This window comes from Primulina huaijiensis, unplaced genomic scaffold, assembly GCF_012295235.1.
Source record: "Primulina huaijiensis isolate GDHJ02 unplaced genomic scaffold, ASM1229523v2 scaffold25443, whole genome shotgun sequence".
Taxonomy (NCBI): Eukaryota; Viridiplantae; Streptophyta; class Magnoliopsida; order Lamiales; family Gesneriaceae; genus Primulina; species Primulina huaijiensis.
This window is the reverse complement of record NW_027356198.1, coordinates 37,809-314,159: the sequence shown is the minus strand read 5'-3', so window position 1 is coordinate 314,159 and position 276,351 is coordinate 37,809. Positions and strand designations below refer to the sequence as shown.

Sequence of the window (276,351 nt, the reverse complement as noted above, 5' to 3'; positions counted from 1 at the left end):
GGCAGCAAGCACTTGAATCCTCAAAGAATTAGCATCTACTTCGTACGATCCTAGCAGATATGAAGAAAGTCCGTAGAGTTCCTGACAAAAACTACACAAGGCAGCTTCATCTTTCAAAATAAATTGGAAGCTTATTGGCTTAACAATTTAATGTCCCAAATACAAGATACATGGTATGATGGTAAACCCAATCTCATGCTTGATTTTATAAAGTACACTGACACCCCAAAAAAAGCAGACACAAAATCACATAATTAACGTCCCCCAGTCAAAGCAACAAAATTAACACATCCAGAAATAATTAATTGAATAAATGTAAAATCTGCAATATCCCCTTGTAAAGTCTTAAAAATCAGAAACAACCAAATAAGGTAAAAACAAGGAAAGTAAAAATGACCCATTGGAGGATGATGTTCAAAATCAAAGCTAAAAAAAAAAAAGCCTTTTTTTGGCAAANAAAAAAAAAAAAAAAAAAAAAAAAAAAAAAAAAAAAAAAGGGCGGATTCATGTTAACTTAGAGAACCAGGAAAAGGCTAAATGGGGGGATAAGTTAATTATCAACCATCAGAAAGATGTGCTTGTAATCTTCATTTCCTTGTATGTTAAAACTATTCATGCTCAAACCTGATCATGAATTTGATAGTATGGTAAAACAATGATGATATTCACTCAAATAAGCATTTTCATGCACCTGAAATATCATAAAAGAATATCAAATGCTATTTTACATTCTATGATATCAGTAAGAAATATGGTTCAGAAATTCATAAGAATCGAAGAACACACATTGATCAATGTTACTTCAGAACGTCAAAAATTAAACAAAAAAACGCAAGAGAATCAAAATCCTCAACATCAGTGAGTTCAACTCAGACTGTTCACACAAAAAAAAAATGAGGCCATACAAATCACAATAACTGTCTGCTTATGACACAAAACAGAAGTACATTGGCCTTTTGCATTCTGTAGAAAGTTCCACTTCGTAGACAACCTGAAACTACATCACATTCAGGTTCATTTTAAATTTCAAGCAAGAATAATTGTCTCAAACAATATGTTTTTTACAGCAGTCGATAGATCTCTGATAGCAGTGAGCAGATGTACGTTCTCTCTTCGAGGATAAAATATCTGACAGCCATTTTAGATTGATTAGATACATTCTTAAAAATGAAGAATGAGTTAGTAAATTAATTGTCAAAAAGTAAGCAAAAAATAAAGGGAAGAAGCCTGTATGACTGAAAAAGAAAATAAATACAACTTGGGTGAAACAAAAACATCAAGATCACTCTTTTCACCATAGAATGCAAATTACAATTGTTCTAAAGAGTATATTCCTAAAGCAGACCAACAGAAAAAAAGAGTGAAAAGTACCAAGGCTGGGTTCAAGCAGCATGAAACACAATACTCATATGAGTTGCAACACTGTGACACAAGATTGCATTCACTGCATGCTCAGAAGAAGAGAGAAAGAGAACATTATAAAAAGCTTCAATCAATTGACAACAGTGCCCATTTGAGAGAACCATAAACATGTTATTTCAATTTATTTTTTTCCCACAAAAACAGTAAACAAGACATGCATTTCTATTTGGAAACGCTAGTTTCAGAAGCAATAAACAAAATCAACATAGAAATTACCAAATAAAAAAAACAGTCCTCCATTTCTATGTAAGGTGTTTATGTTATTTGTTTGACAAACTAACATGTGGATTTATATTCTTTTTGACAATATAGACCTTTTTAACATACTTCATTTATTACACAAGTCACAACCTTCATTGAACTAAATGAGCAATATACACATTATCATCTTTCTTTTCAACAAACAAAAAAGGTTCTCCATGTGTGAATATAATGAATTGATTTGCTTGATTTAATAATCAATAAACTGGTATCACAAAAAAAAAATCGTTCTTCTTGTAAAAGGCTCACCCACAGGGTTGGCTCGCGTGATGATAAAAGAATGTATGGATCATATTTCAATCAATAGCTGCAATTTGGAGTTCAGTATTTCATACTCGCAATAAATAAAGAATGTTATTCTTGTTTCCTTTTGTGTCCAACAGTGAGAGTAGATGATACAAATCGCTTCTAAATTTTTAGGAAGCCCAACCTTAAGTATAACGGCGATGAGATGGAGCAGAAATAGCCTATTAAAGAACTTAAACAGCTAACTCACTGACAAGAAAATTGATCTCTTTTTTCTGTGCAGCGGGTCAACTGATAGTGCATCTCATACATGGCCTGCAAGAACGAAACGTCATTATAAACAACAGTTGTCACAAGATTATATCAATCTAAATTTTATAAAATTCGCGATAAAAGATTATCATAATCTAGATCGAATCAAACAAAATACAATACCATTATTTTCGGTGAGAAGGAATCTTCCTGGAACAGTAGTTCTACAGTTATGCTTCTTCTGATAGCTCGCATCCATCCTTTCAAGAGTAAAAGCATAAACTATGAATCAAACTCATTAACATAGAACTTGAGTGAAGTTGAAAACCCATGAAACTCTAGTATACCTGATACTGGGGAAAGCAAGTGGAGAATGGGTATGGGGATGATCAAGAGATCGAGATTCAAACGACATCGAAACGTAAACATGACTTTGGAGGCTTGTGGGCACAGATCCAAAATGAAAAACTGTGAAATCTTTTGGGAAGGAATCAAAATTAAGAACTTGTTGATTTATCCAAAATTAATCTTTGAAAAAACCTTCAAATTCTTTGAGAATATGTTTAAAGCTAGGTTCGACCACGTCCATATAAGATAAACATGTCAATATAGGAAACTTTAATTTATTTTTTACTTTTAATAAAACACAATAGTTTTATAACACGAGATAAACTAAAAATACATCGGAAATAAGGAAGAACAGTGACAAATGGCAACAGAGTGGATTTGGGACGGATTTGGCCAAATCCGAAAGTCCAAAGTTGACTGAAAAATCATGCTTGCAAGTTTATGCTTTGCGTTCCAAACCACTTCGTTACGGTTCTGCCATAAACACCATCAAATCATCACACCGATCTCCAGATCATCTCGTGTGGCTAAGGATGCCATAATGCTCCACCATTCTGCAAATAGTACATCACTCTCGATATGGTTTCCAATGGATGGTAAACACCAAAAACTTTGAGCAACTGGGCAGGACACTAGGATATGAAAAACATCATCTGGACATTTGCGACAAAGAGGGCACCACTCTGGAACTTCAACTCGACGACAACGAAGGGCTTGCATCATGGGTGAACAACTAGAGATGGTTCGCCAAAGAAAATTATGAACCTTGGCAGGGATTCTTATTTTCCAAATAATGTTTCACTTAATATTATGAACATTCAGAATTAGACCACGGTTCAACGTTCTATAACCACTTTTAACCGAATAAATACCTTTCTTTTCATCACCCCACGTGCAAAGTTTCTCCTACTAAGTGTGATGGAAAAAATCAGTTGCTGATTCCTCACATTATATGGTGTCGATGTAACAATCACATGTGTTGCTATTATATGTAATATCTCATCAGAATTCACGTGAAAAAGAAAAAAAAATATCAAAAATGTAAAGAATATATGTTAATAACATTATAATTCACTCACTAAGTCTAAGTTGTCATTAATTTGTTTTGAATTTTATCCAAAATGTTTCATTTTATAAAACCCATGATCTTTTCCATATCTTTTTAATGTAGACTTTGGTTGTATTTTCAATATGGTCCACTCATTTCTCTCTACGTAATCACCGCGTATGTTGTTTGAAAGAAATATCTTATTCCTTAATTATTTTTTTTATTTATAATATTGAAATATAGTAATTTACAGTTTTATCTTTTGAGACTATCAAGATTTGATTTAATTTATCCCTAAGATATCAGCGTTGGGGCGGTGCGTGGTTTTTTTAGAAATAAGACGGATAGCAGTTAAACTTAGCACGAAAAACGACGATTTACTTCAGTGAAGAGTTTGAGTGATTGAAGACAACACTCGTGTACAGTGTTGGTTGAAGATTATTTGTGACTTCGTTTTAAGCGATGTTGTTGTTGCATTTGTGGTTTTGGGTTTGATTTATTTTGGATGCAATTTATTTTCTTGAGTTGTTAAGGAAGACAGTTTTCATAAGTGTTACTAACATTTGTTTATGTAAAACTGCTTACAATTTTTTAGTGAAAATTTTGTCATAAGACACCGCGCAAGTATTTATATATATGAATATTTTAATCTCTCGTATTCTACTTATTAAAGTTTATTTTTGTGTCCTTAAAAAAAAAGTTTATTTTTGTGTTAAATTAAAACATTTGGCTGCATTTTGTGAATATATATTGTCAACACATACACACAACAATCAAATCTGATACACGTAATTTAATTATTTTTCGTACTTTTATGTTAAACAACCTACATTGTTTATTACATGTTTGCTTCCCATCGGCCGGCCTCTTGCTTGGCCGTGTCTTCCGCTGTCAACGGCTAGTTGTTTAAAAGACTCGTATTAAAAAGTCGCCCATCGTTGTAGGAAAGTTGCCACCACAAATGCACAATTATATCAACGCGCTTTTAATTAAAAAATTCCCCTACTTCTACTCCTCTGTTTCTGGCTGCAACAAATAGCGCGTAGATCCCAATTTGCTCCTTTCCAACACACCCAGCTCTATTGTCCTAAAGCAGCATATGTAGGGGAAGGGGATCCCTCTTGTCCAAACAAGAACATTGAAATTTCTCTTTTGTCTATTTTTCTACTCAGCATTCTCTTTGCTCCATCCATTTCTATCTCCCCAAGTTCCCAGCTCTCCGATTTTTTCTCAACAAACCCGTAGAACTCACACCATACGATTGGGTTTGTTTTTTCAAGCTAAATATAAAATCTTGAGCGATGCCAGCCATTTTTTTGTGGATTTTCCTCGTGTACAAGCTCTTGAACACCGTTTTCTTGTACTTGATACCCAAGAAATTGAGGGCCTACTTCCCCTTTTCTTGGCACCTGTTATCGCAGCAGCAATATAGCAAGAAAAGCCCCGTGTCACCATTGCCCGACGTTTCACGTCGAATGGACGCGAGTGAGCTCAAGAGGGTGTTCCAGATGTTTGATCGGAACGGGGACGGGAGGATCACCAAGGAGGAGCTGAACGAGTCGTTGGAGAACATTGGAATCTTGATCCCGGATAAGGAGCTGAGCCAGATGATAGAGAAGATCGATGTCAACTTAGATGGATGTGTCGATATTGATGAGTTCGGGAATTTGTACGGAAACATCGTGGATGAGAGGCACGAGGAGGAAGATATGAGAGAGGCATTCGACGTTTTCGACCGGGACCGAGATGGTTTTATCAGCGTGGATGAGCTGAAATATGTGTTGGGGTCCCTTGGATTGAAGCCAGGAGGGGGTGCTGAGGATTGCAAGAAGATGATAATGAAGGTGGATGTGGATGGAGATGGTTTGGTCGATTTTAAAGAGTTTCAGATGATGATGAAAGGGGGAGGGGGATTCCTTTGAATCAGTCAGTACCGATTCATCAATCTTTTGTGGGTCGGATTAAGAAATCCAGTCGATGGAACAATGCGGTGGATTCGATGTATTTCCGGCAAAGATTGGATTTTGTGAGCTTATTAATGAAATTTGAATGTTTTCGGAGGATCTTAATTGTGTTGGCTATTACTTTGTTTCAAAGAAGATTGCTGTTGTAAATACGCGTTGAATGATCAATCTATGAGCAATGTTCCAACTCAGATTCATTTTATCACATAACGATATAATACAATTACTCGTTATTCAGCTTTGTCATTCATTACAGCATTACAAAAACTTATGAAACCATTTATTTCTCAATAATGTTGTCGAACTGACAGCGACAACAGATAAATATACAAGCTAATCTACAGATGCTGAATTCTTGAGCATGTACGATGGCCATGGGGACAACCCTCCATTTCAGAATATAGTACTTGGTACATAGCAATACAGGTCGAGTTAAGAGCCTAATGCTCTCCATTGGATCCAAGAAGCACATGCGTAATTTTTATCCGGATTCCTTTTTTGCTTTCATCATCTCTTTGCCAAATTCAAATTTGCTGTAAATGATTGCAATGCCATGGTTTGGACAATTCAGCAAACGGCCAATTCTTTAAAAACATCTACGGCTCCATCTGATAACAGATTAATAGCTAGGAGTTTGCCTAGAAACCAAAGTCGGCCAATTCAAGATTTCTTAACGGATATAACCTCAGCAAATTCAGCAAGCAAGTTGGAAAGCAGCTGCTCTCGATGTCCTTTAATCTGCTACGGATGGTTTGCCATTTAGTAGTTAAACAATCGCTATGGTTCTCGACGTCTTTCATGAGAGTAAGCAGCTGCTCTCGATATGCAGCACTAACACGTTTCTTCAGCCGGAGTTGTGCACTCAAATCTTGAATATTTTTATCTTTCTCATCCTATAATAATTGCATAGATCAGAGATCAAGTTGAACTACAAAACAATGCACAGAAGGCTCATCCTTAAAGTACAATTAAGATGATATATTAAAGTAAAATAATTGTTGATATTAAATGAAAACGGTAATATAAATATAATAATATGGAAAAGACAAGGTGAAAGCCAAAACCCGGCCCGTGTCGATAAAGCCCAGAGGCTAAGCCTAGGTGGAGCTGGTCTAGAAAGCCGGACTTCGGATCTCGCGAATCAGAAAACGCCACCTCATTTCAGATACTCGTCCTCCGCCGCCGCCGCTGCCGCTGCGGTGCTAATTTCAACAATTGAGCCTAACGCATGTCGAATTTCTCTTCAGGTTAAAGGTTTGTCACCATTTTCTTTTATCCATGTATTTTTATGATTGAATTGAATTCATTTGTGCGTTTTTTTCTACGACTGAATTATTACCCGGAGACGATAAATATTCCGATTATTTTGGTAATTAGATGTTATTTTCATCACTGTAATTTTCTCTGTTTTGGAGTTAAAGGTATAATTTTTTAACAATTCCCGTGAAAATTTGAATCTTCTGAAGGCTTGTATTTAGTCTGTCCCTGTTACTGTTTATTCGGATTCTTTTCCTTTACTAATGAATTATAAGAGAAGAAATAAATTGAACGGGTGGCTTTCTTTTACATTTTCATGGAATAAAATATAGGGGGAGGATTTTTTTTTTCGGGGGTTTGTGAAATGAATGTGCAGCTCGGCTCAACATCAACACTTTCTGCCGCAATCATAGCAGCCACTTACATTGGCTTATTGTCCAATTTGTTGCAGGACTATTCCATCTTTGCACTGTGCTACTCCAGCTGGATAGCGGGAGGGGGAATGTTATCCATATTATATTTGGAGTTTTTAGTATTTCTGAAATTCAAAGCGTGGATTTGTTTGTTCCCGGTGAAAGTTTTGCTGAATTCTTCTCAAGATTGATTTCAAGTGCATGAAGCCGTATGTAGAGACAGTGAAGAAGAGGTGGCTATGAATCCACAATCTGGTGGAGAAGTGGTTGATATGAATGAGGGATCAAATGAAGCTCATGTTCATGAACTAGAAAAAAAGCTGTTAGAACAAGTTGTGTATAGTGAGGAAGAGGCATACATGTTATATTGTGACTACGCCCAAGCTATGGGTTTTAATGTACGCAGAGGAAAGCAGTACTATTTTATGGGAACTCGAAGGGTTAGATCAAAGACATATTGTTGTTCAAAAGAAGGGGTTAAAGATGAAAAAGCAGATGTTAATTGTTCGGGTTATAAAAAGGCGGATACTCGAACAGCATGCAAAGCAACAATATCTTACTTGTGTGATAGTAGTGGTCAATGGAAGGTCTCGAGATTTGAGAAGGAGCATAATCATGAAATGGCCACGCCATATGTTAAGCCCTCGAAGAAATCTGGACAAGCAATTTTAGCTTCAGATGCTTATGGAAGTGGTGGTGCATTAGATTCAACGGTAAGTATCTTGCTTGCTTATACTTATATGCTCACACCTAATAGTAAATTATTGTTGAAAGAAACGTGATGGAGTATTAAAAATTGTTAGAGGTTCTATATTGGCGCTACATTTAAAAATTCTGCTAAGTTTATATAATCCATTACAATCTGATGCTATACATGTAAATAAGGTTCTGCTAAAACTTAAGCGAACGAGATTTAGAGAATTGAATTATAAGCTCGACAATTCTTGTTACATTGGATATTTTTTTTCAACCAATATTAGGAACTATCATTGCAGCTTCGGGCAAAGATCAAAATTATTAATTTTTTGTCTAATTATGTTGAACATTGTTGAATACAGTATATCTTGCTGTTCAGATAGCAGTTGTTGGTGATCGTATATAAGAATACAAAGAAGAAAATTCTTCTAAAAGATGATTCTTTTTTTTTTTTGCCGTCGATCTGTAAAATTTTTACCTGACTGTTTAGATTCCAGTACCAGTGTCCTATCTCGATGCTCAAAAGCTTATTTATTTGTTGATGCTTGGTTAGTTGCCCAAATGTTATCATTTACTTGTGATTGCATCATTTATTTGCCTTTCATATTCTTCTTTTCTAGCGCTGATGAAGTCCAATAATGATTCTATAGTTATACATTTAAAAATCTTATTTCATCAAAACACTGAGGCATTAGGTGATAAAGCAAGTTGGTTCGAAAAATTGCTCTCAGTTAAATGTACGTCTGTGTCTGTGGCACAACATCAATATGTGGTGCTTCGACGACTCTATGGTTTAAAATATATGATTGTGTAATTACTATATATGGTTCTAGTTTTTGGACAAAGCCTTTGAGTCTTTTCAATTACCACTAGTTGGAAGTTGGTTTAATGATCAGAAGGGCTTAGCCTCTCTTATGATTTAAATTATCTGAATTGCATCGTTACTAATAATTTTTTGTATGGGAAGAACAACAACAAGAAGCGCTAGATTGCATAGACAGTACATTATATCGTATGTACATTTTCACTGAATCCATGCTGTGCTATAAAGATTAACTTGTCTCAAATTTCAGATAATTTCTCTTCAATTTCTTCATCTTTTACATTTGTGTAGAGTGAAGCCGAAAAAATCCGGGAGCTGTCCTTGCAGCTGGCTAATGCGAAGAATCGAGCGGAAACATTTGAAAGGCAAGCTGCGACCTACAAGAGGCAACTGGATATGGTTTGTGAGCATATCGAAGAGCATAATCAGTCATCGTCGAAGAAGATTCGAACTGCTTTAAACAATGTGAAGTTGTTGGAATCCAGAGATTAGCAATCCCATTATTTTCTGATTGTTTAGTGCATATTAACAGTAGATGGATGAGCTGTTTTCCTCCTTAATCTATCTCTAGGTCTTGCTAAATGTGTTGTATATAATAGTGTAATAATTATGACAGTGGCGGCTTAACATGTAACGATACTGAAATTTAAGTTCGATCAATTTACAGAGCTCTGATTAATAAAATCTTCTTGAGTTGTGTATCAAAATAATTCTTTAGATGATTATTCGTGTTTTACACCAAACTTTCTAGCTTTTGATCGAGAATACCAAATAATAACCAAAAATACATGTACATACATACATATACGTGCACGTGCGCGATAAATTATTCGAGCTACATGTCAAATTTCTTGAGCAGATCGCACGAAATTATTCGGGCTACCCGTCGAATTTCTTGAGTTCATTATTCGCCGCTCAAAAACTGGTACAATTGTACTTTAATCGATTCTGTTTACATTTTTCTCTCAATTATTTGATTCCCTTTTGCTCCGAATTGCCTTAAAAGGGCTCTCACTTGTCCCGGTGCTAATTTACTATCCAATCTTCAATTTATGTTAAACCCCGAATCCTTTTACTAGTTTCCTGGTGATTTTTTAGGCTTGGATTTAAGGTGTTTACAACATCTTATGAAATGCTTAGAACTTGTAACTTTATTTACTTGAAAGTGTTAGCTGATATTTTTTTAGGCAAATTGGCCTACAGGCCCCGGCCGTCGATTTTTTTTTTTGTGTTCAGTCCCTGGATACTTTTTTAATACCACATTTCCACATGAAGTGTACCACATTTTGTATGACATAGTACCACAATTTTGTGGGTTGGGAGTGAACCCAAAAAAATATTTTGATTGAGGATTTTTCACCAACTTACCCATAATTTTTTTTTTTAAAAAAAGATAATGTCAGCTTGTTTTTTTTTAATAAAAAAAAATGATAATTCAATTTTTAAGCATCTTATAAATTATATAAACTTATAATAAGATTAAACTTATAATAAGATAAATTTAATAAAATAAATTCTAAATAACACTTTTATTTTACAAATTAATTTTGTTATTGCTGGTTCGTATTTTCGCATGATTATTGTCGTGTTGGCCGAAGTTATATGGTCAAATACCGTGGATGAAGGATGGATTGGAGAAATTATCGGGGAAGTCCATTTTTACTTTTTAGATGTAGGTCATAAATAATTGCTTGTTTGACATAATAACAACTAGCGATTAGGTTATGCGCATGAATATATATATTTTTTAATTGCATTAACTATTTCTTACAGTTAATTAATTATTAAAATTGAAAATAATTCAATATCTATTTTCTTTAAGGATATAAAGTATTTTAGGTACGAAGTCATTACCATTATTTAAGAATCACACATGAAGATCTTGGTAAGGATAATTATGTTTTCTTGAATTTTAAATTAATCATCGATTTTTTCTTAATTTTGATTGGATAGTAATTATTATTATCAGTCATAAAATCACAGAAAAATAATATCCCATTTTGAATAATTAATTAATTTAAATCCTTTTTTTTATCAGATAAAAGATCCTTTTCCCATTCTAATTCTACTTGCTACTTAGTCCCCACCACCTTCGTCTCTTTCTATATAAGCTGCATTGGCATCCCATTCTTCTCCGCGGACGCAGATTCAGACTGTTATTTATATCAGCATACCTCCGAATTTTCCCTTTTCTGTGTTCTTTTACGACGGCGGCAATGGCAGGAGCTGTCGACGGCGGTTGCGGCAGTGGTTTGATCGTCAGTTTTGGTGAGATGTTGATAGACTTTGTCCCCACAGTCTCCGGCGTGTCTCTGGCGGAGGCGCCGGGGTTTCTGAAAGCCCCCGGCGGAGCCCCGGCCAACGTGGCGATCGCGGTGTCGAGGCTGGGCGGGAGAGCTGCCTTCGTTGGGAAGCTTGGCGACGACGAGTTCGGTCACATGCTCGCCGGGATCCTGAAGGAGAACGGAGTGACGGCCGAGGGAGTTAGTTTCGATACGGGAGCACGCACGGCGTTGGCCTTCGTGACCCTACGCGCCGACGGGGAGCGTGAGTTCATGTTCTATAGGAATCCCAGTGCTGATATGCTGCTAACCCCCGATGAGTTGAACCTCGACCTTATTAGATCTGTCAGTACTCATTCGAATTGACTTGTTTTATCATATGTGTATTATCGATACTAAAATCCAAAATATTGCTAAGATTTTTTTGTTCTATCGATTAATATAAGGTAAATTTCCTTTTGTAAAATAATTTCTGCAAAGAAAATATATAAATTAGCTGGAAGTGGATCCATATGATTTCTTCCCTATCCAGGTTGAGATTAACAATATTTTGAAATGGGTTTAAGCAAAAGATCAGTTAGATTCTGTTTAATAATACAGATTCTACCCAGTGTGGCGTTCGAATCTAGTCAAGTTGAGCCGCTTCTTACTTTAGAATATTTAACGTACGAATATTTTTGTGTGTATACATGTATGTATTTGTGTGTGTGCTCTGAGGTTTTTTTGACAGCTTACCTAATCCCAGCACCCACGCACCCACCAACCCATTGTTTGATAAATTATGTAGTTTTACCAAGTTTGTTTCTGATTCTTGTAACCTAAAAACGTGCTCAATTTTTTTTTTTTTTACATTTCAATTTATGACGGCTATCATAATATTAATCCATCAAGTAATTCATTATTCTAAAAGTTTGTTGTTCATGTACATAGGCTAAAGTGTTCCATTATGGATCAATAAGCTTGATCGTTGAGCCATGCCGATCGGCTCATCTGAAGGCGATGGAAGTGGCGAAGCAAGCCGGGGCTTTGCTCTCGTACGACCCGAACCTCCGGCTACCCCTTTGGCCATCAGAGGAACAGGCACGAGTTCAAATAATGAGCATATGGAACAAGGCGGATGTGATTAAAGTTAGTGATGTTGAACTGGAATTCCTCACTGGCAGCAATAAGATCGATGATGAATCCGCCTTGTCTTTATGGCACGATGATTTGAAGCTTCTTTTAGTTACCCTTGGAGAAATGGGATGCCGATACTACACCGAGGTAATTAATTTAAAGTTTAATGATATTTTTATTTCTAACTATACAAAAAAGACATGTTAGAAGATATTTCAATGGTGAATTAGTATATAAATTTTAATTGGTAGGTAGTGGGATACTTTTAAGTGGTGGAGATATTAAAACGAGGCGGGCGGTCAACTGATTCGTACCCTGTTTCTGAATAAGCATGCATTATTTTAGATGAAAGAATACGATGGACCCGGAAAAAATATGATTTTGTCATATCATAAATTAAACAAGATAATAATAATATAATACAGTACAAATATCTAACTCATCGAATGAAACAGTGGGCCGGATGAAATATTTCCTGAATGCATGATTCAATATTAAAATACTCTGCAGAGTTTTCGCGGATCAGTGGATGCATACCGTGTGGAAACAGTGGACACAACTGGAGCTGGAGATTCTTTTGTGGGAGCCCTTCTGTGCAAGATTGTTGATGACCACTCCATTATCCAGGTAACAATTAATAATCTTGGATTTTCTTTGTTGGGTTTTTTTACATTAAGAGAGGTGAATACGAATAACCTTTTCGAGGAGATTTGATATCCTTCTGAATCTGTCTTGTGCCTGATGATATTGTTTAATTAATAATGCCAGGATGAAGGGAGATTGAAGGAAGTGCTCAAATACGCTTGTGCATGTGGAGCTATAACCACGACCAAGAAGGGAGCAATCCCAGCTCTTCCTACGCACTCAGATGTCCTCAATCTTACCAAGGGAGCCTAATTGATACAATAACATACTGCAAACACAAATTCAATTTTCAATTCTTTTTTTTTCTTTTTCAATAATCGCAATCAAAATGTGATGGTTATTTTCCTATCTCACGTGTTGAGATTCTCGTTTTTTTTCTAAGTTTTGGTAGATATGCATTATAATGTTTACATATATGTGTGTTTTTATAAGGTTGTTTTAGCAGGTAAAGGAACATAAAATGCTTGAACATTACAACGACAAGAATCCAATCATGAAAATGTTTGAATTAAGCACCATGCTGAAAACTGTAATAATACTAAGATTTTTTTTATGGGAAGGAGAGAGAATCAAATAATTGTAATAGAAACCACACGCAAATACATATATTTTTCTTCCAATGCATCTGATTACCAATCCTTTCTTGTTCTACTTGAAATCCAACATTTCAAGAGGGAAAGGGGCATATCAACAATAAGGGAAAGAAAACTTTACATGAAAAATTTAGATTTACCAAGTTTGGAATAATTAAGCAACAAATATCAGTAACCTTACAACTGCAGTCCCGAATGAATGCTTCCTTCATTTATTACACATATTAACCAGCCATTTTAGTATGCAATTATAGCATTGAAACTCCCAAGTCCCAAGTGTTTCTCATTTGTGATTATCAAGATTCAACCCAGATCAGGAACTGTGAAGAACTCTTCATCATCTTCGGGGATTTCGATTCTAGGCTTCTTGTTAGGCATGTGCCATTTGCCTGATCGATGAGAAGTTGCGTAACTTGGCTGCGACATGCGCAGCTGAGGGACTTCTGCTGCAGCCATTGCCTCTTGATGTATACGTTCACCGAACATATTCATCTCTGTCAACCAGTCGAGCTCATTAAACTCGAGTTGCTCCTTCTGCAGATGTACTGGTACTTTAGCATCTTTTATGAAAATAAGCAGAACCAAGAATTTTGACTAGGAGGGTAACGGAAGATATGCTGTAAAAAACTCTACGACCCATTGAAATGAAAAACTATGTTTGAAGACTAAATCTCGGTGGATTTAGGCAACAAGAGCCAGATATATATGTCATAATTTTTTTCTAGATCTCCATAGTTTGCCACCATGAAACTCCCTACTCCCCCAGGATGAATCCGTTGACACTTATTTATGAATCTTTCTTGGAAGAAAACAACCTATCCATCAAATAAAGACATGTATACATAAGGAGTTGGTATTTTACCTTATCCGATGAATCGTAATCAGAAAATTGTAGCAAATCATCAACAGCCCAAGATGACGGTGATGTTATGCCCGGAACATGATGTGCCGTCATCTTTGTAACATTCTGCTGTGGATTCGACTTTGGGGGCTTAGGCTCAATTGGATTTTTCAAATTTTCTTTGTTACAGTTGGAGCTGCTCAACGCCACACGTATTCCCGTGGCTAAAAACCTCTGGTGGTTCGCAGCAAGGACGTTTGCGTGAATAGGTTCATCGCAGTCCTTACAGAAGAGTGCTCTGTCCTCCACACAGAAAATGAAAGCTGCCTTCTCCTATACATGATCAATGACCACAAAACATAGGAATAAACTTCAAAGTTCAAGCACCAAAGTCAGCGGGAAATAAATATAAGGCATCAAACGTAAAAGATGATGCAAGTTTTGTTCCTCTCGAACAGGCTAACGGGGATTGCTACAGTATGGTGATCCAATCATTTTAGTCCCAATCGATGAGCTTACAATGCAACAAACTACTGCGAAACAAAAATAGGGGAACCACGTACTTGGCAAATGTCACAGGGAGGGAGCTTGTTGGAGAGGGATTGGAGAAGCAGCCTCTGGTGTTTGCTGGCAAGCTTGTTCGCCGCATGAACTTCAACATCACATTTCGCACACAGTGCCGCCTCATCTGCGCAGCATATCACGCTTGCTTCTGCCTTCTCACACACATCGCACTGAATCTTCATATTAGTTTGATGATGAAGGGCTCCATTCTTTTCACTACCAACAATAACAGCAAAAATCAGCTACCAATATATCAGATCCCATAACCCTTATCGCATAACAAATGTCTTTCTGAATGACAAGTGTGGCCAATAACGTAAGTAAACAAGACAAGAAAGAACAGCAGATGGAAGAAGAAAGAAGAATCTGCGAGGACCAGAAAGAGAAGTGTCTGGCGGACGATTCAGATAAGGATTTAGATTTGAGAATCAAATACTTGGCCAGAATTAAGACAGCAAGGAATCTGTGAGGTCAAACACATCACACATGTGCGTGACCCATGAGTTGCGAGGCATTATGATTTATGAAGCCGGCCATATGCATAATTCTGTGATCGATAACTCGCCACCACCAACATGTAATATTTTTATCTTATTTTCTTTTTAAACAAAAAACCCACAGATCATTGAATACTATCAATTCTCTGCCCCTCTGGTTGGCCAAGATAATGCATTTAATGAAATTAGTTGATTAGCGATTGTTTGGTTTTTCGAGCTTTTTTTTTAAATCGATGGTTATATTCTTTTTATTCAATATAATAAAATCATTCAACATAGCAAGCACAATTCATCACAAATAATTCCATAATATAATCATATAACAAGATACAACTACAATACTACCAGTTCTGTTGCCTACATCGAGCTCCATAGACCACTTTTGTAATCCAGACACTAGATATGCTGCGTAAAAAGTTCTTGGAGACAACATATTTCTGTCGATTATGCCTCGGATGTCAAGACACCAAACATCATTCAGCTCTGATATCTCAGAGAATCTGCAAACATATAACATATCTTTCTATCCCAAAAAACTTATTCGATCAAAATTTAAAACAATGGGTTGAATATGAAATTATATGATGATGGACCTTGAATCTGCATGTGGTCGTCTCCATTTCCATTTTATGGGGTTATCACCCCCTGCAATATAAAACGCCTTGCTCGAAGCATATATTGTGCTTCTGATATTTTCAGTAGAGCTTCTAATAGCAAGAATTGATCGCGTAAAGTGCGTCTTCTATATGAATTATGAATTGACTTTTTATAGATGATCTTCAAACGTTCGGATCTGAATAGTCATAAATTGGTCTGTATGAAGATCATAAATAGTGGATTTTCTTGTCTTTTTTAGATGACTAGTAACAAAGCACGTTGGTAACGAATTTGAGTGTATTATGAATATTGGTCGCAAATTTACAAATCAACGTAGACACATAATTCTTGGTTCAAATTCGTGCTTGAGATCGCAATGCGGTAGACTCCGTAAGTTGAGCTCTCCACGCAAAGTTAAGAATCCATTCAGACTTTAACACAGCAAACACGAATGATAATTAAATTGACACAATATATTTCTTTATTCTTATATCTAAATTTTCGGACAAAAAATATCAACTCTCTAAAGAGATTCAATTTTTGGCTTATATGAATAAAATTAATATTTTAAAAAGGAAAAAAAAATTAAATTTAATCAACCCAAACCATAACGTTTTGGATTATGTATCATTTATGATTACAATTTGGAAAAAAAAATTCTATTTTAGCTTTACGTGAGACTTATGTTTTTTGTTATTTATGCTATCAAATTTCAATTTTCGTATTGTATTTTTTGATATTTGACAGTTTTAATCATTTTTCATCAAGAGTGTTGATGTGACACTAAAAATCACGTCGGAAAAATTAAATTTGTTAAAAAACACAAAAATAATGGAATATATATTACCAAAATCGTAAATAGACACATATATCATCTTTAAATTATTGCAGAAACGAAACCATCAGAGATTTAATACTATGAGATTTTATTAAAATCATATTATTTTTCTGATATTGATTTCAAAAATGTTAAATTGCTAATTATTAAATCTTTGTACGGTAATTAATAAATCCCCATCATCTCATGCGAGTGTTCCTAATGACTATAGTAAGAACAATAATGCGATATTTCACTCATAATGCTATTTAAATAATAACTCAACTAAAATAACATTGTTGGTCAACCCTCAAAGTTATACTTACATATAGTTTTGATATGCTACTTATCGTATATACAATTTTGATATGTTTATTTATATATTTGTCAAATGAAAAAAAAAAACAATAGACACCAAAACCATGAAGAATCTACTCCCAAACCACAAAATGCCTCACAATTCTCACATGAATTTAAAGAGTCCAAATCCTATATTACCGTTTCACAAACATTACTCGACATGAATTGCTGCAAAACAGTGGCACAAGACACACGTTTCTTACTCCCAAATGGAGAAAAGAACATTGCAAATAAAAGATGGGATTCTATTTCAGCATCCATATCTAGTACTATTTGTGTTAGTCTTAAGCTTTATCGTTATGGACCCGTTCGGGTTGAGTCCGGTCGGGGGAAAAGACTTTAGGCCGGTAAAGAACGACATCGCACTTTACCATCAAGTCATGGAGACTTGGCCGGGAGATAACCGGAGCCGGCTTGGACTAGGGAGATTGGAGTTTAAGGACGACGTTTTCGGGCCTGAATCGTTGGAATTTGATTCTCGGGGTCGTGGTCCATATGCTGGACTAGCTGATGGGCGTGTGGTTAGGTGGATGGGGGAAGATGTTGGGTGGGAAACATTTGCACTAGTTACACCTACTTGGTAAGCTCATTTTTGGAGACAATATATCAAATGTAAGCACAAAAAGCATGGATATATAGGTAACTATTTTTATGCAACCTTGTCTGCAGGTCTGAGAAACTGTGTGCAAAAGGTGTCGATTCAACAACAGCGAAGCAATGGAAGCTCGAGTCTGATTGTGGGCGTCCCCTCGGCCTGAGGTTCGACATGGAAACCGGAAACCTGTATATTGCAGATGCTTACTATGGCCTACTTGTTGTAGGTCCTGAAGGAGGCCTGGCCACTCCTTTGGCGACGCAAGTCGATGATGGCACACGTATTCTTTTTGCTAACGACCTTGATATTCATAGCAATGGATCCATCTTCTTCACAGATACTAGCAAGAAGTATAATAGGGTGTAAGTTCATGTACATGGAACCATTCGACCCTAAAGTTCACCACCAAGACGGATTTTTGGTACTGCAAGTTTCACGAGTAACAAAATCTTGAATGCAGGAACCATTTCTTCATCTTGTTGGAAGGGGAAGCAAGTGGGAGACTTCTTAGATATGACCCTCCAACAAAAACAACACATGTTGTGTTGGAAGGATTAGCATTTCCTAATGGAGTCCAGATCTCAAAAGACCAATCTTTTCTACTGTACACGGAGACTACAAATTGCAGGCGAGCACAGTTATAACTAAGTTCTTTGTTATTATGATATCTGTGTCCCCGTACACTAGAACATAATGCGATCGGATTTCTAACCATATTACAGGATCATGAAGTACTTCTTAAAGGGTCCGAAAACGGGCACAACACAACTTGTTGCAAATCTACCAGGATTCCCTGATAACGTGAGAATAAACGATAAAGGCGAATATTGGGTGGCGATAGACTGTTGCAGGACTCGTGTACAAGAGACTCTAGTGCACAACCCATGGCTGAGAAGCGTGTACTTCCGGCTACCTATCCCGATGAGATACTTGGCTAGAATGGCGGGAATGAGAATGTACACTGCGATATCAAAGTTGAGTGATGAAGGGGACATTCTGGATGTTCTTGAAGACAAGGAAGGTGTCGTGATGAAGTTGGTGAGCGAAGTGAAAGAGGTAAATGGGAAACTTTGGATAGGAACTGTGGCGCACAACCATATTACAACTCTTCCTTATCCTCTACAAATTTAGCTATGTGTGTGAATTTGATCCAATCTGTTGATAGAGAAAATATGTAATTCTGATATGTTTATTCTCTGTCAATCTCAATCTATAATTTGTTCTTTGTTTTTCATATAATTAGATTATTAATGCCTTTTATTATTTTATTTATAAATTACAATGTGAGGATGATTGGTTCGATGAAAAAAATGTTTGATTATTCGTATTGTCCGGACGCGACCTCAAGCATTGTGAACTACTAATTGTATGCGTTATAATAATAAATTTATATAATATACAATTATAACAGAAAAAGAACAGAAATTTATTAGTTAGGAAAATAAAAAAAAAAAAACTTCATATCCAGAAACTCTAAAACATTATCTTAAAAAATTCATTGTACTATATTTTCATACCAATCCGAAACAAAAATATCTATGATGATTTTGTTCATAAATACATATAATTTTGAAATAATTAGATAAATACTCACAGATTAAACGTTTATATAAATTTAGATTATATTAAAATAAACTATGAGATTTACTATTAAATACTATTATAACTATATTTTTAAAAATTAAATTATAATTTGCGAGTCAACTCGATTTCCTGGTACATTTTATTTGAAGGAATTACAAGAATATTATGAAATTTAATAATTTGAATCAGAACATAATCATTATCATAATCATATAATTTGGGAGTTTTAAAAATTGAAATATAATATAAATGGTATCACATCTTCCACGTTCTGCTTCTCCTAAGTGCCGCTAAATCATGTTGAAGCTCGTCTCCTCCTCTTCCAAATCTAAATCATCTTCCGTAAAATCTTACTCCTTTCCGATTCGTTTTCCACCTCTGCACAATCTTTTAGAACATAGCGATCCACACTCTGTGCGCGTGCAACCGAAGGTTCTTTATTCATGTCGGCATTTTATAAATTCGGCAAAGACCGAATTTTTAGATCATAATAGAAATGGGTTTTTCTCATCCGGCTTCCCCAAAATCCCGTCAAAAATTAAAGAACTTTGTTGGGCCGGTATTAGTTTTTGGAGGCCTCCGAGTTTGGTTGGTACAATAAGGAGTTTCAGTGGTGAATCGGTGTGCAGAGATTCTTTAAATTATGATGTGGTGATTGTTGGCGCAGGACCTGCGGGATTATCTGCAGCTATAAGATTGAAGCAGCTATGCAAAGAAAAGGATGTTGATTTATCTGTCTGCGTTGTGGAGAAGGGAGCGGAAGTTGGTACGTCTTTGCTTCTCCTTTTTAGCTGCCAAATTGAATGTTTCGTTATATGCACATGCAAACGAAGCTTTCAAGTTCGAATTTTAGATAAAGGCAGAGCCAGTATATTTGGTGAGATTTACATTTTTATGAAATTTTTAAGAGTTAAATTTGAATATATTTTTAGTTAAGAGAGCTGGGCATGGTATTATGAACTGTTTATCGAGTGATGAGCTAATGTAGTTTTTACCTATTCTCTTGAAATATTGATTTGGCATGTAAAAAGTACTGAAATAATGTGGAGATAGTGTGTAGGATTAAAATTTGATGATCTTTAACAGCAGGGACTATTTTGTGTCTATATAAAGATTCCAATGATCTTGCTTTTTTCCTTGGAGTCTTTAATCTTTTGTCGGAATGGATTTGAAGAATGGAGACTTCATTTTTCCTCGTGTTCTAAACTGCTTCAGCTTCATTTTTTATCAATATGCCAACTCTTTGTTAAATGTTCTAGTTCCCTGTTCAGCATGTGGATTTCTAAACAACTTAACTGTGACACCCTTTTTGTGGTTTGGTCTTTAGGTGCTCATATACTATCAGGGAACGTTTTTGAGCCTCGAGCATTGAATGAACTACTTCCAAAGTGGAAACAGGAAGAGGTTTGTTTTTGGTTTTGTGTATATGTGTGCCCTCTAAAGATCAAAAGCATGTTCCAAATGCAACTTTCAGTTCCAGCTTTCATAATATATTCAAATCTTCTTTTTGAGAGAATTTGACCGGAGCTTGTATTTGGCAATTTCGATGGATATCTTAATAAATCATGCTGTTGTTTTGGAACTGACAACCTTTGTATTAAACATACCTTGAGAAGAAAAGAATGGGTTGTTGCAAAGTGTTACACAAATAGTTTGGAATGTGTGGCTAGATGCTTGGGAGGACTGAAAGAATTGTTACTGAACAATACAATTGGTTTATGTTGACTTTGCAGATGTTCAAGAATGAAGGCTTAGAAGCTTTTGTGTTGAACGTTCTTAGTTATTTTCTGACACCAATGTTTTGTGATAGAGGATTCTTTCCGTTTCCATTTCCCTTTCCCTTTCCAGTAGTGAGGTGGTAAATACCAATGCAATAAACTCTGGTTTGGATGATTAATATCATCCATTATGATGAAAATGTGTTCTTCCCACCTCTTTCATAAGCAATCAAGCAACATCCCCCACGAACCGCTGAATGCATTGCAAATATTGTGGCTTGGTATTTCCGAATAGTATTCTAGATTAGCTAACTTTAAAAAGCTAACAGTGTATGATCAAAGTTCAAATATTTGAAGTTAGAAATGATGTTATTCATCTATGATTGCTTGTGCCTGATACTCCACTTTTTTGTTCTTATCTTACCTGATACTTTAGTTTAGGTCTTACTGGTTGATGTTAATGCAGGCACCTATTCATGTCCCCGTGTCTTCTGATAAGTTTTGGTTGCTTTCCAAGACTCGTGCTTTTTCCTTACCGTCTCCTTTTAATAACCGAGGAAATTATGTTATAAGGTAAAGCTATAGAGCTTTTCACGTCTTTTGATGACAAAATTATATAAACGAGACTCGTAACCATTGAGGCCACTTATTTGGAAAATATTTTGAAAATGTTATACAGTTTTACTACTTTGTTACCTTGTTTACCATGTTCTGACTTGGTGGAATCCTGTGATCCCTCCCACATGGAGTTTTTTCCCAAGAATAATAATGTTCCTTCTCTTTTTTACTGGTAAAGTTGCTTCCTTTCTTATGTTTAAGTTCCTTGATAATATTTCTTGTGATGGCGACAACTCCAACTTTGAAGCTGAATCATGGAAAGTGCTTCTTTTTGTTTTCGAGGAGTAGGAATCTTGGAATGCTTTAAAGTAAAACTATGTTGTTTAAAGTAAAACTATGTCAACATATTCATATCTTTATACAGACGAGCTTGGTATACATGCAGTTGTCATTTATACCCTCATTTATTAATGCTCAAGATACTTTTCAGTTTGAGTCAGTTAGTACGGTGGTTGGGACAGAAGGCTGAAGAATTAGGAGTTGAGATATACCCAGGCTTTGCTGCTAGTGAGGTAAATTTCTTTTTTTTTTTTTGGGGATCACTTTCTGATGAAATTTTGTTCTTATTTATCATTTACTTTCAGATATTATACGACACAAATGACAAGGTAATTGGCATCGCAACAAATGATATGGGAGTGGCTAAAAATGGCTCTAAGAAAGATAATTTTCAGCCTGGCGTTGAACTGAAGGGCAAGTATTATGACCTAACAATATACTTTTGTGTATCTGTTTGAAATGAAGAACAACATGATATGTTCTCTTTATGTTCCATATCTTCCTTTTGTAGACTGAGTTTGCTATGGTAATATATAGGGCGCATGACACTGCTTGCAGAAGGTTGCCGAGGATCTCTATCTGAGGTTTTCAGAAAATTAACTTAATGTCTTGATGATATTTAAAAATCCCTTGGACGGGTCTGAATAATGTTATAACATGTTCTCATACGATTTGTGCCCAGAAAATAATTAAAAAGTACAATTTGCGAGAGAAAGGGCAAGGGCAACATCAAACTTATGCTTTAGGACTCAAAGAGGTGATTTACAGTATCCCACATCTTTACGCTCACTTTTCTATTTTTATTTTGAACAAAGCATCCTTATTGTGTAAGAATGGGAATAAAAAATGCTTCTTAATCTTTCCTAGTGTTTGGATTTTGGAAAGCTTAACTTGTTCCTCAAATAATGTATTGGCAGGTTTGGGAAATTAGTGCAGACAAGCATGATGCTGGCGCTGTGCTTCACACCATAGGCTGGCCACTGGACCACAAGACTTATGGGGGCTCGTTCTTGTATCATATGAAGGATAGGCAGGTAATTCCAATATTGTGTGTATTGAATAACAAGAAGGCCCCTGTGATTGTGATACCAGAAAAATTGTGCTCTAATTGAACATTTCAGTTTGAAATACTTGCTCTACTTCTAGATATATTGTGCTCTGCCAGTTCAAACAAATATCTTGGGTAGTAAATTTAATTTGCCTAAAAGAAAGTTCATCTCTGATCTCTGATAGAAAGAACTTATCATCTTACTATTTAGGCTTTTGTTGTTTTCATTTTTAAAAGAATCTGGTTGTTGGATGGATATCATGGCTAGCATCAATAATCAACTCCATGCAAAAAAAAATTAATATCTAAATACACACTGCAGTTGAAATTTAAAAAATTTATAACAAGTGTAACCGATTGAACGGTGCTACTTAATTTCCAGCGTTCTCATTTCCAAGTTAGCTACAGAAAGGTTAAGTTTTCATACCTCCTGCTTGTTTAACACGAATTGTGCATCTTTTGTCTCAACTTATGTTTCAATATTGTTTCAGTTTATGCCTTGCATATGGGGCATACCAACCATCTTTTAACATATAAACCTTAATTGAATTTGAAATGTGGTCATATTTTTCCATCTTACAGGTGGCTATCGGTTTGGTGGTTGCCTTGAACTATCATAATCCTTTCTTAAGTCCATATGAAGAGTTCCAGGTAATTTTGGTGAACAATTAATGTTTTCATTTTGCTTGTTATTTCTTCACTGTTTTCTTCTACCCTCTGGATAATTTTTATCGTGGCCCCTGCCCTCTGAATTCTGCTTATTGAATTTATGAAGGAATTTAAATATCTTTTTCTTCTAATATCTGGCAACATAAGTGCCTGTTTCATGCCAGAAATCTCAATCTTGATTTTTATTTTATGTATTTTTTATTTCAGAAATTTAAGCAGCACCCAGCCATCAGACCTCTTCTTGAGGGAGGTACAATCCTTGAGTACGGTGCTCGCACTTTAAACGAAGGCGGCTATCAGGTGTATGAGAGTTGTTTTTTCTTTAAATATTTAGAGTTTCAATATCACTGAGAAAGTAGGAAAAAAGCAGAATTCCAATGTTTTCCTAGTTTTATTCATTTCCGTAATATTCCAGCAAATTTTAGATTCTTTAGATCTTATACAATTAGAATTTTATGTTAGTCAAATTGCAGTCCCTTCCATATCCAGTTTTTCCCGGTGGAGCAATCATCGGATGTTCTGCCGGTTTTCTAAATGTTCCAAAAATTAAAGGGTCTCACACTGCAATGAAATCAGGTACTGGTGACTGAATTTATTATTTAAAATTTTTCCATTTAATTTTTACTTGATATTTGACATTGAATATTAAACCCACGAGAAAAGCATAAAATGTTTGGTTACATTAATATTTATAAATCTGTCTTCAATGCCGATGATAATTGCTGAAAATCTGAATATTTGTAGTGTTGCTCAAGACTTGCTAATTATATAGTTTAATGTTCTTTACATATAAATTAACTTTAATTGGTTTAAGTAAACATAATTCCTTATGTTTTAACCTGTATATGTCTTGGCATTTATTTATGGAGAAAATTTTACCTAGCCTTTAAGAGGAGAAACCCTCATCTGGGGTTGTTCTTGGCCAAATAAAAATTATACTTTCTCCAAATCAAGAATCAAGGGGTTTGTTAAAAAATACCGTGTAGTGAGACTAGATGTACAAGCTCCATATTTGTCAGCGGTCCAAGTGGTCCATATTTAAGGCAATGAATTTTTGACTTAGAATAGGATTGATCTCATGGAACAACCAGATTTAATCAACATAATATTCTTGTGATGCGCACTTTATATGTGAATGGATTTAATTATTGTAAAGATTTTTTTAATATAAATGAACGATAAGTGCAAAGTGTATGTGAAGTTTGGTGGTTTTAAAAATTTTAAGGATCTGTTTGGCAACACAGATTTGATATGTCGAGGAAATATTCTAAGGTATCTGTCTGGATAAAATTTTATCATATATTTCTGTTTATAAATGACAACAAAGAATCCAAGGTAAGCATGTCTATTCACTTTCTGTCTCAGGAATGCTTGCTGCTGAATCTGTTTTCGGCACACTCCATGAAGATTCACCTTTAGAGGCCTTCTGGAGCAGTTTAAGAAATTCATGGGTATGGAAGGAACTTCATGCTGCAAGAAACTATCGTCCAGTTAAGTGTTTTTATTTGATAAAAATTACACTTTCAGAGTAACTAGGTTGGTGTTTCTGTTTCGTAAGAAATGAAATGTATTTCAACGCGCTCAATTTTGTTGCAGCGTAGGCCATGAAGCTCATTCTCACGGGGCTATTAAAATGTTTTATGTACATGTGATCCTAAGTAGAACTTGCTTGTATCAAACTAGATAAAATCAATTTACCTTATGTGTTTGTGCTGCCTAGTTGTATTTTTTGGCAGTTATAGACCTAGTCCACCCCCCCCACCCCCCCTTTTCTCTTCCTTTTGGTTTATTTTATGCTCACAAGTCACAGGTGAGATTTTACCAACTTCCCCTCACCCAGACGAACAAGTTTGTTTCTTTCTGGAAAAGAGAAATTTGTTGCATAATAATATTTCCTACAGTTTTGAAAATCATGATAAAATCAATTAACATCCAACCAGAAATTTGTCTTGTGTGTATTGCAGGCATTTGAATATGGGCTCTTTCCTGGTTTGGCTCTAAGTGCCATAGAACAGTAAGATTATCTCTAATTTGTGCAGAAACATATGTTTTTTTGGGAATATATATAATAACCAACATAATTTGCCTTTGGTGGTAGCTACGTAATGAAAGGAAATTCTCCATGGACTCTGAAACATGGAAAACCTGACCACGAGGCAACTGAGGTAAGAACTTTTTGCAATATAGTCGCACGCTTATTATTGTACTATCTGATGGCGATTTTCTATCTTTGTAAAGTATCGGTTTAGCAGTTTATCGATCAGTTACATTATTATTAGCTGAAATGAAAATATGATTATTCTTTCTTGCTGATTACTGATGAACAAAATTTTCAGGAAGCACGTTTGTGGACACCAATCGATTACCCAAAACCTGATGGTGCTGTATCATTTGACATAACAACCTCTTTGTACCGGTACTTTCTCTACTCTAGTTTATTTAGACATTTATTCATTGGGAAAAGTCATGAAAAGAGTCTGCGTCATTTGATCTTTTTCTGTAGGCCTTTCAATTTTTCATTGCTTCCTGTAGGCCTTTCAATTTTTCATTGCTAAATTCTATATTCCATTTTCAATTAGGAGCAACACAAATCATGATCATGACCAACCTGCTCACCTGCGTCTGCGTGATACAAAAGTTCCCGAACTTGTAAATTTACCAGCCTATGCTGGACCTGAATCCAGATACTGCCCTGCACGCGTTTACGAGTAAGTATGATTTTTATATTATGTATAAATGTTTTTCAACGTCACTGAATCCAGTTCTACCCGGGCTAGAATTTTAAACTATAAAATCTTTTATTATTTTAAATTGATCTACCCGGTCAAATATCAAATTTTTCCAAAATTATACAAAAATTTACATATAAATTTTTTTAAAAAAATTGGGGCCACCCGGGCTAAAGCTCGGGTGACAAGGACTGTGGCTCCGCCCGTGACTGAATCACTTCTATGATCCATATAGGTACATTGCAGATGAGAGTGGTCGGTTGAAGCTGCAGATCAATGCACAGAATTGCTTGCATTGCAAGGTAATAAGCTACACGATTTCTAGCTTTAGTTCAATTTTGAACTTGGCATGGAAAAAATAGTAATTGAAATTTTATGGATGATTCTACCCATTCGGTTGCCTTTGATTAGGCTCACAACACTTGTTTTTCCACACAATTCTTTGTAGTAAACATTAATGAGGCAGAAGTTTTCATACTTATTCAGGCTTGTGATATTAAAGATCCCAAGCAAAATATCGAGTGGACGGTGCCAGAAGGCGGCGGAGGACCAGGCTACACAGTCATGTGATAATAATGGAGTCCGAATCTTGTCGCTATGCTGTAGCTGTAGGGGTATCAAAATGTTCTTTGATTCTGTCAAGGGCCGTTTGGTTGAGTATATTAAATAAGGATAGATCAATAGTCAAATATTTATCGTTAAAATTTTAAGATGTTTTAATAATCATTTTGACCCGGTTTAACATCCAATTTTATGGATAACTATTTGATTAATAATATTGGATCTTAAATTGGATCAAAATGATTATTAAAACATCTTAAAATTTTAAAGATAAATATTTGACTATTAATCTATTCTTATTTAATCCACTCAACCAAACACATCCTAAAAGTATAGAATACAAATGATTTTTTTTTAGAAATTTGGGTTATTTGCTCGCATAATATCTTGCTTGATTTGATTTTTCTTTGGTTTCCTAAAATCCTTGACGCTTACCTTTCATTACCACCAATTGTTTTCCCTGGACAGTCCTAACCCTCGCCCAACCAATTATAATAAGAAAAAAAATTTAAAAGCCAAACCTGAAGTCGTTTTGGATGTATTGAATTTAACTTATATAAAGACATTTGATTTGGGAATATATTTTAAATTTAAATTAAATTTAAAAATCTATCATAGTTACTAACATTCAGAGAATGAATTTAAATCATCGGAATTAAATTAATATAAATAAATTGGATGACTTAAAATAAAGAAGAATTCATGATTCCAAGTAACTTATTTCCAATTATATGAATTTTGATTATGATTTAATTGTTAACAATAAACAATAAATCAAATCTTAAATCTATATCTTAATTATTTACACATTAGATATAAAAAGTAGAATGTATTTTAAATGATAATATTAGTGGATTTCTAACATAAAATATTATATAAAAATGTAATCGATGAATTTGAAATTTATGATCTTAATTTTTTAAACAACAAAAATAGATTTAAAATTAATAGATTTAAAATCTACAAATTCAAATGCAACCTCAAATAATTTTCTATATGGAAAAAATAATGTGTCAACCCCACTCAGTAGGTTTGGCTTTACTTGCACACTTGTGCCACTTCCCCAAAAATCATTCATTCTTATTAAACCTAGCAGAATATGTTTTGAACCAGCTTACATTTTTAAACTTTCGAGTCAACTACCTCACATCTCCAAAGGTTTTCATCATAAAATTTGTTTAAAAGCTTGTTGACATTTTCCTGGTAACTGTTGAAAAAAATCAGACGCAATATTCGAAATGACTATTTTACTCACAATTGATCGCTGAATTGAATAAAAAAAATACTTGTAACCCACCAAAACAACAAACTGGAATACCATTTAGTAACACTAAAGTAACTAACTGAACAAAGGAACCTCATGCTCCAGAGGCAGCAAATTGAACAAATACTGTAACAAATCATTCACCTAAATTTCATACACTACCAAGACAAAAAAAGCACATATCAGGTTGATACAATAACCTAAACATACTGACAACGAGTTTCCGAGCTTTGTGATATCCAATATGCAGATACAGATCTCCGATATCGAACAAACCAATGCACACACATTTACCACTTCTAATCCTTTGACAACGCATTGGGAGCAAGGAACTTATACAGAGAAGATGGTGCAGAATTTCTCAGCTGCTGCTGTTCATGCTGCATCGAGGGTTGCACCTGCTGAGTCAGGTGTGGCTGTTTCTGACCCTGTTGTATCTGGAGCTGCTGCAATTGTTGAGCTGTTAACAACGTGTTTGCCACATGATTGTTGGGGTAATATTGCTGGTTTGCGCCATAGGACGCGGGAATATTCATTTTAGCTCCACCGTTTAAAATTGTTTGACCTGTCAGCATTTTCAGATGCTGGATCTCTTCCTTCAGTGCATCATTCAAAGCTGGTTTAAACAGTAAAGGAACATCAGATTTTAAGCTATTAGTGCTTCGTTTGAACAGAAGTTAATAAAGGGGAGTGAGAAAAGAAAACAAAATGAATGAAAATGAAATTATACTATATTTTCCTTGCATGAATTACAGGTAAAAAAAATCAGAATAGTAAATAATAGACGCATGAGTCAGCAAAATAACATGTGAATTAGTTTCCAGTGTTTTCTTCAATTTCTTTTGAATGAACACATAAAACATGTTTTCCACAACGGAATCAAAGATGATATCGTAACTTAAATGAAGCTGAACTGCTTAAGGAAATCTGTATATGCAAATTTTACACCCACTCCTTTAATTCTATTATTGTTCAGGGCATCAGGATGTGGGGGAAACGTAGAAATATCATGGTGATGCAGATATTTTGTGTTAAATTTAGGAAATATAGCAATAATAAATATTAAGCTATATTAAAAATACATCATGTTAGTTTCATAAAAAAGTACGAAAAAAATCAACCAAGAAAAATATCATTTCATGAAAATGTCAAGTCTTATTCGAGGAATTCAATGGAATTTAAAATGCTGCTCTAATCCTCACATCATTCAAGAGAATCAAAGAATAACTAAATGATCCTAATCTCTATTTCTTTTTTGGAATGGCAGTAAATGGCACTAGTTAATCCATTTAATGATCAATTAAGGGCACTGGTATAACTTCAAGTCAAGCATCAGTTAACATTATTCTAGTTAATTATTTTGGTATTCCCCACAGACTATATACTAGGAACTAAACAGAAAAAAATGAATGAAAGTTCCTGGCAACAAAGCAGTCTCACCATCTTGCAAGTGTACTTGTTGTTCTGATGTTTGCAACCGAAGTTTGAGTTCACCGTTCTCAGCGGTAAGACCATTTGTATCTCTCTGTTGGTTAAAAAGAAAAGGATGAAGTCCACATAAAGCTGTCTCAATATTGGTTAAATGTAGCTCAAAGGCTAAAAGCTATGGAAGTAGTTGAGAGAGAAGAATGCTACAAGAAGAATCTTCATTTTACCAGATTCTGCTTTCATCATTTGCATTTCATTTTATTCAACTAAGTCTACTTTACTTTCCTCTAAGGACTCTGAGATGCATTATACTTGTAAGCCTTTTGGAAGGTATGCATGAGTTTCTTTAGTTGTTTTGTCTACGGATGGATAGAGGGCGAGTGTTCTTTGGAAACCATCCAACAATAATAATTAATATTCATTACAAGTAAAGGTTTAAAAGAACCTGCAACAAGGTCAACTGTGCAGACAAGGAAGTTGCTTCTGTTTGCAAGGTCTGGACTTCCCTTTCAAGCTCGCCTATATACCTCATTTTCCGTTCCTTTGACCTTGCCGCAGACTGCCTATTTGCCCAAATCCTGTTAAGATACGCAACATACATATGAGAAATAAAAAAAACTTAACAGCTCACTCTCTTTCTCTCTCTCTCTCTCTCTACAAAAATCTAAACAGGAAAAAAATGTTCAGACAGTTTTTTTTAGTAAAATCACCAATAGAATAAAAGACGGATTATGTAACATCGCATTCTCATTCTACGAATTACAGTCTGAAAAAGGAAACATGAATGCCAAGCAATAGAGAGTTAATAAGATAATGATAGAGATAAGAAATTGAGAGTCGTGTTTTGCTAAAACCAATCAGGAGCACATATTCAATAAAAAAAAAAGGCAAATAATTTTATAATTCTAATCTGCTTCAGCACTTTATGCTACCCAAAAATTAAAACTCAAACAATGACGAGAAAGAAATAGAGGAAATCATAATAAATTTAAATCCAGTGGAGTACATCTTCTAACAAATTAAGGCCTAAACAGAATGTGATTGTGCATTCATGGAGGAGACAAACTATATAGCAATCCAAAAAATGACATACAGAGAGATGGAGAAAAAACATGCTTTTGTAACAGATAAGAGATACGTGCATAGATTTTACTACCAGAACGCCCAATAACTACAACAGAAATATTACCAGTAATTACCATAATATTTTAAATTTTTTAAATAGATTTTATGTTATCAGGTAAAAAATTACATAGAAACCCATCTGGATCTTCTGAAATCTGAAAGTAGAAAGACATCATCCAATCAAATACCTTCAGCCAAATATTGGATACATGGGATTGATAAAAGCAAAGCACCCAAATGTCAAGACATGATGTGCAAATTTCAACACATGACCCAGGAAAAAAAAAGCTTGATATTAACATTCTAAGCACAAACTCTTTAGCAATACTATAGCTAAATAGATATTATTCAAATAGCTGGCATCAAAGCAAAAATTTCCATCAGTTGAGTTCAGGCGGTTCCAAGAAACTTGCTGGTTCTAAAAGTGACAAAAATAGAATCAAATATTAAACACAGAAAACATAAAGCATGTTGAAGAGTTGTTTGTCAACCACTATGAACGAAATAATCATAAAATCATACTGGAATAAGAGAGAATCCCAGAAACTACGGAAATACATAGTTTGTGATTTTAAGACTGTGTCAAAAATCAAATTCAAGCAAGCCCACTCACATTGAGGAATCTACAAAAATTTTAAGGTAGCACGCCAAATAAAAATTTAAAAGAAGTACTGCACGAAAAGTAAAAAAGAGCTTTCTAACACTCACTAAAAACATAATAAGGAGACAACTCAAGATTTGGATATTGACAAAATGGCAGTAATTCCTCGCTTCTTATTATAAAAGTGACAAAATATAAAATAATGTTCAACCAGTGGGCATAAGTGTGAACTTACTATGCATTTGAAACATCTAGCTGTTATTGTAAACTACAGATAGAGTAGAAAATCATCACAATGCCCCGATTAGTCAAGCCATAGTTATTAATCAATCAATGGGTTGGTAAATACGACAAGAAACCAAAAGAACTAACTTGGTTTTAAAGTCTTAACAATGTATTATTATTGAAAATATTACCTCTTAGCACGCTTTGGGTCGATAAGAGCAAGTTCAGCAAGCTTAGCAGCAGACAGTGCTTTTTTGGATTCAGCTGAAGTTAGATCTTCCAAACCGGACATTAACATCTCAGATTTGATAGTAGCCGATCCATCCATGGACTGGCTATGCTGATGCCTAATTCTTGGCTTATCATTTAAACCAGTAGCCATGATATCGGCTGACATGCTGCCTGATAATGCCAGAGCAAGACGAACATGTGACTCGGTTACTATAGATGCAGAAGCTTCACCAACTTGGTATTCAGAAGTCACCGAAGGTGAATTGAAATTATCCATACCGAGATATATGGAAAGCAGGTCCTCCTCCGTATCATCAGAAAAAGATGGTCCACCAAATCCATCCACGACCCCAAGATCACTATCAAAGCTTATATCATCTGGGAGGGTGAGAATCTCTGAGTGAGCCCGTCGGTGCCCCAATTTCTTAGGTGGGTTGTCAAGCATCCGGCTTATATCATGACTAAAACGGCTAGAATCACTTAGTGCCCCGTGACCAAAATGACCATCTGGTCCAAAAGGAGGTAACTTTGAAGATCCTGGGACCTCTGACTTCACATTATAAAGACTACCAGATGGTGAAAAAGCAGAGTACCTCCCCGAAGGTGGTAGTAAGCATTCACTACTGTGGTGAGACTTTTCCTTATCCATCACCAAAAATATTTCAAAAAGCTCCAAAACACAATGCTTTAACTTCCAAAGGCTCCTTAAAAACGAGGAAATCGTCCAATAAAATCCCAAATGAAGTAAAACCCTATTAAATAGACAGCTTAAAGTTTAAACAAACAAGATCGCCTTTCTCTGGTGAACCTGCCAAATGGGTGTCAGATATGAACCCTAAAAATCCTCTCTCCAGGACTCAAACGACAAAGAGGACAAAGGAACGCATAAAAACCATACAATTCACAACTCAAATGCAGAATACAAATGTACATACATATACATATAAACAACAGAGAAAAAAGTGAGATGAAACAAGAAAGTATGAAATAGATCAGCGGGAAAATGGGATTACAAATCCCAAAAACAACATGCACGCAGATGAAATTCATACAGCTGAAATTTTATTAGTTGCCGAATATCTGCAGAGACAAGATGCAAATGCTTTTCACATTAGAAGGCTTCGAAGTGACGGTGGATCAATTTTCATCGTCATTATTATTAAATCCATGCATACGTGTACTTTAATTCCCAATTGGATAAGGATAATAATAATAATCGAAAATTAATTGTTTTATAATAATAATAAATACTATTTTAAATATAAAAATAATATTTTTTTATTAATAATCTAAATAAAAGATGTTTTTCACGAATTTTTTTGTGATATTTTCATTTAGTGAATACGATTTTTATAAAGTAGGAGATCCTTGAAATAACTATTTTTAGCGTTTTGGTATCACATTTAATTAAGTACAAAAAAATACAACAATCAATTACAAAATCACACCATTTTTTTAATAAAAATATCATAAAAATATATTTTAATAAATTTATTTATAACTTATCCGTAAATAAAATATCTTATCCACTTACTACAAAAATATATATATATATATATATATCTTCTCAAATTTCTAAATTATTTACTTTATTTTAAAATACTTAATTAATTATATCACTCATAATTTAAAAAAATATTAAAAAACTGTTAATTTAAATTTAAATATAATAAAAATGGTAACATTTAAATAATTATTTCAACAGTACAAAAGGGCAATAGTAAATTCTTTTTAGAAAAGCTTTAAAAAATAGAATTTGTTAGAATTAAATTAAATTTTATGGAGGTAATGGGCTTAAACTTCCATATTTTGAGACCTGATTTTATATCAATGGGCTGGAAAATTTATATAATGTAAAGAATGGTACTTTTTTGGGCCTCCAATTAAATTTTATAGCTCTGAATTTGACCCAACAAAAGATCACTCGTACAGTCCAAGTATACACACACACGATCCAAATTTGGAGAACCCTTTCGCAAATTATGCATGTTTTTTTTTAACTATAGGAAAGTAATAAAATATCATGTCTTCTATAAAAATAAATAAATAAATAAATATATATATGTATATATATATTTGTGATAAATTATACAATGCCATATGCATTATGGCAAAAACTTGTGTGAGACGGTCTCACGGGTCGTATTTGTGAGACGGATCTCTTATTTGGGTTATCCATGAAAAAATATTATTTTTTATGCTAAGAGTATTACTTTATATTGTGAATATGGGTAGGGTTGACCCGTCTCACAGATTAAGATCCGTGAGACGGTCTCACATGAGACACACTCATGCACTATATAGATGACCAATCACTTAATAATATCTCGAAAAATAATATTATTATAGATAGACTATGTGATGTAAATAATGTATTGCGCTTTTAACGAAAATTATTTATTAATCTATGAGAAAAAATGAGATGTTTTAAAGATTGCTAAGCGCCTAGACGATATTAGATACGATGAATGTGGCTTCATTTTTATATTTATTTATAAGGAAAAATATATAAATTTGAGATTGAAAGGATGGAACATGGGACAACACTATATATACAATCATATGGTTCCTACGAAAACCCCACAAAAAGTCCAATTGGACCCACTCATTTGCCCTATTGATATATCATTAGAGGAAATTACATTGTACTCCTCAGATTGTCAAATTAATATCATTTCACGCAAATATTATAATTGGTAAAAAAAGAAAAAAGAAAAAAGAAGTGATTTAGTTAGAAATTGACTTAATTCTTTTTTCAGAAAAGAAAAAGATGAGGATAAAATCATAATGAACCAATACGTATGGAGTAAGTCTCTTGTGAGACGGTCTCACGAATCTTTATCTGTTAGACGGGGCAACCCTACCGATATCTACAATAAAAAAAGTAATAATCTTAGCATAAAAAGTAATATTTTTTCAATATAGATGACCCAAATAAGAGATCCGTCTCACAAAATACGACCCGTGAGAACGTTTCACACAAATTTTTGTCATATGTATAAGCTTAGATTTGTGTCTATTGAAGATCCCTCTTGTCGTGTTCAATGGTCGTTGGAAAGTCTAGGGATGTCAATGGGTCTGGGTAGCAATGGACCCACCTCTTATGGGGCGGGTTTGGACATATTAAATGGGTCATGGGACGGGTCTCGGGTCTAATTTTTCAGACCCATCAGGGTATGGGGCGGGTCATGGGTCTTATAATACCCGTCCCATACCCGTCTCATATATGTGGATATAAATACTCTAGGGTTTTATTTTTATTAATTTTCATTTTTTTAGTACCCTATCTCAACAATAACGGTCTTAAATATTCATATGTCAACTGTTACATCTGAAACTGATTTTAGCAATAGTGGAAGAATAGTTGGTCATCATCTTAGCAGGCTTAATCCAACAACTTTTTTATGTAATTCATTATGCTGTGAAAATACTTTGTTTGTTATTATTAAGTGTGGTCGAAGATATGAATTAATTTTCTATTGTGTTGTACTTAGAGGCTTGTTTGTTTCATAATTCTGTCATATGAGAAGAATATTATTGTTTTTATTTTAAAAACTTCGGGTCTCACGGGTTTCACGGGTCTACCCGGCCCCGTTTCGTATTCTAGGTGGGGTGGGTCCGAAGAATATTTAACCGGGGTGGGGCGGGTAATGGGTCCAAGTTTTCTTCATGGGGCGGATATTGGGTTTAGTCATACCCGTTGACATCTCTAGGAAAGTCGAATTAGTTAAGTAAANTATATATAGACACACACACTCATAAATGGAAGGGAAAGGAATTGTCTTATTCAATGTGATTTTCGTGATATCATGGAATCTATATTTCGTAGGATTGACTAATTATAAAATATTAAATTAATATTTATAACATAAAGTCGTTGGAATTGATTTTGTATTTATTTTGGAAAAGGTCGTCCATGAATTATATGGATTATACATATGCTTTTGCCTTGATGTCTAATTTACGAAGAGATTATGTGCGTATATTTAGATAGATATGATTTCTTTAATTTATGGGAGATTATATATATAAAAAATAATGTGCATGCTATGCTACACATAATATTATTTTGTTTGGAAGTTTTATCGATATCCTAAATTTTTTATAAAATATTATATTAAATAATATTCATGTGTTATATTTATAAGGAGACCTTAAAATGGGAGTCACGCATAAAAACCGCCCGACCCCAACAAAACAAAAGCATAGGTGGGTGAACTGGTGTGGAAACGATATCAACATGAACAAGGGAGAATCGGAGCAACGGGGGGTGACCCTCGATGATCTGAAGAACAAGATGGCGAATTTCGCCAAAGAAAGAGATTGGGATCAGTTTCATAGCCCAAGAAATCTGCTTCTGGCCCTGGTTTGAGCCTCATTCTTGACTTTTTCCATGCCATTAAAATTTTCCGAATCTTGGCTTTCATTCTTCTTTTCCAGTTTTTATGATTGGGATGTTGTTTCTTCTCCTCCTTTACGTGGTCGGTGACGGGTACACCAGGTTGGGAAGGGTGGTGGTGGTGGTTTGTATTTGTTCTTGGTTGAATGGTAGCTAGCACAAAATAACATGCTGATGCACTCATCTTTCTTTCTGTTCTTTAATTTGTTAACACCATTACCATGCAAAAAAGAGACTTTAGGTTTCTTGGTCTTCTCATTTTCACGGTCTTCGCTTTCCCATTTAATCCTGCTATTGTTCACTTCTGATTCTTGATAATCATTCTCTAAGTTTTCTGTTTATCCCTTGTGAAAATCCCATTGAAATATTGAATAAATTAAATTGTTTTTCTTTCTTCTATATCAATTCTTTCAACAAGCATATATTTTTTCCTATGTTCTAAAGCGTATATGGTTTAATATCTATATATAGTTCTTTTTTTTTTATGGAGATATAGTTTTTAATATAGTTAGGGTCTTAGTCGAGAATTGAGACGGACCAGGACACAGCTAGCTCAATAATTTTTGGATAGAATTTGCAATTTTTCAAAATTGTACTTCAAATTTGTTCGTGGGTCCTTCTGTAGAGAATAAAAGTGTACGTGATATACTAAAAGGCTCTAATGGACACACTTTAATATTTATTGGAATCTGTTTCTTTCATAAATTCTTATATTGGGAATTCTTAAAGAAGAAGAAGTATAAAGTTGGTTGCTTGGTTTCCCATTAAAAAAAGACAGGCCTTTTTTCTGAAAAATTCCCTGAAAGTTCTTCCTCTCTCTCTTTTTTTTTTGGAAAAGTTTAACCATTTTTGTTTTGACAATAAATGTTTAGCTGTTGATACAACATTAATCAGCTCAATTGTTCAAAGACATCGTGTGTAAAAGGGAAAACCAGAAAATCCCTTTATTTTCAACAGCTTTTTTAGTACCTAAAACTGGCTCAGTATTGATTTTTATGTTTCTCACAATATCATTATAGCACTACTGTCAGAAAACACTGTCTGAAGCAACATCAGAACTGCCACCAACAATGATATGTTTCAACTTAGCCACACTTAATTTTTCCGAAAGTGTGACTCAAAAATTAAAGTCATCGAAAAGTGCAGCGGCTTTGGCACTCCTACCCACAATTATCATCATCTCGTGTCTTTTAGTTAAATGCTATATTCTTGCGTGCCTTGTTTTTTCTAGTGCATAATATAATACATGGACTTGGGAGAAGTGAGAATAATGATGCCTTAAATTGCTGCTCTACTTAGATTAAAATACATTTTTTAACCCAGTGCTGGGGGCTCAAATTTCAAAGAATTTTTGGCGTCAGCAATTTTTTCGGCATTTTACTGGTTAGCTGTTAAGCATGTTCTACCAAGTAAGCAATTAAGTTGGCTATCGGCTTAGGCCTAGTTTTCTCTAATTCTCTGTTTGATCTATAATTTAAAGTGTTTGTAACCGTTTTACGTGCATAAATCAGGTGGGGGAAGTGGGAGAATTGTCTGAGATATTTCAGTGGAAAGGTGAGGTCCCAAGAGGGCTGCCAGATTGGCAAGAAAAAGAGAAGCAACATTTGGGTGAGGAGCTTTCTGATGTTTTGCTCTATCTTGTTAGATTATCAGATATTTGTGGCATTGATCTTGGTAAAGCTGCACTCAGAAAGTTGGAACTAAATGAATTGAAGTACCCAATTCAAATCTCCAAAGGATCTTCCCAAAAACACAACCAAATTCATTGCACTAATGAGAATCAAGATCTTGTTGCATCTAATCATCATCACCATGATGGTGGTGTTTGATGAATGAATCTTTTATTTTCAGTATTATTATCATCTTCCATCATATTATCGCTATTATTGCTTCTTCTTTTTTTTCCTCTTTGTGTTTGTCAGAAGGAGTACAATCTATATTTGTGATATATTGATTTGAGTGACTCTATGAACTGTCATTTTGGGGTCTATTGAACCCTTTTTCGCAGCTTTTATTCCATCTTTAATTGTCCATTTTGTTCCTTTTGAAACTTACATTACACCGTGGATCGTGTTGTGGTACATGTAGAAAGTGGTCATTAATGAGTATTACTCCATGCTCCATGCCTAGTTGCCGATATGGCCAGTCCAACTGAAAGTTCTCCTTCATATGGGAATGGGACCGATTTATTTTTATTTCATATACAATTGCAGATGGGAATTTCCTATATATGTCTAAATCTTATAAGCATCCACTAGTGTAATTTGTACCCAAAACCACATGGATCTTGGGTGGGTCGGTCTTTCCTATCTATGCGTCAATATCTGTTCAAAAAATTTTAAAATTATTGATAATGAATGTTTAGTGCGAATCATGTCAGATTCTTGCCGAAAAACGATTTAGATAGTTAAACATTAAAGATTTTTAACATTGCTTTTGACAAAGAAACATTGGCTGGCTAGCTGTTGTAATGATGCATCAATGTTATCATCTAACAGATAATTATTAATTATATAGGACCCACTAATCGTTCTTTTCAGAATTAGTCTACACTTTGTTTTTTTCCGCAAACTAAGGACAAGACAATTTCTCCTGTCTTGTTGACTATTGTTTTGTGCAGCTTCATACATACATATATATTTATATGTATGTATATGTGTGTGTGTGTGTGTGCATTATTCAAAAATCTTCGGCTAGTTTGTATTTAGCATATGATTCTAAGTTAATGAACGTCGTTCTCTAAGTTTTTTGATGTTGTCCCCACTATAGTAATCTAGATTGGGTTGAAAATGGAACACAAAAAGATAATGAGAATTCACTCATATTTTTAGTGACGATCTCTAAGTTTTTTGATGTTGTCCCCACTATAGTAATCTAGTTTGGGTTGAAAATGGAACCCAAAAAGATAATGAGAATTCACTCATATTTTTAGTGCCCAAGTAAATGGTCACCAGCTTTTGAGCAACGTAACGGTATTCTCGAACACAATTATTATTATTATTATTATTATTATTATTATTATTATTATTTCTCATTTTTCAATGTCATATATATAAATGCATGCTTATACAAGAATATACCTATTTAAAAATTATGATATAGTTTAAACTGATAGGACTTGAGCGTAGACCTAAGATTTGATTATATCTCGGGCAAAGAAAATACAAATAAACAACAAAATTTACCTAAATATGTTAGAAAAAGTACTCGCAATCAGCGAGACTCAAATTTGAGACTAACAAATCTCAGGACCTCAACCTCAATTATTGAGCGGAGACCAAGATCATCAAATAGTTAAAATAGCAAAGAAATTGTTATAACTTGCACCAATGGACCTGATCATGTCAAGCTTTAGCTGGTCCAGACTTTTATACGTCTGCGCACTTGACGTATGCCCAATATAAATATTAACCTGGCTTTGCTGGCCGCAGACAAACTAACAGCTAGCTCGAACATACGATGGACAAAAAATATCAACAGATAATCGTACATATGAAATATTGTCGAAATAAAATGAAACTAGGTATATATAATATATCCAAATTAAGATTTAATGTCGTCATGTCGGCCATTTGATCTCATTTTCTTGTAAGATATTATATAGAAAGACGTGCAGTTTTGACATGCATGCATGCTACGCATCTGCAGAAAAGCCAGACAAGGTAACAAATTCTCCTGATACCCAAAATGCTTATTTCCCACTTAGATGCTGAGTTTTTTGGACTTTAATATAAGATATTTTACATATATTTAATTAATTCTTTCATTATTACAAGTTAATTTGGTGTATATATCCGAGTAAAATACAGATACCAGGAATTATCGGAAGAGTAAAGAGCTTTTGCTTTAATTTTTTTAATTGAACCTTTTTTTTATTAATTGATTATTTGAAGAGAATTATCAATTCTCGATGTATATATTAATTCTAAATTTAAAATACTAAGCCTAATAAATCACTTAATTTGACCAATATCTAGAACTTGTCTCCTAATCTATCACGGACTCTTAGATTCTTGACTAATTAAAATACAAATTATTTCAACACGATCGATGTCCATTATTGTAGTACACGTGGAACTGCTTTCATTAAAATTGAATAATATTAAATGCTGAAGGTTAATGATATACTAATTCGATTGATGACGAAAGTCAAAGTAAGTATATATAATGTGTTGTGATAAAGTATGTCTTGTTTGGTAAGATTTTAATAAATATGATAAATTATATATTTTTTGTTGTCGAGACAAAAATACTTTAAACTAGTATTGATGACAATTTGGTATATAAAATGATATTTGTAGTAGTGTTTTCAAAATCATGTGTTCAGCTGTTAATAAATAAATATTTTATAAAATTTTAAATTATATATTATGTATTTATCTCATAATTTATTTTTTAATAAAAATAAATATGATTTTGCATTTTATCTCATTTTTAATATTGATTTCTAATTTTTTTTCTCTATTTTTTTAATTTTATTTAGTTTCATCATGAAATTATTTATGTGATGTGTGTGCAAATAAAAAAAATATAATTAAGAAGTAGATTGTCAATCCGCCCAAAACATAAAGATGTCTTTTCAACCAAGTAGGGGTTTTTTTTTTTTTGCACGGGCTTCTTGATTAATTGGGTCCATAAAAAATGACACAAACATGAGTTTAACAATATCTCCTTGTACTTATTACCCACTCCAAACATACCCCAAAGTGTTTTAAATCACACAAAAAGGTTTGGATTCTTCTTCAAATCGAGTCAATCTGTTGCTCCTTCAAATTTGATATATTGTCTATCAACCATGTTCATCTATATATTCACACCTAATAGATGTACAGGCATAAATAGGTAAAGTGGGAGGAAATGTAGACAACATTCAAAAGTAAAAAATGAATGGGGAATTGATAGATTTTTTTAATGTGAATCAATAGATATTCAGTCATGGAATTCATAAAAATATTGGGTACTAATAAATAGTAATGATCCAATAATAATGAAGGGATATCATAGAAAGTACCGACACAGTGTCACGAAAGATGAAGATGGAGACAACTGCGTTACCATATATTTTTACGAAGACTTTTTCACTGGTCGACATGTTTTTTTGCTTTAAATTCCAAGTGGTCCATTCCACGTAGCCACCAATCATATAGTACACTTACAAGTGCACAAAAGCTTCCAATAAATCCTAGTACAAATGTCACATGTTCAAAATTTATATATTTATTAAATCCCAATGGGAATCATACACTTGTCATTTTCAACATTATTATTATTATTTTAAGTTCCTTCTATCGTGTTTAAGTATAGTTATAATAATAAGATGAGCGGTTTAGGCTTGGGTTCGAGTTCGGTTCGATCCTAAATAACAATGAAAACACCCTCCGCCCCCATGTAATCAAGAAAAAATAACAATATGCAAGGCGTCAAGCCAATGAAACTTGGTATAGTGACAAGGTTGAAGCCCCAGGATGTTTTGGGTATGACTCGACAAAAAAAGATCCCCACCCCCATTTCTTCGCTGCTTTTTGGATGCCAACATGACATAATTAATCCCTCCAACATGGGAAAAAAACGACTAACTCTACTTACGCAATAAACATAATGTAGGCACTCACAATCATAAAAACATACACTAATATCATATAAGAACTGAAAATAAACAATGACATTATGAATCATGTAAAAATTCATTCAACTATGTACAGATGTGTGAGTTAATTAACGAGGCAAATGCATGTGCAGCCAATTTTCAAGTTGATATTTTACTATAATCGAAATAAAATTAGCATGGATATTAACAAATGCTAGTCCTACCCATCTTCCTTCAGTAGTTCTCCAATGATTGTGTCGAGACCAGGAAGAGATTCAATAGTTAAATGGTAATTTGCACTTAAAAGTATCAGAATCTACCCGAGCATCCTGCAAAGCACAGCAATTACTAGTAATTGAAATGGCTATGAAAAGTAAAAATAAATAAATAAAGTTGAAGAAAAAAAACATCACAATACCTGAGGAATAACCTTGTCTAAAGTTTCGAGAAGTGGATCTTCCTCTAGTTATTTCATTGACAATCTGATCCGTGACTTTTCCATGCATCATTTCCGGAGCCTTAGAAAATAGTTAATTCAATCCTTGAATCGAACAATGTAATCCATTGAAATAAGAACATCAAAAAGAGACAAATATCGATTTTGTGCAACAAGGCCTCAAAAAAGATGCTTAAATGGTTTGGTTACGATATAGTTCTGTAATTCAACAAATATGTAGAAATAGTGTTTGCTGTTATACCAAAATATAATTGTTAGCAACTCAAACGTTTAAGTTGTACAACAATTAAAATGCTATATTTCCCACACGACTGTCATACAAGACAATGGGAGCAATTGCTTTAAAATGTGTAACATTTTAGACGCTATATATGTTCTCCTCATCTGCTTGGATAATCTAAGAGAGGTATCGATCGAGATTCACAGTTATCCAACGGTATCTTGGAACAGTGCCTGTTTCTCTCCAAAAAGAATTGTTACTTAACACTGTTATCTTCAAAATTTCTAGGAAACAAATCAACATTATCTCCATAACATGGTATGAGAGGTAACTATATTTACTTGCTTAGTTATCCCACGTAAGAGACGATAAAAAATAGTCGACCACAAAATGCTTTAAAGCACTCAAATCTCAAATTTTAATCACCGAGTTATTAAAAATCCAAATAAAGATTTTGTCTCGAAAAATCGTGTCTAAACATAATTGATTGAAAAAAATTGTGATTAGATAATCTACAGAGAGATGAAATAAGGATGATTTTATATTCAAAAATGAAATTTGGAGGTGTTTTTATACATTTCCAAAAGTTGTGGAGTGGAGATATTTTCCATGCAAGGGAATTGTGGCTCTAGGGCCCAGCGTCGCGATGCCTTTTATGCAAATCTACGTACAACATGAAGGATTGGTGTTGCAATGCCACTCTTTTGTCACTCAGCCAACAAACTCGGTGTCACAACACATTTTCTATGTTTTTACACCAAAAAGACTCAAAGTCGCAACTCCAAATATGGAGTCGCGATGTATGCACTCCACCCCTACAATACGCTAACTTCCCATATATAATTTTAAAATTTTCAAACAGGTAATTTCGGATATTAATTTTTTATTCACCACTATCAGTTTTGAACAAACAAGCATACTTCAATAATTCACTTTTGAAATAAATTATGTATATTCTCTTTGTTTCGATAGTCGAGAAACACGTTCAAATTAATTATTGATTATGGTCTTAAACCCATTGTTCTAATTCATGTCATCCTAAAAAAAAGAATGATAATTTAGTACACAATGCTTTTCTCCACATAATCCTAGATTGAGATATATTTTGAAAATTAGAAAGAGTGATAGAGATATATTAGAGCAGAGAACATGAGAAGAGAAAAGATGTGATGTGAGAGAGAAAGAGAGTTTGTTTATGAGTTAGAAGTTTTAAAAATCCATCTAAATCTTTGGGTTGAACCAAAAACTATTTTTGACAATTTATAGTTGTACCTTAACCTTTAATGTTTGCATGTTAGTGAATTCCATGAAGTTATTAAAAATCGATTGAAAATTTGAATAGATCTAGACTTCTATAGAGTTTTTAAAATTTTATGCTTAAATACCACTTGACTTTATAAAACTCTATGAAAATCTATTTTGAATATCACTATACTTTTATAGAGTATGTAAAAATATTGATTGAATAGCTCTAAACTTTTAAAATCTACAAAAGTCATTAAAATCTCCAACATTGAATACAATCACAAACACTCAAGTGATGATGATATTATGTTCCTTCTCTTATGACATAACCGGTCTGGACCTAAATGCAACAAACTATNAAAAAAAAAAAAAAAAAAAAAAAAAAAAAAAAAAAAGCAAAAAAAACAAAGTTTATGCAACAACAGCAGCAACCAGAAAATAATATATTCACATCAGTTATATAACTCAGTACCTTCACGGAAATCATCGAACATGTCAAATCTCTTGCAATATCTTGGATGCTCTTGTGAGGTTCTACATAATAAGTAAACAATTTGAATATCTAGTTGCTCACCCATAAGCCAATGAGCATTACTAATTAGTATCATTTGGGCAGGCAGGAAAACTCAGGCATCATTTTAGTACAAAAATGATCATATCATGCATGAAAATGGGAGTCGCTGGGTTTTTTTATTGTCAAATTACATCCAAATATATTCCATTCATCAAATTATGATATGTTGAAAATATTCACAAAAAATTGTAATATGTGCCTCACAAGTGCGAAGTAAAGTGGAAGGTCACTGAATCTATCAATCACGAACAAACCATTTTGGCTTCTAACATCAGAATCAGATTAGTTCTTTTACGGGCTAGGCTCAGCATGTAGCGAGAGCGCATGAACAGAAACCTCTCAATTAATTTGAAGGATAGTTTTAATTACGGTGATCTGCACTTTTAAGGAAAATGGAAAAGCAGAAAAAGTATTCTGCTTAAGCAGAACCAGAAGCAGAATTCATCTTAAGGAAAATCTGAACACACCCATAAGTAGAAATACCGGTAGACCGAACTAAAAATGAAGTGATATGGAACAGACAACAATAGTCAGAAAGACAGTCTTTTACGATAATCTGCCAGACTACACCAGTGACATTCGTTTTGTTTGCACTATCTATAAGAGGATGTGTATATTTATTGTAGCCATTCTATACAATAATACACTTTATTTAAATTCATTAAATGAATCGTACATATCATTTATTGATCACTACTATTTTGGGTACAAAAAAAAAATAACAAGTCTATTCTTAGATTCAAGTACTCGACTACTCGTAACGGAAAAAAGAATCGTTCTCATTCGAACGTTAAAAATGATTTGTTCAAAAATACTAACCTTTTCATTGAATTGCAAAATCACTTACACCTTCTAGCTTATCATACTGAGAATCTACAAAAACTATCACACGCTATAAAATTCTATCAGATTCAGAACATTATTTATGTTATCATTGTTTACACACTTTTTCATTGTATTTACTTACTAAAAAGTGTGAAATATTTGTAATCTGTGGAAAGAGTATTTCCCATAATCAAAATTCATTAGGTGTTGAGTTGTAATACTAAGATTTTCAGTATGCGATGGTAAGTCTTACAAAAGAGGGTTTGTACAAATGTGTACTGATCAAAGTCTTTTAGTGATAGCTTCTAGAAACAGAATAAGTGGGGGACATAAAAGGGTTTTTGTCCTTACTTCTAGAAACAAACCGTGTGTTATTTTACCTTCTATTATTTTTTATTTTAATCAAGTTCTGTTGACTGCTTCCGTACTTTTAAGTAGTCTGCCGTACTTTCAAAGATTGAGACAGGCTTCTGACTCCTAAAAAGGTTTGAAGCACATATTTCAGAAACAGAAGAAAAAAAGTTTGGAGTGTTTATTCAACCCCTTCTAAACACTCTACCGATCCTAACACGTGGTATCGGAGAGGGTTTATCTCGTTCTGAAATATCTACTGCAAAAAGCTATGGTATCTTTCAGCAAGATTCCCATGTTCTCTAAAAAAGATTTCGACAACCGGAAAATCAGGATGAAAGCTCATCTTACAGCACAAGACAATGACATGTGCTATGTCCCCAATGATGGTCCCATTAAGATTATAAAAGCCAATACAACAATGGCTATAACAGAAGTAGCTCCACAAATGCTGGAGAAACACAGAAGCGAATAGATCAGCGAATATAAAAAGAAAGCTAAGTTGGATAACGTAGCCAAGGACATTCTGTACAAAACTCAAAACAAAAAAACAAAAGTTGATCCAAATATGTGAAGTAAATGACCAGACAAAGAAAAATAAACTTTCCGTAGCTATGCAGAAGTTTGAAAATGTTAAAATGGAGGTAGGAGAATCTTTAAATGACTTTGATGAAAGATTCGGTAGCACTATCGACGAGCTAACAACTCTTCGCAAAGAATACGACAACAGAGAAGTTACACTCAACTTACTCGAGCACTGTCCCGAGAATGAGATGTTAAGACTATGGCAATGAGATAACCACAAGATTTGAGCAAATTGGAACTCAATGACCTGTTTGCAAACTTGAAGGGCTATGAGTTTGAACTATAAGTAAGAAGTGGTGAAGAGCCTTCATCAAGTCAGTCAACTAAAGCTCTTGCTACTGCGGTGCTGTTGTTTCAAATGTTTCAACTACTGCTGCTACTAAAATATTATCTGAAAGGATTGTTGAGTAAATCAGCAACCATGCTGTGTCATTTTTTGTCGATAAATTTTCAAGATTCATGAAGAAAAGTCATAGAAAATATCAAAACCCAATCGGTGACTGACATGGTCTATTTCAACTCTGGGAAAACTAATCACTTCATTGCCGATTGTCTAAGTCCAATAAAGATGGTTACAAGAAAAATGACATGAACGCAACGAAAAAATATCTAAAAAATCGCAAAACCATAGATTGCTGAAGAAAGCAAAAGTAATTGGGTATATATATATATAATCTTAATGGCATAATGAAGCACATATATCTACTCGAACCTTCCCAACAGAAAGAGGGAATGCTTTCAATCAATACTCTACAAGGGAAAACAGTAATAGGAAATTTAAGTCAACATAAAACACACCCGGTCATGTATAATGTGAACAGGCAACACAGCCTGATCCAATCCATCATCCGTTCTGGTGGTACTGCCACTTGAAATTGATACTTTCAAGAAAGTTGCACGCTTGCTGGAATAACTTCGGGAAAGGGAGCAGGGGAAACTCAACGACGGTGCCGGATTTGTTATCAGAGCTGTATTATGGCAGGTGTTATCAAAGAAATGGGAGAGCAACGCTAGGCCGCTGGAAACTGAGCTTAGAAAAGTTGCATTTTTCAAGATTCTTTTGAGGTATGTGGCGTGTAGGCCTCAACACCAGAGCACATAGGAATATGGCACTGTGGGGGAACGTTGGCTGTGGTTTATTTCGTGGAGAGGCGCGGTGTGTGTGCGTTTTGCGGATTTGGTGACGTGAGGGATATGGTGCCAGCAGTTTTGCATCATGTGAGTTCATGTCATCCTCACCGCCCACCACCTGCAGTTTTATAATCAGTGGGAGTAATTTTTTTTTTTAATATAAAGAATAATCTATACAATTTATTTATTAATTCTCTATAAACTATACTTTCAAAAAATAATTTATATAAAATATATATTTTTCTCTTGATATTGTTTTATTATAATTATATTATAAATTATGTATTAAATTTATATTTATTTGTTTAAGTACCCAATCGATAATTGCCTTTATCCATACGAATTCATAGATTAATTTCGTAGAAATATGATCAATTTCTTAATTTCATGAATTTAGGAGGATGCTTTATTGCAATTTTCAATTCAAATACTTGTTTTTGACAATTTGATTCTATCAATAACTAATTCAGCTGATAGCAATTATATGATTTATTAAAAAGTTATCAAATATTATAGAAATGGGTACACAACAAAATTACATATTTTTAGAAAATAAATTAACATAGTAAAATTCATATGTTATCCCTTGATTCTACTTATTTGATAACAGATATTTATATAGAAAAAGTAGGTAATCTAACCAATGAATATTTGATATAAGAATAAAGAATTTTTTTTCACTCGTGAAATATCGAAAATATACACTTATTTCATGTGAAAATTAAATAAGAAATTTAAACCTTAACATTTTATAAAAGTTACAAATATCATATATACCAACCGGAAATATGTCAAAAATAGTTTGATGATATCTTATAGACCGATCAAAACGACAAGCGGTCAAAACAGTTAGAAAAAAAAAACTCAATTTACTATAAATCACATTTCAGATCGGCTAGACTAGTTCGGATGTTATCTACGCTAACTGGACGTTGCAAAATCGAACTAAATGACACAATTATAGCAATTGACAGTGTCTTATTAGTATAGATAATGTCCGAACTAGTCTAGCAGGACTGAAATATCTCGTAACAAATTGAGTTTTATTTCTAATTATTTTGTACGTTGTCATTTTGATCACTGGTCTATGAGATATCATCAAAACAATCAAACTCGAGGGTTTGATGCAAAAAAAAAAAAAAAAAAAAAAAAAAAAAAAAAAAAAAAAAAAAAAAAAAAAAAAAAAAAAAAAAAAAAAAAAAAACTCTAGAGTAATAGGTCAAAAGACCATTCACTTTGCTATCATTTATAATAACAAATTTTATATTTAAAATCAATCAACATAGTTTACGGAAATTAAAAAGTAGAACTCACAAGTCACCATAAGTTGTTTCACATGCCCTCTTCTACAGATTCAGCTCAGACTCATTTCTTCCGTCGCAAAAATATAGTCGGCTACAATGCAAAACTGCTACATTCAAAAATCTCGAAAGCTCATTTTTGGGTCTTGAGGTTTCTTCCCACCACGTCCTCTGCTGCTACGATATCCACGTCGCCCTCTTCCCCTACTCCGTCCCCTGTGAGATCTCCCATACCCCGAAAACGACTTCCCATGCTTCATCTCCACCAGTGAATGCAACAACTCATCGCAAAGAATGCATCCAACGTGCAACGTAGTTCCATCCTTTAAAGGGGTCGTCTTCTTATTAAAATCTACCTCTATGATAGTTGAGTCGCACTCAGGACACTGGTCTTCAGTTGTAGAGATCCTATGAGCGCCTTCAGGAAGGGAAACAAGGCACTTGCACATATTGCAATAAAGCCTCCATTTGGGAGCGCTGACTGGATCCAGCACCATTGTGCCATCACATTCTGGGCAACCACAGACGCCTTGGGATATCATGGAATGCTGGCATGTGGGGTGTGGGCATAGGAAACATGGCATGCCAGCTCCCTTCCCCAACGTAACAGCACTACTTGTTTTACTTTCACCGAATATATTTTCGATGCCTTCAAATGGCGGATTGTTGAAACAGTAAGGGCAGAAAGGGAAGGATTTACCGTCTGGACCGGGCATCGAGAAGATCAAAAGCTCGAAATTATCTAGAGGGCAGGTTAGTTCCTTGTATAGCTGGAAGAAAAGAGATACCAGGTATGTAGCAAGTGCAACTAAGCTAATAAAAGGAATGGTAAAAAATGACATCGAAGCCAGACAGTCAACATAGTATGGAATCCAACATTAGCATCTCTTTATGAAATACTCGCGGTCTGATATCTCAAAAACGCAATATGCCAGTTAAAGTACGAAAACAGTTTGCCAGTTCATTTACCAGATCGAAACCATGTATACTAATGTAGTTGAAAGAACCTCAGGACAATTGAATATAACCATCAAGCAAGTCTGACAGACAAAGAAACTAATCGCTATAAAATTGGGATCACATCTATGTTCAAGGTCACAATATTTTATATTTTATGCATATTACAGACTTATAACAAAATAATGCCCAACAGGGGTAGGTTTCTAAGAGGACGTCACTGAACCCAAAAATTAACGCAAAAACCAAGGTTGTGAATAGGTATACTAGAAGAACGAAAAATACCCCATGCAGTTGCTCCAACCTCAGGGGAAAAAATACCGAACACTCAAATTCCATGAGATACTTGTGGTTACCTTGATTGTACCCTTCTGAGGAGCGTAATAAATTTCCTCACATGTGGCACAGTATAGCCGTGATGGCTGGCTTGATATGTGCTTCATGTATCTCAAACATTTGCCACATTTACTAAGAACACGCCCGGAATCTGAGAGAGGAGAAAATTCCGCTTCAAATAGCGCATCCATGTTTTCAATCTATACTGGAGCAAGAACCATCAACTTATAAAGAATACAAGCTATCTGTATGGAAAAAGTCTACAAGCTATCTGTATGGAAAAACGACAATTCAAACTTGTCCCGTCAACAGAAATAATTTCTAGCACAGAATACAAATTAGAAGAAAAGGATAAAATGCAAAAGAGTTAGAATGCCTCGCAATAGAAAGCTAACTCAATATAATCTTCATCACCTGCTTGACAAAGTAAATAAACTTCCTTTTGAATTGCTCTATCACATGCTCTACAACTATAGAATGGTCCGCCTGACCTTTGGCCACAAGGCTGATCTGGTGCTCAATGAAACTTCGGATGTCAGGCAAACAGAGATCTGGATCTATACATTGGTAGCCTCTTATTAAGCTGATACCTAAAACAGTAGGATGCAATCTTCTACCTGCTTGTACCTGTAATTCGAATACATTGGCACGTTAATTCTAACAAGTCGACAACTTACAAAATACAAATTCCACCTTTACTCAAGTTCAGTCGTGAATTTAAATTTATATAAGCAATAACCTGTACATAATTGCGTTCACAAATGTTGTTGATATGGACAGGAATGGATGCATCTGTCCCTATGCCATTTTTTTCCATCAACGATATAAGTTCACTTTCACTAAGGTAATCTGGTGGTTGCGTGCTTCCCTGAAAGTCCAGAAAGTTTATAGATAGTAGGGAAGAAACTTAGTATTGCGCTTTAGTATATCTCATGACGTCACATGGATTGAGCACATTGGTGTTATCACCACAAAAAGCTGAACTGTTGTGATTCACATATATAGTCACCAAAACAATAATTTTGGTGTAATTACTAACCAAAGATTCACGGGCCAATTTTTCTGAAAGCTAGATTAAGCACTCAACAATACCAAGAATAAGTTCTCTGCCTTTCACCAACTTCATTTCGAGAGTCCAGCATAAATAGTTAAGGACATTGAATTATTAAAGAAAAATAAAGACCTGTTATGTTACAGGATCACAAAAAAGTTCACAAAGAAAAATAAGGACTAATAGGAGCATCTACTACTCTTAGCACAAAATAAGAAAGGGAAAAAAGGAGAATAATGTACATCTTAACCAACAAATCAACTAAAACGTTTTGTTCTCCCAATACCTCGTCGATTTCAATTCTCGAAATGCGAATATTCTCCCCTTCAGAAAACTGAGGAATATTTATCTCACTTATTGCCAACCACGGCATAATAGATGTGAATCCTTGAGCTATGACATGCTGTCCAACACAATGGAATGATTCTCCACCAGCTTCAAATTGAACTTTTACCCTGGAGGAAATTAAAATTATGGATAGTATATCTGCACGCATAAATATTGATAACTAACTGTAAATAAAAAAAATTATATTGTTCCATGAAGAGTCCCAATACATATAAAAAATAGTAACAAATGAATGAAAAAACCGGTTATATATAAAGCACAGGCATCTGAGTCCGGTTTTATTAGTTTAGTTCCCTTTTTGATAATCTGTGTTGTTTGATGATGAATAATAAAAGACATAAAAAATGTTAACTAAAGCAGAACATACGATACAATATGGTATGTTCAAACCCAAAAGGTTGCACCATCCTCAGTCATGAAGAAAAAACGTGAATGAAATTTTTTCTCCGACAATGTAACTAGACTCCAAATTAAAGCGCAAAAAATTAACTTCAGGACAAACAACCTCAAAATGCTTCTGACCCTCTAGTCCGTAGAGCTACCATATGATGTAATTCATGCCTCAATATAATATGCAGCTGCCAAGCCACATGCACAATAGTATCAGCATGCTAACATATTTTACGAAAATCGCTTGATAATAACTTTCCTGATTCATAAATATCCACAAACATCAATAAATGCATACGGATATTGCAGAACACGGGGTCTACTTAGCTCACTTCAAAATCATAATAGACTGAAAAATTAGATCCCTCTGTAAAGTAGAAATTTTCCGTACAAGTCAGGAAGACAATGAAATATTTTAAAAATAAAATGGATTTTCTATATAATGACACTTGAGAAAGACAAGGAAAAGAATAAATTTATTTTTTTAAGAATAAAACAAATATGAGAAACAAAAAAAGCATTCATGGAAGACGGTACTCACAAATGTCAAATGTTAAAAAAATAAAGAATTTTACCTTGTGTATTTGCAATCGGGAGAAAGAGATCCGAGAAAATGTTGACAGATGTACTGGTAGAGCTTCCATGCATCATGCCCCAACATATCCTCAGTAGCTGAAGCCATTGGAGTAATTGGGGGATGATCACCTTCATCAGTTCCCGAACGTGGTTTGGGATAACCCTCAGAGAGAAGATGCTGCACGTAACCACCCCATACTGGATTCTGAACTAGTGCCCCAAGAGTGCCCTTGTAATCAAATGAAGATGGATATGCAGTGCTCTCTGTACGGGGATAGCTAAAGCAGCACCAAATAGAGAATAAAAATTAAAATTCATAGCAATTATGATCAAATCAACAAGAGACCCAACGAAGATCACATATACCATCATCACTATGCATGATCTCAAGCTGTAACACCAAGAGAAGGGGGAAATTTTCCATAAAGCTCACATTATTTTTATGAAAATGCAATTATACAGCAATGGAATGGCACAAGTACTCATCGGAATGACAGTGTAAACTGTTGAATTATTTGTGCCACAAAATTCTAAATAAAATTGAAATAAGGTGTTCGAAAATCTGCGGTAATATGCAGTGTGGAATCATAAATAACTACTTTCAGTCAATTTCTGTACTAAAATTCCATAGTACTGTAGATTTCTTTAAGAATGAGAAAGATGAAAGGTTCCAACCTACAGGTAAGGTTATTTAATATGTGGTCTAGCAATCAGCAAGCATGTCATTTTATTAATGGTATGTGATTTTATCTAATACACGAATTTACTAGAATAACACAAAATAGTAAGAGGAAAACTGATGAGAAGGGGAAAACCTGATAAAACCTTGTGTATATAATCGCTCTGCCAATTGCATAGCCAGGTGAGGTCCAAAGCCCAAAGCACTTGAAGCAACCTGGAGTTGGTCAAAATTGCCATAATTAACGTTTTTATTCCCTCCCATTCATAATGTCCTCCCGCACTAAAAAATTTAAGCAGGCAGCAGAAAAAATTAGTTGCTAAGAGAATAATTTAATTTTCCTTTTTTTTTCTTTTCTGGCTGAAAACAGTCTAAACAAAAGTTGAGGGAATTTCACAAAAAATGGGTGAAAGGCACTAATTAATCAGTCTGATAGTAAGGACAAGTCATTCGGATCATAAGAAAGGTCAGGAAACATCCACTCAGCATGGTCTCACCTTCAGAAGGTTCACCGTGTTTAGACCAGTTGGACGACCTTTTGACTCCTGTTTTTCTGATATATCAGTAACTTTCAATATTCCGTCTTCTTTTACAAAGTTCTGGAACATCATAGTAATCTGTGAACAGAAATATAATATCAGGATTCGCTGATGATATGAAATAGAATAGTAGGACTTAAAGATAGAGGACCTCACATCTGAGTCAAATAACCTGTGGCGCTCCCATTCTAATTTGAGTTCGTAGCCTTTGTGTATTATGTGAGGATGCAATGCCCAAAATTTTTCTGGCTTAAAAGTAGTAATTTGTAGGTGTCGTTGCACACAAAATCCAAGAGTCGGAGTTTGGCACGGTCCATAACTGCAGATACAATCTATAAAATTACTTTAAGTTGCAAAATAAATGGCCAAGAAAAATTAGGCTTCATGAGAAATAGCTGCTGCTGAAAAGGTCATTAGTAAGTATATGAGAAGGATAAAATCAGAATGATCAATAGAAATCACCAAACATGGCCCGGAGTTGAACTAATACAAAACATTAAACTGAGCGATTAACAAGTTTCTAACATGATCGATATATTCTATACATATTGTATTAAACTAATTACAGAATGTAGGATTTATTCATAAGAGAACTTAGTCACGACAATTTTCTCAGAATTGATTGCCAATAACACAAGATTTAAAAAAAAACAAACAAACAAACACAAACACACACGTGATTTGAGCAAAAATAACTGAGATTGATAACAATAAAGCGATTCCACTGGAAACTTGAGAGAATTGAATAAAGAATGAAATAGCAACCACGTTGCTGTGGTTTTAAACACAATTGTCATTGATGAATTAGGCTATCAAGCAAAAAAAAAAAAATCAGCAGATATTCTCACACAGCCATAGAGACTAAAAGATTCTGCTGGGAAAAAATGGCTAGACATGGAGAAAGACTGACGAGATAACTCTTGAATCAAGGTTTCCATATTTCCCATTGAAATAGCTTGTCTGAAATCTTGTGAAGGCGACACCAACTTTCAAATCTATCTCTTGGCGGGCGTCCACAGCCAATGCCTCATTCTTGTTAGGTTCGACGAGGCTATCCATGGCTTTATGAATATCCTTCTCAGTGACAGATGAGAACCGAGCACGATAAACTTTTTTGCCATCTTTCAAGTGGAATCCAGTGCACTCAATGACTGAAACCAAATGAATATAAGAGCAAGAAATGGACATTGTTACAGAAAAAGCAGCTTCAAAACATAGTAGTAGACTATAAGCTGTGGCATAGAAACAAAAATACCTTCAAAACATATATTTTCACCTTCACGATCACAATCCAACCACAATACTAGATGTCCACAACCACGAGCTTCTTGGCTTAAATGCCTACAAATGTGAGCCTTTCTCCAGAAGCATGTTAACAAATGTGAATTGTCTACTTCAAAAACAAAAGGAAGAAAAAACTAAATAGTATATTATTATATAATTAAGAGTAGAATTGGACAGTTGTCAGAACAAGAATAATGCGCCACTATGTCTTAGTGGAACTGAGATGTCTTTTAGGGGGGAAATACAAAAAGACCAAATAAAATGATTGAGTGGAAATAATTAGTCATAAAGAACCATCAGGAGTAAATGGCATTGCGATTGTATTCATAATATGTACGAAGAATTGATACATCAAGCTTTACATGTTAGATTTATGACATTCTTCTACCCTATTTTTAATCTCGTTCTTGCACATGCTTCTGTACTTTCTGCTGCGATAATTGAGGCCTTGGGTTATGATGGCATCATAGATAAGACTCCTATCACGACTCAAAATAAATCTCTCTTTCATTATGTCACTTGATATGTGATGAAAGCTCATGCAGGTAACAACTTTCATTTGTCGACGTGTTTGTCTACATGTGTAGAGCTGTACACAAATTAATCATCTATCAAATTTGTGCACATCTATCAAATTGCTGAATGTATTTTATATATGCAGCATATAACAACAGTAGAGCATGTGCTTTAATACAGCTCTTAAAATGGAGGACAATGCTAGTTTTGATTTTAAGAAGTCAGTTAATCAGAGCAAGTGAAGTCATATTACTTGAAAATAATCACTTTAGTTCCCTCAACTCTCTCCCTAAGAAGTCTGTAGATACCTTTCTAACACAAACTTTAAATTCAAAGGTGCTTTGCATACAGTCAACTGGTACGGGACAAAATATTACCAACAAGTGGGAGGGATTTGTAAATGGGACTACTTAAGTAATGTGTCTAAAGAAACAAACGGTGAGTTTAGTTTTCTTAATGCGCTTCACATTTTTTTAATATAGATTATGCATCACATCTTAATGCTACCAAAGACGCGTGTTTCAAGTCTTAGTGAAATACAAGAAAAAGATGTGGACATGTAGCACAATGAAATATTTTACCTTTGGGTTAGATTCTGTCTTAGCAATTGAGGCATCGAAGAGATCCAGAGGATTTGTAGCATTCCAATCTTGATATCGAGCTGGAAAATCTACACTAAATGTCCAACAAAAAAATCTCAATAAACATCAATTTTTTGGAACTCATACAACTCAAGTATTAGAAGAGACAATATCTTAATTTTAGATAAATGTCTTCTACAAGGACAGAAATCCAACTTTCACTGGAGAAACTATCTCGTTAAATTCAAAAACTTCCAAGATAGGAGGAACTAGTACAGCTCTCTCACAATGGAGGGTTCATTCAAAGAGGTGGAGAGTGTTCACATCCTTACAAATAAGATCCACACTATAAATATTCATAAAATTCACCTAGCTAGAGCTCGAATTTTTCCATGTAAATCAAAAGTTTACATTGCTATATTTGCATTATACTATTCATGCAGAATGCTACATGTATGGGACCATCATACAACTTGATACAGGAGAAAGGGTGGAAAGTAAGTTTGTAAAAAGACCATGGACATCAATCTCCAATGTCTATAAAGTGAAACTTACGGACACAATGGACTCCTGAAGAAATTCGACATTAATTAGCATATGAATGACCGAGAAAACACTTACATTTGGAAAAACTTGAGTAAGCATTCCTGTTTCAAACAAAGCAAAGACTTTTACACTACAACTCTCCACTCAATTCTCATGTACGTGTATAATTATTGTCGCTATGAATGTTATCATATAAAGAATGTAATCATTCACAAAGTGAAGATCTAGAGACGTGTTTTGAGTCATTGATCTCTAAATTTTTCTTTGTCATAGATTAGTCAACAAAGGGTCGATTTTGTTGTTTGAGAGGCACACTCCTGAGTAGGACTAGACCCTAGAGTTTGGCATCTCTCAGTGCTTGAGCATTAGTTAGGAGACACCAGCACACATGAACAGGACTAGCCCCAAGAGTTGGATGTCTCTTGATTAATGAGCATTAGTTTGGAGACAAAAACACATGAGTAAGAAAGCATACGATTTCAACTGCTCTTTCAAGCTGAGAAAATATTGCAGTAGTAGTTCTATACTTCTATATAATTTATTCTTGAATTTTATGGGAATCTTAAGGGGTACATACTGAGTGCAATACCATACAACAATCTATGGCAGAAAATTAGATGTGATATTAAAAATAAATTCCCCAAAAGTGAACCTCAGGAAGTCATGCAATTTGGGCTGGATGTATTGTTACCGGTCAATTAAGGTTTCGATATATTCAATCTGTAGACCTAACCGGAGATACAGCTGAAAAGAACATGCTCTTTCTAAATAAAGAATACACAAAAAGCGGATTTCAAATTTCATTTATTTTTAATCATTTACAGCAAGATAATGCGTTAATTCTGATAATTTAGTGTGAATCTGAACGGTTCAAGGAGATCATTTTTGCACGACAAGTGAAACAAATTGAAAGAGAACTTGTTGAAGATCGTTGGGTAATATATCGGCACCCACCCACCCACACTATTCAATGACATCATCGTGTCAGATAGCAAAAAAATCCAGAAAGATACACTCTTTGGGAAAATTTTAACCTGAAAACATGGCCAATCACTGACGTCACTTTATATTGCACGGGAAATCCCAAAAACATCCCATCAAACTCATGCACCTCTGTACTCCCCCTTCGGTTGGACATCTGCAATAAAATGAACCTTTTCAATTCAAGTAAACAGATCTTGATTATATAATCAACCGAATAACTGGAAGTTGGTGAAAAATCCTCAATCAAAATATTTCTTTGGGTTAACTCTCTACCCACAAAATTGTGGTACTATGTCATACAAAATGTGGTACACTTCATGTGAAAATGTGGTATACTTCATGTGGAAATGTGGTACTAAAAAAGTACCAATGGACTGAACACAAAAAAAATCGACGGCTGGAGACTGAAGGCCAATTTCTAGACCGAATAACAATACTAGATAAAATCCAATTCCAGGTAAAGCCAGAATCGTTCAGAGATCAAAATATATATTTCAGTCATCACTCAATTAAGCCAATCAAACCTGCAAAAGGTCACTTTACCAAGCGAAACAAAAAACTTCAGATGCATATACATGTGACAAAACCAGAGAAAGCCATAATCTTTAATATTTTCTTTTTCATATCACCACCTCCAGAGCAAATACAAAACAGGTAGCTATTAAACTGGCTCAATTAATTCCATTAAATTTGTAAAAAATATGACGACATACACGGCCACCGGAAAGTACTGAAGCGATCGAGAGAGCAATGCTCGGCTTCTCTGCCACCTGAATTCATGAAATGTAAAATGTCAGACTTCCAAAACAAGCTGCGAATTGAGTAAAAAGCAAGAGTTTTCTTGCAAATCTGTTACCATTAGAACTTTAGGTGCCATAACTGAAGCTCCAGGATGGATTCTTGTGAACCAGCTGATTGAATCGGAGTCCTCTAGCTAGGGATATTTGGAATGCAACTGTATACTCGAGACGGATGGCCCGTGGACCTTATATCGGATCGGTTATGGCTGATCCGACCCGAATATTAACCAACGAATAATTTTTGACTCATCTAACTTAATTTAATTTAATTAACTGTTCATTTTTCACTTATCACTTCCAAACAAATAAATGGACTTGATCTTATAGATTTGAAATCTCTTAACATCAAATCTATGAATCTCAAATATATTAAAATATATTTTCGTAATTTTAGAGAAGCAAGACTATAAATTTCAAATCTACTTCTTATATGTTTATATAGTGTTTCATATTAATTAAAATGTATTTCAAGTTCACTAAATAATAGAGACATTTGAAATACATTATACTTTTATGTAATTAGTGTAAATGACTAAAATATAGATTTAAGATTTCATTTATTGTTTCGTTATTAACAATCACAGTATAATCGAAATCTATGAATTTCAAATTCTTTATCTCCCCAAATACAACCTAAATAATCTTAATTTATGGACAATTGATAATAATGTAGCAACTTTAACCTGTTTCTGAATTATCCATCAGGTTTATGTGTATCTCCTAGATTATTGTATGTTATACATTAAGTATTTCTCCCTCAATGAGTATATATTTCAACTTTCATAAAAATAAGAGATACTCACATGATCAAATGATATTGGAATAGAAAGATAAATACTCTCGATGTAACATAGACTAACTTCATCATGTTATGTTTTCATACACATGGTTTTGATATCATTTATTCGCGATTGAAATCTGAAAATTTAAAGAGTACGTGATCTGATACAAAATAATTTTTAGTATCAACTCATGTAGTCCAATATGACACATTTGGTTTGGTTGGCAGGATAGAAATGAAATGAAATAAAATAATTAATGAGTAAATTCTGTTCTTATTTGATTATATACCAAACAATGCCTAACATTATTATTGATCATAATCAATTTGTATTAAGAAACAAAAATGTTTGAAAATACCAATTCCAAACATGTCGAATGAATGAATCGATTACTTGCACGAGGCGCCAATATATATATGTATATATTTAATCGTCCACTAATGCATGCAGCGACGTGAAATGTCCTCCATCGGCATTTGGCACGGCTGATGGCATGAAAATACGCGGCGGTTTGTGCGTGTTGGGTGTTGCCACCGTCTTTCATACGTGTCCATGAGCCCTCAGCGGGCCAAACTCCACTCATCCTCTATATATCTCCCCATTTTTTCCCGTTTCATCAATCCCATAACTTGAGTACATCAAAAATGTCAAAATCCCCCACCATTATCTTCCTCCTCCTCCTTCTCGCGCCGCCACTGTCCATCCCCTCCTCCGTCGCTGTCGGAGCAAGAGTGGGTGGCCGGACGGAAGTGACGGACGTGGAAAGAAACGGGGAGATTCAAGATCTCGGCAAATTCTGCGTACAACAGTACAATCTTCAGCTCCAGAAGAAGGGCAGCCAGGCTGGTACGCAGCCACTTGAGTTCTCCAAGGTTGTGGAGGCGCAGACTCAAGTGGTCTCTGGGATCAAATATTTCATGAAAATCTCGGCTTCGGGACAGATTTATGACGCAGAGGTGGTGGTTAGGCCGTGGGTTCGTGCCAAGGAGATGCTAACTTTCGCACCTTCCCCGCGTAGCACCGGCGATTAATTATTAGCGCTGTGCGACTCTTAATTACTTGAGAATGTATCGTAAAAAGTACTAATAATATTTTAATTATTACTATTATTAAGGTGTTATTTGATTTTCGTAATGTTAAATACATCTCGTATTTTAATCATCAAAAGTATATACATTAACGTTGATATTTGAATCTATTTATTTCAAATATATTTTTACAATTTTATAATAACCGGCCTCATATTTTTCTGAGCCGAATTAAGTTCCATAACACTTTAAAATTATAAATTATATAATACTATCATACGAGTAGAACTAATCCTCCTACAATCCTCTTTCTTTATCTACAAAAATCTAATCTTTTTTCTCTATATATAAATCTAATGGTCATGTGGAAATTCCAAGTCATTCTCAATGACTTTGAAGGCTTGAGGATGCTGACCAGAACAGTACAAATTCCACATCCTGAAGTAGGCACGCTCCAAATTCTTCACCTGAAAGATGGTAGGAAAGGTGTAACGATGTATTCATTACTTAAATGTATTCATTACTTAAATGCAGAGGATAATAGCCTTGTTCTAAGATAAGACGACTGACCCATCGTGCAGTGTCAAACAGAGGGCAACTCAATCGGGCAGCCCTGAGTCTGCTGGTAAGATTTTGAAGCTTCAAAGGATTCATGGCCAAAGACACCGCTTTTTCTTCGTACTCTTTCATACTGACAAATACGAAGGTAAACCGTGACAATAGGCACACAAATTCCAACATCCACGTATTAGGAAAATGTAAAGAGAATGCAATTTATAATTGATGCCATAGAAAAAGGGTGTGAATAACAAACAAAACTTGCCACCAGATGATTACAGGTTGAAACACCTACCTATGAACAATCATCTCGTCCCCAACTCCTGTCGCCAAACAGAGCGAACCAGCAACTCTAGTCGCCATTTTCTCAAGCGGAAGAGTGACCATAGGTAGTCCAGCCCAAAGAATATCTGTCCCTGTTGTATGTGCGTTGCAAAGAGGCCTATCCAAAAGGAAATCAAGAAAAATTGATCACTCAATTCAATTCAATAACGCATTGCTTCAAATGGTTTCTGCTATAACCAAAGTGAATGCTTACGTATCAAGAAATAAGTCTGCTAACGAACTGCGTCTAATGTGTTCCTGTTTCATTGCAACATCTGTGAAGATTATTTGGTCTGGTAACACACCTAGTGAAGCAGCACCTGGGCCATGGAATAACAAATTATCAGGATTTGCCTACGAAATATACATTTTCATTTTTCACCAGAAAAATATCTGTAGCATACGTGCACGAAGCCTCATCTCCCCTGCAGCCGGAAATCTAAGAAGCCAAAGTGCACTCTTTGGGACACGCTTAAGGATATTGCACCTGCACGAGTAAACCACATGCTTTATTTCTGATTTGATGTATATAATACTCACAACAATGAAAGCTAAATCACATTACCATGTCGTGAGTATTTCAGGGTCCATTTTGTAAAGTTGATTGAAACAGGCGAATATAAATTTGTCCTCAGGAAGTCCATAGTCCGATCGCTTGGGATGGCAGTTTGGATCCAGTACATCACGGTTTTTCTTAAAGACATAACAGTGTGGGTAAGAATAGCAATAATCAATATTGAAAAGTTGTGTGTGCGCTTTTGTGAGAGAGAGAGAGCAGTGTTTACCTGTTTATAGTCATTCACAAAATAGCAATGAGGAAGACTAACTATTTTTTCAGAGTATATATGAGAGTAACATGTTGGAGAAACGAACTGTCATGAAACAAAAAGAAACAGTTCAAGACAATAAAGTTGCATGCATAGCAAAATCGTAAGGGCAAAAAAATACACATACCTCGTCAGTAACCAAATAATGTATGTAGGTCGCTCCAGTTGTCCCAGGAAACCCCATATAAGACACCTGGATAGGAGCAGGCTGCATAGCAAATATTTCATTTCTTGCACCCTGCAGAGCACAGAGTCAAAGTCATTTATAATGCAAGAACTCAACAATGTAGCATTCAAAGATATGATGACTAACTGGAAAAAGGAAAAGTGACATCATGGTAAATTGATACCTTGGTGTACCCATTTAGATTGATGAGCACTTGTATCTGATGTTCATTGATCATCCTCGCTATCATATCAGATGACATTGAAGACACATCAATGAAATGCTCCGCTTCAGATTGGATACGAAGCCTCCATTCAGTGCCATCATTTGGACTCAATGCATAGCAGAATATCTATAAGGGAACCATAAAAAACATGTTAGAAAAGCAGAAATGCTTAACCAAGTTAGGCACAAATGAAGCTTACCTCAACATTATCTCTATTATGCATGCCAAAAACCGAACCCATAAGATGAGACAATGGATGGTTACCAAAGTCACTGCTTACATATCTGTAAGAGACGAGACATAATTTGAAAAAAAGGTACTTTCAGTCCCAACAGAGGAGATTCGGAAGGAAAATGAGGAAAAACTTGTCAACAAACCCGATCCTTAACCGGCCATTCCTGCCCCCGCTCTTTACAGGCAATGGAGGAGAATGATTAAAAGAAGGAAGTGAATAGCGGGATGCTACTACCAAAGAATGTACTGCATATTTTCGACTGCACATATATAAAAGCTTTTCATTAGAAAATATTTCATCTGCAATCATAAAAAAAATGAATAATGAAATTTCTCACCTGATCTCCAATGCAAGCATGGGGTCAAGGGGATACGCAATTGCATGGAAAGGCTGCACACTTGGGATGACTGACAACTAAATAAGAAGGGAAAGTCAAATAGTAATCATTATTGACAATAATTAACTGTCATATGGATGCAAATGGACAAAAGAGGGAACTAATTAATTTTCAGATGGCAGCAGGAGACGAGCATATAAAGTTTGCAAAGAGGACTTCTGACAAACCTTAATCTGTCTCCTAAGTATCCCTTCAACTTCAATAAACATCTTCTCCCGATCATCCCAGTCACAGACGCACTGAAATAAACACCATTGAACCAGCCAACCATAGTAAAGAAATTAAAACCAATTAATCAATTAAGAACTCAGAACCAAATTAATAAGAAGTCAAACTGATAACTACTAGCTCACACACCCCTAAACAGATGAAGTGACAATGAGATTACAAGAGAGAAATCTCCGTGAAGGAAAGTACTTTTCCAGCTTCTAAGAATCATTCTCATGATATATCACAAGATTTTTAGTACAAAAAATTCTATTCCCAAAACTTCATGTGCTCAGACGCAAAAAGATTTAGTATAAATTCACCACCTTTCCTCATATATGTCTCATCTGCCAAAGTTCCCTCATCAAAAGCTTAATAGCATGTACATCTGTTAGTATATAACACAAGAGCATTTTCTCCTACTAAAATGACATTGTATCTTTAGCTTGAACACCTCTTCAAAAAATGAAAAACTACATCCATGGCCTTTGAAGTGTCCAAATTACTGCTATCTCCTCTTCCAAAATTATAATTGCACCTACCTTACTTGAGGTTTACTAACTTCTACAACTTCCTCTGTACAAACTGAGAATATTTTGAAGGTGACGTAACTGACGTTTCTGCCCCTTTAAACCTAATCCTTTAATTGCAATTCAAAGTTCAATTCAATGACTCGTTAACTCTAGAAACTACAACTTAGGTAATCATACAAATCTCATCACACGTGTGTATTTACCTGTTTAGTGCTATACCTAACACTCACAATATAACCGAAAAATCATGCATCAATAATGCCTGAAGACAATGGTCTCCACTGCCCTCCAATAAATAACCCACCAAGTTTAATCATCATGTCATTTTGGTATCAGGTCGTGGAAGAGTGTTGTTGACCTAACAAAGCATGAGACAAAAGAGTCCAGGAAATTCTCAACTTGCAAAACCCGAACAATGACTACTTATTTAAACTAAGCAGGTAACAAAATGAAAGTCCCCAAAAAAGAGAGTACATCCAAATGAGCAAGAAACAAACACGGACCTGAATATCAGTAAAAAGTCATTACTACAACTAGAAAAGCCACAAGAATTTCAATAAATGGGACACATAAGTATTTGGATATTAAGTGATGTATATAGTTTTTGGTTAACAACCCATTCAAATCTCAACTCAACCGTCAAGATAAATCCAAGCTCTGATTAGCGAATTGTAGGTGTACCTGCAAAGTGTGAAGAAGGTTACATGTTGCCTCAGGGAAATCTGGGCGCAACATCAATGCTTGCTTATAACTTTTAATAGCTGCTTCCACATGACAACTGCAAGCAGCCCACGAGGTAAAAAAATCATATGATCATGTTAATCATCATAAATACGAGTAAAATGTCCCAAAGTGATCATTGGAATTTGAATTTCATCAAGCTTCCTTTTGTGCGATTTGATAGGAAAATACAAAGGAGAAGTACAAAATATGAGAAGAACTATTATGTACTACATTTTCAAAATACCCAAGCCCAATATCACATAGAATAAAAATCTTAAAATTGAAATTTGCTATGTATAAAGTAAAATTAAAGAAAACCTAGATTTGTTTTCTTTACTAAACTCAGAATTCAAACAGAGAACTTATAACCCGACCCATCACCCCCAAAAATATAATGATAGTAAAAAGAGAATAGCTACAATGATTACCTTGTCACATAACTGCAGGATGATAAAACTAGGTGGGTAACACACTTTCGATTCACATATGATTTCTTAGCCTACAAAATGAAGGACTAAATTTTACAAGAGAAGAAATGAAAATGTACCTGTCCTTGTAAGCGGAAGCCAAATTTGCATGAGCCTCAGCCATCATTGGTCGGATAGCAATAGCATCGAGATAGTCTTGAATCGCCTCATTAACTCTTCCAATTTCTTTGAAAGAGTTTCCTCGATTAACCAGTCCATCTGCAGCCAATGGATCTATCCTTAAGACCTCGTTGTAGCAAGATATCGCATCTGCATGATTGCCCTGTAATTGAAGAAAGTAAAACCATGGACAAATTTCTGATCATATCTCATAACAAGTGAGCGACAAGTTAGGACTTGAAAATGTATTCACACCCATCCTTTCATATAGCTGCTTCTAGATCGAAAGAATGAATGGATTTGACTAAGGTAATTAGTTTAGGCAACGGCGAAAATTGTAAAAGATATTTGAACTTTGTCTGCCCATGGTTGTTTCCGGTGCCTAAACTATATGCTCTCTTAAATGGTCTTTATCAAACTAGGCTGAATAGAGTAGGTAGAAACTTCTCATTGCATGGATTGTGACATTGGTAACTCACACAAAACTTTGACGGGCACAACCTTATCATTTCTAGAGATGCAAACAAAGCACCTTAATTCATAAGACTAGTTTAAGCTCTTTAGACCTTTTTTGAAGGAAAAGAACCAGTATTGCACCTGTTGTTTGTATATTATAGCTAAATTATTGAAAGGGGCGGAAAGTCCTGTTGTGACAGACAGTGTTGCCTTGTAGCATTGAGCTGCAGCACTCATCATATTCCTTGAAAAAAAATAGCAGACGGAATTCATGAAAATCAAAATGATAAAACTAGAATTCAAGGGGAAAAGAGTCTGAAACAAGAACCATACACACAAGCGGTGCACATTGATACTTAACATACCACTCCATATAAATATTTCCAAGATTGGTGAGAGCTTGAGGATGACTTGGTTGAAGAGATAGGCATTGCTTCATAGACAAACAGAATTTGAATTAAAAAGCAGCAAACAGAAAAAAACAATGAACCCACAACCAATTCAATCATGGTGAAGGATAATTTACGTGGTAGCAGTGAATTGCATCCTCCACTCTACCAGCATCTTTCAATGCATTGCCCTGCAGTTGAAAAACATTAAAACAGAACATCACCTAAATGCAACAAGTATTAATTTACAAATTAAAATGTTAAATCAGCACTATTAACAAATAAAATAGCAACCAAGTTATTGTACGCCTCCAGGAATCCAGGATCACAAGCAATAGCTCGTTTGTAGTTGATTATTGCCATATCAAGGTTGTTTTCCTCATAGTACACACTTGCCAAGTTGCCTGCAATGGTTGGCATACATTACTGTAAAAAAATTTTACTTTTGACAATAACATGAAGTACTAAACCGTAAGAGAAAAAACAAATGAATTGCAAGTTCAAACTCAAGTCATATTGTCTTAGATAAGTCGAGTACAAACTTAGTCACATTATCTTAAATAAGTCAACAGAGTACAAACTTGGTCACATTATCTTAGATAAGTCAAACAAACAGAATGTCAGATTACAACAAGATGATATCTAAAAATTAATATATGATTGCATTTTCCAACAAAATTTGATTTACTTCTTTATCTCCAAAATATTCTTTACCGCACAAGAAACACTAACCCTCACTAATTTATCAAATGGTGATAAGCAACAAAAAAACTGACCCTATCAAGGCATAAAAAAGAAACTCACCAAAAGTCATTGCGCTGTCTGGTCGTGACTGCAGGGCTCGTTGATAACATACGATAGAGTCTTGAGGCATTCCCAAGGCCTGGAAAATGTAAAGAAGACCGGTCTTTCCCCGAATTCTTCCCCTTGCATTTACAGCTACCCAACCTTACAACCAAATTATGTTAGAATTTACCTTGTAAACATTTCCCAAATTCAAGTAGGCATCTGAGAAGTCAGGCTTCAACTTCACAGCTTCCTGAAAATAGAACAATACACAGTCAGCAGTATGCACAAAATAAAAAAGCATCCGATTTCAAACAAAATATCAAAGCATACATAAATTAGACAACATCCAACTCACAAGACCTATTACATTTTTAAAAGGATAAGAAAACATCAATCAAATACCTTGTAGTAGTGTAGGGCCCTGTTAAGATCACTCGCCTCCATACAAAGACCAGCAAGATTAGACCACGCAATAGCAAAAGTTGGCTGTATGCGGAGTGCTTCCATATAACACTTAGAGGCCTGAGAAGAAAAGACCGATTTCAAACCTTCAATTAGGAAATAGCTAACGAAGTCTATGATCCTAAGGCAGTTTCTGTTGCAATAAATTTGGTGAAGTGAATATTGCAAAATAGTTGAGACATTTCACCGAGATGATTGATGGTGTGGTTTAAATAACCGGTTTGAAAATTCAAAAAGATATTAATGCCGAAAGTCATAAGATGTAAAATGACTAAGAAGCCAATTACACTACCAGCAGACCATCACAAGATGTAATTATTGTTCACAACAGATGCATAAATCCAACACCCCCCCCCCCCCCAACCCAAAAAATAACAAGCAATTGTTGAATAGCTGAAAAATGGTGGCAGGCTAGCGATTGGACACCTGCTTTATTACCTCTTGCACTAGTCCTTGAGCTTTCATCAGATTTCCGAGGTTACTATGAGCATCAACCTAATAAGTTGTATGTTAACACAGATGTGAGACTACCAACACGTTGATAAGGATAGTAACATAATTAAAAGAAAAGAAACTTACCAAAAGAGGATTCAAAGCAAGTGATTGACGACAGCATTGGGCTGCCTCATTCAACCTTCCTTTTCTCATGTAAGCACTGGCTAAGTTAGACCATGCATCAGCAAAATTAGGTCGAAGCTGTATATAAAATTTACATCATAAATAGACAGCACAGTTTTATATTATATTACACTGAAGTGTGCAGTTACTCCAAGATACTAAATGTCAGCAGATCCAACTACAGTGATACAAGCTAGGCTAGCACGCATGATAGTACTAATACTAGTACTAGTATAGTAAATATCAAAGTGACAGACAGACCTCAATCCCAATACTAGTATAGTTATATCAAAGTGACAGACAGACCTCAATCGCAATCAAGTAATAGCGAATAGCAACATCAATGTTGCCTTTCTCCTGCCAGAAAAATATAAATAACACAAGTCAGAAACTTCACCGTCAAACTAGCAAAAGTTCAGTGTCAGGAAAAAAAACCATCACAAAAACATACTTTCCAAGCATTTGCCATATTCCCATAGCACTCGGCAAAATGTGGATCAATTCTAAGAGCTTCTTCGTTCTTCGCAATACATAAATCGAAGTCGTGTAACTAGAAAACAAACAGTACAAATTCTAGCTTGAGATGATGCCTTGCTGAACATACTAGTTCAAGTGTTCAACTTTAATAACCCAATAATAAAAGTATAAAACGTAACATAAAAACATGTAGCAAACCGGTAACCTGATAATAAACAGCACCCAACAGAAGAAGGTTATCAGTGCGTCGCGGATTTCTATCATACACAGCCTTGCTATGTTCTAATGCCTGCTTATAATTTCCTGCTTTGTAATTCTGATGAGCAAGGTTCAAGAGCATGTCCACGCCAACTGAATAATGAGAAATAAGAGAACAAACCCAGTAAGACTCCGTATATATAATTGTACTCCAAACTAACATATGAATTAAATTAGAAAAGTTTATTGCTCCATATGTCCTTGTGATTTGGCTTCTATCATTTTAACTCTCAATTAAATGATCCACATTCTCGTCACAGTTCATATTCAGGAAAATGCTTTCATTGCCTGGACATCTACTGATAGATGCTCATGCTAGGTTCAAATAATTGTGGGAACCTCCCAAAAGATTTAAAAAAGAAGATTCTCAAAACCTGGAATATTCTTATTTGTTTATGGAAGGGCATTTTTGTTTATGGTGCTCTGTAAAAAATATTGTTGCATTTCTTGAACGTATATTTTGAGAGAATCTCAAACATAAAATTAAGGTCGGATCATACAGTTGGAAAACTGCAATGCAGTAAAAATTATTCCAATTGCAGTGGCATCACATGCTAAAGTTTGAACATATCTATTAAACTTTAGTAATACTGCAAATACTTGTCCATCAATAAGATTTGAGATAATAAGCAACTGTAAATCACTAAATCCACATATCTATACAAAATAAGAGTTGGAAGTCCAGGGACAATGATTTCAATGTCGGTGAGTTGGAAAGTTTAATTCCTCAACTGCAATCAACTTTCTATAAGTTAATGAATAATGTAATTTCTTGGGAATATTGACCCATAATCCATATATTAACTTTGTTATTCCATTAAAAGCCATAACTAATACCCAGAAGATCCCAGGCATGCTAAGATATTTTTGTGTTAAAAGGTCCATGATAACATTTAGTACTTCAAGCTTGAGAGTAGCATTCCCCCCACCCCCAAATTTCTTGTTCAGCAGAAGTGTAGAACATCTGAAAGAAGAAAACCTGAAAGTGTGAATCCTCTTCCTCCCGCTAAAAGTAGCCAAAGTATCTTGTCCCACCATGAGCACTTCTTATTTACACCCAATAAACATGGGCGGCAACAAAAGTGTAAAACTTATTTTTGCTCTTTGTAAAACCTATGCCATCAATTTGGGTCAAAAAATGAGAAAGAAGAGCCTCAAACAATAGATTTTGAAAAATGATTCTGGTCCTTCTGAATAGGTAAACTGGTCAGGCTATGCATCAACATAATAGATGTGTAAAAGATTTTTCGAAATATCTATAAATCTACATACATGAATGAAGGACATCTATTTAGAAACCATTTGTGCATTTAGGATTAAATTTTATTTCCATATTTTCTATCGGCATAAATACTCATTCTCTTCCTCTTCAAAGTCCTTTCAGTGCTCTAGAGGCAAATTTTCCCCCCACCCCCTTTATCTGAGAACTGTCAACTGCCTATAAAATTTGTAACTAAAAAGACTTTAATTGTTTCATGTGGTTTTTACATTTCCCCTAGCAATGATAAGTAGCGTCATGATTCGATAGCTGACATGAGTTCTTCCAATTTGGAATTTTCGGTAATTGGATTGAAAATAAGGCATCCCATGACTAAAGCTAAATTATAGAGACAGTGTAATTGTATCACTGAGCAACTTGAGATGGACCACATCATTTCTGAAATTCAAATAGCACTCAGTGACAAGGCTTATCACATAGAATGCTTAGAGTCAATAAATTTTGTTCCCGGTTTTTTAAAAATAGTTGCAGCAATACCGATCATTCAAACCAAATATTTAGTTAGACAACAAAACAGCCACAGCTTTTGCAAGTTTTACATTTCCCTGAATTGAGATAACAAAATTCTGAAAAGGATAAATTTTTTAATTTCTCGATAAGACTCACAATTCCACGAGTAACAATGAAACTAACTCGCCTAACACTCAAAACCCTAATTCTTTTAACAAACAAGACAAAAAATTCTAAGCAAAACGTAATACAAAAATCACAAAACTGAATAAAATGGAACCTTCGCTCGAAAGCTCCGGCTTGACGTTAACCCCGGAGGGGAAAGACAGAGATGGATCGTCTATGTGATGATCGGCCGCGACATTGTAAGGAGCCCTAGACCCCACCTGCGACTGTTGCTGCTGCCGCTGTACCTGTTGCAGACTCAGGTTGTGCTGCCGCGGATTGCTCTGCAACGAGAGCATGACTCGTGATCTAAACAACTACCAGCTCCGCCGCGGAATTAATCTCGTAAAACTGCGGAAAAGTTCGAAATCCCAACGGAGAAAGGGAAATTGGGGAGAAGAAATCCCTGGGAAGGGTCTTTTCTAGAGAATTGTATAAACACAAAAGTTAAAAAGAATAATGAAAGGAAAGTAGAAAAGAATAGAATTAGAAAAGGAGAAGGAAAGGAAAAAAGAATAGAATAAGATCCGCAAAAAAGCAAATTCACCCCTAAAGATACATTGTTTTCACTTTTCGATCCTAAACATTGTCAAATCGATACCATATACCCCATATCCCAGTTTTCTTTTCCAAATGCTTTTTATTATTTTCTTGATTTGGGGAGCAGATTACAATTAGGTCTTAATTTAATATATTGTCTCGAACTTAAGATTTTAATGTTAAATGAGCTACAAATCATAAGCCTAAATGCTTATTTCAATATTTGATTATCCCGAGCCAATTGATTGGAACAAGTTCAATTAGCACGATTTTTAAATTTTTGAGTTGGGAAAAAATTGTTATATAGGAATTTCAAACCTGAAATATCGTCTCAAACTTCAAATATTAATGTTATATGAGCTACAAATCATAGGCATTAGTGTGATTTTTTTGGGGCTTAGAATATGAAAGATTGAAATAAAATAAAGAAGATGAGCTAAAAATAAAATTTTCTCAAATAATCAGAATACAATTGATGTTATACCACAACATTAAAAAAAATATTAATTAATTGCATATACTCGTACTCCACAACAAGTCAAGCTAAGCAAGGGTAGATATGGACGGACGGAGAAAATAAAAAAAAGATTCAGTTAATCAAAGTGTTATTTTCAACGATATCTTCTTTTATCTGAAAACGATGATACGATGTCATTGAATACGTTGGACAATATATTATCTTTTTAGTACTTGGATACCCTCAAGAAGCACCAATCTCTCCCGAAAAAGATCTATCTGCATGAAGCCGCCGACCAAATAAATATATATTGTTATATATAAATTAGCAAAGTATTCTTAAGACACGGCTTGCGGGGGAGGGTGTGGTTTTTTAATAACAACAAATGTACCGAAGGACACGATGTCGAGGGGATCCAATTACGAGAAGCCTACCTGAATATTGGCCAAATTATAATAAACACAAATGATTAACTGATAAAGTTAATCGAGTCTGGTTTGATCTGATATCGTTTGACTATCAAATTCATCGATTTTACAAACAAATCGAGCTTACTCGAATATTTATATTTGAAATATACTGAATTTGAAATGATATTTATCGTGTTCGAATATATTCTTAAATTATATCGTTCAATAATTTGTGAACCATTCACAAGTTAATGCATTTATTAATTTTTGTAAAAAAAATTGTAATCAAAATGTTAATATTGGGACTTAAGTTTAACTCAACCTCAAGAGCTAACTCAAAGTGATGATTATCCAAGTCTATATATACAACATCAAATGAGTTAATCCAGTTGATGTGGAAAACACACCCCCTCAGGCCCAACATTGAACACCTAGAGCGTGACGTTTACAAGACATTATTGGGTGACTCATAAGATAGTCCAACACATAATAATAGGTATGAGCTCTAATATCATGTTAAGATTATGTACTTGAGCCTAACTACATTCAGGATTGCTCTATAGATCACCTGATAATGTCTTGTTAATTTTACGCTTCAGTTTTTCATTCCTGAAGATGAGATGGTGTTAAATGACCTACATCGGCTGGATTAAGTATTTGAAAGTTGTATATATAACTTGGACAATTATTCTCTCTTGAACCAGCTTTGAGGTTGATTTAAGTCCATGTAACATAAACAAATCGACTTATCCGAGTTGTGCTTCTAAAGTTCGGACATAAAATCGAGCTTGAATCTTCATACTAAGATACCCATATGAAGTTTTCCTTTCAATTTCCCATCTTTCCCTTTTCCAAATCAATGAAGTTTCTAAAATTTCTCTACCAATTTAAGTACTATTTCAGAGTTTATAAAGCATGAAACGAATTATGCTCTTAGTATATATGGATGAGTATAATCCAATTTTTTCAAGAATAGCAATAAAAATTACCAGAATGCATAAACAGGAAAGAAAACTTGAAAGTTACAAATTTAGCTAATTATTACTTTGTCATGTTCTACCACATGATGTATAAGGTCCGAATGTGTTAATAAATGCATTGCTTTTTCAATATTACATTTTCTTCGGCTGTTCTTCACATGCATGCACAAGGAAAGTAGCACGCTACATTTAATTATAGGCACGATAGTACTTTACTATTAAAGATTCATTTTCAAATGTACTCGCTGTTGTCATAATGTAAATGATGTAAATTATAAGCACAAGTCAGTTCCCCGCACAAACACATGTGTGTGAACAGCCATTTTTAGATGGAAAAAACCACCTGATCCCTCTACGAAATGTAACGATGATGCGACTATATTTAAAGAGTTCAAATGTATTGGTTTCGAGGCAGTGGTGCATGACTCCGATGGATGCTTTATAGTAAGCAAATCATGTACGGAAAATGGTTTGTTTGAAGCTAGAGAGGCCGAAGCACTTGTCTTTTAAGATGCTATTGTGTGATCTCCATAATGTTATTTTTGAGAGCGATTCTAAGCTGGTGGTGGATGCAATCTCGACGACAACCATGAACTTATATTAGCTCAATTTGTTGTCAAAAACAAACTTCTTCAACATGTTCAAAGACAAGTAAATATGGCAACTCACTCTCTTGTTAAGGCTGTCATTTTTTTATGCTAGTCTTTATTTATGTCTCGTGTCCCATACATTATTTGTTATATCATTTACCAAGATTGTACGAATGTTGCCTAATTGATGAAATATGAATCATTTTTTTTTTAAAAAAAAAATAATATTTTTTTTTTTTTTTTTTAAAAAAAAAAAAAAAAAAGCACACGACAATCGCACTTCTATATATATCATGATGCCTTTCCCTTGTGTGTGCGCCCATCATGGACACCGATCGACCTTGTAATTTATTTGCAAACTTCAAGCAACCAAGCCTACATGACTATATTAAAGGAACTTGAACAATACTATTTTCCCAGTCCAAATTTCGTACTAATTATTTGGTAAAGATATCTTTCTTATCACACGACAAATACTCATTTTTAGGTTCAGCCTGCAAATCCACATCTGCAGCTTGATTAGCATACTAGCAACATCTACAAACCCCATAGTAGACAGCCAAAACGACAGCGTCCACCACCATAACCTCCACCGGTGGTAACCTTCATATCCGAAACAGGATATCCTCCGTAACCACCTCAGGGATATCCACCATGCATATCCTCTTCCTGGGTAGCCTCCGATCCATACCCACCTTCCAGATATTTTGCATCACTAACCCCACATAATTTGTCTTATCGGCTTTATTATTTGCTGAAAAGTAGGCAACATTTTAAAAAACAAATAAAATAGGCAATAGATAACATAATTTAAGTTGAATCTCTGAAAGATTTGGCATCTATAACATTTCAAATATATACATATATATATATATATAGTGACAAATAATAATATATTATGCATCTGATGCTTAAATGTGTCCACTTTGTTTGAAGTCTCAGTCAATTTTGTAGCAGCCACTTCAGAGGGAAATGGGACATATGCAGCCAAGAAAAAGCCTAGAAATAAAAGTGCCTTTCAAGTTTAAACCCAAAAATAGGAATGTAAATGAACCAAATCGTTTGTGAGTTATTCGAAGCTCGATTCGATAAAAGCTCGTTTGAGCTCGTTGAAATAAACGAACTAAGCTCAAGTTTTATAATATTCGGCTCGTTAGCTCGTGAACATGTTTGTTGGTAAGTTCATGAGTCATCTCTCAGATGAAAAAATAATAGTTTTGATATTTAATTTATTTATTTAGTATATTTCTGATAAAATATATAGAAAAATCTATTAAATTTATTTATTATAATAAATTTACAAATTTTAATAAAAATGTTTTATTTTTCTCTAAATATATAGTTTACTTTTTAATGAAGATTTAAATGTATAATTCATATTTATTACGCTCGATAAAAGTTTGAATAAGCTCGTGAGCCATAAATATATTCGTTAAATAAAGCTCGAGCTCGAGCTCGATTATAAACGAGTCAAGCTCAAACGTCATTCAAGAGTTCGACTCGGCTCGATTATATCCAAAGTAGTTTAATTTAGTATGATATTCAATTTTATTTAATTTTGGATGAGAATGTTGGCACAGTCGATTTATTCACACTAAAGATCATATACAATTGGGATGACAATATTTAAGAGTAGGCCCGTAATTTAGTTGGGCGTTAGAAATTTGTCTTTAATTAACAAGTCAAATATGTCAGCACTATCTTGATTAAATACAATCATTTAACGAAAATACGTATATATTTGACTAATTTTTTCATGATAATAGTCGTTCGACAGTTCAACCGTGAAACTCAATCATCAAAAAATGTGATTTAATCAATTTTCAATAAACTAATATATTAAGGTAATAATTAATTAGGAATGTTATCGAGAATGATAAAAAAAAAAAAAATTGTTGTAGAATATTTTTCATGTATGTAGAGGGATACTTCCGATTTCTTAAAGGTCAAATGGCAGCTTAATTTCAACTATCAACAAATTGCGAATATTCAGAGGCCGACGTTTGGATGAGGATTAGACTATCTAGCTAATTAGTCTTCCTTAATATGTATGTCCACTCATGCATTTAATGAAGTAAACTTGCCACTCATATATATATATATATATATATATATATATATACACACACACATTGGTCGACGTCTCAATAAACAAACTGAGAGAGACTTGATCACAAAATAGAGTCAACTCCTAGAGTCATAAATACATAAATATATATTTATATATTAATGAGATTTGGTCAAAATTTGTTCCACGGCCAAGTCTAAGACATAGCATACTTGTTTTGTGTATTAGTTGAAAGTTATGGAGTTAATATATGTAAAATCTGATTAATGTAGAGTGATGTGTGCATTGGCATATCAGTACTTTTAATGAAAAATAATTAAAATTGTCAAAATTTGAAATATTCCAGACGAATATTGAATTTTAACAAAATAGCAAGAAAGGTAAAATTGCAATGTTCTTTTTTCATAATAACATATCTAATTATAATATATTTTGTGTGTATCATTTGATTTAGCATAAGTTAAGGTATGTGTCATCTTTGACTGATATATTTGACTAAATCTATTTAATCACAATTAATGCACTACAATCAACGCTATCCAGAATAATCACTCCATCCAAACAATATCACAATCATTTTCACTTAGCCTAACCGATATTATCGGGAATTTATTACTTTCATTTGCCCGAATTTAAAGTTTTAATTGGCCTAATAATTATCTATCTCCACCAATACAAGTATTTTAAAGACTTTTAGTCGGTTCGTTGTTAACAATTTTTGCTATTTATTTATTGACTTGAATATTGAAATGGTCTCACTATGATATTTGAGCCCATATACATATATATAAATATATATATATATATATATATATATATATATTATTTAAATTTATCAGTTAAAAAAAATTAACTAGTTAACTCTTTTCTTCCCCTTCTATGAGAACATTAATTTCAAATTAATCAAGAGGATGTATATAGCAAGAAATACTGAAATTTAAATTTTCGTGTTGTATACATAAAAGCTAGGAAGCCATGCCAAAATAGAAAAAGAAATACATATTTTACGACTATTATAACTGTAATTACACATAATATGACACACACACACACATATTTCACTATGTATGTATCGATTTGTGTCATCCACTATAGATGACCGCAAATCTTGCACACATTTATTCACCATTCTCACAATAACTTCAACAATATTCTACAGAAATGCTGTTGTTTCATTAATTTCCAGGCTCGGTTTGCAAATCAGCATCAGCTGCTTGACCGGCATAGTAGCAGCACCTGCATCCGCCATATCCATAGCTGCGACCACAGCATCCATAACGGCAGCCGCCACCATAGCCACCACGGTTTCCTCCATACCCTCCTCTGGGGTAGCCTCCATATCCACCTCTTCCAGGATAGCCACCACGGTTTCCTCCATACCCTCCTCCCGGATAGCCTCCATATCCTCCTCCCGGATAGCCTCCGTATCCACCTCCGGGATAACCTCCGTATTGGTCTACCCCGACTTCATTTGTCTCATCCTTTTCTGAGAAAATAGACAATTGCCAACCCCTTACATTTTTTGTTAACAAGATATAGTTTTTTATACATCAAAATAAATATTTAAAATCAAACTAAAAGTTCTTACCATTACCCTCAGTATTGGAAGCCTCAGCCAATTCCCTAGCAGCTACTTCAGAAGAGATGAGAAGATACGTGGCTAAGAAGAAGCCAAGAAAGAGAAGTGCCTTCGAGCCCATATTTATTTGAAAATATTTAATCCAATCCAATTTACTTAGATATTTGGTTTTGATTTTGGATGAGAATGTAGGCACATTCGAGTCTCTATTTATAGGCACAAAATTGGGATGCTATGAACTAAGAGGTCGCAAGCTGCTAGAGTAGGCCCTTGATATTGTTGGCTGTTGCAGAAATGTCTTTAATTAACAATATATTCATATTTTAACCAAATATTTTTTCCGCCCGCCTCGTTGCATGGTGTCCTATGACATTCGATTTTCTTGGTACAATACTCGTTCGTATTGGTTTCATATATTACCGTAAATTTCAGATAATTTTGAATTTGGTACGTACGTTTTGTGCTTAATTCACCTTTATTTATGTCCTATATATTTACAACTTGAGATGTAAATACAACCACCATTCTCAGGGTATTAAATGACAATGTCAATCGAAAATGAATTGCCAGCTGAGATGTACCGGTGCAGCACGCAGGTGTTAACTAGGCCATACCCCCCCCACTGCATATTTGTATTAGTTTAATAGTAATATCTTTTTTTCGCTTAGTGAAATAATTATAAAATCCCATAAATAAACCATGTTCAGAAATATTATATAACGCCATGAAATAATATTATCAGAGCCCGACCTCTCCTTAAGAGTGTGGTTCGGGGATGAATCAACCTGAAACTAGTATAAATGTGACGCCTGTTACGGAAGAGGGCTGGAAGTGATTTCCAATGTCAAGACGTTACACGGACAAGGAACGGCTCATTGCATACTTCTAAGCAAAGTGAAACATATATGAATTTTTCTCATGTGCGGAATGATAGGGATTTCAAGATTGTGTTAATATGAGAGTATTAAAAAAAATTATAGATATTATTCATATCAACAAGACGCACCACTCAACACCTAAAATGGGGTTCAACGCCTAACAAAAACTACCAAAATGAAAATAAAGCGATAAAAAAAAAGTGTTTGGTACTGTTTCTTCCATCAATCATCCGGAACCCAATTTTCTGGGTTCGACGGTTCGATCTATAATTTATCATTCATGGACGTTGATAAGATCCATCCATTAGCAACAATATTAGAAACGTTATAGATTAACCAGATGTCAAATTTCTTTTATGGTCAAAGTAGACCTTTTTTAACTCATACCCGCGCGCTTGGCTAGCATGCATCTTATTTCCGAGAGCATTCAACTTGTACAATCGCACGGACAAATAAACTTGTACAGTCGGCTGAGGCCACTGGGTCAACATGCATTTAAACGTGCAAATTAATTTCAATCTGTCTTCGCAATGCAACTTGGACAATCGCACGGACAAATTGATTATTGTCGTGACATTATTATTAACTTTTAATAACATATTTTATTTATGTCAATAAATGGTCATTATTGTTGAGAAAATTTAAATTTTATTAAACTATATATCATATTATTAACCTAATAATATAGGAAGAATTGGGCGATGTATCTCTTTTTATTTTATTAAATTAAATGTGAGCCTATCACATCACAGTAATTATTTGGTCCGTTGGTATGACCAAATAACATTTATCTATTCCTATTATTAACGTCGAGGCCTGAATAATAACCATTTCTCATGTCATACAAAGTTTTTTTTCCCGAAATACCCCTACCCTATAATTACCATTATTTTTTCAAATAAAATAAAGTATAATAAATTAATGATTAAAAAATATAAATTTAATTAAAACATACTCTAATGATATTACATTTTATATATAAAACTTTATTATAGTCCAATTTAAAACTATATTTTAGATCAAAATTTAATTTACATGCATGCATCGTGTGCTTACGTTTATTGATATATGATATATTTATACTATATATTAAGCCACAAGTCCACAACCCCTTATTGGTACGATCTAATTACATCAAAATATTATTACTATTATACCCCTCAATTATGACTTTATTGATTAAATATTCTTTAATGTTCCTAAACTAACATAATTTTTTCAAATCTTCCAATACTACATTTTCAAATCCAATCATATCTTTATCTATATATTTAAATTTTTAGATAACTATGTCACCTTTAATATAAAAAAAATGGAACACTCAATAATTTGAAAATAAAAAATTATAATATTTTGATAATTATTCAAACTGTACAAAAACGTAACACGTGCAAAAATGTGATAGTAGTTTGTTACTATATCACCTTTGATAGGTTGGTATGGCCTTTATCAAATTGTAATTTGACCTCAAACAAAATTTTTATATGGTCTTTCATTAATTTTTATAATTATAATGTTTTGCTTATTTTAATATAAATCAAATTAATTACCAAAAAAATAAAATCCAAATAAAATTTTCAAAAAATAAAAAAATTGTATAAGCAATCAACTCGTTCTCCAAAATACTAGTGTGTGTGTGTGTGTATTTGAATAAGAGTCGGACGAATAAAAATGAATTAAAAAAAAGAGTGGGTCTCATGTGAGTCCGTCTCACGGATCTTAATCTGTGAGACGGGTCAACCCTACCCATATTTACAATAAAAAGCAATACTCTTAGCATAAAAAGTAATGTTTTTTCATGGATGACCCAAATAAGAGATCCGTCTCACAAATACGACCCGTGAGACCGTCTCACACAAGTTTTTGCCTAAAAAATATAAATTTGAATCAGAATCGGAAGAATAAAAACGATATATAAGATCAGGTAATTGCAAATAAAGTCAAATTCAAAGAGTCTTGAATGTGATGTGATCCAAATTTGTATCCGATTCGCTGCACCATAATAACCAGACAATTATAGGTTGGTATGAGAAGACCAAGACATAGCCAAATTTAATACGTAGATAGAATTGATAAATATGGAGAAAATACATAACAATTTAAAATACGATAATATGTGTAAATTATAAAAATCGATTAGCTAAAAAGAGGGTTTTAACAACAAATATTTGAATCAGTACCCAAAAAAATGAAAATAAAAAGCAATCAAATGTGTAGAGTACTGGCGATCGATCATGGATCCTGGTAGAAATGGAATAGAGGAATGCATATATTTTCCAGGGCAGATAGAAATCTGGTGCAAACATCAACGTCTTTCGATATTGTGCTCCACCTCAATATAGCAACAGTGGAATTCCTCCAATTGATCATCTCCGGATTCTCTCCATCACTTCGGGGAATTCTCGACAGAACATGCGTAGATAACGACCTTGAGATACCACATGGTAATTGTATCGTCCCAAAAATCGAAAAGTCCACGTGAACCACATGCATTTAAATTATCAAATTTCTTTGGTATTTTATTAAATTCTTTTAAAGCATAAAATGCATGTTTATTTTATTAAATTGTGTTTAACTATTTTTATGCATTTTATGCATTATTATTGCATGATAGGATTTAATTCATGAAATTTTAAAAGTTCATGCATTAGGGTTTCTAGATGCATTTCACGCCCAATCGAGGAACGGATACCGGAGAAATTTCAAGGAAATTATTTTAATTGCACGATTTATTTTTATAAATTATTACAGAGTGTTTTTAAGTGTATTTTTCGAAAATGAGATTTTATTGGGTATTTTTACTCGCAGAACTTTATTTTTAACGGTACGCAAATTTTATCCAATCGGAGGACTTTTTGAGAGTTCGGCTAATATTTTCAAAATCTTTCCAACACGATATATTTTTCGAGAGTGTGTATGAATTTAATGGGCCTACTTTTAACCTCATTGGGCTTAAACATCTTTTAAAAATTTAATTAATAAGATTAGTACCCATTAATTTTCTAATTAACTATATTATTTAATTCCAAGCACCTCTCTACCTACCCATAACCAGAGCCGTACCTGTGGTTCATAGGGCCTGAGGCGATATTTTTTAAAAAAATCTTGTTGTGATAAATAACCGTAAAGCACAGTTTGTAAATTAAAAATAAATAAACAATAGATATAAGGAAAATATAATTTACGAGTTATATATTTATCTCTTTGCGATTTTTTTCTTCGTGCGCCACAACATCAACATGGCTCTAACGTAATGCAGTGTCATATGAACAATTATATTAGAAAAAGATTGAAATTGACAAAAATTGTAAGATATGTTGCTAAAATTGAAATTTATAAATATAAACTATCAAAATAACAAAATGATAAATATAATGAACCAATATTGTAAAAATATATGATTTGTTTTAAATAATAAATATAACATTTTATTCAAGAAAATAGAAAATAAAGATATGTAAAATAGGTAAGTATCACAATTTTTTGTGTTTTATTTTTTGAAATGGGTCCAAATACATAAATTCAAGAAAAGAGGCCAAATAATTGACAAGTAAAGTATAAAAGTTTAACACATGAGTTGACACAAGATAAAATAATAAATATATTGGACAAACATTATCATTTTATGCATACAAAATTTTTAACAGATTAATTAATGTGCCGTGTAGCTTTATTGTTTGGGCTTTACATAATTTAATTAAATCTCCAATGAACACAATCATCATATTTAATCATGTTTTCAATGGGTCAATGTCCAATTTTTTTTAAATATCTTCAACAACATAGAACAATGATATTTTTTTTTGGGCCCCTGTGAGGGCCGGGCCCTGAGGCGATGCCTCTCTAGCCTCACATAAGGTACGGCCCTGCCCATAACCCCCCAACAAGCGACACCCTCTTCATTTCCTTATTATTCTCTCGGTTCAAGCTATTTCCAGCGTCTCCCAGTTGCACTCTTTCCTCGGCTTGCACAGCAGAAAAATCTAGAAAGTTCGGCCACCTCTTTGCATGCAAGGGAAAATTCTTTCGGGTCTCCATCGCATTGTTCTCGTTCTTCAATCATTAAGGCACGCGTTGTATCTTCATTTCTGCATCACTCACGTGTATCTTACTGATGTTTATATGTACATGCATGAAATCTCTCGATCTGGAAATGAACATGAAGTGCCATCAATTTTACATGGGTTCCTTTCAATTTTCATTTATGTTGCTCACGGGTTCTGAGTTTTCTTGCAAGGGGCCGCTGTACTCGGTTGTTTAGGGGTAACTCGGGGTGTATAAGTACTGCTTTGGGGTCTAGGGTGGCTGTTGATCGTACCAAGGGAAGATCCGAGAGTAGCGTGCCATGGGGAGGCTAGATCTCGGTAGATCGAGGGCCAAGGGGGGAGCTGTCGGTTCCAAGGTGAGACCATGCTATAGATCTACTCATGATGGGTTCGAACCACTTCTTGAGAGAGCCCTAACACTGTTGGATCGAACCCTTGAGTGAAACAATGGAACCGAATTCAAGGAGAGACGGTGGAGCCACTTTTGGTGTCTAGTGGTTGTGGGCCTTGTGCAGCTTGCATGGGGCTGGAGCCGTGTGTCTAGTGTGTCAATTAGGGTCCCAAGGTGGTCAAGGGGAGGTCGGTTCATGGCTGGTACGTCGGGTGTGGCTAGTGTCGTGAGTTTTTGTGAAAAAGAGTGCACGAGGAGACGATTTAGGAAAGGGCCGAGAGTTGGGTTACTTTCTGGAATTTCAGCCGTAAGTTAGAGGACTGATGACATTGTTTTAGGAGCATTATAGTGTTTTTAAGGTGTGATAAAAAGTTGGGAAAGTTTTGGTTAAATTTCGGGTCAGATTCGGGTTAGAACCGGGACCTCGGTCTAAGTTTTAAAACGAATCAATTAATTTTTGTTTTGGGCTCGAGTTTACATCTAGGAACGCTTTTAAAAATGTTTTGGGACATTTTAAGGAGTTTGGTAAGTTTCGGGTCAATTTTAGAGGTCCAGGTGTGAAACGATAATTTTTGGGTTTCTATGGGCAAAATGGTCATTTTGCACCCGGGATGAGATTTTGGTCAAGTCAGCGCCCTGAGCACAAATTAAGATATTTTAAATGATTATGCATCATTTTTACGGTTTTTACGCAAGTATGATAAATACGGTGCATGCTTGGTTTAAAGGAAAAATTATGTATATGCATGTTTTTATTAAGTGATGAATATGATGACACGTTTTGAAGGAAGTGATTTAGTTGTGACTAACACGATGACACGATGAGCGGTTACACGTAGATGGATCCATCGACTGACATGATGATACGAAAGTCACAGCTAATGAACGGAATTCAAATTAAGATTTTAACACGTATATGTTGATACGATGATACATGCTATTACCTTGTTTTGTCCAAGCAGAAGACGGCATACGATATGATAACATGATGAGACATGTTTTGACACGTGACGATTTTACACGACACGTTCATGTTCATGTTTTTAAGCTCATGAAATGTATGTTTATTGTGCTATTTTTCACTGTTGTGTGCTACGTATATGTAATTGTTATTACTGGTACAAGTGTGTTGAGTCTTTAGACTCACTAGGCATGTGTGATGCAAGTGAGCATTTTGATCAGGGAACCAGAGGTGCCGAAGACTGAGTAGGCAGGCGGCATGTGCGGTGATACGACCCGATGACCATTATTTTTCCGCATATTGATTCATGTGTTTTGAGATGAGTTACGTATTTTTATATGTTGATGATTTTACGATTTTTACACGTTTACGTTTACGTTCATTTTGGATGACGTTAGTTATTTTTAAATTGCACTACTTTTATTGGCAAATAAATAAGATTATTTTAAATGTCATTTTTTAATTGTGAGCTTTTAAAAAAAATAAAAAATATTCCGCACTTTTAAAACGGGAGACGTTTCAGTAATATTAAAAATATAAAAGAGTGTTTATAAAGGAGTGTAATTTGACCTCAAACAAAATTATTCTTATAATTTTATTAATAAAAATTTTTATATTAAGCAAAATATAAAAATATATATCATATATATGTTAAAAATAATCATGTGTATAATTTAATAGTTTATGTCATTCTGATAATTATCGTAACAAAAATATTTTATAATATTAAACATATCTACAAATTTAAGATTTATTATTTTATTTTATCCAAAAAGCTTAACAACTTATTTTTAAAATAAAACCGTACGGTTTATTAAAAAAATATTAGATTATAAGTTGTTTTAAACAAGTTTAATCAAATTTATTTAAATAACTAATATAAACGTTAGCATAAGGAGCTTATGCTTAATAATATGGTATATAAATATAGTATACGAGTACCCATATATTTAGGAGCACAGAAAAATTTTAAGTATAAATCATATGAACGAGTGATCTGATCTTCTTTTTTTTTTTTTTAAAGTAACTATGGATTTGAAAAGATTCCATATATTTGTTCGATAATTTGGGTAATTAGTTTTAGAAAATCTTATGTAATTCATTTAAACAATTTAATTTCAATTATTTTATTTGTATCTACTAGAATTTAGAATTTTTTTATCAAAAAATGAAATTAGGAATTGATTTTTCCCTATTTTCCTTTTTTAGGGTGATAATTCATTGTTTTGACATGCATTACCTAATTAATATTAATAACACCAAAAATTTAAGATAGGCTTGGTATGACAAAATGAGGTAGAAATTGAATGAACATTCTCACCTCGTTTTGTACACTCATGTTTTGGAATGACGACATTTTTTTAGTGTGATAATTCATTGTTTTTTCTTTGGAAGATCGGATACATCGAATTAGCTGTTCCAAATGAGGTAGCTGTTGGATACATCGTTTTCCACGTCAATTTACTTTCTGACAATTGTACATTATAGGTGGTGGTCACGAAATTCTGACATTTTACCATAAATCAGAGACTGTTATGGTACACAAAACTTTACTCGATAAATCAACTGAGTAAACTAATCCTTAATAGAGTAAACTGATAGTTCTCAGATAATGTCTTCCGGCCAGCCTGACTGCTCCAAGTGAATAGGGTCATCGTTTGACTTGAGTAATGGTTGCTCTCATCAGTTGGCTTTGGCGATCAGTTAGCTTCAATAACGTTAGTAGGCAATTGTTCGGTCATATCAGTTTCTTTAGTGAAATTCATCTTGTAAGTTCTTCTGATATTAATCAAATTTGTCAATCATTCAAAAATTAATTGATCCAACACATCAATAATTAACTTTTAACCTAATCATACATAACCTTGAAACATATCAAAATTACTATATATAGTGGGGTATAGTTTGGTACAATTGATAAAAGATGGATTGATAAATAATACTTCTTATTCCACCTTTGGTACCTTTTTAGAAAGCCCATGATAATATCATGGGCCCGTGATAAATAATTTTATACAAGGATAAAATATCTCTTTTATGAGATGTGATGATTTTAATTTAATGATAAAAACACCACAAATGACTTAATTGCTCTCAATATATAAAAATCCTAAACCTTATCGTTATCTCATTTCACCGTCCCATCAAATAAATATTTTTATTTATTTATATATATTATATAATATGATAATTATATAAATGAACTCGAGATAATTATATAAATGATTTTTATAAATCTCAATAAAATTATTAGTATCACTTGATTAATCTTAAAAATTGATATTTACTTAACTCACAAAATCAAGGACTCAATTATCATATTATATAATATATAAAATTAGGTAAAAATAAATAAATCATACAAGCACTGTCGGCGCATGAACAGATAAGAAATATGAACTCAAACAACAACTTTGAAATTATAAAATATATTATGATAAGGTTAATTTGTCATTACAATATAATATATAAATTTAATCACTCTTATTAAAATCATACCAAACATTAAATATAATATTCTACATCTTATTTATCCTTAACTTATCCTTATATTATATATCATATGTTTATCTTATCATGTGTACCAAACTATGCCTCAGTGTTTTTGTAATCCCTACCTTAAATTTAAGCATATATCTCATAATTTGTCTTTCCTTCAACCTAGAGAAACACGACACTCATCAATATGATTTTCGAGATAATTATTTTGCTTTTCACATCTCATACACCGATGGCTTATTCCTTCACCCCAAACCACATAGTCACCATACAACTCATTCATCGTGATTCAATATTTTCACCATTGTACAACCCAAATCTTTCCATTTCAGACAGCTGGAATAATGAAATAAAAATCTCGCGGGCTCGGTGGAGTACTTAATAATGATGAGAAACAGAAGCAGCATGTCTGAATATGAAGTCACAAGTCCCTTTATACCTCGTGGTGACGTAATTTTTTTTGATGAAGATATTCATAGGTAGACCTCGAGTCCACAGTACTTCATAATGGACACGGGGAGTGATTTATTATGGATTCGGAGCACACTGTGCACTAAGTACATGATTAATTTTAATAGCATATATAATCCATCAAGTTCGTCGAGTTTTCGTAACGTACAATGCTATACCTCGGAGTGCACAAATTTTCAACGATATACCAAATGTAACGCTCATGAAGTAAACCCTCCTTGTGAGTTTAGTGTTCAGTATATGGATGAAATGATTATATTTGGTATCCTGGCCCTTGAAAGTTTAACATTTGTGACACCTGATGGAGATTTACAAATACTTCCAAATATAACATTTGGGTATGCAACCCGCATGTCAGAAGATAACAAGGCTGGGTTACATGGGATAGTTGGACTCCAAGAAACTAACATATATATATATATGATTTGATGTACGTCTTCTTTTTGAAAGGAAATTCTCCAATTCCTTTGGCAATATTAGAGAAACCAAGTAACTTTTCTTTTGGTAGCCAAGCAGCAATCCAAGGTTATTCAACTACTAGTACAAATATCACTTGCAAGGTATATTATACAACCTGAAAACTAGGAAGATGAGTTTGAATTCAATGTTTAGAAATGGATATGATTCGTTGAATAAGTGAACAACCTGGTGACTGGCATTCTAAAATCTATATAAATATGAAACATACAAGAATCTTGGTAAAATTGAACAAAATGGACAATTTTCATTGAAAATATTTGGACCATTGCACAGACATAGAATTGTGGTGAATAAGCTTTATTGAGTTTGTGGTTTGAAGGTTTAAAGAATTAGACACGAGAACTTTGGTTATGAAAAGAACGATAAGTTGATATAAATATTGTTATAGAGGTCGCAAAAGTACCTACTATTTTATGATAACTTTGAAGATTTTATAGTAACTTTGAATATGTTAGGTAGTTGAGATTAGGAATACATGTCAAAAGTATGACATGATCACTCAATGAATGTGCAACCAACTCATGAGCATCGTATTGAAGAAAACGGGAAATGGGAGGAAAACAATGATTGTTGGCAAGGAAAAATCACGCAGTCTGCATTTAATTGGAACAATATGAGAATCGATTTGGGTGATTAATTTTGATTTGAAATCAAAGGCCCGAATTTATTACATTTGAAATCCATATTTTTGTATCAAATGTTTTTTTTTTTATCAATTAAAGATGAAAAAGAAAACTAATAAAAATAATTTGGTTATGAACTAATTAACCAAAATTATAGACGAGGGTCGAAAAAGTATATTGATATTAATATTTTTTGACATGTCAAAATTTTAAAAAAAAGTTGAAATATATAAGACAATAAATCAATTTAAAATCTTCATATATTTATATTTTCCTTGAAACACAAAGAAGCAATCAAAATTAAACATCAATAGTTTTTTATATATAGTATTTAGATTGATGTAGTTCAAATTACTCGACTTTTCTGAATTGATAAAATTAAAATAAATTCAAATTCAGTCCATATCAAATTATAAAATTTTTATTATGAAATTATAATTTTAACATATATACAGATGTCGGAGTATAAATTTAAAAGACCGGATTATATTATACATGTTTGAAATCGAAGATATTTATACTATATAAAATATTTGAGTCATAATAGAGATAAAATAATATTTTGTTGTAGTTTTTATAATTATCAAAATACCACTCTTTCATTAATTATCACATTATCGAGTTCTTTTCCTTGGCCATATCTCATTCGGTCGCTGACATTAGTTACAATGCTGGCTTTGGGCAAGAACGTAACTCAAGAAACCGTCGCCCGCACCAACTCCGCCGCCACATAAACATCAGCCGCCTCCACCTCCGCGCCTGCCGGCCACCACCTGCACCAAAGCACAAGGCGTTCTAGGAACGGGGAAGTGGAGAAGATTATTTATCAAAAGAACAAGCCAAGTTACTGATTTTGGCAAGCGTAGCTTACTGCCCATGCACACGTACGCAAAATATTTCTATTATATATTAATTGTCTTATTTAAGTAGTTGATCTTAGTCGCTTTCTGAAATAATCTCTACCTTAATTACATTAGAAAAAAAGTTAATTCTACTCTATAAAATATTAAAATATTTCTTAGAGTACTTTATTTTCTCCCTTCTACCATCTTTTAAATTTTTTCAAAAACATTTTTTTAAAAAAAAAGAATCTATTCACCAATATCATATGGTTTTCTAACATTGTTATATGAAATTTTACATTATTATTTTGTTATTAAAGTGATTTCCAAACAAAATTCACTTATATTGTTTTCAGTGAAAATATCTATTTATTAGAGGGAAAATTTTCATTTATCTAATTCACAGAATGACTGAATCCTATATATAAAATATTAATTACTTTAAGAACCATTGTATAAAAAATCTATTGAGTCTTTTCTGTTTAAGCAATTTTACATAAATAATTTGTTCAGAAGTATTACAAAACTATCGAAAGGATGGTTTATTTGGAGTCTTTTTCTATATCATTCTCTATATCATATAATTTTAGACATAAAAAAATAACCAAAAGCTATGAAAGATATGGAAAATGATGTTTCAATAAATTTATTATTTACCACTTTTGACTATCATATTTTATAATACCTTTTCAATTCAGAAATAATTAAAATATTAATTTATTTTTAATATACATAAATTATTTATGTACGCAAATTTTTTCATGCGTGGATCACTAGTTATTATAATAATGGGTAGGTATCTTGTGATATAGTCTCACAAATTAATCTATATATATTGGACGAGTCAATCTGATCTATATTTGTAACAAAAAATGATACTTCTGACATAAAAACAAAAAAATCATGAGTCGAATCGGGTCGAAAATCCGTCTAACAAAATTGATTTGTGATACAATCTAGTAAAGAGTTTTTCCCAATAATAATATGCAAACTTCATTGGAATTTGGAATAGATTTCATAAATTCACCCGTATATAGCTTTTCTTGCATTACAATATTTATCTAGATTTTCAAAGATTATAATAAAGTTCTTTTCATGTTAACTAATCAATATTATATTCTAAAAATACCATAATTTTTTAATCTTATGCATATGTTTTAAAATTGCATTTGTAATTTAATTTTTAAATAAATATATTGCCAAATTTCACTTTCATTGCATCATTTCCTCCCTCCACGTACATGATTAATCAAACATCTTATACTATGTATTAAGTTTGGACTTAATAGAAACAAAGTAATGTAATGATAAAAAATTCAATACCCAAAACACCCGTTAATTCCCATGAAAAACTAACATTATATAAAAATATTTTACAAAAACTTAATAAAAATAATAATAAATAAATTTTAATTTTATAACAAAAGTACATATAAAAAATCAACCTTACATGTACAAATATGTGATGCAATACCTGGCTTTACATTTTCAATCAAAATCAAGATACATTGTACTTGCGTGCAAAGAATTGGTCTCACCCTCGTGACCTTTTGCCCACATATTGAAACAGTGAATCTAATTCTTGAAAATATTGGTCACCCTTCAATTTTTTTACAAATCTTTTGATTTTTTATAATCTATTAACTCATTTTCCGAAATAATAAATAATAGCATGGATTTTGAAGTTTATTTTTTAGTTGAATTCGTTTCAACTTTCGCGTTCGGTGATTTTTCTAGGTTCAAGTTTACAACACCATTCTGTCATATTTATGAATTATGAGCCAACCAATTACAGAGGGGATCCCACCTGGCAAAACAGGAACATTTGTATAACTTATATTTCGAAATAAAATATCAAAACTTGTATGCATTGAATGTCTAACCAAGTTCAAGAAAACCAAGACCGAAAACGAACCTCAAAATTATACAAAAGTTCCTCATCCTCGATCACATTTATTCAAAATACACACAAATTCAAGAAAATCACAAGAAAAGTTTGCTAACAATACTCACACCTTTTAGTCCACCACCTATGCATCGCACAATCTTTAATTGAACCCAAGATACTTGAAACGACACTTGTAAACATATCGACACAATAAAATATAACCCAACAAGGTTATCACAGATCCCTGTTCACCGAAGAGCAGCAAGCAAATGGCACCCAATATGGTTTGCCTTTCTTTTTTTCTTTCTTGATCACGGTTGGGTACCTAGCCGGAGAGTTCCAATCCTCTTTATGCGGTATCTCAATTTTAGGTTCTTCAGGTTCAACAACGGAACTCACAGTCGTCCCATCAGCACCATTATCTATCCGCGAAGTCTCATCTTTCTGTTGTTTCGGGTTTGGGGACTTGGCTTCATTCAAAAGATTTTTCAGCTGGCTGTGATGTTCCTTACCCGCATTCCAATTTGTTACTTTTGCAATTATCTCCTCGTTTTTCTTTCTCCCTTGTGAGTCGTTCACCACATTAGTTAAAGAAGGGAACCAACCAGCCTGTAATGATTCAGATTTTTGTTGTTGATTGAATTGGACTGGCTCGATTTCTGAAGCAGTAGACGCAGCCACCGAATCAGGTGTTTTCCCAGGTTGAACCAAAGTCATGAAAGAAGGTGGCTCAAAATCATCTGACTTGCTTTGATGGACTTTAATGTTCCTCAGCTCTGAATTCTGCATATTAGTTTCTGATCTTGGGGATGATTGGGAGTTTGTTTCGACAGCTACCATGTTGGTTAGAAAGAGAGCATTCAGTTAATCACGAAAAGTAGGTGATAAGAAGAGAACATAAAAGATAGACAGACATACTTGAATCAAAAAAATTACCTGAAATTGAACCCCATTTTCCTTCCAAACTATCAGCTGCAGAGACGTTATCTTTCTCATTTATCAGCTTGTCATTTGTATAGCCTTCATTTTGCGAGGATTTGGAATCAACAACAGTGGCCTTTTCACCATCAGAGACTTTTTTATCAGCATTCGAAGAATCTTCGTGTGAAATTTTGTGAGGTTTTTCAACAATGCTAACCGATACCGGCATACTGAAATCTTCAGTTGCATGGCTCTTGTTAGAATCAGTTTCAAGCAGACATTTTTCCTTCACAGACGGTGGTTCTTTCACATTTAGTGGGGAGCTGTCAGAACTTTCAGGTAATATTACAGCACCGCTATCATGTTTTTGTTCCGTATCCTCGTGAACATTGACGGACTCTGGTGTTTTTTGGACATCATTGGTGAGGCTATCTATAGTGGCGTAGTTTTCAGCTGAATCTGAGAATGGATTGTTGGAAGGTTTTGAAATCAGCTGTTCTTTAGTTTTTTCTGAAAACGCAACATCACTGTCATGATTAGATTCGTCCACCACGTCAGCAACAGCAGCGGACTTTACTCTAACAACATCAGGGACGTCAAGATTTAGCCGAATATCCAATCCAGTGATGTTACCCGTTTCAAATCCTTGACGAGATCTCATAAAATCAGCATCTTTGAATTCTAGCAAACCAGATTCAGTTTTAGATAAACTTTCTAATTGTCTTGGATCAACATCCACTTCACCTGAAGGTAAAGGATCGGTTGAATTAACAGGTGGTTTTGATGAATCAAGAATTATTTGCTCCTCCATAGCAACTCCTTTGCCACTTCCATCCCCAGCCAACGGAAGCTCACAATTCGCCTTTTCATCATGGTGATTCGCATTTTCTTCAAGAACCCTTGTAGTTGAATCATCTTCTGACGCAGAAGAATTATGGAAGACCGGGATTGAAACGGTCGTGACTGAACATTTTTCCTTTGAAGACTCGACATCATCGCCACTTGTTTCCCTCGGTACAAATTTATCACACGTCCCTGCAAGAGACACTTCGACGTCTTCCATTTCATTTTTATCTTCAACAGCAGTAAAATTAGTGGTATCTGAGACATGAGTGCTTCCATCAAGCTTATCATGTGGCGCTTCCTTTCTCTCAACAGCCATTAATGTAGGATCTGAAGCTTTTTCTTCTTTGGAGTTAAAGCTCACAGAAGCCAACTTATCTCCTTCCACTTGGATAGGTACACTCTTCGGGCTATCATATTTGGTATCATCAGGCTGTAAGTGATTGCCGGGTTCAACAGAAACTGCTTTGGCACCAGTACACATTTGGTCACTACTTATCGGATCATTGAGTTTCTCGGTTATGTCTGCATTCACGGAACTGAACTTATGGGACTTGTGGAGACATAGACAACTAGAAGAAATAACGAAAGGCATAAATCATCCGCAAACAATTTTATCAAAAGAAAGATTTGCCCAACATTAAAAGCTCCAATAATCTCATTTTGCTTTCCCAGAAATTCTTCTATCTAGGTCTCTAACATGCAAGATGCAGTCAAAATCGACTAAGTCGATTATGGAAACAAGTTTTTGGGTATAAATGACGCAATATATGCACCATTTAGTTAGTATTGATAATGGCATAATATAGAATTTAGAGAGCTTAACCTGACTCGGAACATAATGTTCATGCTACCAAGAAGTGAGCAAGAAGTTAGAAGTTTAAAATTATCACCAACTATTTTGCAATCCCAGTTGTGACATTAATTACCATTCCATCTTCCTAATCTTCCATGGACAAATTCAATGTCAAACAGAAACCCGACAAATTGAAATATTCAATGACAACTACATAAATGTAGTTCTAGCTTTCAACAATTTATTTTACTTGATGCATAAGAAACGTTTCAGAAACATACAAAATAATATACCCAACACGTAGGTGTCTCATCGAAAGTGATCAATCATATTGGCATTTTCAATTCCATGGTGAATGGTAAATTAAAAATTCGTGTGCCCTTTCTCAATCTTGCTTATTCTTCTAGACAGGAGAATACATGGACAAAGACTATCTCCACCTATCACAAAATTCTGCTACATTAGCGTAAACCAAGCACAACCAGCAGTCTTGTTGCATTGTTGACATAATATCCAGCTACCACACTAATGGCATAACATGACAGATACTCTTTCCCTCCTTTACAGAGGAAACAATGCCACAAAAATTTAAAGAAACTAGCCATATCTTCCAGCTAAGATAACAAGTACTAAGGCAGATATCTGATTCGATAACTATAATGCAAGAGAAGCAAGTAAAACTTTAACAACAAGCAAATGACTGAATTCAAGAAATGCTTACCAGCACATTCATCAACATTCTTTAACAGGTTCACATTAATATCACCCTCCACACTTTTTTGCTCTATCTTCTTGTCATCTCCTTTGATAACTTCTAAACGCTCTTCCAAGCTGGGACTAATTCCACTCTCTGAAAAATCTGTAACTGCATCTGAAAACACATCATCTTCCGATTTATTAGACCTCAGATGAACTCCACCGTCACTATTAGACTCCTTCACATAACTCTTCTCAATCGTAGGACCTTCAACCAATAAAAACTTCTCAAAAGGGAAAAAACAATCAAACAAAAGCCACAGTTTATAAAAATAGACACCGATAAGTATATATATTGACTCGTTAATTCTCACTGGGGGTATGCTGCTCGTCCTCATCCGAAGCATGTTCGTCATCGGAAATAGCCAAATCAGATGGACTCATTTTATAGCCTTCAACTTTCCCACAAACTCGTTTATGAGCTCTTCTGTGTTTGGCACTTGGGTGTGGATTTGGAAAAGGCCATCCACATCTGTTGCATAGGTGAACCCCATGAACTTCGTGCACTTCAAGAATTAAGAAATTTAATCGATTATCAACTTCAGAATCGAAATGGTAACAATATCAAGAAGATAAATGACAAACTTAACAAAACTATAAAGTTAACCGCAATCAAGAAACAAACCCAACAACAGACAGGGCTCGAGATTAACGATTCCAAAAGGAGGGTAAACATAGCATAAAATTTGAAATTTTTCATTCGACTTGTGGTAGCTCCGGCACACCAGGTACTATGAATCAGGTCTAAACAAGATTACGCACACTTCAAAAAAATCAATCACTCGCAACCGTTTCTTAAACAATGCCTAGGTGGGGGTGCGTGCATTGCATAAAAAAAACAGATATCAGACAACCCGCGATAAATCCACACATGAAAACAAAAACCCAGTAAAATCTTGACAAAAAACAAGTAAAGAACAAAAAACACCAACGCAAGCAGCAGATTGACCCCAAGAAACCTCAGCAATTCAAGAAATCGATGATAAATAGATCCGAGTCAAAAGTAAAACCTGCAGAAGTGATGAGCTTCTTGTGATCTTGACCATCCATGTTATCTGCGTAGCCTGTGCGCCGTGTTTCAGATACAAAGATTGGACTAAAATTGAAGTCTAGAGAGAGAAGTAGAGTACAAAAAATGTAGAGCAGAGTTTTGGCAGAGAAAAGACAGAATGAGAAAAAGATGAAGCATGTGCACGTCTGATTTACGGTTTCCACACGGGAAATAAAATATAGATAAGACTTTAACGGAATTTAAACAAAGTGATTTTGCCATCATAATTTACAAGTAAATATTCATTTTATGTAATTTAATTTGCTTGTATTCGATAATTATTATAAAATCGAAATATGATATTTGAACTATTATATTATTAATCTATTGTTACTTGTTATAAATTTTGGTTTTGTTTCTACTATTTTAATAATGTTCATTATTACATTTGGTCAAATCAACATTTATATGATCTTTCAAATAAGATTTCACTAATCAATATGGAAAAACTTATAGAAAATGGAAGCCTTCTAGATGTTTTATATAATCAAACTTAAATATAATAATAATAATAATAATAATAGAAGACGGAACTAGGGCTGGGAAAAAATACCGAAATTTCGGTATATCGTGCATACCATATCGAAATATACCGCATATACCGATATTTACCGTACCGAAATTTTCGGTATCGGTATCGGTATATGTTTTTGAAATGTTCGGTAATTCGGTATATACCGAAATACCGAAAAATTATTATAATAAAATTATTTTGTTGTCATTGTGATGGGATTAACAATTTTTAAAAAAAAAAATTTCGGTATAGACGGTATTATATCGATGTCGTACCGAAATTGCGATATACCGAATTTTTTTGGTAAGAACAGTATGTAATTTATGTCATACCGAAATTTCGGTACGGTATCGATATTCATTTTTCGGTACCGAAAAATTTCTATACGATATACGGTATTATTAAAAAAATGGGTATACCATACCGAACCAGGCTTAGATGGAACAAAAAAATGAAGATTATGGTTGAATTAATAAGAATTATGTTGAATGCAAGAATTTAATTTAACCATCCACATTCATGCATATAAAGAAGCAAATCATCGTCCAAACAATGAGATTATTCTATGATATAATACTTTTTCGTATATAGTCAAATGTTAGTCATTAGATCATCAACATATATGTCAATTTTTATAAAAAAATGAGAAACTCATGTTATCTAATGATATTAAAATATGAAGAAAAACAAAATCGATATAACATAAAGTAACCTCAAATAACGGAAGTAAATATGAAAAATGTTACCCACAATCCATTAGTATGTTGAGTTTCAATGGCTCCACGTCCCCCAGTTCAAGGCGAAAAACAATTGGAAGTCAAATCAATTTTTGTCTTAAAAAAATGAATTTAGTCCTATTTTTTTGAATTGCAAAATATAATTTTTTTTACAATTGAATAATAATTGCAAAGCATCGTAAATAAATAAAGACGTTAAAATGAGTTAGTTTCGTTATAAAGATCACCATATCATAAAAAATAAATAAATTAAGTTGAACTGATAATTTTTCAACACGTCAAAATAATAGTAAGCCCATTCGGCTTAACGGTGGGTCTTTGGCTTGCCCTAGTTTTGACAACTAAAAAATAGCTAGTCAAATGAGAAGATACAGGCAATGATCTGTGCGACAAAATTCTTTATTTGTCGCTAATTAGACTTTAGGAAGTTGTTAAAAGTCTTGGCTAAAACTCTGCTAATTTCCTTTCACATAAAATAATGACAATAATAATCATTATTATTATCAAAATGACTCGTGTTTTTTCCTTAACAAACAATAATAGGTCATAATAACTAGCTGACTTTTGGTTCAATGCATAAATAGAAACAACACTATTTCTATCCAAATCTTGATAGAATAATCTCCTCGATGTTAACTCAAAATCATATTATTTTTAAAAAAAATTTAAACAAGTCATTCTAGTGTTGGTTAACACATTAAATAATTACTTTTTCAATCATGTTTATTTCCAATAGTTTTTTAAAAGAAAAAATTCTAAATACTTTCTTTAAAAAAAAAAATAGACACGTCTTTCCTTAAAAAAACAAAAAATCCATAATCCTAGTTTAACTCCGAAAAGTTAAATATATTGGGGAAAATCCATAATTACTTTTTATGTTTATAAAATCTAATTTTGCTTTTGAAGAAATTACAACTTTCTTGAACTTTTCAAATCATATTGTTTTAGTCTTAGAAGTTATGTAAGTCGTGGGAATAATTTAAAAAAATTCAAAAATAAAATATATTTAATTCCATGTATATTATATAACACAAAGAAACCTTGTACCTATTGTGAAAAAGTAAAAATTTACGGTAAAAAAGTAAAAATCTCAAACTCTCAAAATTATCACACTACACACTTTATAATATTTTTCTCTCAACTCAATTGTGATTTTCTTCACAAATGAGAGATCTATTTATAGAAAATTTTTACAAATAATCCAAAAATAAAATACATCATTACCTACATCATCACACACTAATTTTCAATATTCAACACCTAATTTTACCTAATTTTCAACATTCAACATTCACATTTTCAACACAAATATTTAACACATTTTTAAATAATTTTTCAACACTCCCCCTTGTGATGATGATCATAATGATTGTATACATTACGTGTTTTTATACTGCCTCGTTAAAAACCTTACTAGGAAAAACCCATTGGGATAAAAACCATAGTAAGGGAAAAAGAGTGCAGTCACGTAAACTCCCCCTCATGTTGACACGAACAATTCTTCACAAATTTCGTAGATTGCGCATCCCAATATTATATATGTGCTTTCTGAATATTGTCGTAGGAAGTGCCTTTGTGAAGAGATCTGATGAGTTTTCACTTGATTGAATGTGACGAACATCAATACATTTATTCTTCTCAAGCTCCTTGGTGAATGCGAAGAACTTAGGAGGAATATGTTTAGTTCTGTCGCTTTTTATGTATCCTTCTTTCATTTGAGCAACACATGCAGCATTATCTTCATATAGTATCACAGGCTTCTCGTCGAATGATAATCCGCATGAGATTTGGATATGTTGAGTCATTGATTTTAACCACACACATTCACGGCTTGCTTCATGTAGTGCAATAATCTCGGCATGATTTGATGAAGTTGTTACAAGTGTTTGTTTCTGTGAACGCCAAGAAATTGCAGTGCCTCCACGAGTAAATACATATCCAGTTTGAGAACGTGCTTTGTGTGGATCAGATAAGTATCCAGCATCGGCATAACCAATTATACTTGGATTAGCATCTTTTGAATACAAAAGTCCCAAGTCTGTCGTTCCTCGTAGATAACGGAATATATGTTTAATTCCGTTCCAATGTCTCTTTGTTGGATATGTGCTAAATCTTGCCAATAAATTTACGGCAAAAGATATATCAGGCCTTGTACAATTTGTAAGATACATAAGGGCACCGATAGCACTTAGATATGGTACTTCTGGACCAAGAATATCTTCATCATCTTCACATGGACGGAATGGATCCTTTTCTATGTTTAATGATCTAACAACCATTGGAGTACTTAAAGGATTTGATTTGTCCATATTAAAACGTTTAAGGATCTTTTCTGTATAATTTGTCTGGTGAACAAATATTCCACATTCTTTTTGTTCAATTTGTAAACCCAGACAATACTTGGTTTTTCCAAGATCCTTCATTTCAAATTCTTCTTTCAAGTATGACACAACTTCTTGAATTTCCTTATTTGTTCCAATGATGTTTAAATCATCAACATATACAGCAATAATTACGCATCCGGATGTTGTTTTCTTAATGAAAACACAAGGGCATATTGAATTATTTACATATCCCTTTTTCATCAAGTGATCACTTAGCCTATTATACCACATTCTGCCGGATTGCTTCAACCCATATAATGATCTTAGTAATTTCACAGAATAACATTCTCTGGGTTTTGAACTTTGTGCTTCAGGCATCTTAAATCCTTCAGGGATTTTCATATATATATTACTATCAAGTGATCCATATAAGTAGGCTGTAACAACATCCATAAGACGCATTTCTAAATTTTCAGATACTGCCAAGCTAATCAAATACCGAAACGTAATTGCATCCATCACAGGAGAATACGTTTCTTCATAATCAATTCCAGGCCTTTGAGAAAAACCTTGTGCAACAAGTCGAGCTTTATATCTTACTATTTCATTTTTCTCATTTCGCTTTCGAATAAAAACCCATTTGTATCCAACAGGTTTTACACCTTCAGGTGTAAGGACTATAGGTCCAAAAACATTACGTTTATTTAGCGAATCCAATTCAACCTGGATGGCATCTTTCCATTTTATCCAATCCTGCCGATTTTTACATTCACCAAAAGATTTTGGTTCATGATCTTCATTATCATTTATGATGTCGATTGCCACATTATAAGAAAATATATCATCAATTTCTTCTATATCTTTTCGGTTCCATATTTTTCCAGTATTAATATAATTGATAGAGATTTCATGATTCTCGTCAGTTTGTGGTTCTGACAAAACATTTTCATCATCATGTGTTTCTTCAGGAACATCATTCTCTATTTTGTGATCATTATGTGTTTCTTCAGGAACATCATTCTCTATTTTGTGATCATTGTGTTTCTCTATGAATTTTCTTTTTCGAGGATTTTTATCCTTGGAACCAACTGGCCTTCCACGCTTCAGGCGTTTAATGACATCATGACTATCTTCAATTTGTTTCTTCGGAATTTCAATTCGAGCAGGGGCATTTGCAGCATGTATATATGATTTAGTTACCCCTTTTGTGTCTGCAAATGCATCTGGTATTTGATTTGCTATTCTTTGCAAGTGCACAATTTGCTGTACATCTTTTTCACATTGTTTTGTTCTTGGATCCAGATGTAACAATGATGATACATACCATGTAATTTCTTTTTCGGTATGTTTCTGTTCTCCCCCTAACATTGGGAAGATTTCCTCATTAAAATGACAATCAGCAAAACGTGCTGTGAACACGTCGCCTGTCTGTGGTTCAAGATATCGAATGATCGATGGACTATCATAACCAATATAAATTCCAATCTTTCTTTGAGGTCCCATTTTCTTTCGTTGAGGTGGTGCAATAGGCACATACACCATACATCCAAAAATTCTCAGATGAGAAATGTCTGGTTCTTTACCAAATGCAAGCTGCAATGGGGAGTATTTATGATATGCACTTGGTCTGATGCGAATTAATGAAGCAGCATGTAAAATTGCATGTCCCCATATAGAAATAGGGAGCTTTGTTTTCATAATCATTGGTCTAGCAATCATTTGCAGACGTTTAATCAATGATNAATTTGATTTTTCCCTTTTATACATTTTATTCACATGTTTTTTCTCACAAAAAAACAAAATAATAAAAAAAAAACAAAAGAAAGAAAGAAAGAAAAAGAAAACTCTTTTTGTCCACCAATAGAGTGACATGGACACGTATTGGTTACTAGAAGTGCGACAAATATGGAACACATAAAAATTGAATACTATTCTATAAATTTAAATAATATATAATTTTAACACAAAATTTGAATCCTACTCTATAACACACAAGTCAAATGAATTTCTTTTTAGATACATTCTCTATTTTATTTTAGGTGCAATATTGCATTACTAAAATGTTATGAAATTAAAAAAATACTACACTCTCTCACATGTTTCAAAATCATTCTCATAATTTTTTTTTAAAAAAAAAAAACGCATTCAACACATTTATAATCGACTATCTAATAACTAAAATTTAACCATGTCGTATGAGAGATATACTTCAAATATAAGATAGAAAAATCATTCATCTTTCTATCATTAGTTTTGAAATGATATATATGAAAAATAAATTTCCATAAATATTAATAGAAGGGGGAAAAAAATTCCAATAAATTAAGTCGAAATTATTCAAAAATAGACATATTGAACTAATTTTATGCCCTAATCGCAACTAAAAGAGTTCGATCGCATTTTCTTGGGCCCATGAACAAATTCATGGGCTACAATATAAATGGACACCCTGCAACCTATATTTTCTCTGTAGGCCCATAAAATGAATTCGTATACAAAATAATAATTAATTTTAATCGACGCAATAATTATTGTTGTTGTTTTTTAGAATTCGACGCAATAAAATTTAATGTACTGTGAAATATGACATTTAAATTCTTATGTAATACGTGTGCTATTACAATTTGACCAATTAAATAAGAATCAAGTTGTTATAAACCAATGTTCCACTGAGAATTAAAAATCCACAAAGACTCGTAACCAATATTATAAATAGTTTTTGCAAGACAGTTTTACTATTTTTTATTCGTGATATAGGTTAACTATGTCCATACTTATAATAATAAGTAATAATTTTGGTATAAAAATAATATTTTTTATGGATGACCTAAATAAGATATATGTCTCACAAAATTGACTTGTGACGCCGTCTCGGAGTGAGTGGAAATTAAGGCATCCTTTTCCCCAAAAAAAAAAAAATTAGAGTGTGAAATGAAAGATTTACTATGTATTTTCAAACGGTAATTAAGGCAGCAGATAGAATTTTCCGAATTACAAAAATCTCTAAAATCAATCGTAATTTTATTATCATCGTAGTAAAAGTTCATGTAATTACTAAAATTATTAAAGGGGTAAGCTTTATCGCTTGACAACCTAAAGTACTGCATTTACATAGAAAACCAACTAAAATGGCCATCAGAACCAGCGGAGCCGCCACCGTCGCCGCCCTCATCTTCGTTATCCTGGCAGTAATATCAACGGCAGCACCACTGGGATCGGCCACGGGAACTCTGGCCGGCGGCTTGGGACATGAAAAAGATGAAAAAAAACGAATGTTTTCTTCTATGCATCTACGAGTATCTGTGTGTTTGTGATATTAGATCAAATGAGGATCGCGTGGTATGTTGTAAAGAATATTGCATGAGCAAATGTGCTAGTGGTTCGTGTGGAGACATCCCCAAGAAGCCATGTACCTAATTATGGGATTATTCATTAAATAATTTGTTGGGTCGTTATATATTATTGTATGCATGTATGTACTTTTTAATCTAATAATCATACAATTTTTTGCCTCTTGCCGGAACCACATGATTTCGAAGCCTTTTGGCGCCATACCATTGTTTAGGCGTCATACCATTGTTTAGGCGTCGCAGCCGACGTGTCTGCATGAGGAAAAATTATATTTTTGATCATGTTTATTACGTTTTCGCAATTTTGGATATGATTGTATCCAAATCATTCAATTGATATTTCCAAATTTAAATTGTATGTTGCAAAATTTGGAAGTTGCATTAGCACAAACAATTGTAAAGAATTCGACAAATCTACAAAATTTCATGCTTCTACATATATAGACAATATATGTTAGAAATTTGTAACAAAATTAAGTGTTTTATATGAATAAATTCAAATATTTTTTGATATAAAAAAGGTAGTCCACATTTAATTTCTTCTGATTCAGAATAGAATTGCCCTCTGATTTTTCCAATCTTCAAGATTTCGAGCAATTAACTTTTACATCCGACAAAGAGGCTTTGTTTGGTTTTCTTTCCCTTCGTTGTTTTCCAACTCCGTCGAAAAAAAATGTTATTTACTCGTTAATTTATTTCAATAAAAAAAATTAATCTTTGATTAACTTCTATTATTACTTACGTATATTTATTATTATATTTTGTTTTAATGAATTTTAAAATATTGATTAATGACTCAAAAATTTGAGATTTCGTTCAAAAAAATATTATTTAGAAAATGAAATCCAATACATAGCATATATTACTCTCTAAAAAAAAATACCCCGAATTCACTGCCATAAACAAAGCTTTAATTACTATACTATTATTATTATTAGGCGCCGAATTTAATAGTTAAAATATAACAAAACCCGAAGTGCTGAGAATGAGTGGGCCTAGTCTAGTGACGGCTCTGGGCTTCATTGTTTAATTAAATGGGCCATCCCAATTACCAAAATATTCCATACATGGCCCACTTTCCTACTTTAGATGCTCCCAGCAACTACACCAGTATAACACTTTGTAAACGTGATTTACAGACTATTGTGTTAAATCGAGAGTTTATTCAATATACATCGGAGAATAAAAATTGTGAATTTTATCGGACATGATATTTTTTATGGACTTACCACGTACGCATGCAATATTATTATTATATTTCATATCTAGCGGACCAAAATCTTGTAATATATATATTTTTGCAACAAAAGGTATGTAAATGGAGTTGTTGGTGTGTAAAATTATGCAACACTGTCAAATTCACAAAACTCAAAATATAATATTCAAATCTTTCCAGTAAAGAATATAATATTTTTCTTCTTTATTTTATTTAATTCGGAAAAAGTATTGTAAATTCATCATGCGTGAGTTTGAGCATCAAATTTGGTCCCAATAATTAGTAGGCGGTGTTAAATATTTGAATCCATTTTTAGGTATTCCAGCAAGATAATGCTATTTTGTTTTATTAATTATAATAATAGAAGTAGTTGTCATCTAAAAAAATGCACTCTATACAACACACACAAACATTACCTCGTTGATGACCTAATGTTATATACAAGGAGTCGATATTGTCGATCAGTGACGGAGTCAGAAATATAGTCATGTTCTGGTTAGAATTTTAAACTCTAGAATTTTTTAATATATATTTTAAATTGATATACCCGAACTAATATCATATTATTCCAAAATTATACAAAATTTATATACAAATTTTGTTGAAAAAAATTTGGACACCTGGGCTATACATGCATTTGGCGTCGACAACGAATTTTTTTCTTTTCAAGTGAGTTCGAACTCATGTATCTCTCATATTTATGTCTCTTCATCCAAACGATGGTAACTATGATAACTTAGATAACCAATCGAAATGACTGAGGAGCTAAAAAACTATCGTCGGCAGATACCCATTTTTACGTTATTTAATTCAAATGTCAACTCATGAAATATGGGGTGATTTTGTTTTTTAACACGTTTGTAAAATTGGATGGCTCGATACATTGTACTGAAGAACTGACATCCTGATCTCTTCGTAATTGGTTCACATATTCCATGAATATTTAATAATTTACTATTATAATATTTTATTGAGCTGGAGAAGTGGATAAGATAATTTTCTCACACAAAATTTGATCATGTTTTTTAAAAGAAAAATGTGTAAACAATTATCACCAATATTAAAACAAAAATAATCCACGAAATAATTAAATTTATTAAACATAGAAAATTATTACAAACTTAGGTAATGCGTTCTCCGGACCATTAGCTTAATAGGTTTTTGGAGAATATCTCACGAATCTTTATTCGTGAGACGAGTCAACACTATCTATATTTACAATAAAGAACAATTTTTTTCTCATGGATGACCCAAATAGAATATTGATCTCATAGAGTTTTTGTGCAGTTTTAGTACTCAGATATTGGATGTTATGAAACATATCAAAATTGTATATCAAATAAGTGAGTGTCNTAATTAAGTAAATATTTAAAAAATGACATGACAATACGAAAATCGAACAATATCAAAAGAAGGAAGATAGTTTTCTCATCTCCACATCTGCCTCAACCAGTATAATGATGTGTATCTTTTTTCTAAACATGCATCATTGCTCTGTCATGCATGCTAGCTACAATTTATGTATAAAATTCGATATGTATGTATGAATATTAAATAGAGTTGGGCAATCCAACGGGGAATTCGTGATCATATCTAAGTTTTGAAGTGTACTTTATGAGCTTCTATTATATGTTATGTATATATATATATATATAGATTGCTTGGTTGGCATCCATTGAATAGTCCACATTAAAATCGATAGGAAGGAAGAGGGGCCATACCCGGAATCATTGTTGGAAGCTCCCACTCTCCACAAAACTCCAAACTACTTTGAACCACATTTCACACTTTTTTATATTTCAAAAATTAATTAAATAAAACGTCTTTGAAAAATATATTTCCGTTTGAAGAATGATCGAACCTAGCTACGTACATACCGACGACCCATGAAATCTAAAGAAGGGGGGCAAATTAGACGGATATATAGAAAGAAAGTCATGTTAATTATATTCCTTGGAGAAATGATCATATCATGTTATATTCTAAATTGTTTTCTAAGATTCTTGAATCAAACACACATATGATATGGTGCCATTCATAAATATATATTTAAATTCATCTGTCCATAAAATAAATAAATTTAGAGATTTTAATTGAACAAAAGCAGGTTCCAGCTTTGATTGCTCCAAGCTGGCACCAACTCAATCAGCTCCAGTTGGTCTTCACAAGCATTTTATTACTTCCATAATGCCCCCCCCACCCCCACCCCCCCCAACCCGTCCCATCCCCCGTTACACATATCGACCCACCCCTATATATATATATGTATACACCGCACACACATTGACAAAAACTCATCCATATATAGCTTATATATCAGCTGTTCTTCAAGAAATTAATCAAATCCATCATATAATATATACAACATATACAACACACACACACATAATCCGAAGAGAAAATGGCTTCATTTTCCGAAGGGTTGCCAGCATTTTTGTTGGTTTTCCTTGTGACACTGAGTAGTAGTTTTGCCGGCAATTTGAATCAAGAATTCGACTTAACGTGGGGAGGTAATCGGGGCAAGGTGTTCAATGGAGGGGAGCTTCTTTCTCTGTCGTTGGATAAAACCTCTGGTTCAGGATTCCAATCCAAGAAAGAGTATTTGTTCGGGAGGATTGATATGCAGCTCAAACTTGTTGCGGGTGACTCTGCTGGAACAGTCACCACATATTATGTACGTTTCACTCATATTATTTTTTGATACATGCGTTAATTTCATACATAAATCCACCTCATGATAATAATCCTAATTATTCATATAATTTTTTAAAAAAATGTGAATTTAAGAAAAGTTAATGTCTTTGCTGGACTGATTTATTTGAGCCTCCAACTTTTAGACGAAAAGGAAATTCGGTAGCATATATCAAAGAGTACCAAAAAAAACACATGCAACTTGTTTAATCATTCAAAAAGATGCGTCCAAAATAGGTCATTTTCGCACCTCTCAATTTTATTTGAATGCTGGATATTTTTTCCATTCACAAAAAAAAATATTGTATTAGTTTTTCACTTCATAATAAAGGAGTCCACAAGACAAAACTTTTTAAAAATACAATATGCTAATATTATTAATGCAAATGAATTTAAGATTTTTACAATACAAGATAAACCTGGGGAGAGACCAACCAACAAACAATTTAAGTTAATTGTTGCAGCTGTCTTCTCAAGGGCCGAACCACGACGAAATCGACTTCGAGTTCCTGGGAAACGTGACTGGAGAACCTTACATTGTGCACACAAATGTGTACGCTCAAGGCAAAGGGAACAGAGAGCAACAATTCTACCTATGGTTTGATCCCACCAAAAATTTCCACACCTACTCTATCCAATGGAACCCCTATCAAATTGTGTAAGCACATTAATCAACCATAAGTATTCCGACCTTCAATTATTATTTGGGGGAGGGGGGTGGAAAGATAATTCTGTGATATATAGAAATAATATATATATTGATTATGGAAATGTTGGAGAATATTGCAGAAGATTGGGAGGTGAGCTTTTTAAGTTTCCTAGAAAGTAAAAGTTTTTTATTGACATACCAACCTCTTGCACATTTTCAGATTCTTGGTGGACAACACTCCCATCAGGCAGTTCAAAAATGCTGAGTCCCTTGGTGTCTCATACCCTAAAAGCCAACCCATGAAGATCTACTCCAGCCTGTGGAACGCCGATGACTGGGCCACGAGAGGCGGGCTAGTAAAAACAGACTGGTCCAAGGCACCATTTACTGCCTACTACAGGAACTTCAACGTGCAAACTTGTTCTGGATCCTGCACATCAGGATTCTCGAACGGGGCATGGCAAAACCAAGAACTCGACGCATATGGTCGTAGGAGGCTGAGATGGGTTCAGAAGAATTTCATGATATACAATTATTGCACGGATTATAAACGATTTCCTCAAGGCTTTCCTCAAGAATGCAGGGTATAACAAGGGATGACGCTTCTTTTGTACAAGACAACGAAGTTTATTTCAAGATTCTATTAGTTTGTTTCCTTGTTTATGTGAATCTGGACTTGTTTTAGTATCTGGTTATAATAAAATGAAATTATCTGTTTGTTAGCTTTTGGTCTATAGATGAATAGTAATGGCTCCAGCAGCACGAAAGAAAAGATCGAGGCTGATCGTCAAAAAATAGCGTGTCTATGTGTGTGCGTGTGTGTTTGCCAATGAAGAACCCCCCGAGAAGTTTACAAGAGACGCAAATGATAGGCTTACAAAACTGAGCAAGACTAATAATTGGTACGATAAGAAGCCACTATAATAGCTAGCTGTCAAGTTATTAAGATCCTCAATTGTTTGTACGCAATACTCCAAAGCTTCTACCATGGGGGTTATACCACTCCTCTTTCATTTGTGCTGAAGAGCACATATATTGCTGCAACCTCCAACAAAGCTAGATAAGTATCCGGACGTCGCTGCCAATCGACTATAGTACTCATTTGCTTTACGGATTGTACCAGCTGGATACAGAATGAGTTTAAACAGAAGCAACAAAAATATGAACATAACTTCCCAAGAAGGCTAATAATAATTTATTGGTTTGTATAATTGGTACAAAAAAGTATTTCGAAACTGTGAGTGTGATCACATCGTATTCCAACATAAACTTCTGGTTTTGACTCGGATCATTTATCTTACCAGCAATCACCAACAAGTGAAACTTTTTCTAACAAGAACGATAAAAAAAATCTCTTATACTTTAATGCATAAAGTTGCAGATCGAAGACTAAGCCATTCCCTTAATTTCATCATTTGATGCCAAAGATAGAGCTTTCCTTATTCTTCAAAAAATTTACTTTTTATTCTGTCTTTTCCATGCCGACAAGACGATCTGAGGTTGGAAAAGATCGTTCTTGGATATAATTAGAGAATGTCACCTTAGGCTGGAGCAAGGCCTGCAGGTGGCACGATAAAATGAAGAAACTTTTCATGCAAATCTTAGAAACTAAATCCAGTGAATCTGGTTGGCTTAGATGAATGAATGCATAACAAACAACCTCTATCCATCAAAAGTAAATCAAGAAAAAATTTCAGAAGGAATGCCTGACTTTACCGGCGTTCTGCAATGAATTTTGAGATCACAGTTTAACTGGGAGAGGCACACTTTTGCTAGTTTCTCCGTTTCAAGTGACTCAGAACAAGCTTGTTCAACCTGAATCTGTATTGTGAGAAATAAAACACTTTGAGACTCACCAAACTTTCTCGAACCCCAAGGAAAGATTATTACAGAACAATGAAATGCAAAAGAAACATTAAAAAAAGGGGAAGAATTAAACTAAGATTGAAACTATCACCTGGCTGAAGAGCAATGACACTCATATTAGTATATAGCAATCAATTCAATACGAACTTACCAGATTAAGAGGGACGATCTCAGAACCATTTTCATTGGTAATGGATTTTTTCAACAAATGGCGAAGTTTTGCTACCTCTTTCATCAACTCCAATGCGACTTCTTCAGCTTCGTGCATCTGATTCTTTGAAAACTCAAAAGCTCTCTCAGCATGAAGATGGAAAGAAGCACAATATAGACAATTACAAGGCCCTCTACAACCTCTTGGATTTTTCTTTAAAATTCCCTTGGGAGGACCAGCGATAGTAGAAAAAAAAGTATTGCAGAGATCCATTTCCAACGTGCCTTGGTTCAATTGAACATGTTCAATTGACTCTCAGTTATCATTGTACACTTCCAATCCCAGGTCCGAGCATTTGGTCTGTTTAGCAACCTGTTCGGATTCTTTAATTTGGAGAGTAGATTGCTCCTTCCTTTCAAGACCACTAGTATCGGTGTGGGAACATTCTGATTCTAACCTTCTGGGACTACTTTGAGATTGCGATATTCCTCCTGTTTGCAAATCAATATTCACGCATGGACTATCTCCATTTTCAGAAACTTCAAAACTCCGCTTGACATTTGATAGATCAACAGGGAAAGGAGATGTAGTTGTCGATGAGCTTGGATTGGCACCAGTATTCAAATATGAACCAGCCGGAGGAATAGATGCAGGCAGCAGAATTTCCACAAGACACTCAGTCTATTGGCTCCCGTAAGAACTCAGTTCGCATTTTCTTTGCATTGTTTTGTTCAAGCGAAGTAGCAGAAGATAGAGGATGTGGTTTCTCTATAAATTCTACAGTAGGCTTTTGCTGTTTAACTGTTCTTGAGGTTATGGCAAGAAAAATGAATATATAGCGATTAGCATGCAAGCAATTAACCACGCATGTAGCAGTTAAGTATGTCCATTTACTGTATGAACTACATTTGTGAAGGAAATTACTTGAATTGTCTTTGGAAATTTCCATCAGAAAAGGAAGCAGTTCTCCGGTAGCTGAGGGATCGTGGATGTTTAAACACCCTCCGTCGACTACTAGGACTAAGAACCTGAAAGAACATAAGAAATCTTATTCCGGAAGTCTGCAAGGCATTTCCAAGTAATACTTCAGAGAGTACGCAGAAATAACATAAATGAAGTAATATTTATGCTTTTGAGACATTTATGGATTGAAGAAAGTTTACCAGACTGTTGATTGAATCAGAGAGCTCTTTCCCATCTGAACTTTGGTTGAGGAAAACATAGTTGTTCGTACGAATTTGGTCCTCTGTTAGAAAAGTGCTAGTTTCAACATATTCTTTATCGACGCCAATCTCAGTTTGAGTGAAAATATCACGATCAGGAGGTGTCATTTGAATTGACTTCTCTTCTAATGAAACATCCACTGGACTCATGCCATCCTGGTGGTTTCTCTGTTCCATTTTATGCAGCCCAATATTTTCGGCAGGGTCGGCCCTTTTATCTTTTCTATCAGAGAAATCCTCGTCGTTGCAGGGGGGAGTCCTGATTGAAAGCTCGGCATTGCTTTGTTCTTGGATGATTTGGTGTATTCAGGATGATTTCGGATATATGAATTCGAATTAGACTTCACACTACAGGACTCCCTTTACGTACATGGATTTAATGCATCCACTATTTCAATTTTCGAAACACCTACCATCGAACAATTAATCATATCGCAAGAATATATTAGTAAGAATGACATCATGGTACTCATAGCTCACTTTTAAATGCATTATTTAAATCAACATTCATCAAAACTACCAATAAGAGCAATTAGATAGAATAACTTTAACCTTTTAATCATGAAAGAAAAAAATAATTGTGCATATGGGTTTCTTTTTTTGGCAAAGAAAATAACAAAAAGAAACAACAGAGCAACAAACTTACGAGAATCATCATTCACTATGTCCCTTAGATATGTCAGCAACCTTCTATAACTATGTCCCTTAGATATTATCACCATGTGGCCCATTAAAAATCGAAAAATATTTTTTAGTCTTATCTGATTTTAATTTTGAGTTTTTTTAAATAAATTTTCAAATTTTGATTTTTTACCTTAACTTTTAGTTTTTTTTTTACTTCGGTCCAATTTTTGGCGTCATATCGAAAAATTCGACAATTTCCACACGTCATCACTACGGAGCCAAAAAATTTTAAAGTTAATATATCGATACTAAATTTTGAAAATTTAGTAGGCCAAAATAAAAAAGATACAAATTTAATGAAACAAAAACATTATCTTGCCTTAAAAACATTTCATTTTTTTCGTTTTTATTTATAAACGTAATAAAAAATAATAAAATTTTGAAATCAATAATGTTAAAATAAAAAAAAATGTTGTACTGAAGCTGGGGAAGCTACACTAGCTAGACATGCATATTTTTTTCTAGAATTTAAAAGAGGACAATTTTGTAAATATGATCATATATTGATCGATCTTACTAATATTAATAAACCCAAAACACTCGGCCAAAACCAATTTCCGAAGAATGACAAGCAAAACTAGCATTGGTCAAATCTAACACCCGTTTCTTGAAGAAATGCTTTCAAGTTCTTGTTGGAAGATCCTTCTTCCTCCATGGCTTTTCTCGCCAAAGTCTTCCATTTTCTTGCATTTTCTCGCAACTCTCTCCCATTTTCACCACCACCCATCACTTTCTCGATGCAAGACCTAATCTCATCACTCTCAACCACGCCATTTTCATTCACTTTCACTCTAACCCCGACCTTCCACGCATCTACGATCAGCTTTGCGTTCGTCCCTTGATCCGTCCATTGCGGAAAGGCTACCATCGGCACGCCACATGACAAGCTCTCTAAAGTTGAATTCCATCCGCAGTGCGTTATGAAGCACCCTAACGACTTGTGGGTAAGAACCTCCAGCTGAGAACACCATGGCACTATCTTCCCAAGATTTTCGAGTTCCTCCATGCAACTCAGCTTCTCATCTTCTTCCTTTTCATCTTGCTTAGCTCGAATAACCCATAGAAATGGTTTTTTAGAATCTAATAAGCCTTTTGCAATCTCTTCCATCTGGGATTTCGGAAGATTCAACAAGCTACCAAATGAGACATAAACCACAGACGAATCCGGATTTGAGTTCAACCATTCAATGTAATCATCTGATTTCTGAAAAAGATCGCCCCCAAATGATTTTTCCGACAAGAGTACTTGACCATCCGTTAAAAAAGCAGGAGGGATCAGGGGTCCGATCCCAATAAACACGTAGTTTTCAATGGATTTCAACGCATCAGGCTCCAACACATCGAAAGTGTTCACTAAAACCTTCGGTTTCGTTTCTAAATCAAGGGCCTCAATCTGCTCCTTGAAAGATGGAAGCACGAAGCTGAATCTTTCAGCGCTCTCTGGAAGTATAAAAGATGGAAGATCACTTTTGGAGAAGTTGTATGGGAGTCCGGGGAACTGAATTTTCCATGAGGGATTACCGGAGTTGGCCTTTATTTCATCTTCAAACCCTTTAAAATAATAGTAGTACACATCCAGCACGGTGGCCGGTTGAATCCAGAGAAGCGCACACGGGACATGAACCTCACGCGCCACCTCCGCCGCCCATGGGAGCAGGAGGGTGTACACCAAGCACGTGACGGGGCGGCCTTGCTCCGACGAAGCGACAATTATATCTTTCAAAGTTCTTGAGCTACTGTTTTTTAGTTCCGACATGTAGCGCTTGCCGTCATCGCTAGGCTTGAAGCCATCATCGTACCCGTCGGAGAATGTTGCGAAGGTGAGGCCTTTGGGGACGTCTCCGGAGGAGGCTTCGGCCATGCGCCGCCGCACATGCACGGTGGTGGCGAAGGTGACATCAATCCCGATGTGGATAAGCGTTTGGGCGAACCGAAGCGAGGGGTTGATGTGTCCTTGTGCCGGGTATGAGATGAGGAGGACGTGGCCCGAATTCATTGGATTTAAGTTATGAAATATGTCAAAGGAAATGTGATTCTTCTGACTGGTTGGGAATTGGGATTTGCGAAATCGGAAATATTTGAGCTGTGAGTGTCTTTGATTTTTTGGGTGTGGCGACAACTATATATATAAACCACCGGTCATGGGAAGGTCACGAATGATCAAGTTCTAATCGTCTTTTATGTGTGTGTCGTGTACGCTAGAAATGTTTCAATATAAAATGTTAATCGATCCATGTACTCAATTTCGAATAAATTAGTTAAAAAATTCTACGACTTCATTGTTTCCTTGCTTATCACGTAGTAGTTGGAAAAAACTTGTAAACTGCAGAATCTATAATATTAAATTAATAAAAATTTGATTGAAATCTTAAGCGGAACCGTACCTTAAATTATAATCATGAATTCTTTAGAACGTGTCTTGATTTTCCAAATCTACGAGCTATTTCCTTAAGTTATTCCTTTAGTTTTCTCTTTTGAACTATTTTCTTAATGAATAAAAGAATCGAGAACGTGATGACGTGTGATTTGGGGACCATGACCCATATATAGATAATGTCTATCATTATCTCCTGATATTTTTGTTTTAGTCCATCATAAAAACAGAAAATACACTTACGACTCTACACATTGAAAGCTCACAAACCTATTAGATACTTTAAAGTCCAATAACCTGAAATCTTAGTTGATTATTTTATCATAATTATTCACGTATAAGCACGTATAAATAAAATTAATCCAACAGTGATAACCTAATCTTGATGACGTTTGAGGTGACGATGGTAGCTAGAGAAATTGAATTTGATAAATTAAATGAGTGACGGTTTCAATGTTTTGTTTGATTTTGGCCAGTGTTCATTGATACAGCTGGGACGTTCTTATAATTGTTGATTTTTTTAGAAGTAAACAAATCAAAATTTTACCCAAATTTGCTGAAGTCAAACAACTTCTCAAGCGATTTCTTGCTGACCAGGACTTTGACTTTCTACTGTCTGGGTCTCATGTTTAACCCAAAAACATAATTATATTTATTCCAAAAACATAATTATATTTATTATAAAATTAAATAATATCATAATGAGTAGGTTTTTTATAAATTTGTCAATTCGATTCATATATAAAATTAAAAAAATAATTTTTACATAAAAATAATTTTTTATTAATAATTGAAAATTTATCTCATAAAATTATATTCACGTGAATTTGTTACTAGAGTTCCACTACACCTTCTCAGAAAACTTAAATCGAAAAGTTGAGACCATGTGTTTTACTTTTTCTTTTTTGAAATCCTATTCTAACGGGTGGGAAGACTCGAACTTGAGTCATTACAAAAGAGAAACAAAGCGAGACCATAGGAGCTAAGGCTCGGTCTCATGTGTTTTTCTTTTTAAATTAAATACATTGCTTGTGTGATTCAAGATGTAACAAATGACGTCATGTTGGGGATTTTGTATTAATCCGCAGATCTTTTTCTTTTGGTTGGCGATCGAGGCGAGGCAGAAAGATTGTCGATTCAATGGTCGCAAACAGCTGGTTTCGATGAAATCCATCCATTTACTGTTTTTTTGTTTATATCTGATATAATCTTAAAATATGACAAATTAATTTTTTTTTGTCGTCAAATTATAATAAAGTTTTAAAATCCAATAAAAATCTTTATTTTGCTGAATAAATATTATTTGAGAGAAGATAAAAGGGTGGTCAGGTATTCAGGTTAGATATTGTGCGTGTTTTCAAGGGTTAATTAATAATTAATTTTATTACAACTTGATCACACGGTCCTTCATGTGGATCTCGTTATTTTGCGTCGCAAATAAGTGCAACTTTAGGACCAAATTGAAAGATGATTCATTTGATAGTGGATTCTTATGTAGTAAGATTGTTTTTAAATTGATGAATTTGATTCGTGTAATAATTAGATAGATGAATTTCAAATGAAATTTATTTTGGATAATGTATTTGAAATTCACCACAATTATTATTGTAATTGGTTAATTTGGATTTGAAATTCGTTTGGTTGTACCGGAAAGATTTGAAGTTATGAATTTCAAATTCATTTAATTTATTCGATGAATTTATTTTTGTGGCTTTTAAATTCATCCTCGATAATCTATATAGACGCGATGATGATTAATATAGCTTATATTAATATTTTCTCCTCGTCTGTTGTGTGCAAAGAGTACTGTGCACCTCATAAAATGTCCGGCCTAATACATGTCGATAAAATGCGGGCACATGAAGTGACGTTACAAATTGACATTTACTGACTTCTGTCCATTCAATTAAATTCCCCAAGTAATTTCTCAGTCCAAAACCGACAGCTTTTACTTATTACATATAAATAATTAAGAGATTGAAGCTAAATTTTAGGTTTTAGATGGATATGATTGGCGAAATATACCTTTTTTGTGTAATATATTTTCAGTCCCTAATACGCAAATTGTGTTAATATTTTTTGAAAATTTTCGTTAAGCTAATATTTTTTGTGATATATATCGAACATTTTAGTCTCTATGTTGTTTTTTTTAAATCATGCAAACTCTTGTCTCTATGAAAAAATTACGTCAGATACTCATCGAGGTTTTTTCGTGTTCGATAAGGATTAATTGGTACAATAAAATCAAAACAATGTGGAAAACTTTGATTTGTAATAGAAAAAAGATTTTGTTGAAATTAATTGGCTAAGATGTTGAACAAATTAAAATCCTCGTGAACTAATAGCGTTATAACTGGGGATGATATTTTAACATCTTAGTCAACTGATTCTAAAAAATGCTCATCTTCTAATAAAAATCAAAGTTTACCACAATTATATCGATTTAATTTTTCGTCAATTAATCATATATATTGAACGCGAAAAAGAATGAAAACACGAAAAATAGTTGATGTATATATGACGTAATTTTTTCACAGAGACAACGATCTGCATGCTCAAAAAAATAACAGAGACTAAAAATAATATTGGCCAATATTGTTATAAAAAAAATAACTCTACAACATATATTTGAATACAATCAAATATCCTCAAAAAGAGTTATTTTTCAAAAATACAAGTTCTTGTTTTGGAGGTTTGGTTAGTATTAGGTGGTTGGAGGTGTACATAATACGTTAGCAGTGATTTTTGGTGTTGGAGAAAAATGTGAAATAGTGATCATAGGAAATTACGCCATTTTTACTTATGTTGTGATAAATTTAAGGCAAGGATATTTTCATGCAATAATATGGAGGAATATATAATTAATTAAGAATTTAAACGAATAGACTTGAAGTTTNTTTTATTTCACTGAAATTATTAATCACCAATATTAATTTATAAATGATTGATTCTGATATAAAATTAATTATCTATAATATGTATTCTAAAAAAACATAGAAATTAATTAAAATCTGCAATGGTTTAAAATTTAACAAAAGCAAAAGTGATATTTAACTTAATGACAAGTTTAATGGTTTTATTTTAAAATTATTATGATAATTTAGTAACTTAATATAATATTATTTGACGTTTGTCTATGTGTATTCCATTTAAGTACTTTTTAGTTTCGATTTTGGTAAAATTCACTATTCTGTTAATTTTATTTTTATTGTTTTTCCATTTTGAATGATATTTGGATGAAAAATATTTTTGCTGATTTATCATTTAAGAGAGCTATCATTATGTCGTGGATTAAAAAATGTCATATAAATAAGTGAATATATATGATTTATTGTCATGATGTATTTTTATGTATTGTGTTTTGATATATTTAGATTGATAAATACTTATAAACATGATGTTATTCGAACGATTTTAAACATTATGTAATTCTCGTTATTATCTTTTTCATTATTAGTCACCCACGTGCGATGCACGTGTACATTCCTAGTAAAATGAAATATACTAGTTGCTGGTGCAATCGTGTTTCTCCTGATGTTTTAGTTCCGATTTTGCAAATTTGAAGAGTTTCAGCGTGTAAAATGGTCAGACAAAGAACTAATTCTAAAATTTGAATTTTTATGGTAATTTTTACAAATATTTATCACTTAATTATGTACATACTAAGTTGTCTTGCTAAGTAGGCTGCTTAGCAAAATCACTTGAAGTACGCACTCCTCAGGCATGAATGCATCACTTCCGACGCCTGAAACGATGCGACCACGCGCAGCTTCCAATCCAAGCCAAGAACCTTCATGCCCATGTAATCAAATGCGGTTTAGATCTTTATGGGCCCTTCTATTCCAACACCGTGTTAGATGTTTATGGAAAAAGTGGCCACATGAGTGATGCCGTTCAGCTGTTCGAGGAAATGCCTCGAAGAGACTTAGCCTCATGGGCCTCGATTTTCACCGCTTACAATCAAGCCAACCTTCACCGGGACACCCTTTCTCTATTCTCTTACATGCTACCTATGGATGGCTTCCAACCCGATCATTTCATCTTCGCGAGTCTTGTCAAGGCATGCGCTTGTCTGACTTTCTCGAAGCTTGGCCTGCAGTTGCATGCTCAGTTTGTTGTATCGCCGTTCTCGGATGATGATGTTGTGAAGTCCGCCCTAGTTGATTTTTATGCGAAATGTGGATTGCTCGATGCTGCGAGCAGAGTGTTTGACTCCATTTTGTTGAAGAATTTGATTTCTTGGACTAGCTTGATGTACGGATATGCAAGAGTGGGAAACAAAAACAAGGTGGTTGAGCTTTTAGGCCACATGCCTCATAAAAATTTGTACTCTTGGACCGCTCTGATATCTGGCTTCGTGCAGAGCGGGCATTTTGATGATGCATTTAGGCTGTTCAATGAAATGAGAAGAGAACTAGTTGGTATCGAGGAACCATTTGTTATCTCAAGTTTGATAGCTGGTTCAGCTGGTTCAGCTACATTGGAGGTTGGAAAACAAGTTCATAAATTAGTGGTCGGTCTCGGGTATGAGTCAAACTTGTATGTCAATAATGCATTGATCGATATGTACGCTAAGTGTAGTGATATTTTATCCGCTGAGAAGATTTTTATTGAAATGAGGAAGAGAGATGTTGTTTCTTGGACCTCAATACTTGTTGGAATGGCACAGCATGGTCGTGCCGAAGAAGCACTTTTGTTGTATGATGAGATGATTTTGGTTGGTTTAAAACCAAATGAAGTGACCTTTGTTGGGCTCATTTACGCCTGTAGTCATGCTGGGTTAGTCGAAAGAGGCCGTCAACTTTTTCATTCCATGGTAGTGGAATATGGATTAAGTCCATCTCTTCAGCATTATACGTGTTTGGTGGATCTTTATAGTAGATCAGGACACCTTGAAGAGGCTGAGAACGTGCTTAACTTGATGCCATTTGAGCCTGATGAAGCTGCATATGCTCCTTTGTTAAGCTCTTGCACTCAAACTGGGAAAAAAGGAATAGGGGTCAGGATAGCAAATAATTTACTCAAATTAGGACCCAAAAATACCTCGACGTGTATATTGATGTCTAACATTTTCGCTCGAGCTGCTATGTGGGACAATGTTTCTACCATTCGAAAATATATGGGGGCTATGGAGTTAAAAAGGAAACCAGGGTACAGTTGCGTCGACTTAGGGAAAGAGAAAGAAGTTTTCTATGCTGGTGAAACGCAGCATCCCATGAAAGATGAGATATTCAGTTTACTCAAAGAGTTGGAATCAGAGATGAGAAAACGAGGCTATGAACCAGATACTTCTTCCGTTTTGCATGATATGGAAGAGCAAGAGAAGGAAAGGCAACTCTTTTGGCATAGTGAGAGAGTGGCAGTTGCCTATGGTCTGCTGAAATCTGTGCCTGGAACGTCGATACGGATACTCAAAAACCTTCGAGTTTGTGGAGATTGTCACATGGTTTTGAAGTTCATATGCAGTATTGTGGGCAGAGAAATTGTTGTCAGAGATGCCAGCAGATTCCATCATTTCAAGAATGGTGCGTGCTCTTGTAAGGATTTTTGGTGATCTTGGACTTTGGAGGCTGAGTATTGGACATTAAATCGTCTGATAAACAGAATTTCTAGTCTGTCATCACAATTTTTTCTGACTCAGTACCTGCGCGTGATTAAAGATTAGCGTTTCTGCTTCCTTAATGTGATGGGATGAGATCGAGGTGTGCCCTCAAACAAAGAAATTTTGAGGCATACATTTTGTTTTTGAAAGCTATTAAGTTTTGTATATTTTCTGCAGTTAAACATTGGAATTTCACTAAAGCAAATCAGGAATTACCTCTTGATAAATCGAAGTGGGAGAAGGAAGATTACTTCCAGTCTTAGAAACAGCCTGATTGTGATATTCTTGCTTCGGATATACTTTATACTTTTGTTTTTGTGAATCTATTAGCAATCTAATTAGGAGCACTTTTTACTAGATTAAAAAACATCAGTCCATTATTATGATTCCGGCGCCCTTGTAAAGGTTAAATAATAATGGGTGAAAGTAATCGACTCAAAAGTCAAATTTCATCAAAGCTGCCGAACATTCCATATCAAAGTCCTGTATCAGACCAGCTTATGCTATAAAGGATTTAAATTGTTGAATATGGTTTGTCGAGTGCACGTTATAACCCTACAATAGAGCCTAAATCCAGATATCAGAAGTGCAGTCTCCCCCTGGATACCTCATTTCGTGTGCCAAAGACGGGCCATCAGGTTCGGATCCGAAATCCACGATGAAATTTGGGTTGATGGTAAGCCCACCTTCTTCGGAGTTCACATCAATTTGTAGCATATGGGAACCTTTCTCAGTAAGATCGGGGTAGAATTGTCGGTCCCATGTGCTGAAGAGCGAATTTGTAACGTAGAGACGTTTCCCGTCTAAACTCAGCTGTATCATTTGAGGTCCTCCTCTTAGTTGATGTCCCTGAATTGCCAAAAGAAAAACACAGAAACTTTTTACTCAACTCCTCCATTGATGATTGATCTAGATATGTTCTCTCCAAATTATTATTGAAGAATGTATTAAACAATATAATACACAATTTAATTTTGGCATCAGACGTCATGAAATCATATACATTTAGACTTTAAGTGGCCCTCAGAACTTATCCAATGAATCCTGAAATTTAGCTTTTTAATTATGACTGAAAATTGAATACCCTTTAATACAAGCTAGTCCTTTACCCAAAGCATATAAGTTGTTCTAACTTTCTTTTCGAATTTCAGAATGGAATCAATACTTGGTCTGAAATAATGATAAGTAGTAGTACCTGAATTTCAAGTACATCGATCTGGTATGTAGTGCCATCTTCTGCCACAGCAACCACGTTACTTCCTTTTCGAATCAAACCTCCGACCCATACTTGGCCAGTCAGTCGAGGATTTAAGGGATCTTCAATGTTATATTGTCGAATATCACCGTGAAGCCAGTTAGCCAAGTAGAGGAATCGGTCGTCGAGAGAAATCAGAAAATCGGTGATAAGTCCAGGCATTTCAGGTAGAATCCAGTTCTCCACCTTCAGTGGCTTCACTGATGCTGATAACTGCAATCAGTTTAGATTAATGTATTGAATTTTATTTACTTCAGAATTGAGACTGAAAAAAAATCTTTACACGCACCTCGTGACTCCACGACCCATCCGATTTCTTGAAAAATCTTACCATGTTGCTTGTTAAAGCACATCCCACGAACCCGGTATCTTTAGACGGATCGTGCAAGAACCTTATCTGAATTTTAAGTACAGCATCTCATGAGTGGAAAGAGAAAATCAAGGGAGAAAGATTTTATACATAACGACAGATAACAAATAAAACCCAATATACCTCCAAAGGCAAGAGACCGGAATTTCCGAGGTCCAAAGTCTGTTTCAACTCACCCTCAGGCCAACTATATACGTGCAAATGCCTTCCATAAAGACCATCCGAAACGTGCTGAAGGTCAAAACCTTTGGTGAAGGCAGCAGGGGCTCCCCATGAAGTGCTGATCATGGTCTTATGCCGAGGTTGGTACCAGAAATCATAGCCGAAAAGGGGGCTGTGCCCTGGCTTCTCCCACCTATTATAAAGAAATGGAAGCTGTTTGCTAGTTCATGATGTTTAGTTTCCAGATCATTAGAATAATAAATTTTGTAACCGATGGTTGCACAAAAATTTACATCAAACAAAAGGAAATGAATCTGTAAAGTTCGAAAATAAATGCCAATGAGATATTGAATCTATTGTTAATTTAAGAACACTTTTAGGACATGAATCATTATATTGTGTCATATCATAGAGCAGATACAAACAACGATACCTTCCTTTGACGTTAAAATCCGAGTCGAGTAGAAGAAATCCATTTCCTTCAGCCTTTCCATCTCTATCTCCAAGACACGACACCATGATTTCACCCGAAGCAAGACAGTGAGCTGTGTGGGGGTATGCTAATCCAGTTTTCTGTATTATATCTTTGGGGTCAACATATTTATATAAACTTGGAGCCCTTGGATCCTTTAGGGTATCGATTGCATAAATACGGCCAGATCTGAGATAAAGGCATCAGAGGCACATGTTAAAGAATGAGAATAATTTCTATCGTCAAAAGCACTCACAAGAAATAAACATCTTTCATCACTACATTTAGGTTTCCAAACAAAATACTGGAACAATACGCAAATGTAGAGCTGGCATTCATGGCCCTTGAACCTTTTTACAGAAGGAATTGTAATTTGGAACTGACAAAGTTGAATCCAAATAGAAAGTGGATACGCAATTTTCCTAACACGTCTTAGGTTAATGTTTTGTGACGAAATCAATTTATCTTCCAGAAATTTGGTCACTTACACAATTGAAGGTAGGACAAGAAACCGCCGAGCAGCTGATGAATCGCCATGGCAAGAGCTGCAGGAATTCCATCCAGAATGATGCAGTTCATCGCCAACGTAAGGCATAGGCAGACTATGGATCACTTTCGAATAAGTTGGTGAGCTTGGATCTACATCCACAGTGGAAAGTTAGTCTGGCTTATTCCTCCCTGTCCCTGTAAATTTTGTAAAGCAACATAATCATATAGTTGCAATATAATCATCGAACATGAAGGAACTTTGAATCCAAATTTAAAAAATACCAATTTCATGCATAAATTTTTCAGTGAATCGGAACCAAATATCTGGTTCTATATGCCATAGATTCCAGCTATTTCCTTTTCGGGAGATCCATTCCAAATCACAGATAAAAAAACTTCACTGGAAAAACAAAATCACAAAGAACAATCGAGATTAGAAAGATCAGCACCCAGTAGAGCATCATCATATCACTAAATTCAAGATAAAATCAAACTCTACACCAAAACACAAAACCAATCAGAAATTCAGCAAATAAGAGACAAATCAATCAAACCAAATAGGTTTTTTTTTTAAAAAATAACAATCTCAAATACCTGTGTAAATGCAAGTAACATAAATCAGAGCTTCCCTTGGCCCAGACATGGCTTCAAGAGGAGATGCATACCCCGGTCCTTTCTTGCAGCACCCATTGTTATCCACCTTCGCGTGTTGTAACACCACCATATCAGTTGCCATTTTCTGTTTTTAACACTATTTCTTGCGACTTTCGAGAAATTAAGCAGAACCCAGATGCCAAATCACTTAATATAATGTCACCACCAGTTTTGTCGTCAACTTTTGTTTTTATTTTAGAATAAATTTATTTCGGGTATCATATGAAATTCCCTGACGTTGATATCACAGACGCCACGTTCACGTGGGGTGAGCGAAGTAAATCTCGGGATAAGGTGGACAAGTCGGTTGCTTTATCACGGACTGTTTTGGTCGTAGGCGGACATGACAAAGGTGCCCAAGACATAATAACCATTGATTAATTAATATCCAGTTGGAATAATTATTTAAATATTATAAATTTTGTTATTTTAAAATTATTAATTTTTTATTAAAATTGATATAGTCATTAAATATTTTTAAATAGTGGTAAAAAAATATTTGAAGAATAATAATTGAACTTGAAAAATAATAGAGCGATCGAGCAACTCGAGTTCCTTGTCAAAATCTTCACTCCCAAACACATCTCACTTGCATTCCTTGTCCGAACTCTTATCTTTTCATTTGCTTTTTTTTTTCTTTTCTAAATACTAAAGAAATAATTTAAAATCTAATTATAGAATTTTTAATATACTAAAAAAAAACAAAAAACAATCAGTTCTCTTTGAAAATCAAGTTGGTAAAAGATTAACAGGAAGAAATTGTCTTAAGTTTTGGTGTAAATGAATAGAAGATTAATTTGAGTTTCCTTTATTAGCTTATTTAACAATGACTCAATTAAAATGCAAGGAAATAAATATAAGTCCAAATGCCATTTTTTGTATATTAAAAATACTAAAGGTGTAATAACTAATAACAAGACACTCATATTTTTAAACGTTTACAGAATCGATATTATTATATGCATTAAGGACAAAAAGCTAAGAGATCGACGTGTGATCCATGCTAAATAACTCGACAAAATAACATCACAACAAGAAACTATGAGAAATAAAATAGCAACTCTGTTTCAGAAAAGTATACAGGAAGTGATGAAATGCATAGGATTCGTTCTTGGAACCTAGACATAATGGAACTTTTCAAAGAGTAAGATGCTCCATACCTTTCGTGTTTCTAGATACTCCCTTCGTCGAATTTTTTTCTTCTTGTTGTAAGCATTTGGCCTGTAACCAGAGTTGCCTCTTCAGTATCTGAGCACCCAGGTTTTCCCGTCAAAAATTGTTCCCAAAACACATCATTCACACGGACCTTAGCTGTCACACGATCTTGCACTTTACTATGAGTATCTTGGGAGGAAGAAGGTATGTGAGCATCATCAAAAGAAGTCCTCTTAGTAGGAAACCTATGAGAGATACCATTCTCGTCAGTGTTAGGCCTTGGTTCTGTATTGGTTTCTTGACTTGAGTGAGGCATTGTCGCCAAGTTATGACTTTTGTTTGGTTCTAAAGGAGAAGAGGAAAGGGAGAGATTAAAAGGCAGGAACTATGACAATCATCATCCTTGTTTGAAGCTAAACAGTGCTACAAGGACTGAAGTTTTGGGCTTTCGGGTCCTACTTGACAAGGCAACAATGAATCCATCGTCAAGGTAAAAGATTCCCCGGTGTCTGACAGCTCTAAAGTCTCAGAGGGGCCTGAAAAACCTGCGGTTCTCATTTGCTCATTTGGCCATTCGTTCCATCCTTCCTAGAGGACTTACGCCATCTTCATTGGAGCTTTGTGTGCTATGCGAAAGCAAGTTCATGTCTGAAACAGTCAGTGATAACTCAGCAGCAGCTTATCACAAAAATCTTGAGGACAAATGTTCCCAAACTCAGACCTAGAGCTGCTTTGATCGTCAACCAAAACGATTTCTTGAACCGGTTGAGAGTGATCTACCTCAGGGAGTCGTCTTTTCTTATTGTTCGCTGAAAAATCCATTGATTCGAGCTTTTGAGCTAGAAGTTCAGCAAACTCCGGATTTTGAACTGCCTTGTCGAGAAGGCTTGACAATCTCTGCCTCTGCTCCATGTCAACTATTCGCTGGGTTAAATTTCCATCGGTACTGTTGCAGCAGACTGCTGCTCTTTATGTGCCAAAATATTTCCTTTAAGAACAGCTTTCTCGCGGGACAACCTATCAATTTCCTCCTCAAAAGCAGCTCTTTCTGAAATGAACCTTGAGGCTGACTGTGGCTGTGAATAGGCTTTCAAAGATGAATATTCTTAAGATTATGTTTTTCATCTTTTACAAAATCTTCATTTGCAAATTCCCGTCTTTCGGAATCAATTTTCCGAAATCCCAACAAATGAAAGAAATATCTTTAAGTTCACCTACCATGTCCATGTCGCAAATAGAAACAAAAGCATCTGAAACTTTTTTGGTGAGAGGAGATCAGCAGCAACTGTAAAATTCATTCACTAAAATGAATATCTGGTTCTATTGTGCCGGAAAATGAGTGGTAAAGCAAATAAAGAATCGTCTGAAATAACCCTGATTCATCATCTCTTTCTTCTTTCATCTCAATCACTGCACCAACACTGATTTGCTAGCTCAAGTATCACTACAAATTCCTTCTCATGCCAGGACCTAAATCGATGCCAGGACAACCTCTCATCTCATTATTAGATTGCCTTTAAACCCCATTATTCTGTTGCACCAAATTGAATCTATATGAAGCTAACTAAGTTTTCGAAACACCTAAATTTGGTGCAACAGAATTATAAAAAAAAATACAATTTGAATCTCTCTTCACACTGCTAAAAGACTTGTGCTGACACCAACCCTTTTGCCCCAGGTTACATACATTTACTTCTCTGGAAAAAGGGCAAAATCACAACCCCTCCCCCAATGGGAAGAATCGAGCTACATGGATATGAGGATCATCACTTTAAGATATCATTTCCTGCCATAAAATTTGTTTGAATCAGAGGTGGTTTAAAATACTGTTATTTGTGATTTTTCGTCCTTAGATCTGAATCTTCAACTTTGGGTGAAGGTATCTACCCCGTGTGAAGTGAAGTGTTTGGCATATCATTTGGGTTCCCCACGTGAAACCAAAGCCTGTGTAAAACAGGTTGCATGCAACCACTGTCTTCGTTCCCAAATGTTCTTCCTTTCACAAGAATCCCCAATTTAAAACAAGATGTTAAGTGCATAATTCAAACGACGAGTGTATTTTATCCTGTATCGTCTCCCCCAACCCAGGTAACGATAAAAAAAACATATGGAAAAATGCATCATTTCCATAAACAGTTGAAACGATAAGTTAGCCCATCGCCAATTTCAATCCAATAAATTTACAAATATTCAAAACACCGATGTAGCTACAAGAATCGGACAGTTTTCTATACTCAATCACCACATCGAAATTAATCAGGCAGAAGTCATGAGAAATTGGAGTTCAAAGCTCAGAACATGATTTTTTTTCCGCAGAAAATAAAATATGCATATCTATTGGGAATTGGGGGACATACATAGGTGTTGAGCTGGCGGATGAAGCTGGAAAAATTGTTGTGCTTAAAGTAAGAGGGGAGAAGGACCCGGGCGAATTCCGGTGGATTCCAGACGACGAAGCTTTTTCGGCCAGCGCTGCATGATACGATTGCGTCCGTCGATGAATCGTCCACCATATCGTACGTCTTTAGGAGGAAAGGAGCCGGCCCACCGCCGCCGTCCATCGGTGTATGCGACGTTTTTTTTTTAGTCAATATGCAAGACCTCCTGCTTTAATATAGATTATTATTAGTTAGTAAAACACTATAACACACTCTTCCCAAATCTAAAAACAAACAGTTCTTTTATTTTTTATTTTTTTTAAAAAAATTTATTATATTTTTATAAACCAATAAAAAAATAGTATTATTTATATTCAAAATTTTAAATTCTCTTCTTCGTAATCATTCTTGGGCTGGCAGTAATTCTTCATAAAAACGTGATTTGATAATTTTTTTTACTTGTGAGTTTTGTTTAACTATCTCATTTAATATCATTTATTCACTTTTAAAATAACTTATCATATCCAAATAATCATGTTTTATTTATTTATCACTATATATACTTATGCATTAATTGATATATATATATATATTTTGAATATGCTTGCGAGCCCCATATTTATGAACTTGGCTCAACTTAAGGATGGCTTTCATAGAAATACAAGTCATGCGACCAGTCAGCAAATGATCGAATTAAAAAATGCTAAAATTGAATCTAAATTNCATTCTTGGGCTGGCAGTAATTCTTCATAAAAACGTGATTTGATAATTTTTTTTACTTGTGAGTTTTGTTTAACTATCTCATTTAATATCATTTATTCACTTTTAAAATAACTTATCATATCCAAATAATCATGTNAATAATAATAATAATAATAATAATAATAATAATCGAGTCTAATATCTAATATAAAGCCATAACAAGAATAAAAGAGACCTCCCGCCAAGCCACTTTTCAATTTATTGATCTTTAAAAAAAATTAACCCAGAAAAACAATAAAAAAATCAGAAAAATTCAAAAGAAACCACAATACTGATATAGATTATAATGTCGATGCGCTGTTTGATCTTAACTCAGTAGTTAGTATCTGTAATGAGGAGGCTTGTAAGGACCCTCCACTGGAAGGCTGACATAATCAGCCTGGTCCTGGGTAAGCTTCGTGAGCCTGGCACCGAGCTTTCCGAGATGGAGAGATGCAACTTTCTCATCGAGATGCTTAGGCAAGACATAAACTTTCTTCTCGTATTTGCCAGTCCTCTTCTCCTTCCACAGCTCGAGTTGAGCTATGACTTGGTTTGTAAAAGAGCACGACATCACGAAACTAGGGTGCCCTGTAGCACAGCCCAGGTTCATCAAACGACCCTCGGCCAAAACAATGACCCCAGACTTCGTGTCGGGGAAAACCCAGCGGTCGGTTTGAGGTTTTATGACGATCCTTTGTACGCCAGGGAAAGTCTCGAGGCCATGCATGTCGATTTCATTGTCAAAGTGACCAATATTGCACACAATGGCATTATTTTTCATCTTTCTCATGTGGGAAACCATTATGATATCCTTGTTACCAGTGGTGGTGACAAAGATGTCAGCTTCAGAGACTACATCTTCGAGGGTCAGGACTTGGAAGCCTTCCATGAGAGCTTGAAGGGCACAGATTGGATCAATCTCCGTTACAATCACTCGCGCTCCAGCTTGTTTTAAGGCCATAGCACAGCCCTTGCCGACATCTCCATAGCCACAAACGACACCTACTTTCCCAGCTATCATCACATCAGTGGCCCTCATCAGTCCATCGGGAAGGGAGTGACGGCATCCGTATAAGTTATCAAACTGATGGAATCACATTGATATGAGTTAGTTGTTTGGTGTTAAAAAATGGGGAAATAAGGAACTTCCAACTATGTAAGATATCCTATGATGCTCTTGATTTGCAAATCTAAAACATGATCAGACAGTCAGAATACAAATCAAACCAACCGCGTGGATGCTTTGCGCAAGAAAGATGATGGAATAGGCTACAATTTTAATTGTAATGTACGGATCAGCGTAACCAATAACAGGGCATCTAAAAAGATATATTGGATTTAAATGTGTATTTCACAGAATATAAGATCCAAAGCTTCAAAAAGTTGACATAACATTAAGCTAGATCCGACAAAGAACGTTTAGGATCGAGCCAAAAAAACTAACTTGATCATCATAAAACAAATATCACGAGCAAACAATGGATCTAAAGCTTCGAAAAGATATCAACTAGCAAAATTAAACAAGATCCAATAAGCATAATTACGATCAATCATAACTAAACTGATTCGAACAATGTAAGATATATATCAAATGCAAAGATAAGGCCCATTAACAAAACATATACAAATGTGCGTGCAAAAGTATATACCTTGCTCTTGGTGACAGAATCGTTGACATTGATAGCAGGGAAAAGAAGAGTGCCACTAGCCTGCATCTGATACAACCTCTTAACACCAGTGGTTGTCTCTTCAGACACACCAACCAATCTATCTAACATCTTCGTGTACTTCTTGGGATCAGACTTCAGCCCATCTCGAATCAAAGTGAGAACAATCTGAAACTCGGCATTATCAGTAGAATTCGGGTCCGGAACCTTACCTGTTTTCTCATACTCGGCCTCAGCCTTCACACCTTCGTGGATCAACAAAGTAGTGTCACCACCATCATCAACAATCAAATCGGGACCACCACCGGGCCCCCAATCAAGAGCCCTTTCGGTGCACCACCAGTATTCCTGCAAGGTCTCCCCCTTCCACGCGAAAACGGCGGCGCTGTCTCGCGCAATGGCGGCAGCGGCGTGATCTTGCGTGGAGAAGATGTTGCATGAACACCATCTCACCTCGGCTCCCAACGAAGTCAAGGTTTCGATCAAAACAGCGGTCTGGATAGTCATGTGAAGGCTGCCGGTGATCTTGGCGCCTTTGAAGGGCTGGGATGGCCCGAATTCAGCCCGGGAAGCCATTAAACCCGGCATCTCGACCTCGGCGAGATCGATCTCGAGGCGGCCGAAATCTGCCTGGGACATATCCTTGACCTTGTACTCCCGGCCGGAGGTTGTCTTGTCCACCAAAAGAGCCATCGCTTACGGAAGAAAATCTGGCTATTCGGAATGATGCGAGGAACCGGTGTGGCTAAGACGTGTATAAATAGGTTTTAATGGGAAGAAATGGACGGTTGAGATCTGGAGTGTTTGGTGGATCTCGGATTATTTTTTATTATTTTTTTAAAATTATTATTAGGTTAGCCCAACAACTTATTTAAATAACGATGACAATTTGTGGTATTTTTTTAACATTATCAACTATATATATGTTCACTTTTTTTTATGAATAATAATATAAATTCTATTTGAATTGAGTATTACTCAAGCCAAAGTAAAAATCTTATCTTCTTATATTAACTATTTGACATGGCTTTACGATATTTTTGGTAGATCCTTGTTTTAAGTCCAAGAAAGTATGACATTGTCCTAAAACCACGCAGCATAATATACTACTTATTTACATTTCGTAACTCATACCTACTTTAGTTGTATGTACAGTACATTCTATGATAATAATGGAATAATAACCAACCATTTTGTCTGTCAAAAAAAAAAAAAAAAAAAAAAAAAAATAAAAAAAAAAAAAAAAAAAAAAAAAAACCAACCATTTTGTATGAAATGAGGTTCGAAGGATGACGTTAGGGTCGGTCAGTTGATGCGTCGCCCCTATATCTTCCGTAACGGGAAATAAGATATAATTTTAAATATAATTCTGAAATTGGTATATAATCAACTCATGTTGAAGTCTTAACCACTCAACAACAACTTCACCACACCAACCTCAAAAAAATCCCACAAAATAACACATTATATGTTTAAAGATTAATCATCCATCAATCGGAACCTACTTTTATGCTTTAAAAAATATAGGAATTTTTTAAATCCATCATATTACAAAGTAGAAGAGATAGAATTTATTTAACGAACAACAGATAAAATTTAGTATGTATAAATGCCTCTTCAAGAGAGAATCGCGTGGGATTAGGATTGGATATTAAAAACGGGGTTAAGGATGTAAACGAATCAAACCACTCACGAATTACTTGGAGCTCAGCTCTGTTCCGAACTCGAGAATTTTATCGAGTCGAGTTCAAATTTAAGGATATTTGGCTCGTAAGCTCACGAGCATGTTTAACAAGCTCGAAAATTATCACCTTAATGAGCTGAGCTCGAGTCAAACTCGTTAAACATGATAAATGAGTTATTAACGATCCAAACTCAAGTTATTCATTAGCTCAATAATTTTAAAACGAATTGAGATCGATTATCACGATAAAAACTCAAATCAAACTCGAACTTCAAACATATATATATTTTAAACTAATGGAGCTCAAACTTAATATTGTTCAGCTCTACTCTTTTACCTCCTTAAAAATAAGTATAACCACCAACAATAAAGATGGCTATCCTTCGAAGTTGGAGATCCTAGAATACGGCTATGTTGGGCTATTGTTTCTTACGGTAACATTAGCATGCAATATAGATATAGATATATCACACATCAAGATACAAGTGTGATATATGCATAACTTAAATAATAAATATTATAACATCATGTTTCATATTAGGAAAAAATTTATGTGAAACGGTCTTACGTGACACGGATCTCTTATTTGGATCATCCATGAAAAAATATTACTTTTATGTTAAGAGTATTACTTTTTATTGTGAATATCGATAGGATTAACCCATCTGACAAATAAATATTCGTGAGACCGTCTCATAAGAGATCTACTCTTTGTATTGACAGTTGAAAAACATTTGAAAATTTTCTTTAATTTATTAATATGATTTTGGAACAAACCAAAGCTTTCAGTTTGATAATTAAAAAGAATCATATTTTCTCTTCATAATAAAGCAATGTGTATTATAAATTTTAAAAAAATAATGAAAAAGTGTAGACATGAAAAATTACATATAAATAAAAGATGGTATTTTAAGAAATAAATAAAATGCAAGACCATGACATAATGCTAATTTCTATGGAGCAACAAACTTTAATTAAATAATAATAATAATAATAATAAGTATATATATAGTGTTTTTTAAAAAATAAAATTGAATATTAACAAATAAAGAGTTTATTTACATGATAACGAATTATATTAATAATTTGATCAATAATAACTAAATAGCTTAATAACAATAAAAAATAATAATATAACACGAGGCGTGGGTCGGGCATGGACGCTTCATGTAGGCATGGAGGGTACTGTGGTCTTTTCATCAAGCCACCCTTGATTGTTAAATTCAGCACCAACCTCCCGTTTTCCTCTCCTCCTCCTCCCCTCTAGCCGGGAAATGGATCCAGTCGCTGAATGGGGCAACAGCTCGCTCTCCACCGTAGACCCAGAAATCCATGATCTCATTGAGAAGGAAAAGCGCCGCCAATGCAGTGGAATCGAGCTCATCGCTTCGGAGAACTTCACCTCTTTCGCTGTAATCGAGGCCCTCGGCAGCCCCCTCACCAATAAGTACTCCGAAGGCATGCCTGGCAACCGTTACTACGGTGGAAATGAGTACATCGACGAGATCGAGAACCTCACCCGATCACGAGCCCTCCAGGCCTACCGCCTCGACCCCACCAAATGGGGCGTCAATGTTCAGCCCTATAGCGGCTCTCCTGCCAATTTCGCTGCCTACACCGCCGTTTTGAACCCACATGATAGGATCATGGGGCTTGATTTACCTTCGGGTGGGCATCTGACTCACGGGTACTACACTTCTGGGGGAAAGAAGATTAGCGCGACCTCGATTTATTTCGAGAGTTTGCCGTACAAGGTGGATCCCAAAACTGGGTATATTGACTACGATCGTTTGGATGAGAAGGCCATGGATTTTAGGCCAAAATTGATTATATGTGGAGGGAGCGCTTATCCTAGAGATTGGGATTACAAGAGGTTGAAGGAGATTGCGGATAAGTGCGGGGCTTTATTGCTCTGTGATATGGCGCATATTAGTGGACTTGTTGCTGCTCAGGTATTCTTTTCTTTGCTTTTACAGATGCATTTTGATGATATCTCCTATGTTGGAAAACGGGTTTCAGCTTGCTACGAGGTATCACCTCATTCGCACGTTCAGTTTGCAACTAGCCATTACTATATTTGCATTCTGGGATTTGGCACTTAGATCTGAATATTCAGCAATTTAATTATTGATAGCTTTTCTTGGACGGGTTTGATTTGTTTGCTTTATCCTGTTATTCTATTTCCATGTCGAGCTTGGAATATAGATTAATTTTTTTATATATATTTTGTCCTTATGTTACATAGAGAAATGGGCTTGATGTGTTTGGTTTAGTTTTTGGGTATTCGTTCTCGTAATTCGTTGTTGAGCACTTCTGATTTTATATCAGCTGCTCTTTATTTAGTAATCTTCAGATTTTTATAATTGAGTGGTCTTTTTTGTGGGATCATAGATTCGAACGGGATCTGTATGTAAGTATGTTGGTGTAATTAAATGGGAATGTGGATGTGATCTAGTTTTGCGGATAGTTGTATTAGTTGAATAAATTATTTTGTGATTAATGGTTTTAGGAAGCAGCAGATCCATTCGAGCACTGCGACTTGGTTACGACTACAACTCATAAGAGTCTGAGGGGCCCAAGGGCAGGGATGATCTTCTACAGGAAAGGTCCAAAGCCAGCCAAGAAAGGCCAACCTGAGGGTGCCGTTTACGACTTTGAGGACAAGGTTAACTTTGCTGTGTTCCCATCTCTTCAGGGTGGTCCTCACAATCACCAGATTGGTGCTCTTGCTGTGGCCCTGAAACAGGTAATGTCCCCGGGATTCAAGGTCTATGCTAAACAAGTCAGGGCCAACGCTGTTGCCCTTGGCAATTACCTGATGAGCAAAGAGTACAAGCTCGTAACTGGTGGGACGGAGAACCACTTGGTTTTGTGGGACCTTCGACCTCTTGGATTGACCGGTATGGAGGATATGAATCTCTTTGGTTTATATAATACCTAAAATTGCTCTTTAGTGTTGATTGTTGGGGAATTACACCCCCGAAACGATGTCGACCACGATGATAATAGTACCCAAAAACTTGCGGAATAAAATAACCAACAAGAACGCAAAGATTTACGTGGTTCACCCAATATAGGCTACGTCCACGGAGCACTGCAACTTTTATAACCGGAAGAAATATTACAACAAGTGTATACACCAATACACTCAATATTTCTCACACTCCCAACCCGAGTATACCGAGAAAATAATTTCTCTAACTCACACAAGAGAATTCCCGCACTCAAAAAAAAAATACACTCTTTTTTTCTATGCACTCTCTATTTATCAAAGCTAAAAAGCTTTTGATTTTGGGATACAATAACTGAAGGAATTGAGCTCTATTTATAACTAATTCCCTCGTCCAATTTTTAAAATCAATCGATGTGGGAAAAGATTTTATTATTATTTTATTTAATGTGGGTCCCATCACATTAAATAAAATCTTACCTAACAATTCTCCCACTTGAAGACTTGATTTCAATCATGTTTTCACACCATCAGTGCAGCAGCTCAAACCTTCTTTTTTAGTCCAGAAGACCAACTAAAGTCAAACACAATTTCAGTTTTCCAATGATAACAGCCTTCGTGAGCATAGCAGCTGGATTCTTGCTTTTAGAAATCTTATCAAGCTTCAAGACTCCATTAACCAGATCTCTAAGGATCCTCATTCCAAAGATTTGTTTTGCAGCATCCAAATCCTTCAAAGCAAATTCATTTGATAACTCTTTCTCGAGTGTATCAATCTCCTCCAGACAAGCTCCGGCTATCAACATATCATCTACATATATCAGTAGTATGATATAATAACCATCAAGCTTCACATAACAACAGTGATCAGCCTGATACCTCAGAAAACCATCATTATTCATTACACCATCAAACTTCTTGTACCACTGTCTTGCTTGTTTGAGACCATACAAGCTCTTCTGAAGTTTGCACACCATTTTCTCTTTCCCTCGTACTTCAAATCCCTATGATTGATTCATTTCTTCATCTAGGTCACTGTGAAGAAACGGAATCTTTACATCCAACTGCTCCAAATGTAAATCTTCTATTACCATCAATCCAAGTACAGTCCTGATAGTAGTTAACTTTACCACCAGAGAGAAATATCAGTGTAACCAATGACTTCCTTTTCAACAAGTATTTCTTTGTACCGCTTGCTACCGTCATGTTCTAACCGGTACTCCCACTTGCTATGTAAAATCTTTTTACCTTCAGAAAGTTCTGACACCTCCCACATGTGATTGGATGACAGTGAATCCATCACATCTTTCATGGCTAACTCCCACCGTTTAAAGGTCTCAAATATCCGATTTATTTTTCACAAAATAAACCCAAAATTTCCTGCTCGAATCGTCAAAAGTAGTGCCATAATATCTTGAGTGATCTCCAAGGGATGTCACAGGAGATGGTCCACATATATCAGTATGTGTCAGCTCCAAATCCGCTGATTTCGGTTCTCTAACCTCTTTTGAAAAGCTCACCTTTTTCTGCTTTCCAAAAAATACAGCTTCACACAGCTTGCTTTCAACGATCTTTAATTCCGATAGCTTTCCGTTTGAAACAAGCATCTTCATTCACTTTTCACTCGTATCCCCAAGCCTACTATGCCATAGACTTGAATTAGCTCCAGCATCCACAGCCGCTAATTTATTTCTCAAACTGGAAGTCATATAAAGTATTCCAGTTTTCTTTCCTCGAGCAACAATCATGGCTCCCTTTTTCACTTTCCAGGAACCATCACCAAAGGTCACCTTATGACCTTCGTCGTCAAGTTGTCCCACTGAAATCAGGTTGTGTCTCAACTCTGGTACATGCCTTACTTTGTTGATTTTCCAGACAGATCCATATGTCATCTTCATCCGGATATCACCCATACCAACAATTTCCAAGGGTTTTCCATCAGCCAGGAAAACTTTTCCGTAATCGCCAGCGATGTAATTATCAAATACATCGCGATCACCAGTGGTATGAAACGAAGCTCCCGAGTCCATAACCCAAGAATCAACCGGGCTTTCCATGGATAGTAATAGAGCATCATGTACCTCCTCAGTAACAACATTAACATCGTTCTTTGTTGATCTGCAATTTTTTTTCAATTGACCAATCTCACTACAGCTCCAGCACTTCACATTCTTTTCAAAATTGCTTTTGTCTTTTTCGTTTCTCGACTTGGATCTACCATGTCATTGGTTAAAACTCTTTTCGCCACTCCTGCCCCTTCCTCTATTCTCGAGATTTAGAGCAGAACTTGATGATGTTCCTTCACCAGAATCCATCCTGCGAACTTCTTCAGCAAGAATTTGATCTCTGACATCATTGAATTGTAGCTTTCTTTTTCCAACAGAGTTACTAACCGCTGCCCGCATCGGTTCCCAATTGTCTGGTAAAGACGCCAAAAGAATAAGTGCCCGAATCTCATCATCAAATTTAATTTCAACCGATGTCAGCTGTGAAACAATCGTGTTGAATTCATTGATGTGTTTGGCCACCGATGCATCTTCTCTCATCTTCAAGTTAAATAACTTCTTAATGAGATGTACTTTATTATTTGCCGATGGCTTTTCGTACATGTCAGACAAAATGGACATCATCTCCTCTGTTGTTTTTGCCTCCGCCACGTTATGTGCCACGTTCTTCGTTAGGGTCAATCGTATTACACCTAACACTTGTCGATCAAGAAGCTTCCAGTCATCATCCTCCATCTTTTCCGGCTTCTTTCCAGATAGAGGTTGATGCAACTTCTTGCTATACAAATAATCAATAATTTGTAGTCGCCAGAACGTAAAATCTGTACCGTCGAACTTGTTGATACTCGGTCCCGATCCATCATCTCCGGCCATCACTTCTCTAGCCTTAGCAAAAAGTCTAAAATCTTTTCTGATGTGGAAGATCAGACAAAGCTGCAACCACAGAGCATACTCAGAATTCTTAAGAATTTTCACAACAAGGCTCTGATACCAGTTGTTGGGGAATTACACCCCCGAAACGATGCCGACCACGATGATAATAGTACCCAAAAACTTGCGGAATAAAATAACCAACAAGAACACAAAGATTTACGTGGTTCACCCAATATAGGCTACGTCCACGGAGCACTGCAACTTTTATAACCGGAAGAAATATTACAACAAGTGTATACACCAATACACTCAATATTTCTCACACTCCCAACCCGAGTATACCGAGAAAATAATTTCTCTAACTCACACAAAAGAATTCCCGCACTCAAAAAAAAAATACACTCTTTTTTTCTATGCACTCTCTATTTATCAAAGCTAAAAAGCTTTTGATTTTGGGATACAATAACCGAAGGAATTGAGCTCTATTTATAACTAATTCCCTCGTCCAATTTTTAAAATCAATCGATGTGTGAAAAGATTTTATTATTATTTTATTTAATGTGGGTCCCATCACATTAAATAAAATCTTACCTAACATTGATTTCAATTGATATTCATCTGTTGTGGTATTTTCAGGAAATAAGGTTGAAAAACTCTGTGATCTCTGCAACATTACTGTTAACAAGAATGCAGTGTTTGGTGACAGCAGTGCCTTGGCCCCAGGAGGGGTTCGCATTGGTAACCATCCCTCTCTTGGTTCTTGCACACTTGTACAAGATGAATGAGGATTAAATGATTGTTTTTGATACAGGTACTCCGGCCATGACATCAAGAGGGTTAGTCGAGAAAGACTTTGAACAGATAGGTGAATTCCTTCACAGGGCAGTCTCTCTTACCTTGAAGATCCAGAAGGAACATGGTAAATTATTGAAGGACTTCAACAAGGGTCTTGTGAATAACAAAGACATTGATGAGCTGAAGGCAGATGTTGAAAAATTTTCTACTTCGTTTGACATGCCAGGCTTCAAGATGTCTGAGATGAAGTACCAAGGCTAAATCAATCACGAATAAGTAAAATTTGTTGCTTTTAGCTTCTTTGAATAATTTGATCGAGTGATGAAGTTTATACTTTCAAGTTACATTTAATTTGCCTGTTGTTTCGTCGTATATTCTTGCTATATTTTCGCTTGAAATTGCCTTCTGCTTGTAAGAGTTGTATACTGCCCCACGGCCATGTATGTTTGCCATAAACTATATATATCGCACAGATGAAAAATAAAACTATTGCATTTTTAGGCTTTGGCATCCGATGCTCTGATCACCATCGCGTAACCACCCATTGTATAACGTAGACACGAGTTGCAAATGTCCGATTTTCAATCGATAGATTATTGTAAATGCAAGATTTCGATTTATTAATAATGTCAAGCCAGGGAACAATACAAATGACACATGAATTTTGGTATAATTCGAATATATCAAATGACGTATATCAAATGACATATATCGTATGTTTTACTCAGGCGCTGACATCGCAGCATAATGGGTCTTACGTTAATTTCATCTCGTGTATGTAGTGTAGCCAACCAATTAGCTCGGTCATTCCCATTAAAAACAAGTGAAATCAATTGAAGCAAACCTTAGAAAAATGATGAACCGACGTAGCATTTATGGGCTCAAAAAGGGTAAGCAAACAAAAGCAGGGCTCAAAAAGGGTATGCAAATCAAGTTCATAAATTCAAACTAGTCATGCCCATATGGACGAAAGAACAAGATATAAGTGGGCTTAATATCCATCATCAGCTGCTCCACGACTGCCAAACCCACCACCATAACCACCAGAATTGTTGTAGTTACTGCGAGGTGCTCGTTCCTCGGCGTGACTCACCCGGATGTTCCTTCCGTTCAGTTGCTGAAGCAAAAGAGAGAAAATAAAGAAGATTAGCCATTGTTTACAAGCATATCCAAGACAATAGAAATACAGTTTCCTCCTTTATTTTCCTTGGTATGAAGCATCAAATGGGTGATCCCATATCTCTTATTACAGGTACAATGTTTTCCATTTATATTGGCGCATAACTCATCGTTCAAACACTAATCAACCATGGAACAGAGGATTGACGCAAAACCTCACCTGTCCATCCATGGCTGACAGAGCTGAGTTGGCAGAGTCGTCACTCGAGTAATTCACAAATCCAAACCCTCTTGATTTCCCAGTGTCTCTGTCAGTGATGACTTTAGCTGTACAAAATAAGGATTCAAGGTTTTATGTGTTAACATAGTGCAGTAAAGCAAACACAGACTAGTTCAGGTTTTTAACATAAATTACATCCAAAACAACAGACACACGGCTAACACACCTAGAACAATTATGACGGCTAACACACCTAGAACAATGACGTTGAATCAAAGCCACAACCGAGTCTAAGTTGGAAGAGCCAATACAACTTCAAAAATGTACTTGTGACAAACACAAAAGCAAAGTGTGGCTGATGCATATTGATAACTGACACAAAAGACAATATAGTTGTATCTAAAAAGACAATTTAATTTATCCGATAAAAATGGCTACACAAATCTAATACGACTCAAAGTTAACAAGAACAATTTTATTAAAAGATTTAACGTCAACCAAATGGTCAAGTATTGAAGCCATATTTGAGTAAATACTCCGACACTGCTTCAAGTGAAGGAATTCAATGAATTGCAGCTGGCTACAAAAATATTCTAAAATGATAGACATTGCATAATATTTTCTCACCTTCAACTACATCACCAAAGCTGGAAAATGCATCTCTTAGAGACTGATCATCGGTACCATACGAAAGCCCTATCGAAGGGAAAAAAAATTAATATCTCAGATCAAAATACATGGGTCAGAAATTCTACGGGATTCAGAGAATAAACCTCCGATAAAAAGTTTCGTCGACATGCAGCGAACAGCATTAAATATTGATGATTGGTAATTTGATGCAGTGCTGGAAAGCATGCTGTGTCTCAACAGAGTTCCAACTTTGTCGAAGTGTACCATTTGTGCGAAAATCTGTAATAAAGAAATTCACCAGCAAACGACTTAACAATAGATAATTTGCGGATTAAATTTACAAAGAGCTAGATAACACCTGACACACTCATTACTAGTATAAGAAAGACAATCCTGCAAGTAGCTAAAATAACCAGTCAACTGTTCAATCCAATTAATTTAAACTATACTCCGATTAATATCATATCGACCAGGGCCTTTTTCAAATTTAGTGGCGGATTATCACAGTAAAGATGATGCAGAAGAAACACTAAATTAAATTGACATGTAAACGCAAAGCATCAAAACCTAAAATCAAGTGAACAATCGACAATTCCAACCTTTTTTCATAAAACTGAAGCATTTGGATTTGATCCTACCTCAAAAATGATCTTAAGCAGTAACTGGAACAGAATTAAGAGGCAAAAAACCAATAGCACCACACACAGGGCATAATCTCGGAGCGGAAAGGAGAAAGAAAAATACCTAAATAATTTGACGAAGCGGCTAGGGTTTATGCCCCGCCCCTCTTAGCTTTCGAAGGTTTATATCCATTTCCTTAAAGAGTTATTATCTCCTGCGTCGAGTGGGCGTTGAATTATTTGGATAGTCCGCCGCGATGGTTTCATCTCAAGGGTATTTCTGGAACAATCGTACATGGGGAGTGAAGTTTTTTTAAACCCGAAAAATTTAAGGGATAAATTTGCTTTAAATCTCAAAATCAAAGTTCGTATTCAGTTTTCGTAAGAAATAATATATTTTTCAACTTTTTATTTAAAAAATATATATTTTTGTACTCTTTTGACTCACATGTATTTTCAGTGATGCAAATTGATACAAAACAATGAAATAATTATGTTAATATATAATATTTAAGTATCAATTGTTTTAGATCTGATACAAAAATTAAAATTTTGATTATAAAATTAAAACAATATTATTAATATTAATATTCGATACACATATTTAAATACTCAAATATATATAATAAATATTGATTGTGATGAAAAAACTCCAATGCAATATAAAAAAAGGTAATAATTGAATAAAATTTGCCAGAAATTTTCAGGTCTGTGACGGAAAGTCCATCTGGACACGTGTACGGACAGACACAGAAAGATACCGGCAATGCCACGTGGAGATGCAAAATTTGTGCAAGAAACAGCCAATACAGGAACCATCCCACCTCCCTCAAACATAATTTCACGGGATGTCCCACCACGCGCCTAACCCCTTACCCACGTAAGACGCTGTTTGGTTAAGCATTTGGAAGAAAATAGTGTTGAGATGCTGGGCAAAACTGAATTAATCAACCTAAATAAATCACACAATTTTTTTCCAAATAAGACTGATATTTCGATATATTGATGATTGTTTTTTGAAATTATGATTAGTTCTCTCCATTACCTAGAACAAATAAATTGTACCTTTGAAAAACAAATTATACGCATAAATTAAATTATTTTCTGGTTCGACGGACACATTATTAATAAAATTTTAATATCATATAATAAAATTTGTATTTTTTAAGCTGGAATTTTTTTTTTTAGTATTTTATAATATTATAAAAGAAATCATCGATACATGAGTGTTCGCGATCATTAAAAAAATCATATATTTTCGTTTTTAATTTTTATATTTCTTAACCTCAAATTTTGATTATGTTTCATCTTAATTTAATTGGACTCTCAAAACTAGTTTTATGTTGATTATGATTTTTCAAAATGTGATTATATTATTTTGGATAAATAAATAAAATCTGAACACTTAAATCTTCAATATTTTTGTCTAATTCAAAAACATAAAATCCAAAAACAACATTTATATTCGTTCGAATAAATGAAGAGATATATGTGTTATCTAATAAAAGTATTTTTGTTATTTTATTAAAAGGTTAGTATGGAAATAACTTATATATTTATTAAATGATGTATCTTAAAGAAATTTTAGTTTTTCATTTTTATTTTCAAACACTGCTCAATTATAAATTTTCATATTTTTCGTAATTATAAACTTGATAGTTGTTTGGAAGAATGTCACTTATAATTTATTAATATTTTAAAATATATATATAATGATGTCGATTATTTAGTAAAAAATTTTGATTAAGTTATTTTTATTATTTTTACTTCCACAGATTACAGGTAATTTTATTCATTTTATTGTTATATTTTTAAAACGGGATTTCACAGCTTATAAAATCTCTGAATAAATTGATAAGATAAATAAACTTATTAGTTGTTTAAATAAATTTATTCAAAGACTCCACAAATTTTCGACTCGTACGAACTCAACGAAGGGAAAAAAAACTATGCTCGGTAAATATACGTTTGAGCCTATTAGGAAACCATGTGTGACTCATCATTTGCTATAATCTAACTTGAATGGATAAAAAATTTATTTTGATAGATAAAAAAAATTATTTAGTTATCTAAAATTATTTTAAAAATGACGAGATTTGTAAAACCCAAATAATCAAAGATAGATGTTGCGATCAATTTGATGAATATAGATGCCACGTGAGAACAATCACGAGAATTGGTGCTTTACTTCGAATAGATCAATTGTTCAAGCACATGCAGCATATTGTTGTGTTGTTATGAAATGTTGAAGGCATTCACGCACAACACATATTCATTGTATTGATTAGAGCGATGTTTATCAAATAGGAGTTCGGTTTCACAAATGCTGCATCTTTGGTTTTGGTTATTTGGTTTGATGAATATTTTGGATGCATTTTGCTCTCTCACTTTGTTAAAAGAGTTAGCTTTTTTCATTAACTAGTATTTCTTATGTGTAAATTGACAATATTTTCTACTGGGTCTTTTGTCCTAATGCAACGTTTACACACTTGTGAATTATTGATTTCTTTTTATTAATCAAAGTTTAATGATAAATTATATTATTCTGTTGTATGGTATATTGTGGTGTTACAATACTGTACACAACATTTATATTTGATTCACACAATCTTCATCTACTTAGTACTTTTATGTCAAACAATTCAGATCTCGAACCTGATATTTCGTCTCAAACATGATATCTTAGTGTCGAATGTTTTACAAGTTCTCGAAGTTTCTCGGTGGATTCTAGCTACGAGACTCCATATGTATTAGTTTTGACAGTATACGATGGTTCGAAAAATATTAATAAATGAGAATGAATCGCTTTCATTAAATCTCTCTGAAATTCAGAAGTTTTCCGCCCAACGATAATCTTTCTCTCAACATATTTATTCTTCGATCTGTAATAAAATTCATTCCGAAACATTATTATCTGCTATTGAATGAACATAATTAGACCAGAAAGGGATTTAGAGAGAATATATAGAGACTACATTAAAAAATTCACTATATGAAATGTGGAAACAAATTTTACGAAAAAATTATAATTTTAGTTATGCAAGTTTATTAGATTTTAGTCATGTAATTTGTCAAAGTTTAGTTACCATCTAATAAAAGTTTTTTTTTTTTGTTATTTTTCAGTTTGAAACAATTAAACTCATCAAAATTTGTGGGATCCGTGATATTCTACGTGGTTCACGTGACAATAATACAACCTATATTACATTTATTAAAATATACCTAAGCAAGAATAAAAAAAACAATATGTTTTTTCTATCTATTGTGAAATATTGAAATGTTGTTTTTGTTTATTTTCTCTTTTTATTTTTGCTTATACGGATGTTAATGTGTATAACATAAATTTTATTATGGTCATATAATCAACGTAAGAGTGCATCCGTAAAAAAAATATATAATAAGTTTAATGGCTTCGGCGAAAAAAAACAACAAAAAACAAAAACAAAGTTAGTATATGAAAATTAAAATTTTATAAGTCGTATGACTAAAACATAAAAATATGTAACTTTCATAACTTTATATTTATAAGTTGAATGATAATGACTGAACCTTCTATCAGGCCAATCACGTGGCCGTCTCAAGGCCCGGCCCAAGAGAGAGCCCGATTTTTTTATGGGTTTATTATATATTTTTTGAGGTGGTGAATCAATGATTTTTTTTTTATATATATATATATATATAAAAATTATCTAGGCCAATATTAGGAAAAGATAATAATGACTTTATAGTTTAAGTTTCTTAAATTTTCTTTAAGATTTTTGTAGTTTGATCTTTATTTGGACATCGAGGGGTTATTAACTCAAAATTCTTGCATATGTATCGATATGTACTTCGCTATCATTAAATGTTATTAAGTTTAATATTCAGAGTATATGGCATCAATGAGATTTGTATAATTTAAACAAAAAAACTTTAAGTATACTTGTCAATTGAAAAATAAATTGTCCAAAACTGAATTATACAGATTTATAACTATTTTCGTTTCAAAAAAATTAGACGAATAATATTTATATAATTTTTTACAATAACGTAAAGACTAAATATCACATTCAAACAAAAAGTATATTATGTGTATTGAAAATATACGAGGCCTATATAAAAAAAATTATTATTATTTTATAACAAATTTTTTTTATAAAAAAAAATCGATTTAAGCGATATTTTTTAGAAAAGAATTTATAAAATAATTCGGTTTAACTAAATGAATGCTTACCCATATCCACAAATACAATTTACACAAATATGGAGAGAGAAGGGTTAATCTAATGAGTTATTGATTAACACGAAGTTGAATAATTAAATTCGACATTTGATTTGTCCCTCAATTCAATTTCAATCCTCACCAAATCTCATGGAAATAAAACCTGGAGTTCGGCAGGAGAGAAGATGTTTCACTGAAATTATTTAAAACAGCTTATAAACTCTTGTATTTTGTAAGCTGTTTCATGATCTCATAAGTTATACGATTTTTTTTTTTTAAAAAAATAAGTTGTTAATGTGTTTGAATAAAACAAGAGGGGCAAAAAATTGTTTTGAACGATTTCACGGGTCGTATTTTGTGAGACAGATCTCTTATTTGACTCATCCATGAACAAGTATTATTTTTTATGTTAAGAGTATTACTTTTTATCGTGAATATCGGTAGAGTTGACCCGTTTCACAGATAAAGATTCATAACACCGTCTAACAAGAGACCTACTCAACAAGAGGATGAGAATTAAATTTGTTGATGTGTTTGGTATTATTAAGATATTTTTGTTGTGATAATTACTAAAATGATATAACAATATAAAAATTTGATATGCTTGATTAGTTTTAACACACAAATAATATATAGTTTTATATTTTGATTAATATAATAATAATTGTTATGAATATAATAATATTAAATATTATAATAATAAAATCTTAATTAACTAATAATTGCTAGTTATAATCATTATAATATAATTAATTTTAAAAACAATCGTAACAGTAATAAATATGAAGCTTCATCGGACAAAAATCTAAAACATATTTCTAAGCTGAAAGATTTTGAATCCTTAAATAAATTACTGTATTAAAGCCCTTAATCAAACCCACAGTACATATTTTTTTTCTTTTCTTTTTTTGGGTTATCAGTAATTGCACCTTATTATAAAACTTCTCACCTCTCCAATTTATCGTTTCTTCGACCGATCTCCTCTCCCTTTCTTCTGATATCGCCTGCATCTTCATCGATTCTTCATCGCATTACCACTCCAGACTCTATCGGGTTATGCTTTCAAACTCTATGCCCCTGCTTTAATTTTGTTCTGGGTTTCTCTGTGAATAGCTGCTGGGTGTAGAGTAATTTGGAACCCTATTCGATTTCTTGATTGTTTGTGGTGGATTCTCACTTGTGGTTTCTTGGTTCTCTTCTGCCCAATTTTTGAGGTTTTGAAACTTTTTTAAGTTCGATTTCAGGGAAATTACTATACTGAACCAATTGACATCTTTGCTAGGTTATTCAATATAATTAAATTCCAAAAAGTGGACAGATTAGCCGTGACAAGCGCTTTGCTCATTGCAGGGTTCTTGATCTCTTCTTCTTCTTTTTTCCCCGGGATTTTCAATTGCTGGAAATGATAATTCTTTTCAGAAATAATGTGTTTTATACTTTATTTTTAGCACAACTCCAAGATATTTTCATATTTAAAAGAGAATCCATTTGTTGCAAAAAGCAGAAATAGTTTAACAATGAAGTATATAGTACTCTCTTAAAATATAGAAATAGTCTGATAGGCTTGAAAATTTAAGCAGTGTACAGCAGGCTCTCATACTGTGCAATAACTTTATATCATAATGAAATTATTAGCTTTTTACATAAAATTCATCTTTTTATTGTGTTATCCAAATTCCAGGTAGAGTATGTTCATTATTTGGCACATTGTTGCATAAGTAATGTCATTCCTCGGTAATGCATGAAATGTTTAAGGTGTTGAGCTGTACTGTCAGCTCGGCTAATCGATGCGAAATTCGATAACTCTAAATCGAATGGTGAATTTTTTTGAATGGAGAAGTTTTTCAAATATGCAATTTTTTTGTTTTCAGCTCTAGTCTGATTAAGACTTTGAGATATTACACCAAAGAGTGACTCCATTGTTGGGACATCATAAATCTGAACAGAAAATCCAACACTTTCTTGCCCTTGAAGAGGATATTATTTTTTTAATTAACCTGGATCACATCTTCCTTTTCATCCCTACTTGGTTTGATAGATTTGAAAATTTTCTATCATCCTTTTTCGGTTATAATTTTTTTAACTTAGCATACTGTTTTTCTTAATTGTGTAGGGATAAATGAACTGAAAATTAGATTTTGATTTGTGTAAGTTTGAATAAAGTTTTGTACTTTAATAGAATTTGATTTGTGTAAGTTTGAATAAAGGTTTTGTATAAGATTAAGAGTCTTAAGACTTTATTTGATTCAAGCAATTCCATTTGATCATATAAATTTTTTTGTTGGTGTTTTTGTTTTGATATGAGATATGGGAGTCTGCATTTACAATATATCGAAAAATTAAGTTTTTGTTAGGTTTATTTTAGATAGAAATTCTTATTATTTTTATGGCTTTGCAAAAATTTGGTATGGATCCAGAACTTAGTGCTTTCCTTTTGAGGTTCTTACTTTCAACTTCTGAAAATTTTTTGGTAAACAATTTTAATTATTAATTTCTTCTTTTTGGTGGTGGGATTGAACTAGAAATAGTTTGTTGATCTGTGCTAATGAGTTTTAGAATTGTGAAGTTAAGAATTAAAGATTTCAAGTGAATATAAAGTAGTGTAAATTGGTGACAGGTTTTTGTGATTCAATTCGATAACATAATTAAACCAGAATAACAAAATTTTAATATACACAGTGTGAATTGCATGTTGGAGAAGTTGGAACAAAGTAGTTTTTCTATCCTCGAAAGTCATGAAAGTTCAATTTGCATTCTTTGTTGTATGTAGTTGATGTATTTATCCATAACCACATTTTCTTTCACAAGCAGACTGGATAAAGAACCGACGAAGAACTCAAGCTTCGGCTCATTGATTTTTCTCATTCTCAATTTGCTCAACTTCTTGCAAAGGCAAGTATTAAAACCCATTATATGTTAAGTTAACCATTACAAGTTGATATTTTCTCTACTAAATTAAAACATAATAAAAGAATATCGTGCTTTCAATGCATTTTGGTTTGCCCCGCCTTCCAAAACATCCAAGTCAGTCTAATGATGAAAGACGTTAGCTTTAATTTAAACTTCGGACGCTATATTTTTGTCCATGCAACATGACCCAACATTGATATCGAGCTTCACTATTGCGCCATGTAACTCAGTGCAGCCGCCTCAACTTAGAACCTTTGTACTCTTTGTCCCAGACATGTGAATAAATACAGAGCAGTAATCCAAAGGACTGCAATACACTACAATTACTGAACAAACACTATTATGAACCAAATCAAGAAAAATGCTGATATAATGCAGGTCATGCGATACAAAATTGAACAAAGACTAAGTTAATTCTTAGGGTTCTTAAGAAAGAAAGGTGTGTTAGTGGTTGGCGATCTAATTACAAGTCTAAGACAATGCCACTAATTTATGATCACCTTGACCTTCTCGTCCTTGTGTTCAATATTTTACACCAAAATAACTCCTCGTCTCTTGCAAATGCGTAAGAGCGACAATAATCAAATAACCACTCTGATATTCCATAAGTTTCCAATTTCATCATCTCTATTAAGTTCAGCAGTCTTTTCTTAGTCAAAAAATAGCTTTCTTCTCAGTTACAATGCTAATATGTAAATTTAGTTTTTGAGTTCCGTAAGATTAAAGTTGACTCTCATCGGTTTTCCAATCTGTAGAGCGGATTCATCTCAGGGCACTTCCCAATGTAACAATGAAGTTCCAAGTGAATTTCCAACTTTCAGAATTGGCGGATCATTACCTAATTGCAACAGAAAATTAGCTTATCGGCTGCGTGATCAGATTAGAAAACCCTAATAACAAATCCATTGTCAGTATATTCCAATCTCACAAGTATACTGACGATGAGTTTGTTATTAGGGGTTTTTTATTTGATCATGCTGCCGATGAGCTAATTTTCTATAGCAATTCGGTGATGATTTGTAAATTTTAAAAGTTGGGAAATTCACTTGGAAGTGCCCTTGGATGAATCTGCTTTGCAGATTTGAAAACCGATGAGAGCTAGCTTTAATCCCATGGAATTCAAGAACTAACTTTATATGCTAGCTTTGCAAAGTTTTTTTTTGGCCCAAGAAAGACCGTTCATCTTGATAGAGTTGATGAAATTGGAAACTTTTGGAATCTCAGATAGATTATTGTCGCTTTTATGCACTTGCAAGAGAAGGTGATGATAAATTAATTTCATTGTCTTAGTACACATTTAATTAGATCGTCAACTGCTGGTATATGTATATTTATTAAGAACCTCTACGGATTAACTTGGTTTTTGTCCAATTTTGTACTACATGACCTGCATTATACCAACATTTTTCTTGATTGGGTTCATATAGTGTTTGTTCAGTAATTGTTGTGTATTGCACTCCTTTGAATTACTGCTCTGTATTTATTTAATGTCTGGGACCAAGAGTACATAACATAGGTTCTAATTATCTTCTAATTGGTCTTTCCGAGTCTTTATAGTTTGAAAACTTTGTACAACAACTGTTACAAATATTTTTTTTTTAATTTATATAGACAACATGGCTTTCATTCATTTAACCATCACTCATTAGTCATTTGATTGAAAACACTCTCTAGCTCAACTTGTATGCCCAAATAGCTCAAGTAGGAAAAGAAAGATCGACTCCAAAAAAGTTAAATTTTTTGTATCTAACCGAAATAGCCCAAGCAGAAAAAGAAAGACTGATCCTAGAAAAATTAAGATTTTAACCTAGAATATCTAATTGCTTTGAAGTTAATTGACATATATTATTTTTTATTTTGTTAAGAAATTTTTTAGCCAGGTAGTATCAAATTCTGACTCCGCCACTACCAATGTAGGCAGCTGCCCACACTGGGCCAAGGGAAGCTCCGCCCATGAATCCAACAATATAGTAAACTTGACCGTAATCATTTTGTGTGTTCTGGTGAAGTGTGCAATGTCTCGCTGTTTTCCATTTCCACCACCAGGATATGAAAGGAAGCACAGACCAGAAGAAATAGACTTGTTGAAAGAGGTTCGTCTGTTCCTTTTGTCCTTACTATGAGGTGGTCACACTTGAATTCCAGATACTGCATGTGTTTGGATGGACACATGTATGCCTGTTTAAGTATCTGTTACTTCCTGCTTGGTGATGCATCCCATAAGATCTTTCATTTTCCAATCCATTGACAAAGGAAAAAAGTAAATAAGTTACTTTCTTACACGATTATTTCTGTTGGATGCTCATATCTTTGTTGGTTTGAATATTTTTTTAAATATTGTCGTATCACGTATGTAAAGCATGCTGATACCTAACACCACCATGGATCATTCTGATATTATTGTGAAAGAGAAAGGACCTGCGATTGGACTAGTACTTCAAATCCGTTGATCTTTAAGTGTAACTTGATCACAATGTTGGCTTTCTTTTTCAAAGATGTCTCTCAATGTGGTTGACTGTTTTTGTGTAATTATGCTTAAATTCATTTAGGAAAAAGCCACTATATTGGATTTTTGTTGTTCAACAACATCAAGCGTGAACCAAGATTCTTGAGGAAAAAAGGTTTATACACACACACACACACACACACACACACATACATATATATGTTATCATATCATCTTGTGCGCATTCAACTTGAGAAAAGAAAAGAAGTAGAATATGGAGAATTTAGTGTTGCATTGTATGCCAGCATTTGTTGAATAAAAATATTGAATGCACAATGCTCGACAATCAGAATGGATGATTGAAGTTTGAACATCACCTTATGTGGCATATTAAGAACTTTTCTTTCGAAACAATCTTTTTTCTCAAAATAGCTTATAGATTAATGACCTTTGATTGATCATTTAACTTTTCTTGCATAGTTTTGTATTATTGATGTTGAAATGTTTTTATACTTTAGGTTTACGATCGAGAATGTTGACTCTCCCATAATGGGAGGTGAGAAAGCATTGTTGATAGAAAGCTAATTTTCTTGGGGGTTAGATAATTGAAATGCTTTTTGAATATGTTTGTCTGGCTTGGTATACATTGGATATGTTCTTACTTCAAGCGACAACCATCCATGCCATTGAGGTGCCATTAGACAGTTAATGAGTGTGTTCACAGAGGCTGATTATGTTTTTTGTTTTGTTCTGCACTACGAATTTACGATGAATTGCTTTTAAGGAACTCAATTTCTTGCATGTTTCCGGTGGCCGCAATGTTTTGATTGTATGAGTTTATTTTGTTTGCATGAAATATTGTAGTTCTTAACTGCTGGAATATTTGAGATATTCTGTTTTTATAAGTTAATTTCCCGGCAATCTTTAATCCACTCTCGCCACCAACTAAAAAAAGGAAGGACTGAAATGAAAAAAAGGGGCTGTTTTTACATTAGTTCAAAACTTTGGAAGATAATCTGTGGAGGGAAGAAATTATGGTGAATACAAAAGGAAGGACTGGAAAGAAAAAAGGTGGCCATTTTACATCAGTTCAAAACTTTGGAAGATTATCGGCAGAGAGAAGAAATCATGGTGAATACAAACAAATTATTACACTGAAACTATTCAATTAAATTTAGAAAAAAAACATTTTCTTGTCCCTCTCTTTCTCTGTTGATGGTGAGTTTATGGCATTTTAGGAATGCTGCTAGGAAAACAAGAAATGTGTAAAATTATTAGAAATGAGTGTTTGGGATGCAGAGTGTTTTTGAACACATTTGCTTATGTTAAATGCGTCGTCTTCCACCATCTAAAATGTTCTGGATTGTTGATAGTCATTTTACAAGGGATTTTCTTTTGCTTAAGGTGAAACAATGTGTTATGGTCATAACAGGATCCATAACTAGGGTCCATAACACTGTGTATGGTCATATACTCAATTATACATCATCAGAATGAGGGAGCTCAAAATTTTCATTCATGCATGTGATGCAAGAGTCAAAATTCACTGTACATAAGTATAATTGCTGAAGTCACCTACCAAAATTAAGCTGGCTGATGTGTACATAATGACTGTCACATCTTTCTAATCATAATATTGATTGAATTGTGATATCTATGGTATTTGGATTGATGTTGAGACTCATTATTGATACTAGATTTATAATTAGATGCTATTTATCGTTGAAGGGAGGACGGAAAGCAGTTCGTCCCTTTTATGTAGCAATTGTGGCCTTCTCTTTATAATGTGGCCTCCATAGCCGAGTGTTTGCTGTCCTTTTCAAATCTCAGCTAGGTCTCTGTCCTGTTGAATCTTTTGTGCATCATAAAAGAGTTCCATGATTACAAGGCACTGAGTTTGAATCAGTGACGGCTTTAAGTTTGAATTATGTTCAGTTATGGACTGAATTCTTCCTGTGATACACTTTCATTTCACCGAATTAGAAAGTGTGATTATTTGACCGAGTTTGTACTTTGATTATTTCTTTGAAATTTAGGGAAGAAATATCCTTACTATTATCATGATTTCAGGCAAAGCGCAAGGAGAAAAAGCACAAAAAGGACCAAAAAGACAAGGACAGGAGTAAAGATAAAGAAAAGGGGGAGAAAGATGGAAGTGATGAAAAACACAGAGACAAGAAAGATCGTAAAGGAAAACACAAGGACAGGAAGGAAAAACACAGAGACAAGAAGAAGGACAAGGATGATCGAGGCAAAGACAAAGAGAAAAGCAGCATCTCAGAGGAATCAACAGTTGCGGGAAAACTTGGGGAAAAAGGTCATGCGAGTCTTCGTCCGAAAGGCGAGTCTAAAGATAGAAGCAGTATTGCGGATGAAGGAAAAGTTTCTGCACCTTTTCCAGGTCAAAACGGCGGGAGACCTTTTCAAAACAGCCAGCCCCCCCTGGAAAACAAGGAATCAAAATTTTTGCAGGAGCTGGACAGAAGGATCCGAGCTGATGAGACGAGTAGAGCAAGCAGCCAGTTGCCTGAGGGACTTGCAGGATTGGACAAAAGTGGTCAAGAGACAGCATCAAGATCTGCCAGAAATTCTTCGGGAACATTGGCAGAAGAAAAGATGAGCTATAACAAAGATAAGAGAGTTGATACTAGGAAAATGGATGCCCAAGGGGTTAGGAATGAGATTGGTGGAAATTCAACCGTACAAAACTTCGCCACATTTGGCAAAAGTAAAGTTGATGGGATTCCCAGACCAGAGGAGGGAAACATTGACAGCAGGTGGGAAGATAAAGAAAAATATAAGGAAATTGGTGACAATAAGCAGCGGGACATACACAAAGACAAAGACAAAGTTGGAAAACGTGTTGAGAAGGAAAAAGACAGGAAGAAGAAAAAAGAGAAGAAAAATAAAGAGAAGCTGAAAGTAGAAACCGAAAGTAAGAAAACTGAGGAAGAGAAGCCCAGAGATCTTGCGAACAATGATCTTGTTGGTGTTACCAGCAACAAAGGCACAGATTTCTTGAAGGATGTTAAGAATAGCATTATTACTGATGGAAATATCAAAAAAAGGAAAGATATGGCCACAAATGGTTTTTTCCTTGGTGGGTTCTCTTGTTCCGTAGTCAAACTATACGTCATTTTCCCACCACACTCGAAAAAGCTAAAAAATTGTCTCTGTCAGTTACTATTATAATGGTTACTGCTTGCTCTACTTATTAAAACGTCTGCTCACTTATTTTGTACTTTGACAAACAGATTTATATCCACGTTCCACTCAAATGAAGCATTTCTAGCCACTCTGATTAGTGTTCCTTCTTTTACAGCGAACGAAACAAGGCCTATGAAAATGCCAAGGCCCACTCCTCATCAGTCGACTGAAAATGGAAGAAAACTCGAAACTTATCGAACCCCCAGTGCATCTGCTTCTAATAAGCATGTGGTTCCTAGCAGTGTTCTGCTTGATAAAGGCGAGCGGTTGATAAATGGTATGATTGAGGCCCAAAAATCATCGTCATCTAAGCCTATTACATCTTCTACAATGATCAGTGATCGACTTAATGAAGGTTCAAAGGTACCCCTTCATAATTCCAGTTATTCGAACAAGGCACCCCCTGAGCCAAAGATGGAGGATCCAATTGCCGAAGCAACAAGGAGACCACCCCATCCAGATTCCAAGTATCTGAATGAGGTACTAACGGTACCCAAGTTAGGAGACTGGTCTGAACATGATGATCAAGACTGGTTATTCAGCAAGCAGCCCCCTTCAACTAGGATGAAGTCGGAATCAGTTTTGGTCACGGAACAACATGTATGGTCCAAAGCTGTAGTTATCAAATCAGCTGACGTTTGTGCTATGCCCTATGTGGTTCCTTTCTGATTGTTCTTCTAGTGCAACTTGATTCATTGAACTTAACAAATGAACGAGGCCTATTGCCTATCCGCATCTCTTCTGGCGCAATGGTAGCATTGGCGATCTTTGCCAGCATTGGCGATCTTTGCCAATTATCTGAATCATTCGAACCGATCAGTACATGGGAGTCCAGATGTTTGCGTGGGCGCGACCTTCTCCTGGTGCATTGGAAATACCGAGCAACAGATTAGAGGCTCTCCGATGGGTGTTGGAAGATGTGATATTCATTTGGGTAAAGCCGCTGCGCTGTCCTTTCCAAGTGAGTGTACGTAATTGCGAGTTAAAGTGAGAATGTAGGTTCTGGAAAACCAGCCTTTTATTGATTGGCCACGAAATGAGCGTATTTATAGATCTAATTCCACATCACCAAAATTTTGTTTTTTGTAACATAGAATTCTTATATTTACCTAAGAAACCTAAGATATATAGGGGGACAAGGCAGGGGTGGTTTCATTCATTTCATTGATGGAGAGTTGTAATAGTTGTCTTATATAATTTACCCATCCTTTCGGGCTCTTTTCCCTTGAGCTTTTGTTGGGTATTAGTCCAGAACTAGTTAGTTGACTTCACCTTACTTCTATTTCCACTAGCTAGGTCACATAATTGATGATAATCACGGTTTCTTTGTCGTATTTTATTGAATCTACACTATTTGTGTTGGAGTTGAATGAACACAAACCAGTGGAAAGGATGGGTAAATTATGTACATCATTGCTGGATTTGACAAATATTAAAGCTAAAATTTGCTATACAAATAATCATATTTGTCATTAAAGGATTTATGTGAATGATATTGATAAGAGCATCTCCAATCAAAAACGCCATACTAAAATGACATTGGATTTTTTGCTCAAACCCAACGCTTTTTTCAGCTCTAGGTTGGTGCAAAGCTACAGTTATGTCAAAAAAATTTATTTTCTTTTTTCACTTTTATTTTTTTAATTTTTTTTAATTAGCAGTTATTTATTGTAATGACTAATTATAATATGTGTTCATTTTTAGTTTCAATAATATTTCAAAAAATTGTAAATTTTTTCTATAAATAATTATATAACTTATTCTTGTATAATATTATATTTAATTAACAAAAATTATAAAAAAAAACAAGTTTATGAAATTTAATAGTAAATTTTATTATTATATTAAATCAAGTAATAAGTTTAATTATTTAAATCAATAAAATTTAATATTTGAACTAACTAAAGTAATTGTTTAAATAAATTTATTAAAACTTGGAATTTATGTTTCATTTTTATTTTGGCAAAAACTTGTGTGAGACGATCTTACGGGTCGTATTTTGTGAGAGGTGTCTTTTATTTAGGTCATCTATGAAAAAGTATTACTTTTTATGGTAAGAGTATTACTTTTTATTGTGAATATGGGTAGGGTTGATCTGTCTCACAGATAAATATTCGTGAGACCGTCTCACAAGAGACCTACTCATTTATTTTATAAGCATTATTTTAATAGTTGTTCTATGTTAGTAATTTATCTTCAGATTATTTTTATGTATGATTGTAATTTTTTTTTGAATAGTTAAGTAATTACATTCAATTAAGTAATAAGTTCAAGTATTACAAATAATAAGATTAAAATTTTAAATTAATTTTTAAACTATATTTAATTAGTTTTTAATTCATTAATATGTCTAATAAATATCAACATAGAAATTATTTTAGATACTATATATATTTTAATTATTGTGTTGAAAATATTTTGTGGAATAAAATTGTTATTTTGAATAAAATAATAGAGAATATTCTTTTTAATGTATAATTTAAAAATTGATGCTTTGAAGATGAGTTTTTATTTAGTGTAGAAATTAATCACACCAAAATAACATAACGAGTTACAGATGGCCTGAATTGTCAATTTGGAATGGAGTCCGTTCATGTGTTGGCCGTGAGGCTGATATCTTTTGCTTTTTCAGCCAATCGTCCGCAATTGTTAATTGCTATCAGTTNATATATAGCTTTTCTGTTTGAGTTATATAATATATATCAACTACGATCAATTATGAAGATTGTATTATAAAGTTTATTTATGATGATCGATACAATGTAAAAATTATTTAAAGAGATTTAACTTAGGACCACGTATGCCATTAATATTTCCCAACTGTGCACGGATTGATGCTTCATCTCTTTTTATACCTTTAATTTAACTCTCCTTTTCCAATAATTTGTACACAATAAATGATATTTAGGTGGTAGATAGAAAAAATACATTAAAAAATCTAAAATTGGACTTAAATAATTTGTTCAAAAAAATAAAAATAAAATTCATTGTAAAAAAAAAAAAAAAAAAATTCTCTATGGTTACAAGTACTCCTTAATGCAAATATGACTAATTATACTCCTTAAGATATCTATTAGATTTTGGGATTTTAGTGTAATTTTTTAAGTTGATTTATTTGATAACACTAAATTATATATTATTATGTAATAAAGTTTGAAAATTTATTTATATATAGATATCAACGGGCAAACACCAAAGCATTAAAATGGTTTCATCAGCCATGGAAGAAGGCCTCATCTACAACATCAAGCTATCGTCTATCGGGCCGGGAAACGTAACGGTACCCGACTCCATTTACGAGCCCGAGAACATGGACTTGGCCATGAAGCTCCATTACCTGCGCTGCATCTATTACTTCGGTAGCAAGGCATTCGAGGGATTGACGGCTCTCGTCATCAAGGAGCCGATGTTCGTGTGGCTGAACGAGTTCCCGGTCACTAGCGGCCGGTTCCGACGAACGGAGGCGGGCCGGCCTTACATCAAGTGCAACGACAGTGGCGTGAGGTTCATCGAAGCGTCCTGTGACAAAACACTGGAGGAATGGCTGGAGACGAAGGATGATGCTCATGAGAAAGCGTTGGTCTCCAGTCAGATTATTGGCCCCGAGATTTCATTTTCTCCACTTGTTTTGATACAGGTTCGCTTTCTAACTGCTAGCTGTAGTAAACCAAACGGTGTTCTATTAGTACAAGATCTAGAACCCAGAAAATTAGTCAGGAAGAAATAGAACTTGGACTTTCCAAAAACTTGTCTGTTTTGACCACATCAAGTTAATCATCCACGCCCACTGATCATTAAATCATGAGCCACAGTGCAGTTATTACAACTTAGGAAGGCTACTTCGAGTCAGCCAAACTCATAAGAAACAAGGGAGAAAAGTTGAAGAAATGCAAGAGGGAGGAATTTCATTAATTAGAATTCAAGAATAGATTTCTCATACAACCTTGTTGACTGTTGTATTTACATCCCTTTAAACTCTCTTGTATGTATGTAGCTGGACAGGTTGAATAATTAATTATATAAAACCTTTCTTTCACTTTTGGATATATTTTGTCTTGGCACTCTTTGGTATGAATATCATATTTTCAGTGGAATTAAATAAAGTCTTTGTGATAATTTTCTTATATATGAGAACAGCTAACAAAATTCAAATGTGGAGGAACGGCTGTGGGCCTAAGCTGGGCCCATGCACTTGGCGATGCATTCTCTGCTGCAAGATTCATGAGCCAATTGGGGAAGACCATGGCTGGTAATGGACCAGGCCGACCCATTGCTCTGGCCCAATCTCTCACAAAGTCCACGAGTGCCAATATCCAGCCCGGATATGTGGAGGATCCACTTAGCATCAAACGGGTCGGACCGGTTGGAGAGAATTGGATGAAGGTCACTGAATGCAACATGAATACATTCTCCTTTAATATTCCAGGCACGCAACTGAGTCATCTTCAATCTAAACTAAGGCGCGAGGGGGCCGAATTTTCGCCTTTCGAGGCACTTTCCGCTGTCCTTTGGCAATGCATCGCCAGAATTCGAGGACGGGGTCTGAAAGTTGTGACAATATGTGAAAAAGGTAGGAAAAATGAGACAGATGGGACACTGGGTAATTGCCTAAATGTGAGTGTGGTTAAGGCTGAATTTCCTATACAGGAGGCCACGCCTAGTGAGCTAGCAACATTGTTGAAAACCAGAGCATTGGACGAGCGAAAAAAGATCGATGAAATAATGGAGAAAGAGCAAGGACTGCCCGACTTCATTGTGTATGGTGCAAATTTGACCTTTGTGAACCTTGATGAAGGGAACTTTTACGAGTTCGAGTACAGGGGGCAAAAGCCAGTTAGCTTTAGCCTTAGAATCGACGGAGTCGGTGAAGAAGGGGCTATTTTGGTGCTTCCTGGTGACAAGAATGTCTGTGAAGGAAGGAAAGTTACGGCGATTTTGCCGGAGAATGAGATCATAGAGTTGAAGGACGAGTTGAAAAGGGAGGGACTTTTGGCATGAAGGAACTTTCTTGGTTGAATGCCACATACATCTTAAAAGGCTAAAATAAGATAGTAACTGGAAATACAATGCAATAGTGTTGATTGTCATTGTATAAGATAAGAAGACTGCCTGAGAAACTTGCATTTTCTTGTTTGAATTTCTGTGAAATCTGCTTTATTGTGTTGTGTGATCAACCTTCATTAATGAATATCTCCTCCTTTCTCTTAATTATTAATTTTATTTTCAATTACCCGGGGTGGGGGGGGGTGTGTTTATTTTTTTTTTTTTTTTCATTTTCAACAATCAAGTAGACAAGGACTTAGAAATTATGAAAGAGATTGTATTTGTCAAATAAATATTACATGAAAATCTATTACCCGACAAGAAAACACGCTGATGTAAATCACGAGGGAAAAAAAAAGGGGAAGTTGGTGAAAAATCCCCAATGAAAACATTTCTTTGGGATCACTCCCTACCCACAAAATTGTGGTACTATGTCATAGAAATTGTGGTACACTTCATGTGAAAATGTGGTACACTTCATGTGGAAATGTCGTACTAAAAAAGTACCCAGGGACTGAACACTAAAAAAAACGACGGCTGGGGACTGATCCCCAATTTCCCGAAAAAAAAACACCTTTAATCAAATTATTATCTGACTTAAAAAAAGTAGCTTGAAAATCAGTAGATTTAGGTGCTAAAATAAAATAAATTGCACGAACTAGGTAATGAAACAAAAGGAACTAAATGGGCAAACAAATTGTAATGCTGAAAAAACGAGTAAGCCAGTATATTATGTAAAACAGATAACAAGCACTTGCACCCTCCTGTTTCTCTATACACAGTCCAAGAATTATGAATAACAGATTATAATAAATGAATGACTAACTCACGAGATCGCTATCACCTTTCGGTTAAACCAATAATTGAGGAAAATACTATTAGTAATGGAATGTTGTACCTCCAAGGTAAATAAATGTTTATATTGCGGAGTTATGGTACAAATACTCATGTGTCAACTCATTTTGCATACCTCAATATCTCCACGCGAATAATTATTTCTTGCTCCTACTGTGTTATATGGTTCAAGTCGTACCTTATCCATCAACTATGAACTGATCTTCTTGATTATCTCCCTCCACACGGCCATCACCATGAACGATACCACCATTTTCATGGTGTAAATTCTGGATCATTTGTGATAGATAATGGGAGCTAGCTCCAGTGTGATCAGATAGTCCTGCCGGATGACCAGTCCACTGTGTTATAATTCCAAGAAGTTGACCGGTAAGATTATGTTGTTCGTGTAGAATCCTAGCTTGAATCTGTCCAATTTCTGCACGATGCTGATGTAACATCTCATCCATCCTTGCCTTCCAATCTGATCTTCTTCGACTCAACCTGCCTTCCCATTCCCTCTCATGTATCAGTGTCTCTTCTCTTCTTCTTCTCTCTCTTTCTTCAGTCTCCCTCTCTATAGCTTCCCATTCTTGAATCCTTTGCCTCCGCAACTTCTCCCTTGTGTTCTCCTTCACTTCTCTATCCTTCTCCATTTCTTCCCATCTCCTTTCACGTTCCTTGTCCATTTCTGTCAGAAGATTTTCTCTCCTTTGCCTCTTCTGCTCTCGCTCCGCCTCACGTTGCTCGAACCAAGTTTCCATCTCCCTCAACTGCCCCAACTGGTTAGCAAGAAAAGCCCATGCCCTCTTCTCTAACCCTTTTGACACTTTTTTCTTTTTTCTCATTTTCAAAGAATTTGGTTCCATATCTTCACAAACAAATTCAGAACCTCCATCTTTCCTCGTACAGTTCTCAGTTTTATCACCTACTTTATAGTTCTCTTCTCCCTCCTCCCCATCATAGTCAAACTCCAATGCCATTACTCCATTTTCAACCCCATCAATACCTGCTACAAAATCCCCCTCCCCCACTGGAACTAACTGACCGAACTCCCCAATATCCATCTCATGACCACTCTGATCAAACCCTCCTGTGCATTCATTAGCTCCTACTGCAACCATTATCATTGAATCAATACTGTTAAATACAAGTGGCATATCCCCAAAAACCTCTTTATACCTAAGGAAGTTCGACCAATGTGTGGCCCCTTCCAACCAATCAAACTCCTCTTCACCTGTTCCTCCTACCGAAGTTTCTTGTTTTTTTATCTTCTGCTTCACTAAGGCATACTGGTGCCTCATGTTCTGCACTTTTGTGGACACATCTTTCCAAGACCACTGCCATGGATATGATACTGGGTCCCGAGCATGATGAACAGAGTTCACGTGTAAAGCAATAGGCTTGAACTTTTTCTCCCTGGCTTTCATCTTTGATAAAGTACCATCACAAGACATCTCTCCATATTTGTCTATAAGCGTCCTCTCCTCTGTCTCAGTCCATTTCTTTCTTCTAGGCTGAGGCATCATCACCTAATACCACTATAACCACACCACAACCACCGTGTAACAGAAAAAAACATTCAATTGCTAAGAATTATGTAGCTCAAAAAAACTTATAATAACAACATAAAAGGACAAGATTCTCGAGCAGTAAAGAAAAAACTAAAATCCATAAAATGCCATAAGCTGACCTCGGGAAGTTCAAATTCGTTAAGTGCAAATCAAAGGGTTTCTCCAAGCACACCCAACAGGCAAGCAGCATGACGAATTTGTTTGAAAATCAAACTTGAAATTGTTCCACACCTGTTATTTTAACAATATTCTCCTTGTCAATAGAAAATGTAACGCACGTCAAACATTTGGCAACTTCATTAATTTTATTTTGTGTTTCAGAAAAGTAATGTCGTGGTTTGAAGAATATTCTTCTTAATATATGATTGTATCCAAATAAGAACTCGCCAATAATCCACGGCATACATTTTGAAAGGCTAATAAACACTACAAAGCAATTATTTTCTGCTTGATCTCCGACCTGATTGTAATTGGAAAGCCAGTAGCCACAAAGCTGGTGCCAATTTCAGTTTGTACCAACGATAAAGCCTCAGTCTTCAGGAAACAAAAACCTATGCTTTTACAATCTAAACATACAAATTGCGGAATGCATTTAAGCAGGAAAACGATTCTAATTATCTCAAAACACGACATTAAGAAAATATCCCGGCTTGACCATAAAACTGAAACCGACCAAATTTTCACGACATTGTTTTACAATTTAATTGAGTTCGCAGCTGAAACTAATTCCAATCGTATGAACACTAGTAACTCTAAATTGAAATTTACTTACCCCTGGCAGGAGCCATATTTGGCGGGACCACAAAAAACATTGCCCCCAATTGACAGAAAATTCAATCAATCGGATTACCCAACGTTGATTTACGTGAGTTGAGAGAAGAGAAGTGAAGATTCCAGGGTTTTCTACAACACGAGTGGAGTTATATAATTGCAGGTACTGCAATGGTTACTTTTTATTTCATGTTTAATTATAATTTATAAATAAATAAAACAAAAGTATAAATGAAATATTGTTTTGAATAATTTCAAAATCAATTATTAAATTTAAAATATGAATGGAAGTATACATTGTTTTAAATATCATATTATCAAAATTTATTTCTCCAAGTATTTTTACTTTTTCGAGCTAAACCATTTCGTTCCTTTGCTATGAATAGTTGGTGCGCCCGGTGGATCATTTAAGAACCGTTGTTTTAATAATCAGTATAAAAGTATGATACCAACTCAAATGTAATCACAAAAACCTTTGAAGAATCACATAGAATGGTATTTCGCATGATTGCGTCTTTATTTGCTCCAATAATACGGAAGAGAATTGTCCCCGAACAATGCAATGCAATGCAATGCAATACAAGATAACCAAAGTCTAAAATTTTCGTAGTCCGTATCTGAACCAGTCGGGTAGATTGTCAAAAAAGCACAAAGAACCTAGCGATTTTGTCTTCATATCTGAACCAGTCGGGTAGATTGTCAACAATTCGTACTAGTGCAACCAGTTTTTAAGAGTTATCACAGAGTAGAGGAAACGATGGCCACGGAGTCCAGTGATGTCTTCACCAAGTCGGCTTCCTCAATCCACATAGAACTTTTTCTCCGCACTAGCTCTTTCTTTTCTTTCTTCCTTTCCTCTATTTTCTGCTCTCGCATTCTCCAATACTCTAGTTTCTCTAATCTTTCTTTCGCCTGCAACAATCACGACAGTAGAAGACATCAAGCCCGACACATTTGTGCTAACTTATTCCAGAGTTCTGTAACACAACGATAAAATTAAAGGGCCACTGTCCCCAAATTAAAGTAAACTGCGTGGAATGTTAAACACAATCAGCTCCAAACAATACATTGAATTCTTATCGACCTCGAACGAATCAAGAAGGGGAAAATGCCAAGCATATCAGCGAATAATACACAGGAACAAATAAGTGTACGACTGTAGAACAGTAAAATATCAGCAATGAAAAAGCAGAATTAAAGATCAAAGTATTCTTTTGAATAACATAACCAAGAATAAAACTTTGTTACTCAGTCGCATGAAAAATTATATCATTTTACACCAAACCATGGAGGGTTCCTCATTTATTAAGACAAAATAAAAAACAATGCCTTCTTTCAAGGTTCTTGAGTATGCCGGCTAACATAATTGCACCTATGCTACACCAGCATAAATACCAGGGATTCAACCATTTTATTATGTGTTATTTGTTTCTTTTTTTATCTTCTGATTAAGCAGTGCTTCACTGAATTCAACCCAATGAAAGGGAATTTGCTCACATAATATCACACAGTCAATTATTTAATCCTCTTAGATATACAACTGTGTGCAACTAAATGATAATAGGAACTCAGCAGTCATATGACAGTGTGTGTTTAAGACCAGCATCATATTAAAGAAGACTAAAGTTCATAAGGTTTATTATTGTTCGTATCACTCGCACGAATGTACTAATGTGAGATTATCATCCATCCAGGCATGAATCCGCGGTAACATGACATGAAAAAAGCTAAAACAGCACAAGTCACAAGTTGGAAATTTTGAGTTAGACACAGTACATACTATGTTAAATGAGTCAAAAACAAAGCAGCGACGAATTGATTTTGAAGCAGGTAAAAGCAAACAACCACACTCTTGATGCCACATGAGAAGTGAATAAAAGCAAACAACCACACTCTAGATGCCAAATGGGAAGTGAATTAACGAATTAACGCCACAACATAGGATACAAATCAATATGCGATATTATTGGATAATTCGATATCTATAAGGGCCTCCACGCTGTGTAGCACCCATATGATCTAACCAAAAAAAAAACCATTCACTTATATTATAACGTGTATAGCATAGAAAAATCTTATAAGCTTCACTAATTTTAGTTCATCATTTTCTGGCATGAACTAAAATTCCAGATAATACTGAACAAACACCATAACATAAATTTTTGTATGGGATAAGACAATAAGTTACAAAAAATGAGAATTACTGCATCACTGATCCCTTAGGCTCCGCACAAAAGTTCTAGCTATGTTTGCACAATTAGTCAGTTGCACGCACTAATAGAACACCACATAGGCATACTGTTTTGGTAAAAAAGAACAGCAGTGAACGAAAAATTGAAGACGTAAACCGCCGTCCAAAACAAAATGTAAACAGCTCCCAGGGAAGAAAAAGCAAATTCACAAACCAGCATTTGACGGAACTCTTCTTCGGCAGCTTGTCTCTCAATGGCTTCGGCCTTCTTTTTGGCATCCTTTGCTGCCTTCCTCTCGTCATTGGCGATCCTCAAAGCCTCCTTTCGTGCCTCGTCCTTGCGCAATTTTTCAACTCTCTGCAACTCCATTTCCTCGATGTAGACCTTCCTCATTTGCTTCACCTTACGAGCGTAATCGCGGCGTAGGAAGGCCAGCTGCAAGGCTGCCTCCTTAGGGTTTCGAGGGGGTTTCCAAGAGTTTATGTAGGTGGATGGAGGAAGGAACTCGTGGTGGTTCCTATGGGAGGATGGGGTTTCGGAGATGGTAGCAGCGGCGATAGGGGCGGTCGAAAAGTGGCGGAGGAAAAGAATTTTGGACAGCGGTCGCCGGAGGAGTGACATGGTTGCGTGCGATATTCGACAACCAAGATGGGAAAGACAACCGAGTTGGGAAGAGGAGCTGCTCCTTTATTATTTCTGTCAAGAGGGCCTTTATATGTGGATCTATGTGAGTTATTTTTTCCACTTCTTTTTCTAGTCTTTGGCAATCATTAGTGGTTTGGTCATGTTCTTGATGGAATTCTCTGGGGTAAATGCAGGCCTCTCTTGGCTTGTCGCGAGTGTTCCAATTTCTTTCTTTCCTCACTGATGCGATCCAGGTGAAATGAATGAGTCGGATCGGGGTGCTCCACCGGATCTGCTATCAAGATAATGAAGGGAATAAGAGCAGTGGGATATATCTCCGTGATATGGCCTCTTTCCAAACTCATGGTTAAGAGTGCACAAGGAAACGGTCTCGCACCTTGGCCACGTTCTTCGACTCTCTCTGTTGGCCTCATCCTACATGGCTCTAACTTTTATTTTCTTATCTCATCTCTTGACCTAATATCCGTCCGTATTTGCTTATCTTCAAGGTTCACGTATTTCTCAGTTCAATTCTGGAGTTCATCATAACTGTGATGGTTTTTTTTAACCCAAAGAATTGAAAAACTTACCTCCTCGGAGGCCTTGTTTAAAGGCATTTACTAGTGTCTCGATAGCGGCAGCCGGCACCTCCAGGGCCGCGCTGTTAAATCGCTTGATGAATTCCCTTAGTGACTTCGTCTCACTTTGCTTCACATTGAACAATGCCAGAGAGGTCTTCAAATATTTCTTACTTGTGTTGTATCTGTTCATAAAGACGACGTTGAATTCCCGAAAGTTTCTAATAGAATGGGTATGACAACATATCGAACCACCTTTGAGTTGGACCCATCTAGGTGTGAGGAAGACTCGACACTTTATCCCATTCGAGTATCTATGCAGGAGGACGAAATTGTTGAACCTCCCAAAATGTTCTTTTGGATCTGTACTCTCGTAGAAATCTTTAACGGTCGGCTGACGAAAACTAAGTGGGAGGTCTTCAATTAATACTTCTGGGAGAGTGAGCTCTCTCTGTCCAACGGCAGAGGTCGACCTCCAACTTGTCTTCTCAACCTCCTAGTTTCCTCCAACTTGTCTTCTCGACCTCCCGATTTTTCCTCCTCACAACTCTTTCTTGATTGTCATTAGGACATGTTCTTCGTCCTCTTCGTTTCCACATATCTACGTTTTTGCTTAAGGTTTCTCATAGCCGGCGCCAATTGATGTTGATGAAAATTGAAAGGCTTGCAGGGAGATTGGATCTCATTTGGGAAGCTCGGGTCAGACCTTCGGTTGAAAGCACAAACAAGAACGTTAGAAAGGCCGGAGGGTTTTTTCGGCTTAACCCTTCCGACGCTCAAGTCAGATAATAGGAAAATAAATAAAGTGTTTTGTGTGTTCAGAATTAATGAATAAGCAATGACCAGAACCTGATATTTTATTGGTGAAGAATTACTATGTGAGTATAGTTTTTTGACGATTAAAACTCTGATCCTTGTAGAATTCTAAATATGTTGGAATCCTTACTTTGTGGGACTTTGGATTCTCATAACCTTAGATAATGTTGATTAAATCTCCATGAGCTTTATCTTTGTGGATAATATATTGATATATATTATTGGAACTCCCGTGAGGCCTTAAAGCTCATGGAGATTTAATCTAACATTAAACCCGCCCCGGCTAATATGGGGTCAGGTTTAGACCCGACCTAGCGAGTCTACAAGCGAGTCCGAGGGGGATCTCATGTTTGGTTTCCCCGCTAAAATATGCATATATATTTAAAATACTATGCATATATATTTAAAATATAAAATATGTATGTATATTTATTATTAATGATATAAATATTTTTAGATTAAATAACTAATAACTTAACTACAATTATAGTTTATAAAATTTTTTGATTGAAATTATTTTATTTTATTATTATATGTTTAATATAAAAATATAACAGTACAAATTTTTTTGGTTATTAATCGAATACTCACATATATTATTAATATAAATTTGGACATATAAATTTAGTGATTTGTTAATTTTTAAATTTTTATTGAATAAATATTAAATTATATATTTTCGATGGATCTAACCTAGATTAGACCTGTCGGGTTTTCGGGAATGGTCTAAAGGAAAGCGTGGCGGGTCCCGGGCTTGGTCAAACTAACCCCAACTCGTACCGTTGTCATCCCTAGAATTATCTCGAACTGTCGAGAGTGGGCTAAGCCTATCTCTACGAGTATCAAAATGTTTTAGATTTGATATTAATATATGAGTTTGAGTACCAAATTATGTATAATAAGTATTGATACTAATGAGTCATGTCTTTTATCGGATGAAAATCTATACAGAAATTGAAAATATAGTACTAATATATGATATTTAAGTATCAAATATTTCAGATCTCGTACTAATATATAATTTTTTTAATTTTCAAACAAGTATAACAAATACTGATATTAATAACTCAAGTATTTTCTCGGATGAAAATCGATAGAAAACATTGAAAAATAGTACTAAATACGATATTTGAGTAGCAACTATGTCAGATCTAATACTGATATATGATATTTGAGTACCAAACTAGTGTGACAAGTGTTGATATTAATATAATTGTTCCAATTTTATATTCAAAATCTTATTTTTTTATCGTTTCTAAAAGAGTTTACATTCAAATATCATATATTAATATAATATTTTTAATGTTTTGTATCTATTTTTCATACATGAAAAGACAAGTGGATGTATAAAATTTAAAAATTATTTTTTATGGAAGGAGTACAAATTTTTTTAAACAGAAACTAAACACATTAATATTTACATTTAGAAATTTAAAATTAAGTTGCCCCATAATTAAAACAAAATCATAGAAATGTGTCGTTTGCGAATTACTATTTATTTTCAAAAATGGAAGCTCGCGTACCGAAAGGGTAACCAAAAGAGCTATCCAGTTAGAAATTTTCTCATATTATTATGCGGTGAAGTGGTTCCTCGAGAATTCGAAATCTCGGAGATGGGAAAATCGGGCAACGCTACAGTTAGCAGGGAAGCCGGTGAAAGCATAGCAGAGAGATTGTCGCTAATTGACGACTTGTACTATCCTCGCAAGGTACAATCCTCCGCTGCCGCCGACCCCTCCTACCGCAAGTCCCTCCTCCTCGACCTCCTCTCTCGCGACGTCGCCGTGTTCTTGGGTACCTACTTGCCATCATTTTCTGGATGTTTTGTTTTTACCTTTTTAACTTCATTTATGGATTTATAGATAGGCACATACGGAAAATATTCAAACTTTATGCATAAACTTGTGGAGGATCGTTGTTGGCTTTAGATTATGATTAGTAGAAAAGGTGCATCGAACAGAATGATTGTTTAATTATTATATTTTGAATAGTTGATTTGGTGAACTGCCGACTGATGTGTATATTGAAGATTTGATTAGCGTTGAGTTGAATCAGCAGCCCAACTAGAGAACTATGATTTGCATCTGTTTTAGCTACATTCATTCTTTAATCTTCGTGGACTTTGATGTAGCTAGCTGTAATACACGCACACACGCCTTTCCCCTCATCTGAAATTTTCTAATTTTGTACTTTTTTGGATGAATTAGAGCGTTATGGATCTAAGTTATCACTCGTGGAGCTTGATGAGTTTGATTTGTTGAAAGACGATTATGAAATCAATTGGCATTTAAATCGCCTACGAAGTGTTGTGAGTCCGACAGAGGAGGAAAAGAAGTCCAAGTGCGTGAAGGTTAAGAATAGGAGGCTGGCATACATGGATAAGTTAATCATGGATGGACATTATTTTTCGGAGGATTCTATGAGAGAAAGAGAACCGTATTTGCATCATGAGTATGTGGGAAAGTTTCAGGATCCGAGTGGAAGAAGCATGGCGAGACCTGGGGAACGGTGGTCTGAGACGCTTATGAGAAGATCAGAAGAGGCTATATTAGTGGAGAAAATTCGAGGGGAGCAACAAAGGTTGGGTGTGGCTCAAAACGACTGGATAGGGAATGAACCGGAAATGCAAGAAGAGGTGGAAGAGGAGGAGGAAGAGGAGGAAGAAGAAGAAGAGAATGAAAGTAACCCAAAAGTTGCGGAGGGGGTGACTGAGAAGGGCGGAGAGGACATGAAAGTTGGCCTTTCTAGTAGGAGCCAACAGATATTTGAGGTAAAGATTTTGTTTATTGGGCTTGTCACTGTGCTTTATTATTATCAGTTTTTCTACTTGCTCTTAATCTATTTAACAATGAATTATGCAATCTTGTTATCATTTTATCTTCTCATACTCATCAATTTTTTCAGAGAGATACTTCAATATTTTGTGTGCAGATACAGTAATGCTTCGATGTGTCATTGGGTGTTTCAAGGAAATGTTTTTTTTTCAACGTGTTTTTTTAAAAAAGGTGGCAGCTATGAATGTTTGGTTTGGGCTGGTGTAGTGTAAGAATATGTTAGGTTATGCATTTTTAGTGGCCTGTAATATAGTTATTGAGTTAAGTTCTTATATAATATTGAGTTGATTTTAGAGTTGTAAATGGTGAAATTGAAATAATGATTGCACGTAGAAATGTGTAGGGAGAAAATGAATTGAAGTAAGCTGAGAGTTGATTGTTCTTCCCTTTCACGAATATAAAAATGTTTCCTCAAAATGTAAATAAACTTAGCCTATGTTTCCCACCTTTTTCTTTCTCGTTGCGTTGCTCGATACAAAAGCAGTGGTGTTCTAACATGTACACATATCACACTTGGATTTACTCTCTGCTTTCTTTTTGGGGATCAATTTATTCTAGTTCATATGTGTTTTTATGTTTCTATTTTTACATAATCTATGGCCTGATCATGAAACAAAGTATGCTCCAATGTTTGGGTTGATGTATCTTTTGCCTGCTCATATGGACCCCTTCCCCCAGCAAAACATTTGAATATTGGGCCCTAGTGCATCATGATACATTTGAGTCTCTTGTCACCCGTTTGATCTCATTTTGATCCCATTTGTTTGCAAGAATGAAGAGACGGAACTTGCAATGAGCGATCGAATGGAGCAGTTTACACACATAATGCAGCAGAAGTTTTTATCTGGGGCAGATTCCGGGCATTTGGATTACTTGAAAATTGATGAGGATGAGACTTTGGACGATCACTGGACGAAAGTCGCTACTCAAGATGCTGAAGACAAGTATTTTGATGATGTTTGAGGGTTACATATTACAGTAATATTGTACAGTGTTGTAGTTTGAATTCTACATGAGTGGCTAATTTGGTTGATGCTGTCACTCTTGGTCCTGGTGAAATTAGTTATCGAACATATGAGATTAAATATTGATTAATATTAAAAATCAAGAAGAATTGAAATGTAATTGCCCAAAACCAGGTAATTTCCTTAAAAAAGACAATAAATCACTTGTTTTAGATATTGCAAACAGAAATATAATAAGACTTGGTTTTTCGAAAAGTTATATCTCGTTCTCAGATAAACAAAGTAATGGCTTTTTTTTTTAATTTTTATTCAGTTTGCAGGATAAATTTATTCAATTTGTTAAGACCCTCTGACATAAACATTATTTCTATTATTTTTCAAATTATACATAATATATCATAACTTACAATATAATATTTTGTGATTTTAAAATATAACAATTGGAGTAGCTCTCATGTGAGACGATCTCACGAATCTTTATATGTAAGACGGGTCAATCCTATCGATATTAACAATAAAAAATAATGCTCTTAGCATAAAAAAAATATTTTTTCATTGATAACTTAAATAAGATATCCGTTTTACAAAATACGTTCTCACGCGAGTTTTTGCATTGATATTTACGCACGTATCAAATTCGAGGAATATTAAAACAAATAATAAAAATAAATAAATTGGAGGACAACAATCTTGAGTATAAAAAAACAAATGAAATCCATTTCTTCATTTCGGTCTCTCCTCTGCAGCGCCCTTTCTCACGTACACTCACTCTTTCACACGAACGGTACTGTTCTACAAGAATATTACTAAACTTCGGAAAGTTTGGATCATACACATTGATCCCCGACGATGAGAAGGTAAATTTTCGGAATATAAGTGTGAGATTATGACGTTTGATTAATTTTATCTGCTTAATTTTGTGCTTTTAAACTTTGGAGTCGGATCTGCTGATGCTTTTTTGTTGGCTGATTCCAGTAGACCGGTGCATAGGCACCAGCAGAAGCAATCTGGAGTTAGAGGCATGTTTGGCAGACTATCATTTGCTGTAATTGTACTTGTGATCTGCACTCTCTCTCTTTTATCCGCTACCAGGAGTAGCAATCGAGCCGTATCTCGATCCGAGGTCATTGTTGTTTTTTCAATTTTTGAATATTTTTGCGTATTGCGCATATAATGTTTCGATTGGGAAAGCTCAGTTAGTTGTGGTTGCTGCTGAAGTGTTCTGATTCTTGCTTTTTCGTTGCAAGTGAAGATTCACTCTACAATTTTAGCTTATGAAATAATAACGTTGTGTTTACTCTAGAAAGTTCTGCTGAAGTATAGAGGTGTTTGATAATCTCTTTTTCGTTGCAAGTGAAGATTCACTCCACAATTTTAGTTTGGAAACAGGAATAATTTTTTTGAATATGTTATGGTTTAGAGGGAGAGGAGAATAACATATTTGTAAAAAATGATGTATGGTATGTATGAGCTACTAGTATATATATTTATTTTTCATTTTTTCATGCTAAACCAAGATGACAATATCTTAAAATCTGAGATAGGATTCACTGGAAAGGAAATGCAGTGAAATTTCTTACTATTGATTCTGCTATATTTTTTTCTCTCTCTTTCCTCTGAAAATACTGAATCCAAACAAAGCTTAACAAACTTTTTTCCTTCGGACTCTAGTTTATCTTGGGACATGAAAAGGAAAACGGAAAGGTGTTAGAAATTAGATAGTGTGGTGTGTGTCAGTGCTTTGACAGCGATGTATCAAATTGACAATATCATGAAATTTGATTAGTTGAAAGGTTAATTGCATGATCCTTCAGTACCTCTCAGAATTATATTCATGATAACAGCTTCTCTGTGTTTTCTTTTGTGACAAAAATTATATTTTTTTCTGACATCATCTACAACAACTACAAGTTGTCACTCTCCTATGTATAGTTTCACTATATTTCTCCCACAAAGGACACCATGGCTGAAAGTAGTTTTTATCGTCCTTTTCTTCGTCCAAGGGTCGAAGAGAGATTTAGCCTTTAGGTCATTTATCACTCTTCTATTAAGATCGCGAATGTAGCCAAGTGGCCCAAGTCGTAACAACTCATGGGTAGAACTCATTTTAGTTACGTAGTTTTGTCTCTTGTTGTGGAAGGGTTCAAGGTGAAGACATATGAGTTGTCTATGTGACTATGACAGCTGCATCACTGCTTATGACTTACTTTCTTATTTTGTTAGTACTATTGAGATTATCGTGCTAACTACTATTTTCTTATGAAACCTTAGGAAGTCAATAGAGATACACTTATATTTGTTATGCTTGCCATGCTTGTGTTGTATGGCAGATTGATGTGGATACACTTTGGGATACAGCTGCTTCCAGTGGATGGAGACCATCTTCTGCTCCACGATCTTATTGGCCTCGTAGGTCTTTTACTTTGATTAGAGTTCGTGCCCTATAGATTACCGTTCCTTCTTTAGAAACTAGTTTTTATTGAATTGTCACTCTTATTTCCAGCCGTTGTTTCATTTTAAAATCCCAGTTCCTCCAATCTATTCAATAAACTAATGTTAAGACTTAAGGCTGATCATAAAGAGTTTCTTGCGCAAAGTATCAGGATTTATGATTATGGTTGTACATATGTATGCATGTGCAGCTCCTCCACCAGAAACCAATGGTTATTTGCGAGTTCGCTGTAATGGTGGCCTCAATCAGCAAAGAAGTGCGGTATGCTCCAATATAGTAATGAAACAGCAGTTATAATCTTCTATTCACAGAAACCATGGGCTAGAATGATGTGATACTCTAGCTTCTTGACATGTTTCAATCATAATTTCTAAATTCCTTGCATCTTTTAATTCAAGAACCTCATCCTTAAGTCAATTTTTTTCTGATCTGGTGGCCAGAGCATGAGGGTCACCTTTTTACTCCTTTCCTGCATTTCTTCACTCTGAGATGACACCATCTATAATATATCATTGTAAAATAATTGCGGAAGTAGACATTGGTTTTGTGTCCCCAGTCACCAGTCAACATTCATTTGTGCTACATCCGAATATTAATTGATTTTTACTTGCACTGATTTTCTTTAATCTGTTTATTAAATACATGTCATATCTTATATGTGAAGATGAGAAACATTTCAAAAATCTTGTCACTTTGACTCATGATTAAAGAAGCCAACATTGCTACTTATATGGTGGCATAGAATTTGTGAACAGCATATGACTCCATGGAGTTTGTGTATTATGCTAGATATGTAATGCTGTTCTTGCTGCTCGAATTATGAATGCCACACTTGTTCTGCCTGAACTTGACGCAAATTCTTTTTGGCATGACGACAGGTGCGTACTTCCACAAAAGTCCAACCTTTCCTTTTTATCTTTAATAATAGGGAAGATAGTTGTGTTGTGCGGGTCACTTGGCCTAACTTATTTTGAATCTGTAGATTTAATAATAGATATGAATGTATGAGGTGGTGTAAATTTGAACATTAAAGTAACTATCAATTGAGGGGATGAATATCTCAAATGGAATATTAGGACAGAAACATTTACTGAACCCCTGCTTCTGGAGTTTGGTGGGCTCATCGTTTAGACGTTGTTCTGATGCTTATTATGTGGTGATATTTTGGATCTTTGCATCTATTGCAAAATTGAAATTGGGATTGTCTTGGTGTCCAAGGTTTCAAGTTGCCTGATATTTCTATGGAAGCGTTCTACATGTTGATTACATCGTGTTATGCTGACTAGTGATGAATGGATGGTATACATGGCTTATTGTCGGTTAAGATTTTCCCTTCTTTATAGCATGGAAATTTTGATTTAGAGTCTCTGCATGCTAAAGTTCAAATCACGGAAGCAAATCTCTCATGCTCTAACTTTGCCTATTGTTTCAGTGGTTCCATAAACAAGACTTAAACCACCGGCAACACTCTCGTATTTGCATATTTAACACCAGTGACATCTCAAAACTGTGTAACAAACTAGTTGTTTCCTGTCTCGCATTATATATTAACCAGCAACAGTCCTATCATTAATTTGACCTATTGGTGAAACCTAAAAAACTGCATAAAAAAAAACACCAATATTACTTTTCAAGCACAACGTACGATCATTTTCCACCCCCCGATCTGGATGTTTTCCAGGTCCACCTTTCAAATATCAGGTGTAGAGTAAGTGCTTCATTGTTGTACTAGTGCTTTTAAATTCAGGCTGTAATGTCATAGGTGAAGGATCCGTTCACTAAACTCCGATTCTAAGCAAGTGCAGCACACCTGAACGCAATTCAGCGCATGGGTTATACAGCAATTTATTTATCTGGTCCAGTAAAAATATTTACATTAACTCATGCGTGCAGCCTAGTCATAATGTCATATTGTTTTTCTTTGTAGTGGATTTCATGGTGTCTATGATGTCGAGCATTTTATCAAGTCGTTGAGGTATGATGTAAACATTGTTGAAAGTATTCCAGAAATCCGAAAAAATGGGAAGATCAAGAAGATAAAAGCTTTTCAGGTGAAGACATGCATGATCGCAAAGTTTTTAGTTGATATAAATTAAGATACCATCTTGACAAAAAATGTCTTTTTGGCTCAGCTGCGGCCTGATAGAGATGCTTCCATCAGTTGGTACACGACAGTTGCTTTAGAGAAGATGAAGCAGCATGGTGCTATTTATCTTACCCCTTTCTCTCATCGCATGGCTGAAGAGATTGATAACCCTGAGTATCAACGATTAAGGTGTCGAGTGAACTATCATGCATTAAGATTTAAGCCCCACATTATGGAGCTTAGTAACTCAATAGTGAACAGACTTCGTGCACAAGGTCACTTCATGGCTATACATCTTCGCTTTGAGATGGATATGCTTGCATTTGCTGGGTGAATCTTAACCCCTTGTATTGACATGCTTGAACTACTCTATTCTTTTATTGCATTTGAAGTTGTCATATTTGATTAGCCCTTTTTCAGGTGCTTTGATATATTCACTGCAGAAGAACAAAATTTTTTAAAGAAATATCGGAATGAAAATTTTGCACCAAAGAAACTTATTTACGGTGAAAGAAGGGCGATTGGAAAGTGCCCTTTAACTCCAGAAGAGGTATTTTTTCTGATATTTGTTGCTAATTTTTTTCGTACGTTTTCACGTAGAGTCATTGAAGCTTATGTTTCCTCTTTTTCATCTCCTTTATTGTGATAATAAATGTGGATCATATCTTGCTATCTCTGTAATTTCTTGATGTACAAATGCTATTGCATTGGTGCTGACTTTCTTAAAAAGTAACTGCAACTTTGACTCTCCTCTTGAAAATGAATATGAAATTTAGTTTTGCATGGTATTCATAAAATAACAATAGTTGTTCGCTAGAAAACAAAAATTAACATTTTTACTATCCCTGCAAAAATTGCGTTCTGCAGAGTTGGCCTTTGGGATATTTAGTCTAGTTTATTACCATCCGCAGTTTGCATTGTCATTCGAAGTTAATTTTGTTTGATAAGCCGTTACAGTGACAAAATTGTTTGTGCATACTTTACCTTTATTCTCAATTGTTCTTTGTTGCTATCCAGAATTTTCATGGTGCATTTGGTCTTCTTTTTGTTTGAGAAGACATGCCTCCTTTCCCTGGTATGGCAATCGATGGGAGATTGGTGGCATATAGTTAGGTAATTGCCCTTAAGCTTGCCGTTTCTAGGCATACCATCAACAACAGTGATGTGACCTACCAAATAACGAGAAAACACGCTGACAATTGGTAAAGTCTGAAAAGAGGTTAATCATAGATAGATGTGATGCATGCCCTATATACCAGGTTACTTGATTTCGATAGCAGTGAAGGTTACCAGTATATGTCCCTCATTGATGGACTAAGCAATAATTTCGCAGTAGTTGCTGCCAAAATGAAGGATCCATGTCAGATTGAGTATGAGCTATTTAGAAATGAATGAAATTGAGACAGGTTTTTTTTTGAAGTTGGTCGTTATATGACATATATCATTCACTGACATCATCCATGATGTTAGATTCCTTTGTCCGCAAATCTTATCCGTTGTCATCAGAACATAATCGGTCAAAATAAAAAAATTGCCACGCTGATCGTTGTTCAATGTGCTAACATGATACTTTGACATCCTGCAGGTGGGTCTGGTCTTACGAGCAATGGGGTTTGATAACTCTACTACGATATACATTGCATCTGGGGACCTATTTGGGGGTGAGCGATTCATGAAACCTTTTCGATCTTTGTTCCCTCGCCTCGAGAATCACAAGACAGTAGATTCCACTGGCGAACTTGCCAAGAATACAAATGGCATTTTGGGTTCCGCGGTAGATTATATGGTTTGTCTGCTTTCAGACATTTTCATGCCAACATATGATGGCCCAAGCAACTTTGCTAATAATCTACTCGGTCACCGCCTCTACTATGGTTTCCGCACAAACATTCAACCGGATAGAAAATCTCTTGCCCCTATCTTTATTGATCGGGAAAAGGGGCGTGTGGCAGGTTTTGAAGAAGATGTTAGACGGGTGATGCAAAACACAAACTTTGGTGGACCACACAAACGGATATCACCCGAGTCATTCTATACAAATTCTTGGCCCGAGTGCTTTTGCCGGATACCGGCTACCAATCCAGCTGATAAATGCCCACCAGATAATGTCGTGGATATTCTGGACAGTCAGTTGACAACAGGAGTGGTTGACGATACAAAATCTGTCTCAACGAATTCAACATCCATAGTAGATGAGTAGGATATTCGATTTTCACCTCTCCAGAGCTGCATCGTGATGCTGACTGGAGCCAGGAGTAGTAAATATTTCCTTGATGTATCCAATCAGGTATCCTCCGGCTTATTTATGGGTCAAGTGCCATTGAACTAATTGTATCTTCATGTTTAGATATGGAGCTTCTGAGGTTGAGTAGGCATACAATCCCCATTACTGAAAATAACGACAATCTTTGAGTGCACAATGCAACGACCTCGTGTTATTTTTCCTCTTCTATTTGAACCGCATATGTGAACATTTGGTCCATGGTAGTTTACTGCGTTTGTTGAAAGACCACAAATTATAGTCGTCAGCCATTCTATCCATAATCGTTGCATTTGGTTCCCTCCGAGTTAAATGACCGATTAAAGTCACGCTGATCACCACCTTTACGTATTTTTCAAAAAATAAAAGACAAAGCAAAAGTGATAACAGGTTGTCCGACTGAATTTATTTGTAATGTTTTTGGCACGGGATAATTTATCTCGAGAATTTTATTTGTACTTGGTGTGTGTTCCTCCTCTGTAGTTTGTAGTAATGCATGATGTCATTGGTTTGACAACGTGACCAACAAAATAATAAAATTAAGAGTGACATTCTCTGTGTTACTAAAAGTTGGCTGAATGTTTGAGCACGTACGTCGTCATTTTTCAGAGAGTGGAATAAAATAAGATCCAACTTGATGCGAAGTTGCTATTCGGAAAAATTTGAGTTTCTAAGCTGAAGATTCATTAAATAGAATCAATTAGTTTTAACTAAAAGCTCGTATACGATAATGGCCAACAACAAAATGTATATTTCTCAGGGTACAGTGGGAAAAGCCAGGTCAACAAAAAAAAGCTCTCTATCGCGAAAGTAAACAATAGAACAGCCTATGTCAATCCTTTTTTACTTCTTATATTTGTTTTGTTTACATGTGGCCATCATATGGGCGACCTATATGATTTTGTCGCTTCATATAACGTTGATTGCTTCTAGCTTTCCACCTTTGAATTTAGATTTTATAAAAATACAAATTTTAAAATGTTGAATTTTTTTTTTTCGATCTCATATGATTTTAGAACTCTCTTCGAAGTTGGATCTAGAAAACAATTTTATCATGGAAGCTTAAATATTACCAACCCATCTCTCTACACATCTCAATTGCAACTACCATTTATTTAGTATACAAATTTAGAAAAGGAGAAATCGATATTCACACAAACTTCAAATTACATATGTAACAAAAAACACCATGTTCCCGAATTAATTTAATGCTCTATTATCGTTGAGTTTAGTTCTTCTTTTTTTCAAAAAGACTGACTAAATTCTTGGAACTGTAGGATATAATTTACTCTTAATGATTTTCTTCTTGGGTACATCAACCTCAATTCAAGCACTTCATTCTGCCGAGTAATATCAAATACGATGAAATTCTAGGAGAGTTCTCGCTCGGAAAACAGGGAGGTAAAATGAACAAATTCTAGGAGAGTTCTAGCTCGAGAAACCTAGGCCAGTCAACAACAGAACAAACCAATGATTCCTAAAAATCACTACATTTCACAGTTACATCTTGCAATGTTACAAGTAAAATAGAATGCAAAATGATACTAACGAAAAATATAGCAAAAACACTTACAAAAACAGCTGTTGACAAATTCATCCACCCACATGTATACGCAGCTTGTTAGCAACATAAAGAAGGTGGCTGATGTTTGTGGATGGATAGTGCTGGAGTAGCTTCAGATTAGCAGTAAAGTCGCCTGCAAGTAGACGCCTCCGGACAATTATCAGCATCGCACAACAAATTCGAAGTAACGTTTCCTGCAAAAATTGAATTGCTCACGGATAAACCAATTACTTTTCACACTTTGTGACCTTTCAGCCAGGAGAAAACAGGGAAGGAAAGCAAGGGGAACAACTAGTGGTGTGATTATAAAGTATAAACAATGAACAAAAATATAAATATAAATAAAAATAAATTATAAAAGGGAAAATGGAAACATATTTACAATATTATTGAAAAAAATATGGGATAACATTATCTTATGGCGTGATTATAGCATCATCCTTCCATGTAAATCAGATACTATTTTATGACTTGGTGTGTCGGATGTCCCTATTTGAATGTTCTCGAGACATTCCATAAATTATTTCTTTAGATTTTAACTAATAAATGAACCAAATGCTCAATGCATTATCACATATAAATCGATGATGTATATACATAGATATCAAAAGAACTGACAAAAAAACAACTTACTTGAGGACCATCAGGGTCACTCAGAAGTGCATCCCAAATTAAGAGACAGTCTCCAAAATTAAATTCTTGGGTCAAAAGTAGCGTAATCCACCTGAATGCATAAAACTGGGGATTGACCTGAAAGTACAAACACAACCACATGAGGAAAAATAACCGCATTATACTTGACAACCATATTATTCTCACAGCTTTGCAAAGTCTAATTTTCTTTTGGTGTAGCAAAGTTTTAATATGCACTCTAATAGTCTTTTTCCAGGAAAAAAAATTGGATATACCAAGAAAGATATCTGATCATATGCAACAGTGAATGAGAGGGTTTCTTCCATAGAAGGAAGCCTAAAATCCTCCGTATGAGACCCTGAACAGGTTAACTTAATGTGTCCATGAAGTAGACACAACGATGATAAACACCATAATTTTAACAAAGCATCCACGTAAAAAAACACAATTGGAGCAACTTTTGAATTCATGTTCTTGTGTGGCTAAAGATATCATGTTGTTCTAACTCAGATACCCAAAAAATCAGCATCCTTTCTCATACTGTAATCCAGAAACATTCTTGAACAATAACAAAGAGAAAACATAATATACAGTTGCAACAGAGAAGGATGTAATCCTACTTTTGTGGTCATTTCAAGATGACGCCACAATTCTTCATCATGCTCCTTTAGAAGCTGCGATAATCTCGTGATGGTAGACCGTATCCCCACAACACTGTTATCAAGTTGCTGAACAAAATTATCCCGAAACCCACTCAATAGCTCCACAAAACAGAAGAAAGTGTCTGCTTCAGCTGAACCCTGCAGGAGTCGCAAGAGAAAATTAAAGAAAAAGAAATCCAAAAAGCAACGTAAAAAAATTCACACAGAAATTAATCAAATATCGATCATTTTTACCTCAAGCAAATTAACTTGATAACTTTAAATGATGAAGATCTGAAGTTGATATCACAACTTTTGCTTTATTGTATTATATACCTACTTTGCCTCGACTTTTCATGGATATAGTCTCAATATTCTTTCAATCTTAAGAAAATATCTATATCAAGTAAAGAGATCGATCAAACCATAACTGAATATTTGATAAAAATCCACCATGGAAGCAGTTCCATTAAGTTTAAACTCCTTTGTTCTTATGAATAAAATAGGTTTGGCTTTGCCACTTTCTGCTCCTTACATCTTTAACTTATATAAGTTACATACTTGGAACGAGGAAAAAACATAGATATTTTCAAGGTACTTAGTGTTTCTTGTAGTAGTGAGATTAATAAATCTGAAGTTTTCTGTTGACATATACATCAAACTACACAAAGTGGAAAAAGCACATATTTTTTTTGAAAGACCACCAACTTTTAAATAAATTTTGGATGGAAGCAGCAAAACAGTCAAAACTTGGACATTTTTATTTAAATTAAAAACATTAAATCAATTGCATTTTGCAGAAAAGTAGAAAACATTGGAAACTGGGAAACCCATCTTACCGTGTTTTCTTCATTCGGGTCATTGGTGAACACATAGTATAGTGGTGCTAAGATTTCATTCATCCCTTGCACATATCTTATTCCAGGATTCAACTTTGCAAATACAATCAATATATTTCTTAAAGCTTCCTGAATGTAAAATATACAATGTAAGTGAAATAAATGTACTATTAGTCAACCCTAGGAGCTATAAAGACTGAGAGAAACAAGGGCTTCACTTGGTTGGATTTAGCAAAAGTTGAGTCTCCTGAGAAGAAGGGCATATCTGGGTGAGTACGCATGACATCACGGTCAATCTGTTCCATTATTTCAGTGTCCTACAAATTATAGAAGTGGAGTCAAACGCCATACCATACTAGTTACTGACTTTACATGCTGTATTTGTGGTAGATACTTAATATATGAAAGATGGACAACTAAGTGTTCAATACGAGGGCTCGCTACAAGGTTGACAAAGGTAGCATGATGTCCATACATCAGCAATACGATCCCCACACTGCTGAAAAGAAAGACAGTACCTGAAAGAATTTATTCCATACACTACTCTTCCCGAGACTTAAGGGATGCTCTCCATGAGTTATCTCTGATCTTGAGAGGAAGCCCTGAGTTCCATCTGGTTCATTGTTCTCAAGACTTGATTTTTCCAACTTCCTGGTAATATCCGTCTGACTAGCCACGGAAACATTCAGAAGATGCAAAAATATTGGAAGTAGTGCAGAGGGAAAAAAGGTACTGCATGGTTTTAAAAAACTTATAAATATGCACCAAACATTTTATGTGCTTTGTAACGTCTCGGACTCTCTGAACAGCGACAGCAAGCAAAGAACGGAACTCATAACTTAATATTTTTTGGAGTGAAAATTCTGATGGAATTAACACAAGGAGAACCTAACTAAATTAACTCAGCTCAAGCTGGCAATAACAAGTAATCAGTCCAGTACATGTAAATATATTGTATATAAGGCAACATCATGTACAACATAGCTGATTTCTAGAAGAGTTTAGGACACAAGAACATACAGGATTCATCAACAACTCCTCTTTGAAATGTTTATACTGTGACTTTTTCTTGGCCAGTTCCGAAGGCCAAAGCGAGCGATCGGTTGGTAAATACCCTAATAACAGCTGCAAAGCGTCCGTGGTAAGATATTAATCCAACTATTTCAAAGTTTTGAAATGAATAGAGACACGTAATGAAAAATATAAATCATCAGGTGTTAACTAACAGGTTTCATTATCTCTATTCACAATATTTACATCCATATCATCAAAGAAGAACAGATGAGCGCATAGGCTCTTTTATAATTTCCAGCACATTCTTAAAATAGTAATTATTCTGAAAGGAGAAGGTTTTTGCCACAATCAACCTTTCTCTTGCTTTGACAGTATCACATTATTGTTGTTTAAATTAACACTTGCAACAAAATTATTTCTTTGAATAACTAATATTTCATGAAATGCTTAACAAGCCACATCGCCCATTATCAGAAAACAGAAACGGGGTTAATAAATCAGGGATAAACGCAGCTACGGTACTCGGGAATAATACATTACAATGGAACATATTGCAAATTCTGTCAGATTTTAGCATCCTAATGTGTACTTTATACTATCAAAGTGATATGTTATGCAACTGACAACCAGACAACTTCAATTCCATTATTATATTAATGGCCCACAAGTCCCTTTTGCAAAAAAGATATACCGAAGTGTTACCGGATAAAGAGTTTAATTTTTAAACCATGACTAAACATTAAATCAATTGGAAGAATTGTCGACAGATGCATACGATATTTCAAGCACTAGCTGCAATAGCCTATGAACTTCACCCATCATTGACTGATTGTTTCTTTTCTTAAATTAGGCGTGCCACTATCGATAGCATTGTCAAGCAAACTTTGCCATTTTTTTCCTTAAAAAAAGGTATAAAGTTCAGAAGTTGATGAAAATTTATACCTTCCACGCCGTTGGACGAATCCCAGATCCATCAGGAATCCCTTGTGATGCTAGCCTCCGTATTTCTCCCATATTTATAATTTTCCTTGACAACTAGTGGTTAAAAATAAACAGGAAGAAGTGATGCGATTGATAAGATCATCCAAAAAGGTTTTTTTTAACACTGGAAATGCTGAAAAAAGAAGAAAACGCGTCATATATTTTTTAATCCAAAGGAGACAAATGTTTATATATATCATAATCCTGAGATCACCGACTAGAGTTCAAATCGTAAGCAGGAGTAAATGCCTCGTAGAAATTTTCCTTCTTGTTTAAAAAACAGGGAAAAAGAGTGACCACACACCAACATATAGTATCACCACGTCGCTAAGCTGGTATTAACAGTCTATAAGTGACGGCATGCAATATAAAAAGATTAATGGTAAGCCCATTCTATTACGATGAAGTTGTTACACCAACAAAATCCATGGGCAACAGCAACTACAGCCATTTACCAACAAGTCTCAAGATATTAATCTGCCCTAACAAAATCTAAGCGTGTTCGCTAGGGGAAGGGACTGAGTCAGCATCTTTTTCGCTCTATTCATTGCCATTGACACCCGAATAAGGATTATTAACCATGTAACTGCATAACAAGTCAATTAGGTATCTTTAAGCATCAATTTGCACGTGAAATATCTTCTAATTTCACTCTGAGGCTGAAAATCGCATTCGCAGATAAACACGCAGAGACATTTGCTATTGCAAGTGTGTTAGAGAAGGGTGGGCGGCGGAGGGGAAAGAAAAACCTCTTGCAAAAGCTGAGCATGCCTAGAAACATCCTCAGCAGCAGGAAGTGGTGGCGGCGGCGGCCAAGCTGCGACCACACCACCAGAAGAAGCCGTTGAACGAGCTGAAAAGCTTCCATTTTCATCATCATTGTATGAAAAGCCACCATCATTACCATGACTACCAACAAGCGGATCCCTATCTTCCTCTTTCACAGCAGCAGCAGACGTGTTAGAAGTACTGGGAGACTCCGGCCGTGCCACCGCCGCCGGCGCCTCGACAATCGCGGCGCCAGGGTTCTGTGAAGTCTGCGGCGATAGAGGAGGTTGAGGAGCCGACCAGAGGGAGCTATTGAGCCATTCGGGCACCTTTTTGTTCACCATAGAATATTCACTTCAAATTGATCGGGTCGATCGCCGTGTCGAGAATTTTCAACTGTGGAAACAAAATCGGAAATCGGAACCGAAGGGTTTGTGGAGAAGAAAACGAGTTGAAGATTATCGAAATTCGTGTTAAACTCGATTCGATCATCGAAATGGTGTTAACAGAGCTTTGTTCTGTGTGTGTGTGAGAGAGATATTTGACAGGTGGATTGGTTGCCACCACGTGAGTTGCACGTGTTCGAGAGATGGTCGACATGTATTTTGTTCAATTTACAAACTGATTTGATTTTGACGGGGGAAATTTAATTTGGTCTTAAATTTTAGCAACGATCCTAATTTGATTTAATAATTTTTCTTAATGATAAGGAACATATATTCGAAATTTATTATTTACATTATTTATTCTGATAACGTGAAACGTTTGAAACAATTATATTTAATTAAGGTTAGACATCAGGAGCGACAAAAAATGTTATCAAAATCTTAAGATAAATTTATGATTCAAATTAAAAAGTTCTTGGAAATAGTCATGAATTTCTCTAAACTTTTTGGAGACCTTAAATAAATCCAAAATCCAGCACATAACTATGCCAATAAATTATACAATATACCATATAAAATTAAAGAAATTCTTGGGAGAGAAAAGGATATCCAAATAAAAATTTAAAAGTTATAACAACAATCAAGTTCTAGTAATAGAATTGCGGGAGTAAAGTTACCACCTCTTTTGACATTGAACCTCTATCACATCGAACATGAGTGATCAAGGTGATGCAAAAACCTTTAATTGAAGAAGAAGAAATGATCATTTTTATCAAAATTGTCTCGGAGAATAAAATAATCTGATGGCAATCATAGAAATAATTGATCTAGAGGATCTTCAGGATATTGCATAGTCTTTTACAAACTTCAAGGTCGTAAATATGAAAATAAACACAACTGGATGAAGTAATTGGCATAGTACCTTCTCATGAACCACGAAAAGAGAAAAGTGTGGAATCATATGATACAGACATGGGAGGAACCCAAAAAGACTTCCAAGACGGTGAAGAATCGCATCCAGCGGAAACAAGGTCGAGGATAAATAAGATTCTCTCGTATCAAATACCCTACGAGAAGGACTATTTTAGAACCAGAACATCCTCACATGGTTATGTTTAGTTTTGATATAATGGACTTAAAAACAAATAAGATCTTATAGATTATCGGACGTCGTCCTTAAGAATAAGAATACTTGATCTCAGCAAATAATGATTCATTAAATTTTTAGAAATGAATTTGTGGGATCGATCGAGACATGACTTTGGCATAAACCAAAAAATCTTTCCTAACCAAATAATTTCTTAACGAGAGCCATAAAAATGGCTAGGTATAGATTATTTTAACAATCAAGACATATAGAAGAAAAATATATATACTCAATCTATGTATAGTCTTGATATAAATAACATCTATTTAGCGGATGAATATATTATGTTATTCATTAAATATAGATAAAAGTTTGGAGCCGAAAATATATAGCAATACAATTTTTCTTCGCCAAAATAACATATCATTGGAGAGAAATGCTAATGAGAGAACATATGCTTAAACAAAATATGGTGAAATAAATATTATATATTACAAATATTATTTAAGTTAATTCAAATCCGATTTCATGTGACTTTTTATACAATTAACGTCATGACCAGACGGATGCATGTGAGGGCTATACTGGGCTGTAGCCCAGTCCATTTTTTTTAATATACTTAAGTTAAAATTTCAGCCCACCCACCAATATCTTAGTCCAGCCCAGCCCAGCCTATTTTCATAGGTGATAGCAAATTGAAGGTTTTCCAGTACAGTGTAAAGACAGAAAAACAATAGCCCAAGTCTCCAAATTTATATTACTGGATCCTTCCCTAAAGTCATCAATAAAATAATATATTAACGTCAACAGATTGACTCAACTTTCTGAGAGAACTTCATCTCATTAATTACGCTTCATCTAAATAATTAGCTAGGGACTGGACAACTAAATTCTCATCATCAACTAAACTAATAAAAGATATGATAAAAACCATCCGATGAAGTACTTTTTTAGATTTATGTGTATTTTATATCTAAATTTACCCCAAAACGTGAAACAATTTGGATCGCTCTCATGCACGATGACATGTAGGATTGCTAAAAACACTTTATTAATTTCTTAAATCTAAAAATAAATATTTATATATAAATAAGATTTTTTTTCAGAATATATAAATAAGATTTTATCTTCTTCTTGTCTAAAAAAATACAAAATTATCATGGATAACTGAAAATATTTGTGCTTCTCTTGTAATAAATGACAATAGCAATGGACGAACCACTAGAAGGGAATTTTAGAATTCTGTTTATTCATCAAGGCACATGGCTTTGATAGAATTCAAAGTACAAGAACTAAAGTCTTCCATGAATAATTCCATAGCTCTGCCATCCATGAATATAAATTCGAATTATTATTAGTATTATTATTATTAATATTAACCTTTTAAAATAGAAATTCAAGCGTAAAAAGCAAAATGAAGTTTTGGAATTTTAAAAGTCCAAAAAATTTATTTAAAATTTAAGTCCATTAGAAAACATTTACGGATCTTTTTGTGATATCTTCCACATTCGTGCACATTTCACACCAATTCAAAATCGTAAGTGTTAATTTTATATTACATCCGGGAAAAACAAAAATTAATTTTTAAAATTATGCCGTTTATAGACATCACAATTCTCTCGTGAGACGGTCTCACGGATCAATTTCGTGGTTCGAATATCTTATTTGGATCATCCATAAAAAAATATTACTTTTTATGCTAAGAATATTAATTTTTATTGTGAATATCAATAGGGTTGATCCGTCTCATAGATAAAAATTCGTGAGACCGTCTCACATTTATGAGATTGGCCCCTACCAACTCTTGGAATTTCCCCTATGTCTAAAAGTCTCACGAGACACACAGCAATTATTGCCACCTAAAACAAACATTTTGTTTTCTTAAAAAAAAAACAATAAGTAACTATCGAGAGTGAAACAAAAATAAAAATTGAATTTTGTGTACTCTATTTTTTAAACAAGGTCAGATACAATTATAACATGAGTTTGATAGTATTATAGCTAGTATTAATTATATGAGCAATGTTATGTCATTATAATTATTGTTATTAATATTCAAGTATATTTATTTTCTATTATAAAAGATTTTATATGTAAAAACGTATGCTTGATTTATACGAAAATTGCTTAGAAAAGTAATCTTTACTATTTTTTAAATATATTTATACGTTTAATTTATATCAAATTATTCTTCATTCATACACTTGAAAAGTAATCGTTTTGTACTTAGAAAAGCTTAGTTTGAATAAAATATTTTTAAATTAATTATTTTAATAAAGTATTATAAAAATAATTAAAGAAATTAATTTCAAATTAAAATATAAGATTTAATATAATTAAGTTAGAAGTTTCACGAAATTAAATCGACTTTTTTGAAATTAATATATTTTTTAATTATAGTTAAACTTTTAATTAAATATTCGATTTAATTTAGAATAATCAAGATTAAAAATTAAATTAAATTAAATTAAATCAATGTTGTACGGGAATAATTTTATTAATATATTTTAAAAATAAAAGAATACAGATTCAATAAATTAAATCGATGTCGTTTGGAACTCTCTTAAATAAAAATAATCCATAAAATTTTTTTTATAGTTTTTCATTAAAAATTATCTCGAGTAATCGCCAACTCCTTGCCTCTTTGTCTCTCGCTGTTTCTACGGATGAGCAAAATATTGATTTAATCGAAATAGTCCACCAAACCGAATTAAATCGGAAATCTTGTCCACCGATAATTTTTTTTAAAAATATCGGTTAAATCAATTTAATCGGTTGGATTAGATAACGGTTAAACAGCTTAAACTCTTATATTTATATATAATATAATACTAGTAAAAGATGCACACGCATTGCATATGTTATTATAATTTTTAATTTGATCAAATAATACTAAACAATTAACACGAAATTATTTTCAATTTAGAAGATTTGTTCGATTTAAAAAGGAAATTTTGTTTAGATTTTTTTATATGTAAAACATGGAGTGATTTGAAGAGGTTTTTAGTAGGAGAAAAATGATAATTATGAAATTAAATATTTTGGTGTTCTCTAAAATAATTATTTTAAGGGTCTCAAATTCAATAATATTATATATAATTAAAATTAATACTTAATCGGGGATCCGGGATAGGGCCTGATTCTTTTGATTTTATTCATGTTGGGCCTTTAGAAAAAATTGATAGTGGGCTCACTTAATCATACAAAGAAATCCACTTAAGCTTTTTCAAGTTTCATCTTCATCGTCCGAACTCCCTGCTCCCATGGTCGATCTAAACCTAACTAAATCGAAGAAAACAGAAAATCTGCACGTTTTAAAGGTAAATCCCTTTTCTTTTATTTCTCGTTCTTCTTTCTCTTGTTTATTTAATTAGTATTTGCTAAAGCTGAGTATTTACTGTATTTTGAGCAATTGATGAAGATGTATAAGTTTATGTTTCAATTTTCTGTATTAAGTTTAAGTTTATTTCGAAAATGGAGCTAGAATTATTGGACTCTAGCTTAAAAGATGTTATCTTTAATTGTTAAATCACGAACTCTGTTGAAATGCATACTCTACCCGTTGATCTATCAATTTGTTTTATTTTTAGTTCTGTTTTGACACCACTTTCGTTCAGCTTTGACAAAAAATTGAAAATTCAAGATATTATTATTTGTTTTTTAAATATCGGTTATTTAGGTTGTGAAAATTGGTTGGAAAAAATTTTAGTTTGGTCGGTTCAGTTTTAACCGAATGCTCACCCCTAGCTGCCTCTCTCGGCTAGGTTCACTGGCATTCTCCCTTGCTTCCACACTGTGTCACTGACCTTCAATATCATCTCTTTTTTTTTTTTATCAGAAACTAAAATTCATTGTAATAATTTAGTATTAAGATTACAAAGCAAGTGGATGAGCCATCCACGGAATGCCACAACTACCTAAAACCAGTATTCGTTGAACAAAAGATATAACACCAGTCCCTAACTAAATCCGAAATAAAATAATTCCGGAACATTGGTACGTTAATCGTCCATGTCGCCACCCGGAATCTGATCTTCTCCCATACTTCATCACTCGTGTCTTCTATGTCACTGAATAGTCTGTTATTACGCTCCAACCAAATAGACCAAAATACACAGTGAACTATTATGCACCAGAAATCTTTCAGCCCCTTTCCAGTGAGAGATCCATGCTCCAAAATAAACATGTCTCTTGACGATGCTGGGAATACCCACTCAAATCCCATATGTTGCAAATACCTCATTTACCTACTTTCATCCACCACCAACAAACCTTCAATATCATCTCGTGAGTTACTATTGTATTTTAATTTGATTTTGTTCCATTTACTGCCTGTAGATTGGGAATTTCGGTACTGCTTTTGCTGAAAATTCGTTTTTATTAATGATCAGGGTTTCATTTATGTAATTGTAACCTTTGATTGGATGTTCTGAGTTCTGGAGGCTTTAGAACATCATGCAAAATTGACACGGAGAACAATATATACCTCATACTTTGATCGAACGTTCTGGCTGTTTCGAAGCCATATTTTCCGGGTACCCAAATGTCTGCTTGTGAGTTTCTTGTGTTTGGGTAGTTTTTTTGTAACCAAAGCTTTCGGGTACCCAACCAGGAAAAAACTGATCCCGAGAAACCTGACCCGCGCCCACCTCTACGGCCTATCCGCCGTTTAGACATAAGGTGATGCTATAACCAGAAGTGAAAAATCAAACCTTGACAGTGGATAACCTTTAGTTCTCTCTTTTCTTATTTTGCCAATTCAAAGGTTAATATCACTCTTTGCTGTAAACATTCAGCTCTAAGGTTGATATTTAGGGTTGAATTTGGGAGCAACGATTTTGTTTTGATGAGAGCAATAGATTCTACCTTTATGCAACCAATGATAATGATCGGCGCGAAATAAAGAATTTTGTGACAACACACTAGGTCAAAAGTTATAGTTGTTAGCAAAAACTCAACTTTATTTTCTTATACTCGTGACAATACAGGGTGCACCTACTTGTGGGTTAATGTGTCGGGCCGTTAGGGCTATGAGTCCGGGGAGATGCGTGTCTATCTTTTAGTGTCGTCTTGTATATCTTAGATATCAGTCTTATCCATTATCTATCGTCGGCCCTGTTTCCAGCAAAGACAATATTACCAATTAAGATAGGATGTAACTCTTTTATGGTTTACTTAGCCAACTAGATCAAGCGGTGTAACGTCAGCAGCTTGACGCACGGGAAGTTTCCACGAGGTCGCCTATCATAATAAGCCAAACATCCCCCTCAAGAAGAATAGAAATATACTTATTGGGAGACTTGAGCACATGACCTCGTTCTGATACCAATTGTTAGGAGCAAACGCTTACCACTAGGCCAAAAGTTATAACGGTTAGTCAAAACACAACTTTATTTTCTTACACTCGTGACAGCAACGTAGAGTGCACCTATTTGGGTGCTAGTGGGTCGGGCTGTTAAGCCTATTAGTCCGGAGAGTGTGTGTATCTCTGTTGGTGCTGTCTCATATCCCTTAGAGATTGGTCTTACCTTTTCCCAACCGTCGGTCCTATCCTCATCAGAGACAATATTACCCGTTAAGATCTGAGGTCGTTCTTTTAAAGTCTTTAGCCAATTAGATCAAGCGGGGCAACATCAACAGCTTGACACACGAGAACTTCCTATGAGGTCACCTATCTAGTACTCTCTTATTTATACACGCTTAACCTAATTTTATTTTAGTTTTTAAATTTTGTCATTGGTTTTAAATCTTCTGAGATGCAGTTCATATGTTTATGATTAGATATATCATATAACTTTGAAATGTGTCCTTATTTTTCTTTAGTTTCAACCTTTTTTTGTTCTAAGCTTTTAGAAAATTTTATATTGTTAGTTTGTCTGAGACCTTAAACTTTTTGTCCTGGTGGTTTTACTTACTAAATTCATTTTGACTCAGCACATGCATAGATGGGGATTGATTTGGATCCATTGGATGACATTTTTGCTGTTGGACCTATAAAGAATGGTAAAATGTTTAGTTTTCTTGTTGCCTTTCTTTCTGGTGTGTTTTTTACTGATTAATAAGTGATGACGCTAACTTCAACACTTCTGCAGCTCGACCCACCGGGAAGTTCCAGCCTAAGGCAAAGTTACGAACACCAAGAAATGACTCTACCCCAACTTTGATTTCTTCCTCTACTGCAGCACTAGTAAATGAGGTTGTAGAGAGCGAGATAAGTGAGCCTGCGACAATTGCAAAGCCATCAGAACATAGTTAGTATTTCTGAATGAAAATGGGATGCTTTAATTTTTAGTTATTCAGAGAATAAACATTATTACGTTATCGTTGGTGCTGTGTTTTACGTAGATTTTGAGACAATAATTGGTGTCTTTACAGATGATCAGTGGAATTATGGGTCAGTGAGCTTCTTGGATGAGAAGGTTGCCAACTCAACTGTTAGTTTGCAGTCTGGTTTGGATGTTGTGCCCAATGATAGTGGAGGCTGGCATTCTTGCATGGAGAAGTCGGTCAGTGAGTTGAGTACCTTATATCTTGTTGCACCTATTGATTTTAATATGCTGACACGTATATTTACCGATTTTCAGAATGCTGATATTTTTGTTGGATTGGATTCCCTTGATGATTTTATTCCTCACACTGCTTCAGATATCGGTAAGCAAGAAGTTCCTTCTATTGGTTATCCTCTATTCTTAAGTTACTATTTCTTCTATTAGATTGCCTGATGCTCGTCTAGTTCTCTTTTGATGAAATTGGTGATCAAATAGACACTTATTTTATAACATGAATTACGTTATAACTGTTGAAATAAATTGACAAAAAATGTTGAAGGATAATAAGGTTGTAGTTCCCTTTTTTCACTGACAATTATTTATAGTGCAAAAGATACAAATAATTATTGTAACAATATCCGTAAATGCTGATTGCAAAGATTTACAAATAGTTAATTTCCTACAATTTCATCCTAATTAACTCCTGAAACGATGCTAATTGATTAACACCTAAGCATTTGTTTGTCAACAATAACCTTGCAGAAGGTAATATTCATCCTCAAGAGACAAGAAGTTTTAATGTCCCCAACTATCATGATGGAGAAGGGGGGCTTGCTATTCCAGTTCTTTCATCTGTTGATGACTCAAACCAGGCAAGTAAAGAAAGTGACGCACTATCATTTCCTTTGTCTGTTGGGGAATGTACTGTTTTAAGCAGTGATGGAGTTTGTCATATGGACAACGGAGTAATCGAAACCAACGTAAGAACTGATATGCTAGTTCTACTCACTCTTTCTTAACCTCTAAATCTTGATTCTTGTATTTCTATAGTTTGTGCTGAAAGTTGGCTAACTGCAGGAAATGGATGTCATGGATATGGAAAACGTGTCCGAGTTAATTACTAGATCTGGTATGCAATTTTTATACTACTTTATAAGCTTATGTTTGTTTCCAATATTAGATTTTGATATTATAATCGGTGGGCAGACAAGAGAACTGGAAAATTTCACCCCAAGCCAAAATTGAAAATGCAGGAGATATATCAACGCAGAATCGAGTCTGTTTCTAGCCCATTTTGTCCACAACAGGTTTCCTCTGAAATTAATTTTGCTAATAAGGAACCGCTTCCTGCATTTGAACATGAGGATGTTCTCGATCTTTCATCCATAGGATTTACTCCCGCCATTCCTGTTGATGCTACCTCTGATCTGCCTGTGAATGATGGATCCATGAATCTCATGGAAATGAACCAGTTGGTTTCAGGCATCCATCCTGACAGCGTCCCAGAATTTCCTGCTAAACTTGTAAACTTTACATATTACCGTTTGATTTGTTGACATCTGTTTTCTTCTTCTTCTATGTGGTCCATGATTCACTCTTTGCTAAATGTTCTTGTGTTTTGGATGTATATCTGCTAGGATTCACGCAGGGCAAAGGCAAGAAAAAACGATGCTCCTGCTGCATCAGATTCTTCTCAACCACAGGAAAACGTTTTCACATCCACTCGAGAAAATGAACCTGGTAGATCTTTAAGGCCACGAAAACCCAAAACAAATATATGCGAACTAGTTGATGAGTCAGAAGATGAGATTCTTGCTGGTAGGGTGTCTGCAGATGAATGTCTTGGCAGTTCTGCTCTAGAGGACAACATTAACAATGAGGAATATCAAGAGGGCAGCGAATTTGTAACAAAAAAGACGAAAAGGAAGTCTAAAAAACAAGATAGCGAAAAAGAAAAAACTGTTAGAAAGCGGAAGAATTCCAAGGGAGCCTCAGAGCAGGATGTTGATGCAAAGCCTAAAAAGTTCTCGCATTCTACACGGAGAAGAAAAGGTAGTTGTTAATTTAGACTGAGAGCTTTGGTTTTGATTCCTGATGATATTTTTGACCAGAAATCTTTGTGATAGTGGACAGGGTTTTGCTTGAAACGCCAGAAGATGAAATTGATTACCAAAAGGTGCCTCTTAGGGATTTAATTCTGCTTGCAGAGCACAAGGAGCGGCAGATGGTAAGCGTGTTGCACATCATACCTCTTTTTTTAGCTTGGGGCTAATTATTATGAATGAAGGAAATATGAACGGTGACAAGAGAAATATCAAGATTACCTTACTAATATATTTATATTGCCGCTACTTCTACTTGCGGCATTCATTATAAACTTTGTGTTCTGGTCAGTTTTTCTGGTTGATTTTTTATGCATCGGAGGTGTGATATTTTAATTTACATTATACAGAAAAAAGAAGAATCAGTAGCAGGAGCACCCTCAACAAAACCGAGGTAATAATATGTCATTCAGATCCTAGTCAAGGTGTTTGGTCCCGTATGTGCTAACAAATAGCTCGTTCTCTCGGCATAGTTAATTTGTGTTACACACGATCTCTTGTTTGAATGCAAATTCCCGGATCCGCATTCTTGAAGTTTTGGATCTTAATGATACAATCTTTCCTGGAGGGAAATAATAATATTGATGTAATAATAATATTGATGTATCATCTTTGCTTTCGCAGGAATTGAGTCAGTGGGGGATGTTGAATTTCATGATGCGTATATAAGAAAACAAGGCATTATAATTACTTTAGTTTTTTACAAAATAGAAAATAATTGAGGCCATGCTTCTTATGATATTTTCTTGCAAAAATTAAACCGGTGAGGAAATTGTGGGCATTCAATTTTTCAAGACATGTGTTGTTCGTATTGAAGCTGAGATAGATATTGCATTGAATAATCTCCTTAATTTCAATTTCTCAGCGTCTTAGCAATATGGATGCACCATATTTCTTGTATCCTTGTGGATTGCATATTTCAAAGTCAATATGATGATTTAAAATTGAGTTGTGGCTTGTGGCATGTGAGTAATTTACTCGTCTATTCATGGATTCTAACTTTTCAAAAATGAGAGAGCTGGCCTGACAAATTAGTGGTCCTAATTGTTTTAGGGAAAGTATGACATTCTTTTTGTTCCTAGATATTCTTGTTAGTTAGGCACGATATTATTTTCCGTTGAAATGAGGGCTTCCTATACTCCTGTAAAATAATGAATTTGGTTTTGTCGGTTTCGTGTTATATTCTAGAATTCTCGCTCTTTCTTTTTGCATTATGCGAGGTAACCGATATATATAAAAAGCTCAGCTTCACGAAATGTTACTTCTGATGTTCACTTTGTCAGTCCTAGCATCTATGAAGACTTCATTTCAAACAGCACAATGCTATTATTTTTCTTATATAGTCAGTTTGAGAAAAAGTTTTACCATTATCTATCAAGTCTCTTTATTTTATACTAGAAACAACTCAATATGTTTACAGCATGTTGTTGAACTGTATTATATCCAGTCTAACCCATCATAGCACACATCTTGTTATTTGTGTTTTGCAGTCATGATAACTCTTTTGAGTTCTTCAATGAAGATAATGATGGACATTTAAGTCCTAGGGTTGAAGAGAGCGGCACCTATTTCAACTATCAAACTTACATGGATAGAACACCAATTACACGATGGTCAAAACAGGACACTGAATTGTTCTATGAGGTACTTGTTTTTAGAACTTGAATATGTTTTCATAAAAAGAAACTGAGAGTTGATTAGTTTATGATTCTGTACTGATTTATGAAGCACACAGAGAATTTGGGCCATAAGACTAGATTTGGCTATGATCTCACTGCAAGAGGCTTGTTTCTGTTGTTATTCATGGGGGCACTGAACATAGTTTAAATAGACGTAAATGTGACAATGTTAAAATGATGATCAGGGGTACAATGAATAATACCAATCTTGCTGTGATATCCCTTTTTGACGGAAATTGATGCATTTCTCATGAGTTGTGTATTCAAATGCATGTTAAAATGGAATAGAGTTAATGTATTTTTCTCAACTTTCATGCCTTTCTAGAGTAATTTCAAGTCAATTTCTTGCATACTCGTGGCATTTTCTTTCCAAATTTATTGGTAGAATATTCCTTATGTGGGACAGTTATTTTCACGTCATTAGCAACTAAGACCTTCGTAAGATTTGGTTTCTATTTGTACCCATCTCCCACTTCAGGGTGTGAGACAGTTTGGGACAGACCTTTCTTTGATTCAACAACTTTTTCCTGGTCGTACACGTCGTCAAGTAAAGCTGAAATACAAAAAAGAAGAGCGACAGCAACCATTGAGGCTTCGTGATGCTTTGACAAATCGAGCTAAAGGTATGCATGTGCTGTAATTTCAGACACCCTTTATCAACTGTTGGGTTTGCAGAAAGAAAATTACCTAAGAAGTCCAAGGATGTTAAAAATTTAAATCTGCTGGTTTGAATTTAAATATTGTTTTGTGCTTTATGTTGTGCAGATCATTCCCATTTTGAAGCAGTGATTGTGAGGCTACAACATCTTAATGTAAATATTGTTTTGTGCTTTATGTTGTGCAGATCATTCCCATTTTGAAGCAGTGATTGTGCGGCTACAACAAATAGCAGCTGAAGAAAATGAGAATGGTGATAAAAATGGCTCTACTGAGTTGGGAGATAATGATGTGGCAGATGAGGGAATTCCTGATGTTTCCGATGTCAATGTAATGCCATTTTCCCTTTATCCCTAATAGTTCCGAACAGTCTTTTTTTATCGGATGACTGCATCGAACAAATGCTTGAATGATAATCATCCCATGATTGCAGCATACAAGTGCTTAAGTTGATAGAGATACAAACCATTTAATGTTTGTAGTTTCTGACACGTCCTTCGCTCATAACCGGTTTTTATTTCCTTGAGCAATTTGCGCATGGAACCTTCTTTTATTAATAATTGGTGGTGCCACTCCAACGCAGTTCCCCAATGACTACTTGTTGGCTAGAAGTTCAATTTGTTAGAAGAAATGAGAAATATTTAATATCCGTGGCTTCTAATTCACTGTTCATTTGTCTCTCTGTGAAGGATGAAGAAGCTAAGAATGGACAGCAGATCGAGGAACAAGAGAAAGAAGAAGACATAGGGCAAGACTTGGCAGAAGATGGAAGCCCTTTGAAGTTATATGACAGTGAGGATGATTTGTTTAGATGGAGCCAGTATAAGACTGATGCATGATGCTGGCAAACACATTCTTTTTTGTCCTTTAGTAACTGTGAATCCGCCTGCCATTGCTTAAATTTAAATTTATTTTTTACATTAGGTTCCAAATTTTGGTTTAATGACCACTTGTATTAGAGAATATTGTGTTATAAAATGATAGAGGAAGTAGTTATAGATCTATTGATCGGATTTGCTACAGCTTCACTGCAGATCTAATCATAATTTACAATTTATTTTATTTTATAATTACTTATATCCATTTTATTTAAATTGACATGATGTTTTTTCTATGTTTACATTTATAAAAATTAATTTTTTTATATTAGTTTTATAAAAATATCATAATTAAACTAAATATATAAAATATAAAATTATGGCGTGTGTTCCTGTTTTGGGCTTAAGTAGCGAAAGAACTTGACCGACTTCCTATCGGTGACAACCAGGGCAAATACGTCCGATCAGTAGATGAAATATGTGCCAAAACCCTAGCTCGCTCATTTGCACTATAAATAGAGCAGCACTCCGGAGCCCCAAAAATATCACAATTCCCATCCTCTGACTCGGTTAATTTTTCTACGAAGGTAAGTAATTTGCATATGAATTATGCCATTTTCTATTTCAGATCTTCTTTCTATGTCTTTGACATATGAAATTCGTTGTTTTTGGATTTTTTAGTGTTCTATTGTTAATTTACGTGTTATTTTGATTGTAGAATTAATAAGTATGTAAGAGTTGTGATCGATAGAATATGAGAATCTGTGTTTGTTCGTATGTGTCGTCGAGTTTACCCATTTTTTCCTCATGTTTATTTTTTGTAAGCTATTTCTGATTGCAGCTTTTTATTTCGAATTGAGAAATTCTTTAATTTTGAAGTTTCGACAATCTATAGGAAGGTTTTAGAATTTCTTCGAATACTCCCACATAATCAACCTTTTGGAAACCTATAGATCGGGATCGTTTTCCCTCGTTACAGTTCAAGTTTTTTAGAATTTGTGTTGGGATATTTTAGTTAGAAGCTTGTTCATTTATTATGTATTATTTTAGAAGTCGCAAGTGGTCGGTGCATATTGTAAATTGTAAATTGTAAATTGTAAGTGAGTGAACGTTTTTTATTTTTTAATCAAAACGTTAGGTTGATTATTTCGGTCATATGGTCTAAATTTTGTCGGAGATTCGATTCTCGGACTACTTTGTCTGTAATTTTTGCAAATTGACAATATTTTTTCATTCCATTTGTTTTGCTTTCATATTCCTTTGATTTCTGAGTGTCAACTCTTCCCAAAATTCAACCTTCAAATTATCCAAATGTAAAACCCGTTATTGTCATATTTGATGTTGAACAAATATTTCTCATTGACATTGATTTACATTGCTGCAGCTTTACTCTCAGTAGCTAATATGGGTAAGGAGAAGGTTCACATCAACATTGTGGTCATTGGCCATGTCGACTCCGGGAAGTCAACTACCACTGGACATCTTATCTACAAGCTCGGTGGTATTGACAAGCGTGTGATTGAGAGGTTTGAGAAGGAAGCTGCCGAGATGAACAAGAGATCCTTCAAGTATGCATGGGTGCTTGACAAGCTCAAGGCTGAGCGTGAGCGTGGTATAACCATAGATATTGCTCTGTGGAAGTTCGAGACTACCAAATACTACTGCACTGTCATTGATGCTCCTGGTCACCGTGACTTCATTAAGAACATGATTACGGGTACTTCTCAGGCCGATTGTGCTGTGCTCATCATCGATTCAACCACTGGTGGTTTTGAGGCAGGTATTTCTAAGGATGGTCAAACACGTGAGCATGCACTTCTGGCTTTTACGCTTGGAGTTAAGCAAATGATATGCTGCTGTAACAAGGTATACAGCTTTTCATGAGTTCCTAGTTAGTGTTTAGATTAGCTATTTTGAGTGAACATGGTTGTGGAATGTTTTAATCATTTTATATACTTCTTCTAAATAATGTTGGTAAAGTTTTATTCTTACTCTTTTCTATTAGATTTTTGAGCATTTACAGAATTGAGATTGAGCTGCCTGTAATTTTTGTTTTCCATTTGACACTTGAAGATTTGTTGGCTTCTTCTGATAAGAGCTGTTTACATCGATTATTTTCTGGTAATCATGCCCTTTGTTTGAGGAGCATGCTTTTGTGTATTTTTGATGGATGCTTAGCTCGTATGTGTGGCGCTAATTTATCACAATCTTTGTGTATTTTAGATGGATGCCACCACTCCCAAGTACTCCAAGGCAAGGTATGATGAAATTGTGAAGGAAGTTTCTTCCTACTTGAAGAAGGTTGGGTACAACCCTGATAAGATTCCTTTTGTTCCGATCTCTGGTTTCGAGGGTGACAACATGATCGAGAGGTCGACCAATCTTGAATGGTACAAAGGACCAACCCTCCTGGAAGCTCTCGACTTGATCCAAGAGCCCAAGAGGCCCTCCGACAAACCTCTCCGTCTCCCTCTGCAAGATGTATACAAGATTGGCGGTATTGGTACTGTCCCTGTGGGAAGAGTGGAAACTGGTGTCATCAAACCAGGCATGGTTGTTACCTTTGGTCCAACAGGGCTGACGACTGAGGTCAAGTCTGTTGAAATGCACCATGAGGCCCTCCCTGAAGCGCTCCCCGGTGACAATGTTGGCTTCAACGTGAAGAATGTAGCTGTTAAAGATCTCAAGCGTGGTTTCGTTGCATCCAACTCAAAGGATGATCCTGCTAAGGAAGCTGCAAATTTCACATCCCAAGTCATTATCATGAACCACCCTGGCCAGATCGGCAACGGTTACGCACCCGTTCTTGATTGCCACACTTCTCACATCGCTGTGAAATTTGCAGAGCTTGTGACCAAGATTGACCGTCGATCTGGCAAGGAGCTCGAGAAAGAACCTAAATTCTTGAAGAATGGTGATGCTGGGCTTGTCAAGATGATTCCCACAAAACCCATGGTTGTGGAGACCTTCTCCGAGTACCCACCATTGGGACGTTTCGCGGTTAGGGACATGCGTCAGACTGTTGCTGTTGGTGTGATCAAGAGTGTGGAAAAGAAAGACCCGACTGGAGCTAAGGTGACGAAGGCAGCAGCCAAGAAGGGTGCCAAATGACTTTTAAGGTCATGCTTCAGCTTTCATATTTGTTTCAAAATTTACAGTTGCAACGTTGAAAACGTTCTGTTTCTTCTTCATGCGGTTGATATTTTCGTGTTTGGTCTTGCATCGTGTTTTTTCTCTTTCTGTCAAAGTGTTCTTCCTTCGTTGTGCGGCGGTTGTGGCTCTCAGAATTGGGTGCTGGATCGCCGGTGGCGTGTATTCTTGTTTTTTGTACTTGACAATGTCATAAATTGAGTTGAGTTTGACATGGGACCAAATGTGCCACTTGATGTGACTTGGGGTTTCCGGTAATGTTTGCGTTGTAATTTGCGTCTGTTCGGTTTTTTTCTCCCATTTTTATTTGTGCATATATAATATTTATATTTATATATATAGTAAATCAATCTTGCTGTAAGATATAATTTTTTTTGTAAAATATAGTTATGTATTTTAAGTTTTTACTCGCTAATCTTTTCACATTCAAGTGTATGAGAGAAGTTTTAGAAGAATTTATATATTTTAAAGGCCAGGATTAATTCCAGCTTATTAGATAAATTTTAGAAGAATTTTATAATTTTTAAAGGCTAAAATTAATTACTATGTCTAATAAGATAATGTAGATGTTTGAAATACCGGGAGTCGGAATTTTCTATGTGTGTATATCTATTTATATTTATACTTATTCTTGTACTTTTGTTTTTCTTAAATGTTATTGCTAATAAGTATAAAATATCTAAATAAATATCTTTAATATAATATAATCCGCCAAAATATTTTCCTAATGATAGTTATTTTTAAAGATTCAAACTTGAACATCCAATCGTACTAAAATCTAATATCCGATGACTGATGGGCGGTGATGAAATACAGACCTTTTTTTTATATATTTGTACTATATTATTGTAATGTGTAAATTCTTTAAAAAAAATCATATTTTTAAATTTTAATATTTGTTCAAAATTACGTTTACCAGTCTTTTAAGATATTTAATTAATAATTAATGTACTAAACAATGATAATCCCTAGAGATCTTTCATATGTTTATGTATCTGGTCAAGGTAGAAGGACAGTGGCATCGAATTCTGCTCCTGGAGTGCCTGTGCCTACGTATCGTCCATTTACAGAGTTCATGATTCGTTCCAAATTCCACGATTTTAATGATAGATAAAAATTGAATAAATAATAATATAAATTTATTTAGCCAAATGTAAAATTATATAATTTGATTCGACTTACAAATGCAACGTAGTGTGTTTCATCACTTGAAAATAATAAAGTTAGACAATTAAAACTATTTATTCTCAAAATTTACGGGTTTTGAGATATTGTGTTCTAGAAATATTTTTTTTTGGCTCGTAGGTCGTACATCATCTATTTATTATTATTACTATTACTTAAAGAAGAAACTCTTGGAATTATAGTGAAACTTTTATTTCTTTTAGCTACAACTTTTTTTATTATTATATGAGTAAAAATACATAATTATTTTTTAAATTATTCAAAATAATCCAATCATTTATAATTATATTTTATTTATTTCTAATATATATATATATATGTTTTTAGTAATATTTTTCCCCAAATTCAGTTTAGATTGTATAAAAAATAAAAGCATGGATTGAAATATATAAACATATATTATATCAATTATTTCCACACATATTTTATAAGTGAAATCGTTAGAGAAAATGATGGAAAAAAAATCCTCTTTTACCCCAAGTTTTTCCCACTCAATTGAATGAAGCGATCAAGATACCAATATAAATAACTTAACAAATCTTATTCTCATTGTGCAATTATAATAGAAAATATATTTCTTTTTTTCACAAATGTATAAAATTTCACTTCTCCGAATGTTTCACCCCCAACAAAAATATAATATATATACATTTTTTGAATATATATATATATATATTTATTTATTTAAATTTTTATTTAAATTTTTATCAAAAGATACATAAATAAATCAATTAGAGTTTAATTAGTAGTTACATGTTAAAATTATTACGTATTTATTTAAATAAGTTCTACATTCATAGATAATAAAATATCAATTACGCTGCATAATAGGACTTGACAGTAGTCCACCCAAAAATAAACATAGAAAAAAAAAGAATAAAATTTGACATAAAATTTATGAGAAATTAATTTTACATAATTTATGAATGTCCAGTTAGTTAGTGAACTGTATGCACTTAATAATGGCAGGATATAGTTCTTGCGCCCGCAAAGGACTAAACAGTCATTCCAAGGTCGAACTGAAGGGTGAATACGTCTAATCGCTTAATAATAAATCTCCCCAAACCCTAGTTCGTTAACCTTTCTGCATTATAAATATCTGTGCTATCCCATTTAGTGGACACTCCGCATCCGACAACTTCAGCGTTTTTTTAGGCCGGTAACATTAATTTATGTCGTGAATTATGCAATTTCTTTTCTAGATCTTGCTTCTATGCCTTTGATTGATGATAATTGCAGTTTTTTTGGATTGTTTGTGGTGTTTTGCTGTTAATTTACGTGTTGTTTGAATTAAAGAATTGTGAATTTGTAATCAGACTGGTTAGAAATGGAGGATTTGCATGTTTAATAATTTTTTTGCAGTTTCTATAGTGTAAGCTGTTTCTACTTGCGGCTTGCTAGTTTCAAATTGAAGAAGTTTTTGATTTGTTCTAATATAGGAAGGTCTCTCAATTTCTCCATATAATCCATTTCTTGTTAACGTTTAGATCGTTTAAGTTGTCGATTTTTCTGTAAAAAAAACAGATTTTTAGGTGTGTGTATATTCTAAGTCGATGCTTATTAATTTGTTATATACGATATTGTATGTTGCAAGTGGTTGGTGCATGTTATTGGTTGTAAAAAATAATTTTTTCTTATATTTGATTTACTTGAATATTCCAGTAAATTTTTTTAGATTAACTTTTTACAAACATCCAACCTTGAAATTATCCAGCTATAGCATCCCTGTTTGCTATCTTATTTTAATGTTGAACGGATATTTTTTATTCACCCTGATTTTCATTGCTGCAGTTTTATTTTAATTAAGGATCTAACATGGGTAAGGAGAAGGTTCACATCAACATTGTGGTTATTGGCCATGTCGACTCTGGGAAGTCAACTACCACGGGACATCTCATCTACAAGCTCGGTGGTATTGACAAGCGTGTGATTGAGAGGTTTGAGAAGGAAGCTGCCGAGATGAACAAGAGATCCTTCAAGTATGCATGGGTGCTTGACAAGCTCAAGGCTGAGCGTGAGCGTGGTATCACCATTGATATTGCCCTGTGGAAGTTCGAAACTACCAAATACTACTGCACTGTCATTGATGCTCCTGGTCACCGTGACTTCATTAAGAACATGATTACGGGTACTTCTCAGGCCGATTGTGCCGTGCTCATCATCGATTCAACCACTGGTGGTTTTGAGGCAGGTATTTCCAAGGATGGTCAAACTCGTGAGCATGCACTTTTGGCTTTCACGCTTGGAGTTAAGCAAATGATCTGCTGCTGTAACAAGGTATACAGCTCTGTCATTTATGTATTTGTATGCTTGTGGTATTTATCCTTATGCGTGGGTGCTAAATAATGTTGGTAAAGTTTTATTCTTACTCTTTTCTTTGAGATTTTTGAGCTTTTACAGAATTGAGATTAAAATCCCTGTAATATTTGTGTTCTATTTGAGTGCTATACTTGTAGATTTGTTGGCTTATTTTGATAAGATTTCTGTTCTAAATTACATCAATTATTCTGATAACAGTGCTCTTTGTTTTAGGAGCATGCTTTTGTGTATTTTTGATGGATGCTTAGCTCGTATGTGTGGCGCTAATTTATCACAATCTTTGTGTATTTTAGATGGATGCCACCACTCCCAAGTACTCCAAGGCAAGGTATGATGAAATTGTGAAGGAAGTTTCTTCCTACTTGAAGAAGGTTGGGTACAACCCTGATAAGATTCCTTTTGTTCCGATCTCTGGTTTCGAGGGTGACAACATGATCGAGAGGTCGACCAATCTTGAATGGTACAAAGGACCAACCCTCCTGGAAGCTCTCGACTTGATCCAAGAGCCCAAGAGGCCCTCCGACAAACCTCTCCGTCTCCCTCTGCAAGATGTATACAAGATTGGCGGTATTGGTACTGTCCCTGTGGGAAGAGTGGAAACTGGTGTCATCAAACCAGGCATGGTTGTTACCTTTGGTCCAACAGGGCTGACGACTGAGGTCAAGTCTGTTGAAATGCACCATGAGGCCCTCCCTGAAGCGCTCCCCGGTGACAATGTTGGCTTCAACGTGAAGAATGTTGCTGTTAAAGATCTCAAGCGTGGCTTCGTTGCATCCAACTCAAAGGATGATCCTGCTAAGGAAGCTGCGAATTTCACATCCCAAGTCATTATCATGAACCACCCTGGCCAGATCGGCAACGGTTACGCACCCGTTCTTGATTGCCACACTTCTCACATCGCTGTGAAATTTGCAGAGCTTGTTACCAAGATTGACCGGCGATCTGGCAAGGAGCTTGAGAAAGAGCCAAAATTCTTGAAGAATGGTGATGCTGGGCTTGTCAAGATGATTCCCACAAAACCCATGGTTGTGGAGACCTTCTCCGAGTACCCACCATTGGGACGTTTCGCGGTTAGGGACATGCGTCAGACTGTTGCTGTTGGTGTGATCAAGAGTGTGGAAAAGAAAGACCCGACTGGAGCTAAGGTGACGAAGGCAGCAGCCAAGAAGGGTGCCAAGTGACTTGTGAGGCTATGCTCTAGCATTCCTATATGTTTCAAAATTTTCAATTGCAACGATAAAAACTTGCTGTTTCTTTTTCATGTGTCTGGTCCTGTTTCGTGTTGTTTCTGTTTCTGTCCAAATGTTTTTCGCGGCAGTGGATTGCAGAATTGGGTGTTGGATCGCCGGTGGCGTGTCTTCTTGTTATTTGGATTTCACAATGTCTTGTGAGTGAGTTTGACATTGAACCAAATTAACTGCTTGATGATTTATATATGTAGTTTCCGGTAATATTTATGTCAGTGCGGTTTCTTGTAAATTAACATTATAGATAAGAACTTATCTTACAAAAATAATTATAGTTTTTTTATCACGAATATTTGATGCATATAAAAATCCATTAACGCATAAATTCTTCCTGCTACAAATATTTAATGGGAATGCATGCAAATGGTACGAAGACTCGAAGAGCAACTTGGACAGCGAGTTAGCACAGATTAAAACAAGCTTTGAATGCGGCCTTATATTTTGTTTGGTGGCAGAGGAAAAACTCGACATGAATTATAATATAAAATAGTTGGACAGTATCTAAACAAAAAACAGAGAAAAATAATCAAATCTTACATAAAATTTATGAGAAATTTATACACATAATTTTATGAATGTCCATACGTTATGCATGGAAGGTTCTGAAAAAAAAACTCATGAGTCGAATTTTATGTCCCAAGTCATTATCATGAACCATCACCGGCCAGATTGTCAACGGTTGTGCTCCCGTTCTTGATTGCCACACTTCTTTCATCCTGTTGAATTTTCCGAGCTTGCGACCAAGATTGACCGTCGATCGATCTGGCAAGGAGCTTGAGAAAGAGCCTAAATTCTTCACGAATGGTGATGCTGGCCTTGTCAAGGACTCAAGATGATCCCTCTAAACCCATCACCTTTGGGACGTTCCGCAGTTAGGGAGTAGGGACATGCGTCAGACTGTTGCTGTTGGTGTAATCAAGAGCGTAGAAAGAAGGACCCAATTAGTGGAGCAAAGGTGACAAAGGCAGCTGCGATGAAGGGTGACTTGTGAGTGCAGGCTTTGCTCTTCCTATCTGTCACATACTTAACTATCACCGTGAAAGAAACATGCTGTATCTTATTCGTGATGTTGGTACTTGGTACGTACGGAGTTGGTATATATGGTTTCTTGTTCTTTATGTCCGTTTGTTTTTCCTTCACAGCGCGGTGTAGCTCTCAGAATTGGTTGCTCGATCGGCGGTGGCGTGTCTTCTTACTATCTTTGTTTTGATATTGTTTCCGTTTTATAAATGAATTTTGTACGACATTGCTCAAATTTGCATCTGATATGTTGTAATATGCTTCAACATGTTTCTGTTTTCTGTTGCCTTTATATTTGGTCTACGACTCTACGTTACGTTTTTTAGTCTTATTTCTTAATATATTTCTGTAACAGTTGCTCTTTCATTTTACAGTAAGATTTTCATGAATTTAGCAATGGCAGTCATTCTCCAATGAATTGTTTGCCAATCAAACTTAAGATTTAAATTATCTTATACATATTTGATTGATTGAAACATGCATATATAGTAAGAGAATGTATTCATATAACAGAATCGAACCAGGTAATCCAAAATGACTGCACCAGTCTTTTGGCCCAAACCTTTTCATTATGCTTTTTTTTTTAAAAAAGAACGGGTCTCCTGATAAATGATTTTACGTATCTTTATTCATGAGACGAGTCAACCATGTTCATATTTACAATAAAATTTAATATTTTTGGCATAAAAGATAATATTTTTCATAGATGACTCAAATAAAATATATATATCACAAAATTGACCTATAAGACAGTCTTACAAGAATTTTTGTGTTTTTAAAATCATCATCATTATCCCGAGTTTTCTATCAAACCATGGTCTTTGGGTATTTTTATCCTAATGCAAGTTCAGTGGACCATGTCTAAAATTAATGCCCAGGGCTGAATTTTCCAAAGATGATATGATACATGCATTGCACATATCCAATTTGCAAATCACAAATTAAGAGTACGAAAAGGTGAAAAGCTTCAAACTTTTAAAGAAATAATACTAAACTCTGAAATCTTTAAAATCACTCTCCCTTGGATTTTCATAAAGGATATTAGAAATCGAAACTTGTAACCACAAATACAACCTTTAGTGTTCTCAAAATCCAGGCAGGCATTCAATGAGATTATCTTCTTTAATGCATTGAAGGCAAAAAATCCACTTTTTCGTCAAAATTTCCCACTCCATTTAATAATTCAAATCCAAACACAACAAATAAAATAAAAGAACAAATCTCAATCCCTCTATATTTTTCACACACAGCACATATCCTTCAGACAAGAAATGGGTGGAAATGAGAATCAGAAGCTGCCTCTGGAGAATCCACACGACCGTCGGGTTAAGCTTTGTTTCAAGGCTCAGGTGCATTTCTTTGATTCATCGCACACAGCCTGCACGCACGCAATACACACACACACATACTGTTTGCTCTGAATTTTTAAATTTTATGGGGCAGCTCATACATTTCGCGTTTTCCCCTTGTATTATTAGTTCTTTGCTCGTTGTATTTCGTGCATGGACGCATAACTCTTGTACACAAAAGATTGAAAAACTAGAAGAGACAGACCAAAGAGTAAGATTTGTAGGGGAGAATATGTTTGTCTTTCACAAAATCTGTTGGGTTCTTTATTTACGTAAACATTAATCTTTTAAAATTATTTTGCGGATAATCCATTCGTAACGTGCTGGTGATTCTTCAAGGAAAAAATTAATTTGGTTTTGGAAACTTTAGGATGGAACTGAAGCGTATTACAAATTCAATGCCGACACCAAATTGCAAAAACTATTGGTTGGTTATTGCAAAGAAAATAGTTTGGAGTATAAAGATTTGAGGTTCCTGTACCAAGGCAAGAGACTCGCTGCTAACCGAACTCCTGCCGAGGTAAATTTACTTCGACTTCCCTAAGTTAATTGCACCAACCGGCCCTTTTGTAAAAATTTTAAATGATAGAAAACTCCCTATGAATTTTTTTTAATAAACTAATACATCATTTCATTTTTGAAAAATCAAATACATTTAACCTTTATGTTATAAAAACTCTCTCTGGTCGGAGGTTTTATACTTGATTTTTAAAAACAGGAGGCCTAAATTGCTAATATTTTTAATGTAATGTGTTTTTATATTTTTTTTACAGAAAGTTATATTGCAATCAGCACATTTAACAATCTAAATTTAAGACCCGATCGAATTATTTTATTTTTAATGTGAATTTACAGCTTGACATGCACGATGAAGACGAAATCGACGTAATGCTCCATCAGCATGGAGGCGGGTGAAGAGGAGGAGAACCAAGAATTCGAAATCTTGTTAAAAAGCAAAGACTTCAAATTTTATGCAATTGCACTCCCTCCGAACAAATTATTGTAACATAAGATTCAATTTGGCGTTTTGGATCGCTAAATTTCATTTGAAATATCTAGAAAACGAGATCAAAATCAAAGGTATGAATTTGAAATCCAAACAATCCAAACAAAGACAATAGCTTTAGCCTAATAGGGCAAATATAAGCGAAATAACGTAATTTGATATTTATTTTCTTTTTAAAAAAGTTTAGGTAATGTTAATGGGAATTCATAGTATTCTGGGTCTGTTTCATTTTATATTCTATGTGGAACAAGAATATTATGCATTCTCATCAACACATGCTCCTCGCACATAGATTCAAGTAGTAGTTGTTTTTTTTAAAATTCAACTGTCACCACTGGCTTACAAATAAATAATATTTGCATTATATCTGATGATAAACAATAAAATGTCTGTAAATTTTGCTAATATGTTCACAACCCTTCCCTATCTAAAGATTTGACTATTTGAGCTAAAATCCCTTTACAGCAGTAGTATTAAAATCAGAAAAAGTGTACTTCAGATGCCAAATATGATAGGATGTGAGGGAAACTTATCTCACGAGCAATAATAAATAAAAGTGACCAGTACTTGAAGAAATACCATATGACCCTCTAGCTCAAGCAGGTAATTCGAGCTTTACGTTGTTTTTCCAGCTGAAACGGTAAAATATGAAAAACAGTCACGACTATGAGATGAATATATGCTACGACAACTTTTTTATTCGAAAAAAGAATACCTTTGGAAATAGTAGTAGAAGAAATCAGCATATAGTAGTGTCTGAACAATTCCTGAGACCCAAGCTGTAAGAGCAGGAAACAACCAAACTTGGCATAAATGTTTATGCACAACTATTTACTTCATAACAAAATCGAACCATCATTCTGCAGAAACTCTATGTAAATGTTTGTGTGTATGTGTGCTCTGTTATATACGCGTGTATGAGAGTGAGAGAGGTATACTTATCCAATGTGTATAGTGTGGTTCGGTGAAGTAGCGATAAATCCAGTTCAAAATGTACAATCCTCGGTAGGCTCTGTAACATAAAAAACAGGATATAAAACTTTTTATGAGATTTAGCAATGGGGTTACTTCCAAATCACTTCAGTCATCATGAAGGATAAAATTTTGGAATATCTTGAAAACTTTGAGCGACAACATGACAAATCAATACGTAAAGACTTAAACCCCATAAATAGAATTTAATGCAAGTGTGAGAATTGAGAAGATGTAGGACTTAGCAAAGCAAAGGGTGACTTGGTGTATCATGGGACAACCTAAAGTTTTTGAAAAAAAACTATACATGATATTTCAAAATTCGTGCTGTCCCTGATCATCCATGGGTGTAGCTCCTGTGTAAAAAATAATTTGGAGAACTGCAGACACGCAAGGAAAATTGCACATATGATATCTTTAATTCCTCTGTCACATTGGTGGGGAAACCCATTATCATAGACACTGTTTGTAACTTAACATCCAATCCATTTATATGTTACGGAATAAATTGCTCACCGAGTATAGAAATCAATGACTTCTGATAAATCATTGATCAGGGAAGAATTCGGAAGGGAGAGAGAGAACCCTTTCTAAACGGGAGGAACCAAAAGATTCAACTTCCAGGAGGGGTGAATCTTGGATTTTTCTCAAAAATTGTACTATTGTTGCAAGTATCTAGGTAGAGGTTAGAGACTCCCCTCACCATCACTAACCAGCCAGTAGAGTCTACCCTGAGTAGGTGACTCGAACCCAGAATCAATTTACCATCATAAAAACTCAATTCATACAAAACTACTGATGAATGTCGATCTTTAGTTGTCATAAGTCACAATGTAGAGAGATAAGTTACCCCAGAAGAACAACATATTGTCCAGTCAAGTTGTCGATATTTCTTGTTCTCTGCAGCAAGACTAGCTGAGGAAGAATAGCAACAGCTTCCAGGTACAAGGAAAATGCCCAAAATACCTGATTAATCATATCAAAGGCAGACATAAAACACTAATAATATAAAGGGAACAGATGTCTATGATGTCAGGTTACCTCTCTGAAAGTAAATTTTTCATGTATTATCAGAGCTAGAAAAAAACAGGGCAGCAGAAGGAAATAATGACGAAAAGTATCCTGGTCTTTGTCATAGGATCTGCGAACGATCTTGTGCTTCCTTATGTACCAAACAATTGAAAAAGAGCTTCCCAAAAATATTAACTTCATTAGCGTGTTATAGAGTGAGATGAAGTCTACAAAGAGATCCAAGTAGCGAGTAGCAAACACAATAGCATAGAGCTCCTGAGTCTTCAGAGAAATGCCTATGCATATAGATACAAAGTCAACATCAAACAAAGTGAAAAGTAACATATTAATTTTATACGAGTGTCTGGACTATTTTCATAAAGTGATATGTGAACCTAATGAATTACACCAAAAACACTATAGTGAATGTAATCAGGTGATTTGATCCCCTTTTAACAGGACCTTTAGACAAATCACTTCCACTTCATGTCATACCAAAATAGCTCAAAGTGAACCTTGAGGCTTTCGTGGTTCGTAGGAACCAATCATAATTACCAAGGTGATAACAAAATAAGTTACTGCATTGAAGGTCCTCCTCCACATGTCAGACAATTCAAAAGGTTCCATGTGGTTAGTTAAAACACTAGTGGCTGTCAACTAATCCACGAGAAAATAGAAGACTACCAGTGCCTGGTGACCTGATTCTTGTCGTGATAAAGAATCACAAATAGCAATTAGAAGCATATTCTGATCCGTAATTATTTGGCACCCAGAAGTTTTTCGTGTCTAGAAGAGCACATCCCTTTACCACCCCAAGCCACTACCCAGAAGTTTTTCATGTCTAGAAGAGCACATCCCTTCATCTTGCAACATCCCATATTATTATAAATCACTGCCCCAAATAGGAAACATAAATCTCTTTGACGAGGGTACAACATAGTATCCCCACATTAAATAAAAAAATACATGGCTATCATCCATTGATGCAACCCGCGAGGTGCTGTTCGTCCAAAATAAGGGAAAAACAACAATCTTGATCTGAATTTTTTTGGTCAATTTCACTGCATTACACACCGACACCTTCCAATTATTTTGCCTTGTCAATTTAAAAAATTATTCCCAATTTCCACCCCTTAATTACCAATCACAGTTTATGAACTATGTTAAACATGACAACTGCAAAATTATAAAAAGGGTGGGGTCTTTAATCGATCATTCCAGTTGCAGAAATCAAATCTTTCTTGGATCTTTTGATGCAGACTAAAATCCCAGAAAAATGATACAAAAATTCTTACCCGCACAAGATTTAATAGTGTGAATCTTAAGGAGTAAAACAAGGACACTGGCCAAATGGGTCATGTCTCCAGCTAACCTAAATAAATTCATCTTTTCTACCTTATACTCTCCCCTACAATAAGCAGACGCAGAAGAAGCAACAGCTTTATGGAGCCCAGAAAACAGATCGGCGCCGGGGGAACGATGATTTGATTTGGTAACAGTACTAGAATTTCTATTTTCCCTTCGTCTCTCTCTTTTTGTCCAAAGAAGGGGTTTTTTAAAAATTAAATAATTAAAAAAATTAACAAAATATCAAAAAAGATTGAGGAGCCGGGTGGGTTTCAAATTCCGGCAAAATATATGAAACTTTAATTTTTTAAAAACTATTATTAATTTATACACAATAAAAAATAGGCAAAAACTTGTGTGAGACGGTCTCACGGGTCGTATTTGTGAGACGAATCTATTATTTGGGTCATCCATGAAAAAGCATTATCTTTTATGCTAAGAGTATTACTTTATATTGTGAATATGAGTAGGGTTGACCCGTCTCACAAATTAAGATCCGTGAGACGGTCTCACATGAGACCCACTCTAGGAAATATATCAATTAATTTATTTTTGATCTTTTGTTAAAGTTTTTGTTATTTATGTTAATATTAGATCTCAAATATGAGACTACATCTCAAACTTTACCAAATGAACTATAAATCATCAATTGACAAATAAAAACAAACGCTGAAATATTGTAGCTACAACAAAGAAATGGATTCTAGTTGATAAAGATAAAACTAACTTTAAAATATTAAAATAAAATAAAAAATCTAAACATATTGGATATGAGTATGTCTCTTGTGAGACGATCTCACAAATCTTTATCTGTGGGATAGATCAACCCTACCGATATTCACAATAAAAAGTAATATTCTTAGCATAAAAGTAATATCTTTTCATGAATGATCCAAATAAAAGATCCGTCTCACACAAGTGTTTGTCATTGGATATAGTCCAACAGTCTCGCTTTGGACATGAATATAAAAAAAAATCTGCAAAATTTTCCCTCTTCCATCCAAATAATTTGTACAGGTCCATGATTCGTGGAGATCCCGTTTCAATATTGTCAGCCTTCATCTATGCAAATGAATGAGCTTCCCGTTAATCGGGGGAGAGCTACTCAATCAAGAATCAGAATGGCCTAAATGCCGATACAAAAGAAGGCTTCATCTAGCTACAAAAAACCGCGCTAAACAAGTTTTAAGTAAATGTAGTTTTGAAGAATGAACAAAATACTTAACAAGAAAGTACTGGCCGGGGACAAGAGTGTCTTAAACAAAGAGTTAGGCGAAGCATTAGCCTTGGGGGAATCAGGGAGTACTGTTCCTATGCCAGGTGTGAATCCCCCTCCATTTCGATATAGAGGCTGTGTTGTTCCGGGTGGTGACATTGGTTGAATCGTATTAGGAGTCGAGCCTGGTGTCGTTGTGCCTCCTGGTGCAATAATGCCTCCCGCGGTGCTGAAAGTATGCGAGACAGGGATATTACAATGTAGGCAAGCAGATTATGGAAAAATGGTAAAATTTTCAGATACAAATTAACAGGACAACAATTGCGTGGCCTCGGAAAAAGAAGTCGGTTGCAGAAAATTACATTAGAAAAAGGTTTTTGCATGAGTATCATATGCTAAATTGTAAAAAACAAAATTGCGCTCGAGCTTTCGGGCTACCTTTCTAACAGTCCCAGAGTTCAAAGCTGTCATCTCCTCGAGATCAAAGAGAATTTCTTCTTCTTGATAATGGATCACTCCTCAAGATTCAAAGACACAACAAGACAAGTTTTATGATGGTATGAAGCACACTCGACAAATAAATACAAGATTTCTGGCTCATTTCCATTGAAATATTATTGGCAGGATTTATTCACCAAAGTATTATAATACATCTTTAAACACTTACAAAATCTCGTGTTTTATATTTCGGTCATGTTAAAGCATTTCAACTCCCCAGAATTTCCCCAGCTTATAATAAGAGCCACGCCAAGCGCCTCTCACTCACGGCCCCAACTTAGGGTCCATTAGAAATGCATGTTGCCTAGGTGCCATGTACACTGCCCAAAGCCCCAGGCTTTGGCGCTGCGACCCCTGGAAGAAGAAACATGCATTTTCAGCAATCTTTGAGTACTTATAAATTGACCCAGATTTCGAAATTTTAGCACAATTTCACCCTTTCTATTACTTTTTCTCTAATCCTTTAATTGCACTTAAAATATGAACTTGCAAGATACAAAATCTTGAATTTGGATTTTTTTAAAGAACCCTATGCTTAAAATTCAGAATATGGATTAAATTCGAGCAATTCTGCATCACATATTTGGGCTTGGGTATTGCTAGTATTTTAATGCTGAAGTTTTTTGTATCTTGAAAAACATATCTCTAGCCATGAGCACCAAGGTGCAGAAAAAATGTTTTAAGAAAAAAGAGCGAAAAAAGAAGCAGCAAAACGAGCAACCTTCGATAAAGCAACAAGGCGCTCGGAAACGAAAAAGCAAACAAATCTAAGAACCAGGCAAGGGAAAATACACACCTTGGAGATGACGGATAAACACAAGATCCATAACCTAAACCAAAAAAAAAAAAAACAAGAATTAGAACAAAATAATACGTTGGATAAATCTCAATCTCATACAATTTTTTAAAAACACAGAAATTTTTCTAAAATGTGCACTCCTACACGCTCATAGTGCATGGAAACAGGTCGCTTCGCCTTGTAAATACTAAAGCAAATACAATGAAACCCATAACTAGGGATCAATGCAGATATTAACATAAGAAACCAATAAATGTATGTGACTTTGTTTGTATGTCAAAAGATACGAACTTGGGTCGGTTTGAGCTATGAAGGCAGTGCCGGCAAAAGAACAAGAACCAGGGGCGCTCCCCTTTCGTTGGTAATAACTGTTGAAGCCTTGAAGGCATACGAGGCATGAGCTTGCACCGTGTTTGGCAGATAACAAAGGCCAGAAGTTTGGAGTGGAGCACAATCAGCACCACCTCCACATGCATAATCAAGAGCAACTTGCAAAGCCTGATCGCTGGCGTCACTCTTCGCTACAAACCATGTAGCTGCCGCAGAGTATTCGATGGAGCTGCACACTAACAGCAGCAGCACCACTTTAAACACAGCTACCGCCATGCCTGGCTGGCAAATGCAAGTTGGTAAAGTTTGAGAGAGAGGGAAGGAAGTAGTATGGAGTTGAGGGTATGTATAAAGAGAGAATGAAGTTCTTTTGTTCATCGTTTCTTTTTGCTCTTTTTTGTTTTGACGGTGTGTTTTCTTTTGCTTTTTGGGTTCTTATTCTAATATTTAGAAATATTCAAGGGTACTGCGAGTTATCAAATGTTTTACAAAATAACCAATCGATATTCTTTTATATATTTCACACAAAAGAAATTTGTTATATTTAACCTCATTATTAAGTGTTTTTACAAAATTTTACTGCTTACAAATCATACAACCAAGCCTTCATTTATTTGAAATAAAAGTCCCGTAAAGATGTTCGTGACAAATAGCCGAGAGATCCAAAGAATTATTCTTGCATTTTAAATTTAGAAATATAGAATGAAAAGTTGATTTTAATTTTGTGAGTGTGTCTCACATAATCACACGTCAATTTAATCCCACCTTAGTTAGCAGTTAGCACTCACATTGTATACAATTGGATTTATGCGTCAAAATAAGAAGATTTCACGTATATGGACGAATGTCTCTTGTATTCCAAGTATAATTTAATTTAATTCCATAAATATGTGAAATTCATTCATTTATAAATAAATAAATCAAAACATAATACTATAATTGACTGCATAAAATAACGGGATCCCCAAAATAAAAATGTTTGATAACCAAAAGTATTTACAAAGTAAAATCTGAACACAGGCCTAGAACTCGGGGGAAAAACTGAACAATCCTTCGACACAACATGAAGAAAGACCAAACCAATAACTGACCTTACCAAAACAGTTTGCAGGCATCCTTTCTTGAATCCTGAAGGAAACGCGCAATCCATTTCAATACAATCATCACTTGGACTGTTTCACTCAATAGTTAAATTGGCTCGATGCGCCATCCAATAAAAAATACTCATCGACCCTCCTGAAGATCTTCAGAAAACACAGCAGTTCTAGATATATTTTCGTAATCCAAGACACTTAAACCCGAGTAATGACCAGACGAAAAAATTGATGACGCACCATCAGATTCGAACGTCGTAGAGGACTGCCTAAGATTGGGTACGTTATTGGAATTTGCTACAGCAGAATCCTGATATTCAGTAATTCGTTGCACCATTTTGAGGGATTGTACCACTTCACCCATGGTTGGCCGTTGGTTAGCCTCAGGGGCTACACAAGCAGCTGCAATGGTGCAAACCCGAATAAAATCCTCCTTTGGGTACTTGCTGTCAAGTTTTGGATCAGCAAGTTCTTCCAGTCGATCCTTATCCCTCAGTATTGGCCTCGCCTGTAAACAATGTAGCATGAATTGCTTAACTGGAGTTGATCAAGCTTTTTTTTAAAAAAACCAAATCAATGCGTTTACAGACAATTAGCAATTTAACTTGATGAACATAAACTACATAGAGCAAGAACCGACTTCACATGACGAAATCATAAATAACGAGGATAGATCTTATAATACAACTAACCCATGTCACAAGGTTCTCTTGGCCGGTGGGTTGCGACATATCTACAGGCTTTCTCCCAGTCAGCAGTTCAAGAAGAACAACTCCGTAACTGTAAACATCACTCTTTACCAAAAGGTGACCAGTCATGGCATACTCAGGCGCGACATAACTGTAAAAGATTTGGAATTGTCAAAAGTGTTGAATTAAATAAATAAAACCTTGGACTTTGGACAAGTCAAAGGAGGTGGAGACATGGTTAAGAAAAAGACTAACCCAAAAGTTCCCATAACACGGGTAGAAAGGTAGTTAGCCCGACCCTCAGGAGCCTGTTTTGCAAGGCCAAAATCAGAAACTTTAGCATGGAAGTTGTTCTCGAGTAATATATTTGATGCCTTGAAATCTCTATGAATTACGCAAGGTTGAGAGTCCTCGTGCAAGTATGCAAGCCCTCTAGCAGCATCAAGAGCAATTTTCATTCTAGTGTCCCAATCAAGTGGGCAATTTAATCCCAAGGGTCCTGTAACATAAAGTTTCAGCTGAAAAGCATCACCGTGAAAATTTGAATAATGTTTATCATCATGAAAAATTACCATGGAGCCATGCATCAAGACTTCCATTTGAAACTAGCTCGTAACAAAGTAGGTTTTGAGAGGAGTCTCGATTACTGTAGTAACCAACAAGTTTTACCAAGTTACGGTGATGCAGTCTGCTAAGCATCTCGACCTCAACTAAGAACTCTTTATCCCCCTGTTGTCCACCACTACTAAGCTTCTTTATGGCTACAGGTGTGCCATCACTTAAGACACCCTTGAAAACCCTTCCAAAGCCACCCTCCCCAAGGATACTAGCAGAAGCAAAGTTATTGGTGGCCTCTTTTAGTTCATCATATGCGAGAATCCGCGCACTTGTTGGATGGCGAAGAGATACCCCAGCCAGAATTGTTTCCAGAGTCCTTTGTTTTACTATCACACCATAAAAATAGCAAGTGAGATCCCAGAAGAAAAAAAAAGTGAAGCCCAATATTAAAAGGCAATAGACCATGATGACCACGAGTCCTTTTGATAATTTAAAGGCAGCTTAAATGAGGAAAACAAAGGAACAAAGGCCTTCATAGTGCTCTGCAAATTTATAACTGATAAAAGAATAAGGAGAAAAGCCAAAGCAGAGCAGAAAGAAACAGAAGAAATTTTTCTTGCTTTCAAAATTATTTAAAAAAAACTCAAAAACCAAGGAAATATATGATAGAAAACTAATCTAGAAATGATCAACCACGTAAGAATTTCAAAGCAGTAATACAGAAAACACGATACTTCACAAACCTGTTTCTTTAGGAGGTTCCACGTTCTTCTCTTTCTGAGATACGCACAAGCAAACTATAACCATAGAGATGACAGCAATAATCAGGATTAGAGCTCCAATTCCGATGACAAGAACTAAGCTTGGCGGTTTTTCCCTGTTTGTATTGACGGCTGCAGGAGCTGATGGACGGTTAGGTGGTGCTACAACCGGAGATGCAGCAGATAGCGGAGCTGTATAGAAAACAAAATGGTTACTTCACTTTAATTTTCTTTTTGAGGTGGTCATGGGGAAATGTATTTGATTTAAAATACAGATACAGACGTACAGTAAACAGACGGACCTAAAAAACACAGTAAATATATTGAAATTGGAGTTAATGTTATCAACAGTCTACCAAATGCTTTATTCCGTCGAGCCATCAGCAAAGTTCGAATAACACTAAGCACGGAAGTTTGCTACCATTTGGCGGTATATTGCCACATATGACACTAGATGTAAAGAAACATCAATATTCTCAACTCGGATAGTCAATCAATTTTTTTCTTATGCCATTTGCATGCGCCAATCCAATCAATAGAAAACCATAAACAGTCAAAAATTTAAAATTTACCGTGAACAAGCAGGGGTTGACATTTAATATTAGCACAATAACAAGAAACATGAAGTTTACCTTGAAAAGATACCATGGGTTTGAACCATGTTATATTAAGAAGCCGATAATCGCCCACTAAAGCAGGATCTAAATGGACCTTGTGCATCATCAGTGAGGAGTTTATTTTAGTAACTTCACTGGCAGAAAAACTGATACCAGTATGTGGAGTGATATCCATCGATATATTAAGGCCAGATACGCTAACCATATAAAAGTTGATAAGGTCAATCTGTGAAACCAACAAACCAAGTTGAGAAGCAAACTGATCTAGAACAAGATTCCAATTGGGGTTAGAAGAGACATTCAATAATAGAATATCAAGCTTTAATGGATAAACACAGTGGCATCCCTGGCTCTCCCGTTTTAGTACTGTGTCTGGTCCACAACAATCTGCCAAAAGGGAAACAAAGGCGCACAATGAAATATAGAATTAAAAAGCGAGGATGAGTGATGTTGATCAAAGAGTATTGCTAAGTACACAGCATAATCCTTCTTGGTCGCCCAAAGAAAAGAAAATAGTCGGGGGTAGCCTGACAAAGAATAAATTCAATATAAATCTTTCTGCAAGAAAATGGAGAAAAAGAACATCAATCTTACTAGAGATGCTTGGAGAAAGTGGAGGCTGAGATAAGCCGGTGGGCATAGTATTAGTTTCAGCTTGAGTTGGCGCAACCTCTAACAGGTGAGGAGCTGGAAGGCTAGTGCTGGAAGGCACTGATCCACTCTTTTCCATTGATGGTATGGACAGACGAGAACTAGAATGGGGAGCAGAAATCACAAAATGATCATAGCCAGGCGACTGAGCAGGTGCAACATAAGGACTTGGATGTTTTCGATGAGGTTCCCAGGATAGAGGTCTATTGGCAGATAGTGGAAACTCAGGCATAGCTCGTGCTTCCACAAGAACTGTGGATGAATACAAATCTTTTCTTTCTAATATCTTATCTCCTAAATATGCGTCGGTGATGGATATCAAACAGCAAAAGAGAAGAAAAGATTTAAGGACAGACCAACAGCCCTCTGGTAACAACCCTGTAATACAGATTACATACAGAAAGTGTTGAAACATGGTTGCTGAACAACTATTAAAATGGAGGAAAAATCTAACAGCAGCTGACAATTAACTAAAGCCATTCACAGTATAAAAAGTAGTACCGAGCCAACTTATTTATCATCCCAACTTTATTCAGCTACATTCAACTGACCCCTTGCGGATACGTATACAATATTTATCTAGCATCCTTTATGTTTCTTGATTCAGTCTGGGGTACCATATTACCCTCTTTGAACTTCCATAGATTCAATAGAAAAAATAGGTTTCACTCACCGCTATTTTTTATCTATACACAAGGAAGCTCAAATCCAAGAGGGGCCTATTATTCTCCAAAATTATACTACCAATAATGTGGAGATGTTTGCATTTGGATTTGCTAACATGACATGACAAGTTTTTCAAATAAAATGATATAACAAGCTTAAACCTAGCCCCACTTCTTTAGGCACAAAGCAAATCATGATGTATTCTAGTCGTGAACCATTTCGAAATAACAATCTACAAGTTGAACTCCTCCTATGACACGCTCCAACGAAAGTTAGAAAAACAGAGCACTGCTATTTCATGGACCTTTTCCCAAAAACACCTTCATCAATCGAATGAAGCTATTAATATGGTCGAGAACTCCAATTTCCTTGCTCTATATTCTCTCATGGAGTCCAATACAATAAAAAAATGCACTTACTAAAAAACTAAAGGTCAAGTTACTTAAACTAACATAAAAGAGGTTCACTAAATAAGGAAAATAATAAGAATTCTTAAATCAACTCTTAGAAACTGAAGCAAACAGTTACAATTCAAGCAATCAGCAGACATCGATATCGACTATTTATCAAATTTTCATACAATCAACTCGACTCTTCCTACATTGTCATGAAAAGGTTGAAAGCCAATTTAAACAGAGAATTTCTTGACAAACGAAAGCACGAAAATTCAAAGAAATCACATAAAACACACCGGAAAAGGACAGCAATTTCACGAAGTGCACCATCACCAACAAGTAAGGACTGTCCAGATCTACAAATAGCACAATCGAATAATCCAAACGGCCAGATTTCAGTTCACTCCAGAGAAAAATCTGCATCCACAACCTCCGGAATTGAAATCCACCGACAACAAATTCCTCCAAGTTTCCATTCCAAACAAACAATTCCCTGGCAAATTTCGCATATTTCAGCTCCGATATAAACCCTCGACACAGGAAAAATCAGTAAATATATGCCAATGTGTCGTTCACTTCAGACAGCTATCAGTATTCAGTACTCTTCAATTGATATTTTTCTTTACGGGAGGCGTGTAGGGTAAGGAGCGGGGTGTGTGTTCAGCTTTTCCACAATAGTATTTATCGTAATGTGAGACTAACGTGCGCCATTGAAGGACAGAGACGGTGATGTCAGTCACGTCAACCGTTGAGTGTCTGAAAAGGAGTTTATATCATGTGGCATCGGTGTACAATGATTTCGTGGATCACTCATTTTAACGGCGAGTCGTTAATGAGCCGTTAATTATTTTTTAAAAGCGGGTTATGCATTAAACTACTTAAAAATTTATTTGACTCGTTGTATGTTATTGAATCTATATTTCTTAACGGTAATGTTAAGATCAACAAATGTAGCTTAACGGTGAAGATAAAGATCGAATAAATCCTCCTATATTTCTTTTGTAAATAAATACTTTTGTTAAAAAGTCTTACGCGTCAATTTTGTGATATGAATATTTTATTTTGATCACACATGAAAAAATATTACATTTTTTTCATATAAATCCCTTCTCTGTAAAAAAATTCAAGTACTCGTGGTCGAAAATCTTGGCTGCATTAAAATTAATAGCATGTGAATTTGAATATTTGGACAAATATTCGATGTTTGCTTAGTTAATAGTTATTAGACTACTTCTATATTGTGCATTTGAACATATAATATTTATGCTACTGCATCTAATATTAGAATATGAAATGCTAATTTTATAAATTGATGGTCGTTGTCCAATTTTTTTTATGACGTAGGAACACACATTCTCTATTTTTCAGTGTCCACTAGGTAAACTCTAAAATCAACACTGTTAAATTGACTTGAAATGTTTGGGCCTAATAAATCGATTGTCAAGATGGGGGCCCAATAAAGAAGTCAAGGCCAACGGGTATATCAGTGGAGACGTCAATACAGTTGGGAATGATTCTGGTTTTTTTCTTGATTCACGGTTACGCTCAAGTAGAGAAAGAAGAAGAGAGAGTTTCAAAAATCCCCAGCTGAGATTGAGTTCAGGCGAGCTGAAATACTCCATTGATCCACCTACACAAGCTGCAAGGGAGAATAGTTACTGGGAAAACTCAGGGCTCTAAATTTCTTGGGATTCTCGGGTATTGGGTTTGTGATAGAGAGAAAAGAAAAGAAGAGTTGAGTTGTAACCTGTGAATATTCTCTGATTCATAAATAAAATTGTTTTCTTCTTCCCGTGGACGTAGATCACTTGTGATCGAACCACGTAATTGCTATGTTCTTCTTTTATTTTTGTGCTTGATTACTGGAGTTGTGAAATCGTTGTTGTTTGTGATCTTGGATTGGTTTCTTTGTAATATCAAACTTGTTAGACATTTATAACAAGTGGCGCCGTCTGTGGGAAACTAAACCATATCGATGGGGTCTACAAGATTTGATATTGAACGATTCACAGGGCTAAATGATTTTGGATTATGGAGGGTAAAGATGAGGGCCATGTTGGTTCAACAAGGAGTTGTCGAAGCATTAAAAGGAGAAGCAGCTCTTTCAAAATCTCTAAATGAAAAAGAGAAAGCAGAAATCCTTGATAAAGCGCACAGCTCCATAATCTTGAGCCTAGGGGATAAAGTCCTTAGGGAAGTGGCAAGGGAAGAATCTGCTAGTGCAATATGGACAAAGCTTGAGTCTCTCTACATGACAAGATCTCTAGCCAACAGACTCTATCTAAAACAGAGGCTCGATTCTTTCAAGATGACAGAAGATAAGACCATCTCAGAGCAAATTGATGAGTTTAACAAGATCATTGATGATCTTGTGAATATTGATGTAAAACTGGAAGATGAAGATAAAGCCCTGCTATTGCTGAATTCGATTCCAAAGAGCTATGATCATTTTAAGGATGCTATGCTCTATGGAAGGGAACAAACCATATCCCTTGATGAAGTTCAATCTGCAGTGAAGGCTAAAGAACTGCAGAAGAAAATTGAAGGAAAAGAATCAAATGGTGCTGATGGCCTATTTGTGCGAGGTAGGCCAGAAAAGCGTGAACAAAAATGGCACAAGAAGGCTAAGTCCAGATCAAGATCAAACTCATCAAGAACAAGCAGTAATAAGAATTCCAAGACACCTTTTAAATGCTATCATTGCCACAAGCAAGGTCATTTTAAAAGGGACTGCCCTGATAGGAAGAAAGATCATGATAGAAAGGACGATGGTGAAAGTGATGCTGTAATCTCAGATGGTTATGAATCAGCAGACGCACTAGTGGTTCATCAAACTGCAACAAACAAGGAATGGATTCTTGATTCAGGTTGTAGTTTTCACATGTGTCCTAACAAGGACTGGTTTGAAGTTTTGGAACCAGGGGATGGTGGATTAGTACTGCTGGGAAATAACAAAGGTTGTAAAGTAATTGGAACAGGTAACATCCGATTGAAACTGCATGATGGCACTGAAAAATTGCTTCAACAAGTCAGGTACATTCCTGAACTCAAGAGAAATCTCATCTCACTTGGCATATTAGAAATGAATGGTCATACATTTAAAGCAGAAAATGGTCTGTTAAAGGTCATGAAAGGATCCCTGACCATCATGAAAGGAATAAGGAAAAATGGGTTGTACTCATTACTGGGAAGTACAGTGGTAGGAAATGCAGCCACCATACAAAATTCAGAAACTGGAATGGCAAGAATTTGGCACATGAGGCTTGGCCATGTTAGTGAAAGAGGATTAGTTGAATTGTCAAAACAAAACCTCTTGTGTGGTGACAAAGTGAATGGTTTAGAATTTTGTGAATTCTGTGTCTTGGGAAAAGCCAAAAGAGTCAAGTTCACAACAGGAACTCACAAAACAACCAAACCATTTGAATATGTTCATGCTGATCTGTGGGGGCCTGCTCAAACACAAACTCATGGTGGAGGGAAATATTTTATGAGCATTGTAGATGATTTCTCAAGAAGAGTGTGGGTCATTATCTTGAAAAATAAGACAGAAACCTTTGGAAAATTTAAGGAGTGGCACAAAATGAATGAAAACAAACTTGGATCTAAGCTAAAACACCTAAGGACGGATAATGGTTTAGAGTTTGTCTCGGATGAATTCAATGAGTTCTGCAGAAAATTAGGTATAACCAGGCATAAAACAGTCCCCTACACACCCCAACAAAATGGCCTAGCTGAGAGGATGAATAGAACTCTATTGGAAAGGGTGAGGTGCATGCTATTGAATGCTGGATTACCAAAACCCTTTTGGGGTGAAGCTGCTGTAACAGCAGGTTACCTGCTCAATCGATGCCCCTCTGTAGCTATAAATTTTAAGACACCAATGGAGCTGTGGTGTGGTAAACCAGTAGACTACAGCCACTTAAAGGTGTTTGGATGCAGGGCATACTCTCATACAAGACAGGGAAAACTTGATGCTAGGGCAAAGAGGTGTATTTTTATTGGTTATCCTCAAGGTGTCAAGGGTTATAAACTGTGGTGTTTAGAACCAAGTGAACAAAAATGTTTCATAAGTAGAGATGTGATATTTGATGAAACTAAGATGGGATATCCAACACATAACCAGAAGGAAAATCCCATAAATGAGACAGATTCAAGGGAATCCCAAATTGAGGTGGAGCTTCAAGATTTAAATCCACAGGAAAATAATCACAATAGTGGAACAGAAACTGAAGCTCAAGAAGAGCAATTACAAGAACATGAGGCTGATGAGCGAACTGATGAAATCAAGACTTATGCTCTTGCAAGAGACAGGAAAAGAAGAGCTATTAATCCACCATTAAGATATGGACATGCTGATCTTATATTCTACGCATTCAATGTGGCAGAGGACATTGTGTATGAGGAACCTAAAACTTACAAGGATGTTTTAAACAGCAAGGAAAGAAAGCTCTGGAAAGCTGCCATGGATGAGGAAATGAAGTCACTAACCAAAAACAGAGCCTGGATACTTGTGAATCGACCCAAAAACCAAAGGATTGTGGGATGCAAATGGATTTACAAGATAAAACAAGGAATCCCCGGAATTGAAAAGGAAAGGTATAAGGCTAGATTAGTAGCCAAAGGGTTCTCACAAGTGGAAGGAGTTGATTTCAATGAAATTTTTTCACCAGTGGTTAAACACACCTCCATAAGATTAGTTCTTGCTTTGGTTGCTCATTTTGACCTTGAGCTGGAACAATTGGACGTTAAAACAGCTTTCCTACACGGTGAGTTAGAAGAAACAATTTATATGAACCAACCGGATGGATATACTATGGCTGGAAATGAAAACAAAGTCTGCCTACTGAAGAAGTCCTTGTATGGACTTAAGCAAAGTCCAAGGCAGTGGTACAAACGCTTTGATGATTTTATTTTAAAGAATGATTTTACTAGATGCAACCACGATAGCTGTGTTTACATAAAAAGAGAAAACGATAGGATCATGGCCTATTTACTCTTGTACGTAGATGACATGTTAGTGGCAAGTCATAGTAAATCAGAAGTTCAAGGAATCAAAGCTGTACTGAGTAAAGAATTCGAAATGAAGGACTTGGGAAGTGCCAAGAGAATTCTAGGCATGGAAATAATAAGAAACAGAAAGGATAGGACTCTATTTCTTACACAAGGGCAGTATCTTGAAAAAGTTTTGCATAGATTTAATATGCACAAGTCAAAAGCTGTAACTACTCCACTTGGACACCATTTTAGACTCTCAGCAGACCAATCACCACAAAGTGAACAAGAAAGAGCAGATATGGCAACTGTGCCTTATGCAAGTGGTGTTGGGAGTATCATGTATGGTATGGTGTGTAGTAGGCCAGATTTGGCACATGCTGTGAGTCTCGTCAGCAGGTTCATGTCAGATTCAGGACGAAGCCATTGGGAGGCATTGAAATGGTCCCTAAGATACATCAGAGGCTCAGCTGATANCTCCGGAATTGAAATCCACCGACAACAAATTCCTCCAAGTTTCCATTCCAAACAAACAATTCCCTGGCAAATTTCGCATATTTCAGCTCCGATATAAACCCTCGACACAGGAAAAATCAGTAAATATATGCCAATGTGTCGTTCACTTCAGACAGCTATCAGTATTCAGTACTCTTCAATTGATATTTTTCTTTACGGGAGGCGTGTAGGGTAAGGAGCGGGGTGTGTGTTCAGCTTTTCCACAATAGTATTTATCGTAATGTGAGACTAACGTGCGCCATTGAAGGACAGAGACGGTGATGTCAGTCACGTCAACCGTTGAGTGTCTGAAAAGGAGTTTATATCATGTGGCATCGGTGTACAATGATTTCGTGGATCACTCATTTTAACGGCGAGTCGTTAATGAGCCGTTAATTATTTTTTAAAAGCGGGTTATGCATTAAACTACTTAAAAATTTATTTGACTCGTTGTATGCTATTGAATCTATATTTCTTAACGGTAATGTTAAGATCAACAAATGTAACTTAACGGTGAAGATAAAGATCGAATAAATCCTCCTATATTTCTTTTGTAAATAAAAACTTTTGTTAAAAAGTCTTACGCGTCAATTTTGTGATATGAATATTTTATTTTGATCACATATAAAAAATATTACATTTTTTTTCATATAAATCCCTTCTCTGTAAAAAAATTCTAGTACTCGTAGTCGAAAATCTTGGCTGCATTAAAATTCATAGTATGTGAATTTGAATATTTGGACAAATATTCGATGTTTGCTTAGTTAATAGTTATTAGACTACTTCTATATTGTGCATTTGAACATATAATATTTATGCTACTGCATCTAATATTAGAATATGAAATGCTAATTTTATAAATTGATGGTCGTTGTCCAATTTTTTTTATGACGTAGGAACACACATTCGCTATTTTTCAGTGTCCACTAGGTAAACTCTAAAATCAACACAATAGCCTGAAATAATATTAGTCAAGTAAATTACACTGTGCAAATCATGTGTGACATACTCGCTCCAAAAAACATCCAGAGAGGAAATCAAAATTTTAATTATTAGTCAATCATTCATTTAATCCATTATCTCGGTCATTCTCGCAGCGGAGCTACTTGTTGGCACACCCGGGCTGTAACCTTGGTGGCCCAATAGTTTTTTAAAAATTTTGTTATGTATTATTTTGGGCCACTTTGAGATAAGCCTGGTGGCCCAAAACTAACACATTAAAATCAATATGAAAACATATGTGAGCCCAAACATACTAAAATCAAACCCAATCCCCCTTAGTGTCGTCGGTTCCTGGCAGGAGAAGAATCGTCGGTCATGACTCTAGCTCAGGTAGATTTCAAATCCTAGTTCTTCCATTGACCCCTTGGGACATGTTCGTCCGATATTGAAAGCCATGCATGGAGTTTAGAATGCATATTTGACTAACTACAATAAATAAGATCACACCAAATCAAATTAAACAAAAACACATATAGCAATTAGTGATCAGAACCAAATCCACGAAACCTTTAGTCGCAAATCCATTGATAAATAAATTAAATACAATAAGATCGCACGTCCAATAAAATAAAACAATATAATAGAAAGGTGTATGAAACAAGATTGACAAAGACGAAGAGAGATGAGTGAAGTCTATCATGTTTGGTAAAAAAACACAATATTATAATTTAGGCCAAAAGTCCTTTTGGTTCAACATCTATTGACATTTTTTCAAGTATATATAAACACGTTACATAATTATCTTGCGAACTACAAGTATAAAAAAACTCCATATATAGCCTCTTCAAATCAATCTTGATTCATTAGTTGGAAACAACATTATAAGGAGAAATTTATATTAGAATGGACCCTTTTGCGAGATTGCCTGAGGGATGCATTTCTGAGATCCTATCATTTACATCCCCTTTGGATGCTTCAAGATCATCAATTGTATCGAAAGAATTCGAATCGGCAGTCGAGTCGGACGCTGTTTGGGAGAGATTTTTGCCATCTGAATATCAAGAGATTGTCTCTGAATCGATTTCTCCTCTCAAATACGCCACCAAGAAAGAGTTGTATTTCCATCTCTGTCACTCTCCTATTCTTGTTGATGGAGGAAAAATGGTAAGCTAATACTCCAATTACCAGTGTTATTTAATTTCTTTACATATGATACATATGTACATAGTGTTTATATTTGTTTGTTGATGGATTTCTTCATTTATCGTTTAATTATATTTCACATTCTTCTGCATGCTTATGAATGGAATTTTATATATTTTATATTTATTAATATACACAAGTTAAAGAAGTTGTTCATCTACTGTACTATCCCGGATCGGAGGTGGTGTTTTGTTTTTGTTTTGCTGTTAAGTTTTGAGATCCTTGACGACTCTCGCCTATTCTTGCATAACGTAATTCATTGACAAAAAGTACAATTACACCAAATTATTTGATAAAAATTGTTGCACTTAATTATTGTAAAAGCCATGGCCCATGCACGCAGTACCACTTTATCGAAAAAAAGGACTCAATTATTGATAAACTGACACTCTTACGTTATATTATAAATGATCCATTTATTAATTTACACGAAAGACACAATAATATCGATCATACGTCAATATTTTATTGCTATATATCAGCCTTCTGATTAATTTATAATAATTATAGAAAAATAAAATTAATTGTTGTTATATATCACTGCTAAGTTTTTATGTGATTATAAATTTTGTGAAATGTAATCAGAGCTTTTCCCTTCACAAGAGAGATGGGAAGAAATGCTTTATGGTTGGAGCAAGACAACTTCAAATTTCATGGAAAGGTTGTTGGGATTTCATCCCACACACCAACTCCAGGTTCGAATCCATAAATAATAATAATAATACGCAAATGCTTACATACATATGTATTAAAATGCAATTTATCTATGAGTTATATATACATGCACATACATTTATTTTTTTGTTTGCATAATACGTAATATCTTTTTTTTTTTGTTATGTATAAAAACTTTAGATTTGCAGAAGTGGCGAGGCTACGATCTGTAGGTTGGATCCATATCCAAGGAAGAATAAAAGCTAGACTTCTGTCAAAGAATGCCCATTATGCTGCATATTTAGTGTTTTGGCTTGAGAAGATGGATGGCCTTAAATCATCAAGCACGGTAGTCAGATTCATCGACGATGAAAATACAAGGAGCGAGCACAAAGAATGTCGAGAAACAGGAAAAATGGCGAAAATGAGAGATGATGGATGGATGGAGATCGAAATGGGAAAGTTTTACAGTAAGAATGAGGATTATGATGGTGAAGTAGAGGTCTGGTTGATTGAGATTAATAATCCCCATGGAAAGTTTGGACTTATGGTTGAAGGCATTGAGTTTAGGCCCATATAGAAAGGGAAAAATGGTTGAAGGCATTCCGTATGTACAAGTATTATATGTATAGCTAGTAATATACAAAAACTATATACAATTTATTCTGTAATTTACTATATATTATCATTTTGTAAACTTTAATATGCGATATCTTGGATTCTCAAGGTCACTTATTTTTTATGTTTCGTTTTATCTTTTACGAATAAGAATATTTAAGAGAGGAAATACATTGTGGAAATTTTTTTTATATAATTTAGAGAGAGAATAATCAATATGTAAATTAATATAGAAATTTTTAATGCAAAAGCGGAAAGGACAGCACATATCTCTGCGAAAGAGATCTCTTCTAAGTACTTTTAAGTATATCAATCATGTATAACTAAGAATATTAATTAATTATTTAGAACGACATAGCGTTAAATACTGTTTCATTACGATCACAAATTATAATCTTGCATGTTTAAATTACGAAGGACCAATTTCTTTAACACAAGAATAGACGGATTAATGGCCACCACCAAAACCTCCACCACCGCCCGAGCCGCCTCCACCTCCTACTCCTCCGCCACCACCGAAGCCACCACCACCACCACCACCAAAACCTCCGCCTCCTCCACCACCGAAACCACCACCGCCTCCTAGACCTCCACCTCCACCAGCACCACCTCCAAATCCACCTCCACCTCCACCTCCACCAGCACCACCTCCAAATCCACCTCCACCTCCACCAGCACCACCTCCAAATCCACCTCCACCACCAAGTCCACCTCCACCACCACCACCTAAACCACCCCCTCCACCCAAACCGCCACCGGATCCACCTCCTAGTCCGCCACCAGCACCACCACCGAGACCTCCACCTCCACCCAATCCACCACCATGACCTATACCACCGCCTAGTCCACCTCCTGCACCACCACCGAGTCCTCCACCGTGACCAATCCCACCACCTAAACCTCCACCACCACCTTTCCCAATTCCACCACCAGCACCTCCACCTAGTCCGCCACCTTGGCCTGTACCACCACCTAGTCCACCTCCTGCGCCACCACCAAGTCCGCCGCCGTGACCAATGCCACCACCTAATCCTCCACCTTTACCAATCCCACCACCTAATCCTCCACCTTTACCAATCCCACCACCTAAACCACCACCACCACCTAGTCCACCCCCAGCACCTCCACCTAGTCCACCACCAGCACCTCCACCTCCTAAACCTCCACCTCCACCTCCACCTAGCCCCCCGCCATGACCAATTCCACCACCTAGGCCGCCACCATGTCCAAGCCCACCACCAGCTCCACCTCCAAGACCAGCACCTCCACCTAGCCCCCCTCCGTGACCAATACCACCACCTAGACCTCCGCCATGTCCTAGTCCAGCACCACCACCCAAACCACCACCACTGCCACCACCCAAACCTCCCCCACCACCCAACCCTCCCCCACCACCCAAACCACCACCTCCACCCAACCCACCTCCACCACCTATACCACCCCCAAGCCCTATAGGAAGAGGTTTGCGCAACAATGGTGGCTTCAAGAAAGGCCTGGGCAGAAAAGGCCTAGGTAGCAACTTTTCATCATCATAACCTCCATTGACATCCCCAAAAACAGCACAATCAGAAACCAAAACCAGCAAACAAAAACCCACAAATGCACGATAAAATCCACTCATCATTAGTTGTTAAACGAAACCTAACCTCCACACAATTCTCGATCTTCCCATTCAAAGCACTATTTATACTGAAAAATGCATGCATCAAATTCAAACCACATGGTAGGTCCTCTATTACTCGCCTGCCCAACTTTATTGCAGTAAATGTATGTTGCAATGTAATCGGGCAAAATATTTAATATTTTCCAACCGTCACCTGTTTCCAGACTCGCTAAATTGGAAGAATTATATATAATTATATTGCTTTTAGCATTATTCTTGATTTCCGCAATTAATTAGCTTTGGATATATACTGATATTCTGCTCCTACCCACAAGTTGATTACAATTATTTAATTCGTTTTCAAAAGTTGATCATTTTCAGTGAAATTAAATGATCACATGATTACCTAATGTATTGTTTTCTAGATCTGATAAATACTTAAACCAAACGATCGATGTCATTTGAACTGCGCGGGCATCTACTTTCTTTAGTTTCTTTCAGTGTCTCACAGCTCGATCAGACGCGTGATCAATAAATAACACTTGACTTTCTGCGCATAAGCAGCGGGTTGGTGTATTCCTAGGCTATGTATCCTTCATTTTTTTCAAGCTTTACCGGTACAAGAATTCTTGTTCACTGTTCTTGCATTTGCTGAGTGTTTGGTTTGATGTATATGATTTTTAATTAATTTTATCTAATTTTTTTACTCTTTCCTGCTACCCTCTCTGATTATCTTTCTCGAAATTAGTTTTTAGAAAAACTCCATCTCTTCTTGATAAAACCAACGATGGTTGTATACATTTTAGTGACCTGTGTGTCTTTTTAGCTCAAACCTCGGGCACTGACATTGGGAAAATATTCGAATTTTATGTACGTAAAATTATTTATTAGTCTTTCTTAAATACACGCACCAACTTTTGGAATCTACATTGGATAAGTAGTATTAGTTGGAACCCTTACATTCAAATTCAGATAGTTTTAAATGAACGGACACTCGATATGTATCCATTTTTTTCCCAGAAGAAGAACTACATAAATCAGCAATGTCATCCTCCTTAACAAAGTAAAAAAATTTGAATCCAAAATTGATCGATCGGGTATTTACAATAGCGATAAGATAAATGGAATGCAATCAATTTCTAAATTTAAACTCAAAAGAAGAAGTGCCCAATCTTAAAGGATCGTCATGAATATGACTGATTTATTTATTTTAACTTTCTGCATAGCTTATATTATTAATAAAACGTAAAAAAAATCATGATATTTGTGTGAAAAGAATCACCAACTTGATCCGACGATGAAAAATATTATTTTTATGTCTAAAATATTATTTTTCATCACAAAATTATTATTTTTTGTTTAATTATGTCATTGCGAAATATTGCGTGATATATGTTTATATGAATGCAAATTATTAATTTTTTATGTCAAAAATATTATTTTTTTATTATAGATATGGATCGGGTCAACTCATTTTATGAATATAGCTCCGTGAGATAATTGTACAAGAGACCTATTTTAACAAAAATCATACAATATTTCAGTTAATTAGATTAGGTACACGAAATAATCTTATTATATGTATATATAATTATTGATGTCCAAGTCCATTTTCTTCGACCTTATCAACAACTCTGGCTTTATGGGGTGAAGACATTGACCCCCATACCAAGAATTATGATTGCAAAAGCCACAACAAAATACAGAAGACGATTGTTAGCCGATTCCAGTTGCTTGTCCGTGATTGCTCTAACATGGCCTGAGGATGCACTACACATTGAATTCGATCTCGTTTCATGGCTCGATGGATCGACCTCTCCAACGTAGAATTCGTCCAACATCAACCTGGCCGCGCTCCCGTGGCCGACATCCTCAAATTCGTTGCTCGCATCCTTGCCTGAGAAATTATATTATTCTATCATGTTATATTTCAGATACAAAATTTGTAGATTAAGAAAAATTAAATATGTTGAAATAATATCATTTCTAATAAACAGATTTATCGTTGCATATATATAGTAGTTCTATATATATATATTCATATTTAAAGTGAAAAGTAATATTTGTAACATAAAAATAATATTATTTTATAGATCAAGTTAAATAGAAAATTCGTGTCACAAAATTAACTTTTTCAGATATATTTATATTTTATACCTGCTGATTCCAATAAGACTTCATCGCCACCAGGGTGCTCGCTCAGGAAGTTTGTCACGTTGTAAACCTGTATTTGAAGTTTAGCAAATAATTTTAAAAAAATAATTAATTATCATTAAAATGTAAAACATTTATGAATCCCAATAAATTGGTTGATCGAAAGCGGTCAACGGTAGAAGATCGAGGGACGAGGTTGGTGATGGTTCAATAACTAAAAATAAAAACACCTAAATTCCATATATTATTTTCTTTAAATACGATTTTATCATCAAAAAATCAATTGAAATACCTCGATTCATCGTCCAAATCGATGACGATTCAATAATAATTATCGCGGAAGCAAGAATGATGGACCAATTGTGTTGTAGGGGAAATTTAAAAACAGGATTTCATGCTGAAATTTCCGAAAATTCCTTGAATATATATATTTTGCAATGAGGAAATAATTTCTTGATCAACAGAACTAAAGAAGTAAAAACCCGAAACTCCACCATTTCCATCACAAAATGATAATAAAAAATAATTTACGAATCGAAACATATATGAAAAGTTGTTGGAAAAGAAATAACTTTTAGAGCACCTTAGAATTAATGATGACCCAGCAATCTTCAGAATTGTTATGAACAGAAACCTCAGAATAGCTAAGTCGTTTGCTTGCTGAAGCCATTTGTTTTCCTTCTTAGAATCTTATACAAATTATAGCCTCTCGATATATATGATGTTCTGAATTAGAAATATATAGTTATATATATAAAATAAATACTTGAATGCTACAAATCTTGGAATTATAGTTCGATATGTATGTTTAATAATACTTTATGTATAAAAAAAATTGTACAATAAAAACATGAATTTAGGGTTTTTTTTTAAAAATAATTTAAAATTAAAAAATTATTTCAAAAGTAATTTTAAAAAAAAAAAGTTGGACGGAAATACCGCAATCCGTGCTTTGTAAGCGCGGACGCTGCTAACGTGGAACAGCGTCCGTGCTTACAGAGCACGGAGCCGCGCCACGGTGGAGAGCGCGGACGCTCTTACGTGGACCAGCGTCCGCGCTTGCAAAGCGCGGACGCTGGTCCATGTATACAGGGTCCGTGCTTCGTAAGCACGGACCCTGTATATTGTAATTTTTTTTTTTTGAGATTATCACCTTCCACATGGCGCTGCTCCATTCGACCACCTCTTATCTGTTGGATTCCTTCTTCTTTCCTTCTCTTTTTTTTCCCCTCTCATTTTTGCATTTTCAGATTATCCTTTACGCTCTGAAAAATTTTTGAGAAGAAGTTGAGAAAATCTACAACATATTTCAGAATGGCAGATAATCGAAATCCAGAAGATTCCAGTGTCCTCTATTTACAAGCGACACATATGTCATCAAAAGTTTCTTCGTTGACCGTCGATGATATTATGAAAGTGAAGAGGTCAGACAATTTGATTTGGAAGTTATATACTGATAATTACTTACACAATCGTGTACTGGTATATTTAAATCATATGGGTTTTTATGGAGTTTTAGAATGTGGCTCTCAAGTGTATGATAATCATTTGATTACTGCTCTTGTTGAACGTTGGCGACGCGAAACACACACGTTTCATTTTACATGTGGTGAAGCAACAGTCACGTTACAAGATGTTTCAATAATTTGGGGGCTAACAAGTGATGGAGAAGCAGTAACTGGAGTAGATGTGTCACATAAAGTTGAGGAATGGCAACACATATGTTTGGATATGTTGGGATTTTTGCCAGCATCAAAACATTTGAAAGGTGGTCATCTTTCTATGACTGCACTATACGATTATTGTATGTCTAACCTTGTTAATGATGATACTTCGGAAGTAGATGTTGTGAAATTTACTCGTTGTGTTGCGCTAATGATTATTGGAGGAATAATGTTCCCTGACTATCAAGGAGGGTCTACTAGGCTAATATTTTTGCAACTGCTAGGAATAATGTTCCCTGACTGAATAATCCTTCACAGATGCAATAAGATCATTCTTATCTTTAAATAACATATTAACGCATAATTCACCCTTATCCGGATTGTAATAGCTTGATTGCACTTCAGAAGGTACATCGACAGAATCAGCAGGTTCTTCCCCAAAAATTTGTTGAAAAAATATGGCATTTCAGAAGTGTTTGAAAGAAATGGTACGGTCTGCCTATGTAATGTGTCACGCGGTGGTTGTCGAGATGATGTCCCCTCATCAGGATTTGTAAAAGTATTCACTTCATTATCAACATTCACATCTTCTTCTTCAGACTCGCTGTATGACATATCGGGTTCAGAGTCAGTCCTACAAATATCATCATTATTGGCCTGATCCGGACAACTAGCACTCGTATGTAATGTTGGATTCGGCCAATATGGAGCATTAATTTGTTCCGACGAGACATTGATATATTGATCCCAAGACCCACTTACATCATCGAAACTCATATTACCGAGTCCTTCAGTAACCTGTGGAACATAAGATTCTTGCTCCTGGAAACCACCATATGTAGACGTACCGGGTTGGTTATAGAAACCTAAATCGGATACATGTGGAACATATGATTCAGGATCACCAAATCCAACATCATGCTCAATTGAATTTGCTTCCACGTACAGATGCAAAATATGCATATTGTCACAATGCATTACAAACTGTAAAGCATCGTCATCAACGAGATGGACTTGAATTTCATGTCAAGATGCTCTCTCCATGAATGAATACTTTGTTGACATCTTTATAGAAAAATTCGCTGGATCGATTGCTAACATTTTATGCACAACTTCAGCTAAGTACTCCATCAAATTAATAGATCGTAACACTCGTATCGGTCTAACAAATGGAATGCTATATTCAACTGATCCATTATCGCTAACTATATGACCACCAAAATATAAGAGTGCGTCGATGTTAGACATTGCTAACGAAATTTGAAAGAAAATTTACGAGAAAATTGATAACTCATTCGTTGCATTTCTTATCAATTATATAGGAGAAAAAAAGCGAAAATTATTCAGATTTACAATATTGTAGTTCACGTGAAAATTCATATCTTTAGCTTTCAGTTGAAATGTCGGAGATAAGATAAAAAGCTGAAATGGTCAGAGATAAGAGGCGGTCGAATGGAGCAGCGTCATGTGGAAGGTGATAATCTCAACAACCAATAAAAATCGATAAAGATTAAAAAAAATTACAATATACAGGGTCCGTGCTTACGAAGCACGTACCATGCATACATGGACCTACAAGCGCGGACGCTGGTCCACGTAGGAGCGTCCGCGCCGTAAGCACGTACCATGCATACATGGACCTACAAGCGCGGACGCTGGTCCACGTAGGAGCGTCCGCGCTTGCTAAGCGCGGACGCTCCACCGTGGCGCGGCTTCCGTGCTCTGTAAGTACGGACGCTGTTCAACGTTAGCAGCGTCCGCGCTTACAAAGCACGGATTGAGGTATTTTCGTCCAACCTTTTTTTTTAAATTACTTTTGAAATAATTTTTTAAATTTAAATTATTTTAAAAAAAAACCCATGAATTTAATACAAGTTATAAATTTATTTTAACTTGATTGTTTTAGTTGTATAAGTAATTTAATGGGGACAAAAACTTGTGTGAGACGGTCTCACGGGTCGTATTTTGTAAGACGTATGTCTTATTTGGGTCATCCATGAAAAAGTATTACTTTTTATGCTAAGAATATTACTTTTTATTGTGAATGTCGGTAGGGTTGACCCGTCTCACATATAAAGATCCGTGATACCGTCTCAAAAGAGACATACTCGTTTGTGGGAAATCTTGATTCTGTTTGGCGACATTCATTTTCTTAATAACTCAATGAATATAGTAATTAAAAATATATTCTAACGAATTTACCCACATAGGTAGGAGAGATGTTGAGATTATATATACGATAAAGAACAAGTATAAATATCAAACACATTAGCACAAACATACAATAAACAGTATATTAAGATTAAATATAAAATTGAGAATCTATTGTTCGATTTTACAAGCAAAAGCAGTCAACATTATATATAGACAGTTTAAAAAATATGACATTTTTTTTATAAAAAAAAACAAAAATATGACATTTGAATATCGTAAAATATGAAGGTTTTCATAATTAAGTTTTCAATATATCCCACTAGTTCTTTCTAATTTTCATTTTTTTAAAAAAAATTATCACGGTTTATTTCAAATTTGTATAAAATCTTAAATTTAATTAGTTTTTAAGAAGCTAATGCTTAGAATTTGATATTCGATTTAAACTTGAGAGTTTATACACCAAATATAGTAACATTCCAAACTTATCGTGAGGAACAATATTGACGTTTCAAGTTTGCCATGGCAACAAATATACACATATAATGAAGTTGACCAACATTTTTCCCAACATGTTTGCGATTATAAATGACAATGGGTATGGGTAGAAAAGATATTTGACCCGAACCCAATCTATTTGGGTCGTGTTTGGATGATCTTAAATAGATGTGGGTCGGCTATGGGCATTCAATTTTTGTACCCACACGGGTATGGGTCAGGTAATGATTTTAATAATACCCAACCCATATAAAAAAATCCGTTTAGGTTTATGCATCAATTTATTTTTTATATGGGATTTAGTAGATTGAATATTGTTATATCCAATTAATATGTAGTGGGATTTATATGGAATATTGATTCCATAGAATTGCTACTTTTGAATTTTAGTTGATAGTGTGTTATATAATTTGTTTGAATATTTTTATAATGATCAAACAACTTAAAAATAAAAAATGCCAGGAAACATATTATTAATATAATTAATTATATGACAGGTCTAAGGGCATTGACGGGTAGAAAACGTTAACTTTAATTTGGTTATGGGTTGAGACGATATGGGTCTAGGTTTAGATGGGTCGGGGCGAATATCCGTACAATTTTTGTACCTAGGAAATGTTAGAATCGGTCGAGTATGGGCCACTGATTGGCTAAATATAGCAGCGGCGGGACTCGATCGATCTGTGACATCTGACATGGCCATCTTCCTGCCTAAGTCTCCGTTTGTCAGCAAGTATCTTTGATGACATAGCAAAAGTATTGTGCAGGAATATATGTTGCTATTGCTAATGAAGTAATATGGACTTAATGATGGTTGGTAATGACATGTTCTCTGGATTTCCTTGTGTCGAGTAGGAAAAAGCAAATACACTTATTGAGCTAATGGCCACCACATCACGTAATTGATTTAGCTCTAAATATTCTCCGACCCCGTTGAAAATTTTCTTGGTGGTGGGTTGAGTTTTGATATCAGGTACATTAGAAGTTGGACTTAAGTCAACCTCAAAAGCTAGCTCGGGTAGAATTGTTCAAGTCCACATATGCAATTCTCATAACTCTATACACATACACATATATGTATGTATCTTTAATTTGGTTAATATGGGTACAGATGCAAAATCCAAAATGCATACAATATATCTCCCCGTTTCAAGATTCAAACTTTTAAAAAATACGGTTCAATCTCGAGCGTTTAATTAATTAAATAGTCATGAAAAAGAAGGTGGTGACCTGTGATACACATTAATGAAAAGAGGTGAAAAAGGTGAGGTGATTTTTTATGTGAGGTTGAAATTAATCCCAAGGCTCCTCGCCTCTTCACATGTATATGTATATATCTTGCGAATTTGTACATGTATAAAGTCAGAACTCAAGTACTCCATTTTTTAAGATAATATTATAAGCTTCCCTTCTTCATATATTTCAGACAATAGTACATAAAATATCAGTTATTTCCACGCAAAAAACAAGACCCTTTTATTCATTTTTCACTTCTCTGATTTTTCCTACTGTTTCTATGAAGGTTTAAGGTGTGGTTCACTCATTTTTGTCTTTATTTGTCTTTCATTTATGTGCTTGTGTAATTAATTATTTTTGTCACTACATGATATGTCAAAGTACCAATTATTTGATTTAAATTTTTAGTTTTGTTTCTTGATCAATTGTTTTTTGCATGATTCAGGATGGTGGACCATAGCTGTAAAAAAATTCTGTCTAGGACTGTCTTTTTTCATGATTTGAGCATACTAGGGTTTCTTGGGTAAAAGCCAGTGGTGTTGTATATAATGGAGAAAGATGGAAGCTACCCGGTATGCTTATATATATCGTGTATTATATATATAAAGAATTTATATTTCTTGTTTGCTATGCTAGCTCTTACAAAATGTATATTTTGACAAAATTAACGTTTGCCATCAAGTAAAGATTGTGTGTGTATGATTTTAGCTACCTGTCTGGCTGTTTCACTGATTTGTTTAATTATTTTGTCGCTGTTGATTAAAGGGATCGGAGTATTTTCTGAGGTAATTATGCCCATGTTGTTTTACTTTGAAGTAAATGTTTTGCAGGGAAATCTGCCTGGACTGGACTATTCTCTTGAAGCTCAAACTCATGATCAAGAATTAATGAAGCAACAAATTGGAGAAGGATCCACTAATCAAAGTACGAATCAAATGGTGGATTACATGATAAATACGACGCAATCTCTGCCGCTACAGCCTTCTCTAGCGTCAAATTTTTGTGGTTCATCTTCATTCGACAAGTTGAGTTTTGCAGATGTGATGCAGTTCGCTGATTTTGGGCCTAAGTTGGCCTTAAATCAAGCCAAAACCTGCGAGGAAGAAAGCGGTATGGATCCTGTTTACTTCCTCAAGTTCCCTGTTCTGAACGACAAGTTGCAGGAGGATCATCATCTCTCGTTAATGGCTCCTCAAAATTTCGGAGAAAATCAAGAAAGCTACAAAGGGTTGAGTGAAGATAGAATAGGTGATGATCAAACTAGGATTGATATCGAAAATAATGCTTCGGTGCAACTGAGGTTTCTTGGAGAAAATCTCGAAAAAAGTCCACTAGTAGAAGGTGGTAGTAGTAAGAGCAAGAAAAAGAGGCCAAGAACTTTGAAGACAAGTGAAGAAGTTGAGAGCCAAAGGATGACACATATCGCGGTTGAACGGAACCGAAGGAAGCAAATGAACGAGCACCTTCGCGTTTTGAGATCTCTGATGCCTAGTTCTTACGTCCAAAGGGTAAAAAAACTTCACACGTATAAGCTTTAATATTACCTTCGTGTTAGTTTCCTCAAAAATGAAATCCCCTTCATTTCTAACAGTGTAAACTTTAACCCGAGTACATCGTGTTATAACCATCAGGGTGATCAAGCTTCGATAATTGGTGGAGCCATTGAATTTGTGAGGGAACTAGAACAACTCCTCCAATGCCTTGAATCACAGAAAAGAAGACGTCTCTATGGCGATGGCCAGAGGCCTGGAGAGACGTCCCTCGGTGTCCAGACTCCTCAACCGCCATTGATGTTTCCTCCGGTGGGTGTTCCAAATGATCCACAAACGAAGCTTCTTGAATATGACACTGGATTACAAGAGGAAACAGGTGAGAGTAAGTCATGCTTGGCAGATGTTGAAGTGAAAGTTTTAGGGTTTGACGCTTTGATCAAGATTTTATCAAGAAGAAGAGTTGGCCAGCTGATTAAATTGATAGCTGCACTCGAAGATTTGCAGCTTAGTATTCTTCATACCAATATCACAACTATTGAGCAAACTGTTCTCTATTCTTTCAATGTCAAGGTACGTACTTCTCAACTTTTCTAAATAAGAACAACATACATGTATTTTCAATTTACAAATTATTAATTAGTGACGCTTTATGCATGCAGATTGGTGGGGAAGCAAGGGTTGCAGCGGAAGATATAGCCAACTCAGTTCAGCAAATATTTAGTTTTATCCATGCAAATAGTGGCATATGATTGAACTACATGTACTTTTTTTTAATGAATGAATAATCTTGAATATTTACTGTCATTACTTTTCTGTTTGAAACCTCTACGCAGCAGTATATTTTAAATCTTACACTTATTAATTACTAAATATCGATTCAATTAGTGGCCGGTCTAATTATTTAATTAATTTAGTATTAATCCATTTAATTAATTCCACGTGTAATTTTCCGTAATTTATTTCTACATTAATTACTAAATATCGATTCGATTGCAATGTTGATGGTTAATTAATTCTATTTTTCTATCGACAACTTTTCTATGTCCAAATAACCCATCAATTTAATAAATGATAATACGAAATGACAAGATCGATAAGAAAGGATACTTAAGCCTTCATTTATTACAAATAAAATGGATCCGTGATTTTTGGGGGAACAAGATTTAAAGTTTGATAACGAAAAATTCAATGTACGTACGTAGGTGGAAAATAATTTTTTTGCAAAAAAGTTTTTTTATATGCTTGGCTTCTATTTTAGTTCACCGTGCATGATAATAGGGGTATCCAGTACGTGGATGATGTGGAAATTTGGTTTTGTAAAAATTGGTTGTCTCACGGGTCGTATTTTGTGATACGGATCTCTTATTTGGGTCATCCATGAAAAAATATTGCTTTTTATGCTAAGATTATTATTTTTTATTGTGAATATCGATATGGTTGACCCGTTTCACAATAGACCTATTTTTGTAAATTTTGATACTTTACAAAATCTGCCCTTAATATGACTTTTGATAATTATAATATTACCCTATTTTGTAAAAAATTTATTAAACTTAAAAAAAATTAATACAAACACACGTGACGTGTACATCAAATACTAGTATATGTATATTACATATATATGTGTGTTGTACTTGTGATTTGTCAACTTCCAATTCATTTTTTCCAGTAATTAACTGATTTATTATAGAATCCACCAAGAAAGTCAACGACGTCCCTGACCTGGAACAAGTTTGACTTTATAGAGTTGACCGTGTCAGAAATCATAACCCGGCGATGTTTGATGTCGGATTTTTCCATCTGTGTTGGGACCCTCCCTTGTACTCATTTTGAAGCTCAGATTTGTGATTTTTTTAGAGAAACAAAGGGATAAATATATTTACAGCCTCGTTTGAAGGTTTACGAGGATGTACCTCCACCATATGACAAGATCAAGGGGATGATTATTCCCGACACTCTCAAGTGAGTTCACTGCTGAGATATATATTTATTTACCTTTATGTTTCATTTGTAGTGTCTGATACCTGGTATTTTTATATTGGCTGTTTGACAAATAGGGTTTTGCGGAGTACTGTTTATTGGGTAGACTCTCGGCTGAGGTTGGATGGAACCACTATGATATTATCAGGGTAAGTTAAATGCTCAATCTCTGGTATATGCGCGTCTGTCATTGACATGTTTTACAAATGAATCTTCCTATTTTCTGTAAACATATAATGTAGCACTGTGGCGACTTGCATTTGATATTCGTTTTCTTTTCATGTCTCAAAACTTCTTGTGTATATCTCCTGATCTGCCTCTACCGTTAATTCACTGTAGATTGTGTTTGTTGATAGAGTCAGACAATTTGTTTATTTCAGTGATTTTAAGATTTGGAAACTGGTCTTTAAAATTCTCTCAGGCATTAACTTATTGTGGATCTTTATGTTTTGTTTTTCTATTTTATCAAGATTTCGTGGCACATGTCTCCTTTTCATATAATATTATGTCCGATTATTTAGGCGCCGGAGATGAAGAGAAAAGATAGAGCTGAAGCAATGTACAAGAGGAAGAAACAGTGAGAGTTAAAGCGGAGAAGGTTGCTGGGAGAAGCTCGGAGCTCAACTTGATGTGCTTGTTCCGATCAATAGTATGATTTTTTGCTAGTGATAACGAGGTTTTGTTACCCACATGGTAGTTGGACGGTCCAAATTTAATATCATTTGAGGTTTGGGTGTTAAAAAAAAAGACATGGATCCCTCACATTTGAAAGATTTTGGATTGTCCTAACAGTTGGATCGAACTCTCCATGATAATGATTTCCATTGGAAAATAGTTCTGACTCTAGCTACTAGAGTAGTTTCTTGTTGAGTTAGTACATTATCGAATATTGCACTACCATATATTTTAGGTCCAACTTGATCTGTGATTGGTATCAAAACTATTTCAATCCCTACCTATTCAGAACAAAAACAGCGGCGGAATCCTAGGTATACATTATGCATTTGCAATTTTAGATTCCATGGTTAATTTTTATTAAATTTGTCAAAGTACCTTACATCGAACAACACAATGTATTCAAATAAAAGATTATTTTTCTTATATTTAAAATAATAATGATTTTTTTGGTCTGACAAATATTTAGGCAGTATAAAAGCATAGGAAAAACGACTTAGAATGAATTATTGGGTAGCCTTGGAATGGAGCACGCTAATAATATTAACAAGAATGAATAAATAAAATCCCTACTGAATGAGACAAAAACAGCTTCTCAGTTGCGTCTGAAAATCGCCATAAATTTCCTTGAAATATTAAGTCCATTACCCTTGATTCCTTCCCCCGACTTTTATTTCAAAGGAGAATCCAAGAAAAGCGCACACTATACCCGGAAGAAATTTACGCCCGAGTAAAATTATACTATGTTAGCAAGTACAGTGGAATACAGCGTTGCCAAAGCAGCGTGCCTTGTTCGCTATCTTTCTTACACCGGTTTCATTATTAGAAGGATCTACAGTTACAGAGGATGTGTTTGTCCTATCCATGATATTGATTTCAGGAGCTTCAAGGATAGTCTTGGACGGGGACAATGCTCGCTGCATTGCCCATATCGCGAGTGGTCTCATGTATATGAGAGATCGGAAATGCCCTCCAGTGGTCCAGCCTTCCGGAGTCTGGAAGGCGTATCTGAAGCGCAAAGAATGTGAATAAGATCTTGTGAATGATACTTAAATATCAACAAACTCAAAATTCTTGAAATGTTAGGCAGAAAAATTCGAGAATTTTCAGGTACAGAAAAATTGAAATCTTGGCACTTACCCGAACCCTTCTTCAGACCAGCCAGCAAGGAATATACCTTTTGCAGTTGTGAAGGCCTGCTCCTCCATTCCAGCATGAATCATGGTAGCCGCAACGCCATAAGTCACACCAGTCCATATTTCGCGAGATTGCATACACGTGGTGTCTATCTTACCGTTTGGATACATCCCATTTACGGCACCCATCCGGCCTCCTTTAATTTTCATAACATTAAAATCATATATTTTCTGAAGCGTACTTCGAATCTTGGAATCTTCAAAAAGATCCGGCAAGCCCGAAGAAGCTGTGTACCACTGCCCGGCAAGTTGATCAGTCTGGATAGACTTGCTGTTACTGCTAGACCCGCTGTCATAGTTAAAATACGTGCCGTTCCACAATTTTTCTTCAAAAACAGCTTTGGCCTTGAAGAATTTCCGGTTGCATTTCTCAGCAAAGGCAACATCGCCTAGCTGTAAGGCCATTGCTGCTGCAGCTTGAAGGGCAGCTAGCCATAAGGAACCACAGTAGGCACTTATACCATGAACGGTCCAGGTGTCATAAGTTTGATCTGGGAACCCGTCATTTTCTATCAGACCATCTCTATCTCGATCGAACTGATCCATGTATTCGACTGCGGCACATACCGCTGGCCAAACATCGGCCCCGAAAGAGAAATCTCCTGTTGCAGCAAAGTCTCGATAAACCTGTAGAATAAACTTTGGATTCAGATCTTTCCACCTGCTTGTGTCATGTATGTTATACGCGTTCATTTCATGCCAGGGATCGTGAGTTCCAAGATCGTGAGGAACGGCTCCTTTCACCTTACGAATTCCCCAGTTCCCCTCCGCAAGAAACTTCACTTTTCTTGTATCCTCGGCTAACACTGCTTTAGCAAATTCACGCTGAATTCCAAGCTCAATTTTTGGAAACAGCTCGAGAAGTGCAAAAGAAGCATAGAAATGCACGTCATATGTACACCACATTATATATTCAACACCTTCCAGATATAAAAACCGGCCCACATCACGACTGCTGTTCATTGATTCCATGAACTTACTAGAGGGCGATTGAAAGCACTTGTCCTCCATATGAGTGCCTGAATCTTGTTGATCTACGTATCTTCTAGAAGCTATACCACCTTCTATTGGATCAGCTTTTAAAGAAGTTTTGCAACCATTTTCAGTCGTTACTTTAAGAATTTCAACTGGCCTATGCACTACCCTTGATTCGGTTGATTCTGCTGGTTTACTATCTGTGATTATGGATTTGATACCAGTTGACTCGTCGTTTTGTAAGGAAGAGTCTGCATGAAAAAATAATCACGGAAATGCTTACGCAAAAATCATAGCAAAAGAGAGAACACAAAAACTAGAACTTCGAGAAAACAATCGTGTGGCAGTCCGCTCAAGCTTTGTCATATTATATTGCAATGAAATGTAGTCTAAAAAATGTTCTTGAAGGAAAAAACAGTTTTAACTACCATTTGTGACAGGCTAAAAGCAAGAGCAGAACTTAAGTGGATAATAATGAAAAAAGATCAATAAATATCAATTAATACCAATCCAGACTGTTCCCCCAGAAACCAGAAAATATAGCTCGTTGAACAGCGTAAACCTATACCTGCATACCAAAGATCAATATTGTAAAATATATCATACACAATCTTCTCAAAATGAACAATATTTGTCGGAGAATAATTAGAACAGATAATTTCATTGTCAATAAAATCATTATTGTAGGAAAAAAAGTGTGACTGGTGAAAAACATTTCTACGAATTTTACCATTCAGGAAGACGGTCGTCTTTAAGAATAGGGTTCTGCCACTTTTCGATCTCTTCCTCCCATAGTTTATAATCTGATACATTTTTAGAACACGAGTAATTAAGTTAAATTTATAATAAGCAAAGATTTGTTAACAATGGTAAAGAAAAAGCACATCTTAAAGGTGCTATGAATGAAGAATACTCACTTGTAAGTGCATCATGCACCAAATCTTTAGCCGCCATTTCAGAGGTGCCATAAAATTTAGTATACCTCCTGGAATCCAAGAGAAGGAAAATAACATGTAAAATAAGCAAAAAACATTATCAGACTCTCAAAAACCACTACCCAAATGTAATATTCTTAACAGTCTAGTTACGTCGCCAACAAAATCAGCGAGAGAAGCCAAAGGAGGGCTAGCAGGGACAATTACCACAATACCCTTGTAAAGATTTCAAGACCACACACACAGAGATATATATGTGTGTATACACATGCACACATTTACAAATGATTTTGTTGCCCCTAAATTTTACGAGTTTTAGTTTAAACCACCACCCCCCCCCCCCTCTCTTTCCTTTTTTTAAGGAACTTCTAGCTTCGCCATTGGACTTAGTTGTGAGTCGGACACTCCTAAAATCAATCTCATAAAACAAGTTATTGATTTACCTAGGATAGGACTTCCCCTTGCAAAATTTAACTTTAGGAGACGACCAAGAAACGGCAAATGCAACAGTGCATTTCCCATGAGGTTCAACCCATGTAGAAGCAGCAACAGCAGCACAGTACGTCTCTCCAGGTGATGATGGCATGGTAGGTCCTCTGCTGTAGTTCTCTCGATCAAAATGGCCATCCTACAGATTTGTGTGTGTAAGCCAATATAAGTTAAACTACCAAAAAACGAAAAATTTCAAGTAACACTTCTTAGGTCAGTAGAGGTGGGAATCTTTACCTGAACCATTTTTGCCCACATATCCTTTGCAGTTACACAGCTTCCTTCAGTCAGACCAAAACAAGGCAAAACTGATACACTCACATTCTGAGTCTCACATGCCGCAACGGCAAAGGTCACAGGAGGGTTATCTTTTGCTGTTCTGCAAGAAATTAATTTTATTTTACAAAATAGCACATTTGGTGCATATCTATTATGTCACAAGAAAAAGTTTCTTTTATTGGTCTATACTTTGAGTTATTTCTGTTTTCTATACTTGCAGCGGTGGTTGTGGCATTAGAAGGTTAGATGCCTCGTATTCAGAGATTCAACTATAATTTCTGTTTCTCATATTTTGTTTTTTTAATATCCGAGAAAGCTTGTGAGGTACCAAAAGAAGTGTTTGGAGATAAGTTGATTAAAAGAGAGAAGTTTATGTATTGTAAACTGCTTTGATTGCATAAACATGAAAAAGGAAAAATAAGGGAGAAAAACAGGAGAAAACAAACCAAAAAGACCAATTTCAAATAAGAATGGTACAAAAATTACAAAAGATGGATGGAAACTCTTATATTAACATTATGTAACTGCTGGTGAAATGCATAAAGAAATAAGAGCGCACACAGTCTGATGGGATTTGATTGAAGGCCGAGAACAAATAAAATATAGATTCCCACCAAAAAGAAGACTTTAGGTCTTAATGATCATTAATACTATTAGAGAACCAACATAAGAAGAAAAAGAGATTTTGGAATATGTTCCACAACCGAAATTTTTTAAAAACAGCAAGTCATCCTTAATAATAATAAGCTTGAAAATGAAGCTAATTTTTGCATGGGAAACCGTTTGACTTAAGCTGCACGGTCATTGCGTCACCTATAATAGGCATGCATTTTGGTTTATCCCAGAGTTGACCTGTTTTGCTTCATTAGAGGACCAGGGATGGTCTACTTCTTGACAATTTGGAAGAAAATAACCTAGTCTAGGATGGATTCTGGTTTTCTTTGGTACGAGTGGAACATATCATTCAATTTTACTTCTACAAAAGTGAACCGCAACACCTAAACTAAAATTCACAAACCAACAGTCATATTACTAAGTGTAAAGTTTGATGACTTGCTTGTGATGTAACAGCACGCCTGAAACTCCATCTTCACCTCTGAAAAAGTTGAGGAAAGGCCACATAAACATAAAGTGTCAAAATTTCAACAACATACAATGAAAGAACAAACTTAGTTTGGAATAGATTCTCACATAAATGGTTCATTAACATGATCTCCCGACGTATGTGAGATACCTCCAATGGAATTCTGCATTAATCAAAAGGTAAGAACTGAAAAGGCCAGAAATTTTCTCATGGGCACACAGCCACGTTTACTTCCATCAATCAGAAACAAAAAAATGGGGAAAAACTCACCGCCCATGTAAAAAGAAGGTTGACCTTTGCTCTCTCCTTTCCAGTGTTTGCCAACTAAAAAATGACAAAAAGAAAATGATGTTGTATAAGCAAAGAACAGCATCAGTATTTCCTCAACAATAAGAACGTAGTTTAAAGTTAGATCCTAAGGTACAAAAATATCATTTTACCATAATACGTGAAATACTATTCACACTAAACCCTTTCATGGCATTTGTAACTCACGGAACTAGAAAATTTTGTTTTGTTATTATAGGATAAATACTAACTGAAATCCTGAGAAAATAATCCAACATTTTTACATGCATAATTTCATAGTTCTACGGAGAAATTTTTATATTCCACAACCAAGCATGGAGAGATTTGCAAAACCATATAGCATGAGACGGAAACTTTACATACAGTGTAAACGAACACGGCTGTTGGAAGGCTGCTTTCCCGATAATTATGTGGTATAAATGGTGATATTTGCCGACAAGAAATTTTTAACTCGGGATCTGGTTCACCTATAGACACAAAATTGTTACATAAAAATGTAATCCATGTAAAAAAAAAAAAATTTAATTTACAAAATTACCATCATATACAGTCCACGCTCTTGGAAATAACGCATGATATGTGGAATGCTGGCCTGTTAAATTCCATCCCCATGATGCTATACCTTGATCGCAAGACTTCCTGAGATGCAAATGATATATAGTGCTATTAATAATTTATTCTCAAGGTTTTTAAGACAAACAATTAAAAAAAGAGGACAATTAGGCAAAACGATGGTATAAATGCAAGATGGTATTTCTGACATGGTGTGCCTTCCCTCACAAACTAACGTTAGTAGTAACCTCTAAACTCTAGTCTTTGCTTGATTTTGTCAAGAAACCAAATAGAATGTAATGTGACAAGAAGAAAAGTTTTTAATCAGAAAGGTAGGGATTAACCGCAACACTGCATCAACCATGTGAGAGCACACATAGCCACTCAAATAGATACATATGACACAATCCATCATAATTTCGCCTCGGAAAAAGCAATATCATTCCACTCTCCAAAATTACGTGAATCTGAACTTGTTCTATAAATATAAGAAGGGAACAGGAATGAGATGTCAGGGCTAGAGGTCGTACTACAAAAAAAGGCTCAATAGGCTATAACATAACGATGGATAAGAGCATATTAGGCTATAGGAGTGTTAGAAATCATTTATTTAGCCAAAAAGCACCGAACCATCAAGAATCCGCATTTTGTGACTTTTTCATCAAGTGAATATTAAACAAAAGTTCAAGAAAAACTGAAACTTCTCATTATCCTTACCCTAAACCTTCATGTTGGCCAGGAGCTAGAACAGATGCATACTTTTTGTTTCCTCCATCTCGAGATATAAAAATCTGTGGATTTGTAAATCGTTAGGTGGTCTTGAATGAACTTTTTACAATTAACTAGTTATTTTACTTTCCTAATTGTGCTCTTTCATCCTTTATGCATATGCATTTATTTTAAGCTTCCACTTTCTGGGTTGGATAGCACTTGAAAAAAAAAATTCCCCAGAAATAAATAGATTATTACTTTTTTTTTAAAACGAGAAATAAATAAATTTTGCTAAGCTGGAGAAAAAAGACAGATTCTCAATCAAAACTTATTAACATGTCAGACCCAATGTCTCACTCATAACATGTATGGTACAGATTATCAAAATGTAACAGCTGAATTATCAAGAAAACACACAAAAAGGAGTCACTATTGTTCCATAATAACTCTATTGTTCCATATTAACTATTTTCTTTTCAATATCCACTCCCACCAACAACTAAGTGAAGCCAGATCCAAGCAGCCAAATAAAGAACAGATGAATGATGTCAATTAGACGATCTTACAGAGAACTGGTTGACCATCATGGGAGATGTCTCGCATATGCCAGGAAGTATTTGAAAATGCCTGAATTCCCCTCTGAAGCCTCTAGATATGCTACCACTTCTGTGATAACATGTAGATTAACTAGTAATTAGCTCAGGTAGAAACAAAATAGAATTTGGCAGAGTACCAATGCTGAGTACTAAGTGTACTACTTACCCCATCCCACCAAGTGGAACTCCCTGTGAAGCAGAAGGTTTGCAACTTTCTCGAGTGAAAGGATCTATCGGTGCTTTCTGTACAAAGGGCAAACTTTAAAAGGACACAACAACAATAATAACTCGTGTTTGCTTTCATTTTGTACATCAAAGAGCTCTTTTTTAAATGGTGGCAAAGGGGAGAACTTTACTCTTCCATGCGACGCTTCTTCCTGTACATAATTCCACAAACGTATTCCGAGTCGAACCTATAGACATTGTAGCAAATTTCAGTTAAAATCGAATCAGGAAGTGAGCGCTTCATACAATTTTTTAGCTGGCAGGTTACATCGATATTGTTGATTACCATTTTCACTGCTTCTGTGAACGTGACACTGAATTCTTTGAGAATACTAGCTTGGCTATTCAATTTCCTTCTCCATGCTTGTTCGGGAGGTGAAGCACTATCAAAATCAAGCTGCACACAATAAACTCACAAACTCAAAATGGCGTATATTATGAATAAATGCTCCAGATATGCACTTGAGCTATTTACATTTGATAATGATGATGGAAAATGGACACAATTATATGGATTTATCGGCTAAAATACATAACGTGCAGATTCCATGGTCAGAATACCAACAAAACATACTCATGACACCATGTCTATAAATAACAATACTATCTTGTCGCATAAACTTAGAATCGTATTAACATCAACAAGGGAAAAAAAGAAACAAACAATTGAAATTCACATAGAGAAGCACACATGGTGAATATAAAGTCCGTTCTATTCATTATACTTATCTTTCTCCTAATGGTAGCGGTCTCAATAAAAGAAAAAAGTGCTAACACGACAAAGAGGTTTGCACTAAGACGCCAAAACCAGCTATACAATTGCATATTTTGCAACATAATCTCTCTTTTTTTACTGAAAAAATAACAAAATCGAAGAAGAAAACAAAATCGAATATTCCCCTTTCTGCAGAATCTTCATCATATAATGATTTGCTAAAGGTGCAGCGAGTTTCAAACTAAAACAAGGTAGGAAGATGATTTACCTCAGACCATTAAAATTACACGCGGTCAGTCCTATGCTCTAGCAAAAGAAACACGCTACAATTCACCAGTAAATTTAACCGTATAGGCACATCTCCAAACAGGAAATACAGAATGCACAATCCAATATTCTTCGTACAGCCAATTGAAGTTTGTATAAACACACACATGAAAAACGAAACGAAATCAAAATTTTCAGCCAAATACAAAATTCTAAAGAAAAACACAAGATATCCCAGATGAAGAAGAGCTTACCAACTGTAAAGTTGTCCGATTTATATATTCTTCTGGAGGCCATGAATTCTTTCTAAAATGAAACAAGTTGCCGCTCACCATTTTGACTCTCTTTATGTACCTAAATCTCTATATGTTTATATACTCAAGATTGGATTTTTATACAGACATCGCAATCCAAATCACTCAAAATTTTCAAAACCTCTTTATACAAACAAAAATTAAGGAAGAAACACAAAAATTAGACTCAAATCCTCCCAAAAAACCAATCTTTAAATCTAGCCCACTTTTTTTGGATAAATCATTACAGGTTTACTTGAAGTATCAAGCAGTAAAACCTCAAGAAAATGGTAATAAGTCGAAAAGAAGAGGTGGGGATAAAAATAGGATCGAAATTATTGGGATTCGGATTTTGTCAGGTAATGAAAAATAAAATATGGGTCTCTTCCAAATCTCAACTGGGTATTTTTATTGAATTTTTCCTTGATTTTCTTTGTTTTCCGTAGCTTCTCCACAGGACAGAGGATCCACCACCTGGAAATGTGGAGTTCTGAATAGTCGCCAGGTGGTTATAAACCTAAAGGAACCAGTAAATTATACAGCAACACTTTGTGCATAAAAAACTAACACAATAATATAACACTTTGTCCCTGTCAGCCTCCTCCAACATGTTATATACCTAAAATATTGTAATCATATACTTTTTATAAAGGATATTATTATTTTTTGAAATACGTTTCTTTGAATTAGAGCTCCGACTTTATTCTTGTTCTCCATTGGTAAAAGATTTCGAGAGAAAATGGATATTAAAAAGAAAAGGAGAAGTATAAGATGATGGGTGTAAATTGGGGACTAAGCTGCATGATTCCATTGGTCTTCCATTATGATGAGATTTCAACCATGTGGAAAATGGATGGCCAAAGCCGACAATAATAATTAAGTATCATTCTTAGGCTTTGTTGGCTCATCAATTTTAGTAGCATATAATTATTTTTTTTATTTTTAATTGGTATTCATACCATATATAGTGAAACACATGGACATGGTGAATCCTCAGTCGATATTAAAATATATACAATCGATATAATATATATATATATATAGACACACATATATATATAAAAATCGCGACGACATAACATACGTGTATACATGTTGTGTGTGTATAATATGTATTGTTTACTTATAATATATTTTTATGTTTCATATAATTGTATTAATTATAATATTTTTAAATTGTATGTTACATTTATGGATTTTTCTTATTCTTATTCAATTCCACATTAATTTTCTTTAGCCACCATCTCGGACCTAGCTCAGGTACCGATAAATTAAAATATTTAAAAAAAAGTAATTATTTAAAACTGAAAATAGTCGTTTCAAGCTGTCAAGGAATACTAGTTTAGCATTCAAGAATGACAAAATTACATTGTACAACATTACATTGAAATTTAATTATACCTGATCAAATTTGTATGCGAGTGGTTCATTTTTTACTAATGATACTTAATAAAAAGTTTCATAATTTATTTTTGAATAAATAAGATAAGAAAAATTTTCAAATCAACTTTCTTAAAACACGAAAACTACATCTCATGAGTTGTAAAATGGATATCTGACTCAACCTAACTTAAAAATATATATATAATTTTTATGTCAAAATATTATTTTTACTATATTAATAATATTACATAATCACTTTAAAAAAATTTATTTTTAAATTATATATTCCATGAAAGAATATGTGGATTTGATCAAGATCCTAGTTTCGTCACTAATTTTATTTTAATAATATTTGATCCATCTAGAAGGCGTGATTGGCATTCGTAGCTTTTTACAGAAAGTTGATTTGTGAGCTCTCCATCAAAGACTTGATAAAAGCAATTGGTCCACATTCACATACCAATCTTAATTTTTATTAGAAAATAAATTGTAAATTAGATGCAATGTTAAACAATAGGAAAAATGGATCAAAAGTCTAGCTCGTAAAATCATGCAAATATTTTAATTTCCGGAGTCGATTTGTATAGGTTAAACCGAATTAAACGAGATAGATCGAATCTATGTAATTTCACTCGATTATTCTGATAGATTGGGGTTTTTTTAAAAATAATTTAATTTTAAAAAAAAATTTCAAAAATAATGTAAAAAAAAAACATTTCCAAAACTACTGCAATCCGCGCTTACGGAGCGCGGACGCGGCTCACGTGGAGCAGCGTCCGCGCTTCGTAAGCACGGACGCTGGTCCACGTAAGCGACGGAATATTATAGCGACGGAATATATATAAAAACCGTCGCTAAAACCGTCGCTAATTTTAACCGTCGCTTTATTGGAATCCGCGACTGTTAATAAGCCATCGCTAATTAGCGACGGTTCAAAAAACCGTCGCTAAATGCCAAAATATATACCTTCTCTCACGCCACGCATAATTGTATCAACAGCGTACACATGTACGTTGCGGATAATCTTGAACTTTCAACGGCTTGCAACTTTGCAGCGTGCAATATACGCTGCGGAAAAAGGATTTTGAGCGCTGCCAAAAGCCATTTTTGTTGTAGTGAAGATAGAGAAAAAAAACAGACAATAAGCTCATCAAAAAATAAGTTTTTTCAGGAACCTCTACTATTCAACCTAGTTTTTTCAGTGATTCAAGGGTGGCTGACTTTGGTTTGTTTGGTCAACAGGATTTTAAGACTCCGTCTTGGTCGAACATACACAGTTTTACAAATTTGCTTAATGTTGGTCCGCAGCATCTTGTACATGACATTCGACCACAAAATGATGTTGAGGAAAATGAACAACATTCAATTGAGATATCCCAGTCTTGATGAGTTTCTTGTTTGTTTTTTTCTCTGTCTTCACTACAAAAAAAATGGCTTTTCGTAGCGCATATTGCACGCTGCAAAATTGCAAGTCGTTGAAAGGTGGGTACGGTATTTCCAATTAGCGACGGTTTTAATAAACCGTTGCTAAACTTAGCGACGGTTTATAAACTGTCGCTGATTCAATTTTAGCGAAGGTTTGTATATATATTCCGTCGCTTACGCGTGNTTTTTACATTATTTTTGAAAACTTTTTTTAAAATTAAATTATTTTTTAAAAAAACCCGATAGATTGGTTAAAAAAATTTTGAAACTCTTCTTCGTTTTTTGAAATTGCACATAATGAATAGAATCATATTTTGGAAAGATGACTTTTGACTGTCGAAAGTTGCTTCGGTCAATTCAATTTTGATTGGAATTAATTTGGTTTAATTTATAATAATTTAATTGAAATTATAACAGAACTGAGATCATATTGGAAATTAAGAGGTTCCCCAGTATAAAAAGGATATATGTAATTTATTTAAAAATATTGTCATTTTCAGTATCGTTAGTCTTCTTATATGTTGAAAACGATTATATTTATTTATAGTTAAAATGACTAGTCTGTCCTTGTGCTTCGTGTCCGAAAAAGACTTCATTTTCTTCTCAAATTATTTTATCTGTAATTTTTTTTATTTAAAAAAGTTCTTTCAGAATTTTATGACCACATATCTATTTGAAATAAGATGCAAAAAGTTGTGTTTTTCTCATTTTATATAATTAATACAAATAAATAAATATATACGAAGGACGACATAGTAATTTTATATTAAACGATTTTACTAATATAAAATAAAGATGAATATATAAAATTACAACCAGAACATTTGATAAGATCAGATTAATATCCAAGAAAATAAACATAACCTAATAAATTAACAAATAAATAATCAATATATAAAAGTATCCTTTTCAGCTGATATGTTGCATAATTTATTAATCCTGGAAAATGATTTAAATATGGTTTTTGTACATGTTAAATATTTTATAATTTAGGTGTCCAAATGCAATTTATGAAGTCGTGGCCTGGCGACCAATGGATTTGGGTTATACAATTGGGCCTTATGACTTTGGGCTTAATAGGAAAAAACGATGGGCTGTATGCCATGTGTTTTAACTTTTTGTTGTGCGCCTATAAAAAGGATAAAAATTAAAGTTATTCCCAAATTTTAAGTAGATTAGATCTTCTGTGACACGGTCTCACGAATTTATATTAATGATACTGATTGATCGGGTAGATTCGATTCATATTTGGAGTCAAAAATTATTATTTTTTAATTAAAAAAATTCTACATTTTCATTAATGATAAGAGACCCGTCTTACAAAATTGTGTAGTGAGATAGTCTCATAAAATTTTTTGTGTTTCAAGAATATTTTTGAATAAAGAGTTGTATTTGTTAATAAAAATCTTCCATGTAACAAATATATATATATAAATTAAATATATTAGAAGATCATATTTATACAATCATAAAAAATTATTTTAGTAAATTATGTTATCTATTTTGCTAGTTTCAATCAAGAATACGGAATCTTGTTTTTAAAAGCTTACATAATCCTTTTTGTTAAATTTTTTTATAAACCCTTTTGATAATTTTAATTTAAAATAAACTTGTAATAAGTTTTCAGCAAATAAAAACATGCACCAACTTGTTTTCTCGTATTGATCAAAGCCTAAAACCCCACAAACTCTACTTAAATATTTTCAATAAGAGACTGCAAGCGTGAAGAACCAGCAAAACTCTACCACCCTGCATGTGATTTTCCACACGATGTAATGGAAAACATACTCTCAAGACTACCCGTTAAGTCTCTTCTTCGATTCAAAATAGTTTGCAAATCATGGAACGACACAATCCGAGATCCGGGATTCGCCAGAGTTCACTCCAACATCTCGAATTCCCAATGCTTCTATGGGAAAGATTATTTGCGCGGTGACTGCACATATAGTTTGATCAAGTTTCCAGGCCAGGGATTTTTCATGGAATCGGCAGTCGGATACATGTCGAGGGAATACACGTATGCTGACTTCTTATGCTGCTGTGAGGGACTACTTGTGTTCAAGCACTCTTATAGATCAGAAACCTGCGAGAAGAACGTCACAGGATCTGCATACGTTCCAGGGACTAATGTAAACGGAGTAGTGTATTGGACTATGTTACTCGTCTCGTTAATATATATGTTTTGATCCTAGAGATGACTTGTTAAAGAAACTGCATAAACCAGAGGACTTAGAGCATGAGAGAAGGTTCAACTTGACGAATTTGAGCGGACGTTTGTGTTTGTACACACGCGTAGAGTTTATGATTGGAATATGGTAGCCAAAAGAAGATCGCGGTAGGCGTAAACGCAACAGCCAATCCTCGGTAGAAGGGGAGAGCGATCAAGTCTTTTATGCCATTTGACAAGCAAGAACGAGGTTGTGTTTCATGACGCCAAATTGCCAATGGACCAAATGTTGATCTTACTCTACAAAATTCGGACAGAAGATCAAATTATCATAATTATTAACATGAGAATTCATAACCAAATAATGGTGCAACTTAAGAGCTGCAGCACCAGCACTTGTCACAAATAGCTCCATTAAAATGCTACTAATCAAGAATATAAAAAATAGCATGAAAAAATACATCACGATACCAAATAATTTGATTCTTTTAAAAAAAAACGAATATAATTTTTAATTAGTGCATAAAAAATGAAAAAAAATTCAGAAGGCGACAATAAAAAAAGAAAGCGAAGAAAAGCCAGCCACAAGTGAACGAACAATTGAGAACATAAAAGAGAACGGCCACACGATTTTAGCTAAAAAATTAGAAACGTACAAAAAGATTTCAGTCGCTCCAAATTCCTCCACGTTTCTTCCCGCAAACCAATACCAACTCAGCTTCAGAACCCAGTTCAAAATGTTTTTAGCTGCCGTTTCATCCTTTTTTTCCTATCAAAATCACCCTCAGAACACGCAGAATTTGTCGGCGTTGCGTCAAAATTTGGATTGATATTCAAAACTAATTTGAATTTGACTTAATCTCGGCGATTCCGGCATGGATGCAGCTATTCAGCTGGTCTACTGCGGAATCGATCCTCAGCACCGGAATTCATCAGTTTTTCCAGCTTTCTTGAATGCGAAGTCGAGCAGTAGTTATTTTTTCCCGAGAATGATCGACGCTCGGAAGCGAAAAGGCGTTGTGAAGGCCGTTTCCACCGAGCCAAGACCGTCGAAATCGTCTCCGCCGACAAAAGAATTTAATGGGTCGGCCAAAACGACGTCTAAATCTGTCAACGGTGTTTCCACTGTAAGTTTTGCGACGAATTTCAGTAATTGTGCTTGCATTTGGAGTGTATTAATTCTTTGGGTGTTAGTTATATCCCATATATTCTCTTTTATGTTTCTCTTTCATGATGCTATCATTGGGGAAATCTTAGTGATGCTGACTGGTAAAGATGGATGCTTTACTGAGTATTCTTTCATATGTTTCTTTTTCTTTGGAGCTAATTTAATTATATGACCTTTTATTTTAAAATATTAAATGATTTGAGTGATTGAATGCAGAAGTCGCTATATTGATGATCTGAAAATGGTTTTAATGTGATCAGGAACATGAAAGAAATAATTTTTAAACGAATAAATGAATAAATAAAGAACCTTGATAGAAAATTAGATCTAAACAGGGACACAAAGATGAAATCTTGCGTAAAAATGGAAGAAATTTTTTGGGTAGTGTATGACGATGTGTAAAAGTGGTGTTTTATTGACGTACTTTGTCTGGAAATGCCAGAGAGTTCAGGATGTTTCGCAGGAGATCAAAAGGGTGAGAGCACAGATGGAAGAAAATGAGCAGTTGGCTGTACTTATGAGAGGACTCAGGGGTCAGAATTTGAATGACACGTTATTTGCCGATGACAGTATCAAGCTCCGTCTTGTTGAGGTTATGTTCACAACTTAATTATGTATATTTAATTTGAGTGCTTTTTGTGGTTGTTTTGTTGGTTTCAATGATGTATGTGTATTTTGTTCCTTCTCCATATGCTGTTTTTACCCAAATGAGAACAGTCTGAGGTTTCTGCTCTCCAGTTTTGTTTATACCATCGAAGAATTTTGTGGGGAAGCAAAGTTGTAGGGTCATAGGAATGGAAGTTCTTTTTACTGTATTAAGTGACGCGTGTTATTTCAAATTCTCCATAAAACACACAATGATGGCAGAAAAATCAAGTTTGTGTTCTATGATATCTTGTACATACCTATTGTTTTCTTATTGACTATTTTATTTTGTAGAATGTTTTTTGATCTAGTCAATTCTAAACTCTCAACGGAGTAGAGATTTCAAAATGCAGCGCGAATACTGATTTTATTCGAAATGCAACATTGTTTGATTTGATTGGTTTCTATCAACACAAGTATTTCTCAATATTTTCGTAGTAAAAAGAAGTTGCGGCAGCTTTGTAACGCCTTGCGAGGTATTCTGCTTCTTCAGGTTGATGAGAGCAGTGAGTTTTTGCCATTGGTTTATGAACCTGATACGATTGCTGCTTACTGGGGAAAAAGGCCACGTGCTGTTGCCACTCGTATAGTCCAATTATCGTCTGTGGCTGGAGGCTTTCTTTCTCGCCTTTCGTGGGATTTCATAAAAAACAAGTTAAAAGAGGTGAAATGCCAGTTTTGCGTTGATTCTTTATATTGCCACTTGTCATTTTGATTATTTTGAATTTTTTGTGAAACAATCTTTGAGATAATTATGAAAATTTATATGCGATATCTTTCCGGACCATATGCATTCTCTTCTCGATCAGTGAGTTTCCCGTCTTTGTTGATTCAAGGTCTTGTACTTTAGGCATTAAAGATATAAAGCTCGTGAGTCCGCAAAGTCATGCATTTTCTAAGATATAGGCCTCACCTCGTTACACTTGGCCTTTCATTTTTCATATAATATCTGTTTCTTTCTGTCTAAATAGAATGAGGTTGCCCGAGCTATCGAATTGAGGGAAATAGTTACCTCTTTGGGACCAGCATACATAAAGCTTGGGCAAGCATTGAGCATCCGTCCAGATATACTGTCACCTGTGGCAATGGTTGAACTACAAAAGCTTTGTGACAAGGTAAATTCATTTTCATATCCCCAAGTTGCAAATGGATGAAATGTTATTTGGCTTTCTTTGACATGACATTTGTCGTAGATAAATAACCTACAACCTTCTTAGACAAATTTAATTTGATTTCGGGATTTTTGAACTTTATGATACTCTTAATTCGTAAATTTCTTTTTCTTTTTTTTGGGTTCCAGAATGTGTTCAGTTGAAGAGAACTTGCATTGATCTTGGATTATCCTAAACAAGGCTACAATCACTTTAACTTCATATATTTTTTAAGTGAGGAATACATTGCTCAATACTGAACCACTGGGTAATTGGGTATGTATTGTGACAAATGCAAGCTTGATTTTATATGTGAATGGGGGAATGCAATCTATATAAGACTATGAATTCCTTTCCTTCCTTGTGAGCCGAGTAGTTGAAATGCTAAAGAAAACATAGTGTGCCATACAGCTCTTCTTCTGCATGTCCCAATTAGGTCCAGCCGTCCAGGGTACTGGTCTACTGGAATCTTATGTTAATTTTTGAGCTGTGAATTTATTTTAATTGCATGGCTCATTGATGGAAACTCTGAAAACACCATTAGCAACATTTTATTGGCCCTCTGGCCACAAAATTTTTCAGGTGTACATATGAGTGATCAGGGTTTCAATTGTTGACTTTTTTGTCCGTTGCTTTTGCAGGTTCCATCATTTCCAGATGATGTGGCTATGGCACTTATTGAAGAAGAACTTGGACAGCCGTGGTATAATTTATACTCTGAACTTTCTCCTTCCCCTATTGCTGCAGGTAATCAATCTTATAAGCCTTTAATGGTTTACCAGCATTTATTTGTATCAAATTACTAGTGACACAACATATCATGGAGTCTAATATTTTAGAAGTTTAACTTTATGTTTCTTTCCTTGGCAATACCTGAAGCTTATTTATTTTCATTCTTATGGAAATAAATGGCAGCATCACTAGGCCAGGTGTATAAGGGCCGGATAAAGGAAACTGGGGATTTGGTTGCTGTCAAGGTTCAAAGACCTTTTGTCCTTGAGACTGTTACAGTTGACTTGTTCATCATAAGGAACTTGGGACTTTTTCTTCGTAAATTTCCTCAGGTATAGATTGTGTTCCCGTTATATAATTTCTATATAACTTGCCAAAGAGGCGATTTAAAAAATGTGTATGTAGATCCAATGACATCTATTTTCTTCAGATTTCAATTGATGTTGTTGGATTGGTTGATGAATGGGCTGCTCGCTTCTTTGAGGAGCTTGATTATGTTAATGAAGGGGAAAATGGAACAATATTTGCAGAAATGATGAAGAAAGACCTTCCCCAGGTAATGTTCCTTAAAAAAGGGTTCTTGATCAAAATCGCGAGTAAAAACCAACGAAGTAATGAAAACCTTGTTTGTGATTTATCACACTTCCTAATATTCGGACTTACAGGTAGTTGTGCCCAAGACATATAAAAAATTCACTGCTAGGAAGGTACTGACAACGCAATGGATAGATGGGGAGAAACTGTCACAAAGTACTGAAAGTGATGTTGGAGAGTTGGTAAATGTTGGAGTTATATGCTACCTTAAGCAGGTAATTAGTGTTGATATTGGGTTTTAATGGTTGCTTAATTGAAAACGCCAGATGCCACTCCTGTCTCCATGTTTGGGGGTTCAAATATCTTGAAAATAAATAATTGATATTGTTATATGCCAACTAGAACATTATTTATATGGATGGTTGTAATCGATGCAATAAATATGAAGAAGTTGCTACATGATATGTAAAAAGAAAGCTCCTTTGTATGTATCCACCAATCTCATCGTGCTTACTTTTTCTTGATTTGCAGTTGCTTGACACTGGCTTTTTCCATGCTGATCCACATCCGGGAAATTTAATTCGTACCCCAGATGGGAAGCTGGCTATATTGGATTTTGGTAAAATATTTGTAGTGTACCTTTTTTGGTTGAATTTCTTTATGAACTGCATATAACTTCCTCCATTAGAATTAAGCTTTTTATTACTACTGATCAGTGGAAATTTATTTTGAATTTTATTGAAATCTTTGCCAATGGTATTCCAGAAACCATCACTTATTGAATAAGGTGAGAAAAGCCGTTTATTATTGTGATGAGGTTTCATGAAATAGGTGAGCGACATAAGCGAGAGCTGGAGGTGCTTGCTTGTTTCCTGATGTTTTACATATATGGTGCTGTACTAGGATAAAGACAAAATGCATTCTTTCACGAGTAACCTGTCAGCAAAATTTTCAGATTCTTTTATGATTGTACATTTGACAGCCTTCTGTAAATATGATATATTGAGCTTTATAATATCTCTGTTATAGTTCATGGATTTATGTACATTTATAAATTGAACAGGATGAAATAAGTGATTTGTTATTTAATCTAAATGTTTTTCTCTCTTTCTTTCCAAAGCTTTGTATGCCACCAAATGTAAGAATCGTGCACTCTGTTAAGAATCATACACTCTGTTCCCTTGCATATAATTGACTGGTGCGAAATATGGCAGGCCTGGTGACAAAGTTGACAGATGATCAGAAATATGGCATGATTGAAGCTATTGCCCACCTTATTCATCGAGATTATGGTGCAATAGTAAAAGATTTTGTTAAACTAGGCTTTATTCCAGAAGGAGTTAATTTGGAACCCATTTTACCTGTACTTGCCAAAGTTTTCGATCAGGCCCTCGAGGGTGGGGGAGCAAAAAATATCAACTTTCAGGAGCTTGCTTCAGATTTAGCACAGATAACATTTGATTATCCATTCAGAATTCCACCTTATTTCGCACTTATTATTAGAGCAATTGGGGTGCTGGAGGGCATAGCTTTAGTGGGAAATCCTGATTTTGCCATTGTAGATGAAGCCTATCCATACATCGCACAGGTGCGGAAACACACTGATCAGATTTTACTGTTTGCAGAATGTGATGTGTATGTGGGGTTATCTTTTGGGAAGAAAATCTTTTATTATATAAATGTCATGTCATGTCATGTCATGTCATGTTAGAATATTTGGGTTTAGGTTTTAAAATATTGTCCAGTTATTTTAAATTTTAAGATATATTGTATTGAGATAGAATGTAATATAATGAGAGAATTTTTGGGGAGTTGTGAACAATTAAATTTTAAATAATGATTTAATAAGGATATGTGAACATGGGGGTGAAAATGTCTTTTGGGAGAAAACTGGGAATACCATGGATATATTTGATGTGTCCGTGCATTCCTTCATGTTTGCATCTTTATGAAGTTAATTAGCAATGGGGTGTTCTTTACTTTTATTGATTTATTGAGTTTTTTTCTCAACTCGATACGAGATTGAATAATAATTTTGTCCTTTCTCTCTTGTGAATTTCAGAGGCTGCTCACCGACGAATCTCCTCGTTTAAGGAATGCTTTACGTTACACAATATATGGGAAAACTGGTATCTTCGATGCTGAAAGATTTATTGATGTCATGCAAGCTTTTGAGAATTTCATAGATGCGGCAAAGAGTGGAGGTGGAGAAAATCTGAATGGAAGAATGGCAGATCTTGGGATTCTACAAAGTCAAACAAACAATTTACTTCTTGGTTTTACGATCAGTGAACAGCCAATCCAAACAAGAGCAGCCTTGGCATTTTTACTATCTGATAAGGGGAACTTTTTTCGAGATTTTCTGCTGGATGAGGTATTGTTACATTGTGGTTTCCATATTTGCTAGCCATTTGACTTACAAGTGCGTATCTAGTTTAGAGCAATGAGGGTTTGCTTAGGCGGAACCAGTAAAAGCTTAATATAGAAGCATTCAATTATCACCAAAGTAGTTTTGGTTCTAAGCGCGATTATATTTGGATTTTTGGTTAGTGAACTCTGCTTATGAGAGAATTTATGAATCTGTGGCGACTTGGAATCATATTTATGTTTATATAAAAATAAATTATGGCAAGCAAGTTCGTTATTGGCCGTATGAAACTGATAATGGTCAACAGGTCAAGATGATTTACCAGACTATTTTACCACAAAAACTTTGTAATAATTCTTTTATCAACGTTATATGTCAACAACTATATTGAGGGACTTAAAACGTCATTTGTTGGATGCTTCTTTGTTTCTGCAAAGAGATTATGTACCCCAATTAATATTTTTCTTGGGTGACTCATAAACAGATTGTTAAGGGCATTGATGCCATTACAAGGGAGCAGTTAGTGCAGATAATGCTACTACTTGGCATCAGAAACATATCCCCAGTTTTTGGCTTGATTCCTACCCTGGGGCCTTTCAGGACAGCTGCTCTTCTTCCCACGATCACTGAGGAGGATAAAGTTATTTTAAACAATGTTCAGAAAATTGTTGGATTCTTGGGTGCTGGAACTGTACCTTCATCAGATAAGGTAAATACAAATTCTTTGAGTTTTGTTTTCATTGCTATTGCAAAGAAAAGTTTTGTGCACAAGTGCATTATTTATGTCCCTGTGGGAAGTTGCACTATCAGCACAATGATTCTGAAACTTATTTAAAATGGGTAAAGTTGGTAGAATTAGTGTTTAACTGCGCCATCATTTGCCAGAGGAAAAGAAGATTACTTAGCTTACAAGATCAAGTTCTGGTGTCATGGTGCTTTATTGTTTAAGACTGGGTTGTGCTGGAATTATCGATTATCTCATTGGCATATTTTCGAGAATCTCGTTCCCCCATCAATCTTGAGGCCAAAAGTAGTAAATTCATCGTTAAATTTTAGCCTTCATATCACATCTTTTGCTGCAATTCGGATTACATCTTTACCATACTGATTGGATACTCGCAAGCATACATAGCGAATAATCAATAATGTATTGGATATATGACAAATTACCGGTAAGTATGTCAATGAAACGCTAATACAGTAGATGACGTTGAATTACACATAGCTGTTTTATTAATGAAACATTATACACAGCTCAAATGTTGCAATTTCATAATCCTTCAATACGTTGACCAATGTATAAACTAAACAATCTTTAAACTTAGCTCAAGGCTATGTTAACAGTAACTTACATTTGCACTTCTATTCACTGCACGATGGTGGAAAGATTGCAGTAATATCTGATAGATTTTGTCTCTAAACAACAGGGTATAAATGTTCCTCAACTGATCCAAGAGCTACTTCCGGTGTTTCCAGGACTCACTGCCAAAGTGCTTCCGGAGGTGCTTAATCGTTTGTCCTCGCGAGTCTTGGCCCGTATATTTCGAGATATGCTTTTATAACCATGAAATTTTTTATTTTCGGTTATACACTTCCCTTGTGCATATACTGAACCACATTGCAGAGATGACAGATTGTAGCCCGAAATTGATTACCTACATTCTTGTCCCAGTGTATGAAAATATAACCAGTGACTCGTTATTTCTAAATTAACTTTGTAGAATAATACATAAAGCTCACAAGTTTACACTATATGAGACCTTATCTGTGTCTTTCTTCGCACCATAGGATATTTGGCAAAGACGTGGATGATTGAGTCAGTCTTGTTTGGTTTGCCAAATGTGCTGTAATGGTATGTATGTCTAAGTAGTTAAAAAAAAATTTGCTCAGAAACCAAAAAATAAAAAATACTTTCAATTCATGGAAGGCTCATATTCCACCCACCCTGCGAGAAGCTGGAATTTTGGTTTGTTAGTCACAAATTCCTGAAAATTATCATCAGTAATGTCTACTTTTGCATTGTATCATGCTGCATTGCATCGAATGCATTTGCTGAAATTCAACCCCTGACTGCATATGTACATCCAACAATCACAACACTGGAGGGTCTGATTTTATGATGTTAAACGGGAGTATATCTCAGACAAACAAGTATAATGTTCAATGCTTGGTATAATACCATATCGTTCGGTCATGTGCGCAAAATACTCAAGACCCTTTTCTAAGTCATTCATGCGCAGGCAAGCACACAAGATGCCAACAAAAGTGATCCCATCCGGCTCCACGTTCATCCTCTCCATCTCCCCAAAAAGAGCAATGGCTTCATGACCACGTCCATGAACACCAAGACTGGTGATCATCGTATTCCATGTAGCTACACTCTTATCCTCCATACTTTCAAATACTCGTTTAGCATGTTCCAAACTACCACATTTGCTATACATGTCAACCAATGCAGTCCCAAGAAAAGGCCCGATCTCAAACCCACTCTTGATCGCAAAGTCGTGCACCCAAGAACCTAATTTAAGGCTCCCCAATTCTGTGCAAGCCCCGAGAAGACCAACAAGTGTGTGCTCATTCGGGCTCACGTTATCACCCTGCATTCTTGAGAATAACTTGAATGCCTTTTCGGGTTCCTTACTCTTGGCATATCCATTGATCATGGCCGTCCAAGAAACCACATTTCTTACAGGCATTTTATCAAACAGCTGTTGTGCTGAATCCATTCTTCCAATACAAGCAAGCCCTGCAACAACAGTAGTCCAGGATACTACATTTTTCCCACACATTTTATGAAACACCTTGATCCCATCATTCAAAACCCCGCACTTGAAATACAAATCAATCAAAACATTATCCAAATATACATCTCCATAAAACCCGGTTTTAATCGCAAGCCCGTAAACCTCCTTCGCCTTTTCAACATAAAAACAATCCAAACAAGCTTTCATTACAAACGGGAAGGTGAACTTATCTAATCTCACCCCGTCACAAACCATCGAATTATACCAAAGAATAGCTCGACGCGAGCAGCCATTTACAATATACGCTCTGATAAGCAAATTCCAGGCAAACGTGGTGGGCTCATCAATTTGTAGAAACACAAAAGTCGCATAATCCAACTTCCCATAAGAAGAACAAAGCTGAAGCAATCTCGTAGCAATCAATTCACAATCATCGAACCCATTTCTGATAATTCTACCATGTATCTGCTTCAGCTGTCTGAAGCTGCTGCATTTCTGCAGAAAAATAAAGGCATCTTGAGAAGTGAAACTGGGTTTGGAACTTGACTGCAAGTTTCTTGAGAATAAAACATCAGGATAGCTTAATGAAAGGCATCCGACCATCATAGAGTGGTAGTTTCTTGAATTTACGCTTGATACAGCACAAAAATGGATTCTTTGAAAGGAAGGAGAAGGAAACGTAAGATCGTTTGGCTATTGCGTCATGTGGCCGATTACCACTCACAACTTTTGATCGACTCTGCTCCCAGCTTTATGGTAAAATGAACTCGGTTCGGGTCCCTAAACTTGGCCCATTTACCAAACCCATATCTATTTCGTGTCCCAATTATACAATACAATTACATTTTTAGTCTTAGTTTATTTTTTATGATTTTTTGTGAATTATAGTTTTCTTTGTTATCTTCTCTGATTTTTTTTTTTTTTGTTGTTGAAAATTTAGCCTTTTTTTGATGGACCGCTCATGTGTAGTGTCATATCAACACCTTCGATAAAAATTATTAAAATTACTAAAAATAAAAAGAGACGAAAAAGATATCATAAAAAGATCAAAATCATAAATAAACAAACATGTTATTTCAAATTTGTAATTTTCTTTATTATTTAAATTTTGAATTAAACTTTTAAATAACTGTTGTTTTTACCCTAAATAAAATTTCCTAGGACCAAAATATCATTGATTCTACTTGGTTGGACAAAAGAAATCGACTAAATCTGAATTTGTAAGTTTCGAATCCGTTGAGATTATTAAAACAACTTTATCTACGAAACATTAATTTACAACATTTGGATAATAAAATATAATAGGGAAATGTATAGGATTTCTATTTTCTTAGTCTACTTAAGCTATCAAAATACCACCTCATTTTCGACTAGAATTTTAGGTTCATCTTTTGACTCTATTGAATCTCTTTGGTTGGAGTGCAGTGGACATAGCACGAAGTCTGATTGTTATCTCTGTAAAAGATGGCCTGATAGCAGGATCGTGTGTCCAGCATTCTTCCATCAAATTTCTCCATTCTTGGTCGCACCGTTCCGGGATCGGCGGCCTCAGTGTATCATTTACAATGCCACCTTCATATATAGATCAAGATAAATAAATTAGATGATGAATCAGTATCAAGAAACTAGTTTAAGTGAAAATGTGTCATTTTATTTCAGAAGTTCCTTTTGTTGTCAAGTAGGGCGAACCCACGATTTCGTCGAGGGAAAAATTTATGACTTGATGTTGAATCTGATTAGGCACATCCCTAGAACCATATTCGGAGATCTAGACGGCTGCAACATCAAGCTTACCTATAATAGCTCCACAATGCATGTTTGCATACGGTTCTTCGCCAGTCAAGATTTCCCACATAACGATTCCAAACGAGAAAACATCAACCTGTGACATGTCATGACTCTTGGATCATTCCAAGTTTTAATGAAATCACAAAAGCTTGGAGTATTTGTAACTTTGTCAATAAATTATGCAATTCAGTTCAGATTGTTGGTTAGTTTTGCATACTTTTTCAGAAACTCGACTACTACTTCCATTTAATAGCTCGGGAGCCATCCACGGAAGCGTTCCACGCACGCCACCTGACACGAGGGTGTTCTGCTTGATTCTTGATAGTCCAAAATCGCCAACCTAATAATCAAATAGTCTCTATCTGAGCTTCATTTCTTCACAAGAATGAGTTTTAAAAGTTTATAAGTTTACACATAGATCAAGAACTCACTTTGCACACGGGTCGGTGTGGATCTCCTAAATTTACCAGCAAATTATCACATTTTAAATCAAAATGAACGATGTTTTTCAGATGCAAGTACTCCATGCCAAAGGCAGCATCCAATGCAATTATCACTTTTTTACGCCGATCAAGTCCCCTATCAGTAGAATTCAAACTCTCGAAGAACAATTCTCGGGAATACAAAGTTCTATAGTGTATCCAGGAAAAGAATCCAGAAAAAAACTCACTTATCTTTCTTTAAGAGGACGCGCCTTAACGACCCATTAGCCATGTACTCAGTTACGGTAGCTAATGTGGTTTCAGGTCCATCCGGAACGACCCCATAGAACGCTACTACATTCGGATGGTGAAGTTTGGAAAGGATTTGAGCCTCCCTCCAAAAATCTTTAGTCTGTGGAAAGGTGGAAACGATAATTTAGATAGGATTCTGGTGTACATTTTTCATGTCAAATGACAAGTAAAAAAATTACAGTTTACTATGTATAAATGGGGACAAACCAGTCTTTCTTGTTCAGACAATCTCCCAGCAAAACAACTCTTTTTTATTCTCTTGATGGCAACATCTGTTCCCCTCCACTTTCCATAATAAACAGTTCCAAACGTACCAGATCCCAACTCTTGTAGGTCTTCAAGATCAGCATTTTTAATTATCTGCATCATTGAGCAAAATTCATTCAAAATTATGGTAATGAATCATATTCATGAGTGGAAATGCAAAAATTGATTAAATGGAAAGTAGCTTAAATTACAACCATAAAATAAGTTTAGGCGTGAACCTGCAAACCATATATGCCAGCTTCCATTTCCATTATTGCAGCATCACTTGTAGATTCGTCCTTAGTATCTTCGTCAGCACTACCAACCTACGAGAAAATGCACGAGTAAACGGATAAAACTGATTCTTGCACGTTACTTAGAAAATATGAGAACTAAGAAACTAATATTATACATCATAGTCGGATTCAAGGATGACACTTCCAGCTTCCGTTTCTTGTCCAGGTGATTCAATCTCATCACTCGGCTCATCTTGTATGTGATGGATAGCCTTAGAGGAGGACTGGGCATCCAGTGGCGCATGATCCATTGCATCTTCAACCATAACTGGAATTTCTGGTATACCCATTTTGTGAGGATTCTGTAATGGTTGAGAATGGATTTCTGATTGTTTTTCTGAAAAGTTAGACGACGAAGCAGGATTCTCAGGCCCATGCATTTGTAGGATAGGGAGATGTGACCGAAGGTTTGAATCGGGGAGACATGTTATTTTTGGCAAATTATGTTCGTGGTCCACAAATTTGGCATCTGGAGCATAACCAGTGCTAGAGTCTTTTTGTTTTATATCTCGATCAAAAGAAGTGTCTTTGTTCTCTACCGAAACTTTTGCATCTAAACCCCGTTCAATATTATCCTCATTATCATTTGCGTTTTCGAGGGAGAGAGAATCCTTATTATAGAAAACATGATAATTCTCATCTGCCATCCGATGTTGTTGCGCTGCTACCGTTTGCTGATATGAGCTGGAAACTTCTGAAGAAGACCTCTCTTCATACTGTGGCACAGTATTTTTCAGGCCTCTCCAATTAAAGTTACTTGGATCATATGATGGAAGATTCTCAATTTCTTTACTCGACTTCCGAAGGTGAGAGCCCATTGTAGGACTACCTATCACTAGTACACGATAACCTGCGACATCAGCACATGAAGGGTGGTCGAAACCTGGGGCATCCATCACATACGGATGAGCATATTCACAGTCATCACGATACAAAGCATCTTCATAACGTTTTATGTAAGAATTCTTTGGCTCTTTAAACCGAACGGGAGACAGAGGAGGAGATGGAATATAAGATGCGTTAAGAAATTGGGAAACAGGACTTGAAGGAGTAAATTTCAGATTTGTGGAGCTTCCTTTGCTCTTTTTCTCTGCATGATGATGTGATGATGGTAAGTCCCTCTGAATTGTAGGACTTCCATCCATATTATTTCCCCTCTGGCTCGCCAAACTCTCCCGACTTGAGCTCCTTTGATGGCTTGGATCAAACATGCCATTTACCGCAACAACATACTGATCGACATCACCTTGCTGCGTAGTCTTCGATTCCAAAGAACACGAGCTTTCACTATCACTGGAAGAAACAAGAAATATTCTGAGTCTTTGAGAACTTCTCTCTAAATCATGGCACTCTTCTATCATATGTTGAAGATCCTCATCCGAAGACACGGATATAAGTTCATCCAAGTCTTCACCAGGAAGCTGGTACTTAATTGTGTGAGCTTGATTGCAGATTCCACTGGTCTTTCTCATAAGCTCGACATAAGTTATGTATTTCCGAATGGATATAATCCTTGTCTCTCCACCGACATATCTAAGTTTCCCATCATTTGGTCTCGGAAATATTCTTCCACCAAAGCTGCACAGAAATTTCATTTTTCCCGAGAACGAACCATCTGGGATTCTTGATCCAGGATGACCTGCTAGATCCTCACACGCAGGATGGTGGTGATTCTGGACAACATCCGAACATTGCTTATTCTTCGTATTACAATCTGCCTCATTCACAAAAGGATTTCTTCCAGACATAAGACAATCCCTTAATAACTCAGGTGAAAATTCTTCACCGGTCTGAACGGCTGATATTCACTTGGAACAGCGTTGACTGAATATGCACCTGTGTTTCGGCCGTTACCATTATAAAATCCGCTCTTCATTTTATCAATCAATGATGAATTTCACTTGGCTGAAGCATTTTTTAGTATTTCCAACTCATCAATCCCTTTACGTAGTCTCCATTCATATCCGTGCATCTTGGATTTTTCCCAGCGTCACATGGAAAACAACTAGCAATCCACAGCTTCTCATACGATCAAACTTCCTCTTAACCGAGTTCTTCGAATATTCATTCAAAATCTATTGTCGTGAACTCATAAGCTCCCATCACTCATCAAACAAAAGTCTCCAAAATTAAGCTGTTTCAACGAGGAAACATTAACGAAAATGTTAGATAAAATAATTTACAAAAGAAAATATCCTGCGAAACAACTCAATCCAAAATTTGTTTACGCCGAAAAAATATATCTCAAGATTAAGAATTCATGGAAAGATTATCTAGTTTCTGTCATCTCATTTCTTGACAGAAAACTCTTTTCTTTTGCCTACTCCCACCATTAAATCAACAAATAACAGAAAGGGTGGGGGTGGTCAAAATTTGTAATAAAAATATCGGAACAAGAGGCTCAACACAAAAGTTTACCTGTCTTGGGAAATACCAATTTCTTGTCCTTTTCCAGGTGCCCTTTTGGCTAAAATCAGGGTGGGAATCCAGAAGAAAACAAGACTTTGGGTATGGTGTTCGGTTGTGAGGCAAAGATCGATCGAGAGAGAAGGGGGCATTGCATTGATTTCGGAGGAAAGAACCAAAAACTATACATTTCTGCAAATAAATAAAAGATAGTGAAAAATAACAATACAGAATACCATTGTCGCGGCCTTTAACTGAAAAACTACTTTATGAAACCAAAAAGAGACCCCATGTTTTTAAGTTTGTAATATAATATTATGCACTACCGTTATTACCAAAATACTACATTAATCATTTGACCAGTTTTAAAGTTTCTAAAGAATTATAATCCATTGTTCACATATTTAGATCCATCCTGGGTAATTTATATTTTATTTGGTGTTTATGACGAGACATTAATTGAACATATATTTTTTGTTTCGTATATAATATGTTTCAAATTTTTACAAAATAATCAGAATTATAAATCATCGTGTCATCTCTAAATCATACATATTTCATCATTATATCCCACGAGCCAAATAACGTCAAAAATAATATTATAAGAATTTTTATGGCCATGTCGATTTCTTTTTTTCTTAAGAAAATGATGGGTAGATAATGTTATTTGAACCTTAAACTAGTATTTCAAGTAGAAATGAAGTCATAAAATGGGTTTTGTTATCTATTGTTCGTTTACCCAAAATCTTGTAATTTTGAAATTTATAAAATGACGTATTTATGCACGATTGTTTTCTATGCAATAAAATATGTTCACTATATATTACTGCACTCCCATAATGCCGAGTTAATTTAGGGTGTTTAACTCAGCGATGATTAAAATGAAAATTAGAATTCATCCCAATCAATTGCAAGCTCTATGATCACTGCACCATCGAGCTCGAGTCCTTGATACACCATGAAAAATTCCGAAATTACCGCTCATCCATGAAAATCTTGTGCATTTGAAGCTATTCATGAAATCATCGAGTGTCAATATGTTAAACTAAAACATCTAACATTTTACTTCGAAAAACTGTGCTGCACAATAAACACAGCAGAAGCACAACCAGAAAATATATTCTGTCCACAGATGAGAGATGATAAAGAGCCAAAGGCGTAAATAAATATGAAAGATTTGGCGTGTGCATAGCGTCTACCGGTATGAATCTGGGCGCTTAGGCTTGGTTTGAACAACAGCCTCGATCTTCTCCATTACCGCTGGTGTGAGCAAAGGTATGGCATTTATAGCCTTCATGTTCTCTTGAATCTGAATTGGTAAGAGATTATCGTAAGAAATATAAACGACATTTGATTTTACATGTAGAAAAATAAATTAGTTCTCCAACTTAATGATTTCAAGCAAGTAGATATGATGACAATCGATGCTAATTTAATCAGTGTAAATATTATGAAATCAACAAGAATATTTATTATGGTAAGAAGTGCTGAAATTAATAGCCTAGCAAGACTAGAAATAAAAAATTTCCCCGTCTAAAAATGCTAAAATCCTTGCTTAGAGGTACAGGGTTGGCATTTTCTCAAGAAGCTAGTAAATCACTTTTACACATAACAAAAATAGTATGACATTAAGCTGACCTGAGCCTCTTTGGTGGCACCGGTGATGACAGAAGAGACGTTAGGATTTGAAGCACACCAAGCGATTGCAAGTTGAGATAAAGGTACGCCTAGTTCATCTGCAATGGGCTTCAACCCATTCACTTTTCTCAGAACATCATCTACCAATGATCTGCTGGCAAGATTCTGCAGAAAACGATCTTACAGTTAGGGCTGGTGCATAGAACACAAGACAAAAGCAAGAAAAAGTGCACGATGATGCATTCATTGCCTCTATAATTAACCTGAAAGACGATACTGAACAAATATATGTGTGATTTTGAACTCCTCAAAGCAGAGGGGTGAATTAAAGTTCATAAAATCAAAATTGATTAAGTTTATTACTACTGGAACGTGACTATCAAATTATTAGAAGTAGAAACTGCAAGATTTTACAAGAAAAGCCAGGACATCGCAGGGATCAACGAAACATATACACCGAAGGAAAAACAAAATTTGATCAATACTCAGAACTGGAAGTTCTAATTCGTTTTCTCACCTTATAATTGTCCAGGGCGAACCTACTATCAGGTGGAATGTTTCCAGAGCTATACTTTCCGGTCAGAACTCCGGATGCAAGTGGGCTCCATGTGGTAAGACCAATACCATAGTTAGCGTACAAAGGTAGATACTCAGACTCGACCTAGAGCAGTTAAAGAATTAGGAAATCATATTTAACACAAGAAAAATGAGTAAATACATCAAAAGATGCGACCGGAACATAAATCTTCTGCATAAATCCTTCCAAGCCTCCACTACAGTCTTATCACGGTAAAAACTATTCTAGAGAATCTGAGTCAACCAAAATGTATTCCTAACAGAGACATCCAATTATGCAATCATGAGAGAAGTCTTATCCATGGTAGTCGACTATTACGAAAAACTATCATCGAAGTGATCTAACACACACAAGAAGCTTGTGATTAAATGAGTGAATAATGAGTATACTAAAAGATTGTCCTGATAATAATTGTTCGTAAAAGAGTGCTATTTGCTTCATAAGCCAGCAGGCTCCAAACGGCAAACACTGTTTCATTAAAGCTTTAGGTCCGCCAAGATCACTCAAGGAGAAAACTTATAATTCCTACAACCACAACGAAGATAATATACAAACAAATTTCGCTGAAGGAGAAAAAACGAAACAAATGATTAAAGCTCGAATCTTTCCTATCTAAAACTACCAAAAAATCCCAACAAAACAAAAAACAAAGACTGACAAACAGTAAAACCACTCCATTTGTTTTTACCTTATGCCTGGATAAAAGATTATACTCCGGCTGCTCAACAATAGGACCCACAAGATCCAGCCGCTCAGCCACGCCCCAAGCCTCAGTAATCTGCTGAGCGGACCATTCGCTAGTTCCCCAATAATACGCCCACCCCTTGTCAATCACATGATTCATGGCTCTGACAGTCTCCTCAATGGGCGTCCCAATATCGGGCCGGTGGCAATAAAGCACATCAACATACTCCATATCCAGTCTCTTCAAACTGTTCCTAGTCCCCTCTACTATATGTTTCCTGGACAAGCCCTTGTCATTCGGTCCGGGCCCACCCCAGAAAATCTTGGTAGATATAACGAGGTCGGATCGCTTCCATCCAAGCTCCTTAATAGCCTGACCCATGATCTCTTCGGCGCGGCCGTTGGCATAAACCTCGGCGTTGTCGAAAAAATTCACTCCATGATCGCGGCAGCATTGGAGTATATATTTAGCTTCCTTTACATCGAGTTGATTCCCAAATGTGACCCAAGCGCCGTATGCGAGCTGGGAAACCTTCAGGCCCGATTTGCCAAGATTCTTGTACTGCATCGTCTGGTCAGGGATTTTCATCGAACAAATCCGTGGGCGATCTCTTATCCCCTTTTCTGCAGATTTTCACAGGATTTGAGGTGAAGGTAGACAACGGAGGAGGAGTTCGCTAGAATACGTGGGTGGCGTGGAAATGCGAACGGGTTGGGTTCTCCTCCTCTGGACGGTAGATACTTGTCAATTGATGATATTTTTTATTATTTTTTTTCTTTTATTTGTTTGGGCTTTTAAGAAGAAAAAATTACACGAATTATTATTATTATTGCCAGTTTCTTTTTCTTTATTGAGTTTATTACTTTTTTATATTTATATAATACGAGATAATATTTAATTTCATAATTATTTTTTTTATTTAAATCTCAAATCACTCAATATTTTATATGACTTTCTAAATAAAATTTTATTTTTTAAATCGAACAATTTCTAAATCAAAAACAAATTTGTATTAATTATTTAATATTATTTATCAAATATAAGGACACCTGACATACATTTTATATATAAGATTGTTATAACTATGAAAACTAAAATATAACAGTAGTTTGTCTCACGGAATGTTTTGGTTCTAAAATTTGTCACAAGTTCTCAAAGAAAAAATCATAAAATATTTAGAATTTTAAAGAATGAGATGTGGCATGTCAGTGTCAAACTTTTAAAAAAATTAAGAAGAGATTTCAAAATATATTGAGTCAACTTCATCTTCAAAATAAGATATCCGATTGACAGACAAACTAATAAAAAAAACCACAAAAACTCATATGAAATACTCTCACATGACAATTTTGTGAGACATATATCCTATTTAGATCTTCCATGAAAATTTATTACTTTTTTTTTATAATATGAGCCAACATTGCCTATATTTACGATAAATATATTGATTTTTATTGCAAATATGAAATGTGTTGACTCGTCTCACGGTCTCATAAGAGACATAGTTTTTAAAAAATTATGTATCTAATAAACATGCTCTTTAATAGAATATATTTTCACATGGAAGATAGTGTTATTGAATTATATATAACAAAAAAATATATATGAAACACAAAAAGATCATTGAATTCCAGCGACGAGGGAGGAAGAAATCAAAAACTGGCGGGGTGACTTGGTTGCCCTGTCACATTGACAAATCACAACAAAATTAACCATCAAAAGTGTAAACTATTTACATTGATTTTTTAAGATATAAGTTACGTCTATTGAAAATATATTAAGCATGCATGCTCCAACCAACTTGATCTAGATTTGTCAAAACTTTCAAAACATCTTCAACCTCTTTGAGGAAAAGAATCAGTATTACGAACAATACATATCCTGTTTGATTCGAAAAATGATGTATTAGTTTATTATAAACATCTTTGTTTTATTCAACGTTTGACTCAAGTTTTAATATTAGAGTTATAAAACATTATGTCATTTTAAAGTTTTTAGTATGGAATTAATAGATGTGTGTTTACATTCGTTTTATGAAAACATAAGTGAGGCTGTCGAACGACGTAAATTTGGTCTCCATGATTGTCGTCTTTGTAAGCATCTTGATTTCTATGGCATGTCCATAGTGCATATGTCGAATTCACCACCTCCATAAATCATTAACCTTAATTATTTTACAAATAAGATAGAGGCAGCTATGCTATAGAGATCATGTGAAGGCAAAAAGGGATCTTAAGCAAATCTTCTATTTATATATACACATGCATTAATTCTCATTAATTACCTCAAGAATCCCATGTCCAAAACTATTCTCTGTATGTCCACTCAGGCTGTGAAACCCAGAAAAATTTACCCTTTGCCGGGCCAGATGAGAAGTTCATGTCATCATATGGCATATACCTCCAATTTCAGGTATATCGTCCTGAGCAGACGGGTACTTTCCAGTTGCCCGGTTCATCCGCGTGATCGACATCGACTTTTCAATATTACAACCATCAGCTCCAATCGTTATGTACACTGGACCACATGAATCCAATGTGTAGTTAGTTGTACACTCTATTCATCCGTTCATAATTTCGCAATATGCAGGCTATTTGATGTAATCAAGAGCACTTTAAAAAAAAACAAATCAAATTTCTAAGTTAATTTCGAAGCGCTTGATTTTTTATTAATCGAACCTAATCCTGCCTATTATGAACATTTACTACTTCAATATTTTGGAAACAAAATTTTGTGACTTGAACACATATCAGAAGCCTAAAAAATATAGGGAATATCAATTTTATAAATGTATTGCTAATTTATACCAACTTGAATCCACGGTATTTATAGTTTTTTATGGATAAAATGTCTGCCTTCTTGGATCCAGTTTAGCATGGCTGGGCTTTCTAACTATATATCCCCAAATTTAAGGCCCGAAGTAACAGATCATTTTGGGCTTATACCGAAAGAATTGGCCCATTGCACGGTCTCTTTTTATGGGCCTTATATTTAAATTTTGGATGTTTGATTTCTCCGAATTTTATTTTATTTTTTTTAAAAAAAATACTAACGGAAGAGAAACCAGTGGGGGGAAAGATAGTACTGAAATCACAATCAAATGATGTTTTGGTCTCAACTGTATTACCGGTGGTTGCCTTTTAGCTTTCTACACTTAATGTCTCGTTTGTTAAACCAAACACTTCCCCCACAAAAAAAAAAAGTCTTTGTAAATTAGTTTGAACGTACAAAATTAGGAATAATGTTACAGTTGTGAAATATTAAAGAGTGAAGAAGACCCTCGAGATATGACAACAACCTACAAATTAAATACTTCAAAGGTATGCATTTGCATGTATTTCCTGTCGAAAAAAGAATTGCACTAATGGTTTTTTTCTTCTTTGTATCAAAAACTTACTACTAACCCAAATATATAGTTAGCAGGAACGATACAATTTAAATATTTTAAAACGTACAAAAAAACTCCAACGCATCAATTCGATTACTCTAAAAATAAACGGTAACATTATCATATAAGAAATTCTTATAATTATTTTCCAAATAAAGGAGGAACAGTCACATGACCAAATCTAATCTAAAAACATAAATATTATAATTTAAATAGACACATGGATACTTTTAAAAAATGGGGCAGGCAAGGGATAATATATCTTAGACGTATCCTAATCATACCTTAAATTATATTCACTTGGCATTATCACCATGTGCTAAATATTCCCCATCACTTGTCATGTTTCCTTTCAATGATCGGGAATAAAATAAATTTTAATCTTGATGTAAAATAATTCAGTCCCTTTATTTTTAATTTTTAAAAAAAACAAAAAAAAAACTTGATTTGATCATCCCTGTATGGAAATTTATATGAAATTACATCACTTAAATTCATTTTTTTTTAATGTATAATAACATTTTCTTTTATAAAACCAAATTAACCACCAACCACTAACCCGAAAAAAGGGTTAGGCTGGCAAATTGGAATATGTAAAGTAGTTGTGCGTCAATCACTCCGCAAGCGATGAATTATTCATCATTAAAGCACCTGATAACCGAATCAAGAAAATGAAAAACCAACGCAAAAAAGTTGTTTTTTATTTTTTATTCTTAAATATATGATTAATTCGATTATAAGATTTTTATATGTAAATGAATGGCATGTATAATAAATACGTGTCATTTGAATATGAATATATGACATAAATTTTTTAATTTTGAAGTTGAATATATGAAAGAATAAATTGGAAAATACAACTCAAACGAACGTATAGAAAAAGAAAAGACAAAGGTCAATATTATAATGTTGAGGTTATTGAGCGGCGAGTGGACTTTTTCTGTGCGCAGTTTTCGGTCTCTGATTGGAAGGTTAGATATATAGATATGAACCTAACCTAACAATATAATTTTTTTTACCTGAAAATAATAAATAATTTTCAACAATCAAATATTTAAAAAATAATTCATAAAAAATAACCGAGACGACGGTATGTACCCAAGTATTATGTCAATATATAAATGAATAAGTCTCTTGTGAGACGGTCTCACGAATTTTTATTTGTGAGACGGATCAACTCTACCGATATTCACAATAAAAAGTAATACTCTTAGCATAAAAATTAATAATTTTTCATAGATGACCCAAATAAGATATTTGACCCACGAAATTGATATGTGAAACCGTTTCACAAGAGTTTTTGTGTATATAAATTCACCAATGTTATTTTTTGTGTATTTCTAAGAGCATTTATTTTATATTTTTGTGATTGCCTCCTCTCGAGTGAACATATATGTCCACGAGTATTATGTCAATATATAAATTTTGCCTTGAATTATTTATTTACGTGATAAATAAGCGGGCCAATCTTGTACAAGGCATCAAATTACACATTATTTTTGTTCATGGAATTGAATAAAACCACACGTACATAGTGCCTTAAAAACGTTTTTTAAAAATTTTAAAAGAATAAAAGTCCAAATTTCAGTGTGTTAGAAATACAGAAACATATGATGCGGATTTTATTTTATTTTTATTTTGAAAAATGGGTAAATTTTATTTGCTTAACTGTGATTTTGTTCATTTATATTATCAAATTTCACTCTTGGTAACTCCAATTTTTGGTAATTTAGTCTTTTTTATTAGAAATTTCAAATAAAATAAAATAATAGAGTAAAATTGAACTTTTATTACGACTTAAATGATCAAATAGCAAAGAAAAAAACATACAGATTTAAAAAATGCAAATTTTCGTAAAACAGACGTGGAATTGTGGTTGAAATTCAATTCCATTTGGTTCATTTTTATGGCAGGGGACATTGCAGTGCGGTCAAAATGACATTTAAAAAAAACAACAAATTGCTAAGTTGAGCCATCACCATCAAATGAGTTCCATTTAATATCACATCGAATTAATTATGACTCAATTAAGCTTTTCATAATCGGGATTTTAGACAAACTTTATTTTAAAAAAAATCAAGTGATTTTACATATAACCTTTGTCCATTGATTCTTGATCTCCGGTTTTGTAAGTGTCATTTACATGTTACATTAAGTGAGAGACCTTGTAGATTTACCCAGAGCCGTATCTGTGTTGAATGAAGCCTGAAACGAAAAATGAAAAATGAGCCCTCTTATTGCAGTAATAAATATAAAATGCAATTTCCAAATAACAAATATAATAATAAATACATAAATATATCAAAATCAATATATTACATCAATAACAACTCAATAAATATTTAAAATAACTACATAATATTACTCGTCTAGTTTTTTAGAGACGAAAATATTTATCAAATCTGTGTAATCCAATTGTCAGACTATTTCTTTCTCAATCGACAACATAGTTAGCCCATTTAGTCTATCTTGCGACATTGTTGATCGAAGATAATTATCGTAGAAACTACACTTTTAGTCTCTATAATTGTAGAAATTACAAAAATCGCACATAAAATTTATATAAAACTCATAATTCAATCATAACTCATCAAAAAATTTAAATCATACGATATGTGCTTTAGTTATATATTTAATTAACATGATCTCTAAGCACATTATAGTGCTCGTATCACAAGTAAATTTCATTTTCAGTAAGGACGTTTTAATATAATAATCTACAAATATAAATATAAATGTGTATTTATAAAGAAGATTTGAAATTGAAATAAAGCATAGTTAATGAAGAAAATTACTTACCTTCAGGCTTAAAAGAAGTAGTATATATATATGGGCCCCTTATTAAGCCGGGTCCTGAGACAACCGCTTGGTTGACCTCATAAAAGGTACGGCTCTGGATTTACCAAATGTTCATTTCGAAGATAATTATTAATATTTAATTAAAAGAAGAAAGGCTGATTAAAAAAATTGAAATTTCGTAATACACACGAAAATACAATTTATATTATGTATAAGTAAATTGTATTTTAAAAAAATTAAATATATTTGCTTATTGTCGAGCTGCTCAAATTCCCTCGAAAGAAATAAGAGAAAAATAAAATAAATTTCAGTTTCACGCAAAAGATAATGACAGTGATGATAGATATGGAAAATCTATGGCCATGAATTGGATTTTGTATGCTATTACATTAAGTTCGAAAATTTATCCAATCTATACATTTGTACAAAGAGTAACAGTTGCGGGTTTTCAAAAGAACATATAATATTCTAGATCAAAATTAATTATTTTACGAGCAAACATTTTAATATCTTTTACATCCTAATTCAAGAAAGGTTTACTGCTGGTACTTGATTTTTATTTCATCCCTTATTATGTAAGTAAATGAAAAAAACAAACAATTGAAAATTTATTTGATAACTTGAATTTACGTAATTTATGCATCGATATACTAAAACAATAACATTATGAATGGATGAATGGTACGCCGTTAGCAAAATGGCAAGGATAAAAATTTTCACGCATGTGAAGCAGATTTGCAGTAACGGCCACTTAACGGAACCAACATATATAT

At 34.8% G+C, this 276,351-nt stretch overlaps 43 protein-coding genes, 2 long non-coding RNA genes and 2 pseudogenes across 82 annotated transcripts; 22 read left to right on the top strand and 25 right to left on the bottom strand.

The window, feature by feature from the left end:
- Positions 1-485: 485 nt before the first annotated feature.
- Positions 486-2,760, bottom strand: LOC140967607 (uncharacterized). The gene is made up of 3 exons (XR_012173604.1): positions 2,529-2,760; positions 2,365-2,441; positions 486-2,244 (listed from the first exon to the last, which is right to left on the bottom strand). It is a non-coding gene; the product is annotated as an uncharacterized lncRNA (long non-coding RNA).
- A 1,667-nt stretch (positions 2,761-4,427) lies between these two features.
- LOC140967476 (calmodulin-like protein 3) lies at positions 4,428-5,732 on the top strand. The gene has a single exon (XM_073428017.1). The coding sequence runs from the start codon at positions 4,879-4,881 to the stop codon at positions 5,497-5,499; it is 621 nt and encodes a 206-aa protein (XP_073284118.1). The 5' UTR covers positions 4,428-4,878; the 3' UTR covers positions 5,500-5,732.
- Positions 5,733-6,597: 865 nt separating this feature from the next.
- On the top strand, positions 6,598-9,431 carry LOC140967481 (protein FAR-RED ELONGATED HYPOCOTYL 3-like). 2 transcript variants are annotated; one of them, XM_073428022.1, is made up of 3 exons: positions 6,598-6,795; positions 7,250-7,924; positions 9,022-9,431. In XM_073428022.1, the coding sequence occupies exons 2-3, from the start codon at positions 7,451-7,453 to the stop codon at positions 9,220-9,222; spliced, it is 675 nt and encodes a 224-aa protein (XP_073284123.1). In that variant the 5' UTR covers positions 6,598-6,795; positions 7,250-7,450; the 3' UTR covers positions 9,223-9,431. The 2 variants fall into 2 exon arrangements, with proteins under 2 accessions (XP_073284123.1, XP_073284124.1); XM_073428023.1 differs by having other exon boundaries at positions 6,690-6,788.
- A 1,390-nt stretch (positions 9,432-10,821) lies between these two features.
- Positions 10,822-13,048, top strand: LOC140967511 (probable fructokinase-4). The gene is made up of 4 exons (XM_073428062.1): positions 10,822-11,357; positions 11,943-12,275; positions 12,639-12,755; positions 12,897-13,048. The coding sequence occupies exons 1-4, from the start codon at positions 10,947-10,949 to the stop codon at positions 13,023-13,025; spliced, it is 990 nt and encodes a 329-aa protein (XP_073284163.1). The 5' UTR covers positions 10,822-10,946; the 3' UTR covers positions 13,026-13,048.
- Positions 13,049-13,488: 440 nt separating this feature from the next.
- On the bottom strand, positions 13,489-15,087 carry LOC140967512 (B-box zinc finger protein 25-like). Its single transcript, XM_073428063.1, has 3 exons — positions 14,771-15,087; positions 14,229-14,540; positions 13,489-13,900 (listed from the first exon to the last, which is right to left on the bottom strand). The coding sequence occupies exons 1-3, from the start codon at positions 14,951-14,953 to the stop codon at positions 13,670-13,672; spliced, it is 726 nt and encodes a 241-aa protein (XP_073284164.1). The 5' UTR covers positions 14,954-15,087; the 3' UTR covers positions 13,489-13,669.
- A 2,009-nt stretch (positions 15,088-17,096) lies between these two features.
- On the top strand, positions 17,097-18,890 carry LOC140967577 (protein STRICTOSIDINE SYNTHASE-LIKE 13-like). The gene is made up of 4 exons (XM_073428183.1): positions 17,097-17,622; positions 17,712-17,999; positions 18,098-18,265; positions 18,360-18,890. The coding sequence occupies exons 1-4, from the start codon at positions 17,252-17,254 to the stop codon at positions 18,766-18,768; spliced, it is 1,236 nt and encodes a 411-aa protein (XP_073284284.1). The 5' UTR covers positions 17,097-17,251; the 3' UTR covers positions 18,769-18,890.
- Positions 18,891-19,472: 582 nt separating this feature from the next.
- Positions 19,473-26,989, top strand: LOC140967535 (electron transfer flavoprotein-ubiquinone oxidoreductase, mitochondrial). 2 transcript variants are annotated; one of them, XM_073428117.1, is made up of 18 exons: positions 19,475-19,987; positions 20,549-20,625; positions 21,406-21,512; positions 21,988-22,069; positions 22,142-22,250; positions 22,374-22,420; positions 22,519-22,593; positions 22,754-22,870; positions 23,467-23,535; positions 23,761-23,853; positions 24,027-24,129; positions 24,919-25,043; positions 25,518-25,567; positions 25,652-25,718; positions 25,890-25,969; positions 26,133-26,261; positions 26,518-26,584; positions 26,769-26,989. In XM_073428117.1, the coding sequence occupies exons 1-18, from the start codon at positions 19,519-19,521 to the stop codon at positions 26,850-26,852; spliced, it is 1,950 nt and encodes a 649-aa protein (XP_073284218.1). In that variant the 5' UTR covers positions 19,475-19,518; the 3' UTR covers positions 26,853-26,989. The 2 variants fall into 2 exon arrangements, 1 of the variants encoding a protein (XP_073284218.1); XR_012173596.1 differs by lacking the exon at positions 26,769-26,989 and having other exon boundaries at positions 19,473-19,987; positions 25,894-25,969; positions 26,518-26,585.
- Positions 26,990-28,141: 1,152 nt separating this feature from the next.
- Positions 28,142-32,816, bottom strand: LOC140967578 (probable transcription factor PosF21). Its single transcript, XM_073428184.1, has 4 exons — positions 31,678-32,816; positions 29,981-30,113; positions 29,548-29,632; positions 28,142-28,723 (listed from the first exon to the last, which is right to left on the bottom strand). The coding sequence occupies exons 1-4, from the start codon at positions 32,364-32,366 to the stop codon at positions 28,407-28,409; spliced, it is 1,224 nt and encodes a 407-aa protein (XP_073284285.1). The 5' UTR covers positions 32,367-32,816; the 3' UTR covers positions 28,142-28,406.
- Positions 32,817-35,895: 3,079 nt separating this feature from the next.
- Positions 35,896-38,149, top strand: LOC140967579 (uncharacterized). Its single transcript, XM_073428185.1, has 2 exons — positions 35,896-36,083; positions 37,628-38,149. Exons 1-2 carry the CDS (start codon positions 35,958-35,960, stop codon positions 37,943-37,945), a joined length of 444 nt encoding a protein of 147 aa, XP_073284286.1. The 5' UTR covers positions 35,896-35,957; the 3' UTR covers positions 37,946-38,149.
- A 10,154-nt stretch (positions 38,150-48,303) lies between these two features.
- Positions 48,304-58,184, bottom strand: LOC140967474 (DNA topoisomerase 3-beta). 3 transcript variants are annotated; one of them, XM_073428009.1, is made up of 15 exons: positions 58,036-58,184; positions 57,893-57,949; positions 57,230-57,333; positions 55,650-55,743; positions 54,524-54,623; positions 54,179-54,419; positions 53,425-53,587; positions 53,227-53,346; positions 52,866-52,945; positions 52,050-52,328; positions 51,023-51,191; positions 50,425-50,553; positions 50,100-50,312; positions 49,706-49,885; positions 48,304-49,162 (listed from the first exon to the last, which is right to left on the bottom strand). In XM_073428009.1, the coding sequence occupies exons 1-15, from the start codon at positions 58,054-58,056 to the stop codon at positions 48,509-48,511; spliced, it is 2,604 nt and encodes an 867-aa protein (XP_073284110.1). In that variant the 5' UTR covers positions 58,057-58,184; the 3' UTR covers positions 48,304-48,508. The 3 variants fall into 3 exon arrangements, with proteins under 3 accessions (XP_073284110.1, XP_073284111.1, XP_073284113.1); XM_073428010.1 differs by lacking the exon at positions 58,036-58,184 and having other exon boundaries at positions 55,650-55,738; XM_073428012.1 differs by lacking the exons at positions 57,230-57,333; positions 57,893-57,949; positions 58,036-58,184 and having other exon boundaries at positions 54,524-54,609.
- Positions 58,185-59,405: 1,221 nt separating this feature from the next.
- LOC140967587 (cysteine proteinase inhibitor B-like) lies at positions 59,406-59,792 on the top strand. The gene has a single exon (XM_073428199.1). It carries the CDS (start codon positions 59,406-59,408, stop codon positions 59,790-59,792), a length of 387 nt encoding a protein of 128 aa, XP_073284300.1.
- Positions 59,793-59,971: 179 nt separating this feature from the next.
- Positions 59,972-70,379, bottom strand: LOC140967491 (probable UDP-N-acetylglucosamine--peptide N-acetylglucosaminyltransferase SEC). Its single transcript, XM_073428033.1, has 28 exons — positions 70,031-70,379; positions 67,969-68,114; positions 67,738-67,836; positions 67,593-67,643; positions 67,248-67,364; positions 67,107-67,163; positions 66,609-66,728; positions 66,394-66,456; positions 66,222-66,300; positions 65,712-65,821; positions 65,555-65,608; positions 65,394-65,461; positions 65,170-65,272; positions 64,533-64,735; positions 63,944-64,040; positions 62,690-62,761; positions 62,463-62,539; positions 62,268-62,384; positions 62,090-62,174; positions 61,849-62,016; positions 61,626-61,736; positions 61,457-61,543; positions 61,237-61,364; positions 61,076-61,158; positions 60,886-60,991; positions 60,643-60,789; positions 60,360-60,480; positions 59,972-60,256 (listed from the first exon to the last, which is right to left on the bottom strand). The coding sequence occupies exons 1-28, from the start codon at positions 70,212-70,214 to the stop codon at positions 60,143-60,145; spliced, it is 2,967 nt and encodes a 988-aa protein (XP_073284134.1). The 5' UTR covers positions 70,215-70,379; the 3' UTR covers positions 59,972-60,142.
- A 5,565-nt stretch (positions 70,380-75,944) lies between these two features.
- On the bottom strand, positions 75,945-76,777 carry LOC140967562 (glycine-rich protein-like). Of its 2 annotated transcripts, none has more exons than XM_073428167.1 (2): positions 76,555-76,777; positions 75,945-76,446 (listed from the first exon to the last, which is right to left on the bottom strand). In XM_073428167.1, exons 1-2 carry the CDS (start codon positions 76,658-76,660, stop codon positions 76,136-76,138), a joined length of 417 nt encoding a protein of 138 aa, XP_073284268.1. In that variant the 5' UTR covers positions 76,661-76,777; the 3' UTR covers positions 75,945-76,135. The 2 variants fall into 2 exon arrangements, with proteins under 2 accessions (XP_073284268.1, XP_073284267.1); XM_073428166.1 differs by having other exon boundaries at positions 76,549-76,758.
- Positions 76,778-89,635: 12,858 nt separating this feature from the next.
- LOC140967502 (uncharacterized) lies at positions 89,636-94,140 on the bottom strand. Its single transcript, XM_073428048.1, has 5 exons — positions 93,945-94,140; positions 93,249-93,440; positions 92,900-93,142; positions 90,555-91,907; positions 89,636-90,451 (listed from the first exon to the last, which is right to left on the bottom strand). Exons 1-5 carry the CDS (start codon positions 93,982-93,984, stop codon positions 89,853-89,855), a joined length of 2,427 nt encoding a protein of 808 aa, XP_073284149.1. The 5' UTR covers positions 93,985-94,140; the 3' UTR covers positions 89,636-89,852.
- Positions 94,141-104,411: 10,271 nt separating this feature from the next.
- On the top strand, positions 104,412-106,188 carry LOC140967529 (xyloglucan endotransglucosylase protein 1-like). Its single transcript, XM_073428107.1, has 3 exons — positions 104,412-104,800; positions 105,282-105,475; positions 105,687-106,188. The coding sequence occupies exons 1-3, from the start codon at positions 104,528-104,530 to the stop codon at positions 106,054-106,056; spliced, it is 837 nt and encodes a 278-aa protein (XP_073284208.1). The 5' UTR covers positions 104,412-104,527; the 3' UTR covers positions 106,057-106,188.
- Positions 106,189-106,326: 138 nt separating this feature from the next.
- On the bottom strand, positions 106,327-109,404 carry LOC140967530 (uncharacterized). Of its 4 annotated transcripts, none has more exons than XM_073428109.1 (5): positions 109,353-109,404; positions 108,408-108,511; positions 107,484-108,284; positions 107,183-107,287; positions 106,327-107,024 (listed from the first exon to the last, which is right to left on the bottom strand). In XM_073428109.1, exons 3-5 carry the CDS (start codon positions 107,754-107,756, stop codon positions 106,929-106,931), a joined length of 474 nt encoding a protein of 157 aa, XP_073284210.1. In that variant the 5' UTR covers positions 107,757-108,284; positions 108,408-108,511; positions 109,353-109,404; the 3' UTR covers positions 106,327-106,928. The 4 variants fall into 4 exon arrangements, 2 of the variants coding, with proteins under 2 accessions (XP_073284210.1, XP_073284209.1); XM_073428108.1 differs by lacking the exon at positions 109,353-109,404 and adding an exon at positions 108,647-109,015; XR_012173595.1 differs by lacking the exon at positions 109,353-109,404 and adding an exon at positions 108,647-109,015 and having other exon boundaries at positions 107,424-108,511.
- A 380-nt stretch (positions 109,405-109,784) lies between these two features.
- Positions 109,785-111,566, bottom strand: LOC140967601 (UDP-glycosyltransferase 75C1-like). The gene has a single exon (XM_073428210.1). It carries the CDS (start codon positions 111,384-111,386, stop codon positions 109,968-109,970), a length of 1,419 nt encoding a protein of 472 aa, XP_073284311.1. The 5' UTR covers positions 111,387-111,566; the 3' UTR covers positions 109,785-109,967.
- Positions 111,567-115,420: 3,854 nt separating this feature from the next.
- LOC140967508 (pentatricopeptide repeat-containing protein At4g14050, mitochondrial) lies at positions 115,421-117,634 on the top strand. The gene has a single exon (XM_073428059.1). It carries the CDS (start codon positions 115,492-115,494, stop codon positions 117,316-117,318), a length of 1,827 nt encoding a protein of 608 aa, XP_073284160.1. The 5' UTR covers positions 115,421-115,491; the 3' UTR covers positions 117,319-117,634.
- A 153-nt stretch (positions 117,635-117,787) lies between these two features.
- On the bottom strand, positions 117,788-121,011 carry LOC140967509 (selenium-binding protein 1-like). The gene is made up of 7 exons (XM_073428060.1): positions 120,709-121,011; positions 120,114-120,309; positions 119,587-119,814; positions 119,115-119,346; positions 118,911-119,018; positions 118,562-118,834; positions 117,788-118,215 (listed from the first exon to the last, which is right to left on the bottom strand). Exons 2-7 carry the CDS (start codon positions 120,218-120,220, stop codon positions 117,934-117,936), a joined length of 1,230 nt encoding a protein of 409 aa, XP_073284161.1. The 5' UTR covers positions 120,221-120,309; positions 120,709-121,011; the 3' UTR covers positions 117,788-117,933.
- Positions 121,012-121,659: 648 nt separating this feature from the next.
- Positions 121,660-124,538, bottom strand: LOC140967480 (heat stress transcription factor A-5-like; annotated as a pseudogene).
- Positions 124,539-125,225: 687 nt separating this feature from the next.
- LOC140967614 (adenosylhomocysteinase-like) lies at positions 125,226-127,438 on the bottom strand. The gene is made up of 2 exons (XM_073428227.1): positions 126,695-127,438; positions 125,226-126,129 (listed from the first exon to the last, which is right to left on the bottom strand). The coding sequence occupies exons 1-2, from the start codon at positions 127,403-127,405 to the stop codon at positions 125,383-125,385; spliced, it is 1,458 nt and encodes a 485-aa protein (XP_073284328.1). The 5' UTR covers positions 127,406-127,438; the 3' UTR covers positions 125,226-125,382.
- Positions 127,439-129,638: 2,200 nt separating this feature from the next.
- LOC140967497 (serine hydroxymethyltransferase 4-like) lies at positions 129,639-135,392 on the top strand. The gene is made up of 4 exons (XM_073428041.1): positions 129,639-130,348; positions 130,906-131,296; positions 134,862-134,963; positions 135,037-135,392. The coding sequence occupies exons 1-4, from the start codon at positions 129,671-129,673 to the stop codon at positions 135,279-135,281; spliced, it is 1,416 nt and encodes a 471-aa protein (XP_073284142.1). The 5' UTR covers positions 129,639-129,670; the 3' UTR covers positions 135,282-135,392.
- A 360-nt stretch (positions 135,393-135,752) lies between these two features.
- Positions 135,753-137,850, bottom strand: LOC140967496 (glycine-rich RNA-binding protein 2, mitochondrial-like). 2 transcript variants are annotated; one of them, XM_073428039.1, is made up of 5 exons: positions 137,734-137,850; positions 137,133-137,268; positions 136,987-137,055; positions 136,360-136,466; positions 135,753-136,137 (listed from the first exon to the last, which is right to left on the bottom strand). In XM_073428039.1, exons 2-5 carry the CDS (start codon positions 137,254-137,256, stop codon positions 136,012-136,014), a joined length of 426 nt encoding a protein of 141 aa, XP_073284140.1. In that variant the 5' UTR covers positions 137,257-137,268; positions 137,734-137,850; the 3' UTR covers positions 135,753-136,011. The 2 variants fall into 2 exon arrangements, with proteins under 2 accessions (XP_073284140.1, XP_073284141.1); XM_073428040.1 differs by having other exon boundaries at positions 137,628-137,785.
- A 4,851-nt stretch (positions 137,851-142,701) lies between these two features.
- LOC140967489 (uncharacterized) lies at positions 142,702-151,649 on the top strand. 4 transcript variants are annotated; one of them, XM_073428031.1, is made up of 6 exons: positions 142,722-142,863; positions 143,682-144,521; positions 144,622-144,706; positions 146,642-146,813; positions 149,237-150,266; positions 150,489-151,649. In XM_073428031.1, exons 4-6 carry the CDS (start codon positions 146,736-146,738, stop codon positions 151,040-151,042), a joined length of 1,662 nt encoding a protein of 553 aa, XP_073284132.1. In that variant the 5' UTR covers positions 142,722-142,863; positions 143,682-144,521; positions 144,622-144,706; positions 146,642-146,735; the 3' UTR covers positions 151,043-151,649. The 4 variants fall into 4 exon arrangements, with proteins under 4 accessions (XP_073284133.1, XP_073284130.1, XP_073284131.1 ...); XM_073428032.1 differs by lacking the exon at positions 143,682-144,521 and having other exon boundaries at positions 142,702-142,863; positions 144,622-144,702; positions 146,586-146,813; XM_073428029.1 differs by lacking the exon at positions 143,682-144,521 and having other exon boundaries at positions 142,702-142,863.
- A 1,893-nt stretch (positions 151,650-153,542) lies between these two features.
- LOC140967550 (protein ECERIFERUM 26-like) lies at positions 153,543-155,581 on the top strand. Its single transcript, XM_073428145.1, has 2 exons — positions 153,543-154,010; positions 154,511-155,581. Exons 1-2 carry the CDS (start codon positions 153,579-153,581, stop codon positions 155,369-155,371), a joined length of 1,293 nt encoding a protein of 430 aa, XP_073284246.1. The 5' UTR covers positions 153,543-153,578; the 3' UTR covers positions 155,372-155,581.
- Positions 155,582-156,097: 516 nt separating this feature from the next.
- On the bottom strand, positions 156,098-158,766 carry LOC140967602 (uncharacterized). The gene is made up of 3 exons (XM_073428211.1): positions 158,597-158,766; positions 157,944-158,055; positions 156,098-157,791 (listed from the first exon to the last, which is right to left on the bottom strand). The coding sequence occupies exon 3, from the start codon at positions 157,777-157,779 to the stop codon at positions 156,451-156,453; it is 1,329 nt and encodes a 442-aa protein (XP_073284312.1). The 5' UTR covers positions 157,780-157,791; positions 157,944-158,055; positions 158,597-158,766; the 3' UTR covers positions 156,098-156,450.
- Positions 158,767-159,074: 308 nt separating this feature from the next.
- Positions 159,075-161,497, bottom strand: LOC140967473 (uncharacterized). The gene is made up of 2 exons (XM_073428008.1): positions 161,001-161,497; positions 159,075-159,507 (listed from the first exon to the last, which is right to left on the bottom strand). The coding sequence occupies exons 1-2, from the start codon at positions 161,406-161,408 to the stop codon at positions 159,334-159,336; spliced, it is 582 nt and encodes a 193-aa protein (XP_073284109.1). The 5' UTR covers positions 161,409-161,497; the 3' UTR covers positions 159,075-159,333.
- Positions 161,498-164,300: 2,803 nt separating this feature from the next.
- On the top strand, positions 164,301-166,753 carry LOC140967462 (uncharacterized). The gene is made up of 3 exons (XM_073427994.1): positions 164,301-164,599; positions 165,013-165,575; positions 166,411-166,753. The coding sequence occupies exons 1-3, from the start codon at positions 164,419-164,421 to the stop codon at positions 166,600-166,602; spliced, it is 936 nt and encodes a 311-aa protein (XP_073284095.1). The 5' UTR covers positions 164,301-164,418; the 3' UTR covers positions 166,603-166,753.
- Positions 166,754-167,309: 556 nt separating this feature from the next.
- Positions 167,310-173,863, top strand: LOC140967539 (O-fucosyltransferase 1). 2 transcript variants are annotated; one of them, XM_073428123.1, is made up of 9 exons: positions 167,310-167,461; positions 167,583-167,727; positions 168,935-169,013; positions 169,247-169,317; positions 169,846-169,934; positions 170,984-171,107; positions 171,189-171,472; positions 171,563-171,692; positions 172,728-173,863. In XM_073428123.1, exons 1-9 carry the CDS (start codon positions 167,454-167,456, stop codon positions 173,340-173,342), a joined length of 1,545 nt encoding a protein of 514 aa, XP_073284224.1. In that variant the 5' UTR covers positions 167,310-167,453; the 3' UTR covers positions 173,343-173,863. The 2 variants fall into 2 exon arrangements, with proteins under 2 accessions (XP_073284224.1, XP_073284223.1); XM_073428122.1 differs by having other exon boundaries at positions 167,580-167,727.
- Positions 173,864-174,788: 925 nt separating this feature from the next.
- Positions 174,789-180,366, bottom strand: LOC140967548 (uncharacterized). Its single transcript, XM_073428143.1, has 9 exons — positions 179,824-180,366; positions 179,036-179,128; positions 178,100-178,204; positions 177,598-177,744; positions 177,298-177,396; positions 177,080-177,208; positions 176,220-176,399; positions 175,600-175,716; positions 174,789-175,160 (listed from the first exon to the last, which is right to left on the bottom strand). The coding sequence occupies exons 1-9, from the start codon at positions 180,184-180,186 to the stop codon at positions 174,996-174,998; spliced, it is 1,398 nt and encodes a 465-aa protein (XP_073284244.1). The 5' UTR covers positions 180,187-180,366; the 3' UTR covers positions 174,789-174,995.
- A 4,193-nt stretch (positions 180,367-184,559) lies between these two features.
- LOC140967542 (uncharacterized) lies at positions 184,560-192,896 on the top strand. Its single transcript, XM_073428131.1, has 16 exons — positions 184,560-184,635; positions 184,995-185,136; positions 187,250-187,318; positions 187,408-187,566; positions 187,691-187,821; positions 187,900-187,966; positions 188,347-188,579; positions 188,662-188,713; positions 188,791-189,107; positions 189,222-189,636; positions 189,711-189,811; positions 190,037-190,080; positions 191,177-191,330; positions 191,844-191,988; positions 192,131-192,352; positions 192,712-192,896. The coding sequence occupies exons 3-15, from the start codon at positions 187,261-187,263 to the stop codon at positions 192,223-192,225; spliced, it is 1,971 nt and encodes a 656-aa protein (XP_073284232.1). The 5' UTR covers positions 184,560-184,635; positions 184,995-185,136; positions 187,250-187,260; the 3' UTR covers positions 192,226-192,352; positions 192,712-192,896.
- Positions 192,875-196,285, top strand: LOC140967543 (elongation factor 1-alpha). Of its 2 annotated transcripts, none has more exons than XM_073428133.1 (3): positions 192,875-192,898; positions 194,225-194,706; positions 195,064-196,285. In XM_073428133.1, exons 2-3 carry the CDS (start codon positions 194,245-194,247, stop codon positions 195,949-195,951), a joined length of 1,350 nt encoding a protein of 449 aa, XP_073284234.1. In that variant the 5' UTR covers positions 192,875-192,898; positions 194,225-194,244; the 3' UTR covers positions 195,952-196,285. The 2 variants fall into 2 exon arrangements, with proteins under 2 accessions (XP_073284234.1, XP_073284233.1); XM_073428132.1 differs by lacking the exon at positions 192,875-192,898 and adding an exon at positions 193,249-193,427.
- A 1,916-nt stretch (positions 196,286-198,201) lies between these two features.
- Positions 198,202-200,945, top strand: LOC140967503 (elongation factor 1-alpha). Of its 2 annotated transcripts, none has more exons than XM_073428049.1 (3): positions 198,202-198,334; positions 198,967-199,452; positions 199,788-200,945. In XM_073428049.1, exons 2-3 carry the CDS (start codon positions 198,991-198,993, stop codon positions 200,673-200,675), a joined length of 1,350 nt encoding a protein of 449 aa, XP_073284150.1. In that variant the 5' UTR covers positions 198,202-198,334; positions 198,967-198,990; the 3' UTR covers positions 200,676-200,945. The 2 variants fall into 2 exon arrangements, with proteins under 2 accessions (XP_073284150.1, XP_073284151.1); XM_073428050.1 differs by having other exon boundaries at positions 198,306-198,330.
- A 2,052-nt stretch (positions 200,946-202,997) lies between these two features.
- LOC140967492 (small ubiquitin-related modifier 2-like) lies at positions 202,998-204,208 on the top strand. Its single transcript, XM_073428034.1, has 3 exons — positions 202,998-203,110; positions 203,481-203,630; positions 203,966-204,208. The coding sequence occupies exons 1-3, from the start codon at positions 203,033-203,035 to the stop codon at positions 204,023-204,025; spliced, it is 288 nt and encodes a 95-aa protein (XP_073284135.1). The 5' UTR covers positions 202,998-203,032; the 3' UTR covers positions 204,026-204,208.
- A 247-nt stretch (positions 204,209-204,455) lies between these two features.
- LOC140967586 (ER lumen protein-retaining receptor-like) lies at positions 204,456-207,670 on the bottom strand. The gene is made up of 6 exons (XM_073428198.1): positions 207,395-207,670; positions 206,130-206,395; positions 205,939-206,054; positions 205,055-205,128; positions 204,832-204,895; positions 204,456-204,748 (listed from the first exon to the last, which is right to left on the bottom strand). Exons 1-6 carry the CDS (start codon positions 207,483-207,485, stop codon positions 204,712-204,714), a joined length of 648 nt encoding a protein of 215 aa, XP_073284299.1. The 5' UTR covers positions 207,486-207,670; the 3' UTR covers positions 204,456-204,711.
- Positions 207,671-208,392: 722 nt separating this feature from the next.
- Positions 208,393-210,683, bottom strand: LOC140967617 (PLASMODESMATA CALLOSE-BINDING PROTEIN 1-like; annotated as a pseudogene).
- A 522-nt stretch (positions 210,684-211,205) lies between these two features.
- LOC140967528 (uncharacterized) lies at positions 211,206-216,454 on the bottom strand. Its single transcript, XM_073428106.1, has 8 exons — positions 216,017-216,454; positions 214,603-215,037; positions 214,024-214,395; positions 213,374-213,583; positions 212,645-213,016; positions 212,328-212,571; positions 212,076-212,223; positions 211,206-211,891 (listed from the first exon to the last, which is right to left on the bottom strand). The coding sequence occupies exons 1-8, from the start codon at positions 216,141-216,143 to the stop codon at positions 211,514-211,516; spliced, it is 2,286 nt and encodes a 761-aa protein (XP_073284207.1). The 5' UTR covers positions 216,144-216,454; the 3' UTR covers positions 211,206-211,513.
- Positions 216,455-222,977: 6,523 nt separating this feature from the next.
- LOC140967639 (F-box protein At2g02240-like) lies at positions 222,978-224,806 on the top strand. The gene is made up of 3 exons (XM_073428327.1): positions 222,978-223,313; positions 223,938-224,047; positions 224,208-224,806. The coding sequence occupies exons 1-3, from the start codon at positions 223,053-223,055 to the stop codon at positions 224,584-224,586; spliced, it is 750 nt and encodes a 249-aa protein (XP_073284428.1). The 5' UTR covers positions 222,978-223,052; the 3' UTR covers positions 224,587-224,806.
- Positions 224,807-224,833: 27 nt separating this feature from the next.
- On the bottom strand, positions 224,834-226,475 carry LOC140967636 (uncharacterized). Of its 21 annotated transcripts, none has more exons than XM_073428314.1 (3): positions 225,711-226,474; positions 225,597-225,680; positions 224,834-225,566 (listed from the first exon to the last, which is right to left on the bottom strand). In XM_073428314.1, the coding sequence occupies exons 1-3, from the start codon at positions 226,246-226,248 to the stop codon at positions 225,073-225,075; spliced, it is 1,116 nt and encodes a 371-aa protein (XP_073284415.1). In that variant the 5' UTR covers positions 226,249-226,474; the 3' UTR covers positions 224,834-225,072. The 21 variants fall into 21 exon arrangements, with proteins under 21 accessions (XP_073284415.1, XP_073284416.1, XP_073284422.1 ...); XM_073428315.1 differs by having other exon boundaries at positions 225,597-225,692; positions 225,723-226,474; XM_073428321.1 differs by having other exon boundaries at positions 225,597-225,692; positions 225,747-226,473.
- A 1,322-nt stretch (positions 226,476-227,797) lies between these two features.
- LOC140967640 (uncharacterized) lies at positions 227,798-229,093 on the bottom strand. The gene is made up of 3 exons (XM_073428328.1): positions 228,965-229,093; positions 228,385-228,451; positions 227,798-228,124 (listed from the first exon to the last, which is right to left on the bottom strand). Exons 1-3 carry the CDS (start codon positions 229,049-229,051, stop codon positions 227,868-227,870), a joined length of 411 nt encoding a protein of 136 aa, XP_073284429.1. The 5' UTR covers positions 229,052-229,093; the 3' UTR covers positions 227,798-227,867.
- A 4,977-nt stretch (positions 229,094-234,070) lies between these two features.
- Positions 234,071-236,186, top strand: LOC140967572 (transcription factor FAMA). Of its 2 annotated transcripts, XM_073428178.1 has the most exons (5): positions 234,071-234,223; positions 234,376-234,502; positions 234,761-235,438; positions 235,562-235,993; positions 236,083-236,186. In XM_073428178.1, exons 2-5 carry the CDS (start codon positions 234,479-234,481, stop codon positions 236,170-236,172), a joined length of 1,224 nt encoding a protein of 407 aa, XP_073284279.1. In that variant the 5' UTR covers positions 234,071-234,223; positions 234,376-234,478; the 3' UTR covers positions 236,173-236,186. The 2 variants fall into 2 exon arrangements, with proteins under 2 accessions (XP_073284279.1, XP_073284278.1); XM_073428177.1 differs by lacking the exons at positions 234,071-234,223; positions 234,376-234,502 and having other exon boundaries at positions 234,707-235,438.
- A 1,100-nt stretch (positions 236,187-237,286) lies between these two features.
- On the top strand, positions 237,287-238,237 carry LOC140967482 (uncharacterized). Of its 2 annotated transcripts, XR_012173586.1 has the most exons (3): positions 237,307-237,385; positions 237,481-237,552; positions 237,925-238,237. It is a non-coding gene; the product is annotated as an uncharacterized lncRNA (long non-coding RNA). The 2 variants fall into 2 exon arrangements; XR_012173585.1 differs by having other exon boundaries at positions 237,287-237,552.
- Positions 238,238-238,574: 337 nt separating this feature from the next.
- On the bottom strand, positions 238,575-247,264 carry LOC140967495 (uncharacterized). Its single transcript, XM_073428038.1, has 18 exons — positions 246,666-247,264; positions 245,716-245,826; positions 245,561-245,617; positions 245,371-245,447; positions 245,175-245,274; positions 244,615-244,688; positions 243,884-243,984; positions 243,709-243,812; positions 243,307-243,360; positions 243,144-243,199; positions 243,010-243,048; positions 241,911-242,052; positions 241,628-241,812; positions 241,167-241,234; positions 240,980-241,052; positions 240,756-240,817; positions 239,219-240,500; positions 238,575-239,086 (listed from the first exon to the last, which is right to left on the bottom strand). The coding sequence occupies exons 1-18, from the start codon at positions 246,744-246,746 to the stop codon at positions 238,825-238,827; spliced, it is 2,928 nt and encodes a 975-aa protein (XP_073284139.1). The 5' UTR covers positions 246,747-247,264; the 3' UTR covers positions 238,575-238,824.
- A 5,051-nt stretch (positions 247,265-252,315) lies between these two features.
- LOC140967483 (uncharacterized) lies at positions 252,316-260,029 on the top strand. The gene is made up of 13 exons (XM_073428024.1): positions 252,316-252,806; positions 253,290-253,439; positions 253,986-254,156; positions 254,464-254,607; positions 255,285-255,390; positions 255,559-255,707; positions 255,806-255,931; positions 256,041-256,184; positions 256,441-256,528; positions 257,124-257,497; positions 257,972-258,283; positions 258,762-258,986; positions 259,705-260,029. Exons 1-13 carry the CDS (start codon positions 252,555-252,557, stop codon positions 259,837-259,839), a joined length of 2,376 nt encoding a protein of 791 aa, XP_073284125.1. The 5' UTR covers positions 252,316-252,554; the 3' UTR covers positions 259,840-260,029.
- LOC140967484 (pentatricopeptide repeat-containing protein At3g26630, chloroplastic) lies at positions 259,987-261,774 on the bottom strand. The gene is made up of 2 exons (XM_073428025.1): positions 260,222-261,774; positions 259,987-260,121 (listed from the first exon to the last, which is right to left on the bottom strand). Exon 1 carries the CDS (start codon positions 261,625-261,627, stop codon positions 260,392-260,394), a length of 1,236 nt encoding a protein of 411 aa, XP_073284126.1. The 5' UTR covers positions 261,628-261,774; the 3' UTR covers positions 259,987-260,121; positions 260,222-260,391.
- Positions 261,775-262,206: 432 nt separating this feature from the next.
- Positions 262,207-266,699, bottom strand: LOC140967477 (uncharacterized). Its single transcript, XM_073428018.1, has 9 exons — positions 266,504-266,699; positions 264,202-266,219; positions 264,029-264,115; positions 263,751-263,903; positions 263,480-263,643; positions 263,241-263,388; positions 263,027-263,149; positions 262,816-262,903; positions 262,207-262,593 (listed from the first exon to the last, which is right to left on the bottom strand). The coding sequence occupies exons 2-9, from the start codon at positions 265,831-265,833 to the stop codon at positions 262,406-262,408; spliced, it is 2,583 nt and encodes an 860-aa protein (XP_073284119.1). The 5' UTR covers positions 265,834-266,219; positions 266,504-266,699; the 3' UTR covers positions 262,207-262,405.
- Positions 266,700-267,465: 766 nt separating this feature from the next.
- On the bottom strand, positions 267,466-270,137 carry LOC140967629 (probable voltage-gated potassium channel subunit beta). Its single transcript, XM_073428248.1, has 4 exons — positions 269,395-270,137; positions 268,647-268,790; positions 268,130-268,294; positions 267,466-267,800 (listed from the first exon to the last, which is right to left on the bottom strand). The coding sequence occupies exons 1-4, from the start codon at positions 269,977-269,979 to the stop codon at positions 267,687-267,689; spliced, it is 1,008 nt and encodes a 335-aa protein (XP_073284349.1). The 5' UTR covers positions 269,980-270,137; the 3' UTR covers positions 267,466-267,686.
- Between the last annotated feature and the right edge of the window lie 6,214 nt (positions 270,138-276,351).

Coding starts and splice junctions, on each gene's coding strand:
- LOC140967476 (XM_073428017.1), top strand. CDS start 4,879: ATGCCAGCCATTTTTTTGTGGATTTTCCTCGTGTACAAGCTCTTGAAC.
- LOC140967481 (XM_073428022.1), top strand. CDS start 7,451: ATGAATCCACAATCTGGTGGAGAAGTGGTTGATATGAATGAGGGATCA. Junction 7,925..9,021: donor GTGGTGCATTAGATTCAACG/GTAAGTATCTTG, acceptor ACATTTGTGTAG/AGTGAAGCCGAAAAAATCCG.
- LOC140967511 (XM_073428062.1), top strand. CDS start 10,947: ATGGCAGGAGCTGTCGACGGCGGTTGCGGCAGTGGTTTGATCGTCAGT. Junction 11,358..11,942: donor ACCTCGACCTTATTAGATCT/GTCAGTACTCAT, acceptor TCATGTACATAG/GCTAAAGTGTTCCATTATGG. Junction 12,756..12,896: donor ATGACCACTCCATTATCCAG/GTAACAATTAAT, acceptor TAATAATGCCAG/GATGAAGGGAGATTGAAGGA.
- LOC140967512 (XM_073428063.1), bottom strand. CDS start 14,953: ATGAAGATTCAGTGCGATGTGTGTGAGAAGGCAGAAGCAAGCGTGATA. Junction 14,541..14,770: donor CTCCCTGTGACATTTGCCAA/GTACGTGGTTCC, acceptor GATCATGTATAG/GAGAAGGCAGCTTTCATTTT. Junction 13,901..14,228: donor ATTACGATTCATCGGATAAG/GTAAAATACCAA, acceptor GTACATCTGCAG/AAGGAGCAACTCGAGTTTAA.
- LOC140967577 (XM_073428183.1), top strand. CDS start 17,252: ATGGAGAAAAGAACATTGCAAATAAAAGATGGGATTCTATTTCAGCAT. Junction 18,000..18,097: donor AGCAAGAAGTATAATAGGGT/GTAAGTTCATGT, acceptor TCTTGAATGCAG/GAACCATTTCTTCATCTTGT. Junction 18,266..18,359: donor ACGGAGACTACAAATTGCAG/GCGAGCACAGTT, acceptor ACCATATTACAG/GATCATGAAGTACTTCTTAA.
- LOC140967535 (XM_073428117.1), top strand. CDS start 19,519: ATGTTGAAGCTCGTCTCCTCCTCTTCCAAATCTAAATCATCTTCCGTA. Junction 22,251..22,373: donor GCCTGGCGTTGAACTGAAGG/GCAAGTATTATG, acceptor GGTAATATATAG/GGCGCATGACACTGCTTGCA. Junction 25,568..25,651: donor GCTCTAAGTGCCATAGAACA/GTAAGATTATCT, acceptor CTTTGGTGGTAG/CTACGTAATGAAAGGAAATT.
- LOC140967578 (XM_073428184.1), bottom strand. CDS start 32,366: ATGGATAAGGAAAAGTCTCACCACAGTAGTGAATGCTTACTACCACCT. Junction 30,114..31,677: donor GACCCAAAGCGTGCTAAGAG/GTAATATTTTCA, acceptor GTATCTTAACAG/GATTTGGGCAAATAGGCAGT. Junction 29,633..29,980: donor CACAGTTGACCTTGTTGCAG/GTTCTTTTAAAC, acceptor TTTAACCAACAG/AGAGATACAAATGGTCTTAC.
- LOC140967579 (XM_073428185.1), top strand. CDS start 35,958: ATGAACAAGGGAGAATCGGAGCAACGGGGGGTGACCCTCGATGATCTG. Junction 36,084..37,627: donor GAAATCTGCTTCTGGCCCTG/GTTTGAGCCTCA, acceptor TGCATAAATCAG/GTGGGGGAAGTGGGAGAATT.
- LOC140967474 (XM_073428009.1), bottom strand. CDS start 58,056: ATGGCACCTAAAGTTCTAATG. Junction 52,946..53,226: donor ACACGGTGAACCTTCTGAAG/GTGAGACCATGC, acceptor GACCAACTCCAG/GTTGCTTCAAGTGCTTTGGG. Junction 49,886..50,099: donor TTATTTACTTTGTCAAGCAG/GTGATGAAGATT, acceptor GCTCCAGTATAG/ATTGAAAACATGGATGCGCT.
- LOC140967587 (XM_073428199.1), top strand. CDS start 59,406: ATGTCAAAATCCCCCACCATTATCTTCCTCCTCCTCCTTCTCGCGCCG.
- LOC140967491 (XM_073428033.1), bottom strand. CDS start 70,214: ATGCTCTCGTTGCAGAGCAATCCGCGGCAGCACAACCTGAGTCTGCAA. Junction 64,041..64,532: donor GCTTCCGCTTACAAGGACAG/GTACATTTTCAT, acceptor GGCTGCTTGCAG/TTGTCATGTGGAAGCAGCTA. Junction 62,017..62,089: donor ATAATAGAGATAATGTTGAG/GTAAGCTTCATT, acceptor GTTCCCTTATAG/ATATTCTGCTATGCATTGAG.
- LOC140967562 (XM_073428166.1), bottom strand. CDS start 76,660: ATGGGCTCGAAGGCACTTCTCTTTCTTGGCTTCTTCTTAGCCACGTAT. Junction 76,447..76,548: donor TTCCAATACTGAGGGTAATG/GTAAGAACTTTT, acceptor CTATTTTCTCAG/AAAAGGATGAGACAAATGAA.
- LOC140967502 (XM_073428048.1), bottom strand. CDS start 93,984: ATGGATGGTCAAGATCACAAGAAGCTCATCACTTCTGCAG. Junction 93,143..93,248: donor GGACGAGCAGCATACCCCCA/GTGAGAATTAAC, acceptor TATTGGTTGAAG/GTCCTACGATTGAGAAGAGT. Junction 91,908..92,899: donor GAATGTTGATGAATGTGCTG/GTAAGCATTTCT, acceptor CCGTGAATGCAG/ACATAACCGAGAAACTCAAT.
- LOC140967529 (XM_073428107.1), top strand. CDS start 104,528: ATGGCTTCATTTTCCGAAGGGTTGCCAGCATTTTTGTTGGTTTTCCTT. Junction 104,801..105,281: donor GAACAGTCACCACATATTAT/GTACGTTTCACT, acceptor TAATTGTTGCAG/CTGTCTTCTCAAGGGCCGAA. Junction 105,476..105,686: donor TGGAACCCCTATCAAATTGT/GTAAGCACATTA, acceptor GCACATTTTCAG/ATTCTTGGTGGACAACACTC.
- LOC140967530 (XM_073428109.1), bottom strand. CDS start 107,756: ATGGATCTCTGCAATACTTTTTTTTCTACTATCGCTGGTCCTCCCAAG. Junction 107,288..107,483: donor AGATCGTCCCTCTTAATCTG/GTAAGTTCGTAT, acceptor CTCACAATACAG/ATTCAGGTTGAACAAGCTTG. Junction 107,025..107,182: donor AAATTCATTGCAGAACGCCG/GTAAAGTCAGGC, acceptor TGCCACCTGCAG/GCCTTGCTCCAGCCTAAGGT.
- LOC140967601 (XM_073428210.1), bottom strand. CDS start 111,386: ATGAATTCGGGCCACGTCCTCCTCATCTCATACCCGGCACAAGGACAC.
- LOC140967508 (XM_073428059.1), top strand. CDS start 115,492: ATGCATCACTTCCGACGCCTGAAACGATGCGACCACGCGCAGCTTCCA.
- LOC140967509 (XM_073428060.1), bottom strand. CDS start 120,220: ATGCCTTACGTTGGCGATGAACTGCATCATTCTGGATGGAATTCCTGC. Junction 119,019..119,114: donor CCGGTCTCTTGCCTTTGGAG/GTATATTGGGTT, acceptor CTTAAAATTCAG/ATAAGGTTCTTGCACGATCC. Junction 118,216..118,561: donor TCGATGTACTTGAAATTCAG/GTACTACTACTT, acceptor TTGGCAATTCAG/GGACATCAACTAAGAGGAGG.
- LOC140967614 (XM_073428227.1), bottom strand. CDS start 127,405: ATGGCTCTTTTGGTGGACAAGACAACCTCCGGCCGGGAGTACAAGGTC. Junction 126,130..126,694: donor ATTCTGTCACCAAGAGCAAG/GTATATACTTTT, acceptor TGATTCCATCAG/TTTGATAACTTATACGGATG.
- LOC140967497 (XM_073428041.1), top strand. CDS start 129,671: ATGGATCCAGTCGCTGAATGGGGCAACAGCTCGCTCTCCACCGTAGAC. Junction 130,349..130,905: donor GTGGACTTGTTGCTGCTCAG/GTATTCTTTTCT, acceptor TAATGGTTTTAG/GAAGCAGCAGATCCATTCGA. Junction 131,297..134,861: donor TCGACCTCTTGGATTGACCG/GTATGGAGGATA, acceptor TGGTATTTTCAG/GAAATAAGGTTGAAAAACTC.
- LOC140967496 (XM_073428039.1), bottom strand. CDS start 137,256: ATGGTACACTTCGACAAAGTTGGAACTCTGTTGAGACACAGCATGCTT. Junction 137,056..137,132: donor GACGAAACTTTTTATCGGAG/GTTTATTCTCTG, acceptor TCCCTTCGATAG/GGCTTTCGTATGGTACCGAT. Junction 136,467..136,986: donor CTTTGGTGATGTAGTTGAAG/GTGAGAAAATAT, acceptor TATTTTGTACAG/CTAAAGTCATCACTGACAGA.
- LOC140967489 (XM_073428032.1), top strand. CDS start 146,736: ATGTCTCGCTGTTTTCCATTTCCACCACCAGGATATGAAAGGAAGCAC. Junction 146,814..149,236: donor AAATAGACTTGTTGAAAGAG/GTTCGTCTGTTC, acceptor TCATGATTTCAG/GCAAAGCGCAAGGAGAAAAA. Junction 150,267..150,488: donor CACAAATGGTTTTTTCCTTG/GTGGGTTCTCTT, acceptor CTTCTTTTACAG/CGAACGAAACAAGGCCTATG.
- LOC140967550 (XM_073428145.1), top strand. CDS start 153,579: ATGGTTTCATCAGCCATGGAAGAAGGCCTCATCTACAACATCAAGCTA. Junction 154,011..154,510: donor CTCCACTTGTTTTGATACAG/GTTCGCTTTCTA, acceptor ATATGAGAACAG/CTAACAAAATTCAAATGTGG.
- LOC140967602 (XM_073428211.1), bottom strand. CDS start 157,779: ATGATGCCTCAGCCTAGAAGAAAGAAATGGACTGAGACAGAGGAGAGG.
- LOC140967473 (XM_073428008.1), bottom strand. CDS start 161,408: ATGTCACTCCTCCGGCGACCGCTGTCCAAAATTCTTTTCCTCCGCCAC. Junction 159,508..161,000: donor AAGAGTTCCGTCAAATGCTG/GTTTGTGAATTT, acceptor TGATTGTTGCAG/GCGAAAGAAAGATTAGAGAA.
- LOC140967462 (XM_073427994.1), top strand. CDS start 164,419: ATGGGAAAATCGGGCAACGCTACAGTTAGCAGGGAAGCCGGTGAAAGC. Junction 164,600..165,012: donor CGACGTCGCCGTGTTCTTGG/GTACCTACTTGC, acceptor TGGATGAATTAG/AGCGTTATGGATCTAAGTTA. Junction 165,576..166,410: donor GGAGCCAACAGATATTTGAG/GTAAAGATTTTG, acceptor TTTGTTTGCAAG/AATGAAGAGACGGAACTTGC.
- LOC140967539 (XM_073428122.1), top strand. Junction 169,014..169,246: donor TCCACGATCTTATTGGCCTC/GTAGGTCTTTTA, acceptor ATGCATGTGCAG/CTCCTCCACCAGAAACCAAT. Junction 171,473..171,562: donor GATATGCTTGCATTTGCTGG/GTGAATCTTAAC, acceptor GCCCTTTTTCAG/GTGCTTTGATATATTCACTG.
- LOC140967548 (XM_073428143.1), bottom strand. CDS start 180,186: ATGGTGAACAAAAAGGTGCCCGAATGGCTCAATAGCTCCCTCTGGTCG. Junction 177,745..178,099: donor AGGAGTTGTTGATGAATCCT/GTATGTTCTTGT, acceptor GTGGCTAGTCAG/ACGGATATTACCAGGAAGTT. Junction 175,161..175,599: donor GTGACCCTGATGGTCCTCAA/GTAAGTTGTTTT, acceptor CAATTTTTGCAG/GAAACGTTACTTCGAATTTG.
- LOC140967542 (XM_073428131.1), top strand. CDS start 187,261: ATGGGGATTGATTTGGATCCATTGGATGACATTTTTGCTGTTGGACCT. Junction 187,319..187,407: donor TGTTGGACCTATAAAGAATG/GTAAAATGTTTA, acceptor ACACTTCTGCAG/CTCGACCCACCGGGAAGTTC. Junction 189,812..190,036: donor AGCACAAGGAGCGGCAGATG/GTAAGCGTGTTG, acceptor TACATTATACAG/AAAAAAGAAGAATCAGTAGC.
- LOC140967543 (XM_073428133.1), top strand. CDS start 194,245: ATGGGTAAGGAGAAGGTTCACATCAACATTGTGGTCATTGGCCATGTC. Junction 194,707..195,063: donor TGATATGCTGCTGTAACAAG/GTATACAGCTTT, acceptor TGTGTATTTTAG/ATGGATGCCACCACTCCCAA.
- LOC140967503 (XM_073428049.1), top strand. CDS start 198,991: ATGGGTAAGGAGAAGGTTCACATCAACATTGTGGTTATTGGCCATGTC. Junction 199,453..199,787: donor TGATCTGCTGCTGTAACAAG/GTATACAGCTCT, acceptor TGTGTATTTTAG/ATGGATGCCACCACTCCCAA.
- LOC140967492 (XM_073428034.1), top strand. CDS start 203,033: ATGGGTGGAAATGAGAATCAGAAGCTGCCTCTGGAGAATCCACACGAC. Junction 203,111..203,480: donor AGCTTTGTTTCAAGGCTCAG/GTGCATTTCTTT, acceptor TGGAAACTTTAG/GATGGAACTGAAGCGTATTA. Junction 203,631..203,965: donor CTAACCGAACTCCTGCCGAG/GTAAATTTACTT, acceptor GTGAATTTACAG/CTTGACATGCACGATGAAGA.
- LOC140967586 (XM_073428198.1), bottom strand. CDS start 207,485: ATGAATTTATTTAGGTTAGCTGGAGACATGACCCATTTGGCCAGTGTC. Junction 206,055..206,129: donor AAAAATTTACTTTCAGAGAG/GTAACCTGACAT, acceptor ATGATTAATCAG/GTATTTTGGGCATTTTCCTT. Junction 205,129..205,938: donor CAATATGTTGTTCTTCTGGG/GTAACTTATCTC, acceptor TTTATGTTACAG/AGCCTACCGAGGATTGTACA.
- LOC140967528 (XM_073428106.1), bottom strand. CDS start 216,143: ATGCAGATTTTTCTCTGGAGTGAACTGAAATCTGGCCGTTTGGATTAT. Junction 214,396..214,602: donor ACTTTCTCCAAGCATCTCTA/GTAAGATTGATG, acceptor CCCTTTTGGCAG/ATTGTTGTGGACCAGACACA. Junction 213,017..213,373: donor GGAACCTCCTAAAGAAACAG/GTTTGTGAAGTA, acceptor ATGGTGTGATAG/TAAAACAAAGGACTCTGGAA.
- LOC140967639 (XM_073428327.1), top strand. CDS start 223,053: ATGGACCCTTTTGCGAGATTGCCTGAGGGATGCATTTCTGAGATCCTA. Junction 223,314..223,937: donor TTGTTGATGGAGGAAAAATG/GTAAGCTAATAC, acceptor AAATGTAATCAG/AGCTTTTCCCTTCACAAGAG. Junction 224,048..224,207: donor ATCCCACACACCAACTCCAG/GTTCGAATCCAT, acceptor TAAAAACTTTAG/ATTTGCAGAAGTGGCGAGGC.
- LOC140967636 (XM_073428304.1), bottom strand. CDS start 226,248: ATGATGAGTGGATTTTATCGTGCATTTGTGGGTTTTTGTTTGCTGGTT.
- LOC140967640 (XM_073428328.1), bottom strand. CDS start 229,051: ATGGCTTCAGCAAGCAAACGACTTAGCTATTCTGAGGTTTCTGTTCAT. Junction 228,452..228,964: donor GGGTCATCATTAATTCTAAG/GTGCTCTAAAAG, acceptor CTTCAAATACAG/GTTTACAACGTGACAAACTT. Junction 228,125..228,384: donor AGTCTTATTGGAATCAGCAG/GTATAAAATATA, acceptor ATAATTTCTCAG/GCAAGGATGCGAGCAACGAA.
- LOC140967572 (XM_073428177.1), top strand. CDS start 234,722: ATGCCCATGTTGTTTTACTTTGAAGTAAATGTTTTGCAGGGAAATCTG. Junction 235,439..235,561: donor CTAGTTCTTACGTCCAAAGG/GTAAAAAAACTT, acceptor TATAACCATCAG/GGTGATCAAGCTTCGATAAT. Junction 235,994..236,082: donor TCTATTCTTTCAATGTCAAG/GTACGTACTTCT, acceptor TTATGCATGCAG/ATTGGTGGGGAAGCAAGGGT.
- LOC140967495 (XM_073428038.1), bottom strand. CDS start 246,746: ATGGTGAGCGGCAACTTGTTTCATTTTAGAAAGAATTCATGGCCTCCA. Junction 245,275..245,370: donor GTTCCACTTGGTGGGATGGG/GTAAGTAGTACA, acceptor ATGTTATCACAG/AAGTGGTAGCATATCTAGAG. Junction 243,813..243,883: donor AGCGTGGACTGTATATGATG/GTAATTTTGTAA, acceptor TTGTGTCTATAG/GTGAACCAGATCCCGAGTTA.
- LOC140967483 (XM_073428024.1), top strand. CDS start 252,555: ATGGATGCAGCTATTCAGCTGGTCTACTGCGGAATCGATCCTCAGCAC. Junction 252,807..253,289: donor CTGTCAACGGTGTTTCCACT/GTAAGTTTTGCG, acceptor TGGAAATGCCAG/AGAGTTCAGGATGTTTCGCA. Junction 258,284..258,761: donor GAGATTTTCTGCTGGATGAG/GTATTGTTACAT, acceptor ACTCATAAACAG/ATTGTTAAGGGCATTGATGC.
- LOC140967484 (XM_073428025.1), bottom strand. CDS start 261,627: ATGATGGTCGGATGCCTTTCATTAAGCTATCCTGATGTTTTATTCTCA.
- LOC140967477 (XM_073428018.1), bottom strand. CDS start 265,833: ATGTCTGGAAGAAATCCTTTTGTGAATGAGGCAGATTGTAATACGAAG. Junction 263,904..264,028: donor CTGGCATATATGGTTTGCAG/GTTCACGCCTAA, acceptor TCAATGATGCAG/ATAATTAAAAATGCTGATCT. Junction 262,904..263,026: donor GTAGTCGAGTTTCTGAAAAA/GTATGCAAAACT, acceptor GACATGTCACAG/GTTGATGTTTTCTCGTTTGG.
- LOC140967629 (XM_073428248.1), bottom strand. CDS start 269,979: ATGAAAATCCCTGACCAGACGATGCAGTACAAGAATCTTGGCAAATCG. Junction 268,791..269,394: donor ATCTTTTATCCAGGCATAAG/GTAAAAACAAAT, acceptor TAACTGCTCTAG/GTCGAGTCTGAGTATCTACC. Junction 267,801..268,129: donor GTGCCACCAAAGAGGCTCAG/GTCAGCTTAATG, acceptor TTACCAATTCAG/ATTCAAGAGAACATGAAGGC.